Below are 268411 nucleotides of genomic sequence, written 5' to 3' on the forward strand. Positions count from 1 at the left end.
ATTCCTTGAAAAACTAGTTTTCAATCGCCTAACCCACGTCCTGTCCTCCAACTCATTGCTCGACCCCCTGCAATCTGGCTTCCGTCCCCAACACTCAATGGAGACTGCCCTCACCAAGGTTACTAACGGTCTCCTTTCTGCTAAAAACAAAGGCTACTACTCTATACTCATCTTATTTGACCTCTCTGCTGCCACTGTTGACCATCCCCTTCTTCTACGTACTCTCAGCTCTCTTGGTCTCTGTGACACTGCCCTCTCCTGGATTCACTCTTATCTCTCTAACAGATCCTTCTCTGTCTCTTTTGCTGGTGATTTTTCCTCAAGGCTCTGTCCTGGGTCCTCTACTCTTCCCTATTTACACTTCTTCACTGGGTAAACTTATCAACAGCTATGGCTTCAGCTATCACCTCTATGCTGATGATACCCAGATCTACCTTTCCACCCCTGAACTCTCTCCTTCTGTCAATTGTCACATCAGCGACTGCTTATCTGGCATTTCCTCCTGGATGGTCTCTCACCACATAAAAATAAACATGTCCAAGACCGAACTACTTCTAATTCCCCCCTCTAACTCTACTCCAGTTTCTAATTTTTCTATCACTGTTGGCGGCACCACTATCTCCCCATCACCCCAAGTCCGCTGCCTCGGAGTCACGCTTGACTCAAACCTGTCCTTAATTCCCAACATCCAACTGCTCTCTTCATCCTGCCGCAACCACCTACGCAATAACTCCAAAATTTGTCCGTTTCTGAGTGCTGAAACTACTAAACAGCTAATCCACTCCCTGGTAATTTCCCAACTTGACTACTGTTATAACTTACTTACTGGCCTCCCTCTCTCCCGCCTCTCTCCCCTCCAATCCATCCTAAATGCATCTGCCAGGCTAATCCACCTCTCTCAATGCTCTGTTTCTGCTGCACCCCTCTGTGAGTCCCTTCACTGGCTCCCCATTCACAGCAGAGTTCAATTCAAAATTCTTACCCTGACCTACAAAGTCTTCACCAATGCTGCCCCATCCTACCTGTCCTCACTCATCAACAAATATACTCCTGCCTGCCCCCTAAGATCCAACAATGACCTGCTTCTTGCATCCTCTACCATCACCTCCTCTCATGCTAGACTACAGGACTTCTCTCGTGCGGCACCAACCCTTTGGAACACACTTCCTCAAGCTGTCAGACTTGCCCCTAACATCTCCTCCTTTAAATGTTCCCTAAAGACCTTTCTGTCCAGGGAAGCTTATCACCCGACTTATTAACAAACTAACTTCACTTAACTAACAGTTGCCCTCTATCTCCTCACTAATATTATCACCTTTGCAGTCCCCACCTCCTGTTTCCCATCCTCCTATCCATCTAGATTGTAAGTTCCCACGGGAATAGGGCCCTCAATCACCCCTGTATTTGTCTGTAAAATTTTGTCTTTTATTGTATTGTTTCTCCATTACCCATGGGTAGCACTGCGGAATCTGTTGGCGCTTTATAAATAAATAATAATAATAATTGTTGTATGTATTATCGTTAATAAAAGCTATGTTTTAAGTGTGGCTATTGGATTATTTTTGTTCCTAAGCTTGTAGCTTTACATTCAGGATGTATGTGCACTCCCATATCTCCTCATGTGTAATAGTAATAATGTTAGACTTGTGAGGTATAACTGGATGTATAGTATGCCCTGAATTGAGCCTTGATATTAGGGATGATGTAGTTTCAATAATAGGTTGAGTGCCTAAATAGACTATATGATCTAAAGTATGGGGACATCCCAACCAATTTTTGAGTTCAGGTGAATCAGCCCCACTCATTGCTTTAAGTTGCATACCATGCAGCACATAACCAAAAAAATCTTTATAGACAAGCCTTGACAGTACAATGGGTTTGTACTGTAAAGCTCAGTGACTTCAAACATAGCATAGTCACAGGATGTCATATTTGCCTCAAGTCAATTTGTAAAATTTCTTCCCTGCCAGATGTGTCCTGGTCAACTTTAGGTGCTATTACTGTAAAGCAGAAGTGTCTAGGTGGAACAACAGCCCAGCGATGAAGTGGTAGACTATGCAAACCCACAAAGTGGGGCAGCCAAGTGCTGAAGCGTGTACTGCGTAAAGATTGCCTATTATCTATTGCATCACTCACCCCCTCTAGAAGCAACATCAGCAGAACTGTGCGTAGGGAGCTTCATGAAATGGGTTTCCACAGCTAAACTGCTGTACACAAGCCTTACAACATGCTCAATACCAAGGGTTGGTTGGAGTGGTGTAAAGCATGCATCCACGGGTCTCTGGCTAATTATGTCCCAAAAAGGCTTCCGTAGTTTTAAAAAAGTGTCCACAGGAATTTTACAAACTTTTTGTCCACCAATTATGAAGAACACTAAACAAGAGCTGAGCTGTGCGACTTGGACTAGAATCATACCCGAAACGCAGAGAATTACAGACGAGCAAGGACCATTTACGCAAGTACTTTGAAGAGGTTCCGCTCCACTAATTTAGACTTGTACATATTCGACTTGCACACAACAGAGTTACACAACTCTGGATATATTGTTAGGATATATACATTGGATCGCTGCAGACATTTATGTGAATGTGATTACCTTTCTTGTCAGACCTGCCCTATATTGTGATACTATAAGACTAACAAATATTTTCACAAATAAAAAAAATGTTGGTGCTATATATTTTGGCCAACCTTACATTATATTGTTTTATATATACTTTGATTGTTTTATATGTTTTCTTCATTGATTTAATATGTTTTTACTTTTGGAGGAATTATACAGCTTTCAAATAGATCTGTGTGTGTATATAATGATAAAAATAATTGTAAGCGTATCTAGTACAAGTATTTATCTATTTATATATGAGATATGTTGTATGAACTAATTTATTTATTTCATTTTCATCTTGTATAGTCTTAGCTTTACAGCGCTAAGGATAAGGGTACTTACCTGAATGCATAATGTCTGGAGGAGGAATAATGGTCTGGGGATGTTTTTCAGTGTTTGGGTTAGGTCCTTTAGTTCCATTGAAGGGTAATGTTAATACTGCAGGATACAAAGAAAGATATTTTGGAAAATTGGGTGCTTTCAACTTTGTGACAACAGTTTAGGGAAGGCCCTTTCCTGTTCCAGCATGATTGTGCCCCGGTGTACAAAGTGAGGTCCATGAAAACATAATTTGACAAGGAACTTAAGTAGCCAACTCTATATTAATGCCCATGCTTTTGGAATGGAGTGTCACACAAGCTTATAGGTGTGGTGGTCAAGTGTCCACATACTTTAGGCCATATAGTGTATAAGTGCTAGGTTAAATTAGCTAGATTTGTTAATCCTTCCCTTGGAAACATTTATAATGCAGCTACTATTCTATATAATACATATAATAGGTAATCACTTAATATATAAATCTGTGTTTCATGAGATTGATCACCTATGATTCAGCCCCATGAGAGCTGGAAGTTAGATAATATTTTCCCTGTTTTATTATTTGAGTGTGGTCCAAATGTGGCCTATTGTGATTGGTGAGGTATAAATCTCCTAGTAGAGCCATTTTATGTTTGTATTTAATTCTTTATTTTTTTTATATATTTGTATTGAATGATCAATGACTGGAATTTACGCCCCCTTTGGTGCTATTTCACAGAACTTTTTAACAATGTTATGTCCCTTTTCCGTAACTACTTGTGCTCCTTTTTAGACATTTTGACAATTCTGTATAAACTGATACCTAATTGTTTTAAGAAGTAGGACGTTACTTCACTGGGATTTAAATCAACTGTAACATTGTCTGTTTCTATATAATAAATCTATCTGGTCTGTTTCCTGATGACTGTGCATAAAGAATCTGGTAGAATATGAAGCCCCTAACTAGAGCAATTGGTTACCAGGGGGCTTTTTATGTATTTACTTGACATATGTTACGCTGGGGCTGAATGTGTCTTGTGTACACTAGAATATTCTCTTAACAAAGTAAAAACACAAGTTAAATGCATTATTGATTCAGATCACATTATTATTAATATGTATACAAAGAGAGAAACGCTCTACCAGGAACGAACAACAGCTCAGTGGCTTGTTCTATGGCGATTTACCACCCGGAAGCAGCCTCTTTTAGACCAGTGTGCTTTTCACAGAAGAAAACTTTCCTGAAGTACATCAGTCTGATCCCGCCAAGTAAGGTCAGTCCAGCCCCGAAATACCAGGCAATTCTCCTCTGAACAAGGAACATGACAACCCCAGACGATCGTTTCGGCCTCCTATGGGCCTCGTCAGTGAGGTGCAGCCATATTCCTCTAAGCACACTGGGCAAGGAGTCCACGTCTGGTTTCCCCCATCACCCATAGGGAGACTTCCCCAGGGTCATAATAATTTGCATACAAAGAGAGAAGCGCTCTACCAGGAACGAACAACAGCTCAGTGGCTTGTTCTATGGCGATTTACCACCCGGAAGCAGCCTCTTTTAGACCAGTGTGCTTTTCACAGAAGAAAACTTTCCTGAAGTACATCAGTCTGATCCCGCCAAGTAAGGTCAGTCCAGCCCCGAAATACCAGGCAATTCTCCTCTGAACAAGGAACATGACAACCCCAGACGATCGTTTCGGCCTCCTATGGGCCTCGTCAGTGAGGTGCAGCCATATTCCTCTAAGCACACTGGGCAAGGAGTCCACGTCTGGTTTCCCCCATCACCCATAGGGAGACTTCCCCAGGGTCATAATAATTTGCATACAAAGAGAGAAGCGCTCTACCAGGAACGAACAACAGCTCAGTGGCTTGTTCTATGGCGATTTACCACCCGGAAGCAGCCTCTTTTAGACCAGTGTGCTTTTCACAGAAGAAAACTTTCCTGAAGTACATCAGTCTGATCCCGCCAAGTAAGGTCAGTCCAGCCCCGAAATACCAGGCAATTCTCCTCTGAACAAGGAACATGACAACCCCAGACGATCGTTTCGGCCTCCTATGGGCCTCGTCAGTGAGGTGCAGCCATATTCCTCTAAGCACACTGGGCAAGGAGTCCACGTCTGGTTTCCCCCATCACCCATAGGGAGACTTCCCCAGGGTCATAATAATTTGCATACAAAGAGAGAAGCGCTCTACCAGGAACGAACAACAGCTCAGTGGCTTGTTCTATGGCGATTTACCACCCGGAAGCAGCCTCTTTTAGACCAGTGTGCTTTTCACAGAAGAAAAAACTTTCCTGAAGTACATCAGTCTGATCCCGCCAAGTAAGGTCAGTCCAGCCCCGAAATACCAGGCAATTCTCCTCTGAACAAGGAACATGACAACCCCAGACGATCGTTTCGGCCTCCTATGGGCCTCGTCAGTGAGGTGCAGCCATATTCCTCTAAGCACACTGGGCAAGGAGTCCACGTCTGGTTTCCCCCATCACCCATAGGGAGACTTCCCCAGGGTCATAATAATTTGCATACAAAGAGAGAAGCGCTCTACCAGGAACGAACAACAGCTCAGTGGCTTGTTCTATGGCGATTTACCACCCGGAAGCAGCCTCTTTTAGACCAGTGTGCTTTTCACAGAAGAAAACTTTCCTGAAGTACATCTGTCTGATCCCGCCAAGTAAGGTCAGTCCAGCCCCGAAATACCAGGCAATTCTCCTCTGAACAAGGAACATGACAACCCCAGACGATCGTTTCGGCCTCCTATGGGCCTCGTCAGTGAGGTGCAGCCATATTCCTCTAAGCACACTGGGCAAGGAGTCCACGTCTGGTTTCCCCCATCACCCATAGGGAGACTTCCCCAGGGTCATAATAATTTGCATACAAAGAGAGAAGCGCTCTACCAGGAACGAACAACAGCTCAGTGGCTTGTTCTATGGCGATTTACCACCCGGAAGCAGCCTCTTTTAGACCAGTGTGCTTTTCACAGAAGAAAACTTTCCTGAAGTACATCAGTCTGATCCCGCCAAGTAAGGTCAGTCCAGCCCCGAAATACCAGGCAATTCTCCTCTGAACAAGGAACATGACAACCCCAGACGATCGTTTCGGCCTCCTATGGGCCTCGTCAGTGAGGTGCAGCCATATTCCTCTAAGCACACTGGGCAAGGAGTCCACGTCTGGTTTCCCCCATCACCCATAGGGAGACTTCCCCAGGGTCATAATAATTTGCATACAAAGAGAGAAGCGCTCTACCAGGAACGAACAACAGCTCAGTGGCTTGTTCTATGGCGATTTACCACCCGGAAGCAGCCTCTTTTAGACCAGTGTGCTTTTCACAGAAGAAAACTTTCCTGAAGTACATCAGTCTGATCCCGCCAAGTAAGGTCAGTCCAGCCCCGAAATACCAGGCAATTCTCCTCTGAACAAGGAACATGACAACCCCAGACGATCGTTTCGGCCTCCTATGGGCCTCGTCAGTGAGGTGCAGCCATATTCCTCTAAGCACACTGGGCAAGGAGTCCACGTCTGGTTTCCCCCATCACCCATAGGGAGACTTCCCCAGGGTCATAATAATTTGCATACAAAGAGAGAAGCGCTCTACCAGGAACGAACAACAGCTCAGTGGCTTGTTCTATGGCGATTTACCACCCGGAAGCAGCCACTTTTAGACCAGTGTGCTTTTCACAGAAGAAAACTTTCCTGAAGTACATCAGTCTGATCCCGCCAAGTAAGGTCAGTCCAGCCCCGAAATACCAGGCAATTCTCCTCTGAACAAGGAACATGACAACCCCAGACGATCGTTTCGGCCTCCTATGGGCCTCGTCAGTGAGGTGCAGCCATATTCCTCTAAGCACACTGGGCAAGGAGTCCACGTCTGGTTTCCCCCATCACCCATAGGGAGACTTCCCCAGGGTCATAATAATTTGCATACAAAGAGAGAAGCGCTCTACCAGGAACGAACAACAGCTCAGTGGCTTGTTCTATGGCGATTTACCACCCGGAAGCAGCCTCTTTTAGACCAGTGTGCTTTTCACAGAAGAAAACTTTCCTGAAGTACATCAGTCTGATCCCGCCAAGTAAGGTCAGTCCAGCCCCGAAATACCAGGCAATTCTCCTCTGAACAAGGAACATGACAACCCCAGACAATCGTTTCGGCCTCCTATGGGCCTCGTCAGTGAGGTGCAGCCATATTCCTCTAAGCACACTGGGCAAGGAGTCCACGTCTGGTTTCCCCCATCACCCATAGGGAGACTTCCCCAGGGTCATAATAATTTGCATACAAAGAGAGAAGCGCTCTACCAGGAACGAACAACAGCTCAGTGGCTTGTTCTATGGCGATTTACCACCCGGAAGCAGCCTCTTTTAGACCAGTGTGCTTTTCACAGAAGAAAACTTTCCTGAAGTACATCAGTCTGATCCCGCCAAGTAAGGTCCCAGATCGTCTGGGGTTGTCATGTTCCTTGTTCAGAGGAGAATTGCCTGGTATTTCGGGGCTGGACTGACCTTACTTGGCGGGATCAGACTGATATACTTCAGGAAAGTTTTCTTCTGTGAAAAGCACACTGGTCTAAAAGAGGCTGCTTCCGGGTGGTAAATCGCCATAGAACAAGCCACTGAGCTGTTGTTCGTTCCTGGTAGAGCGCTTCTCTCTTTGTATGCAAATTATTATGACCCTAGGGAAGTCTCCCTATGGGTGATGGGGGAAACCAGACGTGGACTCCTTGCCCAGTGTGCTTAGAGGAATATGGCTGCACCTCACTGACGAGGCCCATAGGAGGCCGAAACGATCGTCTGGGGTTGTCATGTTCCTTGTTCAGAGGAGAATTGCCTGGTATTTCGGGGCTGGACTGACCTTACTTGGCGGGATCAGACTGATATACTTCAGGAAAGTTTTTTTCTGTGAAAAGCACACTGGTCTAAAAGAGGCTGCTTCCGGGTGGTAAATCGCCATAGAACAAGCCACTGAGCTGTTGTTCGTTCCTGGTAGAGCGCTTCTCTCTTTGTATGCAAATTATTATGACCCTAGGGAAGTCTCCCTATGGGTGATGGGGGAAACCAGACGTGGACTCCTTGCCCAGTGTGCTTAGAGGAATATGGCTGCACCTCACTGACGAGGCCCATAGGAGGCCGAAACGATCGTCTGGGGTTGTCATGTTCCTTGTTCAGAGGAGAATTGCCTGGTATTTCGGGGCTGGACTGACCTTACTTGGCGGGATCAGACTGATATACTTCAGGAAAGTTTTCTTCTGTGAAAAGCACACTGGTCTAAAAGAGGCTGCTTCCGGGTGGTAAATCGCCATAGAACAAGCCACTGAGCTGTTGTTCGTTCCTGGTAGAGCGCTTCTCTCTTTGTATGCAAATTATTATGACCCTAGGGAAGTCTCCCTATGGGTGATGGGGGAAACCAGACGTGGACTCCTTGCCCAGTGTGCTTAGAGGAATATGGCTGCACCTCACTGACGAGGCCCATAGGAGGCCGAAACGATCGTCTGGGGTTGTCATGTTCCTTGTTCAGAGGAGAATTGCCTGGTATTTCGGGGCTGGACTGACCTTACTTGGCGGGATCAGACTGATATACTTCAGGAAAGTTTTCTTCTGTGAAAAGCACACTGGTCTAAAAGAGGCTGCTTCCGGGTGGTAAATCGCCATAGAACAAGCCACTGAGCTGTTGTTCGTTCCTGGTAGAGCGCTTCTCTCTTTGTATGCAAATTATTATTAATATGCAGTATAAAAACTTGATCCCAGGAATTTTAAGACTTGAGCAGTTGCAAATTTAAATTTCCATGCTGTATCTGAGTCGTGCAAGTTCAGTTTTGACTTTTTTTTTTTTAAGAAACTTTTAAATTGACTTCTATTTTCAAATGTACTTTGCTCTTTTGGTTTCCTTTGTTGAAAAGCATATATGCATATCCTTCACTACTGGGAGTTGTCTGATGATTGGTGAATACACACATTTCACTCAGATGTTTTCAGCTAGTTCCCATTAAGGAAGCTGACTTTATGTATGTGTTTAATCCCTTTCCAGGGGTTAAATAGACGGTTAAATACAATTAACAGTGCAATAATAAAATGCTATTGCATAGTATATCCCTTTAAATTCTTGCATTAGAATTTGCAGTCTTATAAATAATAATAAAGTGATGTACAGGTGATATTTTTAACTCCTTCATGCCTGGGCAAGTGTTTAACATTGAAACAAAGTTTAGATGTAAACACTTGCTTGAAAAATGAAATTACCTGATGGTCGATGTGATCACGTGATTTCAAGGTCAGGATCAGATCATGGGGGACTGCCTACAATGCTAAGCATGCCCCCTGTCTGAATTCCCATTAAACAAAAGGAGGAGAATGCAAGACGTCAAAAAAGGTAGGACGTTCCATGCCGTCCAGAGGGTGTTAAAGCCCAGCGCTAACTTCCTGCCTAAGGGCGTGAAGGGGTTAATAGCTAACTAATAGTGGATACAATTGCAAGCTTTCAGGACACTGAGGTCCCTTCATCGGGAACTGTACGCACTATTAGTTAGGTACTAAAGGTATCTCCTGTACATTAGTTATTTTCTTACAAAAGGGTTTTAATATTATTTAGAAATCATAACGTGTTCATACGTCTAAGGCGAGATAGAATTACATTTGTACAGTCACTATGATGCCTTTATCAGGATTCACTTATTTTTTTTTTATAAATAAATATGAATATATATATATATATATATATATATATTGTTTCTCTTGTTAAGTGTATCCAGTCCACGGATCATCCATTACTTATGGGATATTAACTCCTCCCCAACAGGAAGTGCAAGAGGATTCACCCAGCAGAGCTGCTATATAGCTCCTCCCCTAACTGCCATTACCAGTCATTCTCTTGCACCCAACGAATAGATAGGATGTGTGAGAGGACTGTGGTGATTATACTTAGTTTCATACCTTCAATCAAAAGTTTGTTATTTTATAATAGCACCGGAGTGTGTTATTCCTTCTCTGGTAGAATTTGAAGAAGAATCTACCTGAGTTTTTCTATGATTTTAGCCGGAGTAGTTAAGATCATATTGCTGTTTCTCGGCCATCTGAGGAGAGGTAAACTTCAGATCAGGGGACAGCGGGCAGATTAATCTGCAAAGAGGTATGTAGCAGCTTATTATTTTCTGACAATGGAATTGATGAGAAAATTCTGCCATACCGATATAATGTAAACTCAGCCTTAAATGCAGTAGCAGCAACTGGTATCAGGCTGTCATGTATGTATATTTTACACTTCAGTATTCTGGGGAATGGCACTTCACTGGAATTATACTGTATGCATAAAACTTTAGCCTAATTTGCAGGGACTAGCAACAGGCTTTTTAATAACACTCAATTTATTAATGTTAAACGTTTTTTGCTGGCATGTAAAATCGTTTAATTTTCTGAGGTACTGGGTGAAAAAATGTTTTGGGCACTATTTTTTTCCACTTGGCAGTCGTTTTATTTAATTTATGACAGTTTACTGATCTCTCTCACTGTTATGTGTGAGGGGGAGGGGCATTTTTTGGCGCTTTTGCTATGCATCAAAAAATTCAGTCAGAAGTTTATTGTCTTCCCTGCATGATCCGGTTCATCTCTACAGAACTCAGGGGTCTTCAAAACTTGTTTTGAGGGAGGTAATCACTCACAGCAGAGCTGTGAGATTGTAGTTGACTGTGATAAAAAAACGTTTATTTCTGTATTTTTTTTCTGCTATCAGGGTTAGTTATCCTTTGCTAATGGGAGCAATCCTTTGCTAAAATTGTGTTTTTTTTACAAAGATTTGATGCTATAACTTTTCAGTTTATTAATTTTCAACTGTCATAACTTTTTCTGTGCTTCTTATAGGCACAGTACGTTTTCATATTATAGTAAATTACTTGAAAAGTATTTCCAAGTTGCTAGTTTATTTGCTAGTGTGTTAAACATGTCTGATTCAGAGGAAGATATCTGTGCTATATGTGCTAAAGCCAAAGTGGAGCCCAATAGAAATTTATGTACTAACTGTATTGATGCTACTTTAAATAAAAGTCAATCTGTACAAATTGAACATATTTCACCAAACAACGAGGGGAGAGTTATGCCGACTAACTCGCCTCACGTGTCAGTACCTGCATCTCCCGCTCGGGAGGTGCGTGATATTGTAGCGCCGAGTACATCTGGGCGGCCATTACAAATCACATTACAGGATATGGCTACTGTTATGACTGAAGTTTTGGCTAAATTACCAGAACTAAGAGGTAAGCGTGATCACTCTGGGGTGAGAACAGAGTGCGCTGATAATATTAGGGCCATGTCAGACACTGCGTCACAATTTGCAGAACATGAGGACGGAGAGCTTCATTCTGCGGGTGACGGTTCTGATCCAAACAAACTGGATTCAGATATTTCAAATTTTAAATTTATGCTGGAAAACCTCCGTGTATTACTAGGGGAGGTGTTAGCGGCTCTGAATGATTGTAACACAGTTGCAATACCAGAGAAAATGTGTAGGTTGGATAAATATTTTGCGGTACCGGCGAGTACTGACGTTTTTCCTATACCTAAGAGACTTACTGAAATTGTTACTAAGGAGTGGGATAGACCCGGTGTGCCGTCCTCACCCCCTCCGATATTTAGAAAGATGTTTCCAATAGACGCCACCACACGGGACTTATGGCAAACGGTCCCTAAGGTGGAGGGAGCAGTTTCTACTTTAGCTAAGCGTACCACTATCCCGGTGGAGGATAGCTGTGCCTTTTCAGATCCAATGGATAAAAAGTTAGAGGGTTACCTTAAGAAAATGTTTGTTCAACAAGGTTTTATATTGCAACCTCTTGCATGCATTGCGCCTGTCACGGCTGCAGCAGCATTTTGGTTTGAGTCTCTGGAAGAGACACTTGAATCAGCTCCATTAGATGAGATTACACACAAGCTTAAAGCCCTTAAGTTAGCTAACTCATTTATTTCAGATGCCGTAGTACATTTAACTAAACTTACGGCTAAGAATTCCGGATTCGCCATTCAGGCACGCAGAGCACTGTGGCTAAAATCCTGGTCAGCTGACGTTACTTCTAAATCTAAATTGCTTAATATACCTTTCAAAGGGCAGACCTTATTCGGGCCCGGGTTGAAAGAAATTATCGCTGACATTACAGGAGGTAAAGGCCATGCCCTGCCTCAAGACAGAGCCAAACCTAAGGCTAGACAGTCTAATTTTCGTTCCTTTCGTAATTTCAAAGCAGGAGCAGCATCAACTTCCTCTGCACCAAAACAGGAAGGAGCTGTTGCTCGCTACAGACAAGGCTGGAGACCTAACCAGTCCTGGAACAAGGGCAAGCAGGCCAGGAAACCTGCTGCTGCCCCTAAGACAGCATGAATCGAGGGCCCCCGATCCGGGAACGGATCTAGTGGGGGGCAGACTTTCTCTCTTCGCCCAGGCTTGGGCAAGAGATGTCCAGGATCCCTGGGCGTTAGAGATCATATCTCAGGGATACCTTCTAGACTTCAAATTCTCTCCCCCAAGAGGGAGATTTCATCTGTCAAGGTTGTCAACAAACCAAATAAAGAAAACAGAATTTATGTTTACCTGATAAATTACTTTCTCCAACGGTGTGTCCGGTCCACGGCGTCATCCTTACTTGTGGGATATTCTCTTCCCTAACAGGAAATGGCAAAGAGCCCAGCAAAGCTGGTCACATGATCCCTCCTAGGCTCCGCCTTCCCCAGTCATTCGACCGACGTAAAGGAGGAATATTTGCATAGGAGAAATCATATGATACCGTGGTGACTGTAGTTAAAGAAAATAAATCAGACCTGATTAAAAAAACCAGGGCGGGCCGTGGACCGGACACACCGTTGGAGAAAGTAATTTCAGGTAAACATAAATTCTGTTTTCTCCAACATAGGTGTGTCCGGTCCACGGCGTCATCCTTACTTGTGGGAACCAATACCAAAGCTTTAGGACACGGATGATGGGAGGGAGCAAATCAGGTCACCTAGATGGAAGGCACCACGGTTTACAAAACCTTTCTCCCAAAAATAGCCTCAGAAGAAGCAAAAGTATCAAATTTGTAAAATTTGGTAAAAGTGTGCAGTGAAGACCAAGTCGCTGCCTTACATATCTGATCAACAGAAGCCTCGTTCTTGAAGGCCCATGTGGAAGCCACAGCCCTAGTGGAGTGAGCTGTGATTCTTTCAGGAGGCTGCCGTCCGGCAGTCTCATAAGCCAATCGGATGATGCTTTTAAGCCAAAAAGATAGAGAGGTAGAAGTTGCTTTTTGACCTCTCCTTTTACCAGAATAAACAACAAACAAGGAAGATGTTTGTCTGAAATCCTTTGTAGCATCTAAATAGAATTTTAGAGCACGGACAACGTCCAAATTGTGTAACAAACGTTCCTTCTATGAAACTGGATTCGGACACAAAGAAGGTACAACTATCTCCTGGTTAATATTTTTGTTGGAAACAACCTTCGGAAGAAAACCAGGCTCAGTACGTAAAACCACCTTATCTGCATGGACCAGATAGGGCGGAGAACACTGCAGAGCAGATAACTCAGAAACTCTTCCAGCGGAAGAAATTGCAACCTAAAACAAAACTTTCCAAGATAATAACTTAATATCTACGGAATGTAAGGGTTCAAACGGAACCCCTTGAAGAACTGAAAGAACTAGATTAAGACTCCAGGGAAGAGTCAAAGGTCTGTAAACAGGCTTGATTCTAACCAGAGCCTGAACAAACGCTTAAACGTCTGGCACAGCTGCCAGCCTTTTGTGAAGTAAAACAGAAAAAGCAGAGATCTGTCCCTTCAGAGAACTCGCAGAAAATCCTTTCTCCAAACCTTCTTGTAGAAAGGAAAGAATCTTAGGAATTTTTATCTTGTTCCATGGGAATCCTTTAGATTCACACCAACAGATATATTTTTTCCATATATTATGGTAAATTTTTCTAGTTACAGGCTTTCTAGCCTGAATAAGAGTATCTATCACAGAATCTGAAAACCCACGCTTTGATAAAATCAAGCGTTCAAACTCCAAGCAGTCAGTTGGAGGAAAACCAGATTCGGATGTTCGAACGGACCCTGAATAAGAAGGTCCTGTCTCAAAGGTAGCTTCCATGGTGGAGCCGATGACACATTCACCAGGTCTGCATACCAAGTCCTGCGTGGCCACACAGGAACTATCAAGGTCACCGAAGCCCTCTCCAGATTGATCCTGGCTACCAGCCTGGGAATGAGAGGAAACGGTGGGAATACATAAGCTAGGTTGAAGATCCAAGGTGCTACTATTGTATCCAATAGAGTCGCCTTGGGATCCCTGGATTTGGACCCGTAACAAGGGACCATGAAGTTCTGACGAGAGGCCATCAGAACCATGTCTGGAATGCCCCATAGTCGAGGCCAAGCCTTGAGAGCATTGAATATCGCTCTCAGTTCCATTATGTTTATCGGGAGAAGAGAGTCTTCCCGAAACCATAGACCCTGAGTTTTCAGGGGTTCCCAGACCGCGCCCCAGCCCACCAGACTGGCGTCGGTCGTGACAATGACCTACTCTGGTCTGCGGAAGCTCATTCCCTGTGACAGGTTGTCCAGGGTCAGCCACCAACGGAGTGAATCTCTGGTTATTTGATCTACTTGTATCGTCGGAGACAAGTCTGTATAATCCCCATTCCACTGTCTGAGCATGCACAGGTGCAATGGTCTTAGATGAATTCGTGCAAAAGGAACTATGTCCATTGCCGCAACCATCAAACCTATTACTTCCATGGACTGCGCTATGGAAGGAAGAAGAACAGAATGAAGTACCTGACAAGAGCTTAGAAGTTTTGATTTTCTGGCCTCTGTCAGAAAAACCTTCATTTCTAAGGAAACTATTATTGTTCCCAAGAAGGGAACTCTTGTTGACGGGGACAGAGAACTTTTTTCTATGTTCACTTTCCACCTGTGAGATCTGAGAAAGGCTAGGACAATGTCCGTATGAGCCCTTGCTTTTGACAGAGACGACACTTGAATCAGGATGTCGTCCAAGTAAGGTACTACTGCAATGCCCCTTGGTCTTAGCACCGCTAGAAGGGACCCTAGTACCCTTGAGAAAATTCTTGGAGCAGTGGCTAATCCGAATGGAAGTGCCACAGGTAATGCTTGTCCAGAAAGGCGAACCTTAGGAACCGAAAATGTTCCTTGTGGATAGGAATACGTAGGTACGCATCCTTTAAGTCCACCGTGGTCATGAATTGACCTTCCTGGATGGTAGGAAGGATCGTTCGAATGGTTTCCATTTTGAATGATGAAACCCTTAGAAACTTGTTTAGAATCTTGAGATCTAAAATAGGTCTGAATGTTCCCTCTTTTTTGGGAATTATGAACAGGTTGGAGTAAAAACCCATCCCTTGTTCTCCTAATGGAACAGGATGAATCACTCCCATGCTTAACAGGTCTTCTACACAGTGTAAGAATGCCTGTTCGAAGATAATTGAGACCCGTGGAACCTTCCCCTTGGGGGTAGTTCCCTGAATTCCAGGAGATAACCTTGAGAAACTATTTCTAGCGCCCAAGGATCCTGAACATCTCTTGCCCCAGCCTGAGCAAAGAGAGTAGTCTGCCCCCCACCAGATCCTTCCCAGATCGGGGGCCAACACTTCATGCTGTTTTGGTAGCAGTGGCAGGTGACTTGGCCTGCATACCCTTGTTCCAGCCTTGCATCGGCCTCCAGGCTGGCTTGGTTTGAGAAGTATTACCCTCTTGCTTAGAGGGTGTAGAATTTGAGGTTGGTTCGTTTCTGCGAAAGGGACGAAAATTTGGCTTCTTTTTAGCCTTAAAAGACCTATCCAGAGGAAGGGCGTGGCCCTTTCCCCCAGTGATGTCTGAAATAATCTCTTTCAAGTCAGGGCCAAACAGTGTTTTACCCTTGAAAGGGATGTTAAGCAAAAGCGCTCTGCGCGCCACGATAGCAAACCCTGAATTATTCGCCGCTAATCTAGCTAATTGCAAAGCGGGATCTAAAATAAAAAAGAGTTAGCCAATTTAAGAGCTTGAACTCTGTCCAAAACCTCCTCGTACGAAGATTCTTTATTGAGCAACTTTCCTAGTTCTTCGAACCAGAAACACGCAGCTGTAGTGACAGGAACAATGCATGAAATTGGTTGTAGAAGGTAACCTTGCTGAACAAACATCTTTTTAAGCAAACCCTCTAACCTTTAATCCATAGGATCTTGAAAGCACAACTATCTTCTATAGGAATAGAAGTGCGTTTGTTTAGAGTAGAAACCGCCCCCTCGACCTTGGGGACTGTATGCTATAAGTCCTTTCTGGGGTCGACTATAGGAACTAATTTCTTAAATATAGGGGGAGGACAAAAGGTATGCCGGGCCTTTCCCACTCCTTATTTACTATGTCCGCCACCCGCTTGGGTATAGGAAAAACATCGGGGGGCACCGGAACCTCTAGGAACTTGTCCATTTTACCTAATTTCTCTGGAATGACCAAATTATCACAATCATCCAGAGTAGATAATACCTCCTTAAGTAGTGCGTGGAGATGTTCAAATTTAAATTTAAAAGTTACAATATCAGGTTCTGCTTGTTGAGAAATTTTCCCTGAATCTGAAATTTCTCCCTCAGACAAAACCTCCCTCCTGGCCCCTTCAGATAGGTGTGAGGGTATGTCAGAACAGATATCATCAGCGTCCTCTTGCTCTTCAGTGTTTAAAACAGAGCAATCACGCTTTCTCTGATAAGTAGGCATTTTGGAAAAAATGCATGCAATAGAATTATCCATTACAGCCATTAATTGTTGTATGGTAATAAGTATTGGCGCACTAGATGTACTAGGGGCCTCTTGTGTGGGCAAAACTGGTGTAGACACAGAAGGGGATGATGCAGTACCATGCTTACTCCCCTCAGAGGAATCATCTTGGGCAATATCATATCTATGGCATTATTATCCCTACTTTGTTTGGACATTATGACACAAATATATCACATATATTTAAATGGGGAGACACATTGGCTTTCATACATATAGAACATCGTTATCTGATGGTTCAGACATGTTAAACAGGCTTAAACTTGTCAACAAAGCACAAAAAACGTTTTACAATAAAACCGTTACTGTCCCTTTAAATTTCAAACTGAACACACTTTATTACTGAATATGTGAAAAAGTATGAAGGAATTGTTCAAATTTCACCAAAATTTCACCACAGTAACTTAAAGCCTTAAAAGTATTGCACACCAAATTTGAAAGCTTTAACCCTTAAAATAACGGAACCGGAGCCGTTTTTACATTTAACCCCTATACAGTCCCAGGTATCTGCTTTGCTGAGACCCAACCAAGCCCAGAGGGGAATACGATACCAAATGATGCCTTCTATAAGCTTTTTCAGTGGTTCCTAGCTCCTCACACATGCATCTGCATGCCATGCTTTCCAAAAACAACTGCGCATTAGAGGCGCGAAAATGAGGCTCTGTCTATGACTAGAAAAGGCCCCCAGTGAAAAAGGTGTCCAATACAGTGCCTGCCGTTTTTATTAAAACAATCCCCAAGATTTAACAACTATTAAAAGTAATAATCTGCCAAATATACTTAGTAAAGTAATCGTTTTAGCCCAGAAAAATGTCTACCAGTTTTTTAAGCCCTAATGAAGCCCTTTATTCTTTTACTTAAACTAAGAAAATGGCTTACCGGTTCCCATAGGGAAAATGACAGCTTCCAGCATTACCGAGTCTTGTTAGAAATGTGTCATACCTCAAGCAGCAAAAGTCTGCTCACTGTTTCCCCCAACTGAAGTTAATTCCTCTCAACAGTCCTGTGTGGAAACAGCCATCGATTTTAGTAACGGTTGCTAAAATCATTTTCCTCTTACAAACAGAAATCTTCATCTCTTTCCTGTTTCAGAGTAAATAGTACATACCAGCACTATTTTAAAATAACAAACTCTTGATTGAAGAATAAAAACTACATTTGAACACCAAAAAACTCTAAGCCATCTCCGTGGAGATGTTGCCTGTACAACGGCAAAGAGAATGACTGGGGAAGGCGGAGCCTAGGAGGGATCATGTGACCAGCTTTGCTGGGCTCTTTGCCATTTCCTGTTGGGGAAGAGAATATCCCACAAGTAAGGATGACGCCGTGGACCGGACACACCTATGTAGGAGAAAGAGGCGTTTCTACGCTGCGTACAAGATCTTTTATTAATGGGAGTGATCCATCCGGTTCCGCGGTCGGAACAAGGACAAGGGTTTTACTCAAATCTGTTTGTGGTTCCCAAAAAAGAGGGAACTTTCAGGCCAATCTTGGATTTAAAGATCCTAAACAAATTCCTAAGAGTTCCATCGTTCAAAATGGAAACTATTCGGACAATTTTACCGATGATCCAAAAGGGTCAGTACATGACCACAGTGGATTTAAAGGATGCTTACCTTCACATACCGATTCACAAAGATCATTACCGGTATCTAAGGTTTGCCTTTCTAGACAGGCATTACCAGTTTGTAGCTCTTCCATTCGGATTGGCTACGGCTCCGAGAATCTTCACAAAGCTTCTGGGTGCTCTTCTGGCGGTACTAAGACCGCGAGGAATTGCGGTAGCTCCGTACCTAGACTACATTCTGATACAAGCTTCAAGCTTTCAAACTGCCAAGTCTCATACAGAGTTAGTACTGGCATTTCTAAGGTCGCATGGATGGAAGGTGAACGAAAAGAAGAGTTCTCTCTTTCCACTCACAAGAGTTCCCTTCTTGGGGACTCTTATAGATTCTGTAGAAATGAAGATTTACCTGACAGAAGACAGGTTAACAAAGCTTCAAAATGCATGCCGTGTCCTTCATTCCATTCAACACCCGTCAGTAGCTCAATGCATGGAGGTGATCGGCTTAATGGTAGCAGCAATGGACATAGTACCCTTTGCACGCCTACATCTCAGACCGCTGCAATTGTGCATGCTAAGTCAGTGGAATGGGGATTACTCAGACTTGTCCCCTACTCTGAATCTGGATCAAGAGACCAGAAATTCTCTTCTATGGTGGCTTTCTCGGCCACATCTGTCCAGGGGGATGCCATTCAGCAGGCCGGACTGGACAATTGTAACAACAGACGCCAGCCTACTAGGTTGGGGTGCTGTCTGGAATTCTCTGAAGGCTCAGGGACAATGGAATCAGGAGGAGAGTCTCCTACCAATAAACATTCTGGAATTGAGAGCAGTTCTCAATGCCCTTCTGGCTTGGCCCCAGTTAACAACTCGGGGGTTCATCAGGTTTCAGTCGGACAACATCACGACTGTAGCTTACATCAACCATCAGGGAGGGACAAGAAGCTCCCTAGCAATGATGGAAGTATCAAAGATAATTCGCTGGGCAGAGTCTCACTCTTGCCACCTGTCAGCAATCCATATCCCGGGAGTGGAGAACTGGGAGGCGGATTTCTTAAGTCGTCAGACTTTTCATCCGGGGGAGTGGGAACTTCATCCGGAGGTCTTTGCCCAAATACTTCGACGTTGGGGCAAACCAGAGATAGATCTCATGGCGTCTCGACAGAACGCCAAGCTTCCTCGTTACGGGTCCAGATCCAGGGATCCGGGAGCGGTTCTGATAGATGCTTTGACAGCACCTTGGACCTTCGGGATGGCTTATGTGTTTCCACCCTTCCCGATGCTTCCTCGATTGATTGCCAGAATCAAACAGGAGAGAGCATCAGTGATTCTAATAGCACCTGCATGGCCACACAGGACTTGGTATGCAGATCTAGTGGACATGTCATCCTGTCCACCTTGGTCGCTACCTCTGAAACAGGACCTTCTGATCCAGGGTCCCTTCAAACATCAAAATCTAATTTCTCTGAAGCTGACTGCTTGGAAATTGAACGCTTGATTTTATCAAAACGTGGTTTTTCTGAGTCAGTTATTGATACCTTAATACAGGCTAGGAAGCCTGTTACCAGAAAGATTTACCATAAGATATGGCGCAAATACTTATATTGGTGCGAATCCAAGAGTTACTCATGGAGTAAGGTTAGGATTCAGAGGATATTGTCTTTTCTACAAGAAGGTTTAGAAAAGGGTTTATCCGCTAGTTCCTTAAAGGGACAGATTTCAGCTCTGTCCATTCTTTTACACAAACGTCTGTCAGAAGTTCCGGACGTTCAAGCTTTTTGTCAGGCTTTAGCTAGGATCAAGCCTGTGTTTAAAACTGTTGCTCCACCATGGAGTTTGAACTTAGTTCTTAATGTTTTACAGGGGGTTCCGTTTGAACCCCTTCATTCCATTGATATCAAGTTGTTATCTTGGAAAGTTCTGTTTTTAATGGCGATTTCCTCGGCTCGAAGAGTCTCTGAGTTATCTGCCTTACATTGTGATTCTCCTTATCTGATTTTTCATTCAGACAAGGTAGTTCTGCGTACTAAACCTGGGTTCCTACCTAAGGTGGTCACTAACAGGAATATCAATCAAGAGATTGTGGTTCCATCTTTGTGTCCTAATCCTTCTTCGAAAAAGGAACGTCTGCTACACAATCTAGATGTAGTCCGTGCCCTGAAATTTTATCTACAGGCAACTAAGGATTTTCGACAGAGGAGCGGTCAAAAAGCTTCGGCTACCTCTCTCTCTCCTTTTGGCTTCGTAGCATAATACGGTTAGCCTATGAGACTGCTGGACAGCAGCCTCCTGAAAGAATTACAGCACATTCTACTAGAGCTGTGGCTTCCACTTGGGCCTTTAAGAATGAGGCTTCTGTTGAACAGATTTGCAAGGCTGCAACTTGGTCTTCTCTTCATACTTTTTCCAAATTTTACAAATTTGACACTTTTGCTTCTTCGGAGGCTGTTTTTGGGAGAAAGGTTCTTCAGGCAGTGGTCCCTTCCATATAAAGAGCCTGCCTGTCCCTCCCGTCATCCGTGTACTTTAGCTTTGGTATTGGTATCCCATAAGTAATGGATGATCCGTGGACTGGATACACTTAACAAGAGAAAACATAATTTATGCTTCCCTGATAAATTTATTTCTCTTGTAGTGTATCCAGTCCACGGCCCGCCCTGTCACTTTAAGGCAGGTAATTTTTCCATTAAACTACAGTCACCACTGCACCCTATGGTTTTCCTTTCTCTGCATGTTTTCGGTCGAATGACTGGTAATGGCAGTTAGGGGAGGAGCTATATAGCAGCTCTGCTGGGTGAATCCTCTTGCACTTCCTGTTGGGGAGGAGTTAATATCCCATAAGTAATGGATGATCCGTGGACTGGATACACTACAAGAGAAATAAATTTATCAGGTAAGCATAAATTATGTTTTTCAGTTCATTTTACACATCTTGTTTACCAGTCTAACATCACTGCAGTTTATGTGCTCACTAAAAACCACTCTTCAGATGTACATGATCTTTTGGAGCATAGCAAAATACAAGTAATGTGTCATCTGTGCCAAACTCTTAATTGGTGGTTTAAAACGATGTAAATGACGGCTCAGGCAGGAAATGTATTAACCAACAGATCAAACAAACTCAAATGCACAAGCTATGGAATAAGCTCTGAAACCTGGATGGTACCTGCTGCTGAAACATATGCACAGCCTTCTAGGATTGTAAGATCTTTATGATGAATGTTTCTGGAAAGACAATAAGGCACTGATTGAACTTGAGTATTAACTCTGAACCTACATTGTGTTTGGAGAACGTATACAAGAATAATATAGCTATGAACAAATCTGTACTTATGAATATTAACAATAATATGACCTGTATAATGTGGGAAAACAACATGGATGATTTCGACCTGTTGAGGAGCTGCTTGGTATGCACGCAGGACCTGCAAGGTAGAGATCCTCAGCTATTACCTTGTCTTCATTCCTTCTGTAAAATGTGTCTTGTAAAGCTGATCCAGTATCCCCGGTGTATGCCAGTAGACTACAAAGCCACTATGGAAGGTAAACTCCAAATAGCCTGTATGGTGACGGGAAAGATGGGACTTTTTTTTACTCCATGTAAAAAGGTGCTGCTGATACAAATATATATTGGGTTTGATGATAGCTATGATCTTGAAATATCTGGTATTGTTGGAAACAATTAAATAATGCTGTGCATAAGAAGTTTGTTCTGATTATAAGAAGCAGGAAATTTAAAGGGTGTTACTTTCAATGGAAACAAATTGAAAGAGCATTTAGTTTTTGCATTTCTGGGATTTTCACGGTTTAAAAAACACATATCTAACGATCCACACAGTAGCTTCAAGACTTGCAAATCCCAAGTAGGAAATGGCCTGTGATTAGGTGAGTTGCGCAACTTTCCCAGGACAGGCTGACTATTTCCTGCTCCAAATTTTGACTTTACCTAAACACTTTTGTAGGGGGTTAAGCTTATTATCTAAGATTATAATGTTTATTTCACTTGTGAATAAATTACATTTCATGTGAAATACTGATAACACCGACATTGAGATCTGTCTCTGTCCTGTTACTATAAAATACTGATATTTACTGTATATGTCTCTTGGCCATTCGGTTTTTTATTTTTGCAGCAACTGAAATAAATAGTTTGTGGTTTCATCTAGTTTATGTTCGGTTAGTGAAAATAATATTAAGTAGCATTTCCTTAGAGATAAAGTTCAATGTGTAAGTTGCAAACAAATCTGTTTCCGTCTCTTTGAAGATGATAAAAACATATATGGCCATAACCAGCCAACATGGTACCTCTCACTGAAGCAGACACCCTGTACCTCTCACTGAAGCAGACACCCTGTACCTCTCACTGAAGCAGACACCCTGTACCTCTCACTGAAGCAGACACCCTGTACCTCTCACTGAAGCAGACAACCTGTACCTCTCACTGAACCAGACAACCTGTACCTCTCACTGAACCAGACAACCTGTACCTCTCACTGAAGCAGACAACCTGTACCTCTCACTGCACCAGACACCCTGTACCTCTCACTGAAGCAGACAACCTGTACCTCTCACTGAAGCAGACAACCTGTACCTCTCACTGAACCAGACAACCTGTACCTCTCACTGAACCAGACAACCTGTACCTCTCACTGAAGCAGACAACCTGTACCTCTCACTGCACCAGACACCCTGTACCTCTCACTGCACCAGACACCCTGTACCTCTCACTGCACCAGACACCCTGTACCTCTCACTGCACCAGACACCCTGTACCTCTCACTGAAGCAGACACCCTGTACCTCTCACTGAAGCAGACAACCTGCACCTCTCACTGAACCAGACACCCTGTACCTCTCACTGAAGCAGACACCCTGTACCTCTCACTGAAGCAGACAACCTGTACCTCTCACTGAAGCAGACAACCTGTACCTCTCACTGAAGCAGACACCCTGTACCTCTCACTGAAGCAGACACCCTGTACCTCTCACTGAAGCAGACACCCTGTACCTCTCACTGAAGCAGACACCCTGTACCTCTCACTGCACCAGACACCCTGTACCTCTCACTGAAGCAGACACCCTGTACCTCTCACTGAAGCAGACAACCTGCACCTCTCACTGAACCAGACACCCTGTACCTCTCACTGAAGCAGACACCCTGTACCTCTCACTGAAGCAGACAACCTGTACCTCTCACTGAACCAGACACCCTGTACCTCTCACTGAAGCAGACACCCTGTACCTCTCACTGAAGCAGACAACCTGTACCTCTCACTGAAGCAGACAACCTGTACCTCTCACTGAAGCAGACACCCTGTACCTCTCACTGAAGCAGACAACCTGTACCTCTCACTGCACCAGACAACCTGTACCTCTCACTGCACCAGACACCCTGTACCTCTCACTGCACCAGACACCCTGTACCTCTCACTGCACCAGACACCCTGTACCTCTCACTGAAGCAGACACCCTGTACCTCTCACTGAAGCAGACAACCTGCACCTCTCACTGAACCAGACACCCTGTACCTCTCACTGAAGCAGACACCCTGTACCTCTCACTGAAGCAGACAACCTGTACCTCTCACTGAAGCAGACAACCTGTACCTCTCACTGAAGCAGACAACCTGTACCTCTCACTGAAGCAGACAACCTGTACCTCTCACTGAAGCAGACACCCTGTACCTCTCACTGAAGCAGACACCCTGTACCTCTCACTGAACCAGACAACCTGTACCTCTCACTGAAGCAGACACCCTGTACCTCTCACTGAAGCAGACACCCTGTACCTCTCACTGAAGCAGACACCCTGTACCTCTCACTGAAGCAGACAACCTGTACCTCTCACTGAACCAGACACCCTGTACCTCTCACTGAAGCAGACAACCTGTACCTCTCACTGCACCAGACACCCTGTACCTCTCACTGCACCAGACACCCTGTACCTCTCACTGCACCAGACACCCTGTACCTCTCACTGAAGCAGACACCCTGTACCTCTCACTGAACCAGACACCCTGTACCTCTCACTGCACCAGACACCCTGTACCTCTCACTGCACCAGACACCCTGTACCTCTCACTGAAGCAGACACCCTGTACCTCTCACTGCACCAGACACCCTGTACCTCTCACTTCACCAGACACCCTGTACCTCTCACTGAAGCAGACAACCTGTACCTCTCACTGAACCAGACACCCTGTACCTCTCACTGAAGCAGACAACCTGTACCTCTCACTGAAGCAGACACCCTGTACCTCTCACTGAACCAGACACCCTGTACCTCTCACTGAAGCAGACACCCTGTACCTCTCACTGAAGCAGACACCCTGTACCTCTCACAGAAGCAGACACCCTGTACCTCTCACTGAAGCAGACACCCTGTACCTCTCACTGAAGCAGACACCCTGTACCTCTCACTGAAGCAGACACCCTGTACCTCTCACTGAAGCAGACACCCTGTACCTCTCACTGAAGCAGACAACCTGTACCTCTCACTGAAGCAGACAACCTGCACCTCTCACTGAAGCAGACACCCTGTACCTCTCACTGAAGCAGACACCCTGTACCTCTCACTGAAGCAGACACCCTGTACCTCTCACTGAAGCAGACAACCTGTACCTCTCACTGAAGCAGACAACCTGTACCTCTCACTGAAGCAGACAACCTGTACCTCTCACTGAAGCAGACAACCTGTACCTCTCACTGAAGCAGACAACCTGTACCTCTCACTGCACCAGACACCCTGTACCTCTCACTGCACCAGACACCCTGTACCTCTCACTGAACCAGACACCCTGTACCTCTCACTGAAGCAGACACCCTGTACCTCTCACTGAAGCAGACACCCTGTACCTCTCACTGAACCAGACACCCTGTACCGCTCACAGGACCAGACACCCTGTACCGCTCACTGAACCAGACACCCTGTATATATCACTGAAGCAGACAACCTGTACCTCTCACTGAAGCAGACAACCTGTACCTCTCACTGAACCAGACACCCTGTACCTCTCACAGGACCAGACACCCTGTACCTCTCACAGGACCAGACACCCTGTACCTCTCACAGGACCAGACACCCTGTACCTCTCACAGGACCAGACACCCTGTACCTCTCACAGAACCAGACACCCTGTACCTCTCACTGAACCAGACACCCTGTACCTCTCACAGAACCAGACACCCTGTACCTCTCACTGAACCAGACAGCCTGTACCTCTCACATATACAGACAACCTGTACCTCTCACAGAAACAGACAACAAACTTAATTTTACTGAATAAGTGAGATCTAAAAGTCTAGGCAAACGGCACCTTTAAAACGTAATCTAAATGGTTGAAGAAACAGATACAAACTATCTATGCACAAAAATGTATAGTATATTTATTAGAAATACAATATATATAAACATTTAAAATCATACAAGTGAGGCCCCCCCCCCCCCCATATTATAATGTAGTACAAGGAAGTAGCCAGCTTAAAAAAATAAACTTGTGGTGCACCACATAAGTTCAGTAAAGCTACTAATGCCAAAGTAGATTTCCAAAGGTTGCTTGGAAAAAACATGAAATGTAGAAAGGCTTAAACACATAAGTGTTAGTGAGCTCAGCGAAGCAGTCAATGCTAGTAAAGCTCTCCAGTTTAAACTGAATAATAGAAAAGCATTTCATAGAGCAGAAAAGCATAAGCGTGTAGCAAGCCTCGTCCACAGGAAGTTATTTAAATCATTATACAACCTGATAGGTCCTTGCACAGTCAAAAGCAATTACCCTCACTTAAGGCAAAAAGATGATACATTCACTCACGGAACCATAGCTACTGCACTTCCAGATAGTGTAAAGAGGATCGCAGCCAGCGATATCTCCGGCGCCTCCGGTCACATGTATACTTATCCACATGCTGCGTCCCAGCATCAAGGAGTGTGTACAAGCCACAGAGGGTAATGCGATGAAGAGGGGATCCCCAAACAGTAAAAGGTAGCGACAAACCAATGCGTCCCTATGCGCGTTTCACTCAGCTTTCATGGTCGCTCTGAGCTTCTTCCGAGCTAAAAGGGGCACAGTTTTCAGTACAGCTAAAAGGGACACGAATATCAGTACAGCTAAAAGGGACACGGTTGTCAGTACAGCTAAAAGGGACACGGTTGTCAGTACAGCTAAAAGAGACCCAAATGTCAGTACAGCTAAAAGGGACACGAATGTCAGTACAGCTAAAAGGGACACGGTTATCAGTACAGCTAAAAGGGACACGAATATCAGTACAGCTAAAAGGGACACGGTTGTCAGTACAGCTAAAAGGGACACGAATATCAGTACAGCTAAAAGGGACACGGTTGTCAGTACAGCTAAAAGAGACCCAAATGTCAGTACAGCTAAAAGGGACACGAATGTCAGTACAGCTAAAAGGGACACGAATGTCAGTACAGCTAAAAGGGACACGGTTGTCAGTACAGCTAAAAGGGACACAAATGTCAGTACAGCTAAAAGGGACATGAATGTCAGTACAGCTAAAAGGGACACGGTTGTCAGTACAGCTAAAAGGGACACGGTTATCAGTACAGCTAAAAGGGACACGAATGTCAGTACAGCTAAAAGGGACACGGTTGTCAGTACAGCTAAAAGGGACACGGTTGTCAGTACAGCTAAAAGGGACACGGTTGTCAGTACAGCTAAAAGGGACACAGTTATCAGTACAGCTAAAAGGGACATGAATGTCAGTACAGCTAAAAGGGACACGGTTGTCAGTACAGCTAAAAGGGACACAAATGTCAGTACAGCTAAAAGGGACACGGTTGTCAGTACAGCTAAAAGGGACACGTTGTCAGTACAGCTAAAAGGGACACGGTTATCAGTACAGCTAAAAGGGACACGAATGTCAGTACAGCTAAAAGGGACACGGTTGTCAGTACAGCTAAAAGGGACACGAATGTCAGTACAGCTAAAAGGGACACGAATGTCAGTACAGCTAAAAGGGACACGGTTGTCAGTACAGCTAAAAGGGACACGGTTATCAGTACAGCTAAAAGGGACACGAATGTCAGTACAGCTAAAAGGGACACGGTTGTCAGTACAGCTAAAAGGGACACGGTTGTCAGTACAGCTAAAAGGGACACGGTTATCAGTACAGCTAAAAGGGACACAAATGTCAGTACAGCTAAAAGGGACACAAATGTCAGTACAGCTAAAAGGGACACGGTTGTCAGTACAGCTAAAAGGGACACGGTTGTCAGTACAGCTAAAAGGGACACAAATGTCAGTACAGCTAAAAGGGACACGGTTGTCAGTACAGCTAAATGGGACACGAATGTCAGTACAGCTAAAAGGGACACGAATGGCATTACAGCTAAAAGGGACACGGGTGTCAGTACAGCTAAAAGGGACACAAATGTCAGTACAGCTAAAAGGGACACGGTTGTCAGTACAGCTAAAAGGGACACGGTTGTCAGTACAGCTAAAAGGGACACGGTTATCAGTACAGCTAAAAGGGACACTAATGTCAGTACAGCTAAAAGGGACACGAATGTCAGTACAGCTAAAAGGGACACAGCTAAAAGGTGTGTTGTCAGTACAGCTAAAAGGGACACGGTTGTCAGTACAGCTAAAAGGGACACGGTTTGTCATTATCTTGGTATGATTTGTTGAAGAAGCAGCAATCCACTAATGGTTTCTAACTGAACTCATGGGTGAGCCAATCACCAGTTAGAACCTAGGTTCTCTGCTGCTCCTGAGCTTGCCTAGATAAACCTTTCAGCAAAGGATAACAGGAGAAGGAAGCAAATTAAATAATAGAAGTAAATTGGAAAGTTGTTTAAAAATGTATTCTCTATCTGAATCATGAAAGAAAAGTTTGGGGTTTCATGTCTATTAAAACTCTCACTAAGAGGGAAATTTGAAAGTAAATTGAATTTTCCATTCTATAAAATTGCACCTCTGTCGAAATCATTAAACATTTGTGTCCCTTTTAGCTGTACTGACAACCGTGTCCCTTTTAGCTGTACTGACAACCGTGTCCCTTTTAGCTGTACTGACACCCATGTCCCTTTTAGCTGTACTGACACCCGTGTCCCTTTTAGCTGTACTGACACCCATGTCCCTTTTAGCTGTACTGACACCCGTGTCCCTTTTAGCTATACTGACATTCGTGTCCCTTTTAACTGTACTGACATTCGTGTCCCTTTTAGCTGTACTGACAACCGTGTCCCTTTTAGCTCTACAGACAACCGTGTCCCTTTTAGCTGTACAGACAACCGTGTCCCTTTTAGCTGTACTGACAACCGTGTCCTTCTTAGCTGTACTGACAACCGTGTCCCTTTTAGCTGTACTGACAACCGTGTCCCTTTTAGCTGTACTGACATTCGTGTCCCTTTTAGCTGTACTGACAACCGTGTCCCTTTTAACTGTACTGACATTCGTGTCCCTTTTAGCTGTACTGACATTCGTGTCCCTTTTAACTGTACTGACATTCGTGTCCCTTTTAGCTGTACTGACATTCGTGTCCCTTTTAGCTGTACTGACAACCGTGTCCCTTTTAACTGTACTGACATTCGTGTCCCTTTTAGCTATACTGACATTCGTGTCCCTTTTAACTGTACTGACATTCGTGTCCCTTTTAGCTGTACTGACAGCCGTGTCCCTTTTAGCTCTACAGACAACCGTGTCCCTTTTAGCTGTACAGACAACCGTGTCCCTTTTAGCTGTACTGATAACCGTGTCCCTTTTAGCTGTACTGACATTTGTGTCCCTTTTAGCTGTACAGACAACCGTGTCCCTTTTAGCTGTACTGACACCCGTGTCCCTTTTAGCTATTCTGACATTTGTGTCCCTTTTAGCTGTACTGACAACCATGTCCCTTTTAGCTGTACTGACACCGTGTCCCTTTTTGCTGTACTGACAACTGTTAGTGATATCACAAACTTAAAATTTTCCGTTCGCGAACAGCAAACGCGAACTTCCGCAACTGTTCGCGAACGGGCGAACCGGGCGAACCGCCATTGACTTCAATAGGCAGGTGAACTTTAAAACCCACAGGGACTCTTTCTGGCCACAATAATGATGGAAAAGTTGTTTCAAGGGTACTAACACCTGGACTGTGGCATGCCGGAGGGGGATCCATGGCAAAACTCCCATGGAAAATTACATAGTTGATGCAGAGTCTGGGCATAAATCACCTAACATTCCTAAATTGTTTGGAATAACGTGCTTTAAAACATCAGGTATGATGTTGTATTGATCAGGTAGTGTAAGGGTTAAGCCCGCTTCACAGTGACAGACCAAACTCCCTGTTTACCTCCCCGCAAACAACCGCAAACAGTCCATTTGCACAACCGCAAACTCCCCATTTGCACAAGGTTGGATACCAAGCTAGCCATGTCCCGTTCCTTGTCCTCACTGATGTCATTGAAGGTCTCTTCCTCCACCCAGCCACGTACAACACCAAGGGTCCCCGAAAGGTGACAACAAGCCCACTAGGACGCCTGCTGTGTTTGGTCTTCCACCTCCTCAAAGCCACCTTCCTCCTCTGACTCCTCTTCTTCAGACTCCTCTCTCTGCATTGCCTCTCTCTGCATTATTATAAGGTGTGTTAAGTAGTACTATTCCTATCAGTTTAATACCTGTTACGTCCCCTATCAGGGGACGTGTATATGGCATGGATTTTAGGAACCGGGAGATGGAAAAAGATGTTTGGTCGGTCCTCCTACTTCAAATTTTAGGGCACTGCGCGTGCAATCTACTGTGCCACCAGATATGAGTGGTGTGTTAAGTAGTACTATTCTTATCAGTTTAATCCCTGTTACGTCCCCTATCAGGGGACGTGTATATGGCATGGATTTTAGGAACCGGGAGATGGAAAAAGATGCTTGGTCGGTCCGGCCACGAGATAGATAGATTTGATAGATAGATTTGATAGATAGATAGATACATAGATTAGATAGATAGATCAATAGATGCAATAGATAGATTTGATAGATAGATTTGATAGATAAATAGATAGATTTGATAGATAGATAATTTCCCAGACAGAGAATTACAAGACGTGCGGTCTGGGACCCATGGTAAGGTTACTTCCTTTTGCACAATCGAGTACAGGTTGGGGATTGCCTTTTGTGCAAAGAAATTTCGTCCGGGTACCTTCCACTGCGGTGTCCCCTATCAGGGGACGTGTATATGGCATGGATTTTAGGAACCGGGAGATGGAAAAAGATGCTTGGTCGGTCCTCCTACTTCAAATTTGGGGGACTGCGTGTGCAATCTACTGTGCCACCAGATATGAGTGGTGTGTTAAGTAGTACTATTCTTATCAGTTTAATCCCTGTTACGTTCCCTATCAGGGGACGTGTATATGGCATGGATTTTCGGAACCAGGAGATGGAAAAAGATGCTTGGTCGGTCCGGCCACGAGATAGATAGATTTGATAGATAGATAGATACATACATAGATTAGATAGATAGATCAATAGATGCAATAGATACATTTGATAGATACGATAGATATATTTGATAGATAAATAGATAGATTTGATAGATAGATAATTTCTCAGACAGAGAATTGCAAGACGTGCGGTCTGGGACCTATGGTAAGGTTACTTCCTTTTGCACAATCGAATACAGGTTGGGGATTGCCTTTTGTGCAAAGAAATTTTGGCCGGGTACCTTCCACTGCGGTGTCCCCTATCAGGGGATGTGTATATGGCATGGATTTTAGGAACCGGAGATGGAAAAAGATGCTTGGTCGGTCCTCCTACTTCAAATTTGGGGCACTGCGCTTGCAATCGTGGCCAGATTTTTAGCTGACGGACATTTGGCCGACGGACATTTGGCCAAAACACAAGTGGCTGTCAGATAACAGTCCGGCCACGAGATAGATAGATTTGATAGATAGATAGATAGATAGATAGATACATAGATTAGATAGATAGATCAATAGATGCAATAGATACATTTGATAGATACGATAGCTAGATAGATTTGATAGATAAATAGATAGATTTGATAGATAGATAATTTCCCAGACAGAGAATTACAAGACGTGCGGTCTGGGACCCAAGGTAAGGTTCCCAGAGGCAGTTGCCGCGCCAGGGGACGTGTATATGGCATGGATTTTAGGAACCGGGAGATGGAAAAAGATGCTTGGTCGGTCCTCCTACTTCAAATTTGGGGCACTGCACGTGCAATCTAATGTGCCACCAGATAGGAGTGGTGTGTTAAGTAGTACTATTCCTATCAGTTTAATCCCTGTTACGTGCCTTTTTTTGGTTTGGTTTTTGAAGCCACAGTGCAGCACCAGAGGCCAGAAAAATTTGGCATGTACACATGCCTGAAAAATTAGGTAATGTTGCAGCCGGTGCTGTAGCAGCGGCCAGAAAAATTGATGTTTGTTTCCCAGGCAGAAAGTGCCCTAAAACATTGCAGCTTGAACCCTAGTTGGTGGCGTATAAGTCACGCAAGTCATCCAGCGTTCGAAGATAAAATACAGCAGCTTTTGGACCATTTTTAGCCCAAGGCAGCTCATCTCATCAGGCCTTTTTTACTCGAATGTATCGCCCAATGTCAGTCCCTTCGGGATCCATCCCTCATTCATCTTAATAAAGGTGAGGTAATCTAGACTTTTTTTTGATCTAGGCGACTTCTCTTCTCAGTGACAATACCTACCTTTCTGACAGGACACTTGAAGCGGGGCAGGCCAGAAGTTCTATCGCAAATTGGGATAGCTCAGGCCACAGGTCAAGCCTGCACACCCAGTAGTCAAGGGGTTCATCGCTCCTCAGAGTGTCGAGATATGCAGTTAAGGCGAGGTAGTATGCTACCTGTCGGTCAGGTCGTTCTCTGAGGGTGGACACCGAAGGGCTGTGGCGATGCATAGGAGTTAAAAATCTCTGCATGTCCTCCATCAACAACACGTCTGGAAAGCGTCCTGTCCTTGCCGGCGTGGTCGTGGGAGTCGGAGGATTACTTTCACCTCTTCCCCTGTTAGATTCCCGTTGTGCTGTGGCATCACCCTTATGCGCTGTGTAAAGCATACTTTTTAATTTATTTTGGAACTGCTGCATCCTTTCCGACTTGTGGTAATTCGGTAACATTTCAGGCACTTTATGCTTATACCGGGGGTCTAGTAGTGTGGACACCCAGTACAGGTCGTTCTCCTTCAGCTTTTTTATACGAGGGTCACTCAACAGGCACGACAGCATGAAAGACTCCATTTGCACAAGGTTGGATGCCGAGCTACTCATGTCCCGTTCCTCGTCCTCAGTGATCTCACTGAAGGTATCTTCTTCCCCCCAGCCACGTACAACACCACGGGTACCAGATAGGTGACAACGAGAACCCTGGGATGCCTGTTGTGGTTGGTCTTCCTCCTCCTCCTCCTCCTCCTCCTCCTCCTCAAAACCACATTCCTCCCCTGACTCCTCTTCCTCACAATCCTCTTCCAGCGTTTCCGCTGGTCCAGCAAGCGATGCTGATAAGGCTGTTTCTGGTGGTGATGGTGACCACAACTCTTCCTCTTCACGCTCATCTATGGCCTGATCCAGCACTCTTCGCAGGGCACGCTCCAGGAAGAAAACAAATGGTATGATGTCGCTGATGGTGCCTACGGTGCGACTGACTAGGTTTGTCACCTCCTCAAAAGGACGCATGAGCCTACAGGCATTGCGCATGAGCATCCAGTAACGTGGCAAAAAAATTCCCAGCTCCGCAGAGGCTGTCCTACCCGGTCATACAAATACTCGTTAACGGCTTTTTCTTGTTGGAGCAGGCAGTCGAACATTAGGAGTGTTGAATTCCAACGTGTCGGGCTGTCGCAAATCAAGCACCTCACTGGCATGTTGTTTCGCCACTGGATATCCGAAAAGTGCGCCATGGCCGTGTAGGAACGCCTCAAATGGCCACACACCTTCCTGGCCTGCTTCAGGATGTCCTGTAAGCCTGGGTACTTATGCACAAAGCATTGTACGATCAGATTACACACATGTGCCATGCACGGCACATGTGTCAACTTGCCCAATTTCAATGCCGCCACCAAATTACTTCCGTTGTCAGAAACCACTTTGCTGATCTCCAGTTGGTGCGGAGTCAGCCACTGATCCACCTGTGCGTTCAGGGCGGACAGGAGTGCTGGTCCGGTGTGACTCTCTGCTTTCAGGCAAGTCAACCCCAAGACGGCATGACACTGCCGTATCCGGGATGTGGAATAGTACCTGCGGAGCTGGGGGGGTGCCGTTGATGTGGAGCAAGACGCAGCAGCAGAAGAGGACTCAGCCGAGGAGGTTATGGAAGAGGATGGAGTAGGAGGAGTAGAGGAGGTGGCAGCAGGCCTGCCTGCAAGTCGTGGCGGTGTCACCAACTCCTCCTCTGCAGAGCCACGCATTCCATGCTTGGCAGCCGTCAGCAGGTTTACCCAATGCGCAGTGTAGGTGATATACCTGCCCTGACCATGCTTTGCAGACCAGCTATCAGTGGGCATATGGACCCTTGCCCCAACACTGTGTGCCAGACATGCCATTACTTCCTTTCGCACAATCGAATACAGGTTGGGGATTGCCTTTTGTGCAAAGAAATTTCGGCCGGGTACCTTCCACTGCGGTGTCCCAATAGCTACAAATTTTTTGAACGCCTCAGACTCCACCAGCTTGTATGGTAAAAGCTGGCGGGCTAAGAGTTCAGACAAGCCAGCTGTCAGATGCCGGGCAAGGGGGTGACTTTGTGACATTGGCTTCTTACGCTCAAACATGTCCTTGACAGACACCTGACTGTGGGCAGATGAGCAGGAACTGCTCCGGAAGAGAGACGGAGTGGCGGATGGTTGAGAGGGGTCAAGGAGGACAGCAGTGGTTGACGTGGCTGAAGATGCTGGACCAGGAGGAGGATGGCGGCTTTGAGTTTGTGTGCTGCTTCTACTCATGTGTTGATCCCATAGGTGCTTGTGATGTGCGATCATGTGACTCAGTTTCTTTTGGCACAGGTTGCAAATGGCATCGCTGTTGTCAGAGGCAGACACACAAAAAAAATGCCACGCTGCTGAGCTCTGCGATGACGGCATTCTGGTGGTGGCAACAGCATGCGGGTGCCGATGCATGCTGTCTGACTGTGCCACTAGCTCCTTGCGACGACCTCCCCCTGCTTCCAACTCGTCTCCTCCTCCTCTCTGTCTCCCCATCTGAACTTTACCCCTGTTCTTCTTCTCTTCTAGCGGGCACCCACGTGACATCCACGGACGCATCGTCATCATCAACCGCTTTACTTGTATCTGACAAATCAACAAAGGAAGCAGCAGCGGGTACAACATCATCATCATCACACCGTACGTCCATGTCTGTAATGCTGCCTGACTGAGACATATCACTGTTATCTACATCCTCTGTCAATGATGGTTGCGCATCACTCATTTCTTCCAACTGATGTGTAAAAAACTCCTCTGACAGATCAAGTGAAGCGGCTGTGGTGCTAGTGTTGGTGGTGGCGGCGGCAGGCGGGCGGGCGAGTGGTAACTTGAGAGGTGCCCGAAGATAAGCTGGAGGAGGATGGTGCGTCAAGGTTCGGAGCGGAAGCTATAGAAGATTGGGTGTCCTGTGTTATAAAATCAACTATTTCCTCAGAACTTTTCGAGTTCATGGGATGTGGCCTCTGAACACTGGGCATTATTCTAGGGCCAAAGGGAATCACAGTACCATGACCACGACGGCACCTGCGGGGTGGCCTGCCTCTGCCTGTCATTTTTTTTTTAAAATGTACACTTACACTACTATTAAACAAGATATGAGTGGTGGTACTGGGCAAGTGGGCACAGTATACGCTGTGAGCCTGACACAAAAAAGCAGACTGATGTTTCACAGTCCAAAAAGTTTTTTTTGTTTTTAAATGTACACTTACACTACTATTAAACAAGATATGAGTGGTGGTACTGGGCAAGTGGGCACAATATACGCTGTGAAACAAAAAAAGAAAGGGCGCCTCCTAGTGTAGCCAGTATATATAAGGATAAATAGAATGAGATATAGATTTTGTACTCACATGTAGTGAAGGCAAAGATAATGCCTAGATAAGCAGTCTGGAAACTTATCAGTGTCCCAGTTGACTGTGCATTAGAATGCTAGGGCAGCTCCTCTTAGTAGATTTCCAAAATCATCTGAAAAGTAAGAAGATATACAGAGGGCGACTCCTAGTGTGGAATTAGTAAGCAGAGTGTGAACCCACCAGCTTTACCCTTCAGAGATATACTCACAAAGTATAGAGCACACTGTAGTGCTAATGAAGCAAGCTGGGTATATTAAAAGTGGCCCAGCGCACATACCACTCCGGTGAAAGATGGTCCAATGTATTCAGAAGGTTCAGATAAAAAATTCAGGAGACTCCAGATATATATAAAAAACACTTTATATAAAAATATAACAGTGTACAATAAAAATCAGTAGAATTCGCTACGCGTTTCTCAGAGCTACCACTCTGTTTCCTCAGGCAAGTTATCTTGCCTGAGGAAACAGAGTGGTAGCTCTGAGAAACGCGTAGCGAATTCTACTGATTTTTATTGTACACTGTTATATTTTTATATAAAGTGTTTTTTATATATATCTGGAGTCTCCTGAATTTTTTATCTGAACCTTCTGAATACATTGGACCATCTTTCACCGGAGTGGTATGTGCGCTGGGCCACTTTTAATATACCCAGCTTGCTTCATTAGCACTACAGTGTGCTCTATACTTTGTGAGTATATCTCTGAAGGGTAAAGCTGGTGGGTTCACACTCTGCTTACTAATTCCACACTAGGAGTCGCCCTCTGTATATCTTCTTACAATATACGCTGTGAGCCTGACACAAAAAAGCAGACTGATTTTTCACAGTCCAAAATTTTTTTATTTTTCTAAATGTACACTTACACTACTATTAAACAAGATATGAGTGGTGGCACTGGGCAAGTGGGCACAGTATACGCTGTGAGCCTGAAACAAAAAAACAGACTGATGTTTCACAGTACAAAAAGTTTTTTTTTGTTTTTAAATGTACACTTACACTACTATTAAACAAGATATGAGTGGTGGCACTGGGCAAGTGGGCACAGTATACGCTGTGAGCCTGAAACAAAAAACCAGACTGATGTTTCACAGTCCAAAAAGTTTTTTTTGTTTTTAAATGTACACTTACACTACTATTAAACAAGATATGAGTGGTGGCACTGGGCAAGTGGGCACAGTATATGCTGTGAGCCTGACACAAAAAAGCAGACTGATGTTTCACAGTCCAAAAAGTTTTTATTTTTTTAAATGTACACTTACACTACTATTAAACAAGATATGAGTGGTGGTACTGCGCAAGTGGGCACAATATACGCTGTGAGCCTGACACAAAAAAGCAGACTGATGTTTCACAGTCCAAAAAGTTTTTATTTTTTTAAATGTACACTTACACTACTATTAAACAAGATATGAGTGGTGGCACTGGGCAAGTGGGCACAGTATACGCTGTGAGCCTGAAACAAAAAACCAGACTGATGTTTCACAGTCCAAAAAGTTTTTTTTGTTTTTAAATGTACACTTACACTACTATTAAACAAGATATGAGTGGTGGCACTGGGCAAGTGGGCACAGTATACGCTGTGAGCCTGACACAAAAAAGCAGACTGATGTTTCACAGTCCAAAAAGTTTTTATTTTTTTAAATGTACACTTACACTACTATTAAACAAGATATGAGTGGTGGCACTGGGCAAGTGGGCCCAGTATAAGCTGTGAGCCTGAAACAAAAAAGCAGACTGATGTTTCACAGTCGAAAAAGTTTTTTTTTGTTTTTAAATGTACACTTCTTACACTACTATTAAACAAGATATGAGTGGTGGCACTGGGCAAGTGGGCACAGTATACGCTGTGAGCCTGAAACAGAAAAGCAGACTGATGTTTCACAGTCCAAAAAGTTTTTTTTGTTTTTAAATGTACACTTACACTACTATTAAACAAGATATGAGTGGTGGCACTGGGCAAGTGGGCACAGTATACGCTGTGAGCCTGACACAAAAGAGCAGACTGATGTTTCACAGTCCAAAAAGTTTTTTGTTTTTAAATTTACACTACTGTTACACCAGATATGAGTGGTGGCACTGGGCAAGTGGGCACAGTATACGCTGTGAGCCTGGCACACACGCTGGCAGGCAGGAAACTGCAATTAGATTACACAAGCAGACTGATGTTTCACAGTCAAAAAAGTTTTTTGTTTTTAAAGTTACACTACTGTTACACCAGATATGAATGGGGGCACTAGGCAAGTGGGCACAGTATACGCTGTGAGCCTGGCACACACACTGGCAGGCAACTGCAATTAGATTACACTAGCAGACTGATGTTTCACAGTCGAAAAAGTTTTTTTTTTTCATTTACACTACTGTTACACCAGATATGAGTGGTGGCACTGGGCAAGTGGGCCTGGCACACATGCTGGCAGGCAGGCAACTGCAATTAGATTACACTAGCAGACTGATGTTTCACAGTCAAAAAAGTTTTTTTTTTTTAAATTTACACTACTGTTACACCAGATATGAGTGGTGGCACTGGGCAAGTGGGCCTGGCACACACGCTGGCAGGCAACTGCAATTAGATTACACAAGCAGACTGATGTTTCACAGTCAAAAAAGTTTTTTTTTTTTAAATTTACACTACTGTTACACCAGATATGAGTGGTGTGGCACTGGGCAAGTGGGCCTGGCACACACGCTGGCAGGCAGGCAGGCAACTGCAATTAGATTACACTAGCAGACTGATGTTTCACAGTCAAAAAAGTGTTTTTTTTTTTTAAATTTACACTACTGTTACACCAGATATGAGTGGTGCCACTGGGCAAGTGGGCCTGGCACACACGCTGGCAGGCAACTGCAATTAGATTACACTAGCAGACTGATGTTTCACAGTCAAAATTTTTTTTTTTTTTTAATTTACACTACTGTTACACCAGATATGAGTGGTGGCACTGGGCAAGTGGCTTGGCAGGCAAACAACTGCAATTAGATTACACAGGGAAAAAAATAAATAAATAAAAAATGATGTTCTAGCCCTAAAAAGGGCTTTTTGGGGTGCTGTCCTTACAGCAGAGATCAGATGAGTCCTTCAGGACTGTAGTGGACACTGAATACACTAGCCTAGCTATCAATTTCCCTATTAAATCACCAGCAGCTACACTGTCCCTCCTCTCACTAAGAATGCAGCTTCCGAATGAATCTAAAATGGCTACTGTCCAGGAGCTGGGAGGGTCTGGGAGGGAGGGTCTGCTGCTGATTGGCTGGAATGTGTTTGCAGACTGTGAGATACAGGGTCAAAGTTTACTCAATGATGACGAATAGGGGGCGGATCGAACATTGCATATGTTCGCCCGCAGCGGCGAACGCGAACATGCTATGTTTGCCGGGAACTATTCGTCGTGAACTATTTGCGACATCACTAACAACTGTGTCCCTTTTAGCTGTACTGCCATTTGTGTCACTTTTAGCTGTACTGCCATTTGTGTCCCTTTTAGCTGTACTGACAATTGTGCCCCTTTTAGCTGTACTGACAACCGTGTCCCTTTTAGCTGTACTGACAATTGTGCCCCTTTTAGCTGTACTGACAACCGTGTCCCTTTTAGCTGTACTGCCATTCGTGTCCCTTTTAGCTGTACTGACAACCGTGTCCCTTTTAGCTGTACTGACAACCGTGTCCCTTTTATCTGTACTGACATTCGTGTCCGTTTTAGCTGTACTGACATTTGTGTCCCTTTTAGCTGTACTGCCATTCGTGTCCCTTTTAGCTGTACTGACAACCGTGTCCCTTTTAGCTGTACTGACAACCGTGTCCCTTTTAGCTGTACTGACAACCGTGTCCCTTTTAGCTGTACTGACAATCGTGTCCCTTTTAGCTGTACTGACATTTGTGTCCCTTTTAGCTGTACTGATAACCGTGTCCCTTTTAGCTGTACTGACATTTGTGTCCCTTTTAGCTGTACTGATAACCGTGTCCCTTTTAGCTGTACTGACATTTGTATCCCTTTTAGCTGTACTGATAACCGTGTCCCTTTTAGCTGTACTGACATTTGTGTCCCTTTTAGCTGTACTGACATTTGTGTCCCTTTTAGCTGTACTGATAACCGTGTCCCTTTTAGCTGTACTGACATTCGTGTCCCTTTTAGCTGTACTGACATTCGTGTCCCTTTTAGCTGTACTGACAACCATGTCCCTTTTAGCTGTACTGACAACCATGTCCCTTTTAGCTGTACTCACATGAGAATTGCTCTCAGTACTTGGCACTTACTCTGGGTCAGCTGTACTGTGTGTTTGGATCATGGGTAATTAGCCCTGCGCATTGGGCAGTTTCGTTAGCTGCTGAATCCGTAAGAAGACGCTCGTGTTTTCTGTGCCAAATTCCTTCTTTTGAAAATGCAACTCACTAAGATCAGTGCAGATCCAGATCTAATTGTGGGGCACTTTCCCAGCTCCAAAAATAGCAGCTTACGAAACTGCCCAATGCGCAGACCTACTGGTTAGGAATATACACCTGGGATATTTAAAGTGAATCCATTAAAGGGACATTAAATACAGCAGAATTGCACATCTCAAAGTTACTTCCATTCTTCCTGTATCACGGGACAGCCACTAGCCAATCGCAAAACGCATATACTGTATATGTCAGCACATGCTCAGTAGAATCTGGTACCTTAGAAAGAGTATATATAAAAAGATTAATAATGGAAGCAAGTTGGATGTTAGTTTTTTTAAATTGCTGCTCTAGCTGATTCATGACAGTTTCATTTTTAGTTTAGAGTCCCTTTAACTTAGTAGAGATACCTTATAACTGAGTCTAGTTTCTTGGTGCTGTTGTTGTAAGATATTTAATATTGCTCATTCTTAAAGTGACATGAAATCCGATTTTTATAAAAAAAATTAATTGTAGTTCTATTATCAAATTTACTTTGTTCTTTTGCATCCTTTGTTAAATGACATACATAGGTAGTCTCAGGAATGTGCACATGTCGGGGGCACTATATGACAGCAGTTTTGCAACAGTGCTTTTAACAATGTTATACATTATTATTTAATTATTATCATTTATTTACAACATGACAACACCGTATGCATCACTAACATTAAAGAGACATTAAACACTTTGAGATTGTAACATAAAATGATAAATTGTATATATATGACAAACAATCTACAATATACTTTCATTATTTATTTTGTTCCCTTTTACTGTAATTCCATTCTGAAATTGTGAGCTTTCAGTTCCTGTTAGAATATTACCTATTTATACCTTTATACCTATTTATAACTGTCCCTAATTGGTCACAGCAGAGAAGGTTGCCTAAGTTACAACATGGCAGCTCCCATTGTTTTATAGGCACTAAAACTTTACACTTATTTTGTCACTAATGAAACTTTAAAAAATACATATACATGTTATTCACAGACTAATCTTTTCTTTGAATATATCATTCTATCTAGCAGTGTTTAATGTCCCTTTAAGTATACAGTAGTGGTGTACTATAATCAGAAAACATTTACATAGGTCATAAAGGGTAGGGAGGTACCTAGCTTTACATCACTGTAAGCTGAAAAATAGAAGGCTCAATCTGAATAAAAGAAAAATTGGGTTTTGAGTCCCTTTAACTTTAATAAAATGATTGGATTCTCTGTTATAAAGGGCAGAATATGTGCACACATTATAATATAGGAAAACAATAATACTGTAGGATGAATATAGAATAACTATAATTCAGATTTCCCTCTGGAGAATCCAAATTGTGGTTTAATTAAAGCTGTTATTTTTGGATCCTTTTTGGAGTGTGCATTAGACCTTGCTATGTGCTTTGTGAATGATATAGGCAACCGTTTTATTTTAAACATTTCTTCACAGATTTATTTAAAATTAGACTTGGTGATTCTGATTGTTTTGTTTTGTTGAACTTGTGGTTGCCTATCTCAGACTGTTTGAATATAAAAATAATGAAGCAGGTGTTTCCCAGTGTCTCAAGTGTAAGAGGACTAGCAGATGTTTACTCTGGGTTCCACTAGTTATTGCAGCTGCTTTGTGTGTTTAGCGAACTTGCTTTAAAGGGACATAATACCCAAAAGTTAAAGCACTTGAAAGTGATGCAGCGTAGCTGTAAAAAGCTGACTGAGCATCTCTATGTAAAAAAAAAATATTTTACCCCATCATTTCCTCAGTAGCCACATTCCATTGTAAAGGAACTTGGAGCAGACAATCAGAATGCTAGTCCCAGGACTTGAAAGAGAGTGTGCATCTGGCATGTGCAGACACAGTCATGTTATTTCCCTTCTCAGTTTAATGGGACACTAAACCCAATTTTTTTCTTTCATGATTCAGATAGAGCATGCAATTTTAAGCAACTTTCTAATTTACTCCTATTATCAAATTTTCTTTGTTCTCTTGCTATCTTTATTTAAAAAGTAAAGATGTGATGCATAGGAGCCGACCCATTTTTGGTTGAGAATCTGGGTTATGCTTGCTTATTGGTGGGTAAATGTAAGCCTCCAATAAGTAAGCGCTATCCATGGTGCTGAACCTAAAATAGGCTGGCTGCTAAGATTTACATTCCTGCTTATAAAATAAAGATAGCAAGAGAACGAAGAAAATTTGATAATAGGAGTAAATTAGAAAGTTGCTTAAAATTTCATGTTCTATCTGAATCATGAAAAAAAAAAATGGGTTCAGTGTCCCTTTAAGGAAGTTTACTATGAAGTCTCACAAGATTTCAGTGAAATCTCACGAGATTACAGTAAAGCAAAGCATGATCGCATGAGTGTTGATACTGACTGGCTATTGTTTTGTTTTTCCAACTTGCAGCTGGACAGTAGCTGAGGGATAACTCTTCTTATTTATCAGCTAAATATATTTTTAGGTAAAATCTTTTTTTTTCTTCATAGAGATGTCAGCTTTTTACAGTTATGCTGCATGACTTTCAAATGATTGAACATATAGGTATTATGTCCCTTTAATAATGTCAGTTAAGATGAATTAGCCTTTGTTGATTTCACATTATTGAAGTCTTTTGCAATATTGTAAACTTTCAGTAAATAATTATAGGGTTTAACAAGAATTATTGGTACAAACCATGTACCAGCACATCTGCTGAGATTTCTGTATCCCACAATGGGCTAGTTGAGAAAAAAAACTAATTAGTGAAACTAATAACTAAATAAAATACAACAACTTGCTGCAACATTGCAGAATTCAATAAGATTTGTAACCTCCCCTCGTCTTAGCCGTGAATGGTACGATCAGGTCCCTTATAACCGATGAAACAACATCTGTTTAGCAACCATTTCACTGTCAATAATCCGACTCACAAAAACGTCTTTCAAGCAAGTGGATTAAAACAGGGGACAATACACCCTCTGTGATACACTATACATATATAACACTACAACACTACCCTCTGTGATACACTATACATATATAACACTACAACACTACCCTCTGTGATACACTATACATATATAACACTACAACATTACCCTCTGTGATACACTTTACATATATAACACTACAACACTACCCTCTGTGATACACTATACATATATAACACTGCAACACTACCCTCTGTGATACACTATACATATATAACACTACAACACTACTCTCTGTGATACACTACACATATATAACACTACAACACTACTCTCTGTGATACACTATACATATATAACACTACAACACTACTCTCTGTGATACACTATACATATATAACACTGCAACACTACCCTCTGTGATACACTATACATATATAACACTGCAACACTACCCTCTGTGATACACTATACATATATAACACTGCAACACTACCCTCTGTGATACACTATACATATATAACACTACAACACTACCCTCTGTGATACACTATACATATATAACACTACAACACTACTCTCTGTGATACACTATACATATATAACACTGCAACACTACCCTCTGTGATACACTATACATATATAACACTGCAACACTACCCTCTGTGATACACTATACATATATAACACTGCAACACTACCCTCTGTGATACACTATACATATATAACACTGCAACACTACCCTCTGTGATACACTATACATATATAACACTGCAACACTACCCTCTGTGATACACTATACATATATAACACTACAATACTACCCTCTGTGATACACTATACATATATAACACTACAACACTACCCTCTGTGATACACTATACATATATAACACTGCAACACTACCCTCTGTGATACACTATACATATATAACACTACAACACTACCCTCTGTGATACACTATACATATATAACACTACAATACTACCCTCTGTGATACACTATACATATATAACACTACAACACTACCCTCTGTGATACACTATACATATATAACACTACATCACTACCCTCTGTGATACACTATACATATATGATACTACAACACTACCCTCTGTGATACACCATACATATATAACACTACAACACTACCCTCTGTGATACACTATACATATATAACACTACAACACTACCCTCTGTGATACACTATACATATATAACACTACAATACTACCCTCTGTGATACACTTTACATATATAACACTACAACACTACCCTCTGTGATACACTATACATATATAACACTACAACACTACTCTCTGTGATACACTATACATATATAACACTACAACACTACCCTCTGTGATACACTATACATATATAACACTGCAACACTACCCTCTGTGATACACTATACATATATAACACTACAACACTACCCTCTGTGATACACTATACATATATAACACTACAACACTACCCTCTGTGATACACTATACATATATAACACTACAATAATACCCTCTGTGATACACTATACATATATAACACTACAACACTACCCTCTGTGATACACTATACATATATAACACTACAACACTACTCTCTGTGATACACTATACATATATAACACTACAACACTACCCTCTGTGATACACTATACATATATAACACTGCAACACTACCCTCTGTGATACACTATACATATATAACACTGCAACACTACCCTCTGTGATACACTATACATATATAACACTGCAACACTACCCTCTGTGATACACTATACATATATAACACTACAACACTACCCTCTGTGATACACTATACATATATAACACTACAACACTACTCTCTGTGATACACTATACATATATAACACTACAACACTACCCTCTGTGATACACTATACATATATAACACTACAACACTACCCTCTGTGATACACTATACATATATAACACTACAACACTACCCTCTGTGATACACTTTACATATATAACACTACAACACTACCCTCTGTGATACACTATACATATATAACACTACAACACTACCCTCTGTGATACACTATACATATATAACACTACAATACTACCCTCTGTGATACACTTTACATATATAACACTACAACACTACCCTCTGTGATACACTATACATATATAACACTACAACACTACCCTCTGTGATACACTATACATATATAACACTACAACACTACCCTCTGTGATACACTATACATATATAACACTACAACACTACTCTCTGTGATACACTATACATATATAACACTACAACACTACTCTCTGTGATACACTATACATATATAACACTACAACACTACCCTCTGTGATACACTATACATATATAACACTACAACACTACCCTCTGTGATACACTATACATATATAACACTACAACACTACCCTCTGTGATACACTATACATATATAACACTACAACACTACCCTCTGTGATACACTATACATATATAACACTACAACACTACTCTCTGTGATACACTATACATATATAACACTACAACACTACTCTCTGTGATACACTATACATATATAACACTACAACACTACTCTCTGTGATACACTATACATATATAACACTACAACACTACTCTCTGTGATACACTATACATATATAACACTACAACACTACACTCTGTGATACACTATACATATATAACACTACAACACTACCCTCTGTGATACACTATACATATATAACACTACAACACTACCCTCTGTGATACACTATACATATATAACACTACAACACTACCCTCTGTGATACACTATACATATATAACACTACAATAATACCCTCTGTGATACACTATACATATATAACACTACAACACTACCCTCTGTGATACACTATACATATATAACACTACAACACTACCCTCTGTGATACACTATACATATATAACACTACAACACTACCCTCTGTGATACACTATACATATATAACACTGCAACACTACCCTCTGTGATACACTATACATATATGACACTACAACACTACTCTCTGAGATAAACTATACATATATAACACTACAACACTACTCTCTGTGATACACTATACATATATAACACTACAACACTACCCTCTGTGATACACTATACATATATAACACTACAACACTACCCTCTGTGATACACTATACATATATAACACTACAATAATACCCTCTGTGATACACTATACATATATAACACTGCAACACTACCCTCTGTGATACACTATACATATATAACACTACAACACTACCCTCTGTGATACACTATACATATATAACACTACAACACTACTCTCTGTGATACACTATACATATATAACACTACAACACTACCCTCTGTGATACACTATACATATATAACACTACAATACTACCCTCTGTGATACACTATACATATATAACACTACAACACTACCCTCTGTGATACACTATACATATATAACACTACAACACTACCCTCTGTGATACACTATACATATATAACACTACAACACTACCCTCTGTGATACACTATACATATATAACACTACAATACTACCCTCTGTGATACACTATACATATATAACACTACAACACTACCCTCTGTGATACACTATACATATATAACACTACAACACTACCCTCTGTGATACACTATACATATATAACACTACAACACTAACATAGGCACACAATACACTTGGAAAACAACAGAGAAAGAAAAATGAGACAACCTTGTTGGCTTTGAAATAGTGGCTCATCTGTGAGGCAAAATAATTCACAGGGCAATGGAGTCATTATGAGTTCTGCATGCTGAAAAGGACATGCAGATTCAGATAGAGCAGCCATTTTAAACAACTTTCCAATTTACTTCTATTATCTAGTTTGTTTTGTTCTCTTGGTAATCTTTGTGGAAATGCATAGGATGGCTCAGGAGCAGCAATGAGTTATTGGGAGCTTGCTGCTGATTGGTGGCTGCACATATTGGCCTCTTGTTATTGACTCACCCGCTGTGTTCAGCTAGCTCCCAGTGCGCATTGCTGCTCCTTCAACAAACCATAACAAGAGAATGAAGCAAATTTGACAACATAAATAAATTGGAAAGTTGTTTAAAGCTTTGTGCTCTGTCTGAATCATTAAAGAAACATAAGGTTTAGGTTAAAAAACAAACAAAAATGAGCACGTTTTTAGAATGTGTTGGAAGCCCACATCCAGCCCCTCATTTGGATTTGCAAAGGTTTTATTCAGTGACACTGCTTTTTTTTTTTTAGTTTTTGTCCATGTATAATTTTCTTCTCGTGAATTGAGCTAATTCTTGTCATTTTGCAATGTTCTATATATAATATTGTAGGTGAGTTCTCACCAGTGACTTTTAACATGGACTTTAGGGGTCCGATTTACCAATGTCTGGCTGTAGGGTATCATGTCCACCAGACATCGCTGAATGCCGACAGCATATGCTCTTGGCATTTATCATTGCACCAGCAGTTCTGGTGAACTGCTCGTGCAATGCCGCACCCTGCAGATTTGCACTAGCATGGGGTGTCAATCAACCCGATTGTATCGGATCGGGTGGATTGATGTCTAAAGCCTCAGAGGCAGCGGACCAGTTAAGGAGCAGCAGTCTTAAGACCGCTGCTTCTTAACTACTGTTTCTGGCAAGCCTAAAGGCTCAAGCGGAAACAGGGGCCATTTGGCCCTTGATCATTCAGCCCCTATATCTGTAATTTTCTTATATCAATACCTTGTCACAAACAGAAGTTCACCTAGATTTTGTTCTGCTTCCCTGCCTTAAAATAAATTAAAAATAAATAAATCCTAAGCTCATTTTCTGCTCTATGGGTGATTGTAAATGGAGAAATGATCTGGTGTATCTCTTGGTGCTGGGCACTTTATTTTCTTTAAATATTATTGGCTTTCTTTTATGGGATGCACCTTATAATGCTGATACTCCTGTAAGTTTTATAGCTAAAGTATTTGTTATTATTGTTTGGTGGCAAAAAGACCAGGGGCTTTAGCCCATAGATACACTGAAATGTCTCCTCTTCCAAACTACACCCTCAATCTGCCCTATAGCACACATTAGACCATGTTCTTTTTAAACCCATGCCAGTTTTCACTTTTTAAAACCTTGCACCCAGGCATAGAGCACTGTGTCTTGTGAGAAGAGTAAGACTGGTGTGCCAATCAGGCGTGGCACATGGATCACATAAATGGCACAGGAATAAATTACTTTTAGCCCTTTGTAGGTGCTGACATAACAAAGCCCCCTATATACACTAGAAAGATTAGCAGTAGTTTACCCTAAAATAAACAATACATTATCTGTCATGGGGGGGGTAACAAAAGAGACCACCACATGCATTTGGTTTGTTATTATTATTATATATATTTTTAAGAATCTCAAAAATGAACCAACTTTGTTTTCTGTTTTTTTATTTTTATTCTGTTTGGATTCTTTGTTTCCTATCACAGATTTCAGAGCATCCTCACCTGTTCTAATTCTCTAGCTCTGATAATATGCTCTTTGGTATTCTCGTATCATTATGTGTTATAACTGTAGAGCTGCAGATTGTGCTCAGTGGAGAATGAGACCTCCCATGGGCAACGCATGTCTTCACTCCCCAGATGTCAGGGAGCTGAGAGAGACCCCCCTCTAACACATAATACACAAACCCAGAGACGTACACTAGAGTCACTGATGCAACATGTGGCAACTAACGGAAATGTCATGAAAACACACAATTTTTGATTGAGGAACTGCTCGTCAATTAACTGTTTGTGTAGCGTCTAGACTTTAAGCTGTGGGAAAAGAAACACATTGTGTTGTGTTTATATACGAGGGGATCCGTTCTACTTGTCCCAGATCATAGTACATTTAATGAGATCCCATAAAAAAAGGAATTATTTATGTATGGTAAAAGGTGAAAGGACATACTGTAAAATTAATTTTCCCTTAAAGGGACAGTATACACCAATTTTCATATAACTGCATGTAATAGACACTACTATAAAGAATAAGATGTACAGATACTGATATAAAAATCCAGTATAAAACTGTTTAAAAACATACTTAGAAGCTCTCAGTTTAGCTCTGTTGAAAAGGTTATTGGAACACCCACTGCAAGTGGGAAATAAGACACTCCCTCTTACCCCTTCTTTTGCATATGAAAAGACCCTTTACACAAATAGGAGCAAGCTGGAGTAGGTAGCTGACGGTATTCTCAAAAAACTTTGGGGCTTGGCTAAGAGTTTGAAAATCAGAGCAATGTTATTTAAAAATAAGCAAAACTATAGATTTTTAAAAAAACAACAACTTTTTGGGCTATATAAATAGATAATCTACAAAACATTTATGCAAAGAAAAAAATGAGCGTATAATGTCCCTTTAATGCATTCCCAAAGACTTTTTATAATAGCTGCAAGATATAAAATGTATGGAAAATTGTTCGTTTAGGTTTAGTTTTGTATATGAAATAACTTTTTGATGATTTAAGTCTCAATCCATGGTACTCAAGAACATGCCATTATAAATGGACTGAGTGTGCAGAAATAGTAGACCTCCTAATGTTATATAACTCTCAATACATTTATTGAGGCCTATTTATCAAGCCGTCAACCGCAAATACGCTGAAATTCTGCAGCGTAATTTTGTCGAGCCTGATTCGCCTTATTTATTAAAGCCTACAGACCGGTAAAAGTTGAAATTTGTGACGTAACATACGATCCGCTGGTCTCAGTCCGACACAGATCGATGCTTACATCATTACAGATGTTCTGAATACAAATTTGGCACTATCTGAATTCTTTTGCAAGTTATCAAACTGCTAACAGGTACGCTCGCCACTATTCCGGCCCAGCGTACCGGATTTCCAATCCGCCACCCTGGAGGCTGCGGATGCCATAGGAATCAATGGGAGTCTGAAAGCAGCGAAAGATCATGTTCGCTGCTGCCCGATATCCCATTGATTTCTATGGTAGAATAAAAGTTACGTTTACACCTAACACCCTAACATGTTCCCAGAGTCTAAACACCCCTAATCTGCCACCCCCGACATCACAGCAACTGTAATAACATGATTAACCCCTATTCCGCCGCTCCCGACATCGTCGCCACCTACATAATGTTATTAACCCCTATCCCGCCACTCCTAGACCCCTCCGCAACTAAATAAATGTATTAACCCCTAAACCCCTGGCCTCCCACATCACTATCACTTACTAAACCTATTAACCCCTAAACCTAACAACCTTCTAACTTTACATTAAATATTAACTCATCCCTATATTATAATAAATTTAAACTTACCTGTAAAATTAAATTAAACTATATTAAACTAATAATTAACCTACCCTAACTATTATACTAAAATTACATTAAACTATATTAAACTAATAATTAACCCACCCTAACTAATATACTAAAATTACATTAAACTATTTATTAATCTACCCTAACTATTATACTAAAATTACATAAAACTATATTAAACTATTAATTAACCTACCCTAACTGTTATACTAAAATTACATTAAACTACAAATTAAATTAACTATATTACATTTCTAAAAACCTAACCCTACTCAAGTTATTTAAATCTACAATAAAAAATTACTAAGTTACAAAAAAATAACAACTAAGTTACACAAAATAAAAAACACTAAGTTACACAAAATAAAATAAAAATAAAAACTAACACTAACCCCCGAAGATCCACTTACAGTTTTTGAAGACCCGACATCTATCCTCAACGAAGTGGCAGAAGTCCTCAGCAAAGCCAGCAGAAGTCTTCATCCAGGCGGGCCGAAGTCTTCATCCAACCGGGCAGAAGTCTTCATCCAGATGGCATCTTCTATCTTCATCCAACCGGGCTGAAGTCTTCATCCAAGCGGGCCGAAGTCTTCATCCATCCGTTGCAGAGCGGCTCCATCTTCAAGACATCCGGCGCGGTCTAAAGAGCTGCTGGTGCAATGCTGAATACGGAGAGTGTATTGCTCTCCGCATTCAGCGAGATCTGACAGACCTTTAATAAATAGGACTCATTGGGTGAACCAATGACAAGAGGTATATCGGTACAGCCAACAATCAGCAGCTAGTTCGCAGTAGTGCATTGCAGCTTCTGAGACTAGCTAGATATTATTTTCAACAAAGGATACCAAGAGAACAAAGCTAATTAGAGAACAGAAGTAAATTGGAAAGTCGATTAAAATGTCATAATTTATCTGAATCACGAAAAAAAATTATTTGGGTTTCATGTCCCTTTAAGTATATGGCCATGAGATCTGGCTGACATTGCTTAGAAGCTTTTTGTATGGTTTGATTCTTCCACTGTTCAGTGTATTTTATTATTAATATATAAAGCAGGGATAGGCAAGGTGTCCGTACATGGACACTGGTGTCCGTGACTGGCCCTTGCAGTGTCCGCCGCCCATTTTGCTGTGGGGAGGGAGGAGTAAGACAGATGAATACTGGTCCTGACTCCTCCTTAACACATGCAGCGCCACGTTTTGCAGGGTTGTGGCCACTCCCACATGATGCCGCTTAGTACTAGAAAATGACTCTGAGTGAGGGAAGATTCAAGAAGCAAGCTGCCACTGTGTCCCTGGAGCTTTATATGCAAAGGTAAAGCACTTTAACCAGCACCTGAGGTTTATTATAAGTAGTATTTAAATAGAAAGAAAAGATACAGTAAGGTTGTGAATCATAACCTTAGTATATATTTTCTTTCTGATTAAATAATAGGAAAGGGAAAATATTTAGTGTGAATTAAATTAGTGGCTTGTCAAGAGACTGCTAGCAATATTTAGCGATAAGTTATGGAATAAATAAAGCCTGAGTGAAATACTGGATGTGTATCTTCTGCATCTGTATAATAACACCCTGCTCTATACAAAGACACAGAAGTGACACTGGCACATGGGTATAGCCAGACAAGGGCTGGTTATAGGATCAGTAGTATCTGCATCAGTATAATAAAATTCAGCACTATAAAATAATAGTTTTAATTGTAAATGTACCTTGGTGTCCTTCACTAAAGTTCTTTACTTTAGAAAATGTCCGCCACAGCCTTGAATCGTGCCTATCCCTGATATAAAGTTATTGTGTATATTTTTGTTCTAAAGGGATATTTTAGAACAAACTTGGCGTTTGGACCTGACACAATAGGGCCTATCTATCAAGCTCTGAATGGAGCTTGAGGGCCTGTGTTTCCGCTGCTCCATACCCCTGTCCGCCTGCTCTGAGCAGGCAGACACCCCCCTGCTCGCGGCTCCGAGTCTGCAGGGGGCGGCGTTGCACCAGCTGCTGGTGCAATGCTGAATACGGAGAGTGTATTGCTCTCTGCATTCAGCGAGGTATTTCAGACCTGATCCGCATTGTCAGATCAGGTCCGACGTACCTTTGATAAATATCCCCCTATTTGTACAATGTAATAAGACTGTAGACATTCTTCTCATTTTAAGGAGTGAAATCCTTTTATTGATTTATTTTGTGAAGTTTATGAGAGCTGTATTTGCTTATTTCTTTTGAGCTGTTGGTTTTCGTTATTAGAACAAAGCTGCTAATATAGTTTATATATGTTCCTGTTTTTTGTCTTTGGTGCATGAAACAATTACTGCATCGCATCTCTGACCCTCTGAATGTTTGAGAATATTGCTTTGAATTCATTTTGATGTGTGCCTAATGGTGCCAGTTACACCTGTAATATCTAGATCTAGGGCTGTTTAGTTTTTGTGCTGCCCTAGGCACTGGTAAAACCTGCTGCCATCAGTCTTCCAACTGTAAGAATTTTAGCTTATGTTCGCTTTATATATTTTTCACAACTGGAGGCCAGGAATGTATAGGGAGGATTAAGAACACCGGCAAGAAAAACAGGAATTTATTAATTTGTAATCTAACGATTAAATAAATATATGCAGAGCATGGGGGGGGGAGGATCAGGTCATAAAACAAACCCCTGAATCCTTTGCCCTTATTGGTCTCTCTAGACCAGGCAGTGTGTACACCCTTTCTTGTCTTAATCAAATAAATATAGTGATGGTTCTACTGAGGGGCTGCACACCCCATGTATTGTAGTTCTTCCCCCAATTCCTAAAGGATGATTTACAAGACAGACACCTGTGCAATACTCTGTGCCCTGCACTCTCTTCTGCTGTAAAGGTTCATTTTCAAGACAAACACCTGTACAATACTCTGTGTCCTGCACTCTCTTCTGCTGTAAAGGTTGATTTTCAAGACAAACTCCTGTGCAATACTCTGTGCCCCTGCACTCTCTTCTGCTGTAAAGGTTGATTTATAAGACAGACACCTGTGCAATACTCTGTGCCCCTGCACTCTCTTCTGCTGTAAAGGTTGATTTACAAGACAGACACCTGTGCAATACTCTGTGCCCCTGCACTCTCTTCTGCTGTAAAGGTTGATTTACAAGACAGACACCTGTACAATACTCTGTGCCCCTGCACTCTCTTCTGCTGTAAAGGTTAATTTACAAGACAAACACCTGTGCAATACTCTGTGCCCCTGCACTCTCTTCTGCTGTAAAGGTTAATTTACAAGACAGACACCTGTGCAATACTCTGTGCCCTGCACTCTCTTCTGCTGTAATAAAGATTTACTAGATGCTCAGATGATCTAGCTCAGACATCCTCAAACGTGACCCTCCAGAGATTTTGGAACTACATGTCACATTATGCTCAGTATATCAGCTGGCTAAGCATCATGGGAAATGTAGTTCCAAAAACGCCAGAGGGCAAAGTTTGAGGATGTCTGATCTAAAGTGTCAAGAAACAGCCAAACCTAGAGCTTCACTATTGGGTTTCAGAGAGAAGGAAAAAAGTAAGAAAAGTTACTAAAATAAGAAATAGGTCAATGTGGAAAGACATATGAGCTCAACACCAGTAACATCCTTTATATTAAAGGGACATGCAACCCAAAACATTAGATAGGGCATACAATTTTAAACAACTTTCCACTTTACTTCTTTTATGAAATGTGCTTTGTTCTTTAGCTATCCTTTGTTAAAAACCATACCTAAGTAGGCTCAGGAGCTGAGAGCTAGTTGCTGATTGGTTGTTGCACATATATGCCTCTTGTCATTGGCTTACTGATGTTGTCAGCTAGCTCCCAGTAGTGCATTGCTGCTCCTTCAATAAAGGATACCAAGAGTATGAAGCAACATTTATAATAGAAGTACATTGTCTGATCAGTCTGAATAATGAAATAAAATGTTTTGGTTTTATATAATATTTGTAGTACATTTATATTTAAATCCTTACATGAATATATAAAAGACAAATTACATGCTCTGTCTGCAGAATCTGTGTCTACAAATAACATAATAATCATTTTGATTTTGACTTCATGTCTCTTTATAGGTTATAAAAACAATGCTTTGGAGGAGTGGAAGAGATTAAGCTACGACCAGCCATAAGCACAGGGTGATAATGCCCCTGCTTAGACTGGTTTCTACCCCCCTCCCCTCTTCCTTTCTCCACCCCCCTCCCCTCTTCCTTTCTCCACCCCCCTCCTCAGTAGTGCAGGTGACAAAATGTTTGTACAATTGTTGCTAACAATACAAATCAATACAGTTACAATCAGAGTTTATAATGCAGGTTCCTTATAGGGATAAAATAGATTAGTACAAAATGGCTGCCCCCTCTCATTATTCTCTTTTTATCCTAGTGCACCAGGAGGTTAGTTACACACCAGGGGAATCAGCATCCTCTCTTGAATGCTCAGGAGACTGGCTATGGCTGTTAGTGGAAAGTAAAGCAGATTTTTACTGTAAGGTGATTTCTCTGTTTCCCACACAAGTAACTAATGGCTATGCAGTACCTGTCTGACTGAATCCACTAGCTCAGCCACTCGTCCAGGCACAGAGGCAGTGGGTCTGCTCTGGCACTTTATTTCCTTCTGGATACAGACAAGGTCAATAAAGAGAGGTCAAGCAATGCTTAAAGGCAATGTGTCTCAGATTAAAGGGACATTAAACATTAAATACATACTAAACAGGCAAATCTTACAAAAAAAAGTGTGGAAACTCACCAAGACTTCCACCCTCCCTCACAATTAATATTGATTTATATAAAAACACACTTACACACACACACACTGCATTTATATGTATATAATCTATACACTTTTGGTTTGGTTTGGGCCTGAGATACTGCCCATTACTAGAGGATCTCACTATTCCTCTAACCAGATTGTACTCCAGCTCCTCCCACCAGCATCAGCAGTTTACTAAATCATTTCTGTTCTCTGTCCAGAGGGAACTTTGTTCCTCCTGCAAAAATAGTGCAGGAACTCCTTTCTAATGCATTCCCACTCGACTTGACCCCTGATACTAAGGGGCATATTTATCACGCTCCATATGGTCTAAAGACCGCTGCTCCATTACTTGTCTGTCTGCTCTGAGGCGGCAGACAGAAATCAGCCCGATCGAATATGATCTGGTTGATTGACACCCCCTGATAACAGCCGATTGGCCGCAAATCTGCAGGGGGCGGCATTGCACCAGCAGGTCACAAGAACTGCTGTCAGCATTTATCGTATGCTGTTAGCATTTATTGATGTGCAGCGGACATGATCCGCTATATTGGACCATGTCCGCTCGCACCATAGTAATCAGGCCCCTAAGTATCTATGTATTCAAAGCCAGAGAATAGTATGTAGTAGCGCCATAAAGTTTTACTTTTCATAAAGTACATCAGTTGCTTTAAGGTAACAAGCCCCACCATGTAAAACTTAGGTTTTCCCTTATCAAATGTCTTCTGCTGAGGACAATTATTGATTATTGATAAATTGTGTAAACAATGGTTGTGTGGAATAAATATAACAATATTAACATAACTAATAAAATCCCTATAACATTCTTATATTCCACACACAGACTTGTACACTATACCTATCCATAATTGGCCTCTGAAGATTAGATAAGAGGGAAACTTAGGTTTTAACATGGCAGTGCCCATTATTTTATAACAAGTCAGGAGAATTGGGATGCCCACAATGTTAAGAGTTAAATTGCAGAAAAAGAGGACAAAATAAAATACTTTACTACACAAACATTTTATACTACAATGTCAAGTGTTTAAACAGAGAGTGCATAACAAACCTGCTATGTTTCTTAGGGGAACAAGCTATAGACATCCACTACTGAAAGAGGCAGAGACACAAATTGTCACCAATTCTGCCACGTGAGCAAGATTCTCAAGCACTGCTGTAGTACAACTATTACTTCCTATGGCCTAGATTACGAGTTTTGACAGCTTTTAACACTGAAATATTGGCCATTGCGCATGTAATGGCCAGTAACGCATATTTTACGAGTCGTGGGGGTATAGCTATACCGCAAGCATTTAAGCCTGTAACGTCCATTCCGCACTAAAGAAAATGACGTTTGAGTACGGGATTTTCAGGTTGTGTGGTCCGGCTAAAATGCTTGCGTTACAGCCTATACCGACACGATCCGTACTACCATCTGAGAGCAGTAGTTATGAATTTTGTGTAACAAAAGTATTTCACAAAACTCATAACTAAACTGTTACAAAGTACACTAACACCTATAAACTACCTATTAACCCCTAATCTGCCACCCACCCACATCACAACTATTAAATAAAGTTATTAACCCCTAATCTGCCGCCCACCCACCCACCCACCCACATCGCCAACACTATTTAAATATATTAATCCCTAAACCACCGCTCACCAACACTAAATAAACCTATTATCCCCTAAACCTCCGGCCCCCCACATCGCCGCCCCTAAATAAACCTGTAAACCTCTAAACTGCCAGCCCCCCACATCGTAACTACTAAACCTATTAACCCTTAAACCGCCGGCCCCCCACATTGCAAAACACTAAATTAAACTATTAACCCCTAAAAAGATATAACTATCTTTAAATAAATAAAAACTTACCAGTGAAATAAAAATAAACCTAACATTAAACTATAAATTAACCTTTAAAAGAGTAGAGAAGGTGCCACATAGCATAATTTTGTATAAAATATCGGGGATAGTAAAATAAATGCGATACACTCTCATTTGGTGAAGCACTAAGATGTACTGCAGGCTGGGCAGACCAGATCCTCAGAGTTGTCCAGTAAAACTCTCCTCTTAGCTCACAAAGCACAGATAGCTGTGGTCTCACTCCCCTCGCAATAAGATGGTGTTTAGTTACCCTTGGGGATCCACCTCTCTGTTCCAAACCATTAGGTGTTTGGGGTTTAATCTCTGAAAGGATTCAAAGTAGCAAATTGCTTAAAATCAAGTGTTTATTGAAACACAAACAATGTACAGCAACGCGTTTCTTAGTATTCAATACGGTTTCTTCACCTGATAGTTTGGAACAAAGAGGTGGTTCCCCAAGGGTAACTAAACACCAATCCATTGCGAGGGGAGTGAGACCACAGCTATCTGTGCTTTGTGAGCCAAGAGGAGAGTTTTACCGATCAACTCTGAGGATCCGGTCTGCCCAGCCTGCACTACAGCTTAGTGCTTGACCAAATGTGAGTGTATCACATTTATTTTACTATCCCTGATATCTCATACAGAATTATGCAACGTGGCACCTTCTCTACTCTTTTATAGAATAACCTTTTATTGGATGGCCTTATACCTTGAGGAGAGCAGCCTACCTGTACAAAATACACACGTATTTGATTGGACTCTATATGTGGTGTAGTACATATATATTGTGTGTACACTGTTGCAGTATTGACTGTAATAATGGATTTAAGTGTCAGGATGCCAGGAACCATACTGAGACGAGAAGTGCAAAAAATAATCACATCTTTATTAATATAAAAAAATAATAAAAAGTCCACAAGTAAAATAACAAGCCAGGAATCAAAACCAGAGCTGGTAGTCAGACGAGCCGAGTCAGGAGCCAAAGCGAATAATCAGACGAGCCGAGTCAGGAGCCAAAGCGAGTAGTCAGATGAGCCGGAATCAGGCACAAGGAGAACAACAGAGTCAGGAACAAGCCAGGGATCAGGAACCAGGAGGGACGTCAGACAGCCAGGTAATACACAGGAGCTCTCACAAACAGGTCTGAGACAATGCAAGGGCAAAGCATACTGAACAGAGGCCCTTTAAATAATAAGTGATGACATCACAATTCTGAGACTGCATCCTGTCTCACACTGATGATGTACACCAGTCTGGCCATAAAAGGAAGTGCAGGAAGTGAGCAGTATCACACAGTATGCACCAGAGTCAGCAAGAGAGGTGAGTAAAATGGCTGCCAGCAGCACATGGGAAACAAAACAGGAAAAAACCCTAACACTAAGTACCTGAACTGAGTTTGGTTATTAATACCTTTTTACTTTGTTATATATACACATAAACTGTGATAGCGCCCCTATTTTTCACATTAGGGTATTCCTTTTTGTTGTATAAATTAACCTAACATTATTATTCTAATAAAATTTAAAAAAATACCAGTTAAAAAACCTAGGCCTCCATTACATATGCAGCGTCGCCCGCAAAATCCTCCGCCGCCAGATTTTACGCGATTTTGGTATTACATATCGGCGTAGCATACAAGTTACGTGCGTATATTTCACCCGTCGCTCGCAATTATTACTCCCATAGGCTAACATAGAACCGCGTCGCAAACTGGTATCCAATATCCAGCGCAAGGACTTACGTGTCGAAAATGGAGAAATCTTACTCCATTTTTACCTCGCCATAAAAGGCAGCCGTAGCAGGCCTTGCGCTGATTATGGGAGCACCGTAACTCCCAAAAATGCCTGCAAAAATAAACTAACACCTAACGTATGCGCAATGTCTATCTACCTGTCAACCGCAATCCCCCACCGCACTAACTAATATAGCCTATTAACCCCTAAATCGCCATAGCCCACAACGCAATAAACCTAATCAAGTATTAACCCCTAAACCGCCATAGCCCACAATGCAATAAACCTAATCAAGTATTAACCCCTAAAGCGCCATAGCCCACAACGCAATAAACCTAACCCCTAACTTAACTTAACCCCCCCTAACCTAACCCCCCTAAATAAACTAAAATGACCTAATTTACAAAATACTATTAATAGTTACTATTAAATATAAAAAAAATGACACTACTTTTAAAATACAAATAAACTAAGTATAAATTAAAGGGGCAGTCTAATCAAAATGCAGGAGTAGACTGTCCCTTTAAGCAAGAAATACAGAAAATAAAAAAATCTAAGATTACAGAAAATAATAAATAAAATTACAAAAGTTTAGATAAATTACACCTAATCCCTATGAAAATAAAGCCCCCCCAAAATAAAAACACACCCTAATCTAATAAACTACCAGTAGCCCTTAAAAGGACTTTTTGCAGGGCATTGCCCCAAGATAATCAGCTCTTTTGCCAAAAAAATACACACAGCCCCCCCTACCAATAAACCCCCCCACCCATCAAACCCCCCTAAAAAAAACTAACACTGAAAACATTAAACTACCCATTGCCCTGAAAAGGGCATTTGTTGGGCATTGCCCTTAAAAGGGCATTCAGCTCTTTTGCTGCCCACCCTATCTAAATAAAATAAATCCCTCCAAAAACCCCTTAAAAAACCCAAAGTCTAACCACCAAGTGGTCCTCACCTGTCCTGAAGTTCAGCGGAGAAGGTCCTGTTCCAGGCGGTGAAGTGTTCTTCCAAGCGGCAACCTCTTCTTTCTTCTTCAAGGAACCAGCCGGCGCAGAGCGGAGGGTGGAGTTGAAGACCGACGACTCTGGAACTGGAGACCGGCGACCGCGGAGCCATGGAGCGTGGAGGATCCTGTTCCTACGATCTCCGCCGTACACTGAATAAGAATTAAAGGTACGCGATTTAAAATGGCATCGCTTGAGCCTTCAAATTCAAATCAGCCTGTCTCACACTGATGATGTACACCAGTCTGGCCATAAAAGGAAGTGCAGGAAGTGAGCAGTATCACACAGTATGCACCAGAGTCAGCAAGAGAGGTGAGTAAAATGGCTGCCAGCAGCACATGGGAAACAAAACAGGAAAAAACCCTAACACTAAGTACCTGAACTGAGTTTGGTTATTAATACCTTTTTACTTTGTTATATATACACATACACTGTGATAGCGCCCCTATTTTTCACATTAGGGTATTCCTTTTTGTTGTATAAATTAACCTAACATTATTATTCTAATAAAATTAAAAAAAAACATAATTTATGCTTACCTGATAAATTTATTTCTCTTGTAGTGTATCCAGTCCACGGATCATCCATTACTTATGGGATATTAACTCCTCCCCAACAGGAAGTGCAAGAGGATTCACCCAGCAGAGCCGCTACACAGCTCCTCCCCTAACTGCCATTACCAGTCATTCGACCGAAAACATGCAGAGAAAGGAAAACCATAGGGTACGGTGGTGACTGTAGTTTAATGGAAAAATTACCTGCCTTAAAGTGACAGGGCGGGCCGTGGACTGGATACACTACAAGAGAAATAAATTTATCAGGTAAGCATAAATTATGTTTTCTCTTGTTAAGTGTATCCAGTCCACGGATCATCCATTACTTATGGGATACCAATACCAAAGCTAAAGTACACGGATGACGGGAGGGACAGGCAGGCTCTTTATACGGAAGGAACCACAGCCTGAAGAACCTTTCTCCCAAAAACAGCCTCCGAAGAAGCAAAAGTGTCAAATTTGTAAAATTTGGAAAAAGTATGAAGAGAAGACCAAGTTGCAGCCTTGCAAATCTGTTCAACAGAAGCCTCATTCTTAAAGGCCCAAGTGGAAGCCACAGCTCAAGTAGAATGTGCTGTAATTCTTTCAGGAGGCTGCTGTCCAGCAGTCTCATAGGCTAACCGTATTATGCTACGAAGCCAAAAGGAGAGAGAGGTAGCCGAAGCTTTTTGACCTCTCCTCTGACCAGAATAAACGACAAACAGGGAAGACGTTTGTCGAAAATCCTTAGTTGCCTGTAGATAAAATTTCAGGGCACGGACTACATCTAGATTGTGTAGCAGACGTTCCTTTTTCGAAGAAGGATTAGGACACAAAGATGTAACCACAATCTCTTGATTGATATTCCTGTTAGTGACCACCTTAGGTAGGAACCCAGGTTTAGTACGCAGAACTACCTTGTCTGAATGAAAAATCAGATAAGGAGAATCACAATGTAAGGCAGATAACTCAGAGACTCTTCGAGCCGAGGAAATCGCCATTAAAAACAGAACTTTCCAAGATAACAACTTGATATCAATGGAATGAAGGGGTTCAAACGGAACCCCCTGTAAAACATTAAGAACTAAGTTCAAACTCCATGGTGGAGCAACAGTTTTAAACACAGGCTTGATCCTAGCTAAAGCCTGACAAAAAGCTTGAACGTCCAGAACTTCTGACAGACGTTTGTGTAAAAGAATGGACAGAGCTGAAATCTGTCCCTTTAAGGAACTAGCGGATAAACCCTTTTCTAAACCTTCTTGTAAAAAAGACAATATCCTCGGAATCCTAACCTTACTCCATGAGTAACTCTTGGATTCGCACCAATATAAGTATTTGCGCCATATCTTATGGTAAATCTTTCTGGTAACAGGCTTCCTAGCCTGTATTAAGGTATCAATAACTGACTCAGAAAAACCACGTTTTGATAAAATCAAGCGTTCAATTTCCAAGCAGTCAGCTTCAGAGAAATTAGATTTTGATGTTTGAAGGGACCCTGGATCAGAAGGTCCTGTTTCAGAGGTAGCGACCAAGGTGGACAGGATGACATGTCCACTAGATCTGCATACCAAGTCCTGCGTGGCCATGCAGGCGTTATTAGAATCACTGATGCTCTCTCCTGTTTGATTCTGGCAATCAATCGAGGAAGCATCGGGAAGGGTGGAAACACATAAGCCATCCCGAAGGTCCAAGGTGCTGTCAAAGCATCTATCAGAACCGCTCCCGGATCCCTGGATCTGGACCCGTAACGAGGAAGCTTGGCGTTCTGTCGAGACGCCATGAGATCTATCTCTGGTTTGCCCCAACGTCGAAGTATTTGGGCAAAGACCTCCGGATGAAGTTCCCACTCCCCCGGATGAAAAGTCTGACGACTTAAGAAATCCGCCTCCCAGTTCTCCACTCCCGGGATGTGGATTGCTGACAGGTGGCAAGAGTGAGACTCTGCCCAGCGAATTATCTTTGATACTTCCATCATTGCTAGGGAGCTTCTTGTCCCTCCCTGATGGTTGATGTAAGCTACAGTCGTGATGTTGTCCGACTGAAACCTGATGAACCCCCGAGTTGTTAACTGGGGCCAAGCCAGAAGGGCATTGAGAACTGCTCTCAATTCCAGAATGTTTATTGGTAGGAGACTCTCCTCCTGATTCCATTGTCCCTGAGCCTTCAGAGAATTCCAGACAGCGCCCCAACCTAGTAGGCTGGCGTCTGTTGTTACAATTGTCCAGTCCGGCCTGCTGAATGGCATCCCCCTGGACAGATGTGGCCGAGAAAGCCACCATAGAAGAGAATTTCTGGTCTCTTGATCCAGATTCAGAGTAAGGGACAAGTCTGAGTAATCCCCATTCCACTGACTTAGCATGCACAATTGCAGCGGTCTGAGATGTAGACGTGCAAAGGGTACTATGTCCATTGCTGCTACCATTAAGCCGATCACCTCCATGCATTGAGCTACTGACGGGTGTTGAATGGAATGAAGGACACGGCATGCATTTTGAAGCTTTGTTAACCTGTCTTCTGTCAGGTAAATCTTCATTTCTACAGAATCTATAAGAGTCCCCAAGAAGGGAACTCTTGTGAGTGGAAAGAGAGAACTCTTCTTTTCGTTCACCTTCCATCCATGCGACCTTAGAAATGCCAGTACTAACTCTGTATGAGACTTGGCAGTTTGAAAGCTTGAAGCTTGTATCAGAATGTCGTCTAGGTACGGAGATACCGCAATTCCTCGCGGTCTTAGTACCGCCAGAAGAGCACACAGAACCTTTGTGAAGATTCTCGGAGCCGTAGCCAATCCGAATGGAAGAGCTACAAACTGGTAATGCCTGTCTAGAAAGGCAAACCTTAGATACCGGTAATGATCTTTGTGAATCGGTATGTGAAGGTAAGCATCCTTTAAATCCACTGTGGTCATGTACTGACCCTTTTGGATCATGGGTAAAATTGTACGAATAGTTTCCATTTTGAACGATGGAACTCTTAGGAATTTGTTTAGGATCTTTAAATCCAAGATTGGCCTGAAAGTTCCCTCTTTTTTGGGAACCACAAACAGATTTGATTAAAACCCTTGTCCTTGTTCCGACCGCGGAACCGGATGGATCCCTCCCATTAATAAAAGATCTTGTACGCAGCGTAGAAACGCCTCTTTCTTTATTTGGTTTGTTGACAACCTTGACAGATGAAATCTCCCTCTTGGGGGAGAGAATTTGAAGTCTAGAAGGTATCCCTGAGATATGATCTCTAACGCCCAGGGATCCTGGACATCTCTTGCCCAAGCCTGGGCGAAGAGAGAGAGTCTGCCCCCCACTAGATCCGTTCCCGGATCGGGGGCCCTCGATTCATGCTGTCTTAGGGGCAGCAGCAGGTTTCCTGGTTAGGTCTCCAGCCTTGTCTGTAGCGAGCAACAGCTCCTTCCTGTTTTGGTGCAGAGGAAGTTGATGCTGCTCCTGCTTTGAAATTACGAAAGGAACGAAAATTAGACTGTCTAGCCTTAGGTTTGGCTCTGTCTTGAGGCAGGGCATGGCCTTTACCTCCTGTAATGTCAGCGATAATTTCTTTCAACCCGGGCCCGAATAAGGTCTGCCCTTTGAAAGGTATATTAAGCAATTTAGATTTAGAAGTAACGTCAGCTGACCAGGATTTTAGCCACAGTGCTCTGCGTGCCTGAATGGCGAATCCGGAATTCTTAGCCGTAAGTTTAGTTAAATGTACTACGGCATCTGAAATAAATGAGTTAGCTAACTTAAGGGCTTTAAGCTTGTGTGTAATCTCATCTAATGGAGCTGATTCAAGTGTCTCTTCCAGAGACTCAAACCAAAATGCTGCTGCAGCCGTGACAGGCGCAATGCATGCAAGAGGTTGCAATATAAAACCTTGTTGAACAAACATTTTCTTAAGGTATCCCTCTAACTTTTTATCCATTGGATCTGAAAAGGCACAGCTATCCTCCACCGGGATAGTGGTACGCTTAGCTAAAGTAGAAACTGCTCCCTCCACCTTAGGGACCGTTTGCCATAAGTCCCGTGTGGTGGCGTCTATTGGAAACATCTTTCTAAATATCGGAGGGGGTGAGAACGGCACACCGGGTCTATCCCACTCCTTAGTAACAATTTCAGTAAGTCTCTTAGGTATAGGAAAAACGTCAGTACTCGCCGGTACCGCAAAATATTTATCCAACCTACACATTTTCTCTGGTATTGCAACTGTGTTACAATCATTCAGAGCCGCTAACACCTCCCCTAGTAATACACGGAGGTTTTCCAGCTTAAATTTAAAATTTGAAATATCTGAATCCAGTTTGTTTGGATCAGAACCGTCACCCGCAGAATGAAGCTCTCCGTCCTCATGTTCTGCAAATTGTGACGCAGTGTCTGACATGGCCCTAATATTATCAGCGCACTCTGTTCTCACCCCAGAGTGATCACGCTTACCTCTTAGTTCTGGTAATTTAGCCAAAACTTCAGTCATAACAGTAGCCATATCCTGTAATGTGATTTGTAATGGCCGCCCAGATGTACTCGGCGCTACAATATCACGCACCTCCCGAGCGGGAGATGCAGGTACTGACACGTGAGGCGAGTTAGTCGGCATAACTCTCCCCTCGTTGTTTGGTGAAATATGTTCAATTTGTACAGATTGACTTTTATTTAAAGTAGCATCAATACAGTTAGTACATAAATTTCTATTGGGCTCCACTTTGGTTTTAGCACATATAGCACAGATATCTTCCTCTGAATCAGACATGTTTAACACACTAGCAAATAAACTAGCAACTTGGAAATACTTTTCAAGTAATTTACTATAATATGAAAACGTACTGTGCCTATAAGAAGCACAGAAAAAGTTATGACAGTTGAAAATTAATAAACTGAAAAGTTATAGCATCAAATCTTTGTAAAAAACACAATTTTAGCAAAGGATTGCTCCCATTAGCAAAGGATAACTAACCCTGATAGCAGAAAAAAAAAAATAATAAAAAAAAAAATACAGAAATAAACGTTTTTTTTTTTTTATCACAGTCAACTACAATCTCACAGCTCTGCTGTGAGTGATTACCTCCCTCAAAACAAGTTTTGAAGACCCCTGAGTTCTGTAGAGATGAACCGGATCATGCAGGGAAGACAATAAACTTCTGACTGAATTTTTTGATGCGTAGCAAAAGCACCAAAAAAGGTCCCTCCCCCTCACACATAACAGTGAGAGAGATCAGTAAACTGTCATAAATTAAATAAAACGACTGCCAAGTGGAAAAAAATAGTGCCCAAAACATTTTTTCACCCAGTACCTCAGAAAATTAAACGATTTTACATGCCAGCAAAAAACGTTTAACATTAATAAATTGAGTGTTATTAAAAAGCCTGTTGCTAGTCCCTGCAAATTAGGCTAAAGTTTTATGCATACAGTATAATTCCAGTGAAGTGCCATTCCCCAGAATACTGAAGTGTAAAATATACATACATGACAGCCTGATACCAGTTGCTGCTACTGCATTTAAGGCTGAGTTTACATTATATCGGTATGGCAGAATTTTCTCATCAATTCCATTGTCAGAAAATAATAAGCTGCTACATACCTCTTTGCAGATTAATCTGCCCGCTGTCCCCTGATCTGAAGTTTACCTCTCCTCAGATGGCCGAGAAACAGCAATATGATCTTAACTACTCCGGCTAAAATCATAGAAAAACTCAGGTAGATTCGTCTTCAAATTCTACCAGAGAAGGAATAACACACTCCGGTGCTATTATAAAATAACAAACTTTTGATTGAAGGTATGAAACTAAGTATAATCACCACAGTCCTCTCACACATCCTATCTATTCGTTGGGTGCAAGAGAATGACTGATAATGGCAGTTAGGGGAGGAGCTGTGTAGCGGCTCTGCTGGGTGAATCCTCTTGCACTTCCTGTTGGGGAGGAGTTAATATCCCATAAGTAATGGATGATCCGTGGACTGGATACACTTAACAAGAGAAATACCAGTTAAAAAACCTAGGCCTCCATTACATATGCAGCGTCGCCCGCAAAATCCTCCGCCGCCAGATTTTACGCGATTTTGGTATTACATATCGGCGTAGCATACAAGTTACGTGCGTATATTTCACCCGTCGCTCGCAATTATTACTCCCATAGGCTAACATAGAACCGCGTCGCAAACTGGTATCCAATATCCAGCGCAAGGACTTACGTGTCGAAAATGGAGAAATCTTACTCCATTTTTACCTCGCCATAAAAGGCAGCCGTAGCAGGCCTTGCGCTGATTATGGGAGCACCGTAACTCCCAAAAATGCCTGCAAAAATAAACTAACACCTAACGTATGCGCAATGTCTATCTACCTGTCAACCGCAATCCCCCACCGCACTAACTAATATAGCCTATTAACCCCTAAATCGCCATAGCCCACAACGCAATAAACCTAATCAAGTATTAACCCCTAAACCGCCATAGCCCACAATGCAATAAACCTAATCAAGTATTAACCCCTAAAGCGCCATAGCCCACAACGCAATAAACCTAACCCCTAACTTAACTTAACCCCCCCCCTAACCTAACCCCCCTAAATAAACTAAAATGACCTAATTTACAAAATACTATTAATAGTTACTATTAAATATAAAAAAAATGACACTACTTTTAAAATACAAATAAACTAAGTATAAATTAAAGGGGCAGTCTAATCAAAATGCAGGAGTAGACTGTCCCTTTAAGCAAGAAATACAGAAAATAAAAAAATCTAAGATTACAGAAAATAATAAATAAAATTACAAAAGTTTAGATAAATTACACCTAATCCCTATGAAAATAAAGCCCCCCCAAAATAAAAACACACCCTAATCTAATAAACTACCAGTAGCCCTTAAAAGGACTTTTTGCAGGGCATTGCCCCAAGATAATCAGCTCTTTTGCCAAAAAAATACACACAGCCCCCCCTACCAATAAACCCCCCCACCCATCAAACCCCCCTAAAAAAAAACTAACACTGAAAACGCTAAACTACCCATTGCCCTGAAAAGGGCATTTGTTGGGCATTGCCCTTAAAAGGGCATTCAGCTCTTTTGCTGCCCAACCTATCTAAATAAAATAAATCCCTCCAAAAACCCCTTAAAAAACCCAAAGTCTAACCCCCAAGTGGTCCTCACCTGTCCTGAAGTTCAGCGGAGAAGGTCCTGTTCCAGGCGGTGAAGTGTTCTTCCAAGCGGCAACCTCTTCTTTCTTCTTCAAGGAACCAGCCGGCGCGGAGCGGAGGGTGGAGTTGAAGACCGACGACTCTGGAACTGGAGACCGGCGACCGCGGAGCCATGGAGCGTGGAGGATCCTGTTCCTACGATCTCCGCCGTACACTGAATAAGAATTAAAGGTACGCGATTTAAAATGGCATCGCTTGAGCCTTCAAATTCAAATCAGCCAATCGGATGAGAGCTACTGAAATCCTATTGGCTGTTCAAATCAGCCAATAGGATTTCAGTAGCTCTTATCCTATTGGCTGATTTGAATTTGAAGGCTCAAATCAGCCAATAGGAATTCAAGGGATGCCATTTTTAATCGCGTACCTTGAATTCCTATTCAGTGTACGGCACGTATGAAGAGGATCCTCCACGCTCCATGGCTCCGTGGTCGCCGGTCTTCAGTTCCAGAGTCGCCGGTCTTCAACTCCGCCCTCCGCTCCGCACCGGCTGGTTCCTGGAAGAAGAAGAAAGAAGAGGTCGCCGCTTGGAAAAACACTTCACCGCCTGGAACAGGACCTTCTCCGCTGAACTTCAGGACAGATGAGGACCACTTGGGGGTTAGACTTAGGGTTTTTTAAGGGTTTTTTGGGGGGATTTATTTTATTTAGATAGGGTGGGTAGCAAAAGAGCTGAATGCCCTTTTAAGGGCAATGCCCAACAAAAGTCCTTTTAAGGGCTACTGGTAGTTTATTAGATTAGGGGGTGTTTTTATTTGGGGGGGGCTTTTTTATTTTCATAGGGATTAGGTGTAATTTATTTAAACTTTGGTAATTTTATTTATTATTTTCTGTAATCTTAGATTTTTTTATTTTCTGTAATTCTTGCTTAAAGGGACAGTCTACTCCTGCATTTTGATTAGACTGCCCCTTTAATTTATACTTAGTTTATTTGTATTTTAAAAGTAGTGTAATTTTTTTATATTTAATAGTAACTTTAGTATTTTGTAAATTAGGTAATATAAGTTTATTTAGGGGGGGTTAGGTTAGGGGTTAGGTTCATTGTGTTGTGGGCTATGGCGGTTTAGGGGTTAATACTTGATTAGGTTTATTGCGTTGTGGGTTAATGGCGAATTAGGGTTAATAGTTTTAATAGGTAGTTTGCGATGTTGGGGTTGGCGGATTTAGGGGTTAATAATTTAGTTATTACTTGCGGTGTGGGTTTGATGGCAGATATAGGGGTTAATAGTTTAAATAGGCCTATTGCGTTGTGGGGGGCTGTCGGTCTAGGGGTTAATACATTTAATATTAGTAATGAGAGGGGGTGATTGCGGATATAGGGGTTTTACGTGTCAGGCTTATTTTTGGGAGGCGTGTTAGACATTTACGGGAGATTTGTTATTTTCTTTACTTTTCTTAGACGCCTGCAGTTTCTAAAGTGCCATAAGTCACTGGCGACTCCAGAAATTTGTATTTACGCTCATTTCTGGACATTGCTAGTTTATCAGACTTATGGCACTTATGTAATACCCCGATGTGCGAGGTGAAATTACGGACGGCGCAGGTTCCCACTCTTGTGCCAAAACCTGCGCCGTATATATTTGATTGCGCCCCTAAATTACAAATTAAAAAGAAAATAATCCTTCGCAAAAAAATAAAAAAATCTAAGGTTACAAAAAATAATAAACACTAAAATTACCAAACCCCCCCCCCACTAAGATTACAAAAAAAAATTAAGGAAATTATCAAAAATAAAAACAATTACACCTAATCTAATAGCCCTATAAAAATAAAAAAGCCCCACAAAATAAAAACACCCCCTAACGTACAATAAACTGCCAACAGACCTTAAAAGGGCCTTTTGTAGGGCATTTTACCTGGAAAAAATACAAAATCCCCCCAACAGTAAAACCCACCACCCAACCAACCCCCAAAATAAAAAAACCTAACTCTAAAATAAACCTTAGCTACCCATTGCCCCTATAGGGGCATTTGTATGGGCATTGACCTTAAAAGGGCTTTCAGCTATTTTTCACTGCCCTTAAAAGGGCATTCAACTCTTTAACACTTTGCCCAAAGCCCTAATTTAAAGAAAAAAAACACCCCAAAAAATAAAAAAAAATCACTATTAAAAAAAACACTAACTCCAGAATATCTACTAACAGTTTCTGAAGTCCAGTCATCCATCTCCATCCAGGCAGCGAGAAGTCTTCATCCTGGCAGGGCGAGGAATCTTCATCCAGGCGGCGACATCTTCTATCTTCATCCCGGCGGTGCGGAGCAGAGCTATCCTGGACCGTCGATGACATCCTGCACAAAGCATCCTCTTCATACGGTCACCACCATACACTGAAGTTGAATGCAAGGTACCCGTTTCAAAATGCCGTACCTTGCATTCCTATTGGCTGATTTGATTCTTCAAATTCAAATCAGCCAATAGGATGAGAGCTTCTGAAATCCTATTGGCTGTTCAAAACAGCCAATAGGATTAGAGCTACTGAAATCCTATTGGCTGTTATTTATTTTAAGATAGTTATATTGTAATTTTAATTTAAAGTTAGGGAGGTGTTTAGGGGCTAATAGTTTAATTTAGTGTTTTGCGATGTGGGGGGGGGGGGCGGCGGTTTAGGGGTTAATAGGTTTATTTAGGTATCTGCGATGTTGGGGAGCGGTGGAATAGGGGTTAATAATTATATTTAGTGTCTGCGATGTCGAGGAGTGGCGGATTAAGGGTTAATAACTTTTATTAGTGTCGGCAGTGTTGTGGAGCGGCGGAATAGGGGTTAAAAACTTTTATTAGTGTCTGCGATGTCGGGGAGTGGCGGTTTAGGGGTTAATATCCTTTTAGTGTCGGCAATGTCGGGGAGTGGCGGATTATGGGTTAATAACTTTTATTAGTGTCGGGGAGCAGCGGATTATGGGTTAATAACTTTTATTAGTGTCGGCAGTGTTGTGGAGCGGCGGAATAGGGGTTAAAAACTTTTATTAGTGTCTGCGATGTCGGGGAGTGGCGGTTTAGGGGTTAATATCCTTTTAGTGTCGGCAATGTCGGGGAGTGGCGGATTATGGGTTAATAACTTTTATTAGTGTCTGTGATGTCGGGGAGCAGCGGTCTAGGGGTTTATGTTAGGGTGTTAAATTTAACGTAATTTCCTTTTCCCCATAGACACAAATGGGGTTGCGTTATGGCGATTTTCCATTCCACACTGGTGTTAGATTTTTTCTAAAACTTTCTCCCCATTGATGTCTATGAGGGAAAGCGTGCACGAGCACATAAACTCTGTCCTTGGCTTTTGTGTGGTATGGAGCTTAATGCACCATAATGCACAGTACAAGAAGGCTTTTCAGTAACTCGTAATGGCAGGGCTATGGAAAGTGCAATAATGCAAAAAATTTTGGCGTTAGTTTCGCACCCTGTTTAGCACAAAACTCGTAATCTAGGTGAATGTGAGCTGTATAAGATACAAGAAACAAAATCACATGACAGTGTATAACATACTAGTAACAGGATCACATGACAGTGTATAACATACTAGTAACAGGATCACATGACAATGTATAACATACTAGCAATAGGATCACATGACAGTGTATAACAGCTACAGGATCGCATGACAATGTATAACATACTAGCAACAGGATCACATGACAGTGTATAACATACTAGTAACAGGATCACATGACAATGTATAACATACTAGCAACAGGATCACATGACAGTGTATAACAGCAACAGGATCACATGACATAGTATAACATACTAGCAACAGGATCACAGGACAATGTATAACATACTAGCAAGAGGATCACATGACATAGTATAACATAGAAGCAACAGGATCACATGACATAAGCAACAGGATCACATGACAATGTATAACATACTAGCAACAGAATCACATGGCAATGTATAACTTACTAACAATATAATCGCATGACAGTGTATAACAGCAACAGGATTGCATGATATTGTATAACATACTAGCAACAGGATCACATGACAGAGTATAACAGCAACAGGATCGCCTGACAATGTATAACATACAAGCAACAGAATCAGATTACAATGTATAGCATACTAGCAACAGGATCACATGACAGTTTATAAGATACTAGCAACAGGATCACATCACAGAGTATAACAGCAACAGGATCGCATGACATTGTATAACATACTAGCAACAGGATCGCATGACAATATTTAACATACTAGCAACAGGATCACATTACAATGTATCACATACTAGCAAAGGGATCACATGACAATGTATAACATACAAGCGACAGGATCACATGACAATGTATAACATACCAGCAACAAAATCACATGACAATCTTTAACATACTAGCAACAAGATCACATGACAATGTATAACATACCAGCAACAAAATCACATGACAATCTATAACATACTAGCAACAGGATCACATTACAATGTATAACATACTAGCAACAGGATCACATGACAGTGTATAACATACTAGCAACAGGTTTGCATGACAATGTATAACATACCAGCAACAAAATCACATGACAATCTATAACATACTAGCAACAGGATCACATGACAGAGTATAACATACTAGCAACAGGATCACATGACAGTGTATAACATACTAGCAACAGGTTTGCATGACAATGTATAACATACTATCAACAGGATCACATGGCAGTATATAACATACTAGCAACATGATCACATGACAGAGTATAACATACTAGCAACAGGATCACGTGACAGTGTATAACATCCTAGCAACAGGTTTGCATGACAATGTATAACATACTAGCAACAGGATCACATGAAAATGTATAACATACTAGCAACAGGATCGCATGCCAATGTATAACATACTAGCAACAGGATCACATGAAAATGTATACTAGCAACAGGTTTGCATGACAATGTATAACATACTAGCAACAGAATCACATGACAATGTATAACATACTAGCAACAAGATCACATGACAATGTATAACATACCAGCAACAAAATCCCATGACAATCTATAACATACTAGCAACAGGATCACATTACAATGTATCACATACTAGCAAAGGGATCACATGACAATGTATAACATACAAGCGACAGGATCACATGACAATGTATAACATACTAGAAACAGGATCACATGACAATGTATAACATACTAGCAACAGGATCACATGACAATGTATAACATACTAGCAACAGGATCACATGACAATCTATAACATACTAGCAACAGGATCACATGAAAATGTATAACATACTAGCAACAGGATTGCATGCCAATGTATAACATACTAGCAACAGGATCACATGAAAATGTATAACATACTAGCAACAGGTTTGCATGACAATGTATAACATACTAGCAACAGAATCACATGACAATGTATAACATACTAGCAACAGGATCACATGAAAATGTATAACATACTAGCCACAGGATCACATGACAATGTATCACAAACTAGCAACAGGATCACATGACAATGTATAACATACTAGCAACAGGATCACATGACAATGTATAACATACCAGCAACAAAATCAAATGACAATCTATAACATACTAGAAACAGGATCACATAATGTATAACTTGTATAGCTTCAGACACTTCTTCAAACCCACCTATTCAGAGAGGCTTACCATTTCTCCTCCATCTCTCATCCTAACCAAACTAATGCATGAACTGCTTGACTCAATACTGCAACTACAACAGATGTGACAAGCTACCCCAACCTTATGTCTCTGCAACCTAAACCTGAAGACTGTGAGCTCTCCGGAGCAGGGCCCTCTTCCTCCTGTACTAGATTTGTTTAGTTTTGTTATGGTTTGTATCTTATAACAAATCCTTGTCATTGTATACCCCTATCTTTGTGCCCAGAGCTACGGAATTTGATGGCGCTATACAAATAAATGATAATAATAATAAGAAGAAGAAGAATATAACATACTAGCAACAGGATCACATTACAGTGTATAAGATACTAGCAACAGGATCACATGACAGTATATAACATACTAGCAACAGGATCACATGATGGTGTATAACATACTAGCAACAGGATCACATGACAGTGTATAACATTCTAGCAACAGGATCACATGACAGTGTATAACATACTAGCAACAGGGTCACATGACTGTGTATAACATACTAGCAACAGGGTCACATGACAGTGTATAAGATACTAGCAACAGGATCACATGACAGTGTATAACATACTAGCAACAGGATCACATGACAGTGTATAACATTCTAGCAACAGGATCACATGACAGTGTATAAAATACTAACAACATGATCACATGACAGTGTATAAGATACTAGCAACAGGATCACATGACAATGTATAATATACTAGCAACAGGATCACATGACAATGTATAACATACTAGCAACAGGATCACATGAAAATGTATCACATACTAGCAACAGGATTGCATGCCAATGTATAACATACTAGCAACAGGATCACATGAAAATGTATAACATACTAGCAACAGGTTTGCATGACAATGTATAACATACTAGCAACAGAATCACATGACAATGTATAACATACTAGCAACAGGATCACATGAAAATGTATAACATACTAGCCACAGGATCACATGACAATGTATCACAAACTAGCAACAGGATCACATGACAATGTATAACATACTAGCAACAGGATCACATGACAATGTATAACATACCAGCAACAAAATCAAATGACAATCTATAACATACTAGAAACAGGATCACATAATGTATAACTTGTATAGCTTCAGACACTTCTTCAAACCCACCTATTCAGAGAGGCTTACCATCTCTCCTCCATCTCTCATCCTAACCAAACTAATGCATGAACTGCTTGACTCAATACTGCAACTACAACAGATGTGACAAGCTACCCCAACCTTATGTCTCTGCAACCTAAACCTGAAGACTGTGAGCTCTCCGGAGCAGGGCCCTCTTCCTCCTGTACTAGATTTGTTTAGTTTTGTTATGGTTTGTATCTTATCACAAATCCTTGTCATTGTATACCCCTATCTTTGTGCCCAGCGCTACGGAATTTGATGGCGCTATACAAATAAATGATAATAATAATAAGAAGAAGAAGAATATAACATACTAGCAACAGGATCACATTACAGTGTATAAGATACTAGCAACAGGATCACATGACAGTATATAACATACTAGCAACAGGATCACATGATGGTGTATAACATACTAGCAACAGGATCACATGACAGTGTATAACATTCTAGCAACAGGATCACATGACAGTGTATAATATACTAGCAACAGGGTCACATGACTGTGTATAACATACTAGCAACAGGGTCACATGACAGTGTATAAGATACTAGCAACAGGATCACATGACAGTGTATAAGATACTAGCAACAGGATCACATAACAGTGTATAACATTCTAGCAACAGGATCACATGACAGTGTATAAAATACTAACAACATGATCACATGACAGTGTATAAGATACTAGCAACAGGATCACATGACAATGTATAATATACTAGCAACAGGATCACATGACAATGTATAACATACTAGCAACAGGATCACATGGCAATGTATAACATACTAGCAATATAATCACATGACAATGTATAACATGCTAGCAACAGGATCCAGTGACAATGTATAACATGCTAGCAACAGGATCACATGAAAATGTATAAAATATTAGCAACTGGATCACATGACAATGTATAACATGCTAGCAACAGGATCACATGACAATGTATAACATGCTAGCAACAGAATCACTTGACAATGTATAACATACTAGCAACAGAATTACATGACAATGTATAACAGTGTATAACACAGGATCACATGACAATATATAAGATATTAGCAACAGGATCACATAACAATGTATATCATACTAGCAACAGGATCAAATGACAATGTATAACATACTAGCAACATAATCCCATGACAATGTATAACATACTAGCAACAGGATCACATGACAATGTATAACATACTAGCAACAGGATCACATGACAGTGTATAATATACTAGCAACAGGATCACATGACAGTGTATAACGTACTAGCAACATACTCACATGACAATGTATAAGATACTAGCAACAGGATCACATGACAGTGTATAACATACTAGCAACAGGATCACATGACAATGTATAAGATACTAGCAACATGATCACATGACAGTGTATAACATACTAGCAACAGGATCACATGACAATGTATGACATACTATCAACAGGATCACATGACAGTGTATAAGATACCAGCAACAGGATAACATGACAATGTTTAACATATTAGCAACAGGATCACATGACAGTGTATAATATACTAGCAACATACTCACATGACAGTGTATAACATACTAGCAACAGGATCACATGGCAATGTATAACATACTAGCAACAGGATTTAATCACAATGTATAACATACTAGCAACAGGATCACATGACAATGTATAAGATACTAGCAACAGGATCACATGACAGTGTATAACATACTAGCAACAGGATCACATGACAGTGTATAATATACTAGCAACAGGATCACATGACAGTGTGTAACATACTAGCAACATAATCACATGACAATGTATAACATACTAGCAACAGGTTCACATGTCAATGTATATCATACTAGCAACAGGATCACATGACAGTATATAACATACTAGCAACAGGATTTCATCCCAATGTATAACATACTAGCAACAGGATCGCATGACAATGTATAACATACTAGCAACATGATCACATGACAGTGTATAACATACTAGCAACAGGATCACATGACAATGTATAAGATACTAGCAACATGATCACATGACAGTGTATAACATACTAGCAACAGGATCACATGAAAATGTATAAGATACTAGGAACATGATCACATGATAGTGTATATCATACTAGCAACAGGATCACATGACAGTATATAACATACTAGCAACAGGATTTCATCACAATGTATAACATACTAGCAACAGGATCGCATGACAATGTATAAGATACTAGCAACATGATCACATGTCAGTGTATAACATACTAGCAACAGGATCACATGACAATGTATGACATACTAGCAACAGGATCACATGACAGTGTATAAGATACTAGCAACATACTCACATGACAGTGTATAAGATACTAGCAACAGGATTACATGACAATGTATAACATACTAGCAACATGATCACATGTCAATGTATAACATACTAGCAACAGGATCACATGACAGTGTATAACATACTAGCAACAGGATTAAATCACAATGTATAAGATACTAGCAACAGGATCACATGACAATGTATAAGATACTAGCAACAGGATCACATGGCAGTGTATAACATACTAGCAACAGGATCACATGACAATGTATAAGATACTAGCAACAGGATCACATGACAATGTATAAGATACTAGCAACAGGATCACATTACAGTGTATAACATACTAGCAACAGGATCACATGACTGTGTATAACATACTAGCAACAGGATCACATGACAGTGTATAAGATACTAGCAACAGGATCACATGACAATGTATAACATACTAGCAACAGGATCACATGACAGTGTATAATATACTAGCAACAGGATCACATGACAGTGTGTAAGATACTAGCAACATAATCCCATGACAATGTATAACATACTAGCAACAGGTTCACATGTAAATGTATATCATACTAGCAACAGGATCACATGACAGTATAGAATATACTAGCAACAGGATTTCATCACAATGTATAATATACTAGCAACAGGATCACATGACAGTGTATTACATACTAGTAATAGAATCACATGACAATGTATCACATACTAGCAACAGGATCACATGACAGTCTATAACATACTAGCAATAGGATCACATGACAGTGTATCACATTATAGCAACAGAATCACATGACAGTGTATTACATACTAGCAATAGAATCACATGACAATGTATCACATACTAGCAACAGGATCACATGACAATATATAACATACTACCAACAGGATCACATGACAGTGTATCACATACTAGCAACAGAATCACATGACAATGTACAAGATACTAGCAACAGGATCACATGACAGTGTATCACATACTAGCAACAGGATCACATGACAATGTATAACATACTAGCAACAGGATCACATGACAGTGTATAACATATTAGCAACAGGATCACATGACAATGTATAACATTCTAACAACAGGATCACATGACAATGTATTCTATACTTGCAACATGATCACATGACAGTGAATAACATACTAGCAACAGGATCACATGATAATGTATAACATACTAACAACAGGATCACATGACAATGTATAATATACTAGCAACAGGATCACATGACAATGTATAACATACTAGCAACAGGATCACATGACAATGTATAACATACTAGCAACCGGATCACATGACAATGTATAATATACTAGCAACAGGATCACATGACAATGTATAACATACTAGCAACAGGATCACATGACAGTGTATAATATAGTAGCAACAGGATCACATGACAATGTATAGCATACTAGCAACAGGATCACATGACAATGTTTAATATACTAGCAACAGGATCACGTGACAATGTATAACATACTAGCAACAGGATCACATGAAAATGTATAACATACTAGCAACAGGATCACATGACACTGTCACAATGCAAAACACATAATGATTTGGTCTGACACAACTCACAAAACTTACTGTGTTAACAATCAGAGTTCTTTGTGAACTCAATTACCCCACTCATGCTCAATTCTGATTAGTAAATCCCTAGCATGTCCCTCCACAGAAATGCACACCCCCATTTTAACCCCAGAAATGTACCCCTATGAATTACTGCTGTAGTAAGAATGCTATGTAAACAGGAGTCAGCAAGATAAATCAATTTCCTAGTGGGGGTGGGAGAGAGGAAGAGGTTTTTGTATCTGAAATAGCTGGTTCTCCTCATTGAACCCCCACACATTTGTGCATATAGAGATATAGCAAGAGTAGGCCTTCTCTTCAGACTGTCATTGAGAACAATGGGTTGTGTTTTTTATTAGCAAAACAAGCTATTTCAAATAAAAAAATACATAAAGGAACAATTTCCCATACATTTAATACTCTGCACCTGGTATAAGAACACTTTAATGGGAACACATTTTATAGTACAATGTCCCTTTAAGTTTAGAAGATAAAAGGGAGGAGCAGGGGCAGACAGCAGAGAGGTAGAGAGTTGGAATCAACAGTCAGCATAGCTTTGACCACATTGGCACAAGTATAACGCATTGTGGGGGTTAAATTTCAATGCCAGTCTGTTGCCACTGCCCTCATCACATGACCCCTGCCAAAGGTTTCCACCACCACAATCTCACCTTACTTGATGAAGCAGCAACCTTATTGCCCTCCACCAAAAAGGCTTCATCAACAGGACCTCCAAACTTATGGCACTCCCCACCATAAATAGCTTATAGCAAGAGTCCATCCATCAAAAGGCTCCTAAAATATTATCTTGACCTTTGTGTCTCCTGGTCAAAGGTGTTCACTGCTTCCGTATTCCTTTAAGCCATGTTGCACATGAATCTCTGTGAATGAGCGTATCGACATGTGTGTGTGTTTGGGTGAATGGAAAACAGTGAACCCCCCATATAAAAATCCTTATAGAAAGTGTAAAGGTATCAGTGGTTTTCTTGTATTCACATGACATTAAAGGGACACAATATGCATTGTTTTTGAGAAGATACCTTTTCCTATGTAGGTTTTATGCCCTAGCATTGAACTGCGGTCTTCAGTTTACTGGGCTGTTGTTTTGCCGGCGTGCCACTTGGACATTTTAGCTACAAGCTAGTTCTTGCTAAATGTGTCTCTTGTTTTTGTTACTCTCTGCAGGTCAGTAGGAATTACCTACAGACTATTTCCTGTAGTCCTTGCCCTTTTATGAGTATTGCTCTGGGTCTGCTGCTGTTATCTGTGATTATCTATTTTTGACCAGATTGCTGTTCTTTGACAAACCTCTTTGCCTGACCCCTGGTACTGTCTTTGCCTCCACTGGATACACACACATATATATATATATATATATATATATATATACACACACACACACAGAGAGAGAGAAGTGCACTCACGGGAACGAGCAAGCAGTTCATTGCCATTTGTAGCCTGTTCCATGGCGATTTACCACCTGGGTGCAACTTCTTTTAGCCCAGTAATGCTTTTCACAGAGTAGAACTTTCCTGTAGTAAATCAGTCTGATCCCGCCTATTATGGTCAGTCCAGCGTCGAAATACCAGGCAATTCCTCTCTGAACAAGGAACACAGCAACCCCAGACAATCATTTTGGCCCCTCATTGGGCCTCGTCAGTGAGGTGTAGCAGTGTTACTCTAAGCACAGTGAGCAAGCAGTCCACGTCTGGTTGCCCCCTTTTCCCATAGGGAGACTAAATACACACATTATATATATATATATATATATATATATATATATATATATATATATATATATATATAATATAATATATTAGCACTGCGGAATCTGTTGGCGCTCTACAAGTAACCAATAATAATATATATATATATGTATATATATATATATATATATATATATATATATATATACAATGTGTAGAGAAAATAACTCGTGTAAACTATTTACAAATCTAAACAAGTCAGAAGACTTGCTTTTCCCACAGAAACTCTCTGATTACATTGTTTCCAATGCAGCAAAGGATTCTGGGTGAGATATGCAAATGAGGATCACAATGACTCACTTTTTTACTTTTAGCCTGCTTTTTAAGGCAGACTTCCCTTTAATAAATAACAGATATGGGTGAAAATGTATAAAAACAAATAAATAAAGAACATCTAACTAAAAAATGTGTAAAGCTGTAGACACAATTAGTGTTATTAAAATATAGACAAATGTATGATACTTGAGACTTGTAAAAAGTGAAGCAATTCTTTTTTTTATTTAAATGTTTATAAAACCCCTCTTTAGATTCGTGTGCATCAGAAATTTTTCCAGAGGTGTAAAAAAATAAAACAGAACAAAATAAATTCAGTGGCAACAAGGGCTGCTTGTACAAATTTGCTGCACAATGGCACAATCAGGGCCGGATTTAGAGCCCAGGTGCTTGTAGGCACCAAAATCTAAAGCATCCCCGTGCTCCCCACTCACTGTTCACTGCTGTGCGGTGACCTTAACTGAGACATCCACTGGCAGGGAATTAACTAAACCACGAGTGCGCCCCACCTGTGTAAAACTTGTGGTGACTTTAACAAAGATCTTAGTTAAAAGAACATGAAACCCAATTTTTTTCTTTCATGATTTAGATAGAGCAGCAATTTTAAACAAATTTCCTATTTACTCCTATTAACTAATTTGCTTCATTCTCTTGATATCCTTTGTTGAAAAGCATATCTAAATAAGCTCGGTAGCTGACGATTGGTTGCTGGACATAGATGCCTCTTGTGGTTGGCTCACCCATGTGCATTGTATTTTCTTCAACAAAGGATATCTGAAGAATGAAGCAAATTAAATAATGGAAGTAAATTGAAATGTTATTTAAATTGTATTCTCTCTCTGAATCATGAATGTAAATTTTTTGGGTTTCATGACCTTTTAAGGTTGCCTGCAGACTGGTATTCATAATATGCATAGACAGGCGCCCCTCTAGCCCCTTATAAATCTGCCTCTGGGCTCTATGGTTTAGAAATTATCTTTTAAGTCAGTGCTTATGTAAAAAAGAAAATGTCCAGGTAGGTATTTTACCCCTTGTGGATGATTAAGTATAGATTAAGTAAAGATAATACACATACAATAATTCAGTATATTATTATACCAAAACCAGTGGAGTACTTTGGAAAATCTGTTGGCCCTCAAAATCCCCACCAGCAACAATTGTACCTCTAATTTGCCAGAAAAGCATGGGCAGGTCATACACACCCCAAAGAACAATGAGTCAATGACGAATAACCTGTCTGCATTCTAAAAGGTTGGGATGATTGACAGCCCCTGCTAGCGGACGATTGGCCGCGGGTAAGCAGGGGGCAGCATTGCACAAGCATTTCTAGGCTGTTCAAAATGTCACCACAGACTGCAGGGATGTCCAGCGAACATGATTCGCTACAACAAATCATGTCCGATCAACATTTGATAAATAGAGCCCATAGAATTGGCTCCGTTATGTTTGAACCATATTAGACAGTTGCCTGGATGGCACACATATCTCATTTTGCCATGATGCATGTGTTGGTTCTCAATATTTTAGGTTACAATCCTGTTGTACAGAGATGGAGGGTAAAAATTGTCCTTGTCATTGTCCCATCCAACATAGTCAAAACCTAGACTGTCCACCTCCACCAAAAAAACACCTAAAAGCTCTGGCTACCTGTCCAGACTCCACAGACAGAACAACAGCAATACCCTCTTAAAAATGTGTTGCTGGAACTGCCATTGCGTGAATTAGAAATTTGTGATATAAACTAAAGATACTATCACCTAGATTACGAGTTTTGCGTTAACAGGGGTGCGGTGCTAACGAGCAGTTTATGCTCACCGCTCACTTGCAGACAGCGCTGGTATTACGGGTTTTTAGAAACCCGGCATTAACCGCAAAAAGTGAGCCGGCTGAAGAATGAAGGTTCCTTTAAATGACGTCATCCAAGATGGCGTCCCTTCAATTCCGATTGGCTGATAGAATTTCTTCAGTCGGCCGTCGTTTGAAGAGAATGCTCCAGGTCAGATGTCTTGAAGATGGACCCGCTCCGCGCCGGATGGATGAAGATAGAAGATGCCGTCTGGATGAAGACTTCTGCCCGTCTGGAGGACCTCTTCTGCCTGGCTTGGACGAAGACTTCTGCCTGTCTGGAGGACCACTTCTGCCTGGTTGGGTGAAGACGTCTCACGGTAGGGTGATCTTCAAGGGGTTAGTGTTAGGTTTTTTTAAGGGGGGATTGGGTGGGTTTTAGAGTAGGGTTGGTTGTGCGGGTGGTGGGTTTTAATGTTGGCAAAAGGCCCTTTTAAGGGCTGTTTGTAATTTAGTGTAGTTTAGGGCTTTTTTATTTTGTTAGGGGAATTAGATTAGGTTTAATTTGTTTAAAAATCTTGTAATTATTTTATTATTTTCTGTAATTTAGTGGGGTTTTTTCGTACTTTAGATAATTTTTTTAAATTGTAATTAATTGTATTTAGTTTAGGGAATTTATTTAATTATAGTGTAGTGTTAGGTGTAATTGTATCATAGGTTAGGTTTTATTTTACAGGTAAATTTGTCTTTATTTTAACTAGGAAGTTATTAAATAGTTAATAACTATTTAATAACTATTGTACCTAGTTAAAATAAATACAAATTTGCCTGAAAAATAAAAATAAACCCTAAGATAGATACAATGTAACTATTAGTTATATTGTTGCTAGCTTAGGGTTTATTTTATAGGTAAGTATTTAGTTTTAAATAGGAATTATTTAGGTAATTGTAGTAATTTTATTTAGATTTATTTAAATTATATTTAAGTTATGGGGTTTAGGGTTAGACTTAGGTTTAGGGGTTAATACATTTAATATAGTGGCGGCGATGTTGGGGGCGGCAGATTGGGGGTTAATAAATGTAGGAAGGTGTCGGAAATGTTAAGAACGGCAGATTAGGGGTTAATAATATTTAACTAGTGTTTGCGATGCGGGAGTGCAGCGGTTTAGGGGTTAATATGTTTATTATAGTGGCAGTGATGTCCGGTTCGGCAGATTAGGGTTCAAAAACATATTAACCCCTTATCCGCCGCACTCCCGCATCGCAAACACTAGTTAAATATTATTAACCCCTAATCTGCCGTCCCTAACATCGCCGACACCTTCCTACATTTATTAACCCCTAATCTGCCGCCCCCAACATCGCTGCCACTATATTAAATGTATTAACCCCCGAAACCTAAGTCTAACCCTAAACTTAACACCCCTTAGCTTAAATATAATTTAAATAAATCTAAATAAAATTACTACAATTACCTAAATATTTCCTATTTAAAACTAAATACTTACCTATATAATAAACCCTAAGATAACTACAATATAACTAATAGTTAGATTGTATCTATCTTAGGGTTTATTTTTATTTTACATGCAACTTTGTATTTATTTTAACTAGGTACAATAGTTATTAAATAGTTATTAACTATTTAATAACTACCTAGTTAAAATAAAGACAAATTTACCTGTAAAATAAAACCTAACCTATGTTACAATTACACCTAACACTACACTACAATTAAATAAATTCCCTAAATTAAATACAATTAATTACAATTTTAAAAAAATATCTAAAGTATGAAGAAAAAAACACACTAAATTACAGAAAATAATAAAATAATTACAAGATTTTTAAACTAATTACACCTACTCTAATCCCCCTAACAAAATAAAAAAGCCCCCCAAAATAAAAAAGCCCTACCTTACACTAAATTACAAATAGCCCTTAAAAGGGCCTTTTGCGGGGCATTGCCCCAAAGTAATCAGCTCTTTTACCTGTAAAACAAAAGTACAAATACCCTCCCCAACATTAAAACCCACCACCCACACAACCAACCCTACTCTAAAACCCACGCTATCCCCCCTTAAAAAAAAACTAACACTAACCCCTTGAAGATCACCCTACCGTGAGAGGTCTTCACCCAACCGGGCAGAAGTGGTCCTCCAGACGGGCAGAAGTCTTCATCCAAGCTGGGCAGAAGAGGTCCTCCAGTCTTCATCCATCCAGCGCGGAGCGGGTCCATCTTTAAAACATCCGTCGCGGAGCATCCTCTTCAAACGACGGCCAACTGAAGAATGAAGGTTCCTTTAAATGACGTCATCCAAGATGGTGTCCCTTCAATTCCGATTGGCTGATAGAATTCTATAAGCCAATCAGAATTAAGGTAGAAAATATCCTATTGGCTGATGCAATCAGCCAATAGCATTGAAGTTCAATCCTATTGGCTGATCCAATCAGCCAATAGGATTGAGCTGGCATTCTATTGGCTGATTAGATCAGCCAATAGAATGCAAGCTCAATCCTATTGGCTGATTAGGGCGGCAGATTAGGGGTTAATAAATGTAGGTAGGTTGCAGCGACATTGGGGACGGCAGAGTAGGGGTTAATAAATATAATGTAGGTGTTGGAGATGTTGGGGGCAGCAGATTAGGGGTTCATAAGTATAATGTAGGTTGCGGCGGTGTCCGGAGCGGCAGATTAGGGGTTAATAATATAATGCAGGTGTTGGTGACGGCAGATTAAGGGTTAATAAGTGTAATATTAGGGGTGTTTAGACCCGGGGTTCATGTTAGGGTGTTAGGTGCAGACATAACTTTTCTTTCCCCATAGGAATCAATGGGGCTGCGTTAGAAGCTGAACGCTGCTTTTTTGCAGGTGTTAGGTTTTTTTTCAGCCGGCTCTCCCCCATTAATTGCTATGGGGAAATCGTGCACGAGCACGTTTAGCCAGCTCACCGCTACTGTAAGCAGCGCTGGTATTGGGGTGAGATGTGGAGCTAAATTTTGCTCTTCGCTTGCTTTTTTGCGGTCAACGCCGGGTTTGTAAAAACCCGTAATACCAGCTTTGTCTGTAAGTGAGCGGTGAGTATAAACTGCTCGTTAGCACCACACCCCTGTTAAGGCAAAACTCGTAATCTAGGTGTCTGTTTCTTATTATAAATTTCTTTGTTTGGGGGTGATAGGAGGCACTTTATATTTATCAGCCCCCTACAAATAACTCCAATAATTTGACATATTTATCAGTGTTAATGTGTCAGTAAACTAAGTCAAATGTAAACTTTCATGATACCGGAACAGCGATGATAATACAAGATAGCTAAACACACTTGCATGAGCCAATGACAGGGGCATATATCTGCAGTCACCAGTCACTAGCTAGCTCAAATCAGTGCATTGCTGCCCCTGAGCCTCCCTCAGTATGATTTTAAACAAAAGATCCCAAGAGAACAAAGCGAATTTGATATTAGATATAAAGTGAAAAGATGTTTAAAATTGCACGCTCAATCTGAATAATAAAAGTTTCATTTTGACTTTACTGACCCTTTAATACAATCACCTGGCACTCGACTGACCCAAACCACTCAATTAAAAGAAGAGGGTAGCATTTCTCAAAAGTAGGGGTCTTACATTCCTTTATATAATATAGGGAGGTAAAAAGAACCTGCCCCTCCATAAATATATTTCATATGCTTAGGATTCGGGTGATTGCTGTTGGTCATGTTCTACTGAAATCTACATAGACGTATAGTCCCTCATTTCAGAGAGGGAACTCTTTTCTCTTACTTGGCAAGTTTCAGTGTTAAAATGAGGGTACAAGTGTCCCTTTTAGGTAGAAAGCCCCCACAAAAGCCACATAGTAGACAGGTTATTTTTTATATAAGGGGTGTTGTATATGTGAGATATATTGTCTACGTTAGAATGGGAAATATTTACACTACATAGAGCATGACATTTTAAGCAACTTTCTAATTTACTCCTATTATCAATTTTTCTTCATTCTCTTGCTATCTTTATTTAAAAAGCAGGAATGTGATGCATAGGAGCCGACCCATTTGTGGTTGAGAACCTGGGTTATGCTTGCTTATTGGTCGGTAAATGTAAGCCTCCAATAAGCAAGAGCAATCCATGGTGCTGAACCTAAAATGGGCAGGCTGCTAATATTTACATTCCGGCTTTTAAAATAAAGATAGCAAGAGAACGAAGAACATTTGATAATAGGAGTGAATTAGAAAGTTGCTTAAAATTTCATGCTCTATCTGAATCATGAAAGAAAATAAAAATATGGATTCAGTGTCCCTTTAACTGCAAAGGGCTTCATGTTTTTATGTGTATATTTGTCTTTAAATACATATATACACATATAAATACATAGGTACATATGTATTGTACACACACATACGTATTTAGACATGTATATGTATGTATCTCATTGTTAAAGCCCTTTGCAGGCTTGTTTTTTCTAACAGCTGAGACCTCATATATTTGCGCCCTTATAACTTTTTTGTGCAATATTTTTTTTAAAATCATTTTATTAGAGAGTGTTATTATGAGTGTAGCTGTACTGTGTAATGTACATTTATTAGATAGTGTTATTATGAGTGTAACTGTACTGTGTAATGTATATTTAGTAGATAGTGTTATTATGTGTGTGACTGTACTGTGTAATGTATATTTATTAAAGAGTATTATGAGTGTAGATATACTGTGTAATGTATATTTATTAGAGGGTGTTGTTATGTGTGTAACTGTACTCTGTAATGTATATTTATTAGATAGTGTTATTATGAGTGTAACTGTACTGTGTAATGTATATTTATTAGATAGTGTTATTATGTGTGTAACTGTACTGTGTAATGTATCTTTATTAGATAGTGTTATTATGTATGTAACTGTACTGTGTAATGTATATGTATTAGACAGTGTTAATATGTGTGTAACTGTACTGTGTAATGTATATTTCTTAGATGGTGTTATTATGTATGTAACTGTACTGTGTAATGTATATGTATTAGACAGTGTTATTATGTGTGTAACTGTACTGTAATCAAAAGAAGTAGTTTTCCAGCCTCCAGTTAGATTTTAAAATGACCTTTATTAATTTCTTACAGGGTCCATCATATCAACCAACAACGTTTCAAACCTATACCAGGTTCTTAATCATGATTAAGAGACATGATTAAGAACCTGGTATAGGTTTGAAACGTTGTTGGTTGATATGATGGACCCTGTAAGAAATTAATAAAGGTCATTTTAAAATCTAACTGGAGGCTGGAAAACTACTTCTTTTGAATACACATTGGGGTCTGGCTAACCCGTTCCTGTGCCCCAGGAAGGAGAGAAGGTGCTGTCTTTCACCATTTGCAAATGTAACTGTACTGTGTAATGTATATTTATTAGACAGTGTTATTATGTGTGTAACTGTACTGTGTAATGTATATTTATTAGACAGCATTATGTGTGTAACTGTACTGTGTAATGTATATTTATTAAACAGTTTTAATATGAGTGTAACTGTACTGTGTAATGTATATTTATTAGATAGTGTTATTATGAGTGTAACTGTACTGTATAATATACATTACACAGTACAGTTACACACATAATAACACTGTCTAATAAATATACATTACACAGTACAGTTACACTCATAATAACACTGTCTAATAAATAAACATTTATTAAACTGTGTTATTATGAGTGTAACTGTACTGTCTAATGTATATTTATTAGATGGTGTTATTATGTCTGTAACTGTACTGTGTAATGTATATTTATTAGATAGTGTTATTATGAGTTTGTTTGTCTGTGTATGTATTAGTGTGTGTATATATGTGTATGTGTGTCTGAGTTAGTGTTTGTATATGTGTGTATATGTGTGTGTGTGTATACGTCCGTGTGTCTGTGTGTGTCTGTGTGTCTGTGTTAGTGTGTATATGTGTCTGTGTATGTTTTAGTGTGTGTGTGTGTATAGGTATCTGTGTTAGTGTGTGTGTCTGTGTGTATGTGTATATGTTTGTGTGTCTGTGTAAGTGTGTATATGTGTGTCTGTGTTAGTGTGTGTGTATATGTGTATGTGTGTGTGTGAGTTTGTGTCTGTGTATGTGTTAATGTGTGTGTTTGTGTCTGTGTTAGTGTGTGTGTATATGTGTGTCTGTGTTAGTGTGTGTATGTGTGTATATGTTTCTGTGTGTTTGTGTGTCTGTGTAAGTGTGTGTGTATATGTGTGTGTGTCTGTGTGTATACATTTTTGTGTGTTTGTGTGTATGTGTTAGTGTGTGTGTATACGTTTGTGTGTGTGTTAATGTGTGTAAATGTATTTATATGTGTATACATTTGTGTGTGTGTGTTTGTGTTAGTGTATGTGTGTCTATGTGTGTATGTGTTTGTGTGTCTATTTATTTATATGTGTATAGTGTGTTTGTGTATATGTGTCTTTGTTGGTGTGTGCATCTGTTTGTGTCTTTGTTAGTGTGTGTGTATGTGTGTCTGTGTTAGTGTGTGCATATGTTTGTGTCTGTGTTAGTGTGTGTATATGTGTATGTATGTGTGTCTATGTTAGTGTGTCTATATGTGTGTGTCTGTGTTAGTGTGTGTATATTTGTGCATGTGTATGTCTGTGTTAGTATGTGTATATGTGGGTGTTTGTGTGTATGTGTGTGTGTGTATGTGTCTGTTAGTGTGTGTATATGTGTATGTGTTAGTGTGTGTATATGTGTATGTGTTAGTGTGTGTATATGTGTATGTGTGTCTGTGTTAGTGTGAGTGTATACACATTTGTGTGTGTATACGTTTGTGTGTCTGTGTATGTGTTAGTGAGTGTGTGTGTGTATATGTTTGTGTGTGTATACGTTTGTGTGTCTGTGTATGTGTTTGTGTGTGTGTGTAGATGTGTATGTGTTAGTGTGTGTATATGTTTATGGCTCCGTACGTGTTAGTGTGTGTGTGTATATGTGTATGTGTGTATATGTGTCTATGTGTATGTGTGTTTATGTGTATATGTGTGTGTGTGTGTGTGTGTATGTGTTACTGTGTGTATATGTGTGTGTATACATTTGTGTGTCTGTGTTAGTGTGTGTGTATGTGTTAGTGTGTGTATATGTGTGTGTATATACATTTGTTTGTCTGTGTTAGTGTGTGTATATGTGTGTATACGTTTGTGTGTCTGTGTATGTTTTAGTGTGTGTGTGTGTTTGTATGTGTATATATGTGTATGTGTTAGTGTGTATATGTGTGTAAGTGTGTATGTGTTAGTGTGTGTGTGTATATGTGTATGTGTTAGTGTGTATATGTGTGTAAGTGTGTATGTGTTAGTGTGTGTGTGTATATGTGTATGTGTTAGTGTGTGTATACATTTGTGTGTCTGTGTATGTGTGTGTGTGATTGTGTATATGTGTATGTTTTAGTGTGTGTGTGTGTGTGTGTGTATATGTGTGTGTGTATATGTGTGTATGTGTGTATGTGTTAGTGTGTGTATACATGTGTGTGTCTGTGTATGTGTTAGTGTGTGTATGTGTGTATATGTGTGTATATGCGTATATGTGTTAGTGTGTATGTATACATTTGTGTGTGTATATGTGTTTAAAATTCCAGTACAGACATTGTGCAGAAGACATCTTTGAGGAATTTTGGGCAATTTGAACTCTTTTCTTAGTTGCTAATAATTTAACCCTAGATGCGGGGGTTAAAGGCCAATTCATTAAACAAACAATTGTCTTCTCCAGGATCAGTATAATAATTGGTAATTTTATACTTTGAGCTTTGTATTTAGCAAAAGCAAAGTATAAGCAGTTATCTTGGTAATACAATTTAACAGGGCTGTACCTGGTGCACATGCCAGAGAGTAGTCCACTAGTGGCTTTCTAACTAAATTACATTTGTAAAACTTACTCACTGACATCTGCTGTTTGTGACATCTGCTAGAATTGCCAGCCTGGTGCTCTATACTTTTTATCATTTGCTTGACTTGTTAATGCCTTTACCAAATCCCCAGGTATTCAGCCTTCTACAATTCCAGAAGGATCTCTATTTAGATACTATGGTTGCATCATACAGCATTTGATATAAACAGCTTGCCACCAGGGACATGCCTGCTATACAGCCACTTGTTCTCTACCAGTCATATTGTGCTACCATTTCTAAGCTCTTACAGACTGCCACAGCGTTTATTGAGTTACCTTGTGATAAATGGATATCTGATCTGGAAGCTTTTAGACTGGATTTCCTGGTATACTACATGAAATAAGAGTGAGAAACCGGTTCAGAGACCTGTAATACAGGTAAGGATAGGTGATGTGTTCAGAGAGGAGACAAGGGATTGCTATGAGTAGCACCTGAGAAAGAAACAGCTGTTTACTGGAGTCTATAGCAGGGAGCGAGCATATCTGTATAGTTACAGCAGGGAGCATATCTGTATAGAGTTACAGCAGGGAGCATATCTGTATAGAGTTACAGCAGGGAGCATATCTGTATAGAGTTACAACAGGGAGCATATCTGTATAGAGTTACAGCAGGGAGCATATCTGTATAGAGTTACAGCAGGGAGCATAGCTGTATAGAGCTACAGCAGGGAGTATATCTGTATAGAGTTACAGCAGGGAGCATATCTGTATAGAGTTACAGCAGGGAGCATATCTGTATAGAGTTACAGCAGGGAGCATATCTGTATAGAGTTACAGCAGGGAGCATATCTGTATAGAGTTACAGCTAGAGCTACAACAGGGAGCATATCTGTATAGAGCTACAGCAGGGAGCATATCTGTATAGAGTTACAGCAGGGAGCATATCTGTATAGAGTTACAGCAGGGAGCATATCTGTATAGAGCTACAGCAGGGAGCATATCTGTATAGAGTTACAGCAGGGAGCATATCTGTATAGAGTTACAGCAGGGAGCATATCTGTATAGAGTTACAGCAGGGAGCATATCTGTATAGAGCTACAGCAGGAAGCATATCTGTATAGAGTTACAGCAGGGAGCATATCTGTATAGAGTTACAGCAGGGAGCATATCTGTATAGAGTAACAGCAGGGAGCATATCTGTATAGTTACAGCTAGAGCTACAGCAGGGAGCATATCTGTATAGAGTTACAGCAGGGAGCATATCTGTATAGAGCTACAGCAGGGAGCATATCTGTATAGAGCTACAGCAGGGAGCATATCTGTATAGAGCTACAGCAGGGAGCATATCTGTTTAGAGTTACATCAGGGAGCATATCTGTATAGAGTTACAGCAGGGAGCATATCTGTATAGAGGTACAGCAGGGAGCATATCTGTATAGAGTTACAGCAGGGAGCATATCTGTATAGAGTTACAGCAGGGAGCATATCTGTATAGTTACAGCTAGAGCTGTGTTCAGTAGAGGGTGCAATGGTGGGCTGGGCTCTGAATGCAAAGGGCAGTGGCACTACCAGTTTATTTCTTTTTTTGTGTTAAATGACTTTCGTGTCTGCTCTTGATCAGTGGATTAAGGGTTCGTCTGACTGTGCACAAAGCTGAAAGTTGCATGTTGCAAGTTTTCCTCTGGTACCAGAATGCAGGGGGGGGGGGGGGGGGAGGCTTTGATTCCATATGGCTTTACATGCAGGTTTTTAAAGGGACGTTAAAGTCATTATTTCCTTAATACATCTAAAAAAGGCTATTTTAAAAATATATTATATTTGTCTGGAAAACATGTTCCTATGTTGAAAAATAAAGACATTTGTATGCTTATGGGCTTGTAAAATGTATAGGGAATTGTTCCTTTTGGTATTTTTGTATTTGAAATAGCTGTTTCTGCTAGGTGAAACAATAACCCAATTAAATGGGCTGAGGTTATAGGGAGAGCAGACCTCATGTCCTCTGTTTAATTATTTGCATATAGTCTACCTTATCCTATTTCTCACCATTTACTCAAGAAATAATACACAGAGAGAACAATGGAAAAATAACATTTTAGTATCTCTGCTACACCCCACTTAAAAAAACAGTTATTTAATTATTGATATTTTCATTATGGGGATACAACAGGCAAAATCAACTGTTTCAAATTACAAAATAAAGGTGAAGGATTGTAAACTATTTAATACACTCCAGCAGGTAAACTAGATTGTTGGAAACACATTATGTAAGAACACTAAGGTGCAGTGTCTCTCCTTTATGGATATGATATAATTTTTTGGAGTTTGTGTCTTTAACATTGAAGAGATGTCTGAAGAGACTGTTAGTTGTACTTCTTTGTGATCAAACTAACATTTACTGACAACAGTTTCTAAGTCGCCGACGTGTTGCAATAAATTTATTTTACCTGTAAAGACAATCTAGCAAGATAAATGATTGACATGTTTGCATCAACCATAAGAATAGTGATGGGGTCATGTGACCTGTTCCTTAGTGTAAGGTTACAAGATGTCATTTGAAACAGGACACTCTTCTCTTTTACGTTAGGGGTCCAATAAATGATATATCTTCCTATCTGCTGTATAAAGGGCTATGACTAGAACTATTATATTGATCATGTGCTATCTGGTTGATTTGAGTCCTTTGTGGCTGAAATAAAGGGGCCGTTGCATTTTTTTCACTAACTATGTGACAAGTAGGTAAAGTCAGGTTTCCGTTAAATCAGGGATATGTTATAGTTTGTTGGAAATAGTTAATAGTTAATAGTTGAGCTAAAGGGAAACAAAAGTCATCTTTTATTTTTTGCATATTAATGAGTGTTTTTTAATCAGATAAGGCATGCAATTTTAAACAGACTGTCCCTTTAAGGACTAGATGTATATTTATTTGCACACATACATTAAATTTCTATTATCTGCACAATTAGAAGAAATAACTTTAATACATTTTTTTCATGTTAAACAATATTTTAAACACATTTTAAAAATATTTATTCATACACATTACATACAATTTAGAGTTTAATGTCCCATTAAGGGCTATTTTGGTGAATATCCCAGTATCAGAACAAGGAAGAGGGCGGAGCTTGCTTGCTCCCCACAGATCCCATGGGTATATTTCTCTAGTAAATAAATATATTAAACAACTCTGTGTATATGTACATATATACATTCATATAAATATGGAGGAGAGGGAGATAGCAATTTAAAGATTGCACATAAAACTAAATTTAAGGGATACTGAACCCAATTTTTTTTTCTTTGATGATTCAGATAGAGCATGCAATTTTAAGCAACTTTCTAGCTTACTCCTATCATTTTTATTTCTTCTCTTGCTATCTTTATTTGAAAAAGAAGGCATCTAAGCTAAGGAGCCAGTCAATTTTTGGTGCAGTTTGCTGGACAGCATTTATACACCAATCAGCAAGGACAACCCAGGTTGTGAACCAAAAATTGTCCGGCTTCTAAACTTACATTCTTGCTTTTCAAATAAAGATAGCAAGAGAATGAAGAAAAATTGACAATAGAAGTAAATTAGAAAGTTGCTTAAAAATGCAACCTCTATCTGAATCATGAAAGAAAAAAATTGTGTTCAGTGTCCCTTCAACAGTAGTATTAAATGTGCTGTTAATAATCTTGTATTTTTTTTTTTCTGTAACAATTTACTTAAATCTTGAGAGATACTACAAGGGTCTAAATCTGTACTTCTGTCTGACACACAAATCTCTCTCTATATAAATGACTATTAGTTACTAAAAATATATGGCTGTCTTTTCAGTTTCATATACATTTTCCACTCTTTTTTGTCCTTTCTGCAAATTTATTGATTAAAGCATTAAGTAACTTAAAACACTGTTAATATAATAATGGAATTTTCATCATTAAAAGAAAATTCACAGATCTTTGATGAAAACATCTTTTTATATGGAAATTAATTTGTGTTAAGCAATGATCTTGATGTGCCCAATTAGGAGTAATATATTAATAGAATGCAGGGGGCGGGAGAGGAACTGGAGTTTTTTTCTTCTTTTTTCTTTCTCTCTCTCTTTTTTAAGTTTTATTTAAGTGCACTAAAAAACACCAAGATCCTAACGGAATTTTTTTTTAATGTTATCTGTTGAATTCCACAATTATTTTAGGCTGGAGACAAAATATGAAGCAATATTAAGTTATTTTTACTCTGTCTGACTTGGATATTGACACATCTAATTTTCAACAAAGGATAGCAAGAGAACAAAACAAACTAGATAATAGAAGTAATAAAAGTATAATTTTTGGGGGGTTTCACGTCCCTTAAATTCAGTGTTATTTTTATCATATTTCTTTAAGATCACTTACTTGGCTTCTCCAGATCCACAGCTCACATTGATTGATTGATACCTAAACCTTATTAATCCAGTGCACAATTGCAATACTTAGTTTCACTGTGAGGTGTAAGTGCTTATACATTTCAGTGTACAACAAATCTCATATTGGGAAGATCTCTGCAGATTTGTCTTTTTTTTGCTTTAATATCTTAAAGGGACACTGAACCCAATTTTTTTCTTTTGTGATTCAGATAGAGCATGCAATTTTAAGCAACTTTCTAATTTACTCCTATTAGCAATTTTTCTTTGTTCTCTTGCTATCTTTATTTGAAAAAGAAGGCATCTAAGTTTTTTGTTTGTTTCAGTACTCTGGACAGCACTTTTATATTGGTGGATGAATTTATCCACCAATCAGCAAGGACAACCCAGGTTGTTCACCAAAAATGGGCCGGCATCTAAACGTTTGCATTCTTGCGTTTCAAAAAAAGATACCAAGAGAATGAAGAAAATTTGATAATAGGAGTAAATTAGAAAGTTGCTTAAAATGTCATGCTCTATCTGAATCACAAAAGAAAAAATTTGGGTACAGTGTCCCTTTAAGGGATATTTTATGTATCTGCAGATCATTAAAAAACAAAGTATGTACAAAATATATGTTTTAAAAGCATTTAAACCCCTCACTTACTATGATCAATAGAGAGGCCATCCTGTAATTTAGGTTCTCAAAATGCTGCAAATTTTCGTTATAAATTCCCTTTTTTCAGTGCTATAGTGACATCTAGTTTGCACGTGTCCCAGTGCCAGGACATCACAGCCAAAGTAAAAAATAAACTTCTATGATTAAGATAGATCATGAAATGTAATCAACTTTCTAGTTTACTTGTATAATTTAAATTACTTTGTTCTATGAGTATCCTTTGTTGAAAAGCATATCTAGGTAGGCTCAGGCGCAACAATGCACTACTAAGAGCTAGCTGAAGATTGGGGGCTGCATATATAAAGCCTATTGCTATTGGTTCACCTATTGTATTAGTTAGCAACCAGTAGTGCATTGCTGCTCCTTTATAAAAGGATACAAAGAGAATAAAGCAAATATGATAACATAAGTAACTTGGCAGTTGTTTAAAATTGTATGCTCTATCTAAAACATGAACAGAATATTTTGGGTTTCATGTCCCTTTAATGTCCTTTGAATTGTGGCCATGTAGGTATAGCTGTGACTGTGTGAGTTCACTGCTCTAAGCAATCACATAGATGATAAAATATTGGCCTGTTCAGGGAGGGAGGGCTAAGAATTTTTTTTATACAAAAAGTCAGCAGTGTCGCATGTCCCTTTAATCTTTTTGTACTGTAATTTTTATAGGTTATGCTTTTAGCAAATCTATGTTTGTTTTAAAGTTTCTTTGTGTAGTAAATACACTGAATAATCAATAAAAAAGCTCATTAAACTCTAACTGTTCTATCATGGACCAGAAGTTAAATGTGTAAAATGTTTGTTTGTGAAAAAATGTGGTTAAAGTTATTTCAATTGATATTGAAACTAGCAGGGAATTATGCTTGTGCACTACTGATATTCAAGTTTCTATTGGTCAGAGACTGACACACAGTCACATTTTCTTTGTTTTCTTGTTATCCTTTGTTGAAAAGCAGGACGGTAAGTTCAGGAGTGCGCACGAGAGCAGTAGATGGCAGCACTATTCCCTGTCATGTAGTGCTCCAGACATGCGTTAACATAGGTATTTCTTCAACAAAGAATAACATGAGAATGAAGCAAATTTGATAATAAAAGTTAGAAACATTTGTAAAATTGTATTCTCTATCTGAATCATGAAAGAACATTTTTGGGTTGCATGTCCCTTTAACGTGTTCTCATAAAGCTTCCCCATATAATTGAATGACTTTAATTTCCCTTTAACAGTTAATTGGTGTATATTACACTTCAGAGCAATCATTGGATGTGCACAGACAGAACACAAACGTGCAAATGTCAGCACCTGTGCCTCTTTACAATATCCATTCCCCGTATAATGTTGGGGTGTCAGATTCCCCTTTAATTACAAGTTTAATGTTTCCCAATTACCATTTCACCCATAAGGCCCTTTTATAAACGTTCCATGTACTTCTCTAGAAAGGCAGAACTAAGGTTAAGGCACGTTCAGATAGGGATATTATCAATAAACAGAAATGAAAAGGAATAATGATTTCATGAACTGCCCCCTTGCGTTTCTTGGCAAAGCTTTGTGAGTTTATAATTGCAGGTGTGACCATATGGATGTGAGTAGCGTCCCTTGTGATCGTGTCATCATATTGCCTCAGCTAGTCTGCCCTGTGAGCGCTCTATGGGTTCTGATGCAATGCGCACTGGCAACCAGTCCTATTCCCAACACCTTCAACTGGAGATGAATCACTAACAACCTATATGTCTGTCTGGTATATTATTGTGACTTTACCCCATATTTACTCAGAAGTGTTTATATAAGCTGTGTTTGTAGAGTTGGCACCAGGTGTTTGTGACTGGTCCCTGGGTAGTAGATCGGCAGGTGCCACCTATACTTGCAGGCCGGCCCTAGCCTCACAGAACTGTACAGTATATGGAAGTAAAAATTGAATAGACAGAAAAGTCAAAATGAGACACGATTCAGATATGTAGTTCCAAAACCTCTGGAGGGCCAAGTTTGAGAATGTCTGAGATAGAGCGTGTCATTTTAAGACACTTTTTAAATATACTTCTATTTTAAAAATGGCTGTTCTCTTGTTATCCTTTGTTGAAAAATAATATGTACATATCCTACACTACTGCTTTCTAGCTGGTGATTGGTGACTACGCACATCACACATTTGTCTCTTGTCATTGGCTAATGAGCTGTGTTCAGCTAGCTCCAAAGCATTGCTGTTCCTTCAGCAAAGGATACCAAGTGAATGAAATTAATTTGATAAAAGAAGAAAATTGGAAAGTTGTTTAAAATTATATGTTCTAAATCATGAAAGAACAATTTGGGGACTCATTTCCCTTTAAATGCACATAAATTCAGAGTGAGGAGTTAATTAAAAAAAAAAAAAAATCTCCAATGAATTTCTATTATGTTTCTATTATTATTGTCCTTAGTTGAAATGCAGCTTCTTTGTGTGAGAGCCCAGTAAGGTGAGGTCAGATGACAGCACTATATATGGTAACATTGTATTCAATGTTTGTTCATTTTAAAGTATTTCATATTTTAGGATTAGATATTCTTACTTATTTTCTTCTTAATTTGCAAGAAAGGATAACTATAAAGTGACAAAAATACATTTAATCTTCAGTTTTTTCAGTTAATTGTTGTTGAACAATTTGGTACAAGTCCTAAATGTTGGTATTTTGGAAAGGAGAACAAATACTAAAACAAGAGACCATAAAAGGTGTTGAATGTGCTGGTATTGTCCTTCTATACAGGAATGTATTTTATCATCTTTTTCTGTCATTTACATCTGCAAACTAAAATTATTTTCTAAAGATTCTTGAAAGCCAATTTAACAAAGGTCTGTCGGACCTGATCCGACAGTGCGGATCAGGTCCGCAAGACCTCTCTGAATGTGGAGAGCAATACGCTCTCCGTATTCAGCATTGCACCAACAGCTCACAAGAGCTGCGGGTGCAACGTCGTCCCCTGCGGACATGTGGCCAATCGGGCGCCAGCAGGGAGGTGTCAATCAACCCGATCGTACTCGATCGGGTTGAATTGTGGTGATGTCTGTCCGCCTCATCAGAGCAGGCAGACAGGGTTATGGATCGCCAGAAACACGGGCCCTCAAGCTCTGTACCGAGCTTGATACATAGGCCCCTAGGTCTTGTGAATATGAATAATTATGATTTGTTACTTCATTTAGAAAATATAGAAATGTATTTGTAATAGCTTTGAGGGCCAAACTACTAAAGTCAGGTCTAGCCGAGGGGTGTATGCTCCCCATTACCAACCATTTATTTATCCTCCAGTAGCATGAAGATAGCATTATGTCTCTTGCTAAGGGTCTGATATCCAAACCCTTGCTGGCATGGAGAGAAATCACACTAAATCTATATGATATTTTTTAGACCTTGTATTGTAATGTAGGAGTCTGTTTCATATAACAACATAAGCATTTCTCAAGATAAAATTTGTTTCTAAATTTTGTTTTAAAGGCCTCACTGTACTGATGAGACTTCTTAGGATATCTCGCTTAAAGGGACACTGAACCCCATTTTTTTTTTTCATGATTCAGATAGAGCAGCAATTTTAAGCAACTTTCTATTTTACTCCTATTATCAATTGTCTTCATTCTCTTGGTATCTTTATTTGAACAGCAAGAATGTAAGTTTAGATGCCGGCCCATTTTTTGTGAACAACCTGGGTTGTTCTTGCTGATTGGTGGATAAATTCATCCACCAATAAAAAAGTGCTGTGCAGGTCTGAACCAAAAATTGGCTGGCTCCTTAGCGTAGATGCCTTCTTTTTCAAATAAAGATAGCAAGAGAACAAAGAAAATTTGAAAATAGGAGTAAATTAGAAAGTTGCTTAAAATTGCATGCTCTATCTGAATCACGAAAGAAAAAATTTGGGTTCAGTGTCCCTTTAAGTGGTGAAGTTTTTAATATCCGGCCCCTAATGAGGTCCTTTGATTCTCTTGTCCTCTTCTGCAAATTCTAGGAAGAACTAAACATCTGTTCTCTGTGGACAAGTTGGATAGCTAAGATCTCTGTAGAGTTTCCTATTAAAGATTCACATTCAAGTCCCCCCAGACTTTAGTACTTGGCATGGGATTTGTACCTAAGCAAAGGTACCAGTTTACGTATATGGACAACAGTAGATACACAGTTGCTTAGAAACAATAACGCGTATTGATGTCATTAGTTCAGTTACAAACAACAATCCCATCATGGTCACAACTCAAAAAAAATGATAATATTAGGCAGATCTTCAAATACATTTGCACAAACACACATCAGAGCAATAACAAGCGCTGAACCTAAATAACATATAAAATTCATGATTTTCAGCTATCGTGACTTAGCTCAACAGCAGGAAACTAAAGTAAGACCAATACTTTGTTCGTGTACTAATTAAAGGGATGATCCTCGAGGGTCGCATGATCATATCCCTTAAGAAAACCCCTTTGAGCTAAACAGCCAGTGGTATGTTAAATCCCTCCCACGGGAGAGACCATATGACCGAACTAATCAAAACACAATAACAGTATAACATAACTGATCTCTCTTGGGAATAGGCCTCTGTAATTTCCTCTTCATATTATTCCACTACACATTAGCAAGTGCAGTTAATAACAGCCGTACACTCATATGTAAACTGTCAGTGTGAGCTGAAAACTAATGATGTCACTTTATACTGAGAAATGTGTAACAGATTTAGCCGATTCTGACTTATAACATCATAATTTATTCAACAAATATGGTCATTCTCTTGCTATGAGATACACAATACTCATGTGCTTGTTTCCTGGCTTTTAATAAAACAAATAAAAACAATAACATACCACAAGATTAAACCATAACATTTGAATACAACTAAAATAAAATCATCAGACTTTAAATTTATGATTGCAAATAAGTGATTGGGCAATAAGAAAAAAAAAATCTTAATGAGAAAATTATGCAAACTTATAAAATTTAAATTGTTTAAGTGAACAAAAATCTTCATTCAAACCAGTTATGCAGTTATCATCAATTATTAAAGGACCAGTAAATAAGTAGATTTGCAAAACAACAGATGCACAATAAAAAGACAATGCAATAGTACTTAGGGGCCGATTTATCAATATCTAGTGAATTGCTTGTGCAATGCGACCACCTGAAGATTTGCGGCCGCTAGCAGGGGGTGTCAATTAACCCGATCATATAGGATCGGGCAGATTGATGCACGCAGCCTCAGAGGCAGCGTACAGGTTAAGGAGCATCGGTCTTAAAACCAATTTGCCGCTAGCAGGGGGTGTCAATCAACTGGATCGTATAGGATCAGGTGGATTGATGTCCACAGCCTCAGAGACAGCGTACGAGTTAAGGAGCAGCGGTCTTAAGACCGCTGCTTCATAACTTCTGTTTCCGGCAAGTCTAAAGGCTTGCACGGAAACAGGGGCATCAGGGGCCATTTGTCCCTTGATAAATCGGCCCCTAAGTCTGAACTTAAAATGAGTAGTAGATTTTTGACAAATTTCATAGATGTATCTTGTGACAGCCATCAGCCAATCACAAATGCATAAACGTATATTCTGTGAATTCTTGCACATGCTCAGTAGAAGCTGGTGACTCAAAAAGTGTAAATAAAAAAGACTGTGCACTTTTTGTTAATGGAAGTAAATTGGAAAGTTGTTTAAAATTGCTGCTCTATCTGAATCATGAAAGTTTAATTTTGACTTGAGTGTCGCTTTAAATTAATTTTGATGCTGGACAGATAGTTCAGCATGCTAAGGCACTGTGGCTGAGCTCTTTCGCTACCCAAGGGTTGCAGGTTCAATCCCCGGCAAGGTTCACTCAGCCTTTCATCCTTCCGAGGTCGATAAAATGAGCAGCGCCTTGAGACCCTTACGGGTGATTAGCCGCGCTTTACAAGTACCCAATACATACATACACAATGACAGGGTAAATATTCCACTTGTGTGCAAAAATCATACAACCCCCTTAAGAAAAGCCAATATTACTTATTTGTAATTCAGGTAGCTTAAAGGAACAATTAAGTCAAAATGAAACTTTCATAATAATTTAGATAGAATAATCTATTTTAAACAACCTTCCAATTTACATTTAATATCTATTTAGCTTTGTTCTCTTGGTATCATTTGTTAAAAAAGCACACCGAGGTAGGGTCAGGAGCAGCAATACATCACTGGGAGCTTGCTGGTGATTGGTGGCTACATATATATGTATCTTTTCATTGGTCCATCTGATGTGTTCAGCTAGTTTCCAGTGGAACATTTACTGCTTTTTCAACAAAGATACTAAAAGAACAAAGACAATTTGCTAATAGAAGTAAATTGGAAAGTTTTTTAAAATGATATGCTCTATTTGGATCATGTCCCTTTAAGCAATTCAAATACATAGGGCCTAATGAGCAGAAAGTCCCCCGGTATGGAGAGAAACCATGCTATATCTCTGGGGGCTTTTTCAGCATTTTATAGCAACATATCTGCTTGTCCTTCACATTCAGAACTCTGTGTAGCTGGATAAACACTTCCCTACGTAAACATTGTCTTTTTAACGTTCTTTCAGGGATCTTTATAATCAGGGATTGTAAAGAAGACAAAATGACTTCAATATAGAATAGGATGTTCTAAATGTTATCTTTTAATATTCATGTTAGCATTTGTTTTGTAAGGATATTGAATAGCAGGGTGAAAAATACAGCCATTCCACCTTTACTAATTAACACACTGAACTTATAATACTGTCTTAAAAATAAATCTATACATCCCAATACATTTTCAGCTGTAGCATTACCAGTTACCAGGATAATCCAACCTGTTTTTAAGAAAACACAAAATAACTGATAGAAATGTTCTCCTTTAAAGGGACATTAAACTCAAAATGTATTTTCTCTTAAAATGTGTAATCATGTGTGGTGAAACATTTCAATGCACATATATTATTTTGCCTGCTTTTTAAAAAAAAAAAAAAAAACCTAAATAATGAAATTCCACTCCCCCAGAGAGACTTTAGTGTATTAATTGGACCCTGACACTCCTACATACTGCAACGACATTGGTTGTTCAGAGCAGGGTCTTCACTATAGCTGTCCCTAATTGGTCACAACAAAGGAGATAAGAAATAATACTTAATAGGCTTGTCCCAAGGCTGCAAAACAATACACATTTTGCCAATAACATTTCTGTTTCAATGCTTTTAAGCCATTTATTTTGTATGCAAATGTTTTTGCAATACAGTGATTCATTTATGGTGTATAAATTCTTCAGTTTGCCTTAAAAGTTGCTGCTGGTGTCCCTCCTAATGAGTATGGTAAAAATAAAATGTTCTATTTCATTGTAGCATTTTAAACAAATTATTTCTCTAACTAGGTGTATTTGTACAATCAAAGTTGTTCTTCTGTGCCACTCTTGATAAGCGTACAGATGAGAATGAGAACCAGGCATACATACATATGCTCCAATCACTGGCCGAATCTGGAGCAGAAAGGTGTATTCCAGGACCAGGAGTACAACTTTGACAATGTATTTAGCTTCTATGGCACTTCTGTGGTCTAGTTTATTATATTTTCCTTATTTTCCTATGTATTTAACTCTTTTAAGTGGGTTCAATGTTTGCAAATTATTTTAATAAACTGATGTGAAAATCAAAATCAAACTACTACAATTCAGACAGAGCATGCAATTAAAAGAACTATCAAATTAACATACATTATCAGATTTACTTTATTCTTCTGTTATCCTTTGTGGAAGATCACACCTAGATAGGCTCAGGAACTTGCAGGTGTAACTATATGGCAGCAGTGTTTACAACAATGTTTGTAACAATATTAGATTCTAGCAAACACTGCTGCCATAATAGTGCTCAAAAAGGTACAACATTTTTCCAAATATTGTTGCATACATTGCAGTTATATAGTTAGGGTTGCCACCTCAGCCATGTGTTCCTGGATTCTTATGAGTTACACATGCTGCAGGGAGTGCAGAGGGGAACATGAATAGTTCTGTTCAGAGTCAATATTTGTGTGCTGTCCAGGGTTGAAATTCCTGTTTCTCCCTGCACACCCTGCAGCATGTATAACTTATAAGTGTCCAGGAAAACATGGCTGAGGTGGCAGCCCTATACATTGCCTTGCAAAAGTATTCACCCCCCTTGGCATTTTTCGTGTTTTGTTGCCTCACAACCTGGAATTAACTTGGATTGTTTGAGGATTTGCATCATTTAATTTACAGAACATGCCCACAACTTTGAAGATTTTTTATTTTATTGTGAAGCAAACAACAAATAGGATAAAATAACAAAAAGTCAATGTGCATAACTATTCACCCCCTAAAGTCAATACTTTGTAGAGCCACCTTTTGCGGCAATCACACCTCCAAGTCGCTTTGGATAAGTCTCTATGAGCTTGCCACTGGGATTTTTGCCCATTCCTCCTTGCAAAACTGCTCCAGCTCCTTCAAGTTGGATGGTTTGCGCTTGTGAACAGCAATCTTTAAGTCTGACCACAGATTTTCTATTGGATTGAGGTCTGGGCTTTGACTAGGCCATTCCAACACATTTACATGTTTCCCCTTAAACCTCTCAAGTGTTGCTTTAGCAGTGTGTTTGGGGTCATTGTCCTGCTGGAAGGTGAACCTCCGTCCTAGCCTCAAATCACGCACAGAGTGGTACAGGTTTTGCACAAGAACATCCCTGTATTTAGCACCATCCATCAACCAGTTTCCCAGTCCCGGCTGCTGAAAAACATTCCCACAGCATGATGCTGCCACCACCATGTTTCACTGTGGGGATGGTGTTCGTTGGGTGATTTGATGTGTTGGGTTTGCACCAGACATAGTGTTTTCTTTGATGGCCGAAAAGTTCAATTTTAGTCTCATTAGACCAGAGCACCTTCCTCCATACATTTTGTGAGTCTCCCACATGCCTTTTGGCAAACTCAAAACGTGCCATTTTGTTTTTTGCTGAAAGTAATGGCTTTCTTCTGGCCACTCTACCATAAAGCCCAACTCTATGGAGCGTACGGCTTATTGGCGTCCTATGTACAGATACTCCAGTCTCTGCTGTGGAACTCTGCAGCTCCTCCAGGTTTACCCTAGGTCTTTGTGCTGCCTCTCTGATTAATGCCCTCCTTGCCAGGTCCATGAGTTTTGGTGGGCAGCCGTCTCTTGGCAGGTTTGCTGTTGTGCCATGTTCTTTCCATTTGGTTATGATAGATTTGATGGTGCTCCTGGGGATCATCAAAGATTTGGATATTTTTTTATAACCAAACCCTGACTTGTACTTCTCAACAACATTGTCCCTTACTTGTTTGGAGAGTTCCTTGGTCTTCATGGCAGTGTTTGGTTAGTGGTGCCTCTTGCTTAGGTGTTGCAGCCTCTGGGGCCTTTCAAAAAAGGTGTGTATATGTAATGACAGATCATGTGACACTTAGATTGCACACAGGTGGACATCATTTCACTAATTATGTGACTTCTGAAGGTAATTGGTTGCACCAGAGCTTTTTATGGGCTTCATAACAAAGGGGGTGAATACATAGGCACATGCCAATTTTCTGTTTTCTATTTCTAAAAAATAGTTTTATGTATATATTTTTCTCATTTCACTTCACCAACTTAGACTATTGTGTTCTGATCCATCACATAAAATTCTGATTAATAAAACATTGAACTTTAGGTTGTAATGTAACAAAATAGGTAAAAAAAAGTCAAGGGGGGTGAATACTTTTGCAAGGCATTGTATATAGTGCTTAAAGGGACAGTCTAGGCCAAAATAAACTTTCATGATTCATATAGAGCATGTAATTTTAAAATTTTTTCCAATTTACTTTCATCACCAATTTTGCTTTGTTCTCTTGGTATTCTTAGTTGAAAGCTTAACCTAGGAGGTTCATATGCTAATTTCTTAGACCTTGAAGGCCACCTCTTTTCAGAATGCATTTTAAGTTTTTCCACCACTAGAGGGTGTTAGTTCATGTGTTTCGTATAGATAACACTGTGCTCGTGCACGTGACGTTATCTGGGAGCAGGCACTGATTGGCTAAACTGCAAGTCTGTCAAAAGAACTGAAATAAAGGGGCAGTTTGCAGAGGCTTAGTTACAATATAATCACAGAGGTTAAAAGTATATTAATATAACTGTGTTGGTTATGCAAAACTGGGGAATGGGTAATAAAGGGATTATCTATCTTTTAAAACAATAACAATTCTGGTGTAGACTGTCCCTTTAACACATGCACTCTCCTGGGCCTATCTATTATGTAAGTAAGGGGTCAATCCCAGCCATTCAGAAAAGTTTATTTAATGATTTTTCTACAAAATTCACCATTCAAACCTATAAGTTGTTTTGTTGATAAATCATTTGCTAAGCTTTTTAAAGGGATTGTGACTGACTCTTAAGTTTGATAAAATAATGTATATTAAAAAGTTTTGTTTTTTAAATTTATGCTTTATCTAAATTATGCAGGTCCCTTTAACAATAACAATACTGACAATAAATATGAGCTCACATATAATTAATAGGACACATCAATCCAAATCCATAATATTTCAGAAACATATAACTTGTCTTGACCAAATCTTGTACAAATAAATAAAATGAAACATAATCGAATGCTGCACATCCTGGGGTCGATCCGATATAAATCGTCGCCCGCAAAAGCCGGCGACGCCAATATTTACGCTGATTTGGTATCCTATATACGGCGTAACCTAGAAGTTACGCGCGTATATTTCTGCCGTCGCCCGTAGTTTTTTGGGCCATAGGCAGGTATACCAAACCAGCGCAGTTTGGTATCCAATATGCAGCGTAAGGACTTACGTGGCAAAAATGGAGAAAACTTACTCCATTTTCACCTCGCCACAAAAAGCAGCCGTAAGAAGCCTTACGCTGACTATTGGAGCCCCGTAACTCCCTAAACTAACTAGAAAATAAACCTAACACCTAACGCATGCGCAATGTCTATCTCCCTGTCAACCGCGATCTTCTAAAATAAACCTAACACCTAACGCATGCGCAATGTCTATCTCCCTGTCAACCGTGATCTGCTAAATAAAACCTAACACCTAACGCATGCACAATGTCTATCTACCTGTCAACCGCGATCCCCCCCCCCGAAATCCCTAATAAAGTTATTAACCCCTAAACCGCCGCTCCCGGACCCCGCCGCCATCTACATAAACTAACCCCCTACTGTGAGCCCCTAAAACCGCCGCCATCTACCTTATCTATCCCCTAATCTGACCCCTTACACCGCCGCCACCTATATAAAAAATTATTAACCCCTAATCTAATCCCCCTATACCGCCGCCAGCTATATTAATATTATTAACCCCTAATGTAAGCCCCTTACACCGCCGCCATCTCTATTAAAATGATTAACCCCTAATTTAATCTACCTACCCCGCCGACAGCTATATTATCTATATTAACCCTAAGTATATTATAGTTAATATAGGTATTACATTATATATATTAACTATATTAACCCTAATTATATTAGGGCTAATATAGTTAATATAGTTACTATAGTATTTATATTAACTCTATCTAACCCTAACTAAATTTATATTAAATTAATCTAATTCATTTATAAACTAAAATATTCCTATTTAAATCTAAATACTTACCTATAAAATAAACCCTAAGATAGCTACAATATAATTAATAATTACATTGTAGCTATGTTAGGGTTAATATTTATTTTACAGGTAAATTGTTAATTATTTTAACTAGGTATAATAGATATTAAATAGTTATTAACTATTTAATATCTACCTAGTTAAAATAATTACCCAATTACCTGTAAAATAAATCCTAACCTAAGTTATAAATACACCTACACTATCAATAAATTTAATAAACTACAAACATCTATCTAAAAATACAATTAAATTAACTAAACTAAATTACAAAAAATAAAAAAAAGATTACAAGATTTTTAAGCTAATTACACCTATTCTAAGCCCCCTAATAAAATAATAAACCCCCAAAATAAAAAAAATTCCCTGCCCTATTCTAAATTAAACAAATTTCAAAGCTCTTTACCTTACCAGCCCTTAAAAGGGCCTTTTGTGGGGCATGCCCCAAAGAATTCAGCTCTTTTGCATACAACAAATACAACCCCCCCCCCCATTACAACCCACCACCCACATACCCCTATTCTAAAACCACCCAAACCCCCCTTAAAAAAGCCTAACACTACCCCCCTGAAGATCTCCCTACCTTGTCTTCACCACACCGGGCCGAACTCCTGATCCGATCCGGGCGATGTCTTCCTCCAAGCGGCAAAGAAGAATTCTTCCTCCGGCGATGTCTTCCTCCAAGCGGCAAAGAAGAATTCTTCCTCCGGCGACGTCTTCCTCCAAGCGGCAGCAAAGTCTTCATTCTTCCGGCGGCATCTTCAATCTTCTTTCTTCGCTCCGCCACCGCGGAGCATCCATCCCGGCTGACTGCTGTACTACGAATGAGGTACCTTTAAATGACGTCATCCAAGATGGCGTCCGCCGAATTCCGATTGGCTGATAGGATTCTATCAGCCAATCGGAATTAAGTTAGAAAAATCTGATTGGCTGATTGAATCAGCCAATCAGATTCAAGTTCAATCCGATTGGCTGATCCGAACAGCCAATCAGATTGAGCTCGCATTCTATTGGCTGATCGGAACAGCCAATAGAATGCGAGCTCAATCTGATTGGCTGATTGGATCAGCCAATCGGATTGAACTTGAATCTGATTGGCTGATTCAATCAGCCAATCAGATTTTTCTAACTTAATTCCGATTGGCTGATAGAATCCTATCAGCCAATAGGAATTCGGCGGACGCCATCTTGGATGACGTCATTTAAAGGTACCTCATTCGTAGTACAGCAGTCGGCCGGGATGGATGCTCCGCGGCGGCGGAGCGAAGAAAGAAGATTGAAGATGCCGCCGGAAGAATGAAGACTTTGCTGCCGCTTGGAGGAAGACGTCGCCGGAGGAAGAATTCTTCTTTGCCGCTTGGAGGAAGACATCGCCGGAGGAAGAATTCTTCTTTGCCGCTTGGAGGAAGACATCGCCCGGATCGGATCAGGAGTTCGGCCCGGTGTGGTGAAGACAAGGTAGGGAGATCTTCAGGGGGGTAGTGTTAGGCTTTTTTAAGGGGGGTTTGGGTGGTTTTAGAATAGGGGTATGTGGGTGGTGGGTTGTAATGGGGGGGGGGGATTGTATTTGTTGTATGCAAAAGAGCTGAATTCTTTGGGGCATGCCCCACAAAAGGCCCTTTTAAGGGCTGGTAAGGTAAAGAGCTTTGAAATTTGTTTAATTTAGAATAGGGCAGGAAATTTTTTTTATTTTGGGGGTTTATTATTTTATTAGGGGGCTTAGAATAGGTGTAATTAGCTTAAAAATCTTGTAATCTTTTTTTTATTTTTTGTAATTTAGTGTTTGTTTTTTTTTGTAATTTAGTTTAGTTAATTTAATTGTATTTTTAGATAGATGTTTGTAGTTTATTAAATTTATTGATAGTGTAGGTGTATTTATAACTTAGGTTAGGATTTATTTTACAGGTAATTGGGTAATTATTTTAACTAGGTAGATATTAAATAGTTAATAACTATTTAATATCTATTATACCTAGTTAAAATAATTAACAATTTACCTGTAAAATAAATATTAACCCTAACATAGCTACAATGTAATTATTAATTATATTGTAGCTATCTTAGGGTTTATTTTATAGGTAAGTATTTAGATTTAAATAGGAATATTTTAGTTTATAAATGAATTAGATTAATTTAATATAAATTTAGTTAGGGGTGTTAGGGTTAGATAGAGTTAATATAGTTAATATAAATACTATAGTAACTATTTTAACCCTAATATAATTAGGGTTAATATAGTTAATATATATAATGTAATAACTATATTAACTATAATATACTTAGGGTTAATATAGATAATATAGCTGGCGGCGGGGTAGGTAGATTAAATTAGGGGTTAATCATTTTAATAGAGATGGCGGCGGTGTAAGGGGTTTACATTAGGGGTTAATAATTTTAATAAAGATGGCGGCGGTGTTAGGGGCTCACTTTAGGGGGTTATAGATATAATATAGCTGGCGGCGGGGTACGGGAGCGGCGGTTTAGGGGTTAATAACTTTATTAGGTTGCGGCGGGGTACGGGAGCGGCGGTTTAGGGGTTAATAGCTTTTTTATTGTTAGGCTAGTGAGGGGGGATAGCGGATAGAGGGTTAGACAGTGCGGTCTATGTTAGGGAGGCGTGTTAGACTTGTCGGGCTATGTTTAGGAGGCGTGTTAGACAGTGCGGGTGTTTTAGACTTTAGTCAGGTTTTATAGGCGCCGGCAGTTTCTAACGTGCCGCAAGTCACTGGCGACGCCAGAAATTTGTACTTGCGCAGATTTCTGGACATCGCTGGTTTGTCAGACTTACGGCACGTTAGCATCTGACGGCGACCTATATGGGATAGCTCGAGTTGCGAGCTAAAACTGCGGGCGACGCCGGTTCCCTCGCTTGCGCCGCAAACTGCGATCTATATCGGATCGCGCCTCCTAATTGCAAAATGATTTCAGGTTTCCCTCCTGTCAGATTACCTGCAGAGTAAACACAAGGAACACAAACATACAAAAAAACATAACAAGATACCATATTTAACAAATATTTAAGTACAAAATTATTTTAAAATCAATATGAGAATGCTTTTTTTTTTTTTCAAGAAATCCCCTGCAGTAAGAACCCTGGTTACCATTGCTGATATGGAAAGAGGTGAGATTTTAATGGTGTAAGATGCTGAGCTAACTGACCCCTTAGATCTGGAATTTGTGCAGTAACTGCACAACAGTCCCCAGTGAACCACAATGCAATGGAGATAGAGGAAGAATGAATATCCCTGTATTCTGCCAGGAATAGGAAACCTTTGAGGCTATGACTATTGAATGAGACATATTGAGTCAGATAGCTAGTCCCATTCCCCAAATATCCTTAAAGGGACACTGTACCCAAAAATTTTATTTCGTGATTCAGATTGAGCATGAAATTTTAAGCAAATTTCGAATTTACTCCTATTATCAAATTTTCTTAATTCTCTTGGTATCTTTATTTGAAATGCAAGAATGTAAGTTTAGATGCCGGCCCATTTTTGGTGAACGACCTGGGTTGTCCTTGCTGATTGGTGGATAAATTCATCCACCAATAAAAAAGTGCTGTCCAGAGTACTGAAACCAAAAAAAACTTAGATGCCTTCTTTTTCAAATAATGATAGCAAGAGAACGAAAAAAAATTGATTCAGTGTCCCTTTAACAGAAGTAATACCACTGAGAAAATCACTGAAAATCCACCACAGCTCATAATTTGTGCAGTATACGTTTCTGCCCAGAATAAGCCTTCAAGAACTGAGGCTAAAGAAAATGGTGTGGCAATGTGCTCTACAAATATGGCGGTCATTAGAAAGGTATTACAATTTATTAAGAATATTTTATTTAGAATCATCATGAGAACCGTCCTTTTTTAACAAATCCCTCACCGTAAGAACAACGGTTTCTCTACCATTCTTGTTATGAAAAGAGGTATGAATTTAATGGTGTAAGTAAGTTGCTGCACTAACTGACCATGTAGGGTTTCAGAACATTTACAATTCATAGGAAGAGTTGCCGACAAAAATAAAATAGCAAAGAAAGTCGCTTAAAAAAGCCCAAGGAGAAGAATTTGAAGTCCAAAGATTCTGCAAAAAGTTGTCAGAAAAGTACTTTCTGATTTTCTTTCAGGGCACAAATGCATTTTAAAAACATTTGATAAATTGGTTGATAAGTATTTAGTTGAGATTAAAGAGATATGAAACCCCCGTTGTTTCTTTCATGATTTAGATAGAGCAGCAATTTTAAGCAACGTTCTACTTTACTCCTATTATCATTTTTTTTGTTCTCTTGGTATCTTTTATTGAAAAAGTATGAATGTATGCTTAGGAGACAGCCCATTCTTGGTTCAGCACGCTGGGTAGCACTACATTTAGCCAATAATCAGCAAGCACTACCCTGGTGCTGAACCAAAAATGGGTGGGCTCCTAAGCATACATTCCTGCTTTTATAAATAAAGATACCAGGAGAACGAAGAAAAATTGATAATAAGGTAAATTAGAAAGTTACTTAAAATTGCTGCGCTATCTGAATCATGAAAGGAAAAAAAAATGTGAGTTTCATATTCCTTTAACCCCATCACCTACAGAGGAAATGGACTAAAATCCAACCTGCTGCCACACAGGTTGTTAAAAGTAAATTTCAAAACTATGGGGTTGACCCAAATCCTTTAGAAACATTAATCAATTATTTTATCTCTAAAAAAAAAGACTTTAAATCACAAAAAATAGTTATCCCATAATACAACCTTTGCAGCCATTTTTATACATTACTAGCACAATTTTCTAATAATATATTCCAAATCCGATATGTAACCTTGTAGTTGATTAATATACAAAACACATTCCACCCATATTTACATACTCATCCTCCCAATAAAGGTTACAAACACTCACATCCCAAAAACAATATTATAAAAATACACTATAGCCATACAATATGAAATACACCACAGTACAACTTAATACATAGTAAATACTATATTGATACTAGTACAATGTAAGATACATATACAGCTTTAGAAAATAATGGACAAAACATATTTTAACAATCTAATGATTACATTATTACTTATAGATGTATATAAATAAACTCAGAGTAAAATAAAGTGTTAGTGTTTCTTTACCAACTTAAAAAGTACAAAAGTAACAATCTGGTCTTTGTAGGATTTCAAATTATATTAATTAATAAGAGGTTGTTATATTAATTTGTAGGCATTGTTACGTTTTTATTTTAACTTTAAGTGAATGTAAAGTTTCATCAAATAGTGCCCGGTTTTTAAAAATACTATTAAAAACAGGGGCACTTTCATTGATGAAACTTTACATTGCACCATATTTGTAGAAATACTTACCTCTTCGTCTTGAAAGCTGCTCCAGCTCGTCGCAAACCTCTTCCTACGTCAACAATGACGATTCCGGCATCCTCCAATCACGGCTTCCCGCCCCGGGGGAAGCAATGCCTAAAGCAAAGCCGTGATTGGAGGAAGGCCGGAATCGTCATTTCTGACATTGGAAGAGGCTTGCAACGGGCGGGGGAAGCGACAACATCAGTGATCCGGCTTTCAAGACGAAGAGGTAATTTCTACAAATATGGTGCAATGTAAAGTTTCATCAATGAAAGTGCCCCTGTTTTTAATAGTATTTTTAAAAACCGGGCACTACTTGATGAAATTTTACATTCACTTTAAATTAGCCTATTTTCACTCTAACATAAAATCCCTTTACGATAATTTACAAATATATAACAGTTACTTGCTTCATTTTCAGCAGCTGGTTGTAAAAGAACAATAAAATCTTAAAATCTAATAAAAAATAGTTTTCCTGTTTCAAGGTATTTGAGTGGAAAGGGCTCCAAACTATTTATATATGTGTGAGGGTGTGTGTGTTTATGTGTTTATATGTAAGTATAAATACCCACACACACATATCTAGACACACACATACATACATAAACACATATAAACAGATAAATACACATGTATAAACATATATGTACAGTATCCCACAAAAGTGAGTACACCCCTCACATTTTTGTATCTTTTCATATGACAACACTGAAGAAATGACACTTTGCTACAATGTAAAGTAGTGAGTATACAGCCTGTATAACAGTGTAAATTTGCTGTCCCCTTAAAATTACTCAACCCACAGCCATTAATGTCTAAACTGTTGGCAACAAAAGTGAGTACACCCCTAAATGGAAATGTCCAAATTTGTCCCAAAGTGTCAATATTTTGTGTGGCCACCATTATTTTCCAGCACTTCCTTAACCCTCTTGTGCATGGAGTTCACCAGAGCTTCAGAGGTTGCCACTGGTGTCCTCTTCCACTCCTCCATGACGACATCACGGAGCTGGTGGATGTTAGAGACCTTGCGCTCCCCCACCTTCCTTTTGAGGATGCCCCACAGATGCTCAATAGGGTTTAGGTCTGGAGACATGCTTGGCCAGTCCATCACCTTTACCCTCAGCTTCTTTAGCAACGCAGTGGTCATCTTGGAGGTGTGTTTGGGGTCACTATCATCCTGAAATACTGCCCTGTGGCCCAGTCCCCGAAGGAAGGGGATCATGCTCTGCTTCAGTATGTCACAGAACATGTTGGCATTCATGGTTTCCTCGATGAACTGTAGCTTCCCAGTGCCGGCAGCACTCATGGAGGCCCAGACCATGACACTCCCACCACCATGCTTGACTGTAGGCAAGACACACTTGTCTTTGTACTCCTCACCTGGTTGCCGCCACACACGCTTGACACCATCTTAACCAAATAATTTTATCTTGGTCTCATCGGACCACAGGACATGGTTCCAGTAATCCATGTCCTTAGTCTGCTTGTCTTCAGCAAAACTGTTTGCGGTTTTTCTTGTGCATCATCTTTAGAAGAGGCTTCCTTCTGGAAATGACAGCAATGCAGACCAATTAGATGCAGTGTGCGGCGTATGATCTAAGCATTGACATGCTGACCCCCTACCCCTTCAACCTTTGCAGCAATGTTGGCACCACTCATACATCTATTTCCCAAAGACAACCTCTGGATATGACGCTGAGCACTTCTTTGGTCGACCATGTTGAGGCCTGTTCTGAGTGTAACCTGTACTGTGAAACCGCTGTATGGTCTTGCCCACCGTGCTGCAGCTCAGTTTCAGGGTCTTGGCAATCTTCTTATAGCCTAGGCCATCTTTATGTAGCGCAACAATTCTTTTTTTCAGATCCTCAGAAAGTTCTTTGCCATGAGGTGTCCTGTTGAACTTCCAGTGAGCAGTATGAGAGAGTGTGAGAGCGATAACACCAAATTTAACACACCTGCTCCCCATTCACACCTGAGACCTTGTAACACTAACCAGTCACATGACACCGGGGAGGGAAAATGACTAATTGGGCCCAATTTGGACATTTCCATTTACGTGTGTACTCACTTTTGTTGCCAATGGTTTAGACATTAATGGCTGCGTGTTGAGTTATTTTGAGGGGACAGCAAATTTACACTGTTATACAGGCTGTACACTAACTACTTTCGATTGTACCAAAGTGTAATTTCTTCAGTGTTGTCACATGAAAAGATATAATAAAATATTTACAATAATGTGAGGGGTGCACTCACTTTTGTGGAATACTGTATATATACATACACATATTTAGACATGTATATGTATGTACATATACACACACACACACACATATATATATATATATATATATATATATATTATAACCCTTTCCATTCAAATACCTTGTGATATACCAAATGCCTTTTAACCCTTATAACCTTTTATTTTTAACATGTAAGTGGATATTTTTTTATTAGATATTGTGTATATGGAGTGTAACACTTTATTTTAATGCATTTATGTTATGTTTGGTGCAACTCTTTATTTAGCTCTAACCCTTTACGCAAGGACTTCAGTTTCGTTTCAGTTTAGTTTGTGCTTGTGCAGTCACATTTGCTTTCAACTTGTAATACGCAAGCAAGTTAGCGCATGGGTGATATTTCAATATCATGTGCGCGCTACTGCTAGCGTGTAACTTGCAATCTAGTCCCCTATTGGGCAATGTCTTCTGTCTAAATCTAAAACAAACAGGTGTATGAAAAAGCGCAAAGTGTTTTTTTTTTTTTTTTTTTTTAAAGGTACATCAAAATCAATGTTTTTCTGAGGTCAGAGTAATTTAAGCTTTACTGTAGCTCCTCTCTGTGACATGAAAAAGCTACAACCAGATCAGTCCCTATATACAGGGCATATGATTTTGCCAGCATGTTGGATATGGACCTCAGCTAACCTAACTTCTGGTGGGTATTGGAGAAGCATAAAACAGCAAGTTTAAGATTACAGTTTTGCAGAAATGCTTTCTAATAATGTTATAGAATTTTGAGCACTAGATGGCCAAAGTGTTAGCAACATTGTTAAAAGATTTGTTGCAAATCTGATGCTGTATAGGGCCCAGGGACAAGCACATTGCTAAACCTACTAAGGTATGCACTTCATCAATGGATACTCAAAAAAACAAAAAATTATGATTTGATTGTAAGTAAATATGATTTTTTTATGCTCAATTTGAATCCTGAAAGAAGCATTTTGAGAAGTAGCTATTCAACACTAGCTTAGGACAAAACGCGTAGAGGCAACAAGGACTATGGAATTTACACACACCTGCCACTAACTCTTGTTAGTCTGTGACATCTCTGGACAGATCCCACAACTAGCTGTGAGACCAATGCTACAGATGCCAATGGATGTGTTTTTAACTTTAAATAACTTTATTCTGCTTTTTCCATGTCATGTAACCTGTAGTGCACAAACAACCCACTCCCATTACATCACTAATTTACATGCACTCTCATCCCCCCCCCCCCCCGTGTATGCATAGAGCGCCAATGCTTTGTCAGGAAGTGCTCCTCTAGGTCTAGCGAGCATGCATGGTGCAAATGTGCATGTGTACAACATACTCCTGTATCTGGAGACAGTTTGCATTTGCACCAATTGCTACATAGGACTACTTTAATTTTTTAAATTGGACACTGGTAAATGCTTGTAAAATTATTAGGTAGTACTGTGTTAGATTTGAACATGTCTCTAATATTCCTTTACTGTTTCAGATTAATTGGCAAATAGTATAAAATAAATGTTTGGGCACTTAAGTATTTGTTGATAAATGGCTGATACATCTCCAATGACAGGACCATGACACCACAAAAAGAAAGTGCTTATTAAAGAAATCTGTAAGACATATTTGCAAACCCTCTTTTATTTGGAAGAGAAAAAGGGAACCAGTACAAGTCCTGTTAAAGGGACACTGAACCCAAAAAAAATTATTTTGTGATTCAGATAGAGCATGCGATTTTAAGCAACTTTCTAATTGACTCCTATTATCAATTTTTCAACATTCTCTGGTATCTTTATTTGAAAAACAAGAATGTAAGTCTAGAAGCCGACCCATTTTTGGTGAACAACTGGGTTGTTCTTGCTGATTGGTGGATATATTCACCCACCAATAAACAAGTGCTGTCCAGGGTTTGAACCAAAAATTGTCTGGCTCCTTAGCTTAGATGCCTTCTTTTTCAAATAAAGATAGCAAGAGAACGAAGAAAAAATGATAATAGGAGTAAATTAGAAAGTTGCTTAAAATTGCATGCTCTATCTGAATCATGAAAGAAAAAATGTGGGTTCAGTATCCCTTTAAGAAAGTAAATTAAATAATAACTTTAAAACTGTATATACAGGTTATGCTTTTGGTCCCCCCTTATGTAATAGCTACAGGTGATATTGAACTCTAATTGTGCATAAGGAAGTCTCCATGTTTGATATAGTTTGTATTTTGCGCACCCAAGGAAAATAAATAAAACAGTTACTTTTATAACCTTCCAATCTGATTATCAAGTACATCTTAGTGTTTTTAACAACATATTTACTAATTCAAACTCAGTAATTATGAGGCAGATTGCTGAACAGACGCTGCTCTTAAAAGTTAATCCTGAGCTCTGGTTAGAGTTTAAACTACTTTGAAGGAGGGTTTATTGCAAAATTGAGAATTTGGATAAAAAGAAATGTCCCAATGCAATAGTCAATGGGAAAACGTAAGGTTTATTTAGAATTAAAAGCATGTGCTATCTACCAATAGATGGAAATATTAAAAAGGTTCTGCGTGAAATGTCAGCCCAAACGCACCAAGCTTGAAAGACAAATTAATAAGAAGAAACTGGGGGTGAATTTCCCCACCTTCAGATTGGCTAAAAACATTAGGCAACTTAAAGGGAAACTTTCTCTGCTGTAAAAGTGTGAACTGACTATTTATGCAGAAAAGCAAAACTTCTTTTGAGCAGGACAGCGTACTTTTTGTATACGTCCCTTTATTAATTGCTAACCACTTGGCATCATTTATTTACTATTCTGTTCATGTCCCAGATTTTAAGTTTCGGAAACAAAACACCAAATAAAGGGTCGTATAAGAGAACACAGGAATAAGCGGTCTGAAGGATACAAGTGTTATTAGACATTTTACCGCATGTCATAATAGTAATAATATAGCTCTTAAATTTATAGGCATCAAATAGGTCTTACTTCAAAGAGGAGTTGATCCAGATAAATGCCTGTTACTGAAAGAAAGTAGATGGATATAAACTAAGCACTCTCTCACCTGAAGGGTTAAATGAAAAGCTGGGATTTGAATGTTTTCTGTAAACTGTGCCTCTAATTTAATTCTGAGGCTGAAAGATACGGCCCAGTGTAGGAGAGTAGCAAACTGATTAGGTTTCTATTTCTCCTTTCATCTAAAAGGTGAAAAAAACAAACACATTTTACGTTATCTCTAAATTATAGGTCATAAGTAGAATTGGTATCAAGATATAAAATTGTGATGCATATTTATAGTGAGGTAGTAAACATCGTCATTAAAGGGACATGAAACCCAAAATCTTTCTTTCCTCATTCAGATAGAAAATGCAATATAAAAAAGTCTCCAGTTTACTTCTATTATCAAATTTACTTTGTTCTCATTTTATTCGTTGCTGAAGAGATATCTAGATAGGTAGTGTGCACACGTCTGGGTCACTACATGGCAATAAATAGTGCTGCCATCTAGTGCTCGTGCTAATGTATAATATTGTGTGTTATAGAGATACCTAGGTAGTATCTGCTGTTATCTAGTGCTCTTGCTAATGTATAATATTGTGTGTTATAAGAGATACCTAGGTAGTATCTGTAGCACTACATGACAGGTAATAGTGCTGTTATCTAGTGCTCTTTCTAATGTATAATATTGTGTGTTATAGAGATACCTAGGTAGTATCTGTTGTACTACATGACAGGTAATAGTGCTGTTATCTAGTGCTCTTGCTAATGTATAATATTGTGTGTTATAAGAGATACCTAGGTAGTATCTGTTGTACAACATGACAGGTAATAGTGCTGTTATCTAATGCTCTTGCTAATGTATAATATTGTGTGTTATAAGAGATACCTAGGTAGTATCTGTTGTACTACATGACAGGTAATAGTGCTGTTATCTAGTGCTCTTGCTAATGTATAATATTGTGTTATAGAGATACCTAGGTAGTATCTGTTGTACTATATGACAGGTAATAGTGCTGTTATCTAGTGCTCTTGCTAATGTATAATATTGTATGTTATAGAGATACCTAGGTAGTATCTGTGGCACTACATGACAGGTAATAGTGCTGCTATCTAGTGCTCTTGCTAATGTATAATATTGTGTGTTATAGAGATATCTAGGTAGTATCTGTAGCATTACATGACAGGTAATAGTGCTGTTATCTAGTGCTCTTGCTAATGTACAATATTGTGTGTTATAGAGATACCTAGGTAGTATCAGTAGCACTACATGACAGGTAATAGTGCTGTTATCTAGTGCTCTTGCTAATGTATAATATTGAGTGTTATAGAGACACCTAGGTAGTATCTGTAGCACTACATAACAGGTAATAGTGCTGCTATCTAGTGCTCTTGCTAATGTATAATATTGTGTGTTATAGAGATATCTAGGTAGTATCTGTAGCACTACATGACAGGTAATAGTGCTGTTATATAGTGCTATTGCTAATGTATAATATTGTGTGTTATAGAGATACTTAGGTAGTATCTGTAGCACTACATGACAGGTAATAGTGCTGTTATCTAGTGCTCTTGCTAATGTATAATATTGTGTTATAGAGATACCTAGGTAGTATCGGTAGCACTGCATGATAGGTAATAGTGCTGTTATCTAGTGCTCTTGCTAATGTATAATATTGTGTGTTATAGAGATACCTAGGTAGTATCTGTAGCACTACATGACAGGTAATAGTGCTGTTATCAAGTGCTCTTGCTAATGTATAATATTGTGTTATAGAGACACCTACAGCTAGATTTAGAGTTCTGCGGCCAAAGGGGTGCGTTAGATGCGCATGCTTTTTTCCCCCCGCACCTTTTAAATACCGCTGGTATTTAGAGTTCACAGAATGGCTGCGTTAGGCTCCAAAAAAGGGAGCGTAGAGCATATTTACCGCCACTGCAACTCTAAATACCAGCGTTGCTTACGGACGCGGCCAGCTTCAAAAACGTGCTCGTGCACGATTCCCCCATAGAAAACAATGGGGCCATTTGAGTTGAAAAAAAACCTAACACCTGCAAAAAAGCAGCATTCAGCTCCTAACGCAGCCCCATTGTTTTCTATGGGGAAACACTTCCTAAGTCTGCACCTAACACTCTAACATGTACCACGAGTCTAAACACCCCTAACCTTACACTTATTAACCCCTAATCTGCCGCCCACGCTATCGCTGACACCTGCATATTTTTTTAACCCCTAATCTGCCGCTCCGTACACTGCCGCAACCTACATTATACCTATGTACCCCTAATCTGCTGCCCCTAACACCGCCGACCCCTATATTATATGTATTAACCCCTAATCTGCCACCCCTGCTATTGCTGACCCCTGCATATTATTATTAACCCTTAATCTTACGCTCCGTACACCGCTGCAACCTACATTATACCTATGTACCCCTAATCTGCTGCCCCTAACACCGCCGACCCTATATTATATTAATTAACCCCTAATCTGCCCCCCACAACATTGCCGCCAGCTACCTACAATAATTAACCCCTAATCTGCTGACCGGATCTCGCCGCTACTCTAATAAATGGATTAACCCCTAAAGCTAAGTCTAACCCTAACACCCCCTAAGTTAAATATAATTTAAATCTAACGAAATAAATTAACTCTTATTATATAAATTATTCCTATTTAAAGCTAAATACTTACCTGTAAAATAAACCCTAATATAGCTGCAATATAAATTATAATTATATTGTAGCTATTTTAGGATTAATATTTATTTTACAGGCAACTTTGTAATTATTTTAACCAGGTACAATAGCTATTAAATAGTTAATAACTATTTAATAGCTAAAATAGTTAAAATAATTACAAAATTACCTGTAAAATAAATCCTAACCTAAGTTACAATTAAACCTAACACTACACTATCAATAAATAAATTAAATAAACTACCTACAATTACCTACAATTAAACCTAACACTACACTATCAATAAATTAATTAAATACAATACCTACAAATAACTACAATTAAATAAACTAACTAAAGTACAAAAAATAAAAAAGAACTAAGTTACAAAAAATAAAAAAATATTTACAAACATTAGAAAAATATTACAACAATTTTAAACTAATTACACCTACTCTAAGCCCCCTAATAAAATAACAAAGACCCCCAAAATAAAAAAAATGCCCTACCCTATACTAAATTAAAAAAGTTCAAAGCTCTTTTACCTGAAAAGGGCCATATGCGGGGCATGCCCCAAATAATTCATTTTTGTAACTTAGTTCTTTTTTATTTTTTGTACTTTAGTTAGTTTATTTCATTGTATTTATTTGTAGGTATTGTATTTAAATAATTTATTGATAGTGTAGTGTTAGGTTTAATTGTAGGTAATTGTAGGTAGTTTATTTAATTTATTTATTGATAGTGTAGTGTTAGGTTTAACTGTAACTTAGGTTAGGATTTATTTTACAGGTAATTTTGTAATTATTTTAACTCTTTTAGCTATTAAATAGTTATTAACTATTTAATAGCTATTGTACCTGTTTAAAATAATTACAAAGTTGCCTGTAAAATAAATATAAATCCTAAAATAGCTACAATATAATTATAATTTATATTGTAGCTATATTAGGATTTATTTTACAGGTAAGTATTTAGCTTTAAATAGGAATAATTTATATAATAAGAGTTAATTTATTTCGTTAGATTTAAATTATATTTAATTTAGGGGGGTGTTAGTGTTAGGGTTAGACTTAGCTTTAGGGGTTAATCCATTTATTAGAGTAGCGGCGAGATCCGGTCGGCAGATTAGGGATTAATTATTGTAGGTAGCTGGCGGCAACGTTGTGGGGGGCAGATTAGGGGTTAATAAATATAATATAGGGTCGGCGGTGTTAGGGGCAGCAGATTAGGGGTACATAGGGATAACGTAGGTTGCGGCGGTGTACGGAGCGGCAGATGAGGGGTTAATAATAATATGCAGGGGTCAGCGATAGCAGGGGTGGCAGATTAGGGGTTAATACATATAATATAGGTTTCGGCGGTGTTAGGGGCAGTAGATTAGGGGTACATAGGTATAATGTAGCTTGCGGCTGTGTACGGAGCGGCAGATTAGGGGTTAAAAAATTTAATAGAGTGGCGGCGATGTGGGGGGACCTCGGTTTAGGGGTACATAGGTAGTTTATGGGTGTTAGTGTACTTTAGAGCACAGTAGTTAAGAGCTTTATAAACCGGCGTTAGCCCAGAAATCTCTTAACTACTGACTTTTTTCTGCGGCTGGAGTTTTGTCGTTAGATTTCTAACGCTCACTTCAGCCACGACTCTAAATACCAGCGTTAGAAAGATCCCATTGAAAAGATAGGATACGCAAATGGCGTAGGGGGATCTGCGGTATAGAAAAGTCGCGGCTGCAAAGTGCGCGTTAGACCCTTTCCTGACGGACTCCAAATACCAGCGGGCGGTAAAAACCAGCGTTGGGAGCCTCTAACGCTGGTTTTGACGGATACCGCCAAACTCTAAATCTAGGCCCTAGGTAGTATCTGTAGCACTACATTACAGGAAATAATGCTGTTATCTAGTGCTCTTGCTAATGTATAATATTGTGTGTTATAGAGATACCTAGGTAGTATCTGTAGCACTACATGACAAATAATAATGCTGTTATCTAGTGCTCTTGCTAATGTATAATATTGTGTGTTATAGAGATACCTAGGTAGTATCTGTTGTACTACATGACAGGTAATAGTGCTGTTATCTAGTGCTCTTGCTAATGTATAATATTGTGTGTTATAGAGATACCTAGGTAGTATCTGTAGCACTACATGACAGGTAATAGTGCTGTTATCTAGTGCTCTTGCTAATGTATAATAGTGTGTGTTATAGAGATACCTAGGTAGTATCTGTAGCATTACATGACAGGTAATAGTGCTGTTATCTAGTGCTCTTACTAATGTATAATATTGTGTGTTATAGAGATACCTAGGTAGCATATGTAGCACTACATGACAGGTAATAGTGCTGTTATCTAGTGCTCTTGCTAATGTATATTATTGTGTATTATAGAGACACCTAGGTAGTATCTGTAGCACTACATGACAGGTAATAGTGCTGTTATCTAGTGCTGTTGTTAATGTATATTATTGTGTATTATAGAGACACCTAGGTAGTATCTGTAGCACTACATGACAGGTAATAGTGCTGTTATCTAGTGCTCTTGCTAATGTATAATATTGTGTGTTATAGAGATACCTAGGTAGTATCTGTAGCACTACATGACAGGTAATAGTGCTGTTATCTAGTGCTCTTACTAATGTATAATATTGTGTATTATAGAGATACCTAGGTAGTATCTGTAGCACTACATGGCAGGTAATGGTGCTGTTATCTAGTGCTCCTGCTAATGTATAATATTGTGTTATAGAGATACCTAGGTAGTATCTGTAGCACTACATGACAGGTAATAGTGCTGTTATCTAGTGCTCTTGCTAATGTATAATATTGTGTTATAGAGATACCTAGGTAGTATCTGTAGCACTACATGACAGGTAATAGTGCTGTTATCTAGTGCTCATGCTAATGTATAATACTGTGTTTTAGAGATTCCTAGGTAGTATCTGTAGCACTACATGACAAGTAATAATGCTGTTATCTAGTGCTCTTACTAATGTATAATATTGTGTGTTATAGAGATACCTAGGTAGTATCTGTAGCACTACATGGCAGGTAATGGTGCTGTTATCTAGTGATCCTGCTAATGTATAATATTGTATTATAGAGATACCTAGGTAGTATCTGTAGCACTACATGACAGGTAATAGTGCTGTTATCTAGTGCTCTTGTTAATGTATAATATTGTGTGTTATAGATATACCTAGGTAGTATCTGTAGCAATACATGACAGGTAATAGTGCTGTTATCTAGTGCTCTTGCTAATGTATAATATTGTGTGTTATAGAGATACCTAGGTAGTATCTGTAGCACTACATTACAGGTAATAGTGCTGTTATCTAGTGCTCTTGTTAATGTATAATATTGTGTGTTATAGAAATACCTAGGTAGTATCTGTATCACTACATGACAGGTAATAGTGCTGTTATCTAGTGCTCTTGCTAATGTATAATATTGTATGTTATAGAGATACCTAGGTAGCATCTGTAGCACTACATGACAGGTAATAGTGTTGTTATCTAATGCTCCTGCTAATGTATAATATTGTGTGTTATAGAGATACCTAGGTAGTATCTGTAGCACTACATGACAGGTAATAGTGCTATTATCTAGTGCTCCTGCTAATGTATAATATTGTGTTATAGAGATACCTAGGTAGTATCTGTAGCACTACATGACAGGCAATAGTGCTGTTATCTTTTGCTCTTGTTAATGTATAACATTGTGTGTTATAGATATACCTAGGTAGTATCTGTAGCACTACATGACAGATAATAGTGCTGTTATCTAGTGCTCTTGCTAATGTATAATTTTGTGTTATATAGATACCTAGGTAGAATCTGTAGCACTACATGACAGGTAAGAGTGCTGTTATCTAGTGCTCTTGCTAATGTGTAATATTGTGTGTTATAGAGATACCTAGGTAGTATCTGTCGCACTACATGACAGGTAATAGTGCTGTTATTTAGTGCTCCTGCTAATGTATAATATTGTGTGTTATAGAGATACCTAGGTAGTATCTATAGCACTACATGACAGGTAATAGTGCTGTTATCTAGTGCTCTTGCTAATGTATAACATTTTGTGTTATAGATATACCTAGGTAGTATCTGTAGCACTACATGACAGGTAATAGTGCTATTATCTAGTGCTCCTGCTAATGTATAATATTGTGTTATAGAGATACCTAGGTAGTATCTGTAGCACTACATGACAGGCAATAGTGCTGTTATCTTTTGCTCTTGTTAATGTATAACATTGTGTGTTATAGATATACCTAGGTAGTATCTGTAGCACTACATGACAGATAATAGTGCTGTTATCTAGTGCTCTTGCTAATGTATAATTTTGTGTTATATAGATACCTAGGTAGAATCTGTAGCACTACATGACAGGTAAGAGTGCTGTTATCTAGTGCTCTTGCTAATGTGTAATATTGTGTGTTATAGAGATACCTAGGTAGTATCTGTCGCACTACATGACAGGTAATAGTGCTGTTATTTAGTGCTCCTGCTAATGTATAATATTGTGTGTTATAGAGATACCTAGGTAGTATCTGTAGCACTACATGACAGGTAATAGTGCTGTTATCTAGTGCTCTTGCTAATGTATAATATTGTGTGTTATAGAGATACCTAGGTAGCATCTGTAGCACTACATGACAGGTAATAGTGCTGTTATCTAGTGCTCTTGATAATATATAATATTATGTGTTATAGAGATACCTAGGTAGTATCTGTATCACTACATAACAAGTACTACATAACAGGTAATAGTGCTGTTATCTAGTGCTCTTACTAATGTATAATATTGTGTGTTATAGAGATACCTAGGTAGCATCAGTAGCACTACATGACAGGTAATAGTGCTGTTATCTAGTGCTCCTGCTTATGTATAATAATGTGTTTTATAGAGATACCTAGGTAGTATCTGTAGCACTACATGACAGGTAATACTGCTGCCATCTAGTGCTCTTGCTAATGTATAATATTGTGTTATAGAGATACCTAGGTAGTATCTGTAGCACTAAATTACAGGTAATAGTACTGTTATCTATTGCTCTTGCTAATGTATAATATTGTGTGTTATAGAGATACCTAGGTAGTATCTGTAGCACTACATGACAGGTAATAGTGTTGCCATCTAGTATTCTTGCTAATGTATAATATTGTGTGTTATAGAGATACCTAGGTAGCATCTGTACCACTACATGACAGGTAATAGTGCTGTTATCTAGTTCTCTTGCTAATGCATAATATAGTGTTATAGAGATACCTAGGTAGTATCTGTAGCACTACATGACAGGTAATAGTGTTGCCATCTAGTATTCTTGCTAATGTATAATATTGTGTGTTATAGAGATACCTAGGTAGCATCTGTACCACTACATGACAGGTAATAGTGCTGTTATCTAGTTCTCTTGCTAATGCATAATATAGTGTTATAGAGACACCTAGGAAGTATCTGTAGCACTATATGACAGGTAATAGTGCTGTTATCTAGTGCTCTTGCTAATGTATAATATTGTGAGTTATAGAAATACCTAAGTAGTATCTGTAGCACTACATGACAGGTAATAGTGCTGTTATCTAGTGCTCTTGCTAATGTATAATATTGTGTGTTATATATATACCTAGATAGTATCTTTAGCACTACATGACAGGTAATAGTGCTGTTATCTAGTGCTCTTGCTAATGTATAATATTGTGTGTTATAGAGAGACCTAGGTAGTATCTGTAGCACTACATGACAGGTAATACTGCTGTTATCTAGTGCTCTTGCTAATGTATAATATTGTGTGTTATAGAGATACCTAGGTAGTATCTGTAGCACTACATGACAGGTAATAGTGCTGTTATCTAGTGCTCTTGCTAATGTATAATATTGTGTTATAGAGATACCTAGGTAGTATATGTAGCACTACATGACAGGTAAAAGTGCTGTTGTCTAGTGCTACTGCTAATTTATAATATTGTGTTATACAGACACCTAGGTAGTATCTGTAGCACTACATGACAGGTAATAGTGCTGCTATCTAGTGCTCTTGCTAATGTATAATATTGTGTTATAGAGATACCTAGGTAGTATCTGTAGCACTACATGACAGGTAATAGTGCTGTTATCTAGTGTTCTTGCTAATGTATAATATTGTGTTATAGAGATACCTAGGTAGTATCTGTAGCACTACATGACCGGTAATAGTGCTGCTATCTAGTGCTCTTGCTAATGTATAATATTGTGTTATAGAGATACCTAGGTAATATCTGTAGAACTACATGACAGGTAATATTGCTGTTTTCTAGTGCTCTTGCTAATCTATAATATTGTGTGTTATAGAGATTCCTAGGTAGTATCTGTTGCACTACATGACAGGTAAGAGTGCTGTTATCTAGTGCTCTTGCAAATGTATAATATTGTGTGTTATAGAGATACCTATGTAGCATCTGTAACACTACATGACAGGTAATAGTGCTGTTATCTATTGCTCTTGCTAATGTTTAATATTGTGTGTTATAGAGATACCTAGGTAGTATCTGTAGCACTACATGACATGTAATAGTGCTGTTATCTAGTGCTCTTGCTAATGTATAATATTTTGTGTTATAGAGATACCTTGGTAGCATCTGTAGCGCAGTACATGACAGGTAATAGTGCTGTTATCTAGTGCTCTTGCTAATGTATAATATTGTGTGTTATAGAGATACCTAGGTAGTATTTGTAGCACTACATGACAGGTAATAGTGCTGTTATCTAGTGCTCTTGCTAATGTATAATATTGTGTTATAGAGATACCTAGGTAGTATCTGTAGCACTACATGACAGTTAATAGTGCTGCTATCCAGTGCTCTTGCTAATGTATAATATTGTGTTATAGAGATACCTAGGTAGTATCTGTAGCAGTAATAGTGCTATTATCTAGTGCTCTTGCTAATGTATACTATTGTGTTATAAAGATACCTAGGTAGTATCTGTAGCATTACATGACAGGTAATAGTGCTGCTATCTAGTTCTCTTGCTAATGTATAATATTGTGTGTTATAGAGATACCTATGTAGCATCTGTAGCACTACATGACAGGTAATAGTGTTGTTATCTAGTGCTCTTGCTAATGTATAATATTATGTGTTATAGAGATACCTATATAGCATCTGTAGCACTACATGACAGGTAATAGTGCTGTTATCTAGTGCCCTTGCTAATGTATAATATTGTGTGTTATAGAGATACCTAGGTAGCATCTGTAGCACTACATGACAGGTAATAGTGCTGTTATCTATTGCTCTTACTAATGTATAATATTGTGTGTTATAGAGATACCTAGGTAGTATCTGTAGCACTACATGACAGGTAATAGTGCTGTTATCTAGTGCTCTTGCTAATGTATAATATTGTGTGTTATAGAGATACCTAGGTAGTATCGGTAGCACTACATGGCAGGTAATAGTGCTGTTATCTATTGCTCTTACTAATGTATAATATTGTGTGTTATAGAGATACCTAGGTAGCATCTGTAGTGCACTACATGACAGGTAATAGTTCTGTTATCTAGTGCTCTTGCTAATGTATAATATTGTGTGTTATAGAGATACCTAGGTAGTATCGGTAGCACTACATGACAGGTAATAGTGCTGCTATCTAGTGATCTTGCTAATGTATAATATTGTGTTATAGAGATACCTAGGTAGTATCTGTAGCACTACATGACAGGTAATAGTGCTGTTATCTAGTGCTCTTTCTAATGTATAATATTGTGTTTTATAGAGATACCTAGGTAGCATCTGTAGCGCACTACATGACAGGTAATAGTGCTGTTATCTAGTGCTCTTGCTAATGTATAATATTGTGTGTTATAGAGATACCTAGGTAGTATCTGTATCACTACATGACAGTTAATAGTTCTGTTATCTAGTGCTCTTGCTAATGTATAATATTGTGTTATAGAGATACCTAGGTAGTATCTGTAGCACTACATGACAGGTAATAGTGCTGCTATCTAGTGCTCTTGCTAATGTATAATATTGTGTTATAGAGATACCTAGGTAGTATCTGTAGCACTACATGACAGGTAATACTGCTGTTATCTAGTGCTCTTGCTAATGTATAATATTTTGTGTTATAGAGATACCTAGGTAGTATCTGTAGCACTACAGGACAGGTAATAGTGCTATTATCTAGTGCTCTTTCTTATGTATAATATTGTGTGTTATAGAGATACCTAGGTAGTATCTGTAGCACTACATGGCAGGTAATAGTGCTGTTATCTAGTGCTCTTTCTTATGTATAATATTGTGTGTTATAGAGATACCTAGGTAGTATCTGTAGCACTACATGACAGGTAATAGTGCTGTTATCTAGTGCTCTTTCTTATGTATAATTTTGTGTGTTATAGAGATACCTAGGTAGTATCTGTAGCACTACATGACAGGTAATAGTGCTGTTATCTAGTGATCTTGCTAATGTATAATATTGTGTGTTATAGAGATACCTAGGTAGTATCTGCATCACTACATGACAGGTAATAGTGCTGTTATCTAGTGCCCCTGCTAATGTATAATATTGTGTGTTATAGAGATACCTAGGTAGTATCTGTAGCACTACATGACAGGTAATAGTGCTGCTATCTAGTGCTCTTGCTAATGTATAATATTGTGTGTTATAGAGATACCTAGGTAGTATCTGTAGCACTACATGACAGGTAATAGTGCTGTTATCTAGTGCTCCTGCTAATGTATAATATTGTGTGTTATAGAGATACCTAGGTAGTATCTGTAGCACTACATGACAGGTAATAGTGCTGTTATCGAGTGCTCTTTCTTATGTATAATATTGTGTGTTATAGAGATACCTAGGTAGTATCTGTAGCACTACATGACAGGTAATAGTGCTGTTATCTAGTGCTCTTGCTAATGTATAATATTGTGTTATAGAGATTCCTAGGTGGTATCTGTAGCACTACATGACAGGTAATAGTGTTGTTATCTAGTGCTCTTGCTAATGTATAATATTGTGTTATAGAGATACCTAGGTAGTATCTGTAGCACTACATGACAGGTAATAGTGCTGTTATCTAGTGATCTTGCTAATGTATAATATTGTGTGTTATAGAGATACCTAGGTAGTATCTGTAGCACTACATGACAGGTAATAGTGCTGTTATCTAGTGCTCTTGCTAATGTATAATATTGTGTTATAGAGATTCCTAGGTGGTATCTGTAGCACTACATGGCAGGTAATAGTGCTGTTATCTAGTGCTCATGCTAATGTATAACATTGTTGGAAAACTGCTGCCATATAGTGTTGCAGATATGTGCACATACCTGAGCGTACACCCCTACTTTTCAACAAAGGAAACAAAAAACAAAGAACATTTGATAATAGAAGTAAATAGGAAAGTTGTATGCTCTAACAATCATGAAAGAGAAAATGTGGATTTCATTTTCCTTTAACATAGTATCCCATAGGATATTTAAAGGGAAACATGTTAAGTAGCTGTCTGGTAAAGTATACATTTAACCTTTATTTTGGTGAAGTATTTTTTAAAGATGTATGTATCAAACAAATAATAGGAGCAACACCAAAGGGTTAAAAATTAGCTAGTAAAGTTAAACAGATAGCCCTGACAAAGCCTCTTCACGAAGGCCGATAGGGTGAAACGCGTATAGGCTGGTGTTTCAGCAGTGTATCTGCCAGGCCAATCATACACAGCGCACCTTACAATTTTAAGAACTATTGAACATAGTATTGGATCTACATAATATTTGGGACGTAATATTAGAGAGGAACAGCTGGTCCTACAAACAGTATATAATGCAGATGTACTGATTCATGGACATATGGAGCAATCCTAAACACAGCACAAGAAGACAGCAAGTGGTCATTACAAGGGACAGTTAAGTTAAAATTAAATGTTCATGATTCAGATAGAGCAGCAATTTAAATCAACTCAATTTTCTTCTTTTATCAACTTTGCTTTGTTGTTTTACTATCCTTTGTAAAAGAGTAAATCTAGGTAGGCTGATAGAAGCTTAGGAGCGTGCATGTGTCTATGTTATTCTATGGCAGTAGTGTTTGCTACTATTTATTTCATTGCTACAAACAATGTTGCAAACACTGCTACATATGGCTAAATACACATGCATACTCCTGGGCTCACCTAGAATGACTCTTTAACAAAAGGATACCAAGAGAACTAAGCAAACTTGATGATAGACATAAATTGAAAAGTTGTGTAAAATGTCATGTATCTTTAGCTTTGACTTTACTTTCCCTTTAAACCTTGGCGATCTCACATGGGGATAGACTATCAATTGCCAACATAAGCAAGTGCTTTGGCCAGTAAATACTACCATGACTTATACATCTAACCTTCACAAATGGGAGTTAAGACCTTAAGTGCAGTGTACACTGAGGTACCCCATACTATCAAGGGTATATATAAAGTAACTGTCTTTTGATGACCCTTAGTCATGCACTGCTGATAAATCTGCCTGATAAACACATACGCTAGCCTTATGGATGTGGCTGACTGTGCTGTTATCAAGTTATTAGCTATGTTTTGAAGCCATTGTTACTCTTTAGAATATGGTCTCTATACATTGGACTTGGTTTGAGCAGGAGTGAGTGAATGACTATGCTGTTTGAACCATTTTTGTGCTAATACCCTGATATAGAATCTTCATATTTCTATTTATATATTTTTAAGATATTGATGCCATTTTGTATAGGTTTTGAGTGGTAACAATCTAACATGTGTTTATGGGATGGATCTGTCAAACGTGCACTGATAAGGACAAGCTTTAAACTTTTTTGAAGATTAATAAATGGTAATTTGATGTAGATTTGAAAGAGTGGTTTAATCCCCTTTTATTTATGATGTCATACTGTGGTATCTCTCCGGTCTGCACCAATTGTTTTAAGTACTTTAAATGTTATTGTTTGGTCTCATCCATAAATCATTACATTTATTAATACAAACATCACAATGATATTTAATAATTGTATCTATGGTATGATAAGTTTAGATTTGAAATGCTATAATTAAATATTGTAAAGTGATGAACAGATATAACTGTGTTCCTACAAGGACTTACTGTACTTCTACAGATCTTTAACACACACATAAAGTTGCTTTCTTTAAATATTAATAAATAAATAGTTTAAAAAACTGATGTGGCTCATTTCTTGGTTTATATTTCAACATATTGTTTTTCTTGTTGTTTAAGGTGTTATATCCTGTCCTGTGTGCAGCCAAACGTGTCTCACAGAAGATGTCATTGAAAACATTTTTCTGAAAGATTTTTCTGGCGCTAATCTAATAATGGCACGGGTAAGTACAAACTGGCAGAAACCCAAAGGGGTCAGTAACATTATCCAACACATCTATATGGTCTAAAAAATTGTATTAGTAAGTAGGGGTTACTGCTAGTGATGTCGCAAACCTAAAATTTTCGGTTCGCGAACCGCGGACTCGAACTTCCGGTATTGTTCGCGAACGCGCGAACCGCACGAACCGCCATTGAATTCAATAGGCAGGCGAACTTTAAAACCTACAAGGACTCTTTCTGGCCACAATAGTGATGGAAAAGTTGTTTCAAGGGTCCTAACACCTGGACTGTTGCATGCTGGAGGGGGATCCCTGGCAAAACTCCCATGGAAAATTACATAGTTGATGCAGAGTCTGCTTTTAAGCCATAATGGGTCTAAATCAACTAACATTCCCAAAGTGGCTGTCTCAAAACATCCCGGACAGAAGATAGATTGATAGTGATAGATAGGATAGATAGATATACATAGATTGATAGTTAGATAGAATCGATAGAAGAGAAATAGATATATTTGTATATATTTGCAAGGCAGGAGGAAAGTGCGTTTCAATGGCACCAGCAAACTGCCGATTCAAATCACAGCAACTATTACCAAAAATTTTAATTTTTAATTATTAGAATACTGTCACAACAAATATGATTGGTGTAAATATTTTTTAAGTAGGCCTGGCACACAGGCTTGGAAGGCTGTAGAAAAGTGCAATTCAAAGGCATGAGCAAACTGAGGGTTAAGATCAACACTAAAAAATTTTTTTATTTAAATTAATAACTATACTGTCTGACTGTGACAACAATTATGATTGGTGTAAATAGTTGGCTAGACGGCCTGGCACAAAAGGCTGGCAGTGGCAGGCAGGAGGTAAATGAAATTCAATGGCCCTAGGAGACTGAATATTTGCAGTCCAAAAAATTATGTTTTTTTATTTTTTTATTACTGTTACAAGAATTGTGATTGGTGCCACTAATTGGCTACTTGGGCCTGGCAGACAGGCTGGCAGATATGAGTCGTGGATGGTAGGTAGGTCAGTAATTTAACACAGTATGCTGTGTAAGTGACAAAAACACAGGACTGATAGAAAATTAAGTTACATTACACTAGCAAAATATTTTAAAATTTTAGATTTTAATATTAAAATTATGTTAAGAAGTGCAATGCACATATGACTCTATGAGTGGTCGCACTGGCTGGCTGCTACGTAGGGCAGCAATTATAACAACAGTATGCTGTGTAAGTCAGATAGACAGTTAGACACAGGCCTGATAGAAAATACAATTAGATTACACTAGCATAATGATTTAAAGACTTTTTTTGGAAATTTTAAGAAAAAGGTTAAGCACATACATATGAGTCGTGGCTGATAGCCTTGGAAGGACAGCTATTAAAAACAGTAGGCTATGTATGTCGGATACACACACGCCTGATAGAAAATACTATTAGATTACACTAGAAAAATGATTGAAATTATTTTTTGGGGGGGGAAATTAAAAAAAGGTTAAACACATATGAGTCGTGGCTCATAGACTAGGGAGGGCAGCAAGTAAACACAGTAGGCTCTCTATGTCAGCAAAACACACAGGCCGGATAGAAAATTAGATTTGATTACACTAGCAAACAAATTTAAACTTTTTTTTTTTTTATATTAAAATTAAGGTGAAAGAAAAATAGATATGAGTGCTGGGTGGCTGCCTGGCACAGACCAATTAACCAAAAGACTGAAAAAAAGAGGTATATTAATGCTGAGTGAGCCTGACAGACACAGGCATGATAGTAAATGTAATTAGATTACACTAGAAAAATATTTTTTTGTGTTTTTTTTTTTTTATATTAAAAATAATGTTATAAACGGATATTAACACTGCTGGCTGCTGGCTGGCACAGAGCAATGAACCAGAGTATATGCTGTGTGACACTGGCCTGATAGAAAATGAAAAAAAATTACACTAGAAAAATAATTATATTTTTGGGTTAGTTAAATTTAAACTAATGTTGTTAGGGAGATATCAGTGGTGGCAGTAGTCACAGCATATGCTGTGAGCCTTAAACACACAGCTGAAAGCCAGGCAAATGCTAATAAAAAAAAAACGAAAAAAAAAAAAAACGGCACGAAATATAGCCCTAAAAGGGGCTTTTTGGGGTGCTGTGCTTGCAGCAGAGATGAGTGGAGTCCTTCTGGACTGTAAATACACTAGCCTAGCTATGTTTTTCCTATTAATGTCAGGAGCAAATACACAACACGTCCTCTCATTAAAAAAGCAAGGTCGTTATGAGTCTAAAATGGCGGATTCCGAGTAGCTGGGAGTGTCTGTGAGGGAGTGTCTGATGTTGATTGGCTCTAATGTGTCAGGCGGCTGTGACATAAAGGGTCAAAGTTTCCACAATGATGACACATAGGGGCGGATCGAACATCGCCATGTGTTCGCCCACAAACGCGAACGCGAACAACCTATGTTCGCTGTGAACCGTTCGCGGGCGAACAGTTCGGGACATCACTAGTTACTGCCACTATTTAAAGGGCAGTAACACTTTCATGTTACATTTTTCTGTAAAGAAACAATGTTTATAGTTTAATTTGTAGCTTTGTTTTGTTATTTAAGTCAGAAGTTTTACAATTCTACTGGAATGGCGCATGACAGGCATCAAAAGGCTAATCCTGAAATATATCTGTCCCTAATTGGCTACAGCACGGATGATCAGATAAAGAACTGCAAAACAGTGACAACTTTTCAAACCTAATGACAGTGTCAAGCTGTGTTTATTCCAATAGCAAATCCTGATTGGTTCCTCCAAATATAGGATATAAGTGGTGTGTGGAATTGGCTATTAAAAAACAGTTGCAGCAAACAAAGTGTTAATGCATTCCAAACATTTATGAATACATTCACTATGTTCATTTATTAAAGCTGCGCACAACATTATAATTACAAGCAGTTTACTGTCACTTTAAAGGGGCATGTAAGTAAAAAATAAAGTCTCATGAATCAGAATCCAGTTTAATTCTGTTGTCAAAGTTTCCTTTTTCTCTTGTATACTTTGTTAAAACTTAGCTCTGTTCCATGAGAGCATACTGAGGTAGGCTCAGGAGCGGGCACATGGGCAGCAGTGTTTGCAACAATGTTTGTAACAATGATATACATATCGTACGTAAAACAAATGTACTCTCCGGAGCATAAGTTTCAACAAAAGATATCAAGTGATATATTTTATAACACAAGGAAACTGGGAAATTTTTTTCTATTTTATTCTAGACCTAAATCATGAAAGTTGAATTTTGAATCATATGTCCCTTTAAAAGGTGGGCGTTTTAAAGTGACAGTCAAGTCCACATTTTTTTTTTTCATGATTCAAATAGGGCATGTAATTTTAAACAACTTACCAATTTACTTGTATCACTAATTTTGCTTTGTTTTCTTTGTATTCATAATTGAAAGCTAAACCTAGGAGGTTCATATGCTAATTTCTTAGACCTTTAAGGCCGCCTCTAATCTGAAAGCATTTTGACAGTTTTCCTCTACTAGAGGGCGTTAGTTCATGTGAATAAAATTGTGCTCACGCACGTGAAGTTACCTCGGAGTGAGCACTGATTGGCCAAAATGTAAGTCTGTCAAAAGAACTGAAATAAGGGGCAGTCTGCAGAGGTTTAGATACAAGGTAATCATAGAAGTAAAAGATATATTATAACTGTGTTGGTTGTGCAAAACTAGGGAATGGGTAATAAAGGGATTATCTATATTTTTAAACAACAAAAATTCTGGTGTTGACTGTCCCTTTAACGTTACATTCATTTTTAATTTGTTCTCTCATTATTTTCCAAAAAAGTGTGCTTTAAATATTTTATTTTTTATATAAGGGACAGTAAACACCTTGTAATTACAAGACTGCTGTTGTGCTGCTATATAATAACATATCAGTTAAAGGGATAGGAAAGTCAAAATTAAACCTGCATGATTTAGATAGAGCATGCAATTTTAAGATACTTTTAAAATCACTTCTATTTTCAAATGTGCTTCATTCTCTTGGTATCCCTTGTTGAAAATGAATACACACATATCCTACACAAGTGGGAGCTAGCTGTTGATTGGGGCCTGCACACATTTGTCTCTTGTGATTGGCTAACCAGGTGTGCTCAGCTAACTCCCAGTAGTGCAATACTGCTCCTTCAGCAAAGGATAACAATGGAATGAAGCAAATTTGATAATAGATGTAAATCGGAAAGTTGTTTAAAATTGTATGTTGTATTCAAATCATGAAAGAAAATGTGGGTGTTTCCTGTCCCTTTACGTCTAAACATTTTTATAACAAATTAACCTCCTTTTACGGCAATTATCTTTCAATAGCCAAATTTCACCCACCATTTGCCTTATTTGGCAGAGCCAATCCGGGCTTTAGTCTGCAGACAACAAGGCTAACTACAGTCATTATGTTAGTATAAATTAGATAATTTTGCAGTTAACTCCTGCAGCAAATTAGGGAAAGATATGTAGCAAGATTAGTCTTGAGAAGTCTGCAGGGGGCATTTCCAGCACAGAGAATTATAAAATCCAGAATTTTCACAGTTAAATTACTTTGAAAAGAGTCAAAATAAATAAAGTCTATTGTAGTTATTTTACTATACAAAATATTTTATATTTTACTGTCCCTTTAAAAAAAATGTTAAATGTTAAAAAACAAAGTTATTTTACAGCCAATATTTTATTGAAGACCATGTTTTTAGATAAGAGAAGTATTTAAAGGGATTTGAAACCCAAAATATTTATTTTTTGCTATTCATAATCAGCAAAGGATACCAAGAGAACAATGCAAATATGATAATGTAAGAAATTGGAATGTTTAAATTGTATGATCTATCTGATTCATGAAAGAACAAAACTGGGTTTCATGTCCCTTTACATAGGTATACAGATGTGCAGTATAATTGTGCAGCCAATCAGCCTATGTCACAAAGTAGAAAGGGGAAAGATTTCTAAGGTTAGAGCATTAAGTGTAACATATTCTAATATTAGCACCTGCTCTTATCACTACATAATAGGGGGACACTGCAGATATAGGGTTCAAAATATTCTATAATGAAATTAAAAAGTATATTTAAACTTAATTTTACTTGATAAAATGTTATTAGAATTATAATCATGTAGGGTTGCCAGCTATTGACCACAAAAATACTGGACATTTAACAGGGCTTTAACATTGAGATGACATACCTATACATGTCTAAATATGTATAGGTATGTGTACATATGTATTTATATGTGTGTACATATATATTTATATGTGTGTACATATGTATTTATATGTGTGTACATATGTATTTATATGTGTATTTGTGTATTTATATGTGTACTTATGTATTTTTGTGTATTTATGTATTTATATGTGTATATATGTATTTATATGTGTGTACATATGTATTTATATGTGTGTACATATGTATTTATATGTGTGTACATATGTAATTATATGTGTATATATGTATTTATATGTGTGTACATATGTATTTATATGTGTGTACATATGTATTTATATGTGTATTTATGTATTTATATGTGTACTTATGTATTTTTTGTGTATATATATATGTATTTATATGTGTGTACATATGTATTTATATGTGTGTACATATGTATTTATATGTGTATATATGTATTTATATGTGTGTACATATGTATTTATATGTGTGTACATATGTATTTATATGTGTATTTATGTATTTATATGTGTACTTATGTATTTATATGTGTATTTATGTATTTATATGTGTATATATGTATTTATATGTGTGTACATATGTATTTATGTGTGTACATATGTATTTATATGTGTATATATGTATTTATATGTGTATTTATGTATTTATATGTGTATATATGTGTATATACAATAATTACATATGTACACATATATAGACATATACATAATTGCATTGGAGCCCTTTACAGTCAAGTAGATGAAAACATGTAAAAGTATATTTATGCAATATTCATATTAAATAAAGTGTTATACTGTCTGTATTTATTGTAAATATTTCACATTCCAATGTTCTACACATAGCAGAATATGTTCTAGGTATTTATAAAAAGATATTCATATATAAATATATATATACACACACTATATATATACACACACACACACAATATATATATATATATATATATACACACACACACCCACACAATATATATATACAGTATATATATACACACACTATATATATATATATATATATATATATATATATATATATATATATATATATATATATATATATATTGTACCAAAATACAATCATATATATATATATAAATATGTACTTATGAATAAATATAACATATTCTGCTATGTGAAGAACATTGGAATGTGAAATATTTATATTTTCAGGTCAGGTTAGCGCACGTGAGAATATGTGATCATGTTAGTTTTTTTTCCCATTTATGTTGGTGCATTGACTTTTAAGAAGGAATATGTTATCGCACGTGCAATATTGTAAGTTCGGATTTTTACGCGCATTGGGTTAGCGTGAGAGCAAAAATTGTTTACTTTCAACTTGTAATACAAAGAGCGTGCAAAAAGCTAACTTCTAGAGGAGTTAACGCTCGAGCAGGAACAATAAATACCGCTCCATTGCAATCTGGTCCTAAATACTTCAACCAAAGCATTGTAATGTGGCCGAAACTTTTTGGTGTGCTCTATACGTTTAATAGAAATCGCAGGGAGCGCTTAATATGCTCGTATTATAAGCGGTGAGTTAAAGGGACATGAAATCCAATTTTTTTTCTTTCAGGATTCAGGTAGAATATACAAATCTATAAAAACTTAGCAATTTACTTCTTTTATCAAATTTTCTTTATTCCCTTGATATCCTTCACGGAAGGTTCAGCAATGCACTACTGAGAGCTAGCTGAACACATCTAAATAAGCCAATGACAAGAGACAAATAAGTGCAGACACCAATCAGCAGCTAGCACCCACTAGTGTAGGATATGTGCATATTAATTTTCAACAATGGATACCAAGAGAACAAAGCAAATTTTAAAATAGAAGTACATTTAAAAGTGTCTTAAAATGACCGGCTTTATCTGAATCATGCAAGTATAGTTTTGACTTTCCCATCCCTTTAAGTTACACTGAAGAGCAATCCAAAATACAGCTGTAGAATGTAACTCTTAAATATTGAACATTAAGTGTAAAGTTTCAGTTATAAATGGGTCTCTAAAGTGTGCAAGAAATTTTTGTGTGTAATAAAACTGTGGTAAGTCTGGAGTCTGTATTTACACTTCTAACAGGTAAAATTACAGGAAAAGGGGACAAAATAAATAAAGTATATTACAAGCTGTTTTTTTACTACACTGCTAAACAATTTATAGTATAATCTGAAGATGTTTAATGTCCCCTCAATATACATGAATTTTAAGTATCTACTTTAATGTGTCTCTGTGCTTTATAAATGTCAATCAGGGCTGTTATTTAATATGAGAAACCACTTCCTAGACTGGTAGCAATCTGTAGAGAGTACAGCTAGAAATATTAGTTTCACTAGCTTAAAATACTGTATTACACATTAAAATACTTTCAAACTAATCGGTTGTTAACATCTGAAAAAGGGAATAATGCTGAAAATGGGACATAAAAGGTAATTAACGATTTTATGTATAATTGGAAAACTAAATTAGAAAATAAAAATGACTAAGATGTAAAACAACCAAACCCACCTGTTCCCTGTATTGTAATTCCCTCCCATCGTATCAATAATTAACTTGTTTTTATGGAACATTGTCTATTTTTAGCTTAGAAACACATCACACAGTGTATTTATTTCATTATAAGCTAAACCCACTATGAAAACTCCACCAGACCAAAGACTTGTTTTGTAAAAGGGACATAAACTTTGGTGTCGGTTAAAGGGGCACTGACACATGTACTAGGTAACAACCATTGTGAATTGACTATGATTCTATTTTTCTGTCACTCTCAGTGTAAACATTGAATTATTACCTTTATCATTTTTCATTCATTAAAATTAAAAGTGTCACACATTTTATGAGATTTGGGAACTACATTATTAACCATTTCAGCTTTTCACTAGAACAGAAAAATAGAACTGCTGCTTACGTTTTACCCTATTTCTTATGAAATGGCTGCTGAATCAAGGGGCTTGATTATCTAACTATTAGATGAGACTTGAAATAAAACACACTGCCCCCTCATAGCCTGCTGTCCTTGCAAAGAGCGAGATGCCATCTATAGTAAGTAATCGCGCTCGCTGGAAAGGGAAGATTAGCTGGGGAGAGTGAAGATAGCAGGAAGCACAGGACACACTTAAAGGGACAGTCTACACCAAAATTGTTATTGTTTAAAAAGATAGATAATCCCTTTATTACCCATTCCCCAGTTTTGCATAACTAGCACAGTTATATTAATATCTGTTTTACCTCTGTGATTACCTTGTATCTAAGCCTCTGCAGACTGGCCCCTTATCTCAGTGCTTGTGACTGACATGCAGTTTCGCCAATCAGGGCAGACTCCTAAATAACTCCATGGGAGTGAGCACAATGTTATCTATATGACCCACATGAATTAGTACTGTCTAACTGTGAAAAACTTTCAAAATGCTCTGAGCTAAGAGGCAGTTTTAACGGTTTAGAAATCAGTTTGAGCCTACCTAGGTTTAGCTTTTAAAAAATACCACCAAGAGAACAAAGGAAATGTAATGATGAAAGTAAATTGGAAAGTTGTTTAAAATGTCACGCCCTATATGAATCATAAATGTTTATTTTTGACTAGACTGTCCCTTTAAAGGGACATGAAAGCTATGAAACCAAACATTTTATTTCATGATTCAGATAGTGCATATCATTTTTAACTACTTTCCATTTGACTTCTATTACATAATTTGCTATATTCTCTTGGTGTCCTCAGGAGATGGGAGCTAGCTGCTGATTGGTAGTGGCACACATAGTGCATTCCTGCTCCTTCAATAAAGGACACCAAGAGAATGAAGCAAAATTGGTAACAGAAGTAAATTTGAAAGTTGTTTACAATGTATGTTCTATTTAATTCATGTCCCTTTAAAATATTAAATACCGCAGCCAATACAAATGTGATTACTCAGTGTATAAAATTAGCACTATTCTCATATTCACGTGTTTTTCTATTAGTGTAATATTATTGTGACATCAGTGTGCCTCACAGTGATTTGTGCACATCAGTGTGACATCAGTATGACATCAGTGTGCCTCGCAGTGATTTGTGCACATCAGTGTGACATCAGTATGACATCAGTGTGCCTCGCAGTGTTTTGTGCACATTATTGTGACATCAGTGTGCCTCGCAGTGTTTTGTGCACATTATTGTGACATCAGTGTGCCTCGCAGTGATTTGTGCACATTATTGTGACATCAGTGTGCCACGCAGTGATTTGTGCACATTATTGTGACATCAGTGTGCCTCGCAGTGTTTTGTGCACATTATTGTGACATCAGTGTGCCTCGCAGTGTTTTGTGCACATTATTGTGACATCAGTGTGCCTCGCAGTGATTTGTGCACATTATTGTGACATCAGTTTGCCTCGCAGTGTTTTCTGCACATTATTGTGACATCAGTGTGTCTCGCAGTGTTTTGTGCACATTATTGTGACATCAGTGTGTCTCGCAGTGTTTTGTGCACATTATTGTGATATCAGTGTGTCTCGCAGTGTTTTATGCACATTATTGTGACATCAGTGTGCCTCGCAGTGATTTGTGCACATTATTGTGACATAATTGTGTCTCGCAGTGTTTTGTGCACATTATTGTGACATCAGTGTGCCTCGCAGTGATTTGTGCACATTATTGTGACATCAGTGTGCCTCGCAGTGTTTTGTGCACATTATTGTGACATCAGTGTGCCTCGCAGTGTTTTGTGCACATTATTGTGACATCAGTGTGCCTCGCAGTATTTTGTGCACATTATTGTGACATCAGTGTGCCTCGCAGTGTTTTGTGCACATTATTGTGACATCAGTTTGCCTCGCAGTGTTTTGTGCACATTATTGTGACATCAGTGTGCCTCGCAGTGTTTTGTGCACATCATTGTGACATCAGTGTGCCTTGCATTGTTTTGTGCACATTATTGTGACATCAGTGTGCCTTGCAGTGTTTTGTGCACATTATTGTGACATCAGTGTGCCTTGCAGTGTTTTGTGCACATTATTGTGACATCAGTGTGCCACGCAGTGTTTTGTGCACATTATTGTGACATCAGTGTGCCACGCAGTGTTTTGTGCACATTATTGTGACATCAGTGTGCCTCGCAGTGATTTGTGCACATTATTGTGACATAATTGTGCCTCGCAGTGTTTTGTGCACATTATTGTGACATCAGTGTGCCTCGCAGTGATTTGTGCACATTATTGTGACATAATTGTGCCTCGCAGTGTTTTGTGCACATTATTGTGACATCAGTGTGCCTCGCAGTGATTTGTGCACATTATTGTGACATCAGTGTGCCTTGCATTGTTTTGTGCACATTATTGTGACATCAGTGTGCCACGCAGTATTTTGTGCACATTATTGTGACATCAGTGTACCTCGCAGTGATTTGTGCACATTATTGTGACATCAGTGTGCCACGCAGTGATTTGTGCACATTATTGTGACATCAGTGTGCCTCGCAGTGATTTGTGCACATTATTGTGACATCAGTGTGTCTCGCAGTATTTTGTGCACATTATTGTGACATCAGTGTACCTCGCAGTGATTTGTGCACATTATTGTGACATCAGTGTGCCACGCAGTGATTTGTGCACATTATTGTGACATCAGTGTGCCTCGCAGTGATTTGTGCACATTATTGTGACATCAGTGTGTCTCGCAGTGTTTTGTGCACATTATTGTGACATCAGTGTGTCTCGCAGTGATTTGTGCACATTATTGTGACATAATTGTGTCTCGCAGTGTTTTGTGCACATTATTGTGACATCAGTGTGCCTCGCAGTGATTTGTGCACATTATTGTGACATCAGTGTGCCTCGCAGTGTTTTGTGCACATTATTGTGACATCAGTGTGCCTCGCAGTGTTTTGTGCACATTATTGTGACATCAGTGTGCCTCGCAGTATTTTGTGCACATTATTGTGACATCAGTGTGCCTCGCAGTGTTTTGTGCACATTATTGTGACATCAGTTTGTCTCGCAGTGTTTTGTGCACATTATTGTGACATCAGTGTGCCTCGCAGTGTTTTGTGCACATTATTGTGACATCAGTTTGCCTCGCAGTGTTTTGTGCACATTATTGTGACATCAGTGTGCCTCGCAGTGTTTTGTGCACATTATTGTGACATCAGTGTGCCTCGCAGTGTTTTGTGCACATCATTGTGACATCAGTGTGCCTTGCATTGTTTTGTGCACATTATTGTGACATCAGTGTGCCTTGCAGTGTTTTGTGCACATTATTGTGACATCAGTGTGCCACGCAGTGTTTTGTGCACATTATTGTGACATCAGTGTGCCTCGCAGTGATTTGTGCACATTATTGTGACATAATTGTGCCTCGCAGTGTTTTGTGCACATTATTGTGACATCAGTGTGCCTTGCAGTGTTTTGTGCACATTATTGTGACATCAGTGTGCCTCGCAGTGTTTTGTGCACATTATTGTGACATCAGTGTGCCACGCAGTGTTTTGTGCACATTATTGTGACATCAGTTTGCCTTGCAGTGTTTTGTGCACATTATTGTGACATCAGTGTGCCTTGCAGTGTTTTGTGCACATTATTGTGACATCAGTGTGCCACGCAGTGTTTTGTGCACATTATTGTGACATCAGTTTGCCTTGCAGTGTTTTGTGCACATTATTGTGACATCAGTGTGCCACGCAGTGTTTTGTGCACATTATTGTGACATCAGTGTGCCTCGCAGTGTTTTGTGCACATTATTGTGACATCAGTTTGCCTCGCAGTGTTTTCTGCACATTATTGTGACATCAGTGTGCCTCGCAGTGTTTTGTGCACATTATTGTGACATCAGTGTGCCACGCAGTGATTTGTGCACATTATTGTGACATCAGTGTGCCACGCAGTGATTTGTGCACATTATTGTGACATCAGTGTGTCTCGCAGTGTTTTGTGCACATTATTGTGACATCAGTGTGCCTCGCAGTGATTTGTGCACATTATTGTGACATCAGTGTGCCTCGCAGTGATTTGTGCACATTATTGTGACATCAGTGTGCCTCGCAGTGTTTTGTGCACATTATTGTGACATCAGTGTGCCACGCAGTATTTTGTGCACATTATTGTGACATCAGTGTACCTCGCAGTGATTTGTGCACATTATTGTGACATCAGTGTGTCTCGCAGTGTTTTGTGCACATTATTGTGACATCAGTGTGCCTCGCAGTGTTTTGTGCACATTATTGTGACATCAGTGTGCCACGCAGTGATTTGTGCACATTATTGTGACATCAGTGTGCCACGCAGTGATTTGTGCACATTATTGTGACATCAGTTTGCCTCGCAGTGATTTGTGCACATTATTGTGACATCAGTTTGTCTCGCAGAGGGTGTTCTTTGCACGTAACTATGTAAGAGAGATGGAATAGGGCTCAAAAATCCATTTAAAAATCATATAAAATGTACAAATGAAATATAAAAACCTACAATCTAAAATTACATTTTTAAATCCCCTTTAAACTCATAACAAAATAGTTCTTGAAAGATCATCTGTTCCGATCAGCCAATAGAATGCCAGCTCAATCTGATTGGCTGATTGGATCAGCCAATCGGATTGAACTTGAATCTGATTGGCTGATTCCATCAGCCAATCAGAATTTTTCTACCTTAATTCCGATTGGCTGATAGAATCCTATCAGCCAATCGGAATTCGAGGGATGCTATCTTGGATGACGTCATTTAAAGGAACCGTCATTCGTCGGCAAGTCGTCGGCCAGGATGGGTGTTCCGCATCGGCGGGATGAAGATGGATCCGGAAGAAAGAAGATTGAAGATGCCGCTTGATAGAAGACTTCAGCCCAATGATGGACCTCTTCAGCCCCGCTTGGATCAAGACTTCAGCCGGATGATGGACCTCTTCAGCCAGATGATGGACCTCTTCAGCCCCCGCTTGGATCAAGACTGCAGCCGGATGATGGACCTCTTCAGCCCGATGATGGACCTCTTCAGCCCCCGCTTGGGCTTGGATGAAGACTTCGGAGCCTCTTCTGGACGGATCGGTGATACCCGGCGTGGTGAAGATAAGGTAGGGAGATCTTCAGGGGCTTAGTGTTAGGTTTATTTAAGGGGGGTTTGGGTAAGATTAGGGGTATGTGGGTGGTGGGTTGTAATGTTGGGGGGGTATTGCATGTTTTTTTTTTACAGGCAAAAGAGCAGAATTCTTTGGGGCATGCCCCGTAAAGGCCCTTTTAAGGGCTGGTAAGGTAAAAGAGCTTTTCAATTTTTATTTTAGAATAGGGTAGGGCATTTTTTTATTTTGGGGGGCTTTGTTATTTTATTAGGGGGCTTAGAGTAGGTTAATTAGCTTAAAATTGTTGTAATATTTTTATAATGTTTGTAAATTATTTTTTTATTTTTTGTAACTTAGTTCTTTTTTTATTTTTTGTAATTTAGTTAGTTTATTTCATTGTATTTATTTGTAGTTATTTCATGTAATTAATTTATTGATAGAGTAGTGTTAGGTTTGATTGTAGATAATTGTAGGTATTTTATTTAATTAATTTATTGATAGTGTAGTGATAGGTTTAATTGTAACTTAGGTTAGGATTTATTTTACAGGTAATTTTGTAATTATTTTAACTAGGTAGCTATTAAATAGTTCTTAACTATTTAATAGCTATTGTACCTGGTTAAAATAAATACAAAGTTGCCTGTAAAATAAATATAAATCCTAAAATAGCTGCAATATAATTATTATTTATATTGTAGCTATATTAGGGTTTATTTTACAGGTAAGTATTTAGCTTTAAATAGGAATAATTTATTTAATAAGAAATAATTTATTTTGTTAGATAAAAATTATATTTAACTTAGGGGGGTGTTAGGGTTAGACTTAGCTTTAGGGGTTAATAAATTTATTAGAGTAGCGGTGAGGTCCGGTCAGCAGATTAGGGGTTAATACTTGAAGTTAGGTGTCAGTGATGTTAGGGAGGGCAGATTAGGGGTTCATAGGGATAATGTAGGTTGCGGCGGTGTGCGGTCGGCAGATTAGGGGTTAAAAAAATGTATTAGAGTTGCGGTGATGTGGGGGGGCCTCAGTTTAGGGGTACATAGGTAGTTTATGGGTGTTAGTGTACTTTAGAGCACAGTAGTTAGGAGGTTTATAAACCGGCGTTAGCCCATAAAGCTCCTAACTCCTGACATTTCTCTGCGGCTGGAGTCTTGTCGTTAGATTTCTAACGCTCACTTCAGCCAAGACTCTAAATACCAGCGTTAGAAAGATCCCATTGAAAAGATAGGATACGCAAATGGCGTAGGGGGATCTGCGGTATGGAAAAGTCGTGGCTGCAAAGTGAACGTTAGACCCTTTCCTGACTGACTCTAAATACCAGCGGGCGGCCAAAACCAGCGTTAGGAGCCCCTAACGCTGGTTTTGACGGCTAACGCAGAACTCTAAATCTAGGCGTAAGTGTTAGCTAAATGTAAAATGCCTCCTGTACCTCAATGCATTACAAATATGGAGCAGAAAGAAGCGATGGGCAGTCAAGAGGATCAAATCACTACTGTTTAAAATGTATTACTGGCAAGTGTGAATAAAGTAGAAAAAACTTCACAGTGGCTTATGAAGTTTGTAGGTGGTCTTTGCGGTCGCTATTTAGCAACTTGTAGAGTCCTCTATTCAAGGCACAGCACATAAAGTCCTTAATAAAAGCAATTTATGCAAATGGTGACAAAATAAAGGTGACGACAGTGTCAAAATCAACGCGTTTCGCCCTTAGGCTTTATTTTGCCACCATTTGCATAAATTGCTTTTATTAAGGACTTTATGTGCTGTGCCTTGAATAGAGGACTCTACAAGTTGCTAAATAGCGACCGCAAAGAACACCTACAAACTTCATAAGCCACTGTGAAGTTTTTTCTACTTTATTCACCACTTTCAACAAAGGAGAAAAAAAGGAATATAGTCACAATTTGTGACCACAAAGACCATCTACAGAAATTTCCCCCAGGACTTCCTTTGAAGCTAAGGAATAGGGGTCTGTAAAAAAGAAAATAAAACCTATTTATTTGTTGAATTGGTTTGGCTTTTCCAATTGCCTACAACAAGGATAACAAGAGTTCTCTAGTCACTACTTGTGACCGCCAAGCCTGTCAACATAACTCTTCAACTCAAGTTCTGCATCTCCACTATCGATCATTATTCACAACAATCGATAAAGAGAGAACATAGTCACAGTTTGTGACCGCTAAGACCATCTGTATTTCCCCAAGGACCTCCTTGTCTGGTAAGGAATAGGGGCTAATACCAAAGAAAAGGAACTATTTGTTTGCAATACTGCACTATTTGTTTGCAATACTGCACTTCTAAAAAGCCTTAACCTATAGAAGCTACTTCGGCTGCCTTACGTTTTTGAAAATCTACTTGTGACGTCAGAGGCATCACATAAAAGCCGCCACCTACTCTCAGTCGCCGGTAACGCCTCACCATACAGGAGGAATGAGCCTACTCGCCACATAACACGCTGTGTTTGGTCTTCCTGATATTGCCAAACAGCGCTCACTGTTTATCCTTAATAAAGTGCGAACATCGCATTCTTATTTTAAAATCACGTCAAGATATTTCCATAGCCTAAGGCCAAGGCTTTCTCTCTCATCTTTTAAAGCGCAAGTACAATAATTTGCTATGTTTTAAACTTGGCTAAATATTAGCTATGTTGCTATAAGGGAGACGTCCCTTCTATTTTATATGTTATAGTGGATGTAATTTATTTGTATTTTATTAAATTGCTACTTTTACTTTATTTGGATGGTTTCACTTTGATACATTATTTACCTTTTTACATTGGTTACATAATATTAACTTGCATATGTTATTTCACTATATATATTTGATGTTAAATTAACATCCCTTTCTTTACACTAATATTCTATTTACACAACAAATAGTTATTGACATCACCTTAATATTTGTTTTTTGATTATATAATAAAACTTGTTAACATTAAGTTAGATAATACTTTTAAAACACTTTGCAATATCTGCATAATATTTAACCCGTGCTTTTAGCGCTTAACTATTTTTCACTAACCCCTCTTATAATGACATTCTAAGCCTATTGTTTTCCTTATTGTAAAATTAGTTTCTCTGCCTCTACTAGTGGGATGAACAAGGATGTTCCTTGCACGTAGCTGAAAGCCCATGGGGTCTGTCTAAACAAATTTCCCCTGCAGTTCTCACTGTTTTATCTTGCAAACTGAAAGGTAGAGAAATTGTGTGAAAATGTGCAAAACACTTATCCTAATAGAAAAACACATGTGTATGAAAGGTACTATACACGGAAAAAAGAGTGATCTGATTTTTATGAGGCTGCAGTATTTGTTTTTTAAAGTGCGCCCTTTGCTCCCTGCTAATTTCGCCCTCCCTAGTAAAGTTTCCCTTTCCAGCGAGCTCCAGTACTTAGGCATCATCTCAGGACTGGCAGAGATAAACCCTTTTTTTGAGCATTCCCTGAGTGCAACCGCTGTGAGTATAAGAGAGGTTTGTCATGTCAGCAAATATTAGATAATTGGGCCCCTTTGTCTTTAGAATCGATGCCCTGACTAAATCAGATTTATTTTCTTTAGTTGTTTAATATATACATTGGTCCAAACCTTAATATATGCTGGGATGATCCTGAAATACTGTAGTATGCTATTCGATTGTGCAGAATGAATAGCAATTTCAATGAGTACAAATAAAATGTGGCCTAAAACGAATATACATTTTTTATACAAATGTATTAGCAGAAATTTCTTTTAACAATATATATTTATATTTAATATTTTCAGAGCTGTTTTGATTGTACGGAGAAGAACCCAGCACATAGCTTGTGTACCACCTGCAATAAATGGCTGTGTAGTACTTGCGCAGAGGAACACCGACACAGTAAAGGTACCAGAGATGTTTTATTATCAGCATCTCAAAGATCGTCTTCAGGTACAGCGTTTCTGTGCTGCTATCTATAGCTCTGGCATCCTCTCTATACCATATCTATCATTCTAATCAATTACAGTTTGCTGTGCAACAACACGACTGCTCTTTTGCTTCCTTTTTATGGTATTTCACTAATAAAGGTGTGACTTTTTGAATTAATTAAAGGGCTATTGTACTCAGAAACATTCTGTCATCCCTATGAAACAAAAGCATTTATTCATGTTGATCATTAGTACCTGTCTTCCAATGAACATTAGCAGGAGGTATCTATAAGCCAATGAACACCTACACCTGTAAGAAGTATCTACCAATGAGCATTAGCAGGAAGTGTCTATCAGCCAATGACCATTAGCAGGAAGTATCTATAAGCCATTGTTAATTAGCAGGAAGTATCTATCAGCAAATGTTAATTTGCAGGAAGTGTCTATCAACCAATGCTTATTAGCAGGAAGTATCTATTAGCCAATGCTAATTAGCAGGAAGTATCTATCAACCAATGCTACTTAGCAGGAAGTATCTATTAGCCAATGCTAATTAGCAGGAAGTATCTATCAGCCAATGCTAATTAGCAGGAAGTATCTTTCAGCCAATGCTAATTAGCAGGAATTATCTATTAGCCATTGTTAATTAGCAGGAAGTATCTATCAGCCAGTGCTAATTAGCAGGAAGTATCTATCAGCCAATGCTAATTATCAGGAAGTATCTATCAACCAATGAGCATTAGCAGGAAGTATCTCTCAGCCAATGAACATATTTAGGAAATATTTATAAGCCAATGTACATTTGTAGGAAAAACCTATCAGCCAATGAGCATTAGCAAGAAGTGTCTATTAGCCAATGATTATTAGCAAGAAGTATCTATCAGCCAATGATAATTAGCAGGACGTATTTATTAGCCAATGAGCATTTGAAGGAAATATCAATCAGCCAATAATAATTATCAGGAAGTATCTATCAGCCACTGCTAATAAGCAGGGAATATCTATCAGCCAAAGATAATTAGCAGGACATATGTATTAGCCAATGAGCATTTCTATGAAATATCTATCAGCCAATAATAATTATCAGGAAGTGTCTATCAGCCAATGCTAATAAGCAGGAATTATCTATCAGCCAAAGATAATTGGCAGGAAGTATCTATCAGCCCATGATAATTAGCAGGGTGTATTTTTTAGCCAATGAGCATTTGTAGGAAATATCTATCAGCCAATACCAATTTTAGGAAGTGTCTATCAGCCAATGCTAATAAGCAGGAAGTATCTATCAGCCAATGCTAATAAGCAGGAATGATCTATCAGCCAAAGATAATTAGCAGGAAGTATCTATCAGCCAATAATATTTAGCATGAAGTATCTATCAGCCAAAGATAATTAGCAGGACATATTTATTAGCCAATGAGCATTTGTATGAAGTATCTATAAGCCAATAATAATTAGCAGGAAGTATCTATCAGCCAAAGATAATTAACAGGAAGTATCTATCAACCAATGAGCATTAGCAGGAAGTATCTATCAGCCAATGAACATTAGCAGGAGGTGTCTTTCAACCAGTGATAATTAGCAGTATGTATTTATTAGCCAATGAGCATTTGTAGGAAGTATCCATCAACCACTAAACATTTGCAAGAAATGTCAATCATCAAATGAGCATTAGTAGCAAGCACCCATCAGTCAGTAAGCATTAGTTGGAAGTACCCATCAGTCAGTGAGCATTAGTGGGAAGTACCCATCAGTTAGTGAGCATTAGTAGTAATTACCCATCAGTCACTGAGCATTAGTAGTAAGTACCCATCTGTAAGTGAGCATTAGTAGGAAGTATCCATTAGTCAGTGAGCATTAGTAGGAAGTACTCATCAGTCAGTAAGCATTAGTAGGAAGTACCCATCAGTCAGTGTGCATTAGTAGGAAGTACCCATAAGTCAGTAAGCATTAGTAGGAAGTACCCGTTAGTGAGTATTAGTAGGAAGTACCCATCAGTCAGTAAGCATAAGTAGGAAGTACCCATTAGTCAGTGAGCATTAGTAGGAAGTACCCATCAGTCAGTGAGCATTAGTTGGAAGTACCCATTAGTCAGTAAGCATTAGTAGGAAGTACCCATCAGTCAGTGAGTATTAGTAGGAAGTACCCATCAGTCAGTAAGCATAAGTAGGAAGTACCCATCAGTCAGTGAGCATTAGTAGGAAGAGCTTATCAGTCAGTGAGCATAAGTGGCAAGTACCCATCAGTCAGTGAGCATTGGTAGAAAGTACCCATCAGTCAGTGAGCATTAATAGGAAGTACCCATCAGTCAGTAAGCATTAGTAGGAAGTACCCATCAGTCAGTGAGCATTAGTAGGAAGTACCCATCAGTCAGTAAGCATAAGTAGGAAGTACCCATCAGTCAGTGAGTATTAGTAGGAAGTACCCATCAGTCAGTAAGCATTAGTAGGAAGTACCCATCAGTCAGTGAGTATTAGTAGGAAGTACCCATCAGTCAGTAAGCATAAGTAGGAAGTACCCATCATTCAGTGAGCATTAGTAGAAAGTGCCTATCAGTCAGTGAGCATAAGTGGCAAGTATGCATCAGTCAGTGAGCATTAGTAGGAAGTACCCATCAGTCAGTGAGCATTAGTAGAAAGTACCCATCAGTCAGTGAGCATTAGTAGGAAGTACCCATCAGTCAGTGAGCATTAGTAGGAAGTACCCATCAGTCAGTGAGCATTAGTAGGAAGTACCCATCAGTCAGTGAGTATTAGTAGGAAGTACCCATCAGTCAGTGAGCATTAGTAGGAAGTACCCATCAGTCAGTGAGCATTAGTAGGAAGTACCCATCATTCAGTGAGCATTAGTAGGAAGTACCCATCATTCAGTTTACATTAGTAGGAAGTACCCATCAGTCAGTGAGCATTAGTAGGAAGTACCCATCAGTCAGTGAGTATTAGTAGGAAGTACCCATCAGTCAGTGAGCATAAGTAGGAAGTACCCATCAGTCAGTGAGCATTAGTAGGAAGTACCCATCAGTCAGTAAGTATTAGTAGGAAATACCCATCAGTCAGTGAGCATTAGTAGGAAGTACCTATCAGTCAGTAAGTATTAGTAGGAAGTACCCATCAGTCAGTGAGCATTAGTAGGAAGTACCCATCAGTCAGTATTAGTAGGAAGTACCCATCAGTCGGTGAGCATTAGTAGGAAGTGCCTCTCAGTCAGTGAGCATTAGTGGAACGTACAGGACTAATACCACTGTATTAGCTTAAAATTAACATCAAACAGCTTTTACAACATTGTGAGTACAGCATCCATTTAAGCAGTCGGATTTGTTTAATAGATTTTTTTTGGAGAGTTTTACACATTTAGGTGTTCAACGTGAAATTTAAACAGGGTGATTAAATGATGGATTATTGATTACAAATGTCTAATGTGCCTGAATGCATGATTCAATTCATGGTTTGTATTAACTATTTCATTTCTTTTGCATAATTTTATCATTTAAACATTTATCTGCAGTCATATATGAACATCCTAATGACTGTATTTTAGTTTTGTACAGATGCCATAGTATAAATGTGTTATTTAGGCCATATTATATAAATATAATTATGACAATGGGAAACGATCAAACGCAAAAATGTTAACATAAAAAAAAAAGTTTGGTCAGCAGCTAAGATATACAAAATAGTCCAAAAGGGGTCACGCTGTTTAAAGGGACATGAAAACCTATTTTTTTCTTCTTTCATGATTCAGATAGAGAATTCAGTTTTAAAAATGTTTCCATTTTACTTGCGTTATGAGATTTGCTCGTAATTCCTTGTTGAAGGGATATCTAGATAGGTAGCGTGCACGTCTGAAGCGCTACATGACAGGAAATAGTGCTGCCATCTAGTGCGCCAGCTAATGTAATAATATTGCTGCAAAACTGCTGCTATACAGTGCTGCAGACACGACCACACTCATGAACTTATCCTTTGTTGAAAAGCAGGAAAGTGACAATATAATTTGATAATAGAAGTCAATTAGAAAGTTGTTTAAAATTGTCCGTTCCATCTGAATCATGAAAGAAAAAAATTGTGTTGAATGTCCCTTTAAATAGAGATATCTAGCAGATGTGCTGCTATTGCGCGCATGTGCATTGCAAATGTTTACAGGCGGCAGCCATCTTTGAATGGTACTGTCAGTATGTCCTTAACCTTTTTTTTTATTATTATTGGACAACTTAAACAGCTGCCTAGGATATCCCTTCAGTCATAGAATATGTTTAAAAACTATATAATGATACAACATAATTAAAGCAAAACTATAAAATCCTTTTTTTTAATTAATGATTTTGTCCCAGTTTTACATCTGTTAACAATTTGATAGAGTTCAAACTGAGGTGCTTTCCTGTTTATCATAAAATTACTTATTCTAGAACTTCATAAATTACAAGTGCCAAGGGACCTAAGCATATTTATAACTCACAACATTTTGGATAACTCTCACTTTAGTGAGACTTGGAAACCATAAAATTACTCCAATCTAACAACGTGTGACATCTTCAGATTTAGACAGTGTCATGATTGTTCTTGCAAAACTATTTATGCTTTTTTAGTTTAGAATGTGATTTTTTTTTTTTTTCTAAACAGGACTTGATGTCAGCTCCAATAACTTCTTGTTTTGTCCACTTCACAATCAAGAAACACTGAAGTTATTTTGTGAGACGTGTGATGTACTTTTGTGCCGCCATTGTCTTCTATTGGACCATAAAGATCACAGGTATATTGAAGAGATACACTTGTGGGGTTACTGGATCATAGGTCTGTCTATATAAATATACACTCACACATATATACAGGGGGGGGGGGGGGAATATCACTATATATATGTTTAAGAGTCACAGAAGCTTTTAGTTCACTCATTGTTAAATATAGGAAAAAGCCTAATTTTGTACCCATCTGGGATTAGTAGACTAATTGTATAAAATGATTAATGTTTATTTATAAAGTACTAATGGGCTGTACAGTGCTTGATATATCCTGGGCTTGCTGCCGTTTCTTCCATTGGATATGCACAGAAGGTTTCTCAAGCACTGTGCTCTTAGCTTTTGTGTTTAAGGGGAGTGAGCGGAAGACACTGCTGAGCCCAACATCCACACGGCTTGGCAGCCGGTCAGAAACGGGACATACACAGTATAGAGGAAGAGCAGCACTTGCCGGCTCCAATCACAACATTCTGAATTTTTATAAATAACTTTATTAGGGACTCTGTCACAAATAGATCCAGTAGTAGTAGAGTTATCTCCTAGAACACTACACAGAAGATCATGCTATTGCAATTTGGCCCTAATCAAAATCCTGGTGTTCACGCAAAGCCCCCACAGCAACAGGTCATAGGTAATCGTGGTTCTGGTTACTTCAATAGGAAGTGCACAAGCAAAGGTGACTGGTCCATAAAAGCACACTGGGCAGTGCCCCCAACAACAACAACTAAATGTATTTTAATTTAGCTTTAAAAGTACCCTTCTTTGACTGAGTCAGCGTCAGTTTCTCTGTACTCTTCAGCTCCATAGTGGTACCTTAACTATGTGTTTAACCACCTTGTAGGGGTTAACCAATGTTACCAGTTTGGCCATTTACCAGTGTGTGTCTCACCCTATTTCAGCTAGGGGAATTATTATTAGTAGTCTATGCACTCTCAGGTGAGGATGAATTGGAGATTTCATTAAACCCCTGGCCTGGATTGCGAACCTGGTGTGTTGCATGCAAAAAAAATGGAGTGGAGCAATGGCTGACCCTGCTCTCTAAATGCTCCAACCAAGGGACCTAAAATACTAATAGCTATTTGTAAAAGCTTTTATAAATTAACACAAATGAAAACTTTCTCCCTGGGGTAATAATACCAGATATCTACCCTTATGGAGAAATATAAATGCCATCCATGGTGACGCCCTACACTGCACGTACATTAAAAGTCTGTCAAACCTGCTCAGAAGCTGAAATAATGACTAGTGGTGGAGATAAGTACTAAAGTCAAAGTCAGTTTGCAAATGTCAGGTAACCAAGGATTACATAACAATAGTGTACATCCAAACACCTTTTTGTTTGCAACGTCTTTGACTTGGTGTAGTATTCTTACATCAACTGAAAGGCAAATGAAGGCAAATTAAACAGAAATGATCTACTGCATTATTTTTATTATTATTATTCTTTATTTATAAAGCGCCAACAGATTCCACAGCGCTGTCCATGGGTACAAAGCTAAAAGTACAGAGAAACAAATTTTAGAGACAAATACAGGGGGGCTATTGAGGGCCCTATTCCCGTGGTAACTTATGAGGTGGGGACTGCAAAGGTGAGAATGATATTAGTGAGGAGATAGATGAGGGCAACTGTTAGGTAAGTGAAATGTATTTGTTACTGAGTCGGGTGATAAGCTTCCCTGAAGGGTGAGGCAGCATTGGTGAGGGCTTTGTAGGTCAGGGTGAGAATTTTAAATTTAACTCTGCTGTGAATGGGGAGTCAGTGAAGGGACTCACAGAGAGTTGCAGAAGAAACAGAGCGTCGAGAGAGGTGGATTAGCCTAGCAGATGCATTTAGGATGGATTGAAGGGGAGAGAGGCGGGAGAGAGGGAGGCCAGTTAGTAAATTATTACAGTAGTCAAGTCAGGAAATTACCAGGGAGTGGATTAGCTGTTTAGTAGTTTCAGCACTCAGAAACGGACTAATTTTGGAGATATTGCGTAGGTGGTTGCGGCAGGATGAAGAGAGCAATTGGATGTGGGGAATGAAGGATAGATTTGAGTCAAGTGTAACACGGGTCTCTATATTATACAGATACCAGCATTTCAATTTACTAGTCTCCTCGTGTTAATTAGCCCAAACAGTGACTCCTCCCCAATTCCTAACTGTGACACACCCACAAAAAAACCAACATAGTGACTTCATTCAGATTAGTTAACCCAAAACTGTGACCCCTCACCACAGTTTTACCTAATCCTGATGCCTCCCTACAATTAACCCTAACCAGTTTTGCTGGGTCCCGCTCCATGACCCCAGGCCCACCATCTTGCTGATCACACAAAAGGAGCTGTCACTCCTACAGATACGATAAAATATGATAATAAAAAAGCCATTATCATATGCACTGGCCTATTTTAGTGTGCCTCTACACAAGGATGTGCAGTCATAATGTATTGTCTGTGCCCATGGTATTTATGTCATGCATTTGCGAATCCTTAAAAAACATATCTGGAAAAGTAGTTCCTTATATTTGTATTGTAAATATCTAAAGCGTGCCCCAAATAGCAATTGTAGGGGGTGATGAGTTCCAAGTACCCTTATTCGTTACTACAGCACTCCTAAATCCCAAAGCGTGCAAAGTAGTGCTTTTTCTATGCCCTGTATTCTAATATGAGGGCGAAGGGGGAATTAAAAATAAATAAATGTAGAAATAGGTAGCAAAAGCTTAGATCCCCAAACCAGGACCCCGGCATACTTAGATATTTAACTATGTGGTCAACAACTGCCACTAAAAAAAAGTGATAATATAGAATCATTACTTGCATGTCCTATTTTGCAAAAAAAATAAAAAATAAATCATACTTTAAAATGCATCATTTTATTCCATTTTATTAGAACAACAATATAATGGGAAGAACCCCTTCTTGGCTGCCATGAGACTCTCTCTATTAAAGGAATATTGCAGCCGAAATTGGAATCCACATGTGTGCGTTTAAAGGGACAGTCAAGTCAAAATTAAACTTTCATGATTCAGATAGGGCATGACATTTTAAACAACTTTCCAATTTACTTTTATCATCAAATTTGCTTTGCTCTCTAACGGCTAGATTTAGAGGTTTGTCAGTAACGACCCGCGTAGCTAACGCATGCTTTTTTTCCCCCGCACCTTTTAAATACCGCTGGTATTTAGAGTTCACAGAATGGCTGCGTTTTCAGTGCGTTAGGCTCCAAAAAGGGAGCGTAGAGCATAATTTACCGCCACTGCAACTCTCAATACCAGCAGTGCTTACGGATGCGGCCAGCTTAAAAAACGTGCTCGTGCACGATTCCCCCATAGGAAACAATGGGGCAGTTTGAGCTGAAAAAAAACCTAACACCTGCAAAAAAGCAGCGTTAAGCTCCTAACGCAGCCCCATTGTTTCCTATGGAGAAACACTTCCTAAGTCTGCACCTAACACTCTAACATGTACCCCGAGTCTAAACACCCCTAGCATTACACTTATTAACCCCTAATCTGCCGCCCCCGCTATCGCTGACACCTGCATATTTTTTTTAACCCCTAATCTGCCGCTCCGTACACCGCCGCAACCTACATTATACCTATGTACCCCTAATCTGCTGCCCCTAACACCGCCGAACCCTATATTATATTTATTAACCCCTAATATGCCGCCCCCAACGTCGCCTCCACCTACCTACAATAATTAACCCCTAATCTGCCGACCGGACCTCACCGCTACTATAATAAATGTATTAACCCCTAAAGCTAACTCTAACCCGAACCCTAACACCCCCTAAATTAAATATAATTTAAATCTAACGAAATAAATTAACTCTTATTAAATAAATTATTCCTATTTAAAGCTAAATACTTACCTGTAAAATAAACCCTAATATAGCTACAATATAAATTATAATTATATTGTAGCTATTTTAGGATTAATATTTATTTTACAGGTAACTTTGTATTTATTTTAACCAGGTACAATAGCTATTAAATAGTTAATAACTATTTAATAGTTACCTAGTTAAAATAATTACAAAATTACCTGTAAAATAAATCCTAACCTAAGTTACAATTAAACCTAACACTACACTATCAATAAATAAATTAAATAAAATACCTACAATTATCAACAATTAAACCTAACACTACACTATCAATAAATTAATTAAATACAATACCTACAAATAAATACAATGAAATAAACTAACTAAAGTACAAAAAATAAAAAAGAACTAAGTTACAAAAAATAAAAAAATATTTAAAAACATTAGAAAAATATTACAACAATTTTAAACTAATTACACCTACTCTAAGCCCCCTAATAAAATAACAAAGCCCCCCAAAATAAAAAAATGCCCTACCCTATTCTAAAATTAAAATAGAAAAGCTCTTTTAACTTACCAGCCCTGAAAAGGGCCCTTTGCGGGGCATGCCCCAAAGAATTCAGCTCTTTTGCCTGTAAAAAAAAACCTTACAATACCCCCCCAACATTACAACCCACCCCCCTTAAATAAACCTAACACTAAGCCCATGAAGATCTCCCTACCTTGTCTTCACCACACCGGGTCCCGATCGGTCCAGAAGAGCCTCCGATGTCTTGATCCAAGCCCAAGAGGGGGGATGAAGAGGTCCATGATCCGACTGAAGTCTTCTATCAAGCGGCATCTTCAATCTTCTTTCTTCCGGATCCATGTTCATCCCGCCGACGCGGAACATCCATCTTCACCGACTTCCCGACAAATGACGGTTCCTTTAAGGGACGTCATCCAAGATGGCGTCCCTCGAATTCCGATTGGCTGATAGGAATCTATCAGCCAATCGGAATTAAGGTAGGAAAATTCTGATTGGCTGATGTTAGGGAGGGAAGATTAGGGGTTAATACTATTTATTATAGGGTTATTGAGGCGGGAGTGAGGTGGATTAGGGGTTAATACATTTATTATAGTAGCGGTGAGGTCCGGTCGGCAGATTAGGGGTTAATAAGTGTAGGTAGGTGGCGGGGACGTTGGGGGCGGCAGATTAGGGGTTAATAAATATTATGCAGGTGTCGGCGGTATTAGGGGCAGCAGATTAGGGGTACATAGGGATAAGGTAGGTGGCAGCGGTGTGCGGTCGGCAGATTAGGGGTTAAAAAAAATTAATAGAGTGGCGGTGATGTGGGGGGACCTCGGTTTAGGGGTACATAGGTAGTTTATGGGTGTTAGTGTACTTTAGAGCACAGTAGTTAAGAGCTTTATGAACCAGCGTTAGCCCAGAAAGCTCTTAACTCTTGACTTTTTGCTGCGGCTGGAGTTTTGTCGTTAGATTTCTAACGCTCACTTCAGCCACGACTCTAAATACCGGCGTTAGAAAGATCCCATTGAAAAGATAGGATACGCAATTGACGTAAGGGGATCTGCGGGGAAAAGTCGCGGCTGGAAAGTGAGCGTTAGACCCTTTCCTGACTGACTCCAAATACCAGCGGGCGGTAAAAACCAGCGTTAGGAGCCTCTAACGCTGGTTTTGACGGCTACCGGCAAACTCTAAATCTAGGCGTTAGTATTCTTAGTTGAAAGCTAAACCTAGGTAGGCTCATAAACTGATTTCTAAGCCATTGAAGGCCGGCCTCTTATCTCAGTGCATTTTGGCAGTTTTTCACAGATATATAGCGCTAGTTCATGTGTGTCATATAGCTGTGCAGAGAATGTTAACACTAAAACAGTGATAACTTTTACTAAAAGCATTTTTACCAATACATGTATATTGCCAATATGTTTCTCTTTAATTAATTAATTAATCTATGTGCATTTACATTTTGATTGGAATGCCCCTTTAAATAAAGCATGTGATATGCCCTTGCTGTACAAGTGGGAACCAGTTGGAAAAAAATCAAACTCTTCTCCAACTTAGTTGCTGTATGTATGAACGAGTTACATGAGTGGCCACTCTGGAAATGAGTTAGTATAGAATCATAGTTAGTCATACCACAGCACGTCGCAGGTATGCAGCTTGGGTGTAAAATGTTACGGGAACATTCAATACACTAGAATTGCTTAATCAACAAGTGCACAATGAAACAACTCTAAAGTTTATCTTGTCCCTGTATCATGTGACAGTCAACAGCCAATCACAGACTCATATGCATTTTATTCTTTTTACTTACTAGGTTTCGACGTCTTGATGAGGCTTTGCAGAACCAACGCACCCTCTTAGAGAATGTTGTGTCTCAAGTAGAAGAAAAGAAAATTGTGGTTCAAGCAGCAGGCAAACAAGTTGAGGATAGGTAAAAAATATTTACAATTTGTCATGAAAACCAAGAGAATAGATATAGTGATAAAAATATGTAAAAAATATACAACAGCTAAGCTTTTGTACACTAACTAACTGTCCTATATTTGTTTGTGCGCGTCAGCCCCTTTGTACTACAAGGTGAGAATCTGCAGGGGCAGTAGACACATTAACATTTTTATATAGAAGGTTTAGATTTGCTTAGTAAAATAACTTTTGCAATATTCTTTCATTAATTATTTTGTCATGTAAACCCTTTTTTTTAAAAAAAATGTGGCTTTTCTAATTCTCAGAACTAAAAAGCTAACTGTAGTTTTATTAAGCTAATCCTGCTGCATACTGTATCTTTCCCTAATTGACTTTAACAGATAACAACTGCAAAACAATGTACTTAAAATGGACATAATACTTATATGCTAAATCACAATTTCCTCACCAGAGTAAGTGTTCTGCAAAAAAGTTATCTTTCAGATGCAGCCCAGCTGCAGGTAAAAAAAAAGAAAAGAAAAAAGGAAGACATGAACAGCAGCCAATCAGCATCAGCAGTACTGAGGTCATGAACTCTTTTACTGTGATCTCGTGAGATTTCATAGTAAACTAACTTAAACTGAATAGGGAAATAACTAGAGTGTGCATGAGGCACACTCCCTTACATTTTCTGGGACAGACATACTGATTGGCTGCTTAACGTCCTTTACAATGGGGTGTTTAAATTGTGAGGTAAAATATCTTTCTTTTTTACATAGAGATGTTCAGGTGATATTTTCTTGTCAGCTTTTTACAGCTATGCTGCATCACTTTCAAGTGTTTCAACATTTGGGTATCATGTCCCTTTAATACTAACAACATAGCAGCAATATTAGATATTGAAAAACCTGTTTTAAAAATGTTTAGACTTGACTGATATGTTTATTCTATATTAAGACAACAGAAATGAAAAGATATTTACTGCCCCAGTGGTTTGGCTTACTAGCGTTTCTACAAACACACAAGTTCATGTTATTATGCAAATGAAACAAATAAATGACCTATATGGTGTATTTAACAGGCTCTATGAAATAAAACACATGCACAGAAAAGTAGAAAACCAGATCAAAATGACAAAGATGGTCATTATCAATGAGCTGAGCAAGCGGATGAACCTTTTGTTGGAGCAACTTGAGGTCAGTGTTGTATTCTGGATTATGTAAAAAAAATGTTTTATTGCTAAAGAATTATTGTTAATTGTTATTATACATTTAGATTTACCCAAACATTGTATCCCATTAGCTTCTGAAAGGCATTTCTGCACTGTAATAATTTATTTTTTTATAAATATGCACGTAAAGGGACAGTATACATGATTTTTTCATTGTTTAGAAAAAATAGATAACACCTTTACTACTCATTCCCCAGCTTTGCATAACCAACACTGTTATATTAATATAAACTATAACCTCTAAGCTTGCCTGTTGCTAAGCACCTACAGGAAACCTCTTATCTCGGTGCTTTTTATTAGCTTGTATATCTTGCTTACAGCCAGACAGTGTTAGTTCATGTTTGCCATATAGATAACATTGTGTTCTCCCCCGTGAAGTTATTTATGAGTCAGCACTGATTGGCTAAAATGCATGTCTGTCAAAAGCACTGAGATAAAGGGGCAGTCTGCAGAGGCTTAGATACAAGGTAATCACAAAGGTAAAAAGTGTATTAATATAACAGTGTTGGTTATGCAAAACTGGAGAATGGGTAATAAAGGGATTGTCTTTTTTAAACAATAACAATTTTCAGGTAGACTGTCCTGAAACACAATTGTTCAAAAATCTCTTCAACATACAAATGAGGAACATAAGCCAATCAGAACTCTGATCGGCAAACAGGGAGGAGAAACCTGAGGTCCTGATTGGTTAGCAATGCCTTATTGATTAATACTTGACATGAATCACTTGTTGAGCACTTCTTTCTAAGGAAAAACAAACACTCACCTTTGTTTTGCCAATTGGAGAATCAGTAACAAGAACAAAAAAATAGACAATTATTTATTTTCTCCTCTACTTTACAGAAAATCACAAGTGAAAGGCAGCACAAATTTGAACAACAACTGCAGTCAATATTGGTTCTAAACCGCCAGCTTGAACATGTACAAAACTTTATTAACTGGGCAATGTATGGCAAAAACAGCCTTCCCTTCCTTTTCAGCAAAGAACTGGTAAGTCAAGAAGTGGGGTAAAAGCAGCAGATAAAGGGTAAATAAGATATAGTCACATCTGTAAACAGTGTGTAAAGTTGTGGCAGAACAAGGGGACTTGCGAACACTTCCTTCTGTTCTGACTCTTGTTTGATATAAAACAATCACAACAAACGCTCTGAGGAAGAGTTCTTTGTGAAACGCGCGTCAGGGGTCCCACAGGAGTAGCTTCGTATTTCCTTGTTGTTCTTTTTAACTTGCTTACCATGGTTTAACATTAGCTAACTGGTATACCATTACCACTTACCTCAGCCTAACAGTTTTATTAAAATAACTAATATAAGCTTAATTTAGCCTTCGGATTGTAAGGGCTTAGTTAATTTCATTTTATCTTTAACTGTTGGCTGATATTTATTATTAATGAGTGTCTTTCTGGTAACTTTATAATTAATACCTACTTGGTTTAAGTGTTTTTACATTTAGCTTAAGCTATTGCATGATTGATTATTCCTGGCTGTGACTTAGATTTTTCAATAAATATAATAATGTATGTATGTAATGGAATTATATTTTTCTATAATTTCCAATCAACCTTGCTGAGTTAATAGATGCTTCATATTGTGGAGCTAATCCTTCTATACTTAATTGTGTACTTCTTTACAATTAGTTTAGCTAGTTGTTATGCTCTGTCTTAGTCTCCACAACAGGTAATAATTCTAGCGGTAATTAAAATTTACAAATTAATTATATAAAGAAAATTATACTTAGAAATTACCTGCCACCATATAACTCCGCTCTCCTCAACCCCTCTATTTGTGTCCTAAAGTATTTTCCAGTAGGAATCTTGTGTTATCATTTGGCTTGTGATCATCCAAACTCCGCAAAAGGGGCATTGGCAGTGGATAATCAACAAGATTTGTATTACCATAAGCCAATTTATCTTAGAATATCAGAGTAATTAATTAACTCTCAGATGTCTCTACTTTTTGATGCTATGACCACAAAGAATACTTGTTACCTTTTAATTAGCAGTATATAAAACATTCTTTGTTTTAACATGCATGTTTTTTGCAGATTGTTTTTCAAATGCAACGGCTTTTGGAAGCCAACTGTGGTTCTGATTTAGGACGTCCTCAGAAGATGAAATTTAGTTGGGAGCCATCATACTGGACCAAACAAATAGCAAACTTAGGTATGAGAAGTATTGCAATTTACCTCAAGAGCGGTTTTACAAATATGATGCATCTTGATATTATATTAAATATAGATATAGAATTTTACGGTAGATAATAACCGAAAAGGCCCATCAAGTCTACATATATTACATGTTACAGTTTTCTTTGGATAGCCTTATGCATGCCCCATCAAGTCTAAAAATATTAGAAGTTACTGTTTTCCTAGGATAGCATTATGCATGTCCCATCAAGTCTACACATATTAGAAGTTACTGTTTTCCTAGGATAGCCTTATGCATGTCCCATGAAGTCTACACATATTAGAAGTTACTGTTTTCTTAGGATAGCCTTATTTATGTCCCATCAAGTCTACAAATATTACATGTTACTGGTTATTTAGGATAGCCTTATGCATGTCCCATCAAGTCTACACATATTACATGTTACTGTTTTCCTAGGGTAACCGATAATGTATGTCCTATCAAGTCTACACATATTACATGTTACTGGTTACTTAGGGTAGCCTTATGCATGTCCCATCAAGTCTACACATATTACATGTTACTGTTTTCTTAGGATAGCCTTATGCATGTCCCATCAAGTCTACACATATTACATGTTACTGTTTTCCTAGGGTAACCTTATGCATGTCCCATCAAGTCTACACTTACATGGTACTGTTTTCTTAGGATAGCCTTATGCATGTCCCAGACAGTTTCTAGTTTATTTGTATATTTCTGAAGATATGGTCTCCAGAATTGTACACAGTATTGCAGATGTGGCCTATTATTAACCATACATTTATTTTACCCCTTTTTTTGCAGGTTGCATAATAACAGAAAATGGTAACTTAGCTCAGCCAGAAACTCCAGGCTATGTAAATAATGAAGATGTGCAGTCATCTTATTACCAAAGCCAGCACCCTTCAAACATACCCCATACTGGATCTGTCACTAATTCCCAAAGCTATGCATCCACCGTCCAATGCCCAACACCGATCTGTTGCAACCACTGCCACACGGTGCCTCCACCATCAAAAGTTCAACCTGCAAATAGTTCAGTAAACCATCCCCTAAGCTACATGCACCCCCCTGGGATAAAGCAGCAGCATGTCTCACCCATTCAGTATAATGCTACCAAAGAGCAAAGATGTGTATCTCGACCTCTGAAGTTGGTACAACCTTGGTTAACACATCAACCTCCCACTGAACATGAAAACTCACCATATTGGCTGGAAAATCAGCACCAGAGACAGCAAATACCTCCACCCTTACAAAATGCACCTTCCATTTGCTCTGTTACAGCCCAGGAGTTTAATCAAGTTCACAATGTGCATGCAATCCCAATGAGCACGCAAACACCTGTGCAGGCACCATCTGTGCAGGCACCATCTGTACAAATGCAACTTGGTCCTGTGCATAACCTCAACCACCTGCAACAACAAAGACATCAGAGCACACAGCAGACTCCTGTATGCCAAGCAGAGAGTGCACAAGAACAAGTCATGCATCATAGTTTAGATCTCATAAACCAACAGTTTGAGCTGGAACAAATGCAGAAAGGCCTTGAACTTCTTCTCCAGAGCCAACCTTCAAACGTACAGCTCAACCAAAATAAGCAGCCCCAGCATGTACAGCAAACTATAGTTGGGCAAATTAACTATATAGTACGACAGCCAGCAAATGTGCCTCTACAGTCCCAAGATGATGTCCAACCGGTAAATATCTGAGAGTTATCCATTTATGTGAATATATTGCTGAGCTTTATATATAAATACTACACTGAAGGTGTCATTGCCATTAAAACTCCTGAATCTATGGTTAAAGAGGCAAGTGAACCAAGCTCAGTCTGATTATCCTTCAAGCACCCTTAAAAAGATACCAAAGTATTTTTTGCCATATTTGCACTTAAGTCATGATGGAGATAAAAGTTTGAGATTAAAATCTTCCATTTATAAAAAAGAAAGTTGAACTAAGCTATAGAATAAATTGTTTTGGTTCTTCCTACAGTATATGCTCACTATATGCTACAATTAAGCACTTGATTTAAATGCATTTAAGCTGCTGTTAGCAAAATTCACCTTCTTTTCCTCTTTCAGAGCAGTCCAGGGATGTAACTCTTAAAAGCCTCTTGAGTATGTTTATCTTATCTTCCTCTTTGCTGTGGCCAGTTAGGGATAGATATAATTGAGTGCCTGCACTGATCATTTGGTAGCATGTTGTAGGGTCATTGTGCTTAAAGATGCACTTATACGGGATTAAGCACAATTTTCACAGGTAAATAGTACAACAAGTGGTCAAAATAAACAGTAAAGATACATTAGTGTTTTTTATTGCACATGATTAACCATTTTTGGTGGATTTAATGATGAAAGCAAAGCTGGAAATGTTTGTGATGGCTCAGAATATAAAAATGGATTGAGCTGTGTAGAAGAATCAGATATAGAGGCAAGTTAAAGCGACATTATACATTTGTGAGATAAACAACTTCTAAGTGGATTTTTAAGAGGTGTGTCCAGGGACTGCAAAACAATACATATTTTTGTTATCCAGACAACAATTTTAAACATTTTGAAATCATGTATTTTACATGCAACTATTTTGCTATGCAGTGAATAATATGTCCTTTTAGGCATTTAAAGGACATAATAGTATGCAATTGTGGTATATAACCTCAGCATACCTTAAAGGGACATGAAACCCAATTTCTTTCTTTCTTGATTCAGATAGAGCAAGTGATTTTAAATGACTTTCCAACTTCTATTATCTCATTTGTTTTGTTCTTTTGATATTCTTTGTTAAAAATGATACCTTGGTAGACTCAGGAGCTGCTGATTGGTGGCTGCACATATATACCTCTTGAATTTGGCTGACCAATTTTGTTCACATAGCTCCCAGTAGTGCATTGCTGCTCCTTCAACAAAGGATATCAAGAGAATGAAGCGAATTATATAATTATATAATAGAAGTAAATTGGAAAGTTGTTTAAAATTGTGTGTTCTATTTGAAATAAGAAAGATTTTTTTTGGATTTTATTTCCCTTTAAAAACTTTCAGGATAATATCATAAAAAAATCAGACTTATATATTTGCAACTCTGTGATTAGCAGTTTGTTAATTAACACTATATATGGCAGTCATGGCTAACCTTAGCACCCCTTATGTTTCGGAACTACATTTCCCATGATGCTCAACTAGACTGCCTAAGCATCATGGGAAATGTAGTTCTAAAACATCTGGGGTGCCACGGTTACCGATCACTGGTCTGTGGGGTGGACTGTGTAACATATAGGTTACAAGTGGAGCACACAAATAATAGCACTACTGTGCAATAATATTGCTGGAGATCAATCAGTAGAACTTCTATTTTTGTGCTCATATTAGTTATTTTTTATCACTAAAGCGATAGTCTAGGGCTTAGTACAACAGCATGTCACATAGCGCGGCTGTGCCAAATCATCACATAATAGAATTCTTTAGGGGTATACAGTAACATCCATGTTGGATATTGCTCAAGCGTTACGCCGATTCTGTGCAAATAGTTTGTATTGTTTATGTAGTTCTGTGCTGTTATTAATAATAATAATGATTTAACTCAGGTCTTAAAAAGCCCTAAAATTTACAGTGGTATTTTGTATTGTGCTTGAGAGCGACACTTAAAAGGGACATTAAACACTAAATACATCTCATGCACCTCCTCTAATCATGGGTGCTGCTATTTTGGAACCTCGGTTACACAGCAGGTATTGGAAGGGGAGTTGCTGCACGTGTGCAAACAGAGCATCTCTAGAACATAGTGAAAGATAGATTTCAAAATGGTGGCGCCCGTAACTAAAGCGTGGCAGAGAATAACCTCAGTACAATGCTTATAAAATGCATTTAGTGTTTAAAGGGATAGAAAAGTCAAAACTAAACTTGCAAAAATCAGATAGAGCAGATTATTTTCAGACACTTTTAAAATCACTTCTATTTTCAAATGTTCTTTGTTTTCTTGGTATCCATTGTTGAATGAATACACACATATCTTACATTAGTGGGAGCTAGCTGCTGATTGGTGCCTGCACATGTTTATCTCTTGTGATTGGATAACTAGATGTCAGAAGTAGCACAATGCTGTTCCTTCAGCAAAGGATAACAAGAGAATGAAGCATATTTGATAATACAAGTAATTTCAAAGTTGCTTAAAATTGTATGTTCTATCCGAATCATGAATTACATTTTTTTGGTTTCCTGTCCCTTTAATTTCACTTTACATAACCAGTTGTAATATGAGCACTCCCTGTATTATCCATAAAGTATATTGTGCACTAAGCATACTGGTTACAATATTTAAAGTGACAGTAAATGTTACATTATGTGAGCTTGTCATTCTATACTATGTGAGTGTGACAATCAATCCTCTATGTACTTTTTAATTGTACGTTATGATGATGAAAAAAATATTTTTAATATGTTGCCATTTTTAGTTTTCCCTCCTCCCCCTCCCCTTCTCCTTTTCTGTAGTGTAGTGACATATAGAGTAGTCCCACCGCTTTATACGTAATTGGCAGTGTGCGCTTCACATTGTAACCCCCTGAAACATTTCCAGTGTTAGCAGTACAAGTAAACAGTGACTCAGAACACACAGTAAAACTACACTACCATTACTTTAAACATACACTTGAAATACCAAGGTCATGCAAAATAAAATGCACCCTGCGCTGCGCTCCATTTGTAATCTAGCCCATAATTAGTTCTTCCTCTCATCTGAATAATGAATTAGAAAAAAGAAGAATGGTTGCAGGGATTGGGGTCACCGATTGGAGTGCTTTAAAATACAAGCTTTTTATTTATACTTGTGCAAAATGCATTGCAGACAATTAAAGGGATATAAACCCCAAACATTTTCTTTTGTGATTCAGACAGAGCATAGTGCAAACCATTCTATAAAAGTTTATAATTTACTTGTAGAATCAGATTTGCTTAGTTCCCATGATATTCTTTGTTGAAGAGATACCTAGGTAACATTTGCAGCACTACATGGTAGGAAATAGTAAAATAAGCCCAAAAGGTGTGAATTAATATATGTGGTGCCACTCACATATATTAAACCAAAAATAAATTGATAAATAAAGTTTATATAAGGATATGTATACTCTTCCTGGCACTCTTCAATCTTCTGTGTGGTCTCTATGCGGTGGAGCTATAACCAAGCTCAGGTGGAAGCGCACACCCACTTTTATACTGTTGGGTAAAACAGATTCTTGTTCTAGTCGTTCAGATAAATGAATTTATTAAAACATCATATATAAAATATATAAAATAGCGTCACCAGACCTGCTAACAACACCTTTTATGATAAGTATAGGCAATACAATGTAGTAATTGCTCAATGTGAGCTTAACAGAATACTAGAAACCGTGGTAAAGAGTGTAGAAGCTGAACCACACAACCTCCCCCAGAAAGTCCAGTAACTGTTGCTCTCCTTATTGGTGTGCAGGTACTTAGGAAGGCGCCAGGGAACGGTAAATCCAACGTACGTTTCGCATTAAGCGTTCCCTGGCGCCTTCCTAAGTACCTGCACACCAATAAGGAGAGCAACAGTTACTGGACTTTCTGGGGGAGGTTGTGTGGTTCAGCTTCTACACTCCTTACCACGGTTTCTAGTATTCTGTTAAGCTCACATTGAGCAATTACTACATTGTATTGCCTATACTTATCATAAAAGGTGTTGTTAGCAGGTCTGGTGACGCTATTTTATATATTTTATATATGATGTTTTAATAAATTCATTTATCTGAACGACTAGAACAAGAATCTGTTTTACCCAACAGTATAAAAGTGGGTGTGCGCTTCCACCTGAGCTTGGTTATAGCTCCACCGCATAGAGACCACACAGAAGATTGAAGAGTGCCAGGAAGAGTATACATATCCTTATATAAACTTTATTTATCAATTTATTTTTGGTTTAATATATGTGAGTGGCACCACATATATTAATTCACACCTTTTGGGCTTATTTTATTTTATCACATTTATTTCATCCATTTTCTTTTTGTGATACTTTGGTATTTGTCATTATTATGGTAGGAAATAGTGCTGCCCTCTAGTGTTCTTGTAAATGGATAACATTCTTGCAAAGCTGCTGCCATATAGTGCTCCACAACTGGGCCGGCTCCTAAGCTTACATCCCTGCTTTTCAAAGAAAGATACCAAGAGAACAAAGAAAAATTGATAATAGAAGTAAATAAGAAAGTTTTTTAAAATCTCACTCTGAATCATGAAAGAAAAATATTGGGTTTCATATCCCTTTAAGGAGTAAAAAATCCCTATAAGCTCATTTTCTAGAATTACAATATCCTCCTTTATTTCTAATAACAATAAATCTGATATGCAATTTATTTGTTTACAAATCAGCTACTTCCATTGCAGGTCTGTGATGAACCAATATCTCCCGGGGGTCAGACAGTAGATCTATCGCCTGTCACTACTAATTCTCCTGTTAACTTACAGTCACAGTCAATCGCAGATGAAATCATTGCCGCAGTAGAGAGTGACGCACGTAATATGAACTCATTTCCTGAGCACACAGTGAGAAAGGTATTTATTGTAAACACAGAGGATGATGCAGCTATGTGGGGTATTGTCTGAAAGATGCACTATAATTATGTCTGAAACCAGCTATTACTGTTATTATTATAAAAGGACATGAAATACATTTTTTAATTTCATAATTTAAATATTTTATCTATAGATATATTATTAAATTTGCTTCATTCTGTTGGTATTCTTTGTTGAAGGAGCAGCAATGTCCTACTGGGAGCTAGCTGAACACATAAGGTGAGCCAATAACAAGAGGCATAAATGTGCAGCCACCAATCAGCATTTAGTTTCCATCAGCGCACTACAGCTCCTGAACCTACGTAGGAATGCGTTTAACAAAGGATACCAAGAGAATGAAGCAAATTAGATAATAGAAGTAAAATAGAAAGTTGTTTTAAATGACATGCTCTATCTGAATCATGGCAGATTAATTTTGACTTTACTGTCCCTTTAAGGCTCTTCTGTCTGCTCATGACCAGTATGTATTTGCTTTTTTTGCCTTTACCATATAACACTCCAAAATGTATGTACTGTATTTTCTTATTGTTTATACATTTTCCTCTATAAAAGTTACATTTCTGTTCTTTGATCATTTCATTGAGTTCTATTTTTCATTTAGTTAATCAAGTCCTTATGACCCATTTTATCAATATGTTCTGACCCTATAATTATCATTGTTTGCTTGGTAGAAATGTATAAAATGTGGCCAGATTTTGAAGTGAAAAATGTAGAAGTTATTGTGTTAGACGAGAAGGTGATCAATAATTAGAGAAGACAAAGCCTTACAACTAAAGCAATTTCACATTAACCATTTTACTAATAAAAATGCAGTCTGATTCCTTATTCCTCAACATTTCTGCCCTGACATTAATGCTTTATCAGTACATCAAACAGAATTTAAATTGTAGCATCTATATCACCCTCACTTATTTTGTTAGGTGTATATACAGGGGCGAAACTACAGGGGGTGCAGAGGTTGCAAGTGTTTTGTTTGTTTTTTACAGTAAAAAACGTTGACCTGCCACTGCCTGCACTGATATCATGTAAGTGTGACATGATGCTTCACTAGTGTCTCTGACTACAGGGGTTAGTCTTTCTGTTTTACCCATTGGTGTTTATGTGTGTGTGTGTGTGTGTGTGTATGTGTGTATATATGTATGTGACTGTGTGTGTATTTATGCATGTATGTGTGTGTGTATGTATGTGACTGTGTGTGTATTTATGCATGTATGTGTGTGTGTGTGTGTGTGTGTATGTATGTGACTGTGTGTGTATTTATGCATGTATGTGTGTGTGTATGTATGTGACTGTGTGTGTATTTATGCATGTATGTGTGTTTATGTGTGTATGTATGCATGTATGTGTGTGTATATTTTTTGCATGTATGTGTGTGTGTGTATGTATGTGACTGTGTGTGTATTTATGCATGTATGTGTGTGTATGTGTGTATGTATGCATGTATGTGTGTGCGTGTGTGTATGTATGTGACTGTGTGTGCATGTATGTGTGTGTGTATGTATGTGACTGTGTGTGTATTTATGCATGTATGTGTGTGTATATTTTTTGCATGTATGTGTGTGTGTGTATGTATGTGACTGTGTGTGTGTTTATGCATGTATGTGTGTGTGTATGTGTGTATGTATGCATGTGTGTGTGTGTGTATGTATGTGACTGTGTGTGTATTTATGCATGTATGTGTGTGTGTGTATGTATGCATGTATGTATGTGTGTGTGTGTATGTATGTGACTGTGTGTGTATTTATGCATGTATGTGTGTGTGTATGTATGTGACTGTGTGTGTATTTATGCATGTATGTGTGTGTATGTATGTGACTGTGTGTTTATTTATGCATGTATGTGTGTGTATATTTTTTGCATGTATGTGTGTGTGTGTATGTATGTGACTGTGTGTGTATTTATGCATGTGTGTGTGTGTGTGTGTGTATGTGTGTATGTATGCATGTATGTATGTGTGTGTATGTATGTGACTGTGTGTGTATTTATGCATGTATGTGTGTGTGTATGTATGTGACTGTGTGTGTATTTATGCATGTATGTGTGTGTATATTTTTGCATGTATGTGTGTGCGTGTATGTATGTGACTGTGTGTGTATTTATGCATGTATGTGTGTGTGTATGTATGCATGTATGTGTGTGTGTGTATGTATGTGACTGTGTGTGTATTTATGCATGTATGTGTGTGTGTATGTATGCATGTATGTGTGTGTGTGTTTGTATGTGACTGTGTGTGTATTTATGCATGTATGTGTGTGTGTATGTATGTGACTGTGTGTATTTATGCATGTATGTGTGTGTGTGTATGCTTGTGGAATCAGCAAATTACAGACCTTGTTACTACAGCATGGGGGGGTGGGGGGTAAACAATGTCAGTCAATATAGCACCACTATATACAGTACAGGGGGGCTGGACTATGTCACAGACTACTGTGGTCACTTTATAAAGTACTGGGGCGGGTAGGGTCAGGCCAGCCATCTCACGGGCAGATTCCAGACTGTGTCACTGACTCACTATATACAGTACTTGTGGGTTAAACAGTGTCACTATATACAGTAATAGGGGGTCAGACCAACTCACAAACTTTGGGCACAGGGTACCTCCTTTTGCAGACATGTAATCTGATTTCTGTGTTAAATGTAAAAAAAAAAAAAAAAAAAAAAGATATGTATCAAATTCACTTTTTTGGGGGTGGGGCCCTTCTTAGATTCTTGCACCTGGGCCCTGTGGTTTCTAGTTACGCCTCTGAGTATATAATTTATTAGCATAGACTAGGAGACCACGTGCAGCATATGTGCCAAGTGCCAGTGATATTTATTTTCAGTTGTTCACAAGCACAAAAAACATTTCTATGATGCATTTTGCAAACACAACATGTGCTTGTTATTGCACATTGCAAAAAAATATTTTAAGTGATTTGAAATGCTCTTTTATGCATTTCAAATATATGTGTATTTTCTCTTAAGGCAATGCACTACTGGGAGCTAGCTGAACATCTAGTGAGTGGTGAGCGAATAAAAAGAGACATAGCTGTAGCCACCATTCAGCAGCTAGCTCCCAGTAATGCATGGCTGCTCCTGATCCTACCTGGATATGCTTCTCAACAAAAGATACAAAGAGAAAAAGAAAATTTGATATTAGAAGTTAGAAAATTGTTTTAAATTGTATGTTCTGTCTCAACCAGGAAAGTATAGTGTTGATTTTATTGTCTATTTAAAAATGTATTGTTTTTGTATAAAAATAGTGTTTGCCCCACGCTCCCTAGAGAGGCCAAAAAGCAAAATTCTGTAACCTGTATATGCTGCAAATCATTTAGTTTGCAGCAGTTTGAATACCTTGATTACAGAATTTGCTTTTTGACCTCTCTCTGGGCTACTTATTCAAATGGCACATTACAGGGCTACTTGTTAAAATGGGCACATTACAGGGCTACTTGTTAAAATGGGTACATTGCAGGGCTACTTGTTAAAATGGGCACATTGCAGGGCTACTTGTTAAAATGGGCACATTGCAGGTCTACTTATTAAAATGGCACATTACAGGGCTACTTGTTAAAATGGGCACATTACAGGGCTACTTGTTAAAATGGGCACATTGCAGGGCTACTTGTTAAAATTGTACATTACAGGGCTACTTATTAAATGACACATTACAGGGCTACTTATTAAATGGCACATTACAGGGCTACTTATTAAATGGCACACTACAGGGCTACTTATTAAATGGCACATTGCAGGGCTACATATTAAATGGCACAATACAGGGCAACTTATTAAATGGCACAATACAGGGCTACTTATTAAATGGCACACTACAGGGCTACTTATTAAATGGCACATTACTGGGCTACTTATTAAATGACACAATACAGGGATACTTATTAAATGGCACACTACAGGGCTACTTATTAAATGGCACATTACAGGGTTACTTATTAAATGACACATTACAGGGCTACTTATTAAATGGCACAATACAGGGCTACTTATTAAATGGCACACTACAGGGCTACTTATTAAATGGCACATTACAGGGCTACTTATTAAATGACACATTACAGGGCTACTTATTAAATGGCACAATACAGGGCTACTTATTAAATGGTACACTACAGGGCTACTTATTAAAAGGCACAATACAGGGCTACTTATTAAATGGCACAATACAGGGCTACTTATTAAATGGCACACTACATGGCTACTTATTAAATGGCACAATACAGGGCTACTTATTAAATGGCACACTACAGGGCTACTTATTAAATGGCACACTACATGGCTACTTATTAAATGGCACATTACAGGGCTACTTATTAAATGGTACATTACAGGGCTGTTACGGTTACCCTTAGTCTCGCTGAGAGATGGACCGCTTAGTAGCCTGGATTCCTATTGCTGAAGAGGGGAGAAACTGCTTTCCACAGTATTCTATATGAGTCTCGCAAATGTAGAATAATCCCCCTTAGCTGTAGTACAGCTAGGATACCCTTCTGCCCACAAAAATGAGTCAACGCTGCGATTGAGGGACAACCAAGAACTGAGGACTGGGATGCCCAGCCTGCTTTTTATTTAGGTTACATGCACACAGGGCACTCCCAGGGGGGGAAGCATAAAATCCCCCATCACACATTTAGACAAAGCCCTTGGACAGGCCACCGCAGATAACAAGTACACACAAGAAAACAATTGAGTCCTTCTTATCACCTAGCAGTGAATGCTTATCACAAACTTAATTACAGTACACAATATGCTAGGAAACCTGCCTCAGAAAATAGTTTTCTCAAAACTGAACAGAGTTAACCCTTTATGAAATGATACTTGTTACAGTTTTCTTGGAGCCCTTCTTAGGCGCTGGCTTGGCTGGTTCAGGCATTGCTGCTGGGAAATAAGTTTCTTCACAACAAAATAACTAATGCTTCTGTAACAGTGCTCCCTTTCTGTGGAACACTCTGGCAGACACGGTCTGACCCCTTTTCGGGGCAGACTAAGGCTGTCCAGACCGCTGGTTATGCGGGGCTGAGGTCGGTTTGTCTGGACAACCCGTCGGCGTTGCCATTCTGTTTCCCAGGTCTGTAAGTAATGGTGAAATTGAAGGGTTGCAACGATAAACTCCAACGTAATAGCCTGCCATTATCTCCAGAGACCCGGTTCAGCCACACCAACGGGTTATGGTCGGTGACCAGAGTGAACTCCTGCCCATATAAATAGGGAGTCAATTTCTTTAATGCCCACACCAAAGCCAAACACTCCTTTTCGACCGCTGCATAGCTGACTTCGCGGGGCAGGAGCTTCCGGCTGATGTAGGCAACTGGATGCTCCCCTCCATCTTCGCCTACTTGGCTGAGGACGGCTCCCAGCCCGAACATGGAAGCATCTGTATGGACGATAAAACGTTTGTTAAGGGCTGGAGCCGCCAAGACAGGAGCGTTAATTAGAGCATTTTTGAGAGCCTGGAAAGCCGTTTCACAGTGGGGAGACCACAGGACCTGTCGAGGTAAGTTCTTCTTGGTCAAGTCAGTCAGGGGTTTGGCAAGTGTGCTGTAGTCTGGTACGAACCGTCTATAGTACCCTGCCGTGCCCAGGAAGGCTAGGACCTGAGTCTTAGTGATGGGGGTGGGCCAATTGGCGACAGCTTCTATCTTGGCCGGCTCTGGTCGCTGCTTTCCACACCCCACCCGGTGACCCAGGTACTGTACCTCGGCCATCCCAAAGTGGCATTTTTCTGGCTTCAGAGTCAGGCCAGCAGCCCGGATCTGATCCAGAACCATTCCCACATGAGCTAAGTGGTCCTCCCAGGACTCACTGTGGATCGCTATGTCGTCCAGGTAGGCGCAAGCAAAACTCTGGAAGCCATCCAGGAGCCTATCCACCAAGCGCTGGAATGTAGCTGGGGCATTCTTCATCCCAAACGGCATTACCCTAAACTGATATAAGCCGAATGGGGTGACGAATGCCGACTTGGGGATAGCCTCCGGGGCCAGGGGAATCTGCCAGTAACCTTTGCAGAGGTCAATAGTGGTCAGGTAATTTCCCCTGGCTATACGATCGAGTAGCTCGTCTACCCTGGGCATAGGGTAAGCGTCCGTCACGGTCTTTTCATTGAGCCTCCGATAGTCTACGCAGAACCGGGTGGTCCCATCTTTCTTGGGCACCAAGACAACTGGGGAGGCCCAGGGACTATCGGAGGGCTCAATTACCCTGAGTTGGAGCATCTCATCGATCTCCTTCTTCATTCCTATCCTAACTGCTTCGGGGATTCGGTACGGAGCCTGGCGCAAGGGAGCTTGTCCCGGAGTATCTACCTGGTGGGTGGTTAAAGTAGTGTACCCTGGCTTCAGGGAGAAGGTGAGGTGTTTGGACTGTAGGAGTTGGTTGAGCTGCTCCCTTTCAGTGGGGCTAAGTCGGTCTCCTATCTGAACCTGAGCCACTATACCTGTGGGGAGACTCTTTTCTAATAGGTCTGGAATGGGTAGACTGTCGGGGCCTTCCTGAGGGGAACAACATACGGCCGTCACGTTCTCTGGTCGCTCAAAATATTCCTTGAGCATGTTTACATGGAATGTCTTTCTAAGATTGTTGTCGTGGCAGCTAGCTATCACATAAGTGGTGTCTCCCCTTTTCTCTACGATCTGGTAGGGGCCCTGCCAGGACGCCTGCAATTTGTCTGTCTTCACCGGCTTAAGTACTAACACCTTTTGTCCTATGGTAAAGATTCTCTTTCGGGCCCCCCGATCGTACCATACTTTCTGTCTTCTCTGGGCCGACTGGAGATTAGCCCGCACGGATTTGGCTAATTGCTCCATTCGGTCCCTGAGTTCCAGCACGTATGGCACAATGGGGACACCGTCAGTCTCCATCTCTCCCTCCCAGTGCTCCCGGATCAGGTTTAGGGGTCCCCGTACCTTTCTTCCGTAGAGCAACTCGAAGGGAGAGAACCCTGTCGTTTCCTGGGGCACCTCCCGATAAGCAAAAAGGAGGTGCGGCAGGAAGCGTTCCCAGTCTCGGTATTCCTGAGTGAACGTCTTGAGCATTTGCTTGAGGGTCCCATTGAACCTCTCACACAGCCCGTTCGCCTGGGGGTGGTATGGGGAGCTCAGGAGGGACTTAATTTTGCAAACCTGCCAGAGTTGTTGGGTCAATTCAGCCGTAAATTGGGTGCCTCGGTCGGATAGGATTTCTTTTGGAAATCCTACCCGGGAGAACACCTGTACTAGTGCATTCGCTACCGTATCCGCTTGTATGTTGGATAGGGCGACAGCCTCTGGGTACCTGGTAGCGTAGTCCACTACGGTAAGAATGTAGCGCTTACCGGAGGGACTAGGGGTAGCCAGTGGTCCCACTAGGTCAATAGCAACCCGGCTGAAGGGTTCCTCTACAATGGGCATATTTACTAGATGGGCTTTAGGGTGATCGCCTCGCCTTCCTACTCGTTGACACACATCGCAGGTGTTACAGTAAGTTCTAACGTCAGCGTGTACCCCTGGCCAAAAGAACGTGTGAGTAATGCGGTGTAGGGTACGGGTTACAGCTAGGTGGCCTGCTAAGGGGATGTCGTGGCCTATCTTGAGGATTTCTTGACGGTATTTGTGGGGCACTACCAGCTGTCGCCTACGCTGTCCCCTTTTCTCTGTCCAGCGGTATAGTTTCCCTTTTTCCCATAAGAATGTTTCATTATCTGCCCCGCCCCCTCCGGTCTCTGCTCGTTCCCGGTACTTTTGTAAGGTCGGGTCAGTCTTATACTCTGTCTCGAAAGCATCTGGGGTGTCCCAGGGTATGGGGCCTAACATGTCAGGCAAGGTCGGGGTAGGTCTTACCTGTGTCTCCCGCACTGGTGAGAGTTCTCGCTCCGTCCGGGCTTGGGCCCGTGTAGTCACTGGGTCCGCCTCGTTGTTGCATACTGGAGCATAGGCAGAAGTCATGGGGCCCAAATCATTGCCCAGTAGTACTTCGGCAGGTAAATTATCCATTATGCCCACGTTCACAGCCCCCTTTCCCGCTCCCCAATCAAGATGCACTTTAGCTGTTGGAATTTTGTACACATCCCCCCCCGCCACTCTAACGGCCACAGTCTGTCCAGATCGCTTGTGCTCCGGCACCAAATGACTCTGTACCAGCGTGATAGTAGCCCCTGTGTCTCTCAATCCCTCGGTAGATCGACCCTCGAGCCATACCTTCTGCCGATGGTGCTGGCGGTTATCTGAGGCAGCATATACAGGGTCCGCCTCGTGAAGCGGCCCCAAATATTCCTCCATAGGGGCCTCTTGGTTAACACAGAGGGTCCGGGCCGGACGATATGCCCCAGAGGGGTAATTGTAATTCCTGGGTGTCTGGTGCGTATTAAGGGGGCAGCTAGCCATGAAATGCCCTGGTTGCTTGCATCGGTGGCAAGTCGGTCTGGGACGCTCAGAGCTGTTATTGGGTGGTCCTGAGTGTCGGGCGGGCCCTGCGGGCACCGGGGCTCGGAATTCAGCACGAGGGGGTGCACGGTAAACCTCTCTGGGTTCGTGAAGACGGGAGTCATAATGTTCATCGGCCAATTTGGCTGCTTCTTCTAAGGTAGAAGGTCGCCTGTCTCGCAGCCATTCCTTCCCTTGCTGTTCCATGCCATTATAAAAATGTTCTAAGAGAAACAATTGTAAAATTTCCTCACCAGTCACCGCTTTACTTCCGCTCATCCAGTGATTTGCTGCTCTCCGCATTAGGTGCGCCCATTCCATATGGGTATCGTTAGGCTTCTTTTTCGTGCCCCGAAACTGTCGGCGATACGCGTACGGAGTTACTGCGTACCGTTGCAACAGTGTCTCCTTAACTAGCTCATACTGTGTCACTTCCTCAGCACCCAGAGTACGAAAGGCTTCCAGGGCTCGCCCGGATAGTTTCCCAGACAATATCGTGGGCCACTCCCTGTTGGGAATCTGGTGCAGGGCACATTGCCTTTCGAAGTCCGCCAAATATTCATCAATCCCTGTCTCGCTCTCTAGGAAGGGTCGAAATGCCGCATAGGGTATCTTGGGCCTCCCAGCATTTTCGACAGGGATGATTACCTGCGGGGCTTCAGCATTGCGGTGTGCGTTCGCTAGGTTGAGTTTGTGGGCTCGAGTCTCTCGTATATCCTTGTCCGCTTCCGCCATCAACTGCTGTACCAATTCCATGGAGGGGTTCGGCCCGTACAGTGAGAGCCTCTCCCGAACAATCCTGGTTTTTTCGTCACTAATCGTGGTCGGTGTTTCCGCCATTGTGAAGCTCTGATCCAGTTCGGTCAATTCTGCGATCAGCTCTCTCCTCGGCCGGTTGCTGGCGTACCCCCCTCTGCTTTCAAGTAAATCCTTTAGGGTTGTACGCTTCAATTTTTCGTAAGCGCTCTCCATCCATTCTGTACCTCTCCTAGGAAATCCAGGAAAAATCCCACCGCTGCCGCCAAATGTTACGGTTACCCTTAGTCTCGCTGAGAGATGGACCGCTTAGTAGCCTGGATTCCTATTGCTGAAGAGGGGAGAAACTGCTTTCCACAGTATTCTATATGAGTCTCGCAAATGTAGAATAATCCCCCTTAGCTGTAGTACAGCTAGGATACCCTTCTGCCCACAAAAATGAGTCAACGCTGCGATTGAGGGACAACCAAGAACTGAGGACTGGGATGCCCAGCCTGCTTTTTATTTAGGTTACATGCACACAGGGCACTCCCAGGGGGGGAAGCATAAAATCCCCCATCACACATTTAGACAAAGCCCTTGGACAGGCCACCGCAGATAACAAGTACACACAAGAAAACAATTGAGTCCTTCTTATCACCTAGCAGTGAATGCTTATCACAAACTTAATTACAGTACACAATATGCTAGGAAACCTGCCTCAGAAAATAGTTTTCTCAAAACTGAACAGAGTTAACCCTTTATGAAATGATACTTGTTACAGTTTTCTTGGAGCCCTTCTTAGGCGCTGGCTTGGCTGGTTCAGGCATTGCTGCTGGGAAATAAGTTTCTTCACAACAAAATAACTAATGCTTCTGTAACAAGGGCTACTTATTAAATGGCACATTACAGGGCTACTTATTAAATGGCACAATACAGGGCTACTTATTAAATGGCACACTACAGGGCTACTTATTAAATGGCACAATACAGGGCTACTTATTAAATGGCTCAATACAGGGCTACTTATTAAATGGCACACTACATGGCTACTTATTAAATGGCACATTACATGGCTACTTATTAAATGGCTCAATACAGGGCTACCTATTAAATGGCACATCACAGGGCTACCTATTAAATGGCACATTACAGGGCTTTGTCACTGATGATTCTCACCTACCTGAGTAAAAACCTGCATTAGGCATTAAATATAAAAATGATGCTATGATAAGCTCAAGTCCTTATTGTACCTATAAAGCTGCCTTATTAGCAGTAATGAGATGCAGCATGTTTTTATTGTCCTTAGAACAGCTGTTTACTCTGTATGAAATGTGATTAACATATTGTTTGTTTGCAGCGTTCTGCCTCAGAGAGCTTTCCTAACTCATCAGACATGGACTTATCCTCACCTAGACTCTCTAGGTCAGTGGATCCGCAAATGCAAGCTGTGTCCTGTCAATACTTTGCACAATCTCAGGATATGTCATATACTTCTGATGTGGAGTCAGAAAGACTGACTAGTTACAGCTCAGATGAAACAGGTGTTACAGACAACCTGCACATAGGCCCTGCGGATCACCTAGCAACGGGGCCCGCACTCCTGGGAAACGCCATATGTAAGGTATGATTTGCTGACACTCCAGAGAATTGATGCTGAGGCTTAACCAGCACAACACTGTCATCCTATTTCCCAAGACCCTGATGCTTGTGTTTTGTTTGCAAAGTATTGTTTTTTGTCACAAGTGTCTATAGATATTATAGTTACGTAGCCTCACAGTCTTAAATGATGTAAAAATAAAATGTTCTTATTTGCTGCTTGCATACAGTGATGTGCTACTGCAAAATGGTTTAACACATAGTCAAAAGTCAGCTCCAGAGCAGCAATACTCTACTCTGACTTGCTGAACACATCTAGAGAGCCAATGACAAGAAGCATATGTTTGTAGCCAATAATCTCCAGCTAGATATGAAAACAAAAAGAGATGCCAATACTGGAATTCTCATTTGTGCATTAAAACTAAATTCAACTCATTTTTTTTAAGACTGCAAATGAAGCACAGACAATAATAAAAAACACAATAAATAAATATTTTTTTTTATTTTAAAACTATTAAGAAATGAAGTAACACTTTTTTATGCTTATAAAGTCATCAGTCATGTTAAAGGGATATGAAACCCAACTTTTTTCTTTCGTGATTCAGATAGAGCATGTGATTTTAAGCAACTTTCTAATTTACACCTCTTATCAAATTTTCTTTGTTCTCTTGGCATCTTTATTTCAAAAAGCAGGCATGTAAGCTTAGGACCCGGACCATTTTTGGTTCTGCACCCGGGTAGCACTTGCTGATTGGTGGCTACATTTAGTCTGAATCATGAAAGAAAAAAAATGGTTTTCATATCACTTTAATAATAAAATGATATGCAACAGTATCTTTTTCTTGCTTCACCTGCAATTCTTCCAGATGATATTTTGTGTGAACTAAAAAAAAAACAACGTATAACAGTTAGTGAAGATACCAAACATAACGGAATCTGGAGATATTAAAGATGTGTGTAAATAAAAGCTTCTAACATTTAGTTCATTGCAATGTAAAACACATCAGTATTTGTTTTCATTTGGGCATTGCCTTGTAAATAATCTTCTATTGGTTGGAGAATCTTTTATAATGGAACTTATACAGATTTTCTTTTTCATTTTTTGTAACAGATTGAGAATGAAGATTTCAGCTGTAACAACGGAGCTAAACATATTGAGGTGGAAAATGAAAGCTCCAATACTATAAATGATATTGTATTACCGTTAGACAATATCTTTGAAGAACCCATTAATCTCTCAGTTAAGAAGCCTGTAGTTTCCGAACCCAAAAGGATATTGACACACACTCAGCCATCGCCCATCAAACAACTGAAAAACGAAGGTTAGTTGTATAATATAGAGTACAGGGATGGGAGCATAACATCTACCGTGTGTATAACCCCTGCAGCAGTGCTAGTCGTGTGACTCAGATGTGTAACTAGCGCTAACTTCAACTGTGTGTATAACCCCTGCAGCAGTGCTAGTCATATGACTCAGATGTGTAACTAGCGCTAACTCTACTGTGTGTATAACCCCTGCAGCAGTGCTAGTCGTGTGACTCAGATGTGTAACTAGCGCTAACTTCTACTGTGTGTATAACCCCTGCAGCAGTGCTAGTCGTATGACTCAGATGTGTAACTAGCGCTAACTTCTACTGTGTGTATAACCCCTGCAGCAGTGCTAGTCATGTGACTCAGATGTGTAACTAGCGCTAACTTCTACTGTGTGTATAACCAGGACCGTCTTTAACACAGGGCAAAAGGGGCAGCTGCCCTGGGCCCAGTCTCTGATGTTTTTTTTTTTTTTTTTATGGTTCATACCAGACTGCTGATGTGACATGGGGAACACACACATTCAGTCCTAATACTGTCACAGTTCAAAGTACTCTGCTTATATTTTTTTTTAAAACTGTGCCAGACCGTGCCGGTGTCATGTGACATGCCAAGCTAGTGCCATGTGCTGTTTTAGATGTGCACTGTGCAGCACTGAATGCAAAGCCCTAACTCAGCATCCAGCCATTTCCCACTGCATCAGAAAAGGTCCTACTGGGGTTACCACTGTTACCAGGTAACTGCTCTGGTGGTGGGGATTGTTTCTGGGTAGGGCTGACTGTAGGCGCATGCAGCAGAAAGCTGGAGCGGCAGGCACATGAGGATTTGAGCATCTGTGCAGCTGCATGCACTGCTCTCTTCAGTCTTGAGGCTGTGTGACTCATCTCACACTGTATCCATGCAGCCTTGGACAGACAGCATCCAGTCTACTGGTCCCCTTAGCCCTGCTCTTTCTGCTGTGGCCCTAAGATCAACTAACTGAAGCTTGTTAGGGGAATAGTGCTTTATAGAAAGGTGTCAGTGGGAAGAATAAGTGAGAGCACACACGCCCCTCCCCATGCAGCATTGTCTAGTTCAGGGTGAGAGGGAACATGTTCCTAGCAAAGAAGCGACATGTGCTGGTGTGGCTGATGTATAGCGTCATGCTGATACTTCACACATTAATGTAAGGTTTATTTTTATAGTTTTTATTTTTTCTCTGTCTCAGATTTTACAGCTTCCCATAGTAGTTCTGCTGTTCCAGTCAGTAAACTTATATTTGTCTGCACCTCCATGCTTCCTCCTTTACCTTGCTTTGCTCCTGTTGCCTGCCCTAAATCACTTTAACCAGCTAACCTCACACCAGAATCACATTCAAAAGAATATTAAATGAATCCACAGTGGAGGAATTTATATATTTATTTACTTATTAGTACTGCTTAGGTCCAGTTTCACATATTGCAATTTTTAAATGATTAGCCCAGCAGTGGATGATCCACCGCTAGGCTAATAATAAAAAAAAAATGATTTAGTTGTTTTTTGGGATGTTGGGGTGGAGAGCGAAATTGCATGGGGTGGGGGGGCCCAAGAAAATTTTTGCCCAGGGTCCAATCAATATTAAAGACGGCCCTGTGTATAACCCCTGCAGCAGTGCTAGTCGTATGACTCAGATGTGTAACTAGCGCTAACTTCTACTGTGTGTATAACCCCTGCAGCAGTGCTAGTCGTATGACTCAGATGTGTGACTAGCGCTAACTTCTAATGTGTGTATAACCCCTGCAGCAGTGCTAGTCGTATGACTCAGATGTGTAACTAGCGCTAACTTCTGTGTGTATAACCCTTGCAGCAGTGCTAGTCGTATGACTCAGGTGTGTAACTAGCGCTAAGTTCTGTGTGTATAACCCCTGCAGCAGTGCTAGTCGTATGACTCAGATGTGTAACTAGCGCTAACTTCTGTATGTATAACCCCTGTAGCAGTGCTAGTCATATGACTCAGATGTGTAACTAGCGCTAACCTCTGTGTGTATAACCACTGCAGCAGTGCTAGTCGTATGACTCAGATGTGTAACTAGCGCTAACTTCTACTGTGTGTATAACCCCTGCAGCAGTGCTAGTCGTGTGACTCAGATGTGTAGCTAGCGCTAACTTCTACTATGTATATAACCCTGCAGCAGTGCTAGTCGTATGACTCAGATGTGTAACTAACGCTAACTTCTACTGTGTGTATAACCCCTGCAGCAGTGCTAGTCGTGTGACTCAGATGTGTAGCTAGCGCTAACTTCTACTGTGTATATAACCCTGCAGCAGTGCTAGTCGTATGACTCAGATGTGTAACTAGTGCTAACTTCTACTGTGTGTATAACCTCTGCAGCAGTGCTAGTCGTGTGACTCAGATGTGTAACTAGTGCTAACTTCTACTGTGTGTATAACCCCTGCAGCAGTGCTAGTCGTGTGACTCAGATGTGTAGCTAGCGCTAACTTCTACTATGTATATAACCCTGCAGCAGTGCTAGTCGTATGACTCAGATGTGTAACTAGCGCTAACTTCTACTGTGTGTATAACCCCTGCAGCAGTGCTAGTCGTGTGACTCAGCTGTGCAACTAGCACTAACTTCTACTGTGTGTATAACCCCTGCTGCAGTGCTAGTCGTATGACTCAGATGTGTAAATAGCGCTAACTTCTACTGTGTGTATAACCCCTGCAGCAGTGCTAGTCATGTGACTCAGATGTGTAACTAGCGCTAACTTCTATGTGTATAACCCCTGCAGCAGTGCTAGTCGTATGACTCAGATGCGTAACTAGCGCTAACTTCTGTGTGTATAACCCCTGCAGTAGTGCTAGCCGCGTGACTCAGATGTGTAACTAGCGCTAACTTCTACTGTGTGTATAACCCCTGCAGCAGTGCTAGTCGTATGACTCGGATTGCGTAAATAGCGCTAACTTCTACTGTGTGTATAACCCCTGCAGCAGTGCTAGTCGTATGACTCAGATGTGTAGCTAGCGATAACTTCTAATGTGTGTATAACCCCTGCAGCAGTGCTAGTCGTGTGACTCAGATGTGTAACTAGCGCTAACTTCTACTGTGTATATAACCCTTGCAGCAGTGCTAGTCGTATGACTCAGATGTGTAACTAGCGCTAACTTCTGTGTGTATAACCCCTGCAGCAGTGCTAGTCGTATGACTCAGATGTGTAACTAGCGCTAACTTCTGTATGTATAACCCCTGTAGCAGTGCTAGTCGTATGACTCAGATGTGTAACTAGCGCTAACCTCTGTGTGTATAACCCCTGCAGCAGTGCTAGTCGTATGAATCAGATGTGTAACTAGCGCTAACTTCTACTGTGTGTATAACCCCTGCAGCAGTGCTAGTCGTGTGACTCAGATGTGTAGCTAGCGCTAACTTCTACTGTGTGTATAACCCTGCAGCAGTGCTAGTCGTATGACTCAGATGTGTAACTAGCGCTAACTTCTACTGTGTATATAACCCTGCAGCAGTGCTAGTCGTATGACTCAGATGTGTAACTAGCGCTAACTTCTACTGTGTGTATAACCCCTGCAGCAGTGCTAGTCGTGTGACTCAGATGTGTAGCTAGCGCTAACTTCTACTGTGTGTATAACCCTGCAGCAGTGCTAGTCGTATGACTCAGATGTGTAACTAGCGCTAACTTCTACTGTGTATATAACCCTGCAGCAGTGCTAGTCGTATGACTCAGATGTGTAACTAGCGCTAACTTCTACTGTGTAGAACCCCTGCAGCAGTGCTAGTCGTGTGACTCAGATGTGTAACTAGCGCTAACTTCTACTGTGTATATAACCCCTGTAGCAGTGCTAGTCGTGTGACTCAGATGAGTAACTAGTGCTAACTTCTACTGCATGTATAACCCCTGCAGCAGTGCTAGTCATATGACTCAGATGTATAACTAGTGCTAACTTCTACTGTGTATAACCCCTGCAGCAGTGCTAGTCGTATGACTCAGATGTGTAACAAGCGCTAACTTCTACTGTGTGTATAACCCTGCAGCAGTGCTAGTCGTGTGACTCAGATGTGTAACAAGCGCTAATTTCTACTGTGTTTATAACCCCTGCAGAAGTGCTAGTCGTATGACTCAGATGTGTAACTAGCGCTAACTTCTACTGTGTGTATAACCCCTGCAGCAGTGCTAGTCATATGACTCAGATGTATAACTAGTGCTAACTTCTACTGTGTATAACCCCTGCAGCAGTGCTAGTCGTATGACTCAGATGTGTAACAAGCGCTAACTTCTACTGTGTGTATAACCTCTGCAGCAGTGCTAGTCATGTGATTCAGATGTGTAACTAGCGCTAACTTCTACTGTGTATATAACCCCTGTAGCAGTGCTAGTCGTGTGACTCAGATGAGTAACTAGTGCTAACTTCTACTGCATGTATAACCCCTGCAGCAGTGCTAGTCATATGACTCAGATGTATAACTAGTGCTAACTTCTACTGTGTATAACCCCTGCAGCAGTGCTAGTCGTATGACTCAGATGTGTAACAAGCGCTAACTTCTACTGTGTGTATAACCTCTGCAGCAGTGCTAGTCATGTGATTCAGATGTGTAACTAGCGCTAACTTCTACTGTGTATAACCCCTGCAGCAGTGCTAGTCGTATGACTCAGATGTGTAACAAGCGCTAACTTCTACTGTGTGTATAACCCTGCAGCAGTGCTAGTCTTGTGACTCAGATGTGTAACAAGCGCTAATTTCTACTGTGTTTATAACCCCTGCAGAAGTGCTAGTCGTATGACTCAGATGTGTAACTAGCGCTAACTTCTACTGTGTGTATAACCCCTGCAGCAGTGGTAGTCGTATGACTCAGATGTGCAACTAGCACTAACTTCTACTGTGTGTATAACCATTGCAGCAGTGCTAGTCGTATGACTCAGATGTGTAAATAGCGCTAACTTCTACTGCGTGTACAACCCCTGCAGCAGTGCTAGTCGTGTGACTCAGATGTGTAACTAGCGCTAACTTCTGTGTGTATAACCCCTGCAGCAGTGCTAGTCGTATGACTCAGATGCGTAACTAGCGCTAACTTCTGTGTGTATAACCCGTGCAGTAGTGCTAGCCACGTGACTCAGATGTGTAACTAGCGCTAACTTCTACTGTGTGTATAACCCCTGCAGCAGTGCTAGTCGTATGACTCAGATGTGTAACTAGCGCTAACTTCTAATGTGTGTATAACCCCTGCAGCAGTGCTAGTCGTGTGGCTCAGATGTGTAACTAGCGCTAACTTCTACCGTGTATATAACCCTGCAGCAGTGCTATTCGTATGACTCAGATGTGTAACTAGCGCTAACTTCGGTGTGTATAACCCCTGCAGCAGTGCAAGTCGTATGACTCAGATGTGTAACTAGCGCTAACTTCTATGTGTATAACCCCTGCAGCAGTGCTAGTCGTATGACTCAGATGCGTAACTAGCGCTAACGTCTGTGTGTATAACCCCTGCAGTAGTGCTAGCCACGTTACTCAGATGTGTAACTAGCGCTAACTTCTACTGTGTGTATAACCCCTGCAGCAGTGCTAGTCGTATGACTCGGATTGCGTAAATAGCGCTAACTTCTACTGTGTGTATAACCCCTGCAGCAGTGCTAGTCGTATGACTCAGATGTGTAGCTAGCGATAACTTCTAATGTGTGTATAACCCCTGCAGCAGTGCTAGTCGTGTGACTCAGATGTGTAACTAGCGCTAACTTCTACTGTGTATATAACCCTTGCAGCAGTGCTAGTCGTATGACTCAGATGTGTAACTAGCGCTAACTTCTGTGTGTATAACCCCTGCAGCAGTGCTAGTCGTATGACTCAGATGTGTAACTAGCGCTAACTTCTGTATGTATAACCCCTGTAGCAGTGCTAGTCGTATGACTCAGATGTGTAACTAGCGCTAACCTCTGTGTGTATAACCCCTGCAGCAGTGCTAGTCGTATGAATCAGATGTGTAACTAGCGCTAACTTCTACTGTGTGTATAACCCCTGCAGCAGTGCTAGTCGTGTGACTCAGATGTGTAGCTAGCGCTAACTTCTACTGTGTGTATAACCCTGCAGCAGTGCTAGTCGTATGACTCAGATGTGTAACTAGCGCTAACTTCTACTGTGTATATAACCCTGCAGCAGTGCTAGTCGTATGACTCAGATGTGTAACTAGCGCTAACTTCTACTGTGTGTATAACCCCTGCAGCAATGCTAGTCGTGTGACTCAGATGTGTAGCTAGCGCTAACTTCTACTGTGTGTATAATGCAGCAGTGCTAGTCGTATGACTCAGATGTGTAACTAGCGCTAACTTCTACTGTGTATATAACCCTGCAGCAGTGCTAGTCGTATGACTCAGATGTGTAACTAGCGCTAACTTCTACTGTGTAGAACCCCCTGCAGCAGTGCTAGTCGTGTGACTCAGATGTGTAACTAGCGCTAACTTCTACTGTGTATATAACCCCTGTAGCAGTGCTAGTCGTGTGACTCAGATGAGTAACTAGTGCTAACTTCTACTGCATGTATAACCCCTGCAGCAGTGCTAGTCATATGACTCAGATGTATAACTAGTGCTAACTTCTACTGTGTGTATAACCTCTGCAGCAGTGCTAGTCATGTGACTCAGATGTGTAACTAGCGCTAACTTCTACTGTGTATAACCCCTGCAGCAGTGCTAGTCGTATGACTCAGATGTGTAACAAGCGCTAACTTCTACTGTGTGTATAACCCTGCAGCAGTGCTAGTCGTGTGACTCAGATGTGTAACAAGCGCTAATTTCTACTGTGTTTATAACCCCTGCAGAAGTGCTAGTCGTATGACTCAGATGTGTAACTAGCGCTAACTTCTACTGTGTGTATAACCCCTGCAGCAGTGGTAGTCGTATGACTCAGATGTGCAACTAGCGCTAACTTCTACTGCGTGTATAACCATTGCAGCAGTGCTAGTCGTATGACTCAGATGTGTAAATAGTGCTAACTTCTGTGTGTATAACCCCTGCAGCAGTGCTAGTCGTATGACTCAGATGCATAACTAGCGCTAACTTCTGTGTGTATAACCCGTGCAGTAGTGCTAGCCACGTGACTCAGATGTGTAACTAGCGCTAACTTCTACTGTGTGTATAACCCCTGCAGCAGTGCTAGTCGTATGACTCGGATGCGTAAATAGCGCTAACTTCTGTGTGTATAACCCCTGCAGCAGTGCTAGTCGTATGACTCAGATGTGTAACTAGCGCTAACTTCTACTGTGTGTATAACCCCTGCAGCAGTGCTAGTCGTATGACTCAGATGTGTAACTAGCGCTAACTTCTAATGTGTGTATAACCCCTGCAGCAGTGCTAGTCGTGTGGCTCAGATGTGTAACTAGCGCTAACTTCTACCGTGTATATAACCCTGCAGCAGTGCTATTCGTATGACTCAGATGTGTAACTAGCGCTAACTTCAGTGTGTATAACCCCTGCAGCAGTGCAAGTCGTATGACTCTGGTGTGTAACTAGTGCTAAGTTCTAATGTGTGTATAACCCCTGCAGCGGTGCTAGTCGTATGACTCAGATGTGTAACTAGCGCTAACTTATACTATGTGTATAACCCCTGCAGCAGTGCTAGTCGTGTGACTCAGATGTGTAACTAGCTCTAACTTCTACTGTGTGTATAACCTCTGCAGCAGTGCTAGTCATGTGACTCAGATGTGTAACTAGCGCTAACTTCTACTGTGTATAACCCCTGCAGCAGTGCTAGTCGTATGACTCAGATGTGTAACTAGCGCTAACTTCTACTGTGTGTATAACCCCTGCAGCAGTGCTAGTCGTATGACTCAGATGTGTAAATAGCGCTAACTTCTACTGTGTGTATAACCCCTGCAGCAGTGCTAGTCGTATGACTCAGATGTGTAACTAGCGCTAACTTCTCCTGTGTGTATAACCCCTGCAGCAGTGCTAGTCGTGTGACTCAGATGTGTAACTAGCTCTAACTTCTACTGTGTGTATAACCCCTGCAGCAGTGCTAGTTGTATGACTCAGATGTGTAACCCTGCAGCAGTGCTAGTCATGTGACTCAGATTTGTAACTAGCGCTAACTTCTAATGTGTGCATAACTCCTGCAGCAGTGCTAGTCGTACAACTCAGATGTTTAACTAGCACTAACTTCTACTGTGTGTATAACCCCTGCAGTAGTGCTAGTCATGTGACTCAGATGTGTACTGGCGCTAACTTCTACTGTGTGTATAACCCCTGCAGCAGTGCTAATCGTATGACTCAAATGTGTAACTAGTGCTAACTTCTACTGTCTGTATAACCATGCAGCAGTGCTAGTCGTATGACTCAGATGTCTAACTAGCACTAACTTCTGTGTGTGTATAACCCTGCAGCAGTGCTAGTCGTATGACTCAGATGTGTAACTAGCGCTAACTTCTACTGTGTGTATAACCCTGCAGCAGTGCTAGTCGTGTGACTCAGATGTGTAACTAGCGCTAACTTCTACTGTGTGTATAACCCCTGCAGCAGTGCTAGTCGTATGATTCAGATGTGTAACTAGCGCTAACTTCTACTGTGTGTATAACCCCCGCAGCAGTGCTAGTCGTGTGACTCAGATGTGTAACTAGCGCTAACTTCTACTGTGTGTATAACCCCTGCAGCAGTGCTAGTCGTATGACTCAGATGTGTAACTAGCTCTAACTTCTACTGTGTGTATAACCCCTACAGCAGTGCTAGTCATATGACTCAGATGTGTAACTGGCGCTAACTTTTACTTTGTGTATAACCCCTGCAGCAGTGCTAGTCATGTGACTCAGATGTGTAATTAGCGCGAACTTCTACTGTGTGTATAACCCCTGCAGCAGTGCTAGTTGTATGACTCAGATGTGTAACTAGCGCTAACTTCTGTGTGTATAACCCCTGCAGCAGTGCTAGTCATATGACTCAGATGTGTAACTAGCGCTAACTTCTAATGTGTGTATAACCCCTGCAGCAGTGCTAGTCGTATGACTCAGATGTGTAACTAGTGCTAACTTTTACTGTGTGTGTAACCCTTGCAGCAGTGTTAGTCGTGTGACTCAGATGTGTAACTAGCGCTAAGTTCTGTGTGTATAACCCCTGCAGCAGTGCTAGTCGTATGACTCAGATGTGTAACTAGCGCTAACTTCTGTGTGTATAACCCCTGCAGTAGTGCTAGTCGTATGACTCAAATGTGTAACTAGCGCTAACTTATACTGTGTGTATAACCCTGCAGTAGTGCTAGTCATATGACTCAGATGCTTAACTAGCGCTAACTTATACTGTGTATATCCCTACAGTAGTGCTATTCGTGTGACTCAGATGTGTAACTAGCGCTAACATCTACTGTGTGTATGACCCTGCAGCAGTGCTAGTCGTATGACTCAGATGTGTAACTAGCGCTAGCTTCTCTGTGTATAACCCCTGCAGCAGTGCTAGTCGTATGACTCAGATGTGTAACTAGCCCTAACTTCTAATGTGTGTATAACCCCTGCAGCAGTGCTAGTCGTATGACTCAGATGTGTAACTAGCGCTAACTTCTACTGTGTGTATAACCCCCGTAGCAGTGCTAGTCGTGTGACTCAGATGTGTAACTAGCTCTAACTTCTACTGTGTGTATAACCCCTGCAGCAGTGCTAGTCATATGACTCAGATGTGTAACTGGCGCTAACTTCTACTGTGTGTATAACCCCTGCAGCAGTGCTAGTTGTATGACTCAGATGTGTAACTAGCGCTAACTTCTGTGTGTATAACCCCTGCAGCAGTGCTAGTCATATGACTCAGATGTGTAACTAGCGCTAACTTCTAATGTGTGTATAACCCCTGCAGCAGTGCTAGTCGTATGACTCAGATGTGTAACTAGTGCTAACTTTTACTGTGTGTATAACCCTTGCAGCAGTGTTAGTCGTGTGACTCAGATGTGTAACTAGCGCTAAGTTCTGTGTGTATAACCCCTGCAGCAGTGCTAGTCGTATGACTCAGATGTGTAACTAGCGCTAACTTCTGTGTGTATAACCCCTGCAGTAGTGCTAGTCGTATGACTCAAACGTGTAACTAGCGCTAACTTATACTGTGTGTATAACCCTGCAGTAGTGCTAGTCATATGACTCAGATGCTTAACTAGCGCTAACTTATACTGTGTATAACCCTGCAGTAGTGCTAGTCGTGTGACTCAGATGTGTAACTAGCGCTAACGTCTGTGTGTATAACCCTGCAGTAGTGCTAGTCGTGTAACTCAGATGTGTAACTAGCGCTAACATCTACTGTGTGTATAACCCTGCAGTAGTGCTAGTCGTGTGACTCAGATGTGTAACTACGCTAACTTCTAATGTGTGTATAACCCCTACTGGGAACAAGTTCCCTTAAGCCACAATGTAATGGCACTCCCACCAACTTTAAAGCCCCCTAACTGCCTATAATGCACTCTATTTTGGGGGCATTTGGGGCACTTTTAAAAAATTTACTGGAGATTGGATCTCTGGTTAATTTTCGGAGCGCTAATTGCTCCGACTTGTAATGGCTGTTTAATTATCACAATAATTTAGTGCTCTACTTGTAATCTAGCCCATAATCTGGCTTTAGTAATGCCAGATATGGGGATTTCTACTTGTTAGGCTACTAATAATAAAGGATATCATACGTATAATGAGCAAAGTTTTCTCCCATCAATAATTAGTAACAATGTATAAAACCTTGGTATATTCATAATCAATAATGCCAGGAGAGGAAAAAATTAAAATCATTATGTGTAACCCCATTGCATGAGAAATACACTTTACTTAAAATTTTATGTTAATTGCTAATTAATGGAAAAAAAACACAGTTAGCAATTAAAGTCCCATATTATTTCTATATCCTCATATGACTTTTATAATTACCCCCAGAGTTCTTTATGATTGCTGTATATGAGCTATACCTACACTTTTCTAACATTATGTACACATTTGTCTACTTAAACATAACAGTTATTACCATTTAGCAACAAGGTTCCTTGAGAGATAGTTTAAATAAAAAGAATATAACAATTTAATTGGATGTTCTATATTGTTTGTTTTTTTTTAGATTCTAATAACTGTTTTCAACAAAGAGTCACAGAGGACAATAAAAATAATGAGAACTCCAACAGGTAATGATACATCTGATTATATTCTCTATAATTGGTTAAAATGCAATAGAAGCAAACAGCAAATTAAATATCAAATGTTTTGTTTGTTTAAACATCCTGCTGCGACTTCATGCAATTCTGTATTAGCAAAATGAGGAAGCATTTCTAAATAATTTTAAGTACCAAATAGATTGTCAAGCGTGGTTAACCCCTTAATGTTTAACATCAGAACAAAATACTTGCTGCAAAAATGAAATCACAAGATCACTTGATCGGATCATGGGGGCGTGCCTATGTTGCTAGTAACACCCCCAGTCCGATCTTGAGTTTTATCAAAAGGAGGCGTGCAGGACCCCTTAAAAGGTAGGACGTTCCCTTCTGTCCTTCGGGGTTACAGCCCAGCGCTGTTAGGAAGGCATGGAATGTCCTAACGATGTGAAGGGGTTAAAAATGCAATATTGTTGTTATGTGTAAAAAAAACTACAGTTATAGTTTTGTCGGATAATGGTTCATTTATCAAGTAAAATGTATTAGATCTAAAGTTCCTACCTAGCTGGTATTTCACCTGTAAGACCAGCATTTGTTTAGGTTCAGGTCAATACAAATAATTAAGTTAAAGGGACATGAAACTCAAATTGTTTCTTTCATGATTAAGATAAAAGAAAATACCATTTTAAACAACATTCCAATTTACTTAATGTATCTAATTTTCTTAATTCTTTTGGTATCCTTTGTTGAAAAGCATACCTAGGAAGGCTCAGGAGCTGGGAGCTATCTGTTGATTGGTGGCTGCTCATATGTCTCTTGTCATTGGCTCACCAGATGCGCTCAGCTAGCTCCCAGTAGTGTGTTGCTGCTTCTTCAATAAAGGATATGAAGCAAAATTGATAATAAAAGTAGACTGGAAAGGCTGAATAATGAATGGAAAAAACTTAAGCTCTCCTGTCCCTTTAAACCTCTAAGGTGGCTGAAATTTATTTTTAAACAAAACATTAGTCCTAGCTCTTTGGTTTATTACTTATACTGTATATTTATGCATCAGATTTAGACTAATTAGCATGATGTTTTTTTTTTTCTAAAATTCAAAAATCCCCAAATCCCAGATCCTGTAAATTCAATCTGATATTTCAGTGTAGTATTAATATAATAATGTGATTTGCTTTATGGCCATAATTAAAGTTGAAATTCACATTCTAAAACACAAAAACACCTGTGAAAAAGAAACACTGTGTCCAAATGCTGTGTCTTCTATGTAGACACCTCAAAGTAAAGAAGAAAGAAAGTGCAACACTGTATCAATGGAATATAGGAGATAGCTGGTCATAGGATTACTCACACTATGCAGAGAAATGTGTAATACAAACACTCTGGTCAGAGCTGAAACTCTTCTCTAATGTAGGATTTATTCCATCAAGAGATTTAACATAAAAACTAATCATATTAAAAATAAATAAAAAATATATTATTATAATAATTATATATATATAAAATAATAATAATAAATTATATATATATATATAGGGTTATATAGTCTGCATACAAACTCCTAATTACTCTTCCCAGTGGTGTGCAGATGATCTGTAGCAACTGTTTTCTCATGGATCCTTGACACAGAGATAGAGGAGAGGGGAAATATTTATTCGGCCCCATCTTTAACCAGGGGGTACTAAATAGTTCAGTAGGTTCTTTCCTTTCCAGCTACTTTATGCCTGAATCCAGGGATCATTCAACCGCCCAGTGTAATCCCTATTGTGCTGTATGCCCTGTAGGAAGAAGCTGGCAGTTCTCTTTGCTTCACCCTGGACCACCTTTGGGTAGTATACGACTAAAAAATATCTTGCATGATGGGAAGGCAAAATGCAAAAATTGCACATTAAATTACGAGACTCTTGGCCTCCTATTGTTCTAGTGGGGTAAGCTGGAGGTCACCTGTATGGACCATCATACCATTGCTAAGAGTATGGGAATCAATACAAATGTGATTTTTCTGGTAGCTGACTGGAGAATAGCCTTCCATGTTAGTGTGTTCAGGTCATCTTTTTTATGGAATTCTGATAATGCCTGCCCAAAATCAACTGGAGTATATCTAGCAGCTAGCTGTAGGTGCCCCTGAATTTATATGAGGACATTTTGTGCCCTCCATGACCAAAACAAGCTAGCACAGTTTCAGATGCTCACAATTAGGCAGAATACCCACTGTAAATTCCTTTAATGGTCACCAAAACTGATCTTCATGACTTTCCAAACTTACTGGCCATCAACCGATCTGACAATCTCTGGATATGAATGAGTGGCAGGATTGGAAAAGAACAATTGCTACAAGAACCAGCCATTGTCCGATTAGCTGCCCAACTAAGATATACTGTAGGTCTTTACTTGTTACAGCAACAAGGTACTATCCCAGATTTGACCATCTATACTCTGCCCTAGTTTAACTACTGGTGGTCTCAATGAACATCATTCTGCTTCATCTGGTCCAATAAACTCCTATACATTGAGAAAGTACCCATCCTCTCCGTTCTCGAAAACAGCCATAATTACAACCACATACAACAATTTTGGCATTGAACTCATAACAAAGTTAAGAAGTTGTTATGCAAGGGAAATGTCATCATGTGAGCTATCTTACCTGCATGCTTCTTTAAGGAGGTAGGTAAGGTGTAACCAGTGAAAAATAATGCTTGGCCTACAAAATGTAACCATACTTTTACAGATCAAAATTACCCAAAGGCCATAGCTTTCTCTAACCCAACCTGGTCTTTGGAGACAACAACTGCTTATTGCAATGGAAATTAGACCTTCTGCTCTCAGTCCTTACAATTTATGATTGACACAGCTGTGTCCAATAAATTACTATTTTGACAAGAGGATATTACTAATGGGTTATACAGTGTAAATGTTTGGAACGGGAACCCTATAGCTCTGGGGGAGGTGTGATAGTCAAGACCACCAAAAGGAAAACACAGGACAAAAATAAAATATTACCTTTTTTCTTTTTTTAACCAGGTACTAGCTAATTTACCAGTCACCCTAAGAATATAGGGTTCATTTAACCTTCCTCAACTCTTTGCAGAGGGGGAAGGGAGGTTACATTTACAGGAACCATAACTGGTGTGGCGAATGTTAATATAAAAGCCTATTGATAGGAGGTGCTGAAGCAACCATTGGTGGAAAAACCAACAGTCAGTAAGAATTGGCAAACAGATTGGATAGCCTCCTAAACATTATGTGACTAGTTCCAGAACACAACAAAAGTTCCAGAACCAGAATTTCCAGGACAATGTTCTTGACTAGCCATAATTTAATATAAAGATGAATGTGCACATGTAGAGCTGTAACACATCTCTCAACCTCTTATGTATTTTATACGGACCAGTGTTTATAAACTACTTTTTAACTGATAATTCACATAATAATAATTTAACAAAAATCTTAATGGAACAGAGTAGTGTAAAATATTCTCCCAATTTAGTATGTTCTGAATAATTTATTTTAAAGGGACACTGTACCCAAAAAAATTATTTCGTGATTCAGATTGAGCATGAAATTTTAAGCAACTTTCTAATTTACTCCTATTATCAAATTTTCTTTATTCTCTTGGTATCTTTATTTGAAATGCAAGAATGTAAGTTTAGATGCCGGGCCATTTTTGTGAACAACCTGGGTTGTCCTTGCTGATTGGTGGATAAATTCATCCACCAATAAAAAAGTTCTGTCCAGAGTACTGAAACAAAAAAAAAGCTAAGATGCCTTCTTTTTCAAATAATGATAGCAAGAGAACGAAGAAAAATTGATAATATGAGTAAATTAGAAAGTTGCTTAAAATTGCATGCTCTTTCTGAATTACAAAAGAAAAAATTTGGGTTCAGTGTCCCTTTAACTGTTGGAGTGAATTCTGTTGTTTACAAACAACTCATTAACGTTTAATTTGTCATTTCAAATAGCTGATTTTCCTCTTGAAAACTCCACCTTTACTGAAAATGTTAATAATGTAATTGCTACAAAAAAATCTATGTAAACAAGAGGCAACAAAATAAATCAACCTCCTAGTTGGTGAGTGAGAGAGAGAGAGACCAGCCTTATAGGGTGATCCTGTCACATGCTTTAAATACAATAAACTCTTCTCTACGTTTTTTTCTGATTAAAATGTCACTTAAAGAAGTATTTATGATTTTGATCCCCAAATATTGAAAACTGAGTAGACTGCAGTATTGAGATAGTAAATATGCCTTGGCTGGATGTTCACCAGACTTCAAAGCAAGCTTTGGGATTAGTTAATAAAATAGTTTTGCAGCATGCCTTGTGTTTGATGCATTCATACATAAAGCCTGTATAGTGTTTCATTTATATAGGATCAGTGAATCAGAGCAGATAGTCTTTAAACAAATGAAATAAACTATTTGCTTTACAGGTTCTATTGAACTAAACTAAGCACACAGCATAAAATAATTAGGATTAGGTTGATAAACAACTTTAGTATGCATACATTAAAGTAAAGCAACACAATGCTGACGATCATTGATAACATTAAAAAAGTCACATTCATTTTTATTGCCTGTATAAAACGTGTCACATTTATTTTTATTGCCTGTATAAAATGTGTCACATTTATTTCTATTGCCTGTATAAAACATGTCGCATTTAATAACGTAGATTCTAACTTCTTTAAAGGGACATTAAAGTATTTTTTATGTATCAGAAATAACGAAATTTCAAAATATCTGCATAAAATGTAAATGTTTTAAAAGCATTTACAACTGTGATTTTATTGGCTAAATTTAGATTATTTTGCAGTCCACTGACACACCCTTAATAAGGTGTTATGAATGTTATTTTCTTATTTCCTTTGATGTGGCCAATTAGAGACAGAGATAAATGAGCAGCTGCACAAATCAACCAATCATTCTGCAGCAAAGGGGTATTTAATTCCATGGACTACTCTTTCTGGGGGCAACGGAAAAAAACAAAATTTATGCTTACCTGATAAATTTATTTCTCTTGTGGTGTATCCAGTCCACGGGTTCATCCATTACTTGTGGGATATTCTCCTTCCCAACAGAAAGCTGCAAGAGGACACCCACAGCAGAGCTGTCTATATAACTCCTCCCCTAACTGCCACACCCAGTCATTCGACCGAAGACAAGCAAGAAAAAAGGAGAAACTATAGGGTGCAGTGGTGACTGTAGTTTAAAATAAAAAACACCTGATACACCACAAGAGAAATAAATTTATCAGGGAAGCATAAATTTTGTTTTCTCTTGTAAAGGTGTATCCAGTCCACGGGTTCATCCATTACTTGTGGGATACCAATACCAAAGCTTTAGGACACGGATGAAGGGAGGGACAAGGCAGGCCCTTAAACGGAAGGCACCACTGCCTGTAAGACCTTTCTCCCAAAAAGTATCGAATTTGTAGAATTTAGAAAAAGTATGAAGCGAAGACCAAGTCGCCGCCTTATAAATCTGTTCAACAGAGGCCTCATTTTTAAAAGCCCATGTGGAAGCTACCGCTCTAGTGGAATGAGCTGTAACTCTTTCAGGAGGCTGCTGGCCAGCAGTCTCATAAGCTAAGCGTATTATACTTCTTAGCCAAAAAGATAGAGAAGTTGCCGAAGCCTTTTGGCCTCTCCTCTGTCCAGAGTAGACAACAAACAAAGCAGATGTTTGACGAAAATCCTTCGTAGCTTTTAAATAAAACTTTAAAGCACAAACCACATCCAGATTGTGTAAAATACGTTCCTTCTTTGAGGAAGGATTAGGACATAATGAAGGAACAACAATCTCCTGATTGATGTTCTTATTAGATACTACCCTAGGAAGAAACCCAGGTTTAGTACGCAAAACTACCTTATCTGCATGGAAAATCAGATAAGGGGAATCACACTGTAAAGCAGATAACTCCGAAACTCTTCGAGCCGAGGAGATAGCCGCTAAAAACAGAACTTTTCAAGATAAAATTTTAATATCTATGGAATGCAGAGGTTCAAACGGAACCCCTTGAAGAACCTTAAGAACTAAATTTAAACTCCATGGCGGAGCAACAGGTTTAAACACAGGCTTAATTCTAACTAAAGCCTGACAAAACGCCTGAACGTCTGGAACCTCAGCCAGACGTTTGTGCAAAAGAATAGACAGAGCAGAAATCTGTCCCTTTAAGGAACTACCAGACAATCCTTTCTCCAATCCCTCCTGGAGAAAAGATAATATTCTAGGAATCCTGACTTTACTCCATGAGTAACCCTTGGATTCACACCAATGAAGATATTTACACCATATCTTATGGTAGATTTTCCTGGTGACAGGCTTTCGAGCCTGAATTAAGGTATCAATGACCGACTCGGAAAAACCACGCTTTGATAGACTCAAGCGTTCAATCTCCAAGCAGTCAGACGCAGAGAAATTAGATTTGGATGTTTGAAAGGACCTTGAAGTAGAAGGTCCTGCCTCAGCGGCAGAGTCCATGGTGGAAAGGATGACATGTCCACCAGATCTGCATACCAAGTCCTGCGTGGCCACGCAGGAGCTATCAAAATCACTGAAGCTCTCTCCTGCTTGATCTTGGCAATCAGACGAGGGAGCAGAGGAAACGGTGGAAACACATAAGCCAGGCGGAAGGACCAGGGCGCTGCTAGAGCATCTATCAGCGTTGCCTTGGAATCCCTGGATCTGGACCCGTAACAAGGAAGCTTGGTGTTCTGATGAGACGCCATGAGATCCAGTTCTGGTTTGCCCCATAGATGAATCAACTGGGCAAATACCTCCGGATGGAGTTCCCACTCCCCCGGATGAAAAGTCTGCCGACTTAAAAAATCCGCCTCCCAGTTCTCTACTCCTGGGATATGGATAGCTGAGAGATGGCAAGAGTGAACCTCTGCCCATAGAATTATCTTTGAAACCTCCAACATCGCCAGGGGGCTCTTTGTACCCCCCTGATGGTTGATATAGGCTACAGTCGTGATGTTGTCTGAATGAAATCTGATGAACCTGACCGAAGCTAGCTGAGGCCAAGCCTGAAGAGCATTGAATATCGCTCTTAGTTCCAGAATGTTTATCGGAAGGAGGGCTTCCTCCTGAGTCCACGAACCCTGAGCCTTCAGGGAGTTCCAGACTGCGCCCCAGCCCAGAAGGCTGGCATCTGTCATCACTATAGTCGTCACTATAGTCCATTCTGGCCTGCGGAAGCTCATTCCCTTGGACAGATGGACCCAAGATAGCCACCAGAGAAGAGAATCTCTGGTCTCTTGATCCAGATTTAGCAGAGGGGACAAATCTGTGTAATCCCCATTCCACTGATTGAGCATGCAAAGTTGCAGTGGTCTGAGATGTAGGCGGGCAAACGGAACTATGTCCATTGCCGCTACCATTAAGCCGATTACTTCCATACACTGAGCCACTGACGTCTGAAAAGTGGAATAAAGAGCACGGCAGGAAGTTAGAAGCTTTGACAACCTGACCTCTGTCAGAAAAATCTTCATTTCTACTGATTCTATCAGAGTTCCTAGGAAGGAAACTCTTGTGAGAGGGGAGAGAGAACTCTTTTCTTCATTCACCTTCCACCCGTGAGACCTCAGAAAGGCCAGAACAATGTCAGTATGGGACTTGGCTATTTGAAAATTTGATGCCTGAATCAGAATGTCGTCTAAGTAAGGGGCCACCGCTATGCCCCGTGGTCTTAGAACCGCTAGGAGGGACCCTAGAACCTTCGTAAAGATTCTTGGTGCCGTGGCTAACCCGAAGGGAAGAGCCACAAACTGGTAATGCCTGTCTAGGAAGGCAAACCTGAGAAACTGATGATGATCTCTGTGTATCTGAATGTGGAGATAAGCATCCTTTAAGTCCACGGTAGTCATATATTGACCCTCCTGGATCAGAGTTAGGATGGTTCGAATAGTCTCCATCTTGAAGGATGGGACCCTGAGAAATTTGTTTAGGATCTTGAGATCCAAGATTGGTCTGAAAGTTCCCTCTTTTTTGGGAACTATAAACAGATTTGAATAGAATCTTTGCCTCTGTTTCTCCCTTGGAACTGGATGGATCACTCCCATGACCAGAAGGTCTTGAACACAACGTAAGAATGCCTCACTCTTTATCTGGTTTGCAGATAATTGAGAAAGATGAAATCTCCCTTTTGGGGATGAGGCTTTGAAATCCAGAAGATATCCCTGGGAAACAATCTCCAGAGCCCAGGGATCCTGGACATCTCTTGCCCAAGCCTGGGCAAAGAGAGAAAGTCTGCCCCCAACTAGATCCGGTCCCGGATCGGGGGCTACTCCTTCATGCTGTCTTAGAGGCAGCAGCAGGTTTTTTGGCCTGCTTTCCCTTGCTCCAAGCCTGGTTAGGTCTCCAGACTGGCTTGGACTGGGCAAAATTTCCTTCTTGTTTTGAAGTAGAGGAAGTTGAAGCTGCACCACTCTTGAAGTTCTGAAAGGAACGAAAATTAGTCTGTTTGGTCCTTAATTTGTTGGACCTATCCTGGGGAAGGGCGTGGCCTTTCCCTCCAGTAATATCAGAAATGATCTCCTTCAGTCCAGGCCCGAATAGGGTCTGCCCTTTGAAGGGGATGTTGAGAAGCTTAGACTTTGAAGTAACGTCAGCTGACCAGGATTTAAGCCATAGCGCCCTACGCGCCTGAATGGCAAAACCTGAATTCTTAGCCGTTAGCTTAGTTAAATGAAAAACGGTGTCAGAAATAAATGAATTGGCTAACTTAAGAGCTTTAAGCCTGTCTAGGATATCATCCAACGGGGTCTCCACCTGAAGAGCCTCTTCAAGAGACTCGAACCAGAAAGCCGCTGCAGCAGTGACTGGGGCAATGCATGCAAGAGGCTGGAGAATAAAACCTTGTTGTATAAAGATTTTCTTAAGGAAACCCTCTAATTTTTTATCCATTGGATCTAGGAAAGCACAACTGTCCTCGACGGGGATATTTGTACGCTTAGCTAGGGTTGATACTGCTCCCTCTACCTTAGGGACCATCTGCCACGAGTCCCGTGTAGCGGCATCTATGGGAAACATCTTTTTAAACGCAGGAGGTGGAGAGAACGGTACACCTGGTCTATCCCATTCCTTCTTAACAATTTCTGAAAACCTCTTAGGTATTGGAAAAACATCAGTGTAAACAGGCACTGCAAATTATTTGTTCATTTTACACAATTTCTCTGGGACTACAATAGTGTCACAATCATCCAGAGTTGCTAAAACCTCCTTGAGCAACAAGCAGAGGTGTTCCAGCTTAAATTGAAATGCTGTCATTTCAGAGTCAAACTGGAGTAATGCCTTCCCTGAATCAGAAATGTCACCCACAGATAGAAGCTCTCCTTCGGCTTCTGTACATTGTGAGGGTATATCAGACATAGCTACTAAAGCGTCAGAAAGCTCTGTATTTGTTCTAGCCCCAGAGCTGTCTCGCTTTCCTTGTAACCCTGTGAGGGTATGATTCATAACTGCCGCCATGTCTTGTAAGGTAAACACATTGGACGCGCCAGATATACTTGGCGTCACTTGCGCGGGAGATATAGGTTCTGACACATTGGGAGAGCTAGGTGGTTTAACCTTACTTTTGTCAGTCTGAGAAACCTCTGGTGATAAATCCTTAAAACCCATGATATGGTCTTTATAACTTATAGAAAGGTCAGTGCATTTGGCACACATTCTAAGAGGGGGTTCCACAATGGCTTCTAAACATAATGAACAAGGAGTTTCCTCTATGTCAGACATGTTTAACAGACTAGTAATGAGACCAGCAAGCTTGGAAAACACTTTAATAAATGTGAAAAAGCAATTAAATAAAAACGGTACTGTGCCTTTAAGAGAAAAAAACTACCTCATAAACTGCAAAACAGTGATAAAAAGTAGTAAACTCTACGAAATGTTTACAGTGTGTATAAGAGACTAAAGCAGCATTGCCCCCACTTGCAAATGGATGATTAACCCCTTAGGCCCCAAAACGGATTAGAAAAACAGAAAAAACGTTAAAAAACAGTCAAACACACTGCCACAGCTCTGCTGTGGCCCTACCTGCCCTTAAACACAATATTTGCAGGAAAAAACACCCTCTATAGTGGTCCTAGGTGCCAGAGGACTCCTTTAGGGAAGCTGTATGTCTCAGTCTGAATATCAACTGCGCATAAAGTGCGTGAAAATAGGCCCCTCCCACCATGCACTGAATGTCAGGGGGCCTTTTTTAGGAGTGATCTAATAAGCCATGTGGAAAACTAGGCCCCAAAATAAAGATTTATCACCCTCAGAGAAAAAACGTTTTTACTATAAAACATGCAAACGTTTTTACACTAAGTAATATGAGTAGTAACATGAATATTACCCTTTTTTGCAAGCATGATCTCAGTTGCTGTTAAATCACTGTATCAGGCTTACCTCAAATATACCAGGCACTGTCAGCATTTTCTAGACCTTATCATCTCTCTAGAAAAAAATATACTGAACATACCTCAAAGCAGGCAATCTGCAGACCGTCCCCCCAACTGAAGTTTTCTTTCCATACTCTTCAGTTATGTGTGAGAACAGCAATGGACCTTAGTTACAAACCGCTAAGATCATCATTCTTCTTCCAATTTCTGCCTGAGAGTAAAAACAGTACAACGCCGGTACCGTTTAAAATTAACAAACTTTTGATTGAAGGTAAAAAACTACACTAATTCACCACATCTCTCTTGATACTTCCTTTCTTGTCGTGAGCTGCAAGAGAATGACTGGGGGTGGCAGTTAGGGGAGGAGCTATATAGACAGCTATGCTGTGGGTGTCCTCTTGCAGCTTCCTGTTGGGAAGGAGAATATCCCACAAGTAATGGATGAACCCGTGGACTGGATACACCTTTACAAGAGAAACTACAGTTTCAGAGTTAAATTAAAGTAAAAGCAGGCAAAACAAAAAAATAAAGTGCATTGCTAAATGTGTGTGCCAACATCCCTCAAGTTAAATCAATAGCACTTTTATTTTTGTGCTCATATAAGAACCTGCAAATATTTATTTATTACTCAAGTGAAAGTCTAGGATGCGCTAACATCTGGATATTAAATAGTGTGGTTGCTCTAAACCTCCCCCAACACAAACAGATAATAGACTCCTATGGGGGCACATTGAAAAATTAGTGGAAGTCTTCAATTATATATAAACATGGTATTTTAAACTGACATTAAAATATAACACTGCATACAATTATACATACATACATACACAAACATACATACAAATACACGCACATGTATGTATACATACACATATATATACACACACACATATATATATATATATATAAACATACATAACAAACATAGAAATACACACAATACAAACACACATGCATGTACATACACACACACATACACAAATATATATATACAAATACACACACATACACAAATGTATTTATATACACAAATATACACACACGTGTATACACACACACAAATATACAAATACCCACATGTATAAACACACAAATATACATACAAATACACACACACAAATATATTTACAAATACACACACATGCACAAATATACATACAAATACACACATACAAATACAAACAGGTATACACACACAAATATATATACAAATACACATACACAAATAAACATACAAATACACACACATATACAAATACATGTATACACGCACACATATACATACAAATACACATACAGACAAATATACAAATACATGTATACACAAATATACAAATATACACACAAATATACATACAAATACACACATACACAAATGTACAAATACATGTATACACACATACATATATATATATATATATATATATATATATATATATATATATATATACACACATGTATTTACACACACACATACACAAATATACACACGCACAAATATACAAATACATGTATACACACACATACACAAATATACATACAAATACACACATAAATATACATACAAATACACACACAAATATACAAATACATGTATGCACACATACACAAATATACCTACAAATACACTCACACACAAATATATAAATACATGTATACACACATACACAAATATGCATACAAATACACACACACATACACAAATATATCTAGAAATACACACACAAATATACATGTATACACATATACACAAATATATATACACAAATACACACACATACACAAATATATGTATACTCACTCATACACAAATAAACCTAGAAATACACACACAAATATACATGTATACACACATACACAAATATATACACACAAATACACACACATACACAAATATATGTATACACACACAAATATACAAATACATGTATACACACACACATACACAAATATACCTACAAATACACACACACACATATACCTACAAATACACTCACACACAAATATACATACAAATACACACACATACACAAATATATGTATACTCACTCATACACAAATATACCTAGAAATACACACACAAATATACATGTATACACACATACACAAATATATAAACACAAATACACACACATACACAAATATACATACAAATACACACACATAAATATACAAATACACACACACACACACACATATACACAAATATACATAAAAATACACACACACACACAAATATACAAATACATGTATACACACACACATACACAAATACATGTATACACACATACACAAATATACATACAAATACACACACATGCACAAATATACATACACACACAAATATACATACAAATACACACACACATACACAAATATACATACAAATACACACACACACAAATACACATACACAAATATACATACAAATACACACACATACACAAATATACATACAAATACACACACATATACACAAATATACATACAAATACACACACAAATATACATACAAATACACACACACATACACAAATATACATACAAATACACACACAAATATACATACAAATACACACACATACACAAATATACATACACACACATATACAAATATACATTCAAATACACACACACATACACACATATACATACAAATACACACACAAATATACATACAAATACACAAACATACACAAATATACATACACATACACACACATACACAAATATACATACAAATACACACACTGTATTCCCTTTGAACCATTGCATAAAAAAAGTCAGTACAGAAATTATACACGTGAAATAACTTGTGTGTACAAGACATCTAGAAAATGCAGCCATTTTATACGTAGTATATTTCTTTCTATATAATTTCAGATTGGAAACAAAAGAGACTAAAATCCCTTATGTACGTTTGGAACGTCTGAAAATCTGTACCCCAGGCACAGGTGAACTCCCAGTATTTAAAGTACAGCCTTCAAAGAAAGATGACGAAGGTTCCTTGCGCTTGCTTATTAAATATGGCACCCAGTCCAAAAGTATGTCTATCAAGGTGGGTTCTTAATGCTCTACTTGTTCATTTATTTCAACTTATCAATTTTGTTTTTTGAGGTTACCAGATGTGTACATGGACTGCTGTGGCAAATGGTTTATTAATCTTGCAATTTGACTTTGTACTCAAATTGAAATTGTTGCATAGAAATGTTCCATGTAATTCCTTGCTTTGCCTGTGGACATTAAAATTCTGTTACTTTAAATAGTAAGCTGCATTCCTAGACCTTTTTGGGGTCTGAGCCGTGGGGCGCTGTTTATAGCTTATTGAGTTTCACTTCACCTCAAAGCTGAAACTGTTTTATTTATCCTTCATTTTTTTTTTTTTTTTGTTATTTTTTTATTTATTTTAACTTAATCTCTATTGAAGACTCAAATGTCATAACAAATACAACACAGAAATGTATACAATTCCAGTGATGATAACTGCTCATACAAAGTGATAGAATATCATTAGCTGCAGTGGAGTCTTAAAGTGATGGTAAATCCAAGGGTTTAACAAACTAAACTAAACATCACTAAAAATAAACTATAGTTTCTCTCATTAATTATGAAAAAAACAGGTGCTAAACTCACCCTTTCTGTGCTGAAGTATATTGCTAAAAGTAGCGCCTCCGGCATCCACGGCACAGCGCTCTTCTTCAATGTGGTGACGTTTCCACCTCAAAACCTATGGGAGTGCATGTCAACTGACATCCTAGCACGTTCAGAGGGGGAAATGTCACCTCATTTGTAATGGAGGCGCTACTTTTAGCAATATACTTCAGCACAGAAAGGGTGAGTTTGCACCCATTTTTTAGTAATTGATGACAGAAAATATAGTTTATATTTAGTGATGGTAAATCCTAGCATTTGTTAAATGCTTGGATTTACCATCACTTTAAGGAATTAATTTACTGGATGCCCACTGGTGTTTTGTGGGTGGGGCTACAACGGGAGGGGCAGGATTGGGCGGTACGTGTGCTGGGTCTGATAAAGCTGAAGGAAGCAGAGAGGTGGTGGGAAACCGAGAGATAATCACAGCTGGGGGCTGAAGCCTGTTGCCTTAGCCCTGCGTAGCAAGCATGATGCAGGGACAGCCCGGCCTCTCTCGGACTTGCTGTCAGTGAACCAGTTCAGCACTGTTCAGGGCCGTCTTTAATATTGACTAGACCCTGGGCAAACATTTTCTTGGGCCCCCCCCCCCATGCAATTTCGCTCTCCAACATCCCAAAAAACAACTAAATCCATTTATTTTATAACTTTTTTTAAAATTATTAGCCCAGCAGTGGATCATCCACTGCTAGTCTAATCATTTTAAAAAAAATGAAAAAAGTTGCAATATGTGAAACTGGGCCTATGCAGTACTAATATGTAAATAAATATATACATTCCTCCACTGTGGATTAATTTAATATGCTTTTGATGTGATTCTGGTGTGTGGTTAGCTGGTTAAAGAGATTTAGGACAGCCAACAGGAGCAAAGCAAGGTAAAGACTGAGGAGAAAGCATGGAGGTGCAGACAAATATAAGTTTACTAACTGGAACAGCAGAACTACTGGGAAGCTGTAAATTCTGAGACAAAGAAAAAAACAAAAAAACATAAAAATAAACCTTACCATAATGTGTGAAGTATCAGCATGACATTATACATCAGCCACAGCAGCACATGTCACTTCTTTGCTAGGAACAAGTTCCCTCTCACCCTGCACTACACAATGCTGCATGGGGGAGGGGCATGTGTGCACTCACTTATTCTTCCCACTGACACCTTTCTACAAAGCACTGGTCCCCTAACAAACTTCAGTTAGTTGATCTTAGGGCCACAGCATAAAGAGCAGGGCTAAGGGGACCAGCAGACTGGATGCTGTCTGCCCAAGGCTGCATGGATACAGTGTGAGACAAGTCGCACAGCCTCAAGACTGAAGAGAGCATTGTGTGCAGCTGCACAGATTCTCAAATCCTCACGTGCCTGCCACTCCAGCTTTCTGTTGCATGCACCTATAGACAGCCCTACCCAGACACAATCCCCACCACCAGAGCAGTTACCTGGTAACAGTGGTAACCCCAGCAGGACCTTTTCTGATGCAGTGGGATTGTCTGGATGCCAAGTTACAGAGCACACCTAAAACAGCACATGGCAGTAGCTTGATGTCACATGACACCGGCACAGTATGGCACAGTTTTTCACAAATAAATTTAAGCAGAGAACGTTTGACTGTGACAATATTAGGACTGACTGTGTGTGTCCCACATGTCACATGACATCAGCAGTCTGGTATGAACCAAAAAAAAATATTTTTTTTTAGGACTCTTGGGCCCCTCAACAAAGACTGGGCCCTGGGCAGCTGCCCCTTTTGCCCTGTGTTAAAGACAGCCCGGTGCCAAACTGCTCAGGGGCCTGTTCAGGACCGTCTTTAACACAGGGCAAAAGGGCCCAGTTTCTGTTGAGGGGCCCAAGAGTCCTAAAAAAAAATAAATAAATATATATATATATTTTTTTTTTTTTTTTTTTTATGGTTCATACCAGACTGCTGATTTGACATGGGGAACACACACATTCAGTCCTAATACTGTGACAGTCAAAAGTACTCTGCTTATATATATATATATATATATATATTTTAAAACTGTGCCAGACCGTGCCTGTGTCATGTGATATGCCAAGCTATTGCCATGTGCTGTTTTAGATGTGCACTGTGCAGCACTGAATGCAAAGCCCTAACTCGGCATCCAGTCATTCCCACTGCCTCATAAAAGGTCCTACTGGGGTTACCACTGTTACCAGGTAACTGCTCTGGTGGTAGGGATTGTTTCTGGGTAGGGCTAACTATAGGTGCATGCAGCAGAAAGCTGGAGCGGCAAGCACGTGAGGATTTGAGCATCTGTGCTGCTGCATAAACTTCTCTCTTCAGTCTTGAGGCTGTGTGACTCATCTCACACTGTATCCATGCAGCCTTGGACAGACAGCATCCAGTCTGCTGGTCCCCTTAGCCCTGCTCTTTCTGCTGTGGCCCTAAGATCAACTAACTGAAGTTTGTTAGGGGAACAGTGCTTTGTAGAAAGGTGTCAGTGGGAAGAATAAGTGAGTGCACACACACCCCTCCCCATGCAGCATTGTCTAGTGCAAGGTGAGAGGGAACTTGTTCCTAGCAAAGAAGTGACATGTGCTGCTGTGGCTGATGTATAGTGTCATGCTGATACTTCACACATTAATGTAAGGTTTATTTTTATAGTTTTTGTTTTCTCTCTGTCTCGGATTTTACAGCTTCCCATAGTAGTTCTGCTTTTCCAGTCAGTAAACTTATACTGCACCTCCATGCTTCCTCCTCAGTCTTTACCTTGCTTTGCTCCTGTTGGCTGCCCTAAATCTCTTTAACCAGCTAACCTCACACCAGAATCACATTCAAAAGAATATTAAATGAATCCACAGTGGAGGAATTTATATATTTATTTACTTATTAGTACTGCTTAGGTCCAGTTTCACATATTGCAATTTATTTCATATTTTTAAATGATTAGCTCAGCAGTGGATAATCCCTCTGGGCTAATAATTAAAAAAAATAATTGATTTAGTCGTTTTTTGGGATGTTGGGGTGGAGAGCAAAATTGCATGGGGGGGGGGCCCAAGAAAATTTACGCCCAGGGTCCAGTCAATATTAAAGACAGCCCTGGGCCTGTTGTGACTACACAGGCTGAAGTTGTTATTCTTTATTTTTAAATGTGAACTCAAACGGTCCTGTTTTTGTTGTTTGTTTTGATTTCCCTTTTTTGCTAATTAATGACAACCAGCTTACAAAATACGTTGCCAGAAGAGTGTTACAAACTTGTTTTTGTAAATCAGACCAGTACATTATACTTGTCAGTTTTAGGATATGGTTAAATGACAGAAGGAGAATGAAAATTAAAATACTGAAAGGCCAACATTTAAGTCAATAGACTAGCACTGTCAATAACTGCACATGCATCATTCTGTAATGCATACAGCCGACCAAAAGAATTTATTTTGCAGCCTCAGGTGGTATTTTTTAACAAAAACAAGAAATTAACTAAAATGTCCTCAGACTCAATATATATTTAACACAAATGTTTATACTATAATCATTATGATTACACAATTCTGAGTGTTTTTTAATGCCATCTGCTACCTCCCCAGGTTTACAAAGAGTAGAATGAAATCTCTAGAGTCTCCATTTTCTATGTTATTCTGAGTTTTTCATTCACTAAGGAATGGATAAATGAGTCTTACTGACAGGTTGCTTATAACAATATAGGAATATGAAGTTCCAGCCTGAATCTTTGTGAATCAAATAACTTAAAGGGACATGAAGCCCACATTTTTTTCATGATAAAGATAAAGGAACTTCCTAATTTACTCATATTAAGCGCTACCCAGGGTTCTGAACCAAAAATGGGCCGGCTCCTAAGCTTATATTCCTGCTTTTTCAAATAAAGACACCAAGAGAACAAAGAAATATTGAAAATAGGAGTAAATTAGAAAGTTGCCTAAAATTGCTGCTCTATCTGAACCATTAAAGAAAAAGAAATGTGAGTTTCATATCCCTTTAATGCATTTTTTAACCAAGAATTAGTTTTGTACTAGTCATGTAAACATGAAAATAATTATCTCTTGATTTTCTAGGTAAACCCAGACACCTCAAATCCTTCAATGCCCTCCACAGATATTTCACCGCAACCTACATTACCATATGGACCTGAAGGGATAGCTCACATTTCAGCGCCTTCGTTTCCACAGCTACCTCATCACATGAAAACCGTGTCAGGTGCTAATTCCTGTATCGCTAGAAACCAATCTAAACCTTCTGCAGAGACCCTGAGCAGTCAGAAGTCTGATCCTGACCGTACAGCTAATGTGCTACCACTGGTCATGAAAAAGTTTGGCAACTCTGACGACCGAAATCAGATTGAAAATGAAGATTTCTGTGCTGTTTGTTTAAATGGAGGCGAGATGCTGTGTTGTGATCAATGCCCAAAAGTGTTTCATCTCTCTTGTCATGTGCCAGCCCTTCTCAGCTTTCCAGTGTAAGTAAAATTATAATCACACATTCATGCATGCAATATAGACATGGGAAGCTGTACAAAGCTTCTATCCACAATCAGGGCTGGGTTTGTGATTGAATAGACATGAAACACAACATTTTACTTTCATGATTCAGGTAGAGCATATAAATAAATTTATTTATTTCCGGGCATGGAGAGTCCACAACATCATACCAATTACTAGAGGGATATTCAACTACTGGCCAGCAGGAGGAGGCAAAGAGCACCCCAGCAAAGCTGTTAAGTGTAACTTCCCTTACCCATAATACCCAGTCATTCAGCCGAAGGAAAATGGAAAAAGAAGAAACACAGGCACTTGCTTCCTGAGACAGATGTTCCTGTGAAATCCACCACAAGAGATCTGAATGGTCTTCCATTCCATTGACTGAGCAAGCATAGTTGCAGAGGTCTCAGATGGAAACGAGCAAAAGGAATGATGTCCATGGAAGCAACCATCAGACACATCACCTCCATGCATAGAGCCACTAATGGTCGAATAGCAGACTGGAGAGAAAGAAGATTGGATTTTTTGACATCTGTCAGGAAAATCTTCATAGACAGGGAATCTATGATAGTCCCTAAGAAACACACCCTTGTATTGGAACAAGGGAACTCTCTTCCAGATGCACTTTCCATCCGTGGGAATGTAGAAAATATAACAACATCTCAATAAGAGATTTTGCTAGTTGAAAAAATGACATCTGAACCAAGATGACGTCTCGGAAAGGCTCCACTGCAACTCCCAAAAGAGCCCCCAGAACCTTTGTAAATATTCTGGGAGCCGTGGCATGTTGCCCTTGGAGAGGTCCTTAAGGAGGTAGTACTGTAACATCCTGGGATTGAACCTGGGACCTCAGCTTCCTGTGCTGTTGCTTTTGCTATGTGCTATCCTGTAACTGCCAGAAAAGCAAACCTTAGAAAACTGGAGATGATCCCTGTGAATGGGAACATGTAGATAGCAAATTATCTCTGTTAAGGATAAGTTAATAAACAAAAAAACAAGGAGAGAAATAGTCTTCTCAATATGAAAGTCTATATGTCTGGGCAAACAAGTCTCAGAAAATATGCTATACAAAAGGACAATGACATATTTAAAAATCCTTAAACAAAAAGGATCACTTAAATAGAAGTAATAATAATAAGCAGCCATAGAACTCAGATATAAATGAAATATGGCATACTACATAATACCCATATAGGTAAAACAAGTTAGAAGAAAAGTATTGTAATCTATACATGGAAAAACATGAAAAAAATAGGTTGTGTCTACTTGTAAATTACCCCCGAATGGTGGCAAATACCAGGGATTAATCTGTATAATTTGACACGATCCCCAGGATAAACCTCTAAACCAGATCACATCTGTGGGCATCAGAAAAAGGACAATTTTAGATAACCTACATGAACTACCACAAGATGGCAGCAAAGGATAAGAAATCCCTCAAAAAAATCTCTGTAAAAGGTAGAAAAATAGTACCCACATTACAATTATTTAGCAGATTTATGCTAATACCATGGCTTCAATAAAACTTCCCTGAAGGAAGATATGGAACTATGATAAACCTATACAGACTAAAAATGCACAGAAGACAAGAGATTATATAAGGAAAGCATAAGGCTTATATTCACATAAGGGGGTATATTTATATGTGCGAGCGGACATGATACGAAGTAGCAGATCATGTCCGCTGCACATCGATAAATGCCGACAGCATACGCTCTCTGCATTTATCATTGCACCAACAGTTCTTGTGAACTGCTGGTGCAATGCCACCCCCTGCAGATTTGCGTGCAAGCAGGGGGTGTCAATCAACCCAATCATATTCGATCGGGTTGATTTCTGTCTGCGGCCTAAGAGCAGACGGACAAGTTATGGAGCAGTGGTCTTTACACCGCTGCTTCATTACTTCTGTTTACAGGGGCATCAAGCTTCATACAGAGCTCGATAAATATGCCCAATAGAATATACTCTTACTGAGGACAGAACTCATAACTTTTAGTCAATATGCACACATATTAAATAAATAAATAATAAGTAAGCCGACATAATGGTGCAAATGCTAAGCAGCATAAACACAGATACAAGTAAAGGTCTCTTTCAACAGGAGAAAGAGATCACATTCTCAGAGAGAAAAAATCTACTCATAAACAAAAAAGGACTGAGCCGAGGCTCTATTATCCAAATCCCTTCGGCACACTCATAAGCAATTTAGAATAGGCTATTGAAAATTCATATTAGAGAGCCGCAACAAGCAATCACATATTACACCTTAAGCTTTTGTACTTCACAAAAAGCGGCGCCAAAGGAAGCGGGTCCTAAAATATAATCACCCTAGGCCTACCGAAAAAAATAGAGCCTATCATCCCCTTCTCTGTATGGCGTCACGCATATGCTGCAGAGCGCCCAAGTGTTCATGGGTGATCAAAAGACTATAATATGTAATGAAGTCTGCCTATATCGTCAATCTGCAAAAATGTATTGGAAGTATCCATTACCTCCTCCTAGAAGCTTACTAACACTAGTAGAATAGCAGAGAAAGATAGAGAAGAGAAACAAGTATCCGCCAAAATGGTGGCTCCAATTATTTCCTCTGACTCGACAAGTCTAAAAACGGCATGCTGCGGATTTCCGGTATCTGTCCCTTAAAACGCAAGCCAGTTATACCACCGCAATTGCGATCCATAAATGAAGGCGAATGAGAGAATAGCTGGCCCGCGACTATCTGAGTAGAATAGTACCTACGCAGCTGAGGAAAAACGTCAGCCATTATAGCCTGCGCAGTTAGAGAGGAAGGGGTATACGCATACCAATACTGTGACCCAGTAAAATAAAAACACCTCATTACCCGGAAAAACGTAACATGCAGGGAAATAAAAAGAGAGGGACAATATCACACACCCTTATGATACCCATTCCCAACACACAATGAAGCCTGGGTATATCATGTACATAAGACCGGCAATGGGGGAGGCAAAAATCCCTGTCTCAGTTAACTGCTCAGCCGCAAATATCCCAAACTAGCGGATATATATGAAATGATATACAAACCCCTCCTGGGGGTGGCAGGTCCCACTAGGTCCTTGATCTTCCCAAGCCTTCCTTCAGAAACCTGTATGATTAAATATAACAGAAAAGACTTACCCTCCAGGGAACTTCTGCTGTGGAGCAGGCACAGCAGCTGAGGTCTGATAGCCTCACTTGACCGCTAACAGGGACCTGAGGAAAAAGAAAGAACAGAGTAATCAACCCTGGCTTTCTATGAAGGGGTAGCAATAATGTTAGAAATAAAGCAAAGACAACCTCCCCGTCTTCTAACTGCTAATAGCCACCATTACTCTTACTAAAGAGATTGACATGGACACAGAATAGCCGCTAATCCTTGCTTGCAGGGAAAATTACCCATTAAAGTATTAAATATCTTCATACACCGTCTTCACAAATCCTCCATTGACAGAGGCAAAGAGAATGACTGGGGATTATGGGTAATGGAAATTACAATTAACAGCTCTGCTGGGGTGCTCTTTGCCTCCTCCTGCTGGCCGGGAGTTGAGTATCCCACTAGTAATTGGAATGACGTTGTGGACTCTCCATGCCATAGGAAAGAAATAAAGTTTCCAATTTACTTCTATTATCATTGTTTTTTGTTCTCGTTGTTTTCTTTGTTGAAGAGATATCTAGGTAGATAGTGCGCATATCTTGAGCATTACATGGCAGGAAAAAGTGCTGCCATCTAGTGGTTTTGCAAATGTATACCATTCTTGCAAAGCTGCTGACATATAGTTCTGTAGATGTGCAATATCCTGAGCTTACCTACCTGCTCCTTCAAGAAAGGATACCAAGAGAACTAAGCAAACAAGAAGTAAAATGGAAAGCAATTTAAAACTGCATGCTGTATCTGAATTTTAAAAGAAACATTTTGGGTTTCATGTCCCTTTTAGCGAAATGGCACCATTTGTTTAATTTAATCCTCATCACTTTAAATTCATGGGTAACCAGAATGGGGACAAGAAATGGAAAATGACCTTCTGGAATTGTGTTCCATGAAGAGGCATTTTGTCAAGGACCTCACACCCAGGACAGTAAATTGTCCTTTAAAGCACATATTACACATAGGGCATTCTTGATGAATGTTTAATGAATTAAACATATTTTTTATTCCTCACAGTGGTGAATGGGTTTGTACCTTGTGTCGGAGCCTGACCAAGCCAGAAGTGGAATATGATTGTGATAACATTCGCTATAGTCGTGAGTGCAGGCTGGAGGAGGTGGTAGCTTTACCAAACCTCAGTGATCTTGATCAAAGGGTAGATATAACCTATAAGGAGTAATCTGTGTGTAAACTGTGTTTTATTTGTGTTGTGATTAATAAAATAGCCTGACAACAACTGTGCTTTTACCAAAATACATGGCACAAAGGATAGGTCTAATTAACTTTCTCTCTATACTGTAACCAAGGAATCTCTTTATACGGTAACCAAGGAATCTCTTTATACGGTAACCAAGGAATCTCTTTATACGGTAACCAAGGAATCTGGTACCAAACATAATATCAATAAGAACAATATGTAACCCCTTAATGACCAGGGTTATTTGAACATCAACAGCCAAAATTCTACTTTAGTGCTTGATGTGCATGATTGGTTCCAGCCTCCCTGATTGGCTGAAGGTGGCATGCATCTGGGCATCTTGGGTCTTCTAAAGATCTGTATGCTGAAAAATGCACAGATAGATTTTAACATGTACTGCGTTATGTAATGTGTTTACTTGTTCAGAGGTGAATTAACTGCTTAAAGACAAATATGTTAATAAAATGAAGCTCAATCAGCTTAGTTATCATTTAATTTATGTAAAACTGATGTTATATGCGATAGTGATACAAGACATTAAAGGGACACTGAACCCACATTTTTTCTTTCGTAATTCAGATAGAGCATGAAATTTTAAGCAACTTTTTAATTTACTCCTATTATCAAATTTTCTTAATTCTCTTGGTATCTTTATTTGAAATGCAAGAATGTAAGTTTAGATGCAGGCCCATTTTTGGTGAACAACCTGGGTTGTTCTTGCTAATTGGTGGATAAATTCATCCACCAATAAAAAGTGCTTTCCAGAGTTCTGAACAAAAAAAAGATCAGATGCCTTCTTTTTTAAATAAAGATAGCAAGAGAACGAAGAAAAATTGATAATAGGAGTAAATTAAAAAGTTGTTTAAAATTGCATGCTCTGTCTGAATCACAAAAGAAAAAAAATTGGGTTCAGTGTCCCTTTAAAGTGAAAGATGTCCAGCATGCTTTGAAAAATGCAAAGAATTTGTTCCATCCTCAATTGTTTAAAACAGGACCTTTTTATATCTTGCTATATTGGGGTCCAAAGGTCAAACAAGGGCAGCATTTCAAGCCTGCTATAGGCTCAGTCGTGTCTGTTAAACATAACTAAGAACCTATAGTAGGCTTAAAGAACTGACATTTAGACCCCAGAGTGTCACCATTTGTAGGAGCTTTCTTCTGCTTTTAGTTATTAAAATTATGTCACATGCACCATAATGCATATATAGACACTATAAATCTCATGGTATTCCATTGTTCAACTGCTGCTTTGTACATCAGCCAATCAGCTCTAGGGTGTGATTTCTACCAACCAAAACACAACTATATCAGACAGTCACTAAGATTTAGTGCTTCCACAATAACACCTCCCATTCAGTTTCAGACATCGCTATTTGAAACAAACAATTAAGTGCAGGAGACATGGATGATAAAGTATATTTTGTTTCCAGTATCCATGTGCATTCTTTTTGTTGCAAATTTGTTAACGAAACAGGGGTATTCATGTCATTTTTATGAAATGAATATCTGAATGAATATGCCACAAATTTTAAACAAAACAAAGAAATACAAAATTCATCAGTATTCATTTGTTTCGTTTAAATTTACCTTAAGGGTTAAAAATACTTAGCTCTAGTGCGCTTCTTCACAGTGCTGTGGGGCTCGCTAATAGGAGGCTTAGTGTGTCAGATCCCAGGGTCTGCGCCAAAGGGGAAGGACCTTTAGCGCAGGCAGTGGCAAAGGTCTTTAACATAGAGATACATACATATACATGTCTAAACATATACAGTTGTGCTCATAAGTTTACATACCCTGACAGAATTTATGATTTCTTGGCCATTTTTCAGAGAATATGAATGATAACACAAAAACTTTTCTTTCACTCATGGTTAGTGTTTGGCTGAAGCCATTTATTATCAATTAACTGTGTTTACTCTTTTTAAGTCATAATGACAACAGAAACTACCCAAATGACCCAATCAAAAGTTTACATACCCTGGTGATTTTGGCCTGATAACATGCACACAAGTTAACACAAATGGTTTTGAATGGCTATTACAGGTAACCATCCTCACCTTTGATCTGTTTGCTTGTAATTAGTGTGTGTGTATAAAATGTCATTGAGTTTCTGGACTACTGACAGACCCTTGCATCTTTCATCCAGGGCTGCACTGACGTTTCTGGATTTTGAGTCATGGGGAAAGAAAAAGAATTGCCAAAGGATCTGTGGGGAAAAAGGTAGTTGAACTTTATAAAACAGGAAAGGGATATAAAAAAATATCAAAGGAATTGAGAATGCAAATCAGCAGTGTTCAAACTCTAATCAAGAAGTGGAAAATGAGGCGTTCTGTTTGATAACATACTGCATTCATCTTGCCATCAATTCTGACCAAATTTCATGTGCCTTTGTAGCTCACACATCCCCAAAACATCAGCGATCCACCTCCGTGTTTCACAGTAGGAATGGTGTACCTTTCATCATAGGACTTGTTGACTCCTCTCCAAATGTAGCGTTTATGGTTGTGGCCAAAAAGCTAAATTTTGGTCTCATCACTCCAAATGACATTGTGCCAGAAGGTTTGAGGCTTGTCTCTGTGCTGTTTGGCGTATTGTAAGCGGGATATAGTAATGGCTTTCTTCTGGCGACTCAACCATGCAGCCCATCTTTCTTCAAGTGCCTCCTTATTGTGCATCTTGAAACAGCCACACCACATGTCCTGTATTTCACCTGAAGTTATTTGTGGGGTTGTCTTTGCATCTCGAACAATTTTCATTGCAGTTGTGGCTGAAATTTTAGTTGGTCTACCTAACCGTGGTTTGGTTTCAACAGAACACCTCATTTTCCCCTTCTTTATAAGAGTTTGAACACTGCTGATTTGCGTTATCAATTCCTTGGATATCTTTTTATATCCCTTTCCTGTTTTATACAGTTCAACTACCTTTTCCCGCAGATCCTTTGACAATTCTTTTTCTTTCCCCATGACTCAGAATCCAGAAATGTCAGTGCAGCACTGTATGAGAGATGCAAGGGTCTGTCAGGAGTCCAGAAACTCTTTTATACACACACACTAATTACAAGCAAACAGATCACAGGTGAGGATGGTTACCTTTAACAGCCATTCAAACCCCTTTGTGTCAACTTGTGTGCGTGTTATCAGGCCAAAATCACCAGGGTATGTAAACTTTTGATCAGGGTCATTTGGGTAGTTTCTGTTGTCATTGGCCTAGATTTAGAGTTGGGCGGTAGCCGTCAAAACCAGCGTTAGAGGCTCCTAACGCTGGTTTTAGGCTACCGCCGGTATTTGGAGTCAGTCAGGAAAGGGTCTAACGCTCACTTTCCAGCCGCGACTTTTCCATACCGCAGATCCCCTTACGTCATTTGCGTATCCTATCTTTTCAATGGGATCTTTCTAACGCCGGTATTTGAGTCGTGGCTGAAGTGAGCGTTAGAAATCTAACGACAAAACTCCAGCCGCAGAAAAAAGTCAGTAGTTAAGAGCTTTCTGGTCTAACGCCGGTTTATAAAGCTCTTAACTACTGTGCTCTAAAGTACACTAACACCCATAAACTACCTATGTACCCCTAAACCGAGGTCCCCCCACATTGCCGCCACTATATTTAAATTTTTTAACCCCTAATCTTCCGCTCTGTACACTGCCGCCAACTACGTTATCCCTATGTACCCCTAATCTGCTGCCCCTAACACCGCCGACCCCTATATTATATTTATTAACCCCTAATCTGCCGCCCCCGCTATCGCTGACCCCTGCATATTATTATTAAACCCTAATCTGCCGCTCCGTACACCACCGCCACCTACATTATGGCTATGTACCCCTAATCTGCTGCCCCTAACACCGCCGACCCCTATATTATATTTATTAACCCCTAATCTACCCCCCTCAACGTCGCCTCCACCTGCCTACACTTATTAACCCCTAATCTGCCGAGCGGACCGCACCGCTACTATAATAAAGTTATTAACCCCTAATCCGCCTCACTCCCGCCTCAATAACCCTATAATAAATAGTATTAACCCCTAATCTGCCCTCCCTAACATCGCCGACACCTAACTTCAATTATTAACCCCTAATCTGCCGACCTAATCTCGCCGCTACTGTAATAAATGTATTAACCCCTAAAGCTAAGTCTAACCCTAACACTAACACCCCCCTAAGTTAAATATAATTTAAATCTAACGAAATAAATTAACTCTTATTAAATAAATTATTCCTATTTAAAGCTAAATACTTACCTTACCTAAAATAAACCCTAATATAGCTACAATATAAATTATAATTATATTTTAGCTATTTTAGGATTTATATTTATTTTACAGGTAACTTTGTATTTATTTTAACTAGGTACAATAGCTATTAAATAGTTAAGAACTATTTAATAGCTAAAATAGTTAAAATAATTACAAATTTACCTGTAAAATAAATCCTAACCTAAGTTACAATTAAACCTAACACTACACTATCAATAAATGAATTAAATACAATACCTACAATTACCTACAATTAAACCTAACACTACACTATCAATAAATGAATTAAATACAATACCTACAAATAACTACAATTAAATAAACTAACTAAAGTACAAAAAATAAAAAAGAACTAAGTTACAAAAAATAAAAAAATATTTACAAACATTAGAAAAATATTACAACAATTTTAAACTAATTACACCTACTCTAAGCCCCCTAATAAAATAACAAAGCCCCCCAAAATAAAAAAATGCCCTACCCTATTCTAAATTAAAAAGTTCAAAGCTCTTTTACCTTACCAGCCCTGAACAGTGCCCTTTGCGGGGCATGCCCCAAGAAATTCAGCTCTTTTGCCTGTAAAAAAACACATACAATACCCCCCCCAACATTACAACCTACCACCCACATACCCCTAATCTAACCCAAACCCCCCTTAAATAAACCTAACATTAAGCCCCTGAAGATCTTCCTACTTTATCTTCACCTCACCGGGTATCACCGATCGGTCCTGGCTCCAAAATCTTCATCCAACCCAAGCGGGGGCTGGCGATCCATAATCCTGCGGCTGAAGAGGTCCAGAAGAGGCTCCAAAGTCTTCATCCTATCCGGGAAGAAGAGGCGATCCAGACTGGCAACCATCTTGATCCAAGCGGCATCTTCTATCTTCATCCGATGAGGAACGGCTCCATCGTGAAGACCTCCAGCGCGGATCAATCTTCTTCCGACGACGTCCAACTGAAGAATGACGGTTCCTTTAAGGGACGTCATCCAAGATGGCGTCCCTCGAATTCCGATTGGCTGATAGGATTCTATCAGCCAATCGGAATTAAGGTAGGAAAATTCTGATTGGCTGATGGAATCAGCCAATCAGAATCAAGTTCAATCCGATTGGCTGATCCGATCAGCCAATCAGATTGAGTTCGCATTCTATTGGCTGTTCCGATCAGCCAATAGAATGCGAGTTCAATCTGATTGGCTGATCGGATCGGCCAATCGGATTGAACTTGATTCTGATTAGGGGTTAATAAGTGTAGGCAGGTGGAGGCGACGTTGTGGGGGGCAGATTAGGGGTTATTAAATATAATATAGGGGTCGGCGGTGTTAGGGGCAGCAGATTAGGGGTACATAGGGATAATGTAAGTAGCGGCGGTTTACGGAGCGGCAGATTAGGGGTTAAAAAAAAATATGCGATAGCGGGGGCGGCAGAATAGGGGTTAATAAGTGTAAGGTTAGGCGTGTTTAGACTCGGGGTACATGTTAGAGTGTTAGGTGCAGACGTAGGAAGTGTTTCCCCATAGCAAACAATGGGGCTGCGTTAGGAGCTGAACGCGGCTTTTTTGCAGGTGTTAGGTTTTTTTTTCAGCTCAAACAGCCCCATTGTTTTCTATGGGGGAATCGTGCACGAGCACGTTTTTGAAGCTGGCCGCGTCCGTAAGCACCGCTGGTATCGAGAGTTGAAGTTGCGGTAAATATGCTATACGCTCCTTTTTTGGAGCCTAACGCAGCCATTCTGTGAACTCTAAATACCAGCGGTATTTAAAAGGTGCGGCCAGAAAAAAGCCAGCGTAGCTAACGCACCCCTTTGGCCGCAGAACTCTAAATCTAGGCGATTGTGATTTAAAAAGAGTAAACACAGTTGATTGATAATAAATGGCTTCAGCCAAACACTAACCATGAGTGAAAGAAAAGTTTTTGTGTTATCATTCATATTCTCTGAAAAATGGCCAAGAAATCATAAATTCTGCCAGGGTATGTAAACTTATGAGCACAACTGTATACGTATGTGTGTATGTGTTTATGTGTTTATATGTATTAACGTATTTATACATGTATTTACAGACATATATACAAATGTAAGCACATAAATACATATGTATACATATTTAACAAGTAATTGTAAGAAAGAATAAAACTAAAAAAGATTGATCGTCTCTGTGTAGTAGGTCATATAATACTGCTTTGACAAAGTGTCAGCAAGGATAAATATGTTATAGCTATATAATTACATTCATACTTAGGTGCATATTTATCAAGCTACGTATGGAGCTTGATGCCCCTTGTTTCTAAACATTGCTGCTCCATAACTTGTCCGCCTGCTCTGAGGCCGAGGACAGAAATCAACCCGATCGAATATTATCGGGTTGATTGACACCCCCTGCTAGTGGCCAATTAGCCACAAATCTGCAGGGGGCGGCATTGCACCAGCAGTTCACAAGAACTGCTGGTGCAATGATAAATGCAGTCAACATTTATTGATGTGCGGCGGACATGATACGCCACTTTATTAGGTACACCTGTTCAATTGCTAGATAACACACATTGCTAATCAGCCAATCACATCACAGCAACTCAATGCATTTAGGCATCTAGATGTGGTAAAGATGATTTGCTGAAGTTCAAATCAAGCATCAGAATGGGGAAGAGAGGGGATTTAAGTGAATTTGAACGTGGCACGGTTGTTGGTGCCAGGTGGGCTGGTCTCAGTATTTAAAAAACTGCTGATCTACTGGGATTTTCACTACTGAGAATGGTTCGAAAAAGAGAAAATATCCAGTGAGTGGCAGTTATGGGGACAATAATGCCTTGTTGATGTCAGAAGAAAATGGGCAGACTGGTTCGAGATGATAGAAAGGCAACAGTAACTCAAATAACCACTTGTTACAACCAAGGTATGAAGAATACCATCTCTGAACGCACAACAGGTCGAACCTTGAAGCAGATGGGCTACAGCAGCAGAACACCACCCCAGGTGCCACTCCTGTCAGCTAAGAACAGGAAACTAAGGCTAAAATTTGCACATGCTCACCAAAATTGGTCTGATGAGTCTCAATTTCAGCTGCAACATTTAGATGGTAGTGTCAGGGTGCCAAGAACCAGACTGAGACGAGAAGTGCAAAAATAATCACACCTTTATTAATAACAAAAAATAATAAAAAGTCCACAAGTCAAATAAGTCAGGAGTCAAAGCCAGAGCTTGTAGTCAGACGAGCCGAGTCAGGAGCTAAATCGAATAGTCAGACGAGCCGAGTCAAGAACCAAAGCGAGTAGTCAGACGAGCCAGAAATCAGGAACAAGGAGAACAGCAGAGTCAGGAACAAGCCAGGGATCAGGAACCAGGAGGGACGTCAGACAGCCAGGTAATACACAGGAACTGGAACTCACAAACAGGTCTGAGACAATGCAAGGGTAAATACTGAACAGAGGCCCTTTAAATAATAAGTGATGACAACACAATTCTGAGACTGCAACCTGTCTCACACAGATGATGTACACCAGTCTGACCATAGGAGGGCGTGCAGGAAATGAGCAGCATCACACTCTCTGCACCAGACTCAGCAAGATAGGTGAGTAAAATGGCTTCCAGCAGCACATGGCAAACAAAGCAGGGAAAAAACCCTGACAGGTAGGGTCAGAATTTGGCGTAAACAACGTTAAAGCATGGATCCATCCTGCCTTGTATCAACGGTTCAGGCTGGTGTTGGTGTAATGGTGTGGGGGATAATTTTATTAGCACACTTTGGGCCCCTTAGTACTGTAGTATTGTTGCTGAGCACCTTTGGAAAGTAGTGGAACAGGAGATTTGCATTATGATGTGCAGCCGACAAATCTGCAGCAACTGCGTGATGCTATCATGTCAATATGGACCAAAATCTCTGAGGAATGTTTCCAACACCTTGTTAAATCTATGCCACAAAGAATTAAGGCAGTTCTGAAGGCAAAAGTGGGTCCATCCCGTTACTAGCAAGGTGTACCTAATAGAGTGGCCGGTGAGTGCTTTGTTTTTTGAAACATGGATAATCCAGTTCTGAATAAACCAATCTTATTCTATGGTCGTCCCTAATAGCCATAGAGCAACAGATACCTAAGTATCAATTGCATTCCACGTTAGTTTCACCTTTAATTTAAACAGCTTTCATTTAACAATCCACCAATAAGCAAGCACTATCCAGGGTGCTGAACCTAAAATGGGCTGGCTACTAAGCTTTACATTCCTGCTTTTAAAATAAAGATGGCAAGAGAACGAAGAAAAAATGATAATAGGAGTAAATTAGAAAGTTGCTTAAAATTGCCTGCTCTATCTAAATCATGAAAGAAAGAAAGAAAAAAATGGGTTTAGTGTCCATTTAAACACTGCTCTGTTTGTGTTACTTGTAGCTAGTAGGATAAAATAAGTTCTGCTCTGTGTGTGCTACTGGGAGTCAAATCAATGATGTGTCTGTGTTACTGGCAGCCAAGGGGATAAAATCATTGCGCAGTTGTAAAAAATATGAATGGGGGGCCAGGGTGGGACATAAGGTAAATCTTAGGGGAGGGGCATTCTCTGACCCCACCTATAACCCATTCCCACCCATGTACAGGTTTTCCAGTATTTCTGTGGCATGCAGCTGACAACCCTATGTGAGCTGAAAACGAAAACTCACTCCTCTATATACAACACATTTAAATGTGAACGTAGGGCCCCATTTATCAAAGGCTGGGCGGACAAGGTTTGCTCCCGGAAACCTGTGCAGCCAGCATCGCGTCAAACAGACAGCATACACAGCCCACATTTAACATTGCACAACTCCGTCCCCTGCTCGTGCGCATGGCAAATCAAATGCGAGTGGGGGCTGTCAATTACCCAGTCAGACTAGTCCAGGGTGATTGTAAACCGCCAGTTCATAGCTGGCGTATAGGCTAGCAAACAGCTGTCTGATGACCACTACTTCTTAAAGGATATGAGTCCCAAACTTTCTCTTTCATGATACAGATAGAACATGATATTTTAAACAACTTCCTAATTTACTTCCATTATCAATTTCTCCAACATTGGTGTGTCCGGTCCACGGCGTCATCCTTACTTGTGGGATATTCTCTTCCCCAACAGGAAATGGCAAAGAGTCCCAGCAAAGCTGGTCACATGATCCCTCCTAGGCTCCGCCCACCCCAGTCATTCTCTTTGCCGTTGCACAGGCAACATCTCCACGGAGATGGTTAAGAGTTTTTTGGTGTTTTTTAAAGTGAAAAAAGAGCTTCCGCAGGCCAGAGTGGGTCATTGTCACGACCGACGCCAGTCTAGTGGGCTGGGGAGCGGTCTGGGAATCCCTGAAAGCTCAGGGTCTATGGTCTCGGGAAGAGTCTCTTCTCCCGATAAACATTCTGGAACTGAGAGCGATATTCAATGCTCTCAGAGCTTGGCCTCAACTAGCAAAGGCCAAATTCATAAGGTTCCAATCAGACAACATGACGACTGTTGCTTATATCAATCATCAAGGGGGAACAAAGAGTTCCCTGGCGATGAAAGAAGTGACCAAAATAATTCAATGGGCGGAGGATCACTCCTGCCACTTGTCTGCGATCCACATCCCAGGAGTGGAAAATTGGGAAGCGGATTTTCTGAGTCGTCAGACATTTCATCTGGGGGAGTGGGAACTCCACCCGGAAATCTTTGCCCAAATAACTCAATTATGGGGCATTCCAGACATGGATCTGATGGCGTCTCGTCAGAACTTCAAGGTTCCTTGCTACGGGTCCAGATCCAGGGATCCCAAGGCGACTCTAGTAGATGCACTAGTAGCACCTTGGACTTTCAACCTAGCTTACGTATTCCCACCGTTTCCTCTCATTCCCAGGCTGGTAGCCAGGATCAATCAGGAGAGGGCCTCAGTGATCTTGATAGCTCCTGCGTGGCCACGCAGGACTTGGTATGCAGACCTGGTGAATATGTCATCGGCTCCACCATGGAAGCTACCTTTGAGACAGGACCTTCTTGTTCAAGGTCCATTCAAACACCCAAATCTGGTCTCCCTCCAACTGACGGCTTGGAGATTGAACGCTTGATTCTATCAAAGCGTGGGTTTTCAGATTCGGTGATAGATACTCTGGTTCAGGCCAGAAAACCTGTAACTAGAAAAATTTACCATAAAATATGGAAAAAATATATCTGGTTGTGTGAATCCAAAGGATTCCCATGGAATAAGATAAAAATTCCTAAGATTCTCTCCTTTCTTCAAGAAGGTTTGGAGAAAGGATTATCTGCAAGTTCTCTAAAGGGACAGATCTCTGCTTTATCTGTCTTACTACACAAAAGACTGGCAGCTGTGCCAGATGTTCAAGCATTTGTTCAGGCTCTGGTTAGGATCAAGCCTGTTTACAGACCTTTGACTCCTCCCTGGAGTCTAAATCTAGTTCTTTCAGTTCTTCAAGGGGTTCCGTTTGAACCCTTACATTCCATAGATATTAAGTTACTATCTTGGAAAGTTTTGTTTTTGGTTGCAATTTCTTCTGCTAGAAGAGTTTCAGAGTTATCTGCTCTGCAGTGTTCTCCTCCTTATCTGGTGTTCCATGCAGATAAGGTGGTTTTGCGTACTAAGCCTGGTTTTCTTCCTAAAGTTGTTTCTAACAAAAATATTAACCAGGAGATAGTTGTACCTTCTTTGTGTCCGAATCCAGTTTCAAAGAAGGAACGATTGTTACACAATTTGGACGTTGTCCGTGCTCTAAAGTTCTATTTAGAGGCTACTAAAGATTTCAGACAAACATCTTCCTTGTTTGTTGTTTATTCTGGTAAAAGGAGAGGTCAAAAAGCGACTTCTACCTCTCTTTCCTTTTGGCTTAAAAGCATCATCCGATTGGCTTATGAGACTGCCGGACGGCAGCCTCCTGAAAGAATCACAGCTCACTCCACTAGGGCTGTGGCTTCCACATGGGCCTTCAAGAACGAGGCTTCTGTTGACCAGATATGTAAGGCAGCGACTTGGTCTTCACTGCACACTTTTGCCAAATTTTACAAATTTGATACTTTTGCTTCTTCGGAGGCTATTTTTGGGAGAAAGGTTTTGCAAGCTGTGGTTCCTTCCGTTTAGGTGACCTGATTTGCTCCCTCCCTTCATCCGTGTCCTAAAGCTTTGGTATTGGTTCCCACAAGTAAGGATGACGCCATGGACCGGACACACCAATGTTGGAGAAAACAGAATTTATGCTTACCTGATAAATTACTTTCTCCAACGGTGTGTCCGGTCCACGGCCCGCCCTGGTTTTTTAATCAGATCTGATTAATTATTTTCTCTAACTACAGTCACCACGGTATCATATGGTTTCTCCTATATATATTTCCTCCTGTCCGTCGGTCGAATGACTGGGGTGGGCGGAGCCTAGGAGGGATCATGTGACCAGCTTTGCTGGGACTCTTTGCCATTTCCTGTTGGGGAAGAGAATATCCCACAAGTAAGGATGACGCCGTGGACCGGACACACCGTTGGAGAAAGTAATTTATCAGGTAAGCATAAATTCTGTTTTTTTCTTCATTCTCTTGGTATCTTTTGTTGAAAAGCAGGGATGTATGCTTTGGTGCCGGTCAATTTCTGGAGCACTATATGGCAGCAGATTTGCAAGAATGTTATCCATTTACAAGAGCACTAGATGGCAGCACTATATCCTGTAATGTAGTGTTCCAGATGCTACCTAGGTATCTCTTCAACATATCCCTTTAACTCTGCAATTGCAGCTTGATAAATGGAACCCATAGTGTTAATTAATTAGTAAGTAACTCAGGTTCAGTGCAATAACTATAGACAATAACTGAGCCAATTTGGTAAAACTCCAGTACAGCTCAGTATGGATAAATGCTGCCTTTCAAAAGCTTTTTATTTTGCTGAAATTTTAGTGTGATTCTCATAGAAAATATTATTAACCGAACGTGGGTATCTGCTTGTTGTGACCATTTCACACACACACACTACATGTACTTTATTGTGCAAACTGCCCTAGTAAATGGTTTCTGTACAGCAGAAAAATATTGATGTAAGAAAATACTTTGTGGAGGTCTTAAATAAAACACCATTATCTCTGCCCCCAGTAGGTGCCTGAGTTTATTGTACTCTATGACATCTCCTGCCTTGATATTTATCAGCTGGTTTAGTTACTGAGTATCAATGAAAAAGTCATGTGCATCACATTTTTCTGAGCTCAGAATTTCAGTAGTTCTATAGAATTTGTTAAATACTTTTCATTTACAATTTTTTTTTTCAGAAATGTGAAAAACTGGTCCTTTCCTTGTGTTGCAACAGTCTCAGTCTTCCGTTTCAAGAGCCTGTGAGTCCTTTAGTAAGTAGAAAGATCTTTGATTCAAAAAGACTTTTTTTGACAAATTAAAGGGACATTACATTCATGTTATACTGTATATCAGCAATTAAGCCCTTGATTGCAAAATAAATATTTTTTAAAAATGTATCGCTGTTATTTTGTTATCGCACTTTATAAGGTTTTGTGAATTAAAGAGCCATATTAGGTGGAGCAGTGCTGGTCCCGAGCAGAAACCACTGATGATCCAATCAGCAGTGCTAGTTACACATCTCATGTGACTAGCACTGCTGATTGGATCGGCAGCAGTTTCCACTTGGGACCAGTAGTGTCCCTTTAATAATTCCAAAACATACATTAAAAACAGTTACAATATGCTTCTGTATTAAAATTGACCTATCTGCCTTGAAACTTAGCTCATTTTCACAGTGCTCCCAACTATACTGCATTCTGTATATTTATCATGGGAGTACCATTGCTGTCCATCCCACAGCTCTCCATGACCTTTTTAAAAAAGTCCTGTTTGCCAAGGACTGCGAAGCAATACCCCTGATCTGTCTACTCCCTGCACAGCTCCCTCCCTATTCAACACCAACACTGCCCCAAGTTTCCAGCAATTCTGCCCCTGGAACTCCCTAAGACAGGTTTCAGGAAATGCTAGAAGGTTTATGTTTCCATGAGAGGATACTGAAATAGTATCAAGAGCATGCATGTGTCTTGAGCACCATACGTCGGCAGTGTGTGTAGTAAAGCTATAAAAGTAACTTGTAGAGGGAGATTTAGCTGAAGCAGCAGAGAACAACCACAGTTCTTCCTTCACTTCACTGTATACTCTGTCTGCTGATCTTCTTTATTAAACAGTAATTCTAGCTATACAGCTGTCATATTCACTCACTTAGTATACCACAGGGTTTCACCGTACAGTGGGAGAAGTTACTGTACTCCCTCTACAGATACTTGTATACTATAGATGCAATCACTGCTGCCATATAGTTCTTAAATGTGTAAACAAAAAAAATCTGTAATTTCTCCAAAAAAAACAAAAGACAAAAAAAACTTTACAAATAATTTGAAATTCATTGTAAATGCATTGTTGTTCTACCATACGTTATGGTCCTTTAAGGACGCTCTCCAGTCTCTCTTAGGGAGTGGAAAAAGTATAATTTGGAAGAACTAATTAAAAGCAGATAAAATAAATAATAATAACAACTGTAAAATTATTTATTTTCTATTGTTAATGTGTTATGAGCATTCCACTGTGGAGTATAATGTCCCTTTAAATGTACAAAAAACTCTTTTGAAGATTTTAGGATCACAGATGAGTGGTTTATATCATGAAGTGAGCAGGTTTTGACAGAATATCTTCTTGTTTGTTTAAAGGCGCGTCATTATTACCAGATCATTAAACGGCCAATGGACCTATCAATTATTCAACGAAAACTTCAGAAACGGAACGTACCACATTACTCTTCACCTGAAGAGTTGGTATTTGACGTTCGGCTTATGTTTTGGAACTGTGCCAAGTTTAACTATGTGAGTATCAGTTTATGACAATATTATGAGAGTATGCAATAGGTGCAGTTATTAAAATGAAATAGTATTTTGTATTATTTAAATGTGAATATACAATAAATTACTGAAGGGACAAGCAGCAGAAAAGAGCTCATGGTATTAAAAGCTCATGCAGGAACACCATTTGAAAAAGGCTAGGCTGGGCTCCCCCCCCCCCCCCCCTTCATACACACACTAGGAGGTTATTTTCTTCTGATGCCTCCTGTTTACATAGCTGTTCTGTACCAATTACGGAACATTGCCATTTTAAATATAGATTGAAATTTCAACAAGAAAAGCAGCAATTTAATACAATCCAGCAGATAAAATCTGTACAGTGGGACACATTAAATGGGAGAGAATTAACTGTACACTGTCCCTTGAATGCACAAAGGCTGATTCACACTGCTGTGCAAAGGGTTACAGCCCTTTCTGTCTATTTATTCTTTTAAAATATCTTGGTAAGCTTTATAAATCAATTGCCTGACAAAACAGCTTTTATTTATCATCTCCCAATTATGATTCATGCAGTGTCACTAATTTCCTGTGAGAGCACCTCATCTTTATTCAGAAATGATTTTCTTTTGTTTTTTTTCTAATATTATTTATAGTTAATCGTTTTACTCAGCAATGGTTCTACTTATATGCTAGGGTGCTGTCTTCCTAAGAACTTGTTAAAGGGATAGGAAAGTCAAAATTCAAATTTGCATGATTCAGATAGAGCATTTCATTTTAAGACACTTTTAAATTCACTTCTCTTTTCAAATATGCTTCATTATCTTGGTATCCCTTGTTGAAAAAGAATACGCACATATCCTACATTAGTGGGAGCTAGCTGCTGATTGGTGCCTGCACACATTTGTCTCTTGTGATTGGCTAACTGGTTGTGTTCATCCATCTGCCAGTAGTGTAGTGGTGTTCCTTCAGCAAAGGATAACAAGAGAATGAAGCAAATTTGGTAACAGAAGTAAATTGGAAAGTCGTTTATAATTGGATATTCTATCCAAATCATGAGAGAAAAAAAGTTTGGGGTTTCCTGTACCTTTAAAACATCTTATAAAATGACAGGCACTGCCAGCACTTATTTTTATTACAAAGCACAAGAGCATATTTTATACTCACTTCTGTTGTATATGTTCTCGCATTGCACTATATCCTTGTCTATTTTACTTACAAGGATTTCTATTATGTGATGTACTGAATCAAGTATACTGACGCTATTGATGTCTGTTACAGCTCATAAAAATCAATAGAGGAACGAGCAATCTTAAACAGCAAACCCCACCCTTTGGTACATGTACCACTGACGGTGCTCAGACTACACCTACGTGGTACATGGTAAGCCGCTTTCTTTCCATTCATTGGGTACTAAACAGTCTGGGAAATGACTCATTGTTCAGTTATGGTACTCAAGCAGTCAGAGGGCTTGTAGGGATATGGGATACTGATGTATTTCAGGGACGGCCACATAAAACGTATTCAACTACTTTCATTCTGGATTTGTTGTTTTTTTCTTTCATGATTTAGATAGAGCATACAATATTAAAGAATTTTCCAATGTATTTCTATGATCTAATTTGTTCTGTTCACTTTGTATCCTTTGTTGAAAACATACCTAGGTAGGCTCAGAAGCAGCTGATTGGTGGCCTCTTGTCATTGGCTTTTATTTATCTCCCAGTAGTGCATTAATGCTCCTTCAACAAATGATACCAAGCAAATTATGAAGCAAATTAGATAATATAAGTAAATTGGAAATATATGTTCTATCTAAATCATGAAAGAAAAATGTTGGGTTTCATGTCCCTTTAACCTGCTGAGTAAAACTACACTAGCATGGTTACAACTCCTGTACCTGCGGCTGTCCTTAAAGCTGCGTTTTTATATTAACTTTTTACAGAAGTCAGTTGGTAAAGCTCTGTATACTAAGTGCCACCATCTTGTCTGCATACTGAGTGCCACCATCTTGTCTGTATACTAAGTGCCACCATCTTGTCTGCATACTGAGTGCCACCATCTTGTCTGTATACTGAGTGCCACCATCTTGTCTGTATACTAAGTGCCACCATCTTGTCTGCATACTGAGTGCCACCATCTTGTCTGTATACTAAGTGCCACCATCTTGTCTGTATACTGAGTGCCACCATCTTGTCTGTATACTAAGTGCCACCATCTTGTCTGCATACTGAGTGCCACCATCTTGTCTGTATACTAAGTGCCACCATCTTGTCTGTATACTAAGTGCCCCCATCTTGTCTGCATACTGAGTGCCACCATCTTGTCTATATACTAAGTGCCACCATCTTGTCTGCATACTGAGTGCCACCAGCTTGTAAAGCATACTGAGTGTCACCATCTTGTCTGCATACTGAGTGCCACCAGCTTGTAAAGCATACTGAGTGTCACCATCTTGTCTGCATACTGAGTGCCACCATCTTAACTGCATACTCAGTGCCACCATCTTGTATGCATACTCAGTGCCACCATCTTGTCTGCATACTGAGTGCCACCATCTTGTCTGCATACTGAATGCCACCATCTGGTCTGTTTACTGAGTGCCGCCATCTTGTCTGTATACTAAGTGCCCCCATCTTGTCTGTATACTAAGTGCCCCCATCTTGTCTGCATACTGAGTGCCCCCATCTTGTCTGCATACTGAGTGCCACCATCTTGTCTGCATACTCAGTGCCACCATCTTGTCTGCATACTCAGTGCCACCAGCTTGTAAAGCATACTGAGTGCCACCATCTTGTCTGCATACTCAGTGCCACCATCTTGTCTGCATACTCAGTGCCACCATCTGTCTGCATACTCAGTGCCACCAGCTTGTAAAGCATACTGAGTGCCACCATCTTGTCGGCATGCCACCATCTTGACTGCATACTCAGTGCCACCATCTTGTCTGCATACTGAATGCCACCATCTGGTCTGTATACTGAGTGTCGCCATCTTGTCTGTATACTAAGTGCCCCCATCTTGTCTGTATACTAAGTGCCCCCATCTAGTCTGCATACTGAGTGCCACCATCTTGTCTGCATACTAAGTGCCACCATCTTGTCTGCATACTCAGTGCCACCATCTTGTCTGCATACTCAATGCCACCAGCTTGTAAAGCATACTGAGTGCCACCATCTTGTCGGCATACTAAGTGCCACCATCTTGTCGGCATACTGAGTGCCACCATCTTGTCTGTATACTCAGCACCACCATCTTGTCTGTAAACGCAGCGCCACCATCTTGTCTGCATACTGAGTGCTACCATCTTGTTGGCATACTGAGTGCTACCATCTTGTCTGTGTACTGAGTGCCACCATCTTGTCTATATATTGAGTGCCACCATCTTATCTGCATACAGAGTGGCACCATCTTGTAATGCATGCATTGGTGCTGCGCTTTCTCAGAAGAGGTGCATGCTAAACCGAAATATATGATACAACTTGTCAAGAAGACAACAATATTACTGATCTATGAATGTGCACGGGGTATAAGAATACTTAAGATCTATGAATGTGCACGGGGTATAAGAATACTTAAGATCCAAGATGGCGGCTCCCAATGTGAAGATGCAGAGCTTCACTAACTGGCACTTTTGAATGTTTAAAATAATAGAAAAGCTTTGAAGAGAGCTGCAGTTACAAGAGGGAAAACAATATCATAGTAAATAGTAACTATCCTACTGCAGTTTATTGTCCTTTTAACATTACTGTAATGATACTTGTAAAGTAAAGCTATTTCTTTTTTTTTTTGATGTTCCTATGTTTATTAAATTATCTTCTTGTTTACACCTAAGGAGGGATGTTGTTTGTCTACAAATAGAAATATGGGAGTTGTCTTTATTGGCCAGTGAGCAATCCTTAGGGATCCGTTGTGCACAAAAATGCATTTACTGTTTCACTATTAATCTAAACAGATTTAAAGGAATATCAAACCCAATTTTTTTCTTTTATTATTAAGATAGAACATATAATTTTAAACAACTTTACAATTTACTTCTAATATCCAATTTTCTTAGTTTTTTGCTATCCTTGGTTGAAAAGCAGGGATGTAAGTTCAGAAGTTCATGTGCCTGCAGCACTCAATGGCAGAACTTTTGTAACAATGTTATACAACTCATCAAAAAAGCCTAGAGACCCCTTGTTTTAAAGCCTAGACGCCCCTCTTTAAAATAAACCCCCTATATAGGTTTTTATAGACGCAGTTGTATTCGTGCCACTACCAATGTGATCACCTGGCGTGAATTAATGTGAGACTCTATATGCAGATCTAAGTTATATACATATACCCAAATGCCCTTATTTATATGAGAATAACTTAACCCCCCACGTATTTATATGAGAATAACTTAACCCCCCACTTATTTATATGAGAATAACTTAACCCACCCCACTTATTTATATGAGAATAACTTAACCCCCCACACACTTATTTATATGAGAATAACTTAACCCCCCACACACTTATTTATATGAGAATAACTTAACCCCCCACTTATTTATATGAGAATAACTTAACCCCCCCACACACTTATTTATATGAGAATAACTTAACCCCCACACACTTATTTATATGAGAATAACTTAACCCCCCACTTATTTATATGAGAATAACTTAAACCCCCACTTATTTATATGAGAATAACTTAACCCCCCCCACACACTTATTTATATGAGAATAACTTAACCCCCCCACACACTTATTTATATGAGAATAACTTAACCCCCCCCACACACTTATTTATATGAGAATAACTTAACCCCCCACTTATTTATATGATAATAACTTAACCCCCCACTTATTTATATGAGAATAACTTAACCCCCCCACACACTTATTTATATGAGAATAACTTAACCCCCCACACACTTATTTATATGAGAATAACTTAACCCCCCACTTATTTATATGAGAATAACTTAGCCCCCCACACACACTTATTTATATGAGAATAACTTAACCCCCCCACTTATTTATATGAGAATAACTTAACCCCCCACTTATTTATATGAGAATAACTTAACCCCCCCACTTATTTATATGAGAATAACTTAACCCCCCCCACTTATTTATATGAGAATAACTTAACCCCCCCACACACTTATTTATATGAGAATAACTTAACCGCCCGCACAATTATTTATATGAGAATAACTTAACCGCCCCGCACACTTATTTATATGAGAATAACTTAACCCCCCACTTATTTATATGAGAATAACTTAACCCCCCACACACTTATTTATATGATAATAACTTAGCCCCCCCCACTTATTTATATGAGAATAACTTAACCCCCCACTTATTTATATGAGAATAACTTAACCCCCCCCCCACACACTTATTTATATGAGAATAAATTAACCCCCCACTTATTTATATGAGAATAACTTAACCCCGCACTTATTTATATGAGAATAACTTAACCCCCCCACACACACTTATTTATATGAGAATAACTTAACCCCCCCCCCCACTTATTTATATGAGAATAACTTAACCCCCCCCCCCACTTATTTATATGAGAATAACTTAACCCCCCACTTATTTATATGAGAAAAAATTAACCCCCCCCCTACTTATTTATATGAGAATAACTTAACCCCCCACACACTTATTTATATGAGAATAACTTAACCCCCCCACTTATTTATATGAGAATAACTTAACCGTCCCGCACACTTATTTATATGAGAATAACTTAACCCCCCACTTATTTATATGAGAATAACTTAACCCCCCACACACTTATTTATATGATAAGAACTTAACCCCCCCACTTATTTATATGAGAATAACTTAACCCCCCACTTATTTATATGAGAATAACTTAACCCCCCACACACTTATTTATATGATAATAACTTAACCCCCCCCCACTTATTTATATGAGAATAACTTAACCCCCCACTTATTTATATGAGAATAACTTAACCCCCCCCACACACACTTATTTATATGAGAATAAATTAACCCCCCACTTATTTATATGAGAATAACTTAACCCCGCACTTATTTATATGAGAATAACTTAACCCCCCCACACACACTTATTTATATGAGAATAACTTAACCCCCCCCCCACTTATTTATATGAGAATAACTTAACCCCCCCCACTTATTTATATGAGAATAACTTAACCCCCCACTTATTTATATGAGAAAAAATTAACCCCCCCCCCACTTATTTATATGAGAATAACTTAACCCCCCACACACTTATTTATATGAGAATAACTTAACCCCCCCACTTATTTATATGAGAATAACTTAACCGTCCCGCACACTTATTTATATGAGAATAACTTAACCCCCCACTTATTTATATGAGAATAACTTAACCCCCCACACACTTATTTATATGAGAATAACTTAACCCCCACTTATTTATATGAGAATAACTTAACCCCCCCACACACTTATTTATATGAGAATAACTTAACCCCCCCACACACTTATTTATATGAGAATAACTTAACCCCCACACACTTATTTATATGAGAATAACTTAACCCCTCACTTATTTATATGAGAATAACTTAACCCCCCCACTTATTTATATGAGAATAACTTAACCCCCCCACACACTTATTTATATGAGAATAACTTAACCCCCCCACACACTTATTTATATGAGAATAACTTAACCCCCCCACACACTTATTTATATGAGAATAACTTAACCCCCCCACTTATTTATATGAGAATAACTTAACCCCCCCACACACTTATTTATATGAGAATAACTTAACCCCCCACACACTTATTTATATGAGAATAATTTAACCCCCCACTTATTTATATGAGAATAACTTAACCCCCCACTTATTTATATGAGAATAACTTAACCCCCCACTTATTTATATGAGAATAACTTAACCCCCCCACACACTTATTTATATGAGAATAACTTAACCCCCCACACACTTATTTATATGAGAATAACTTAACCCCCCCCACTTATTTATATGAGAATAACTTACCCCCCCCCCCACTTATTTATATGAGAATAACTTAACCCCCACACACTTATTTATATGAGATTAACTTAACCCCCCCCCCCACACACTTATTTATATGAGAATAACTTAACCCCCCCACACACTTATTTATATGAGAATAACTTAACCCCCCCACTTATTTATATGAGAATAACTTAACCCCCCCCCCCACTTATTTATATGAGAATAACTTAACCCCCCCCACACACTTATTTATATGAGAATAACTTAACCCCCCCACTTATTTATATGAGAATAACTTAACCCCCCCACTTATTTATATGAGAATAACTTAGCCCCCCACACACACTTATTTATATGAGAATAACTTAACCCCCCCCACTTATTTATATGAGAATAACTTAACCCCCCCACTTATTTATATGAGAATAACTTAACCCCCCCCACTTATTTATATGAGAATAACTTAACCCCCCCACACACTTATTTATATGAGAATAACTTAACCCCCCCACTTATTTATATGAGAATAACTTAACCGCCCGCACACTTATTTATATGAGAATAACTTAACCCCCCACTTATTTATATGATAATAACTTAACCCCCCACACACTTATTTATATGATAATAACTTAACCCCCCCCCCCACTTATTTATATGAGAATAACTTAACCCCCCACTTATTTATATGAGAATAACTTAACCCCCCCCACACACTTATTTATATGAGAATAAATTAACCCCCCCACTTATTTATATGAGAATAACTTAACCCCCCACTTATTTATATGAGAATAACTTAACCCCCCCACACACACTTATTTATATGAGAATAACTTAACCCCCCCACTTATTTATATGAGAATAACTTAACCCCCCCCACTTATTTATATGAGAATAACTTAACCCCCCACTTATTTATATGAGAAAAAATTAACCCCCCCCACTTATTTATATGAGAATAACTTAACCCCCCCACACACTTATTTATATGAGAATAACTTAACCCCCCCACTTATTTATATGAGAATAACTTAACCGCCCCGCACACTTATTTATATGAGAATAACTTAACCCCCCACTTATTTATATGAGAATAACTTAACCCCCCACACACTTATTTATATGATAACTTAACCCCCCCACTTATTTATATGAGAATAACTTAACCCCCCACTTATTTATATGAGAATAACTTAACCCCCCACTTATTTATATGAGAAAAAATTAACCCCCCCCCACTTATTTATATGAGAATAACTTAACCCCCCACACACTTATTTATATGAGAATAACTTAACCCCCCCACTTATTTATATGAGAATAACTTAACCGTCCCGCACACTTATTTATATGAGAATAACTTAACCCCCCACTTATTTATATGAGAATAACTTAACCCCCCACACACTTATTTATATGATAAGAACTTAACCCCCCCACTTATTTATATGAGAATAACTTAACCCCCCACTTATTTATATGAGAATAACTTAACCCCCCACACACTTATTTATATGAGAATAACTTAACCCCCACTTATTTATATGAGAATAACTTAACCCCCCCACACACTTATTTATATGAGAATAACTTAACCCCCCCACACACTTATTTATATGAGAATAACTTAACCCCCAAACACTTATTTATATGAGAATAACTTAACCCCTCACTTATTTATATGAGAATAACTTAACCCCCCCACTTATTTATATGAGAATAACTTAACCCCCCACACACTTATTTATATGAGAATAACTTAACCCCCCCACACACTTATTTATATGAGAATAACTTAACCCCCCCACACACTTATTTATATGAGAATAACTTAACCCCCCACTTATTTATATGAGAATAACTTAACCCCCCCACACACTTATTTATATGAGAATAACTTAACCCCCCACACACTTATTTATATGAGAATAACTTAACCCCCCACTTATTTATATGAGAATAACTTAACCCCCCACTTATTTATATGAGAATAACTTAACCCCCCACTTATTTATATGAGAATAACTTAACCCCCCCACACACTTATTTATATGAGAATAACTTAACCCCCCACACACTTATTTATATGAGAATAACTTAACCCCCCCCCCACTTATTTATATGAGAATAACTTACCCCCCCCCCACTTATTTATATGAGAATAACTTAACCCCCACACACTTATTTATATGAGATTAACTTAACCCCCCCCACACACTTATTTATATGAGAATAACTTAACCCCCCCACACACTTATTTATATGAGAATAACTTAACCCCCCCCCACTTATTTATATGAGAATAACTTAACCCCCCCCCCCCACTTATTTATATGAGAATAACTTAACCCCCCCCACACACTTATTTATATGAGAATAACTTAACCCCCCCACTTATTTATATGAGAATAACTTAACCCCCCCACTTATTTATATGAGAATAACTTAGCCCCCCACACACACTTATTTATATGAGAATAACTTAACCCCCCCACTTATTTATATGAGAATAACTTAACCCCCCCCCACTTATTTATATGAGAATAACTTAACCCCCCCACACACTTATTTATATGAGAATAACTTAACCCCCCCACTTATTTATATGAGAATAACTTAACCGCCCCGCACACTTATTTATATGAGAATAACTTAACCCCCCACTTATTTATATGAGAATAACTTAACCCCCCACACACTTATTTATATGATAATAACTTAACCCCCCCCCCACTTATTTATATGAGAATAACTTAACCCCCCACTTATTTATATGAGAATAACTTAACCCCCCCCCACACACTTATTTATATGAGAATAAATTAACCCCCCACTTATTTATATGAGAATAACTTAACCCCCCACTTATTTATATGAGAATAACTTAACCCCCCCACACACACTTATTTATATGAGAATAACTTAACCCCCCCACTTATTTATATGAGAATAACTTAACCCCCCCCCACTTATTTATATGAGAATAACTTAACCCCCCACTTATTTATATGAGAAAAAATTAACCCCCCCCCCACTTATTTATATGAGAATAACTTAACCCCCCCACACACTTATTTATATGAGAATAACTTAACCCCCCCACTTATTTATATGAGAATAACTTAACCGCCCCGCACACTTATTTATATGAGAATAACTTAACCCCCCACTTATTTATATGAGAATAACTTAACCCCCCACACACTTATTTATATGATAATAACTTAACCCCCCCCACTTATTTATATGAGAATAACTTAACCCCCCACTTATTTATATGAGAATAACTTAACCCCCCCCCACACACACTTATTTATATGAGAATAACTTAACCCCCCCACTTATTTATATGAGAATAACTTAACCCCCCACTTATTTATATGAGAATAACTTAACCCCCCTACACACACTTATTTATATGAGAATAACTTAACCCCCCCCTTATTTATATGAGAATAACTTAACCCCCCACTTATTTATATGAGAATAAATTAAACCCCCCCCCCCCACTTATTTATATGAGAATAACTTAACCCCCCACACACTTATTTATATGAGAATAACAACCCCCCACTTATTTATATGAGAATAACTTAACCCCCCCCCCACACACACTTATTTATATGAGAATAACTTAACCCCCCCACACACTTATTTATATGAGAATAACTTAACCCCCCCACACACACTTATTTATATGAGAATAACTTAACCCCCCACTTATTTATATGAGAATAACTTAACCCCCCCCACACACACTTATTTATATGAGAATAACTTAACCCCCCCACTTATTTATATGAGAATAACTTAACCCCCCCCACTTATTTATATGAGAATAACTTAACCCCCCACTTATTTATATGAGAATAAATTAAACCCCCCCCCCCCCACTTATTTATATGAGAATAACTTAACCCCCCACACACTTATTTATATGAGAATAACTTAACCCCCCACTTATTTATATGAGAATAACTTAACCCCCCCACACACACTTATTTATATGAGAATAACTTAACCCCCCACTTATTTATATGAGAATAACTTACCCCCCCCACACTTATTTATATGAGAATAACTTAACCCCCCCCCCCACTTATTTATATGAGAATAACTTAACCCCCCCACTTATTTATATGAGAATAACTTAACCCCCCCCCCCACTTATTTATATGAGAATAACTTAACCCCCCCCCACTTATTTATATGAGAATACCCTGTCTTATTTTGACTCTTTTTGTTGTAGAGTTCTCATATGTCCTGATACATAAAATAATGATATCGTTTGAATCTGCTGGGGGGGAAAAAAAAAAAAAAGATACTATGGGGTATATTTATTATAGTTGATTTTTGTCTGCGGCCTCAGAGCAGTCGGACAAGTTATAGAGCAGCTCCATAACCTGTCCATCTGCTCTGAGGAGGCCCACAGAGATCGCATGAAATCAACCCGATCGTATTCAACACCCCGCGGCTGGCGGCAGATTGACCGCAAATCTGCAGGGGGCAGCATTGCACCAGCAGTTCACAAGAGCTGCTGGTGCAATGCTGAATGCGGAGAGCGTATTGATCTCCGCATTCAGCGATGTCTGTCGGACATGATCTGCTGATCCGTATTGCTCTCCGCATTCAGCGATGTCTGTCGGACATGATCTGCTGATCCGTATTGCTCTCCGCATTCAGCGATGTCTGTCGGACATGATCTGCTGATCCATATTGCTCTCCGCATTCAGCGATGTCTGTCGGACATGATCTGCTGATCCGTATTGCTCTCCGCATTCAGCGATGTCTGTCGGACATGATCTGCTGATCCGTATTGCTCTCCGCATTCAGCGATGTCTGTCGGACATGATCTGCTGATCCGTATTGCTCTCCGCATTCAGCGATGTCTGTCGGACATGATCTGCTGATCCGTATTGCTCTCCGCATTCAGCGATGTCTGTCGGACATGATCTGCTGATCGGATCATGTCGGACAGACATTTCATAAATAGGCCCCTTTGTGTAGGTTTCTTATTAAAAAACCTACAGTAAGGCTTAAAATGTGAGCTTTATTTAAACACTCCAAACCAGCTCAGCACAGGGGTTGAAATGGGTCAGCAGTTAAGGATATTAATATTTCTTTAAAGCAACAAGCTTATAGTGACCACATTTTATTTTAGTTTTTTTGGTAAAGCTAACTTTACCTATTTTAAAAGGGACATTATTCTAAAAAGAATAATAATTTAGAGCTAGATTGTAAGTGACGTGCTAATGATAAACAGCATTGCTTGACCGTGGTAACATTAGTGCTTGACTTGATATTACATGTCCATTGGAAAACTGATGCACCAGAGAAGGGAGATATATATATAAAATATTTCCTTCTAAGAAAAAACATAGGAATGTGAAGTATTCCTAAGGTACCTTCAGATTTAGGCCAGTTGATCTAGTGCAGTGTCAGGTTAGCACGCCAGCGATAATTGAAAAGGCTTTCTTAAGCGCGTCCCATAGAAGCCTATAGGGAGAAGAAGTTAATGCTGTCACAATATCTTAAGTCTTGAATTTAGCGCACCTGAGACTTTCGCTGGCGAGTTTACTTTTTACTTTGACCTTGTAGTACCCACTCTCATCCAGTCGCACTACTTAACTTGAGTTCAATTAGCGCTCAAGCGTAAAGAAAATTAGCGAGCCACTTGTAATCTGGGCCAAAATGTGTATGAAAGAGCATTATTAGTATGATCATAATTATAGAAAAGCTGTTGCACTATTAAACTTTAAACTGAAGCTAATTATGCAGTATTGTTTTTGTGTCTCTTACTAATCCTCATTGGCTGATAAGGACAACTGCCTCTTTATTACTGGTGGAGAGGGGGATACACATCTGTCAGTATGACAAGAAACTCAGGGCAGAAACATTTGTTTTTAAAAAGACTGAAAATTTACATTGTGAAATGCCCTCTCTCAAATGAAACCAGGAAAAGGTTGACTACACTGTCCTTTTAAGTGGGTATAGAGACAATTAAGGTTCCTTGGATATGTCTACAATATTATCAAAATATTTGCAAGGCATCCATCACAGAACAAACAATTGCCCATTGTTATTAAACAGTGTTTTGTTTAAACAATGAAAAGATAGATATAAATATGCTTTTAAAAGTATATGAGCAAATCAGTGCAATTGTTTGTTAGCAAAGCAATGTGACTAAAATATCAAAGCAACAAAGCAATAGTGAAACTGAGCTTATCAAGTGGGTTACAATAATGGATATAACATTTAAACAGCAACAGAAGAGGTCAATATTGTGTGGTACTTGATACAGTACTGTGTGTAATACGGTATATTTGTACATGTACTTAATATAATGTTTCATAATGTGTATGTCTTAGAGGTGGCTGGATCAAATGTTCAGTGTATTCCAAGCTATGGCAAAGTATATATGTCAAGAAAAAAGGAGATAGAAAAAAGACATTTCTGTAGTAGTCTACTATTTAATCTAAACTTTCATGAGCTATAGAGCAGCAATTTTAAACAACTTTCCAGTTCTCTTCCATTATCTAAATATGCACAGTCTTGTTATATTCACACTTTCTGAGGCACCAGGTCCTACTGAGCATGTGCAAGAATTCACAGAATGTAGTACGTATATGCACTTTGTGATTGGCTGATGGCTCTCACATGATACAGTGAGCTAGTCAGAAAAAAATAATCTACTACTTATTTGAAATTTAAAGTGCTTTTGTGTTGTCTTTTTATTATGCATTTATTGATTATGCAAGTTTACTGTGTTTAGAGATCCTTTAACTTTCAAAAAAGTCCAAAATAAAACCACTTAAAAAGGGACCAAATAAAAAACAAAATGATCCTAAAACCAAAAAGGAGGTAAAGCTACTATATACTAAAATAGCTAAGTATAGGAGTAAAGAAACTGTGCAACACTCATGGGAGAGTATATTACACGTTCTGCGTGCATCTGGTCTGGCCCTTTCATCAGGCTTGTTATTCCAAACATTTAATGATAAAGATCTGCAGGTGGTGTAACAATAGTAGTAGCTCATACAACTAGGAATGGGATTAGAAAGGTGTTTCATGGCTGGGATGAAACTTTTTTTTTCCTGGCACAGAATACATGAATTTTCTTTTAATAAACGGATAGTAAAATTATACCTTCTTTATTTTTACAGGAAGATTCCGAGGTGGCAGAAGCTGGTAGAAACCTTGAGCTATTTTTTGACAAAATGGTGAAAGAAGCTTATCCAGACAAGATATTTCTTTATCCACAAGAAGAGGACTCTGATACTGATGAGATCGGCAATGAGAACTGTTCCATGAGTTTGAAAGGGTTTCACTGGCCTTCATATGGCCAGGAGTGTGTGCAACCCAAACGAAGACGACGGCACACAGTCAACCAGAAGACAAAAGACTTCAGCCTTTGCTAAACCTCTAGTTGTAACTGTGATATCTTCTAAACTGCCAACAAGATTTGCACGAGGACACCCTGTGTATGGATGACATGATGGTAGTAAATAAATAAACTTAATGTAAATAGTTTACAGAAATAATTGTCAAAGAAGGTAATGCCATCAGGTGGGTAAAGATATAACCTCATTGCCCAGTCATAATAAGCCACAAGACAATGTCCTTTTTTCTGATAAGGACTTTTTTTTATATATAAATAAATTATAAAAGCCGATACCTTAAGTATCTTTGATGCAATTGGTTGTTCATCACCATAATGGTCTCATCATCCCATGGATCATTTTCTTGACCATTTATTGGATGTCCTCTGACTAACAGCTTTTCTTACTCTTGCCAATATTATATATCGGGAAAAAAATAACGAAAATAAACTTAGTTTGCAGTTATTTTGCTCTCTGTTCCTAGTAGGCTAATTTGTGATTTTTGAAAATACACGATGAACACCCTGTTTAACAAATGAGAAAAGTCAACAAGAACTTTTTTTTTACAGTGAGTAACTTTCTTGCTATTTCCATATAATCCACAAATCAAACCAGGAAACATTAAAATCTCTGTTTTCTCTTGAAATGTAGTAAGAGATTTTGATAGAATTTGTGACCTTACATCTTGTATGTCAGTTGTCTGATAACTATTGTTTGGTATTACAACATAGACAGCTGCTGTCAAAAATAAAACTGGAATTGATATAAAATATGTTGATTGTTTTTTTTGGAACTTCATTTAAAGGATTACTTTCTGTTATAATTTTTTTATTAAACAATAAGCTTTATTTAATGAACAGACATTATGTTACAGCAGTTGTCTCATTGATGTGTTACATTACAATTGTTCTTGGGTGCTTAACAAACCATCATTGTAAAGAGACATTTTAAGCCATTACACGAGTGTTATATAGGAACAGAGCATCTGAACATTATTGACATATGGTTAATTGTTACATGAGCTTATTAAGTGCGAAATTTAAAACATATCAAAGGATAATGAAAGAAAGACATAGAAAATCTGAGTATGCTTGATCGAGGCATGGGCCCATCCCAGAGCCCATAAGATTACGGGCTCCAAGATAAACGCCTCATATTGCATTAGGCTTCTTCAGTAAAACGTTCAACTCAGTATATAATACTAGCGCATAAAGGAGGTATCACCTAAGGGGCGATTGGGGAAAAATAGGATATAAGTAAGAAGATTATGAAAGGAGGGGGTTCAGAGAATGGGAAGATGATGGAGAGAGAGACGAGAGAAGAAGGAGAGAGAGAGGTAAAGGAAAAAAAAAAAAAAAAAAAAAAAAACAACAACAACAAAAAAAACACCCCCATAAGGGGTGGGGGAGGGGATGGGGGCGAGAGTGGAGGGTGAAAAGGGACTGAATCATGTTCCACAGACCAATTACAGGGGCAAATATAGGATCTACACCTGTACTCTAACAGACACCAGAGCAGATCATAGATTCCTACCATCCCAGATTAATGACATGTACTCGTGAGTTTCTAGCTTCCCTGTCCTAAGATAATGGTATCTCTCTAAGTCTAGTAAATTTCGGACTTCAGCTTTCCATTCCTCTGTACTCTGAATTTGGAGAGATTTCCAGTGTCTTGGTATAAGTCCCTTAGCTCCATTTAGCATTAAAAGAAACAAGTGGCGTTTGGCTTCCATAGCTAACTTTGGGAACTCGTGATAAATCAGGTATATAGGGTTCGGTGGGAGAATGATCTGCAACAATCTGCTAATTTCTCTAAATACGCTCACCCAAAAAGGTTGTATGTGTGGGCAGTGCCACCAAATGTGTAGTATAGATCCGTCCTCCCCGCAGCCCCTCCAGCACTCCCCACTGGCATTGGGGTAAAGTTTTTTCAGCCTCTGAGGGGTGAGATACCACCGACTCAGGAATTTGAAGTGCATCTCTTGTAATTTTGCAGATGCCGATGCACGCCTAGCTCTATTAAAAATTACTTGCCAGGTTTTAGTGTCTATCTCGAGCTCTAGATCTCTCTTCCAGGCAGCTACATACGAGGGGACCACCTCCCCACCTCCTTCCATCAAAAGCTTATAAAGTATCGAGATCAAATGTTTTGGTGGGGTCTCTGATGTGCATAGCGCTTCAAAATGCGTTTTCTGCCTACTAAGGGAGTCTTTCTCGCTGATAGTGCTGACAAAGTGGCTCAATTGGGCCACTCTAAACCATGAGGAGAATAATTTGCCGTCCCAGTCTGCCAACTCCTTCTGTGTTTTAATTTTACCGTCTGTCAGCACATTTGATATGGCAGCTTCCGACAGTGGGTAGTTATCGTCATGAGAGAATGGTTTGATCTCAATACCATTATCTGGATTTTCCCGAACCGGCATAACTGGTGAGATAGCCGTAGAGATATATCCCCCACTCCTAAGTAATCTGTCCCAGGTCTGCAACACATCCCAGATCAGGGGGTACTGTACTGCCCAATTTCTGTTATAATTTTTAAGCTAAACAACTAACATATTAAAGTTAATAAACATTAATTAAAACCTACTGACCTATATTTTCTCCAAAACGAAGTTTCATAACGTTCTAAAAGTTATATCTTTTATTCGCCGATGATGTCACGTTATCCTGCCCACTATTTTCAGCACTGCATGTTCAAAATACTTAAACCAATAACTTTGTGTTTAAAGCGCCATTTTGAAACCTAGGTATTGTAAACGGATTGGTACAGAGCAAAGGATACCCACGGAGTGGGTTTGGAAAACAATTACATTTGCAGACAAGATTTCTGATATACGGTAGAGATATGTTAATGAAATGCCATTGATAAAAAGCCTATTTGGGGTAGTTAGTTAGTAACAGGCATAGAAAATATTTACTTACAGTGGCCCTTTAATATAAACTTTTTAATCTATATATATATATAGTACTAGAATTAAGACCATTCTATACCGGTGCATTTGGCTATGCAATAGATTACTTGTTTTGCAAAAGAAAAGAATTACGATTAATGATTTCCCATTTACCATATCTCTCCAACCTTCTAAAGTTATAATCTGTTTATTAACAAAAATGGCTGGCTTTTTCCCAACACTGCCGTTACTGATTAAAGGGATATTAAACCCAAATTTTTTCTTTCATGATTCAGATAGAGCAGCAATTTTAAGCAACTTTCTAATCTACTCCTATTATCAAATTGTCTTTTTTCTCTTGGTATCTTTTGTTAAAAATGCAGGAATGAAAGCTCAAGAGCCCGCCCAGTTTGTTTCAGAACACTGGGTAGCACTTGCTGATTGGTGGTGATTACATATATATATATAGCGTAGCAGAAATAAGCACTCACTGGTCTTAGCAATACAACTTTACATTTAATGTATACAGTTTAAAAGCAGAGCATAGCGTTTCGAGACCACATGGGTCCCTTTGTCAAATGCCAATACAATCCCAAAACAATCTTACCTAATATCACCTAACAAACACTTGCCTTATATACCCATAAGTGATTAACAACATATCCTCCCCAGCTGGTGAGAACTCCGACGCCAACTGCGTTCCACGGAGCACATTGTGAGCCGGTTGCGTTCCAGTCACGTCATCACTACATGTCAGTCACTGCCTAATGTCGTATAGATGCTCCCACGCTACTCCTGACAGCAGTCAGGACTAACCAACATGTCAGAGAACACATGCATGGCAGAACCATAAGCAGTAGTGCCGTGTATGTGAGATTCTCATATTGCTCCAAACCGGATCACACAACAGCTAACAAAGAATATACAAAAGTGGATTATAATAAAAATAGTAAAGTTAAGAACAATAAAAGACCTATACCATGTACGTTATATTTAGATACTATGTAGCTATTATATCATTTCTAATCTTATATAAATAATTATACTTCATAGCTCTCAAGCAGTATGGTAGAAAAAAAAAACTGTATTAGTACTGAGGTTCCACAACATGAAGAGCATATTCTTCACCCAGTCTAAGAGAGATAGCATCATGGATAACATAAGTCAGACCAGTCCAATGTAGGCACATATGAGAATAACCAGGTCAGGTTAATAGTTGTTTAAATCAGTCCATCTACAAATATCTACTCATCTCAAGAATTAGACAGCATAGCTTGTTAGAAGGACTAAGGGATGGTGTGAACCTACAGTGGTCAAATTCCATGCATAAGTTTCATTGTTTACCAAAGAAAGGGGTGAAATCCAATATGGTGTTGAGGCCCTTAGGAGCCACAGTATCCAGTGTATATATCCACCTGGATTCTAAGCGCAACAGTTTCTGTGCCCTGTTTTCCCCCCACTCCACAGAGGTGGTATATGGTCAATCAACATGGTCTTAAGGCTTGATAAATTGTGTTTATACCGTGCAATATGACAAGCTACTGGTTGCTCCGAATCACCCTTCTCTATGGCCTCCTGGATGGCAAATCGATGATTAGCCATACATTCACGGAAGGTGGTAGTTGTTTTACCGGCGTAAACCAATGAACATGGGCAGATGAGTATGTAAATCACATAAGAGCTTGTGCATGTTATTCTGTGATTCATTTTATACCTCTTGTTGAAATGTGGATCCACTCTGCATACTATGGCACGTGGTACAGTCTTACCTGCACGGAGGTATGCCATCCTAGGAGGTTGCATCTTATGGAATGGGAGACCCCTGTCATTCCTTATAAGCTCCCAGTGCTTGTTTTGCAAAAGAAAAGAATTACAATTAATGATGAGTATCTCTCCAACCTTCTGATGTTATAATCTGTTTATTAACAAAAATGGCTGTCTTTTTCCCAACACTGCAGTTACTGATTAAAGAGATATTAAACCCAATTTTTTCTTTCATAATTCAGATAGAGCAGCAATTTTAAGCAACTTTCTAATTTACTCCTATTATCAATTTTTCTTTGTTCTCTTGGTATCTTTATTTGAAAAAGAAGACATCTAAGCTAAGGAGCCAGCCAATTTTTGGTTCAGCACACTGGACAGCACTTGTTTATTGGTGGGTGAATTTATCCACCAATCAGCAAGAACAACCCAGGTTGCTCACCAAAAATAGGCCGGCATCTAAACTTACATTCTTGCTTTTCGAATAAAGATACCAAGAGAATGAAGAACATTTGATAATAATAGGAAATTAGAAAGTTGATTAAAATTGCATGCTCTATCTGAAGCACAAAAGAAAAAAATTTGGGTTCAGTTTCCCTTTAAGCCTTATGTGCTGCAGTTTTCAGACTGACAAAAAGACATTAGATACTAAAGGTCTCTGGTGCTGTGAGATTTTGTAAGAATCCATGAAGCTCCTATTGGAATTATCTAAAGGCAGTTTTTACCTTTAAAACGCTTTGTCTCGCAAAGGGGTGTTCCCTGAATTTAAGTATGTACACAATGCATACATACTAGTAGTGCTCACAAAAAAATGGTAAATTAAAAATAGTATAAATAAATGAAACAATAAACAAAATGCATTGTTAAATCACATTTTAATTTATAATGAAATAGATCTACAAATTGCTTATTGAAATTATGCAGGAAAACCCCCCAGCAGAAATTGTGACATAACTAAACTGCCCATTCAAAATGCAAACACTGCTGCCATCTAGTGATCTTGTAAGTGTATAACATTGTTAAAAACATTCTTGTAAATCTGCTACAATACACTGCTCCAGAAACCGCAAGCTCCTTTGCCTAACCGCCTGCTTTTCAACAAAGAATATGCATTATATCACTGCATTGCATTATATCACTGCATTGACTGATTTTAACAGCTAGACAGCACTAGTTCATGTGTGCCATACAGATACCATTGTGCACACTCCCGTGGAGTTTGAGTCAGCACTGATTGGTAAAAATGCAAGTGTGTCAAAAGAACTGAAATAAGTGGGCAGTCTGCAAAGGCTTAGATACAAGGTTATTACAGAGGTAAAACGTGTATTATAACTGTGTAGATTATGCAAAACTGGGGAATGGTTAAAAAAGGGATTATCTATCTTTTTAATCAATACAAATTCTAAATTTTCTAGTTACCCATCTTTCAGGAAGACCATCCTAAGACCGAGAGCTGCCTACTACTGTTTTTTTGGACTTACCACTGATTGGGACTATATCTATATCACTTACTGGACTTTATGTTGGTACACTTTTATATATATGTATGTTTCTGTATATATATATATCTTATAAGTATTAATTTAGTCAACTGATATTGTTTGAACATATGTTTAGTTGTTAGGCTATAGGAGGCGCCCCCTAAGGGCAGTAATACACATTGGTGTGTATTACACCCTCATTTCATCCAAATTCTAAAGTAGACTGTTCCTTTAAATTTATATTCATGAATTTTTTTAAGATTCAGATGCCCAAATTTCACCTTATCAGGACGGACACTTTGTCTCTTTATGAGGATGAGAGTGAGCCACATATTTGATTATTGTTTATGATTATAATAATAATTACTATATATATATAAAAACACAACAAAAAAAATAAAAAATATTTTATATATACACTTTATATGGTTAAGTAGTTATACAATATTTTTGGAGACAAGGGCAATATTTTACATAAAGGCGCCTGCAATGATGGACTATGATCCTGATTTAGTAATTTGAAGAACCAGCAACAAAATTAATAAACTCAAAGTCAGTTTGAAAGTGGTTAGAACCCCAGCTGTTAACTTGTACAGTTATGTGTTTAGTGCTATACTCAAGGACACAATAAATACTTGTAGCAATGCAGGATACACACTGATACAAAAACAACCTGAGCATGAGAGAATTTACTTGATTCCATTATATTCCTTTTGGAACAATGAGCAGCAACACAGTCACACACACACATAAATACTATACACAGTCACACAAACACACACAAACATAAACACTATACACAGTCACACACACACACAAATACTATATACAGTGACACACACTATACACAGTGACACACATACACAAATACTATACACAGTGACACACACACACACATACTATACAAAGTGACACACACACAGACAAACATAAACACTATACACAGTCACACACACAAATACTATACACAGTGACACACACTATATACATTGACACACATACACAAATACTATACACAGTGACACACACACACAAATACTATACAAAGTGACACACACACAGACAAACATAAAAACACACACACATAAATACTATACACAGTGACACACACACAAATACTGTACTATACAAAGTGACACACACACACAAACATAAAAACACACACACACATAAATACTATACACAGTGACACACACACACAAAGATAAAAACACACACACACACATAAATACTATACACAGTGACACACTCACATAACACACACAAATACTATACACAGTGACACACACACACAAATACTATACACAGTGACACACACACTATACACAGTGACACACATACAAAAATACTATACACAGTGACATATACACACACACACATACTATACACAGTGACACACAAACTATACACAGTAACACACATACACAAATACTATACACAGTGACACACACACAAATACTATACACAGTGACACACACAAATATTATACACAGTGACACACACAAATATTACACATAGTGACACACACACAGCCACACATACACAAAAATATTACACAGTGACATACACAAATACTATACACAGTGACACACACACACAAATATTATACACAGTGACACACACACACAAATACTATACACAGCGACACACACAAATATTATACATAGTGAAACGCACACAAATACTATACACAGTGACACAGACACAAAAACTATACACAGTGACACACACACAAATATTATACACAGTGACAAACATACAAAAATACTATACACAGTGACATACAAACAAACACACACACATACTATACTATACACAGTGACACACAAACTATACACAGTAACACACGTACACAAATACTATACACAGTGACACACATACACATGCAATACACAGTGACACACACACAAATACTATACAGAGTGACACAAACATAAAAACACACACACATAAATACTATACACAGTGACACACACACACATACATACTATACACAGTGACACACACACAAATACTATACAAAGTGACACACATACAAACATAAAAACACACACACACATAAATACTATACACAGTGACACACACACACAAACATAAACACACACACACACATACATACTATACACAGTGACACACACACAAATACTATACACAGTGACATACACACAAACACACACACACACATACTATACACAGTGACACACAAACTATACACAGTAACAAAAATACACAAATACTATACACAGTGACACCCACTATACAAAGTGACACACATATACAAATACTATACACAGTGACACACACACACATACTATACACAGTGACACACACACAAATACTATACAAAGTGACACACACACAAACATAAAAACACACACATAAATACTATACACAGTGACACACACACAAATACTATACAAAGTGACACACACACAAACATAAAAACACACACACACATAAATACTATACACCGTGACGCACACACACATAAATACTATACACAGTGACACACACATACTATGCACAGTGACACACACACACTATACACAGTGACGCACACACAAATACTATACAAAGTGACACACACACAAACATAAACACACACACACATAAATACTATACACAGTGACATACACACACATACTATACACAGTGATACACACACAGATACTATACAAAGTGACACACACACACAAACATAAACACACACACACATAAATACTATACACAGTGACACACACTATACACAGTGACACACATACAAAAATACTATACACAGTGACATACACACATACTATACACAGTGACACACAAACTATACACAGTAACACACATACACAAATACTATACACAGTGACACACACGCACAAATACTATACACAGTGACACACACAAATATTATACATAGTGACACACACACAGCCACACAAACATAAAACACAGACACACACACAAATACTATACACAGTGACACAGACACAAATACTATACACAGTGACACACACAAATATTACACACAGTGACACACACAGCCACACATACACAAATATAAAACACAGACACACACACATAACACACACACATAACACACACACAAATACTATACACAGTGACACACACACACACACAAATACTATACACAGTGACACACACACAGCCACACATACACAAACATAAAACACAGACACACACACATAAAAGCACACACACACACAAATACTATACACAGTGACACACACACACACACAAATACTATACACAGTGACACACACACAGCCACACATACACAAACATAAAACACAGACACACACACATAAAAGCACACACACACAAATACTATACACAGTGACACACACACAAATACTATACACAGTGACACACACACACAAATACTATACACAGTGACACACACACATAACACACACACAAATACTATACACAGTGACACACACACATACTATACACAGTGACACACAAATACTATACACAGTGACACACACACACAAATACTATACACAGTGTGTGTATTTATAGTAAGTGTGTGTAGTGTGCATGTATAGTTATTATTATTATCATTTATTTGTAGAGCGCCAACAGATTCTGCAGCCCTATAAACATAGGCGGAGTACAACAAAACATTTATAGGGATCAAATGGGTAGAGGGCCCTGCCAAGAGTCACACTGTTGTAGTCAGCTCTTAAGAAGGTGATTTACAAACAACTAGACTCTTAGGCTTACATGCTAAGGGGGTACAAGGGGATAGCAATGGAGGAGAGGAACTGGTATAAAGAAAGGTTAGTGTAAGTTGTATGCATAGTAAGTGTGTGTGTAGTGCAGTGTGCATGTATGCGTGTTTGTGTATAGTAAGTGTGTGTGTAGTGTGCATGTATGTTTATAGTAAATGTATGTGTTTATAGTAGGTGTGTGTAGTGCACATTTATGCACGCATGTGTTTATAGTAAGTGTGTGTAGTGCACATGTATGCGCGCGTCTGTGTATAGTAATTGTGTGTGTATAGTGCCCATGTATGCATGCGCGTGTGTTTATAGTAAGTGTGTGTAGTGTGCATGTATACGCACGCGAGCGTGCATGTGTGTTTATAGTAAGTGTGTGTGTGTAGTGCCCATGTATGCATGCGCGTGTGTTTATAGTAAGTGTGTGTAGTGTGCATGTATACGCACTCGAGCGCGCGTGTGTGTTTATAGTAAGTGTGTGTAGTGAGCTTGTATTCGCGCATGTTTGTAGTAAGTGTGTGTAGTGTGCATGTATGTGCGCGTGCGTGTTTATAGTAAGTATGTGTGCATGTATGCGCGTGTGTGTGTTTATAGCAAGTGTGTGTGCGCATGTATGCGCATGTGTGTGTTTATAGTAAGTGTGTGTGTAGTGCAGTGTGCATGCGCGTGTGTGTGTTTATAGTAAGTGTGTTTGTAGTGCAGTGTGCATGTATGTGTGTGTTTATAGTAAGTGTGTGTGTAGTGCAGTGTGCATGTATGTGTGTGTTTATAGTAAGTGTGTGTGTAGTGCAGTGTGCATGTATGTGTGTGTTTATAGTAAGTGTGTGTGTGTAGTGTGCATGTATGTGTGTGTTTATAGTAAGTGTGTGTAGTGCAGTGTGCATGTATGTGTGTGTTTATAATAAGTGTGTGTGTAGTGCAGATATATGTGCGTGTTTATAGTAAGTGTGTGTGTAATGCAGATGTATGTGCGTGTGTAGTGCAGTGTGCATGTATGTGTTTATAGTAAGTGTGTATGTGCCATGGAAAGCCTCTGAAATGTTGTGACATATGGGAGGTGGTTTCAATGAGCAAAAACGGCTTCCTTTTTTTTTTACAGAAATAAACTTAAAGGAACAATACATTTTAAAAAAGGACATTATACTCATTTATCTGTTCTATCTAAAGGGGAATATTTTAGCTTGCATATGAAGAGAGAAGCGCTCTACCAGGAATGAACAACAGTTTATCAGCCAGTTCTATGGCGATTTACCACCCAGACACAGCCTCTTTCAGACCAGTTGTGCTTTTCACAGAGGAGAACTTTCCTGAAGTATATCAGTCTGATCCCACCCAGTATAGTCAGTCCAGCCCCGAAATACCAGGCAAATCTCTCCTGAACAAGGAACATGACAACCCCAGACGATCGTGTGCTTAGAGGAATGTGGCTGCACCTCACTGACGAGGCCGAAACGATCGTCTGGGGTTGTCATGTTCCTTGTTCAGGAGAGATTTGCCTGGTATTTTCGGGGCTGGACTGACCTTACTTGGCGGGATCAGACTGATATACTTCAGGAAAGTTTTCCTCTGTGAAAGCACACTGGTCTAAAAGAGGCTGCTTCCGGGTGGTAAATCGTCATAGAACTAGCTGATGAGCTGTTGTTCGTTCCTGGTAGAGCGCTTCTCTCTTTGTATGCAAATTAATATGACCCTGGGGAAGTCTCCCTATGGGTGATGGGGGAAACCAGATGTGGACTCCTTGCTCAGTGTGCTTAGAGGAATGTGGCTGCACCTCAATGACGAGGCCCATAGGAGGCCGAAACGATTGTCTGGGGTTGTCATGTTCCTTGTTCAGAGGAGAATTGCCTGGTATTTCGGGGCTGGACTGACCTTACTTGGCGGGATCAGACTGATAAACTTTAGGAACGTTTTCCTCTGTGAAAAGCACACTGGTCTGAAAAAGGCTGCTCCTGGGTAGTAAATCACCATAGAACTAGCTGATGAGCTTCCTGGTAGAGCGCTTCTCCCTTGGTATGTGAATATTTTAGCTCATATTTTTTTTTTTTTAAAAGTGGTGTTCCTTTATGGAATACATCAGTGTTTTGGTGAGCATTTTCCTCATAAACCAGTGAGCAGTAGCATATCTCCCAATATCTGCCTGATGATTTACAGCATGTCGGAGGTTAAACTAGTGTGGGAAACACAAAACTGCACAGAGGGGTGTGGTTACATGCAGTCTGTGGGTGTGCCTGGGTGTTTTGCGCAGGTATGTCTGAGAGGGGCTCGGTCAGTCCCTTAGGCGGGAAGTGAGTTGAACATCCCAATCTGTGACAAAATCGCTCAGGATGTGGGGGACAGTCCCAGATTCTGAGCTCTGTCCCACTGAAACATCTGTTCTGATCTGCAGCATTTCCCTTATCCCTGGCCATGGTCTACCTAGACACCCCCACTGACTGCCTAGACACCCACACGACATGACCCGCCTACAAAATGGTGACACCACCACTCTGAACCACTGGGTCCCTGACAGCCACCCACAAATGTTGGGAGGTAAAGTCCCAGACACATTTGTACACAATCAGACATGTACTTCCTGCTAGTTTGGCCCTAAATTTAACAGATTTTACTTTAGTTATCAAGGCTGGATTGGTCTACCAGGATACCAGGAGATTTCCCGGTGGGCTGCAGCAGCTGGGGCTGGAAACCTACATTTAAAGGCTTGACTAAATAATTCAATTGGGTTGTAGGGTGCCTATATAACAACAATCTGGATGATTTTTTTTTAAATACAAACTAGTATAAAATAATTCTGGGGTAAAAAATGGCAGAAGTATCCCAGTAATCGCCTTTGAGAAAAATGGAGGGTGCACATTCTACGGATTCAATGGAAAATAGGGCTGGTCTCCAAATTTTCCAGGGCTGCTTTTTTTTTCCAGTCCGGCCCTGTTAGTTATTAATGCAAAAAAAATATTTTAACATTTAACTGCTGCTGCTGTCTTATATACATGGATTTTGAGCAATCTGTTTAATACACTTTGGTATAACAAGTCACTGGGACACATTCCTGTCCAGCATTAGCACACACAGATCTGAAGCTTTGGTAATAGGAGAGAATGGGGATAGGACCATGTGCAGGGAGGTGTGACATAGTTAGTGTATAAGAGTGTTTTAGAAAGACAAATAAAAAGAAGAATATAGAGAAGGACCTGCAGAGAGAGCAAAATACAACTGCTGCAATTGTTGCCATGGATATTCCTTGATGATGCTGCATATGACAAAAAAATAATCCATATAATAATTTTAGCACATGTTTAGAAATATTGCTCTGTCTCAATATGAAATGAAACATTTATTAGCAGGAAAAGAGAGCAATACTGATGTCCTTTCACTAGGTGGCAGCATCACAGATTGTATGAGCCTTAAAGGGACACCACTGAACCCAATTTTTTTATTTCATGATTCAGATAGAGAATGACATTTTAAGCAACTTTCTAATTGACTCCTATTATCAAATTTTCTTTATTCTCTTGGTATCTTTATTTGAAAAGCAATAATGTCAGTTTAGATGCCGGCCCATTTTTGGTGAGCAACCTGGGTTGTTCTTGTTGATTGGTGAATACATTCACCCACCAACAAACAAGTGCTGTCCAGGGTCTGAACCAAAAATTGTCTGGCTCTTTAGCTTAGATGCCGTCTTTTTCAAATAAAGATAGCAAGAGTATGAATAAAATTGATAATAGGAGTAAATTAGAAAGTTGCTTAAAATTGCATGCGCTATCTGAATCGCAAAAGAAAAGAAAAAAATTGGGTTCAGTGTCCCTTTAGTGAAAATAGGTACAATGGGAGAGATCAACTTTAAACCATTTTCTACTTAGTAATGATTTGCTGTGGGGTTTATAGATAAAACATGCTTTAAAAAAAGTAGCCATTTTATGCTACAGTGCAATGATATTTCGCACAGACCTGTTATCTATTTTGTATATCTTGTGACGTCACATAAATAAATCTACTGTAATACACTAACTGGTTCCTCCCTCTTCCCATTTATATCTGGGTCTTAATGGAATATTATTTTACTAAACTTATTTTTCTAAGCTCAATTAAACGATTAATGAACATTTGAAATTAGCAAAACAGATTTTTAACAATATTTAAAAAAACAAACAAACAAAAAAATTGCAAACACTCATATATAAATTACAATTTAAATGTCCTTAGATATATTTGGTAATATTTAATTATATTAATTTAGATACATATATTTTGCTGTTTCAAATGATCTGAATACAGTTTATTTGAATTCAATAACACCACAGTTAGTGTTAGATGTGACAAATGTCACTAGCTAGAGATATCAGGGCTTGTGTGATCACATTGGAAGATAATCCATAATTTATTTCACAGTGTGATTTTATTAATCAAAAGTGTGAGCTGGAGAAAAGACCACAAATAGTGTGTCACTTTTGTTTCATAGTGTGACTTGACAGATTGGTTTAATGGACTAACTAAGGTCTGTACATAGCACATCATTTCATGCATGTTCATTAGTATATAAAACAATATGATCTCGGCATCGAGCTGCACTTATGACCATGGATAATGGAAGCTGGAAGGTCCAATCTCTCCAAAAATAGAAATGTTCTGCAATTTAAATAGCCACTTACTGAGTTTATTTGATTTAAAAATTAAATTATTTAAAGGGACACTAAAGTGAAAATTAAACTGTCAGGATTCAGATAGAGCATGCAGGTTTGAGCAACTGCCCTGTTTACTGAGCATGTGCAAGAGTTCAGTGTCTTCGTATATGAGCCTGTTATTGGCTGATGGCTGTCACATGATACAGGGGACAGCAAATTGAAGTACATTTTGAAATTTCTCAGACAAAACAAAAATAATAAAAAAAATAAAAAACTACTGCTCAGTTTAAATTCAGAGTTAGTGCCAGAGCGTTGTCTTTTAATTGTGCCCTTGTTTATACAAATCTACTGTATCTAATAGTCTTATAAAGAATCAGATATATATTTTAAATCTTGACAGCATATCCCATCTGTAATTTGGTGGCCACAATATAGAACACAACAATATTTTGGTCACTATATCATAGACAGAGATTTTGATAACAATATATTGTCAGATGCCAACCATAATTCTGTGATTCAACAATGTCGCCAATATTCCAAGTCAAATGAGTGGTAACATTGAGGTAGTTAAAGGGTGAGACTGTAAAGTTAAAGGGACAGTCAAGTCAAAATTAAACTTTCATGATTCCGATAGGACATGCAATTTTAAACAAACTTCTACTTTAGTTTCATGATCAAATTTGCTTTGTTCTCTTGGTATTCTTTGTTGAAAGCTAAACCTCGGTAGGCTAATATGCTTATTTCTAAGCCCTTGAAGGCAGCCTCTTATCAGTGCATTTTGACAATTTTTCACAGCTAGATAGTGCCAGTTCATGTGTGCCTATAGATAAAATTGTGCTCACTCCTGTGGTGTTATTTATGAGTCTGCACTGATTGGCTAAAATGCAGGTCTGTCAAAAGAACTGAGATAAGGGGCAAAACACAATTTTCAAACACACTAAACAATTTATAGCAAACTTAAAGGGACATAATACTCATATGCTAAATCACTTGAAACTGATGCAGTATAACTGTAAAAAGCTGACAGGAAAATATCACCTGAGCATCTCTATGCACCAGAGTAAGTGCTTTGTAAAAAGTTATACTTCAGGTGCTGTCCAGCTGCAGGTAAAAAAAAAAAAATAAATGATAGAAAGAAATGAATTGCAGCCAATCAGCATCAGCAGTGCTGAGGTAATGAACTCTTTTACTGTGATCTTATGAGATTTGACTTAACTCATGAGTTTTCATAGTAAACTTCCTTAAACTAAATAGGGAAATTACAGGAGTGTGCACAAGGCTCAGTCCCTTGCCTATCCCGGGCCAGACATACTTATTTGCTGCTTAAAGTTCTTTACAATGGAGTTTGAATACTTAGGACATTTTTAAGTAAAATGTCTTTCTTTTTTACATAGAGATGTTCAGGTGATATTTTCTAGTCAGCTTTTTACAGCTATGCTGCATCACTTTCAAGTGTTTCAACATTTGGGTATCATGTCCCTTTAATTTGGTCTCTATTTTGTGTATAAGAAAATCATTTTACTGTAAGCATGGACCGAGTGTGCTTTTTCCACTATATTCTATGATGAAGCAGCATTAACTCAGGAGATAAAATAAAAATAAACACAATGTGTAGAGAGCAAACAAGTCTGTCTGTATGAAACAGATCTATATTAGCACTAAGTAGTAGTGCACAGACCTAGTCTCTTAATGTGATTCCTCTATACCTTAGAACTATATATTTACTCATTCACTTAGTACTTGTAAAAACAAAATATGTTCACTGGTATAGCCCACTGTCCCCCCGCCTCCCCAACAGGCCAGATTGTCAGGATTACCCTGAATGAGAGAAGATAAAATAACTAGGTTTACTAATCAGCTGATTATTTCACCTGTGCTCCAGTTCAGATATCTTCAAAATCTGGCCTGTTAGGGAGGACTGAGTAAAAGTTTGAAAACCAATGGCATAGCCCTTAACCCCACATCCCAAAAATGGTGAAAAACACCACATTGAGTACAAAAATTCAAATCCCTAAGATGACCCTGCAACTGGCTTCTCACATGTAGTTGAACATCAGACCAATGATGTGTCTACATGCAGGATGGGTATCTGAGTCCCTGGCTAACTCTCCTGTGTCCCACCATATTGAAATCATCCACAGCCATGTAAATATTTTAATAAAAAGTTATTTAAAGGGACAGTTTAGTCCAAAATAAACTTTTATGACTCAGATAGGGCATGTAATTTTAAACAACTTTCTAATTTACTTTTATCACCAATTTTGCTTTGTTCTCTTGGTATTCTTAGTTGAAAGCTAAACCTAGGCGGTTCATATGCTAATTTCTTATAACTTGAAGGTCACCTCTTATCTGAATGCATTTGGCAGTTTTTCACAGGAAGAGGGCTTAGTTCATGTTGCTCATTCACGTGGAGTTATTTAAGAATCAACACTAATTGCCTGAAATGCAAGTCTGTCAAAAGATGTGAGATAAGGAGGCAGTCAGAATTAGAAAATAAAAATATTGGCTTTATGCTCCTTTAAATAAATTATATTTGGGGGCGGAGCCTGGAGCCGTGCAGAGATGGAGGTCTGATCCTTTAGCTCTGTGGGACATCGCCATAAAAAGCTGATTAAACTGTTAATTGGAGGCTGCAGACTTGGCCAAATGAACCTTTGGTTATAGCAGAGGCACAGGACAGCCCGGCACACAAGCTTGAACGGCGGGGACAAAGGAGAAACTACCAAACAGACGCGGCACTAATATGTAACGGCCGCCATATTAACCACGCGGCACTACACCACGCTGCTACCAGTGACCGGAACGTGCCCTGAAAGCCTATTCTGACATGAGGAGCTGAAAAGAGGGACGAGGAGAGGATCGGAGAGTAACAGGCTTCAGGTACTATAAACTGTGGTAGTAAGCTCTCACTAAAGATTGCGGACACTTTTCTAACTTTGCACAAATATGACTTACGCTAGAGAGGCAGCTCAGTGAACAGAAGGGCCGCACTGAATATCAAACAAACACAGTGATACAACATACGCAAGTAATGACTGCCACATATTCAGGATGAACAGAGGGAAAAACTTTATTTTCATATTCTGGGACTCCAGGTCTATGATATATTAGCTCAGCGCCATGCTGTAGTGAAGAGTAATACACAATATATAATGTTGCTGCATGATATAAAGATCCGGTTCTGAGGGAACATTAGCATTATATATATAAAGAAAAGAGCCACTTACAATCAAGGCTAATAATTAAAACCTGAAAAAGGGTCAAGAATATATGGTGCCTCCGCAGTATAATCACTCATCATATTAAAGAGGGGACTCTTCTAAATTCCCCACAAACTCATAGTGGAAAGATTGCTTCTGTTAGTTTTCTGAAACTGGCTCTGTCCCACATCACTGAATTTACAAGAGATCTCAGCTATTAAGGGAAATAACTCTCATCTACAGTAAAATGTCTGCCAGGAAACAGAATAAACCACCAGTAACAAGTAAATCTCAGGTCACAAGCCTCTTTTTCAAATCTAAAGGAGATAAAATAGCAGGACAACAGCAATCTATTGTAGAGGAAGATGCAGGATCAGACTCAGACTCTAGGTCAGCAGAGGGGGATACCACGCCGGTGACTAAGGCAGATCTCAAATTACTTGTCTCAAAACAAGATATCAACCTAAATTTTGAAAAATTATGGGACAAGTTTGACAGCTTCCAGACTACTATCACCAATAATCTTGCGGAAATTAAGTCTGACATGCTAGATTTGGGTAACAGAGTAGCCTCGTTAGAGGAAAATGAAGATACTACCACAGAAGAAATATCTGCATTGAATCAACAAATTAACACCCAACAACAAGTAATATCTGAAATAGAAGATAAACTGGAAGATGTTGAAAATAGGAATCGGAGGAACAACTTGAGGATCAAAGGGATCCCAGAATCAGTATCTTCTTCAGAATTACAGAACTACTTGCACCAACTATTCCAAGCTATCACGGGAGAAGCGGGTGATGAGAAGTACCAAATGGAGAGAGCCCACAGATCACTTCGAGCAAAACCTAAAGAGGACGCCCTGCCAAGGGACGTGATTATCAAGATGTTTAGATTCCCTGAGAAAGAAGCAATACTATATGCAGCAAGGAAACACCCAACCTTTAAATTCCAGGGATCTGTTATTCAATTTTACCAAGATTTGTGCTTGCGCACACTACAGAGGAGAGGTACACTGAGACCATTGACTTCTTTACTGAGAAAACACCAGATAAATTATAGGTGGACTTTTCCATTTGGCCTACATATCCAGTTTGAAGGCAGATCTATCACACTCAAAGATCCATCAGAAATACCAGATGTCTGCAAGAGGCTCAGGTTGGAAGTACCTGATATACCCTCCAATACATCCCCCGAAGAGGATCTACAAAAGAAGCACAAAACTCCTCATACTCAAAATCAGAAATGGTCCAGAGTATCAAAGAAGGGTACCAAGACCTGAGAAATGTTGATTTTCATCTTACATCTCTCTATTTTCACAGCACTCTAGGTGGTGCTAACACGAGAAAAGCCTTCCCTATTTTAGACTATTGTCAAAGGTCAGTTTTGTTTATACCTAAGGGGAAGTTTGATGATTACAACCATATCGAGCGCCCATCTCTCAAATCCTCAAAGAGGGAACTCTCAACAATGGGCAGCTGGACATAGATATAACACCCTTTTCTCTAAGAAGTGTTGGACATCATATTTCCTTATACACATTATGAGAACCTTAGAGTAGGGATCATAGTGACTCACATTAGTTGGTTACTTAAATATGTAGACATAGGTTAATGTCCCCACAAAGTTTAGAGGTTCATTATTGATGATATGTTTAAATCAAAATACTGCTTTAACCTGTTTTTCTTTACAGTTACAGAAACACATTATACAGTATATTATGGTACAGTTGATATGAGGCGATGTCTCGCATTGCTTGATGATAATTTTTCTTTGTTCTTTTTTTTCCATTAACCAAAGTTTTGTTTAAGATTTGGGTAGATGGCAAATAGCATTTACCAGTTAAAAGTTACAATTTTCTCACTAGTTAGATTTAGTTTTTTTTGTTATTATGTCGCCATGTCTAATCATGTTTGTAATTGCCTTATTATCCAGAAGGAGGGTCAAGGTCGGCAGAGCCGGGGGGGTGGGGCGGAACAGCGTCTAGGATTTCAGGAAAATCTTGGAGGAAAGAGCAGGCATGACTACAACACCAGGGCAAGATAACAATGACTAACCCTATACACCTAATATCACACAATGTAAGGGGTCTCAACACGGATGTTAAACGCAGAACAGCCATGACCCAATATGATAGACTAAAAGCAAATCTGATATTCCTCCAAGAGACACACTTCACCAGCTCTATTATCCCCAAATACCGGTCTAGACAGTTTCCCCAACACTTTCATTCGGTAACAGATAGCAAGAAAAGAGGAGTCTCCATACTAATACACCACTCACTAAATTTCAACACAGAAGAGGTACTGAAGGACGCGGAAGGTAGATACCTAATAGTTAGGGGGTCAATTCAAGGGACAGAGATTACGCTTTGTAACATTTACGCTCCAAATGAAAAACAAGACATCTTCCTGACTCACATAGCTAAACTACTCACACAATGGTCCCAATCAAGAATTATATTGGGGGGGGACTTTAACCTGCCTATTCAAATTACCGAAACAGTGGGGTCGACTGTACTAACACACAAACAGAGACATCATAATGCTATGGTTAGATCAATTAAAAGAGCCCTGTCGGCTCAAAATGTTATTGACTCTTGGGAGTCATTATATGGCAAGACTAATGACTATACATTCTACTCCTTTGCTCACAAGACATACTCTAAGCTAGATTATGTATTCCTCAGCCAAATACTTATACCTAATTTACAGTCCTCCTCCATACACGCGTGCGCATGGTCCGACCATTCTATTGTCGGTGTTAAATTGACAGGAATTCTCGGACCAGGCAGTAATCGTTCATGGACATTTGACCCAAACATACTTAGAAATCAGACTACACAGGACTCAATATTAAAAGCCCTAACTGAGTATTGGTCTATAAATACGGACACAACTAGCAATCCACTTTGTACCTGGGCAGCACATAAACCATTTATTAGGGGCCTACTTATACAAGCAAAAGCCACCTACAATAAAACGACGCGATCAAAAACAGATAAATTACAAACAGAGATAAATGTCCTGACCACACAACATCAGCGTACCTCATCTACAAAAACATTCAAACTTCTCCAGGAGAAGAGACGGGAGCTGTCTGAGATCTAGTCAGCCGCCTCTCTTAGAGCATCACAGAGACTAAAGGCACATTACTATATTTACTCAAACAAGCCAGACCGATACCTAGCACATAAATTACAAGAGAAAATTAGATCTTTCTCGATTCCCTCTATCCAGACTTACGACGGTTCATACACGTCAAATCCACAGGAAATTACAGATACTTTCGCAAAATACTACCAATCATTATATGATGGTAAGAAAACTAAACCATCTGCACATACTAAAGTACTTAGAGAACATTTTTTAGCAGCAGCCCACCTCCCATTAATCGACAAAGAGGCCTTAAAGGAACTAAATGCAAACATAACAACGAAAGAGATCTTAGAGGCGATTAAAAATCTGAAGCCAGGTAAAGCAGCAGGCCCGGATGGGTTCCCGGGGGAATATTATAGGCTATTTAAGATGGCGCTGGTACCACATCTGCATAAATTTTGTAATGACATAATGTTAGGTAAAAATATCCCTACGGATATACTACGTGCTAAGATAATAGTCATCCCCAAGCCTGGTAAGAACCCGAATCTATGCAATAGCTACCGCCCTATTTCATTAATAAATCAGGACATAAAGATCTTTACTAAGATTTTGGCCAACAGACTGAAAATACATCTCCCCTCTCTGGTACATCCGGATCAGGTTGGATTTATTATGGACAGAGAAGCACCTGATAACATTAGAAGGACAGTGGACCTGGCAGATCATCTAGATAAGACCAAAACGCCTTCTCTGCTCCTTTCTCTGGACGCAGAGAAGGCGTTTGACAGAGTAGACTGGGAATACATGTTTGAGGTATTAGCTAGTTTTGGACTCAAAGGCCCCTTTGTGAAAGCCATCAAAAATATTTATTCCTCCCCTACAGCTGTGATTAGAGCGGCGGGGTATCAATCGAACCCTATTGATATCCGTGGAGGTACTAGGCAGGGTTGTCCCCTTTCCCCGCTGATTTTTGCATTGTGTATAGAACCCCTAGCGGCAACAATCAGACTCTCCCCAGAGATACACGGAGTCAGAATAGGACAAAAAGATTATAAACTCTCGCTTTTTGCGGATGATATTCTTTTGACATTAACGAAACCCTTGATTTCACTACCAAATTTGTACAAAACTCTGCAAGATTTCTCAGATGTGTCGGGATACAAAGTCAATTTAGATAAGTGCGAGGGACTGGCCATAGCTCTCCCGCCCCATACTTGTAAATTAATAGAAACAAATTTCACATTTACCTGGGCTAGAAAAGCGATACAATATTTAGGAGTCAAAATATCTAATGACTATAAGGATTTGTATAAGATTAATTATATTCCTTTATTTAAGAAAATTAGGTCAGACTTACACAAATGGAAAAGTAAACAATTCTCGTGGTTTGGACGCCTATCTGCAATTAAAATGACTATTCTTCCACGGATATTATACCTCTTTAGGGCTTTACCTATCAAAGTCCCGGCCCCAGATATACTCAAATTACAACAAGACTTAACGGGATTTCTAAGAGGCAGTAAGATAGCCAGAATTGCCTCCAGGACTTTACAACAACACAGACAGGTGGGGGGGGTAGGTATGCCGAACCTGATGGAGTACTATCAAGCAGCTAGATTAGCTCAGGATTTACTACTGAACAAAAACTCAAACGACAGTATATGGACTACATTGGAGGGAGAAGTAGAAAAAACTGATAAGTCTTCTGATATACTATGGAGATCCACTAAGGGACACACAAATATCAACACTACCTTGTCAGCCTCTGGGGACTCGGTGAAGACCTGGACAGCGCTGACCAGTGCTCTTCACCTACTGCCAATAGACTCAATAGCCAGACCGGTTAAAACTCTACTCCCGGACGATCTACATACACAACTGGGAAAATGGGAGAATAAGGGGCTTTATAGGGTGGCTGACTTTCTGATAGATGGTAAATTCATTACGTTCGCACAAGCCCAAGATAAATTAGTACCCTACAAACTTCAATGGTTTCTATACCTGCAGATCTCATCCGCGCTACACAAATATCTACATTTTCCTTTTACAAGAAAGTTTACAATATTGGAACATTTTATAATTAACAAGAAAAGGGATAAAAAAATGATCTCATATCTATATATAGCTATACAAAAGGCAAGATACACCTCAAACACTCCATTAATTGACAGATGGGTTAAAGATATTGGTACAGATTTAACAACAGAGGACTGGATAGCCATCACTCGAGACGTTGGTAGAGGTATGATTAGTGCTGACTTTAAAGAGAATTGTATTAAAACTACTTTCAGGTGGTACTTGACCCCGACTAAGACTTCTCACTATTCACGAGGTTCCACCAACCACTGTTATAGAGGGTGTCAAGAGGTAGGTACATACATTCATATGTGGTGGGAATGTCCTAAAGTGCGATTAATATGGTCTGAGCTTTCGTCTCTACTGAGTACTTTGCTGTCGGAAGATATAAATCTCTCGATGGCACAAGCATTACTGAACGAACACATTCCAAGATTTAACTCTGCCATAAACACTTTTATAAGAACACTATGCACGGCTACAAGGATATGTGTAGCAAAATATTGGAAGGTGGGGGTTCCAGCTTGGACTGAGATAAGGGAAAAGTTTAAAGTTACATACTCCATGTCGGAGCAGGCCTCTTTGATTCAAGGGACGAAAGAGAATTTTCAGAAAATTTGGTTTTATTGGATTATGGGGGACAGAAGGGAAAGAGGAGAAGAGGAAGAAGCTGAGCTTACTTAGAAATTAAGATAGGAGGGGAATAGGGAGGATTGTTGGGGGGCTGAGATCTGACCTTCCCCGGCTCTGCTCGATTCTAATAATAACTTCCTGTGAGGGAATACCCTCTTTTTCTTTTTCGAGATAATGTTATTGACCTTACCTTTTTTCTTTTTTTTACAAGCAATAAGTTTTGTGTCAAAGATAGGCAAAATGTATAGGCTAAGACATATATAGTGGTTAAAGGTTTCTTTTTTGTTGGTTTTTAATTTGGAGTTCTCAAGTACAAATATCTACTTTGGTGGTCATATATGCTAGACAGCAAAGAGTAAATTGACCACGGATGACAACAACCTATTGAGATTTGGCCTCCAGTGACCCAGGATTTTCTGGACTTAATTATCGAGCATGCTTTAGTGCTCAAACAGATATATGTCAGGACTAAAGTGCATGGGAGTCAACTCAGACAGATATTTTGTAAGCTATACTTTACATATCAATGTTGTTGTACACTTTATGATGTTGATCACTTGAAAATTAATAAAAATTATTTCAACCTAAATAAATTATATTTTCTTTGTCTAAGAGTCGAGGGAGTACTGATTATGGGCTAGATTACAAGTTGAGTGCAAAATATTGCTTCTGCAAAAGCAATATTAGTGCTCAACTTAGTAATACCAGCACATGCTAATGTCCATTGCACGGAAGCATTGCGCTCACAAGAGTGCGCTTCCATAGACTCCAATGGGAGCCTTATTCACAACATGAGAACTAGCAGCAAATATAAATATATATGTAAATGAATACATATATATATATTTGTGTTAATATGTGTATATATATATACAGTATATATATATTAGCACAAATTATATAGACCGCAACGTAACGGCACTTTTTGGTGACATTTTTTTTCTAACACCCCACTCCCACCAACTTTAGCCCCCATATACCGGTTATTGCAGTTTAAAAAAAATGGTAGCATTAACCAGCCACTTGTAATGCCTGTTTGGGGGCATACGATAAATTAGCATTCCACTTGTAATCTAGCCCTATATAATGCATATTCTTCATTTGCTCATGCACTCTAGAAGATGTCAGACATTGGGAATAATATATATATATATATATATATATATATATATATATATATATATATATACACACACACACACACACACACAAATACACACACATACATACACACACTATTGCTAAGATAAAATTCCAAACACATATCACCTGCCTCTGTATGCCAGCACATGCTGTACCTACATATTAGTTTTTAAATTAAAGAATACTGAGATATTAACACAAACTTAGTTTATCACCAACAAAACCATACCTCCTGCTCTGCATGATTTGAAAATTACATAGTTGCCAACATTTCAAAACAAGGAGTATTGACAACCTAACTGTTCAACTGCTCCGCCCACTCAGTTCTGTAATGAAAACACACCAATTTGTTAGCAATAGTATACAGTAATTTAGATTTATCCACAATTTATTATACAGATTACAGCACCAAGCTTTTACACCTACCCCATAATAAGGACAATACCAGTCTCTGAAACACATTCTGGACATATGGTTATTGTTAAAACACAGCATCAAAATTACGCAGACAAATAATATGTGAACCCTTACAATATTAATAACTATAACTATATATATTGTATATAAAAGAGGGAGGTCCCACAGTTTCAATAGCAGGTTGTGTCCTTAGCTATAAAGCAATCCTTAGAAGTACTGAACACCTGCATGCAACATACAGCCTTATTTTGTTGTGTTGTTAATGTTAGGGCTTATCCATGTTTCTCAGAACTAATAAATAATTAAAGGAATAAAAATAAATGGGAGGCCTGGGTTAGTGTACAAATAAATTATATATAACTAAGGTGTAGACTGTCCCTTTAAACACCCTTCTGGAAAATCATACATTTGTGCAATTTTAAGATGTATCTAATATTTTTGGTATTTCAGACCTGCTCATTTCTACATAAACTGCAAGATGGCGCAAAGTGACAAAAATTATACATTTTAAATTCTGATTTTTAATATTTATTAAACATTAT

The 268411-nt window shown here is 39.2% G+C and overlaps 1 protein-coding gene across 1 annotated transcript; it reads left to right on the plus strand.

Moving 5' to 3' along the window:
• The first annotated feature begins 39532 nt into the window (after window positions 1–39532).
• Window positions 39533–243584, plus strand: TRIM66 (tripartite motif containing 66). The gene is made up of 18 exons (XM_053689342.1): window positions 39533–39536; window positions 152177–152306; window positions 158422–158538; window positions 159592–159706; window positions 160585–160731; window positions 161785–161902; window positions 162710–163602; window positions 168295–168462; window positions 178972–179235; window positions 180322–180532; window positions 191541–191604; window positions 204833–205007; window positions 209628–210028; window positions 214213–214351; window positions 226875–226949; window positions 228306–228458; window positions 229713–229814; window positions 242599–243584. Exons 1-18 carry the CDS (start codon window positions 39533–39535, stop codon window positions 242851–242853), a joined length of 3531 nt encoding a protein of 1176 aa, XP_053545317.1. The 3' UTR covers window positions 242854–243584.
• The last annotated feature ends 24827 nt before the right edge of the window (window positions 243585–268411 follow it).

The sequence above is a fragment of the Bombina bombina genome, chromosome 7, assembly GCF_027579735.1.
Source record: "Bombina bombina isolate aBomBom1 chromosome 7, aBomBom1.pri, whole genome shotgun sequence".
Classification (NCBI taxonomy): Eukaryota; Metazoa; Chordata; class Amphibia; order Anura; family Bombinatoridae; genus Bombina; species Bombina bombina.

Excerpts from the sequence above, each read along its gene's own strand:
- TRIM66 (XM_053689342.1), top strand. Across the intron at positions 161,903-162,709 it reads CAAACAAATAGCAAACTTAG|GTTGCATAATAACAGAAAAT; the intron begins GTATGAGAAGTA and ends CTTTTTTTGCAG. Across the intron at positions 205,008-209,627 it reads CCAAAAGTATGTCTATCAAG|GTAAACCCAGACACCTCAAA; the intron begins GTGGGTTCTTAA and ends TTGATTTTCTAG.